At 52.0% G+C, this 284516-nt stretch overlaps 4 protein-coding genes across 10 annotated transcripts; 1 reads left to right on the forward strand and 3 right to left on the reverse strand.

Annotated features, from left to right (window-relative positions):
* Positions 1–4687: 4687 nt before the first annotated feature.
* On the reverse strand, positions 4688–89780 carry LOC132397509 (mucin-2-like). Its single transcript, XM_059976339.1, has 16 exons — positions 89655–89780; positions 89086–89158; positions 80641–80716; positions 71275–71470; positions 61497–61650; positions 30721–31017; positions 20677–23082; positions 20018–20646; positions 19153–19240; positions 17948–18066; positions 15733–17854; positions 15154–15333; positions 11697–11801; positions 8918–9036; positions 7038–7096; positions 4688–4874 (listed from the first exon to the last, which is right to left on the reverse strand). The coding sequence occupies exons 1-16, from the start codon at positions 89778–89780 to the stop codon at positions 4688–4690; spliced, it is 6936 nt and encodes a 2311-aa protein (XP_059832322.1).
* Positions 89781–108069: 18289 nt separating this feature from the next.
* Positions 108070–187699, forward strand: LOC132397019 (acetylcholinesterase-like). 4 transcript variants are annotated; one of them, XM_059975238.1, is made up of 5 exons: positions 108225–108305; positions 113810–113960; positions 155700–157304; positions 163610–163776; positions 176964–187699. In XM_059975238.1, the coding sequence occupies exons 3-5, from the start codon at positions 155806–155808 to the stop codon at positions 177083–177085; spliced, it is 1788 nt and encodes a 595-aa protein (XP_059831221.1). In that variant the 5' UTR covers positions 108225–108305; positions 113810–113960; positions 155700–155805; the 3' UTR covers positions 177086–187699. The 4 variants fall into 4 exon arrangements, with proteins under 4 accessions (XP_059831224.1, XP_059831222.1, XP_059831221.1 ...); XM_059975241.1 differs by lacking the exons at positions 108225–108305; positions 113810–113960 and adding an exon at positions 108070–108090; XM_059975239.1 differs by lacking the exon at positions 113810–113960 and having other exon boundaries at positions 108185–108305.
* znhit1 (zinc finger, HIT-type containing 1) lies at positions 170589–197974 on the reverse strand. Of its 4 annotated transcripts, none has more exons than XM_059975243.1 (5): positions 197919–197974; positions 197296–197466; positions 197055–197134; positions 195725–195894; positions 170589–171505 (listed from the first exon to the last, which is right to left on the reverse strand). In XM_059975243.1, the coding sequence occupies exons 1-5, from the start codon at positions 197944–197946 to the stop codon at positions 171226–171228; spliced, it is 729 nt and encodes a 242-aa protein (XP_059831226.1). In that variant the 5' UTR covers positions 197947–197974; the 3' UTR covers positions 170589–171225. The 4 variants fall into 4 exon arrangements, with proteins under 4 accessions (XP_059831226.1, XP_059831225.1, XP_059831228.1 ...); XM_059975245.1 differs by lacking the exon at positions 170589–171505 and adding an exon at positions 191707–194206; XM_059975242.1 differs by lacking the exon at positions 197919–197974 and having other exon boundaries at positions 170596–171505; positions 197296–197748.
* Positions 197975–201331: 3357 nt separating this feature from the next.
* Positions 201332–207897, reverse strand: LOC132397510 (zona pellucida sperm-binding protein 3-like). Its single transcript, XM_059976340.1, has 9 exons — positions 207535–207897; positions 207302–207417; positions 207121–207221; positions 206445–206619; positions 206250–206367; positions 205749–205840; positions 205572–205678; positions 201567–201716; positions 201332–201483 (listed from the first exon to the last, which is right to left on the reverse strand). Exons 1-9 carry the CDS (start codon positions 207895–207897, stop codon positions 201332–201334), a joined length of 1374 nt encoding a protein of 457 aa, XP_059832323.1.
* Positions 207898–284516: the final 76619 nt, after the last annotated feature.

Here is a 284516-nt window from a genome sequence, read left to right on the forward strand (position 1 = left end):
CCACTTTTATGTTTTATCAGCACTGCACTTACTTGACACTATTTGCCTCCTTTTCCCCAAATTACACCTAAGTGTGACTTACCGTAAAAATTCGCAGGTGAAGGATTTTCCAAAGTTAAATTTCGGGATGCACGCCAAGTCCAGTCATCCTCAAACCACTGATTGGATGCATATCTCTCTGGTGTCTCCCTGTTGGATTAGCAAGTTATGAGCCTCTTTACCATTACAATCTCAAAGTGAAGTGAAACAGAATTCCCTCTTGCAAGGTTTAGCCCGCAGAGGAAAATTGGACATGAGGTCGATCAAATATGCCTAGTGGACACACTGAATATCATTATTTTTTCATTAATAACTTGCATTTACTACCACATTCTGCCTTAAATATAAGGATTAATTGGTATTTATGACCCACAAGGAGAAATTGAAACTCAGTTACTAGGATTCAGTTCTGTAATCACAGGACAATTTACAATGACCAATTAACCTATTAACCAGTACATCTGGAGGAAACCCTCACAGTCATGGGGAGAACGTCCAAACTCGTTACAGACAGTGGCAGCAATTGAACTCTGAACTCCCATGACCCAAGCTGTAAAAGTGTCGCATTAACTGTTGCGCTACCATGGCGCACCAATTTAGTAACTGGTTCAATTCCCATTCCAGCATAAACAGGAGCCTTCGGTAGTGATATGAGGGAAGGTTATTTTCATGGGATGTATTCCACTGTTCAAAGACAGTGACCATTAATACTATAAAATGATCCCAATCGTTAAGCGTAAATGCCATTGAATGCAAGAAGTAGAAACTGGAAAAATGAAAGATTACCTTAATTTGAAGTCATTACTGGGTGCATATCGGGATCTTGTACAGCATACTGTCAGAGTGACCAGCACAGTTATGATTATCAGAGCAATGGCGACTGTAACCAGGATTAGAGCCAATATGTTGACTGGGAACTGACAGTTTTCTCCAATGTACCAATACTTTCTCGAAGTATTGCAACTGAAATCAAAAGCAAATAGTTGGATTTATTTGAAACTACTAAAGAGATGTGCAAAGACAAAACCTCCCTCTAGTTTTCTAGAGAAAACATCTACCCCCCTCCCCTCTTTTGCTGTTCCCCGCTTTGCTCCTCCCTGCAAACTTTGCCACATTCAACCCATGGTCAGCAATTGATGAAAATTTAGCACTGATTTCAAACCACGCAGATCATTAAAAGTTAGATCAAATCAAGGACAGTAGGTAAAACAGTTTTGCATAGAAAACTGAACGATTAATTTTCCGATCCTCCACTTCAGGGTTAGAATATAGGCTATGACCATTCTATAATCCATTCTGATGGGACTGCAAACATCTCTAACAGGGAATACTGTATACCTGTACATATTAGTGAAGTTCTCTTATTTAATTGCCCAAACATCCACCCTATAGATTTTATTGTATACCTAGATTTTATACCTACAAACTATTTAATGAAAGTGAAAGAAAAACATGTTTCTAGAATTGTTTTGGAGAGTAAATCTTAAACCCAAGGGAATTCTGTATCACATGCCCTGTTTCATCAGGAAGGAGGTACTGGAACCTGAAGACACACACTCAATGATTCGAGAGCAGCTTCTTCCCCTCTGCCATCTGATTCTAAACACAGGCACATGAATGCCATCTATCTATATTGTAATTCTATTACGTATTGTTTTGTACTGGAGTTGCAAATCAACAAATTTCAGAACACATGATTCTAAATCTGATTGATATTTGCAATCAGAAAGCTCATCAGTTTGAAAACGGACAATTATTTTTCTTTCTTTTTCACGGATGCTGCCTAACTTGCTGAGTATTTCCAGGACCTTTTCCAGAAATGTTCAGCAGCTCCAAGTCTTGATTTTCCAGGCCTCACTAAGACTTATCATTTTTATAATGAATCAATTATAATTATATTAGTTAAAACTTACAAGCATCTAGGGCCATTCCTTGTCAATCCACATTTCCCATATATGCACTGTAAAGGGTCTTTGCTCTCCTTGTTACATCTGGATACACAGAGCCATCCCAGAGAAGTATTCTCAGCCTTGAAATACGACTTGAACTCCTCCACAATGTTCGTAGTGCAATTAACTGTTGAATGAAGTCTGTTACTGAGTCATAATATCATTATCTTCCCAGTATCCCCCATCCAACCAGCAAGCCCTTCACCCATCCATTTGTGCAGTTACCACGTCAGAATGTCCTGAGCTTGCTGCAGTTTATCTTTTATACAGCTGGCTAATTATGTCTGGTCAAATTCTCACTTCTCTTTCATCCAGAAGATCCAGTTTTTATTTAGCACTTCTTTCATTAACTTGACTTGAAATGCTTTATCATTTACATACATAAAGGAAGGCCAAGGTCTTAATTTTGCTCCCTTGGCCTTCTTTTATGCCTGTAAATTTGTATGATTATTTAATTGTTTTAGTCAGATTCTTTCCCATCTCTCACCAGAACCTGGAGTTCTGCCAGGACTGGGATCTGAGGAACATGGAACCTTGCTTTTACAGGGCAACACAGTAGCATAGTGGTTAGCACAACACTCAACAGTCCCAGCAACCCGGGTTCTATTCCCTCTGCTGTCTGTGAGGAGTTCTTGCACCTTCTCTCCATGACCTCATGGGTTTCCTCGGAGTGCTCCAGTCTCCTCCCAGTCCAAAGACGTACTGGTTGGTTGGTCACTTGGTCATTGTAAATTGTCCTGTGGTTAAGCTTGGATTAAGTTCGGGGTTGCAGGGTGACAAAGTTCAAAGGGCTGGATGGGCTTATTCACTCTGTATCTCAATAAATCAATTATAGGCAATTCTCCTAACTGAGATATATCCCATGATATATGGTTCAGTGACTCTTTCTGTGAAAGACTGGAGAGGTAAATACACCAGATTTAGCCAGACAACTCTTATAACCAGTACATGGTTGAGATCAATTCAGAGAGCATGTTTGGAAAACAGAAGTAATGACTAATCACACACAAAATGCCAATATCTGACAATTAGTGTAAGAAGGAGGCAGTTGATTTTTTTCTTCAGAATATTGTCTCCGTTCCCTCTCTTTTTTATTTTAAAACAATTACTTATAGAAAATCCATATTCAGTCAAAGGAGGAAGATTCAAATTCAAGAATTCATATTCTAAAGCATTGAAGCAGTAAACAAAAATTATTAATAATTTAAGGCTGCATATACTATGACGATCCGATTGAGGTTCACTTGTGTTATTTTTGCAGAGTTCAGATTGAGAATGTAAAACTTACCAGTCACGTCTTTATTAGTGAATGATACATTTTTGAAATTGGGAGAGAGTTGAAGTCCCATACAGTGTTCTGAAATATTGATTATTATATAATTAAAACAGGAAACAAAAACTGTTCACTCTGAATTAAGCACATGATGAACACAGACTTGGTTGGGGTTGTGAGAAATATTCATTTGCACAGCATGTTATCTTTTACCCTCTCAGGGATTGTTAGCAAAGCCGTCAGTACAAGTGATTCACCATCACTGTGCTTTATTTGTTTAAAGGAGGTGAACATCACTGTTTATTGATTACGGATTGGCGTTCAACACCATCATATCTTACCCTCGGTACTGACCAACAAGCTCCAAAACATGGGCATCGTTACCTCCCGCAGCAACTCGTTCATTAACTTGCTCAACAGAAGACCACAGTCAGTATGGATTGGAAATAACATCTCCTCCTCACTGACAATCAACAATGTCCCACCTCGATGCATGTTTATCCCACTGCTCTACTCCCTCTACACCCACGACTGAGTGGATAGGTACAGCTCAAACACCACTTATAAATTGGCCAGTGACAAAACCATTCTTTGCAGAATATTAGATGTTTCAAGGAGGCATACAGGAGTGAGATAGAGCAGCTGGTTAAGTGACGTCACAACAGCAACCTTGAATCAACATATTGATTGCTAACTTCAGGAAGGATAAGTTGAGGGAACACACACTAGTCCTCGTCTAGGGACCAGCAGTGGAAAGAGTGAGCAGGTTCAAGTTCCTGGATGTCAACATTTCTGAAGATCTTTCCTGGGCCCAACAGCTACAAAGAAGGCATGACAGTGACTATATTTCATGAGGGGTTTGAGGAGGCTTGGTATGTCAGCAAGGACTCTCGCAAGTTTCTACGGGTGTACCGTGCAGAGCATTCTAAAGGGTTGCATCACAGCCTGGGAAGGTGCACCCCTTGCACACGATTGGAAAAAGCTGCTGAAACTTGCAGCTTATTTCAATCCAGTGCAGCACCACCACCCACACCCCCTGTGATGAACTAGATATACCTGTCTGGACACGCCCCCCCCCCCCCCCCCGCTGACTGCTCCTGTGGCTCCTCCCACTGACCATGGCTCCTCCCACAGACCCCTGTATGAAGGCGATTGGCGGCACTGCTCCTCCCTCAGTCTCCAAGATGTTGTGTGGTGGTCTCTTGCTACTGACGGTGCTTTCTTCCAGCTAATAAAAGCCTGTCTCGACTCACATCTCCAAGAGTTATTGATGGTGCATCACCCCCGATACCAGGTAGTGATGCAACCTGTCTCAATGCCCTCCACAGCGCATCTGTAGAAATTTGTGAGTGTCTTTGGTGACATGCCAAACCTCCTCTAACTCCTCCTGAAATGCAGCTGCTGCTGTGCCTTTCTGATGAGCAAGTTAAAGTGAATGCTTAAGTACAACAGAGAACAGAATTGATCCATCACCTGATACGTTGCTATTAGTGCAGTTTGTTTCATTTAAGTTTGATTTAATCCATTGCTCTGTTCTTCCTATCGTGTTTTCATTGAACGTTTGTGTTTCTGTGTGAAAGATCGCCTTGTGGTCCACAATAATACTGCCCGGTCTTGAAAAATAAGAAACCAGAAATAAGGCAGGTTAAGTTACATTTTGCACTATATCCCTGAAAGAAAACAGTTTTATCTTGATTAAGATCTGTAAATAGATGAGGTAAGGTCAAATGAAGGCTCTCAGTTCAATCATTTTTGCAATTGTACATTAAAGTGAAATCCAGCCCAGGAGCCCCCTAAGCCTTTATCATGGATCAAAATAAGGTGTTGTGCTGCCAGAATACTTTCCCAAAAGGCCAAAGGAAGTGCATTTAATGGAGTGTGTCATCTGAGTGTCGGGTTGGGTCAAACAAAGCCTCTCTGCCATTGGAATAGCCAGTGGACAATTGAGGAAATTGTATTCAAGGGAAAGGGGTGAAATTTGCAAAAAAGGAGCTTTCAAAAAGGTACTGGGTAAATATTTAAAGATTAAATAATCACATAGTTCACACAAAAGAATATTGGAGGAGATCAACAGGTCAGGCAGCATCTATTTAAATGAATAAACAGTCGACATTTCAGGCCGAGATCCCTCATCGGGACTGGAAAGGAAAGGGGGAAGATTCCGGATGAAAAAGGTGGGGGGCCGGGTGTGGTGGAGAGGGAGGAGAAGGAGACTAGTTGGAAGGCGATAGCTGAAGCCAGGTGTGCGGGAAAGGTAAATGGCTGGAGAAGAAGGGTTCCGATAGGAGAGGAGAGTGGACCATAGGAGAAAGGGAAGGAGGAGGAGACACGGTGGGAGGTGATAGGCAGGTGAGATGAGGTAAGAGGCCAGACTGGAAACTACAGGAAGATGGGAGTGCTGAACTGTGGCTGTGGCCAGCTCCGGCTGCAGTGATGACTGGTTTCATGTCTGTGTAAGCTTCAGTTCTGAATGCTGATCACTTTCATTGTTTGCAGGATTTTTTACACGTTGGGCCTTTGACGGTCTTTTTTAACTTGGTCTATTGGGTTTCTTTGTTTTGCGTCTGCCTGTAAGGAGATGAATCTCAACTTTGTATAAAGTAGATACACTTTGATAATAAATGTACTTTGAACATTTGAATAAATACCATTGCTCCTTGGAGAACTAAATCGAGATTACAGAACAGAAACAAATCATTTATTAATATGGGAGAATAAGAAATTTAAGTTTAATATAGAATTGAGTGCTTGAAGGTCAACAGGCTTGGTAGGCTGAACTGCCTTTTGTCTGTGCTGTATTCCTCATTGACTTTTGATGTTTTTGTCCAACTGATCCACACATACAGAAATGCCACTGTCATCCTTCCTTTTAAAAATCTCCCCCTTGAGTCCGAATTATCAATCAGCCCATCCATGTCGTTTACCTCAATTGCTCCCTGTGGTGATCGAGTTTATATTCTCATCTCAGCTGCTAAGTTCCGTATCGATTCCCCATTGAGTTTTTTGTCATTTTCTTATGCTAATGACCTCCAGTTTGGCTCAATGCAGTTTTCCTTTACACAGAGGCATTACCAAGCTGTGTCTCGATAGAGTCATAGTGGTGACCCACATGGAAACAGGCCATTTGGCCCCTCACATCCATGCCAGCCTGTGTGTACTAATGCTCTGCACTTGGTCCGTACTCATTGATACCCAACCATTTCAACTGCTCATCTGGAGCTGTCTTAAATGTTGTCAGCAACACCACTTCATCTGCTCCGTAGGGCAGTGCAGACCAGGATGGAATTTATTGCAAACTATTGTCAGTGCTTGATTTTAACAAAGAAAAAAAATAGAAACATTGTAGATTAAATGCTAGAAAGAGAAAACCGTAGCTCAGGTTGATTGCTTGTTTGCAGGGCAGGGTTGTTTGCCAAGCTTGGCGGTTGGGTCCCAAATGTTTTGCCAGCAATTCTTAGAAGCCTGGTTCACGGCAGAAGATTCTATTAACAAACAGATTGAACAGGATGCCATTTCCAGGGTGGTGAGAGTGCACAATGAGTCTCCAGCAGAACGGGTAGAAGCAAACTCAATTCCAACACTTCAGAGAAGTTTGGATGAGGGAGGTACGTAGGGCTATGATCCAGGTACAGGGAGATGACACCAGGCACAAGACCATGATAGCACACACCAAATAGGCCAAAAGGCCTGTTTCTGTGCAGTCGTGTTCTGTGACTCAGTCTTTGTCACAGTGATAAAATTTATCAGTTCAGGCCTAATTTTGCTAAGATAGTTACCTTGTTTTTATAATCTTGACATCAGAGTATCCAGGGATTCTACCATATACATGTTGCATCTGAAAGGGAAAATTGAACAGGTTGATTAGTATGGATAGGTGTGTGTGCACAGAAATATTAGATGTTTATATTATAGGTCATATTTAGCTTTAATGAGACATGTTTGACTTCACAAATTGGGCAAGAACAGTGCAGTTCCACTGTTCCATTGAATATATATATTCAATTAAGTAAGTAGTGTAGAAGGTAGAGAGGTAGTGTTCATGGGCTCCTGAGGAAAAGAAGCTGTTCCTGAATCGCTGAGTGTGTGTTTTCAGCTTTCTGTACTTCCTGATGGCAGTAATGAGAACAGGTCATGTCCTGGTTGCTGAGGAGGTTAGTGCCCTTGATGGAGCTGACTCGGTTTATGAATTTTTAAGAGGCTAAGTTTAGCTTGCAGACTTGGGGATCCCAGGAGTCAAGTGCTGATCGGTAAAGGCAGGATGGATGGCAGAAAGGATGGCAGAGAAATGGAAGGAGAATTTCGGATGAGCTGATGTTTGCGGAAAGTGGAGGGTGAAGTTAGGTTGTTACTGTCGGAAAGGGTAAAGCTTGTGCTAGGTGCCTTCAGTATATCTGCTAACTAACCTGGTGTTGAGTGTCATTTGCTAAAGATGTGTATTGAGGAAGGGAGAGGACAGAAGGAGTTGAGGCCTCTGTCAGTCAGGATTGAGCATGGATGTTGTATCCTAGCTGTCCAGGTACAAGTGAGATACACCAATTAGTTGAGTTGTGTCGCAACGACACAACGTCAGTAAGACCAAAGAGCTGATGGTGGACTTCAGGAAGGGTAAAATGAGGAACACAAACCAATCCTCGTGGAGGGATCAGAAGTGACGAGAGTGAGCAATTTCAACTCCTGGGTGTCAATCTCTCTGAGGACCTAACCTGGACGCAACATGTTGATGCAACCATAAAGAAGGCCAGATAGCTGCTAAATTTCATTAGGAGTTTGAGATTTGATTTGTCCACTAAAACACTCAAAAACTTCCACAAGTGGAGAGCATTCTGAGTAGCTGCATCACCGTCTGGTATGGGGGGTGACGCACAAGATCAAAATCAGTTGCAGAAACTTGTAAGTTAGTCAGCTCCATCATGGGTAGCTTCTGTGGTAACCAGGACATCTTTAAGGAGTTGTGCCTTGGGCAGGTGGTGTCCATCGTTAAAGATTCCCACCAGCCAGCATGTACCCTATTCACGCTGTTACTGTCGGGAAGGAGGTACAGTAGCCTAAAGGCACGCACTCGGTGATTCAGCAACAGCTGCCATCCAATTCTAAGTGGACATTGAACCCATGAACACTACCTCGCTACTAGTTAATAGACATATATATGCTTTCTATAAATTCTGTGTTTTTCTCTGTATCTGTTTATCATGCACTGCAGCGACTGTTGTCACAAAGTTAACAAATTTCACCACATATGCCGGTGATATTAAACCTGTGCTAGAACTCTTGTGCAGACTGTTAATGAGAAGATTAGTATGGGTTTGGGGCAGAACAGTTTCACTAAGCAGATAACGATAATTGTCTCAGCAATTTTGTAATGCTGAGCTCAATGCCAGAACTTGCAGGGAATCGTTGCAAATGTGGACCCTCATTCAGTCACATTGTTTTGGCCATTTTTGTAGAGGTTAGAGATGAAGATCCCACCATATAGAAATAGCAGCAGAACCAGCTTCCAGTGGAATGTTGTCAGTAATATTATAGGGTGGTGGGGATAAAGTTGATTAACAGTTTAATAAACTTCAATTTCAAACACTCGCATTCAGAATGTGATGAGTTTCAAAACCATTTCCAGTGGGGTCTCAATGTACATTACAGTATATTGAAGTCATACAACCTGCTGCCGGAATTCCGTTAAAAAGTTCTGGAATGGTTTGGAAGTTGTGAAATTCAGCTCTGGAGTGTAATTTCTGTTCACAATCTCCACTGTTACACCGATCTCATATTCAACCTTTACTGTAAAACAATGGCATGTGTCAATAACTAACTCTAGTGCACAATATAATAGAACCCTTTTAAATGCCCTTTAAAAGAATAGTGACGTGTCAGGTGCCAGTGCTATAAAAGCAAGCTTATATGTTGAGGCATTCTAAGGCACTGGTGAGGCCTCACATGGAGTATCCTGAACAGTTTTGGGGCCCTTTTCTAAGAAAGCATGTACTGACATTGGACAGGGTTCAAAGGAGATTCATGAAAATAATTCAGGGGTTGAAAGGTTTATCATACGAGGTGCATTTGACGGCTCTGGGCCTTTACTCACTGGAATTCGGAAGAATGAGGGGGGAGTATTGAAACCAATTGAATTTTCAAAGAGCTCGATAGAGTCAATGTGGGGAGGATGTTTCCTGTGATGGGGAGTCTAAGACCAGATGACACAGCTTCAGAATAGAGGGTCATCCATTTAGAACAAAGATGAGGAGGAATTTCTTTAGCCAGAGGGTGATGACCCTGTGAAAGTCATTGCCTCAAGTGGCTGTTGAGGCCAAGCCATTGGGTCTCTTTAAGACAGAGGTTGACAGATTCTTGATTAGTCAAGAGCATGAAGGGATCGGGGAGGGGGAGGCAGGAGATTAAGGCTGGGAGGACAAATGGATCAGCTCTGATGAAACAGCAGAGCAGACTTGATCGGCCAAAACGGCCTAACTCTGTTCCTGTAGCTTGTGATCTTACTATTAGGATGGAACGTGGCGGGATTATTGTCAGGGCAGTGTTTCCATGGATATTGTTAGGATGCACTAAGCCATTCTGTATTAAATCACAATTGTTTCAGAGACATGGAAAGGTATTACAGAAAGGACCCCTTAGCCCTCTGACCATTATGCAGCCATTTTTACTCTAATCTTACCACGCCCATTTTACTTCCCCACATTCCCATTGCTCTACCCTTCCCCCCACCAACTCTGTGCTATTAAGTAGTTTTAATGCATCCTAGCCTCGAAAGGAAACACCAATACCCTTAAATCCTGCAAAAAATAGTGGATACAGCCCGGCCCATTACAGGGAAACCCCTCCAACCATTGAGCACATCGACATGAAACGCTGTCATTGGAGAGAAGCATCCATCCTTAGGGAACCTTTGCACTCAAGACATTCTTCCGTCTTGCTGCTGCCATCAGGAAGAAGGTACAGGAGTACCAGGGCTCACACCAGGTTTAGGAACAGTTACTATTCCTCAACCATCAGGCTCTTGAACCAAAGGGAATAACTTCACTCGCCCCATCATTGAAACGTTCCCGCAACCAACGACACACATAAAATGCTGGTGGAACACAGCAGGCCAGGCAACATCTATAAGGAGAAGCACTGTCGACGTTTTGGGCCGAGCCCCTTCGTCAGGACTGGAGAAGTCGAGACGGTTGATGTCCCTTCGGCAGTTAGCAATAAAGAGATCCAGAGCAGGCAGAAGACCAGAGCAGGAGGGTTGAAGATGGGAGAAGGGGTCATCGGTGGGGTTAGGGGAGTCCTTGTCAAAGAAGTAAGCTCGGAGACGGAGCCGGCAGAAGAAGAGTTAGGTTGGAATTGGAACAGGGTGTGGTGAAGTCGAGACGGTTGATGTCCCGTCGGCAATTAGCAATAAAGAGATCCAGAGCAGGCAGAAGACCAGAGCGGGGTGTCCATGAAGAGCAGGAGGGTTGAAGACGGGAGAAGGGGTCATCGGTGTCCTTGTCAAAGAAGTAAGCTCGGAGACAGAGCCGGCGGAAGAAAAGTTCAGCGTCATGGTGTACGTGGAACTCGCTGAGGTGTGGGCGAAGGGGGACAAAGCTGAGGCCCTTACTGAGGACAGAGCGCTCTGCCTCACAGAGTTGAAGGTCGGAGGAAATGGTAAAGACCCGGCACGGATGAGAGATGGGATCAGAGGTGGGGGGGAGGCTGTTAGCGTCAGTGGAGAGGAGGGTTGGGGTGAGAGGAAGATGGAGCCTCTGAGGGACCAGGAGCTGACGATGGGATCTGAGGGAGAGGGGATTGCAGAGTGGTGGTGGGGGAAGGGGAGACGGGAGTCACAATCGCAGCCTGTGAAGACCCGGCCTGGAGTTCAAGGCTGGAGTCGCAGTCGGTGGTTGTGCAATCGCTTTCCAACATCGCTGGAGCACGCGTTGATGGTGCTGGAGTCCGGGTTTTCAATATGCCCTGTCCTGACGAAGGGTCTCGGCCTGAAACGTCGACAGTGCTTCTCCCTATAAATGCTGCCTGGCCTGCTATGTTCCACCAGCATTTTGTGTGTGTTGTTTGAATTTCCAGCATCTGCAGATTTCCTCCTGTTTGCCCGCAACCAATGAACTCACTTTCAATGACTCTTCATCTCATGTTCCTGAAAGTTATTGCTTATTTACTTATTATTTCTTCTTTTTGTAGTTTGTTACCTTCTGCACTTGGTTGAACACTCTAGTTGGGTGGTCTCTCATTGATTCTGTTATGGTTCTTATTCTAATTAGGATTTATTGTGTAATGTCCACAAAGAATGGATCTCAGAGTTGTATATGGTGACGTGTGTATTTCAATAATGAATATACTTTGAGCTCCTATACTACATATTTGTAATCCCTCAGACAGATCTCCATATCTCTATCTCAGCAATATCAGAACGATGCATATATTTGAAAACAAATCCAACTCACCAGGGACAGAATTAGGTATTGTCTCACAGTAAGATCCCACATATGGACTGGGACAGGAACAATTCTGACCATTCCAGGAGCCTCCATTTGCACATGGGTTAACAGCTTCAAAATAAGATAAAGGCAATTTGTAGCAATTGACAAATAATGTAAAGTATTTAAAGAATGACTTTCAAATTTTGAATGAATGCATTGTCCATCAAGGGTATTCAATTAATTCATGCCCTTTCCATTCGGTATATTTCATTTCATCTATGCAGGTGTTTTGCGTCACAACTAGGGATCGTCTGTAAATAATAAAAGTGTTTTTGTCAGTTAGTATGTCGACTATGTTTTCCTTTGTTTCATGTCGTGGGTACACTCTGTTCATTGGAGCGTTTACCTTTTAGTCTAGTTGTTCGTCTTTGGACCAACTCTTGTTTTCACAATGAGTTACAGGTGTCTCATCCGGGATCATACTCTTTTATTTATTTTGGGATAATCTAATTAGCACAGAGTTTTCAATGTCCAGAATCAGTATGTGCTGCAGGGTGTACTTCAGTGAGGGTACACCAACCGCTCTTTATTGGATCTTGTCTGGTAATGATAAGTCTTGCTCAACTTGTCATTGGAGGGTCAAACCTGTGACATTGCTCATTTCAGTTACCATATCATGGTTGATGACGTTTATAGTCAGCCATATGTGGTGTCATTGAGTGGCGTGGCATCACTAGTTTGTAGCATTTCGAATGACTCCCAGGATGATTTCAGCAAGGAATGCAGGGGCTGGAATCAGAGGCGCTGCAGACTGAAACATTGAGTCAGCGAGCTGATGGGTTCCTCTTTCGCGGTGCCGGGAACGATATCTCTCTCTCTCTCCCTTATTAGTCTGAGAAAGAGCCGGATGAAATGTCAACGCGGTAGTTTTTGCTTGTATGGTGGGAGGTGGGGGGGCTGATGCTTCTACTGAAGCAAGGTGGGGAGTTGCCGAGTGGGGAGGGGCGAGGCTTCTGCTGCAGCAAGGTGGGGAGGGGTTTGAAACTTTCGATACTTATCGTGCAGCAGAAGGAGAGGAGGAGTGATCTTGTTTTTTTTTCTCTATTTTGTGGATGTCTGGATAGAGTACAAATTTCAGGTTGTGAACCGTATGTGTCTCTGATATTTAATTGAACTGTTGATTATTTTGAAGTCCCTTTTCACTGACACTGCTTCATTGACAGTCAGGCAGTTGTTTTCTTTAAGCAGGGTATTTTCTGTGTTCATCACCGATCCAATTCAGGGTGGCAGAAATTGAAACAACACAAGCCACAAACATGTTTGAGTGGGATCAGTTTTCCAAGTCCCATTGTTGACACAACACCATGTCTACTGTAGACGTTCTTACTTTCATTATTCATTAGTTACTTGATATTCAATGTCCTCAATGTTTTAACTCTTGGGGCGACGTGGAGATACGTCTCTACCAAACGTGGTATAAGGCACTCCTTCCCTCTGCCAGCCTGTAGGTCTTCCTTGGGCAAGGAGTAGAACCTGCTTATCTACACCCCCCACACCACCAACCACCCCCCAGCTGATCGGGGGCACATGAAGCCATGGGAGCAGCTGGTGGATATCACAAGTCCTGGTACTGACACCAGGCAGACAATCTCTGAAGATTATTGATAATGACTGGGGTCCCCCGTATTGTAAAGACCCTGCCTGGAAGAAGACAATGGCAAACACATGTTTCAGAAAATTTGCCAGGAACTATCATGGTGATGGATGGAGATTGGATTAAAGATAGATGGAGGTTATATGAAGGACAGTGAACGCCGGTGTCATATGACATGGCACATGATGATGATAGGCCGATAAAAGACTTTAATTATCAACTGCATTATGTCCCTCATAATTCCTTGTATCACTGATAGGTTCCGTCTCCATCTCCAACAATCTAGGTTTTTCCATCTCATCCTTTTAGCTAATATTCTCTAGTCCAGACACCATTCTCAGTGAAATTTTCTGCAAACCTCCAAAGCCTAAAGATGCTTGCTACAATGTGGCAACCAAAAATGCACTCAATCTTCCAAACGGGGCTGAATAAAGATTTCCACGGCTACATAGTGACTTGCTGGGTTTTATTCCCAATGCACCATCTGATAAAGGCAAGCATGCAAATTTGCTCTTAACTGCCCGATCAGTTAGCAATGGCACTTTCAGGGAGTTCAGGACTTGCACCTCAAGATTCCTTTATTGCAATACTCCCACAGGCCCTGAGATTTACTTTCCTCTTGCTTTTGACTTTCCAAACTGCAAAGCCTCATGTTTCTCCAGATTAACCACAGATTTCCAGTTGGTTGTTATCTTGCTACCTCCTTTAACAAGCTTTCTCACCATCCACAATTCCAGCAGTTGTTGTGTTGTCTACAAATTAGTGATCAGATAATTGACACTTTCATTCAGGTTATTTCAACACCATTGCTAATTCCTGATTCTCGATGACACCACAGCTTCAAAGAGAGAGATCAGCATCATGACTCTTCCAGTGTGGTTCTGATCACTTTTACGCAGAAGTAGTATTGATTCCAAAGACGTTCATTTCAAGCCCATGGACCTGCATAGTGTTCTTACCATTCTTAGATTGCACTGTATATGTTGATCCTTAAAGCGTTCTTTAATCTTTCACTTCTGCACTGTAAATAGCAGAGAGTAAATGCCTCTCTTTGCCTCATTACTGTTCCAACATTTCAACTGCAATTTGAAGGAACAGTGTGTCCCCTTCCATTCAAGTGTAAGGCCACGGTTGGAGCCCTGATACCGAATTCAAGACAGTCAGGTTGTCGGTGTTTTGTCTTTGTGCCAAGCCTACACTGTGCGTGTGTCAGGTGATGGACTTTACACTCCCACTGGGTGTTGCACTCCATGCATATTGCCTGAGCTACTCTCTGTTCCCTCACAATATTCTCCTTCTTCATTAGATTGTCTCCAATTGCCTGCTAGAAACTGCAACTTTGCCTGAGAGTCAGAACGTCACAAGCAAATGTACAGTGTTCGTAACATTCATACTCAGCACTTTGTCTATTTTATTTAAATACGCGCTTTGACACTTCATTCCTGATCCAATCTCTGTAATAACTCATACCCTCAAATTTAGGCAACTTTCTGCTCAACCCCTCCTTTACCCTTTCCAAAGCCTCCAGATCATTCTTAGTCCAGAGTATAAATAGTCGAGATCCTGCTGGAACCTTTTATTATTGGACACCCTTGTAATCTCACTGCTGCATATTTTGCCACCAATATTTGATTGTCCATATTCAGGTTTTATTAATGACGTGAGACAGCCGGAAGTTTTGTAACTAATAAATAACACCAGAAATATTGAAAACATCCAGTGGTCAGTTAGCATATGGAGAAAGTTCTATAATTCAGGACAGGATGATGCACAAATCAGACCGTTTGCAGTGAGATAAACAAACAACATAACAGAATCAACAATTACCTGGTCTTTTAGTTGTGGTGGGATGCACAGTAGCCCGAGGAGTTGTAACGGCCGTTGTCAACACTGGCTTTTTGGTTGTCGAGTAGGAGGTCATTGTGGATTTTGTGCGGCCTGTTGAAGTATCAGTGGTTGGCACGTTTGATGTACTGCTGGGATAACCTGGTGGCTTTGCTGAAGTTCCTGTTGGTGTACTGGTTGGTGTAGTCAATGTGCTCAGTGGTGTGCTGAACTCTCCGGTCGACGTGCTGGACTCTGCAGTTGTGCTGGGCACTGGGGTCGGTGTGCTGGACTCTGGGGTCGGTGTGCTGGACTCTGAGGTGGTTCTGCTGGACTCTGGGGTCGATGTGCTGGACTCTGGGGTGGTTGTGCTGGACTCTGGGGTGGTTGTGCTGGACTCTGGGGTCGATGTGCTGGACTCTGGGGTGGTTGTGCTGGACTCTGAGGTGGTTGTGCTGGACCCTCCGGTCGACATGCTGGACTCCGGGATGGTTCTGCTGGACTCTCCGGTCGACGTGCTGGACTCTGTGGAGGTTGTGCTGGACTCTGGGGTCGATGTGCTGGACTCTGGGGTCGATGTGCTGGACTCTGGGGTCGATGTGCTGGACTCTGCAGTCGTTGTGCTGGACTCTGTGGTAGATGTGCTGGACACTGGGGTGGTTGTGCTGGACCCTGAGGTAGTTGTGCTGGACTCTGGGGTTGATGTGCTGGACTCTGGGGTCGGTGTGCTGGACTGTGGGGTCGATGTGCTGGACTCTGAGGTGGTTGTGCTGGACTCTGAGGTGGTTGTGCTGGACTCTGAGGTGGTTGTGCTGGACTCCGGGATGGTTCTGCTGGACTCTCCGGTCGATGTGCTAGACTCTGGGGTGGTTGTGCTGGACTCTGTGGTGGTTGTGCTGGACTCTGTGGTAGATGTGCTGAACACTGGGGTGGTTGTGCTGGACTCTGAGGTGGTTGTGCTGGACTCTGAGGTGGTTGTGCTGGACTCTGGGGTGGTTGTGCTGGACTCTGAGGTGGTTGTGCTGGACTCTGGGGTCGAGGTGCTGGACTCTGCAGTCGTTGTGCTGGAAGCTGGGGTGGTTGTGCTGGACTCTGAAGTGGTTGTGCTGGACTCTGGGGTTGACGTGCTGGACTCTGAGGTAGTTGTGCTGGACGCTGGGGTGGTTGTGCTGGACTCTGGAGTGGTTGTGCTGGACTCTGGGGTGGTTGTGCTGGATTCTGGGGTGGTTGTGCTGGACTCTGGGGTGGTTGTGCTGGATTCAGGGGTGGTTGTGCTGGACTCTGGGGTTGTGGTGCTGGACTCTGGGGTTGTGGTGCTGGACTCTGGGGTAGATATGCTGTACTCTGGAGTGGTTGTGCTGGACTCTGGGGTTGATGTGCTGGACTCTGGGGTGGTTGTGCTGGACTCTGATGTGGTTGTGCTGGACTCTGGGGTGGTTGTGCTCGGCTCTGTGGTGGTGGTGCTGGACTCTGGTGTGGTTGTGCTGGACTCTGGTGTGGTTGTGCTGGACTCTGGGGTGGTTGTGCTGGACTCGGGGGTGGTTGTGCTGGACTCTGCAGTGGTTGTGCTGGACTCTGGGGTGGCTGTGCTGGACCCTCCGGTCGACATACTGGACTCTGGGGTGGTTGTGCTGGACTCTGGGGTGGTTGTGCTGGACTCGGGAGTGGTTGTGCTGGACTCTGGGGTGGTTGTGCTGGACCCTCCGGTCGACATGCTGGACTCTGGGGTGGTTGTGCTGGACTCTGGGGTGGTTGTGCTGGACTCTGGGGTGGTTCTGCTGGACTCTACGGTCGACGTGCTGGACTCTGTGGTGGTTGTGCTGGACTCTGTGGTGGTTGTGCTGGAATCTGGGATCGATGTGCTGGAATCTGGGGTCGATGTGCTGGACTCTGCAGTCGTTGTGCTGGACTCTGTGGTAGATGTGCTGGACACTGGGGTGGTTGTGCTGGACTCTGAGGTGGTTGAGCTGGTCTCTGGAGTGGTTGAGCTGGACTCTGAGGTAGATGTGCTGGATGCAGTGGTTGTGCTGGACTCTGGAGTGGTTGTGCTGGACTCTGGGGTGGTTGTGCTGGACTCCGGGGTGGTTGTGCTGGACTCTGGGGTGGTTGTGCTGGACTCTGAGGTGGTTGTGCTGGACTCTGGGGAGGTTGTGCTGGACTCCGGGATGGTTGTGCTGGACTCTGGGGTGGTGGTGCTGGACTCTGGGGATGTTGTGCTGGACTCTGAGGTGGTTGTGCTGGACTCTGGGGGGCTTGTGCTGGACTCGGGGGTGGTTGTGCTAGACCCTCCGATCGACATACTGGACTCTGGGGTGGTTGTGCTGGACTCTGGGGAGGTTGTGCTGGACTCTGGGGTAGTTGTGCTGGATTCTGGGGTGGTTGTGCTGGACTCTGGGGTGGTTGTGCTGGACTCTGGGGTGGTTGTGCTGGACTCTGGGGTGGTTGTGCTGGTCTCTGCATTGGTTGTGCTGGTCTCTGCATTGGTTGTGCTAGACTCTGAGGTGGTTGTGCTGGTCTCTGCAGTGGTTGTGCTGGACTCTGAGGAGGTTGTGCTGGTCTCTGCAGTGGTTGTGCTGGACTCTGAGGTGGTTGTGCTGGTCTCTGGGGTGGTTGTGCTGGACACTGGGGTGGTTGTGCTGGACTCTGAGGTGGTTGTGCTGGACTCTGGGGTGGTTGTGCTGGACTCTGGGGTGGTTGTGCTGGACTCTGGTGTGGTTGTTCTGGACTCTGGGGTGGTTGTGCTGGACTCTGGGGTTGATGTGCTGGACTCTGAGGTGGTTGTGCTGGACTCTGCGGTGGTTGTGCTGGACTCTGGGGTGCTTGTGCTGGACTCTGAGGTTGATGTGCTTGACTCTGCAGTGGTTGTGCTAGACTCTGAGGTGGTTGTGCTGGACTCTGGGGTTGATGTGCTGGACTCTGGTGTGGTTGTGCTTGACTCTGGGGTGGTTGTGCTGGACTCTGGTGTGGTTGTGCTGGACTCTGGGGTTGATGTGCTGGACTCTGGTGTGGTTGTGCTTGACTCTGGGGTGGTTGTGCTGGACTCTGGTGTGGTTGTGCTGGACTCTGGGGTTGATGTGCTGGACTCTGCTGTGGTTGTACTGGACTCTGAGGTGGTTGTGCTGGACTCTGGGGTAGTTGTGCTGGACTCTGGGGTGGTTGTGCTGGACTCTGGTGTGGTTGTGCTGGACTCTGGGGTTGATGTGCTGGACTCTGCTGTGGTTGTGCTGGACTCTGCGGTGGTTGTGCTGGACGCTGAGGTGGTTGTGCTGGACTCTGGGGTAGTTGTGCTGGACTCTGGGGTGGTTGTGCTGGACTCTGAGGTTGATGTGCTTGACTCTGCAGTGGTTGTGCTAGACTCTGAGGTGGTTGTGCTGGACTCTGGGGTTGATGTGCTGGACTCTGGTGTGGTTGTGCTTGACTCTGGGGTGGTTGTGCTGGACTCTGGTGTGGTTGTGCTGGACTCTGGGGTTGATGTGCTGGACTCTGGTGTGGTTGTGCTTGACTCTGGGGTGGTTGTGCTGGACTCTGGTGTGGTTGTGCTGGACTCTGGGGTTGATGTGCTGGACTCTGCTGTGGTTGTGCTGGACTCTGGGGTAGTTGTGCTGGACTCTGGGGTGGTTGTGCTGGACTCTGGTGTGGTTGTGCTGGACTCTGGGGTTGATGTGCTGGACTCTGCTGTGGTTGTGCTGGACTCTGCGGTGGTTGTGCTGGACGCTGAGGTGGTTGTGCTGGACTCTGGGGTAGTTGTGCTGGACTCTGGGGTGGTTGTCCTGGAATCTGGGGTCGATGTGCTGGACTCTGGGGTGGTTGTGCTGGACTCTGGTGTGGTTGTGCTGGACTCTGGGGTTGATGTGCTGGACTCTGAGGTGGTTGTGCTGGACGCTGGGGTGGTTGTGCTGGACTCTGGAGTGATTGTACTGGACTCTGAAGTGGTTGTGCTGGACTCTGGGGTTGACGTGCTGGACTCTGAGGTGGTTGTGCTGGACGCTGGGGTGGTTGTGCTGGACTCTGGAGTGGTTGTACTGGACTCTGAAGTGGTTGTGCTGGACTCTGTGGTTGACGTGCTGGACTCTGAGGAGGTTGTGCTGGACTCTGAGGTGGTTGTGCTGGACTCTGGGGTGGTTGTGCTGGACTCTGTGGTGGTTGTGCTGGACTCTGGGGTGGTTGTGCTGGATTCTGTGGTGGTTGTGCTGGACTCTGAGGTTGATGTGCTTGACTCTGCAGTGGTTGTGCTAGACTCTGAGGTGGTTGTGCTGGACTCTGGGGTTGATGTGCTGGACTCTTGTGTGGTTGTGCTTGACTCTGGGGTGGTTGTGCTGGACTCTGGTGTGGTTGTGCTGGACTCTGGGGTTGATGTGCTGGACTCTGGTGTGGTTGTGCTTGACTCTGGGGTGGTTGTGCTGGACTCTGGTGTGGTTGTGTTGGACTCTGGGGTTGATGTGCTGGACTCTGCTGTGGTTGTGCTGGACTCTGAGGTGGTTGTGCTGGACTCTGAGGTGGTTGTGCTGGACTCTGGGGTAGTTGTGCTGGACTCTGGGGTGGTTGTGCTGGACTCTGGTGTGGTTGTGCTGGACTCTGGGGTTGATGTGCTGGACTCTGCTGTGGTTGTGCTGGACTCTGCGGTAGTTGTGCTGGACTCTGGGGTTGATGTGCTGGACTCTGGTGTGGTTGTGCTTGACTCTGGGGTGGTTGTGCTGGACTCTGGTGTGGTTGTGCTGGACTCTGGGGTTGATGTGCTGGACTCTGGTGTGGTTGTGCTTGACTCTGGGGTGGTTGTGCTGGACTCTGCAGTGGTTGTGCTGGACTCTGGGGTGGCTGTGCTGGACCCTCCGGTCGACATACTGGACTCTGGGGTGGTTGTGCTGGACTCTGGGGTGGTTGTGCTGGACTCGGGAGTGGTTGTGCTGGACTCTGGGGTGGTTGTGCTGGACCCTCCGGTCGACATGCTGGACTCTGGGGTGGTTGTGCTGGACTCTGGGGTGGTTGTGCTGGACTCTGGGGTGGTTCTGCTGGACTCTACGGTCGACGTGCTGGACTCTGTGGTGGTTGTGCTGGACTCTGTGGTGGTTGTGCTGGAATCTGGGATCGATGTGCTGGAATCTGGGGTCGATGTGCTGGACTCTGCAGTCGTTGTGCTGGACTCTGTGGTAGATGTGCTGGACACTGGGGTGGTTGTGCTGGACTCTGAGGTGGTTGAGCTGGTCTCGGGAGTGGTTGTGCTGGACTCTGAGGTAGATGTGCTGGATGCAGTGGTTGTGCTGGACTCTGGAGTGGTTGTGCTGGACTCTGGGGTGGTTGTGCTGGACTCCGGGGTGGTTGTGCTGGACTCTGGGGTGGTTGTGCTGGACTCTGAGGTGGTTGTGCTGGACTCTGGGGAGGTTGTGCTGGACTCCGGGATGGTTGTGCTGGACTCTGGGGTGGTTGTGCTGGACTCCGGGATGGTTGTGCTGGACTCTGGGGTGGTGGTGCTGGACTCTGGGGATGTTGTGCTGGACTCTGAGGTGGTTGTGCTGGACTCTGGGGGGCTTGTGCTGGACTCGGGGGTGGTTGTGCTAGACCCTCCGATCGACATACTGGACTCTGGGGTGGTTGTGCTGGACTCTGGGGAGGTTGTGCTGGACTCTGGGGTAGTTGTGCTGGATTCTGGGGTGGTTGTGCTGGACTCTGGGGTGGTTGTGCTGGACTCTGGGGTGGTTGTGCTGGTCTCTGCATTGGTTGTGCTAGACTCTGAGGTGGTTGTGCTGGTCTCTGCAGTGGTTGTGCTGGACTCTGAGGAGGTTGTGCTGGTCTCTGCAGTGGTTGTGCTGGACTCTGAGGTGGTTGTGCTGGTCTCTGGGGTGGTTGTGCTGGACACTGGGGTGGTTGTGCTGGACTCTGAGGTGGTTGTGCTGGACTCTGGGGTGGTTGTGCTGGACTCTGGGGTGGTTGTGCTGGACTCTGGGGTTGATGTGCTGGACTCTGAGGTGGTTGTGCTGGACTCTGCGGTGGTTGTGCTGGACTCTGGGGTGCTTGTGCTGGACTCTGAGGTTGATGTGCTTGACTCTGCAGTGGTTGTGCTAGATTCTGAGGTGGTTGTGCTGGACTCTGGGGTAGTTGTGCTGGACTCTGGGGTGGTTGTGCTGGACTCTGGTGTGGTTGTGCTGGACTCTGGGGTTGATGTGCTGGACTCTGCTGTGGTTGTGCTGGACTCTGCGGTGGTTGTGCTGGACGATGAGGTGGTTGTGCTGGACTCTGGGGTAGTTGTGCTGGACTCTGGGGTGGTTGTGCTGGACTCTGAGGTTGATGTGCTTGACTCTGCAGTGGTTGTGCTAGACTCTGAGGTGGTTGTGCTGGACTCTGGGGTTGATGTGCTGGACTCTGGTGTGGTTGTGCTTGACTCTGGGGTGGTTGTGCTGGACTCTGGTGTGGTTGTGCTGGACTCTGGGGTTGATGTGCTGGACTCTGGTGTGGTTGTGCTTGACTCTGGGGTGGTTGTGCTGGACTCTGGTGTGGTTGTGCTGGACTCTGGGGTTGATGTGCTGGACTCTGCTGTGGTTGTACTGGACTCTGAGGTGGTTGTGCTGGACTCTGGGGTAGTTGTGCTGGACTCTGGGGTGGTTGTGCTGGACTCTGGTGTGGTTGTGCTGGACTCTGGGGTTGATGTGCTGGACTCTGCTGTGGTTGTGCTGGACTCTGCGGTGGTTGTGCTGGACGCTGAGGTGGTTGTGCTGGACTCTGGGGTAGTTGTGCTGGACTCTGGGGTGGTTGTGCTGGACTCTGAGGTTGATGTGCTTGACTCTGCAGTGGTTGTGCTAGACTCTGAGGTGGTTGTGCTGGACTCTGGGGTTGATGTGCTGGACTCTGGTGTGGTTGTGCTTGACTCTGGGGTGGTTGTGCTGGACTCTGGTGTGGTTGTGCTGGACTCTGGGGTTGATGTGCTGGACTCTGGTGTGGTTGTGCTTGACTCTGGGGTGGTTGTGCTGGACTCTGGTGTGGTTGTGCTGGACTCTGGGGTTGATGTGCTGGACTCTGCTGTGGTTGTGCTGGACTCTGAGGTGGTTGTGCTGGACTCTGGGGTAGTTGTGCTGGACTCTGGGGTGGTTGTGCTGGACTCTGGTGTGGTTGTGCTGGACTCTGGGGTTGATGTGCTGGACTCTGCTGTGGTTGTGCTGGACTCTGCGGTGGTTGTGCTGGACGCTGAGGTGGTTGTGCTGGACTCTGGGGTAGTTGTGCTGGACTCTGGGGTGGTTGTCCTGGAATCTGGGGTCGATGTGCTGGACTCTGGGGTGGTTGTGCTGGACTCTGGTGTGGTTGTGCTGGACTCTGGGGTTGATGTGCTGGACTCTGAGGTGGTTGTGCTGGACGCTGGGGTGGTTGTGCTGGACTCTGGAGTGATTGTACTGGACTCTGAAGTGGTTGTGCTGGACTCTGGGGTTGACGTGCTGGACTCTGAGGTGGTTGTGCTGGACGCTGGGGTGGTTGTGCTGGACTCTGGAGTGGTTGTACTGGACTCTGAAGTGGTTGTGCTGGACTCTGGGGTTGACGTGCTGGACTCTGAGGAGGTTGTGCTGGACTCTGAGGTGGTTGTGCTGGACTCTGGGGTGGTTGTGCTGGACTCTGTGGTGGTTGTGCTGGACTCTGGGGTGGTTGTGCTGGATTCTGGGGTGGTTGTGCTGGACTCTGTGGTGGTTGTGCTGGACTCTGAGGTTGATGTGCTTGACTCTGCAGTGGTTGTGCTAGACTCTGAGGTGGTTGTGCTGGACTCTGGGGTTGATGTGCTGGACTCTTGTGTGGTTGTGCTTGACTCTGGGGTGGTTGTGCTGGACTCTGGGGTAGTTGTGCTGGACTCTGGGGTGGTTGTGCTGGACTCTGAGGTTGATGTGCTTGACTCTGCAGTGGTTGTGCTAGACTCTGAGGTGGTTGTGCTGGACTCTGGGGTTGATGTGCTGGACTCTGGTGTGGTTGTGCTTGACTCTGGGGTGGTTGTGCTGGACTCTGGTGTGGTTGTGCTGGACTCTGGGGTTGATGTGCTGGACTCTGGTGTGGTTGTGCTTGACTCTGGGGTGGTTGTGCTGGACTCTGGTGTGGTTGTGCTGGACTCTGGGGTTGATGTGCTGGACTCTGCTGTGGTTGTGCTGGACTCTGAGGTGGTTGTGCTGGACTCTGGGGTAGTTGTGCTGGACTCTGGGGTGGTTGTGCTGGACTCTGGTGTGGTTGTGCTGGACTCTGGGGTTGATGTGCTGGACTCTGCTGTGGTTGTGCTGGACTCTGCGGTGGTTGTGCTGGACGCTGAGGTGGTTGTGCTGGACTCTGGGGTAGTTGTGCTGGACTCTGGGGTGGTTGTCCTGGAATCTGGGGTCGATGTGCTGGACTCTGGGGTGGTTGTGCTGGACTCTGGTGTGGTTGTGCTGGACTCTGGGGTTGATGTGCTGGACTCTGAGGTGGTTGTGCTGGACGCTGGGGTGGTTGTGCTGGACTCTGGAGTGATTGTACTGGACTCTGAAGTGGTTGTGCTGGACTCTGGGGTTGACGTGCTGGACTCTGAGGTGGTTGTGCTGGACGCTGGGGTGGTTGTGCTGGACTCTGGAGTGGTTGTACTGGACTCTGAAGTGGTTGTGCTGGACTCTGGGGTTGACGTGCTGGACTCTGAGGAGGTTGTGCTGGACTCTGAGGTGGTTGTGCTGGACTCTGGGGTGGTTGTGCTGGACTCTGTGGTGGTTGTGCTGGACTCTGGGGTGGTTGTGCTGGATTCTGGGGTGGTTGTGCTGGACTCTGTGGTGGTTGTGCTGGACTCTGAGGTTGATGTGCTTGACTCTGCAGTGGTTGTGCTAGACTCTGAGGTGGTTGTGCTGGACTCTGGGGTTGATGTGCTGGACTCTTGTGTGGTTGTGCTTGACTCTGGGGTGGTTGTGCTGGACTCTGGTGTGGTTGTGCTGGACTCTGGGGTTGATGTGCTGGACTCTGGTGTGGTTGTGCTTGACTCTGGGGTGGTTGTGCTGGACTCTGGTGTGGTTGTGTTGGACTCTGGGGTTGATGTGCTGGACTCTGCTGTGGTTGTGCTGGACTCTGAGGTGGTTGTGCTGGACTCTGGGGTAGTTGTGCTGGACTCTGGGGTGGTTGTGCTGGACTCTGGTGTGGTTGTGCTGGACTCTGGGGTTGATGTGCTGGACTCTGCTGTGGTTGTGCTGGACTCTGCGGTAGTTGTGCTGGACTCTGGGGTTGATGTGCTGGACTCTGGTGTGGTTGTGCTTGACTCTGGGGTGGTTGTGCTGGACTCTGGTGTGGTTGTGCTGGACTCTGGGGTTGATGTGCTGGACTCTGGTGTGGTTGTGCTTGACTCTGGGGTGGTTGTGCTGGACTCTGGTGTGGTTGTGCTGGACTCTGAGGTGGTTGTGCTGGACTCCGGGGTAGTTGTGCTGGACTCTGGGGTGGTTGTGCTGGACTCTGGTGTGGTTGTGCTGGACTCTGGGGTTGATGTGCTGGACTCTGCTGTGGTTGTGCTGGACTCTGCGGTGGTTGTGCTGGACGCTGAGGTGGTTGTGCTGGACTCTGGGATAGTTGTGCTGGACTCTGGGGTGGTTGTGCTGGACTCGGGGGTGGTTGTGCTGGACTCTGGTGTGGTTGTGCTGGACTCGGGGATGGTTGTGCTGGACTCTGGTGTGGTTGTGCTGGACTCTGGGGTGGTTGTGCTGGACTCTGAGGTGGTTGTGCTGGTCTCTGGGGTGGTTGTGCTGGACTCTGGGGTGGTTGTGCTGGACTCTGGGGTGGTTGTGCTGGACTCTGCAGTGGTTGTGCTGGACTCTGGGGTGGTTGTGCTGGACCCTCCGGTCGACATACTGGACTCTGAAGTGGTTGTGCTGGACTCTGGGGTGGTTGAGCTGGACTCTGGGGAGGTTCTGCTGGACTCTGGGGTGGTGGTGCTGGACTCTGGGGATGTTGTGCCGGACTCTGAGGTGGTTGTGCTGGATTCTGGGGTGGTTGTGCTGGACTCTGGGGTAGTTGCGCTGGACTCTGGGGAGGTTGTGCTGGACTCTGGGGTGGTTGTGCTGGACTCAGGGGTAGATGTGCTATACTCTGGAGTGGTTGTAGTGGGCTCTGAGGTGGTTGTGCTGGTCTCTGCATTGGTTGTGCTGGACTCTGAGGTGGTTGTGCTGGTCTCTGAGGTGGTTGTGCTGGTCTCTGCATTGGTTGTGCTGGACTCTGAGGAGGTTGTGCTGGTCTCTGCAGTGGTTGTGCTGGACTCTGAGGTGGTTGTGCTGGTCTCTGCAGTAGTTGTGCTGGACTCTGAGGTGGTTGTGCTGGTCTCTGGGGTGGTTGTGCTGGACACTGGGGTGGTTGTGCTGGACTCTGTGGTGGTTGTGCTGGACTCTGGTGTGGTTGTTCTGGACTCTGGGGTAGTTGTGCTGGACTCTGGGGTGGTTGTGCTGGACTCTGGTGTGGTTGTGCTGGACTCTGGGGTTGATGTGCTGGACTCTGCAGTCGTTGTGCTGGACTCTGTGGTAGATGTGCTGGACTCTGGGGTTGACGTGCTGGACTCTGAGGTGGTTGTGCTGGACTCTGGGGTGGTTGTGCTGGACTCGGGGGTGGTTGTGCTGGACTCTGGTGTGGTTGTGCTGGACTCGGGGGTGGTTGTGCTGGACTCTGGTGTGGTTGTGCTGGACTCTGGGGTGGTTGTGCTGGACTCTGAGGTGGTTGTGCTGGTCTCTGGGGTGGTTGTGCTGGACTCTGGGGTGGTTGTGCTGGACTCTGGGGTGGTTGTGCTGGACTCGGGGGTGGTTGTGCTGGACTCTGCAGTGGTTGTGCTGGACTCTGGGGTGGTTGTGCTGGACCCTCCGGTTGACATACTGGACTCTGAAGTGGTTGTGCTGGACTCTGGGGTGGTTGAGCTGGACTCTGGGGAGGTTGTGCTGGACTCTGGGGTACTTGTGCTGGATTCTGGGGTGGTTGTGCTGGACTCTGGGATGGTTGTGCTGGACTCTGGGGAGGTTGTGCTGGACTCTGGGGTAGTTGTGCTGGATTCTGGGGTGGTTGTGCTGGACTCTGAGGTGGTTGTGCTGGACTCTGGGGTGGTGGTGCTGGACTCTGGGGTGGTTGTGCTGGACTCTGAGGTGGTTGTGCTGGTCTCTGAGGTGGTTGTGCTGGTCTCTGCATTGGTTGTGCTGGACTCTGAGGTGGTTGTGCTGGTCTCTGCAGTGGTTGTGCTGGACTCTGAGGTGGTTGTGCTGGTCTCTGGGGTGGTTGTGCTGGACTCTGGTGTGGTTGTGCTGGACTCTGGGGTTGATGTGCTGGACACTGAGGTGGTTGTGCTGGACGCTGGGGTAGTTGTGCTGGATTCTGGGGTGGTTGTGCTGGACTCTGGGGTAGTTGCGCTGGACTCTGGGGAGGTTGTGCTGTACTCTGGGGTGGTTGTGCTGGACTCTGGGGTAGTTGTGCTGGATTCTGAGGTGGTTGTGCTGGACTCTGGGGTAGTTGCGCTGGACTCTGGGGAGGTTGTGCTGGACTCTGGGGTGGTTGTGCTGGACTCTGGGGTGGTTGTGCTGGACACTGGGGTGGTTGTGCTGGACTCTGTGGTGGTTGTGCTGGACTCTGGTGTGGTTGTTCTGGACTCTGGGGTGGTTGTGCTGGACTCTGGGGTTGATGTGCTGGACTCTGAAGTGGTTGTGCTGGACTCTGCGGTGATGGTGCTGGACTCTGGGGTGGTTGTTCTGGACTCTGTGGTAGATGTGCCGGACTCTGAGTTTGTTGTGCTGGACTCTGGGGTGGTTGTGCTGGACTCTGGGGTGGTTGTGCTGGACTCTGGGGTGGTTGTGCTGGACTCTGCGGTGGTTGTGCTGGACTCAGGGGTGGATGTGCTGTACTCTGGAGTGGTTGTGCTGGACTCTGGTGTGGTTGTTCTGGACTCTGGGGTTGATGTGCTGGACTCTGGGGTGGTTGTGCTGGACTCTGGGGTGGTTGTGCTGGACTCTGGGGTGGTTGTGCTGGACTCGGGGGTGGTTGTGCTGGACTCTGCAGTGGTTGTGCTGGACTCTGGGGTGGTTGTGCTGGACCCTCCGGTCGACATAGTGGACTTTGGGGTGGTTGTGCTGGACTCTGGGGAGGTTTTGCTGGACTCTGGGGTGGTTCTGCTGGTCTCTGAAGTGGTTGTGCTGGACTCTGGGGTGGTTGTGCTGGACTCTGGGGAGGTTGTGCTGGACTCTCGGGTAGTTGTGCTGGATTCTGGGGTGGTTGTGCTGGACTCTGGGGTGGTGCTGCTGGACTCTGGGGTGGTTGTGCTGGACTCTGGGGTGGTGGTGCTGGACTCTGGGGATGTTGTGCTGGACTCTGAGGTGGTTGTGCTGGACTCTGGGGAGGTTGTGCTGGACTCTGGGGTGGTTGTGCTGGACTCTGGGGTAGTTGTGCTGGATTCTGGGGTGGTTGTGCTGGACTCTGTGGTTGTTGTGCTGGACTCAGGGGTAGATGTGCTATACTCTGGAGTGGTTGCAGTGGGCTCTGAGGTGGTTGTGCTGGTCTCTGCAGTGGTTGTGCTGGACTCTGAGGTGGTTGTGCTGGTCTCTGTGGTGGTTGTGCTGGTCTCTGCATTGGTTGTGCTGGACTCTGAGGTGGTTGTGCTGGTCTGTGCAGTGGTTGTGCTGGACTCTGAGGTGGTTGTGCTGGTCTCTGCAGTGGTTGTGCTGGACTCTGAGGTGGTTGTGCTGGTCTCTGCAGTGGTTGTGCTGGTCTCTGAGGTGGTTGTGCTGGTCTCTGGGGTGGTTGTGCTGGACACTGGGGTGGTTGTGCTGGACTCTGTGGTGGTTGTGCTGGACTCTGGTGTGGTTGTTCTGGACTCTGGGGTGGTTGTGCTGGACTCTGGGGTTGATGTGCTGGACTCTGAGGTGGTTGTGCTGGACTCTGCGGTGGTTGTGCTGGACTCTGGGGTGGATGTGCTGGACTCTGTGGTAGATGTGCTGGACTCTGAGGTTGTTGTGCTGGACTCTGGGGTGGTTGTGCTGGACTCTGGGGTGGTTGTGCTGGACTCTGCTGTGGTTGTGCTGGACTCTGGGGTGGTTGTGCTGGACTCTGGGGTAGTTGTGCTGGACTCTGTGGTGGTTGTGCTGGACTCTGGTGTGGTTGTGCTGGACTCTGGGGTTGATGTGCTGGACTCTGCTGTGGTTGTGCTGGACTCTGAGGTGGTTGTGCTGGACTCTGGGGTAGTTGTGCTGGACTCTGGGCTGGTTGTGCTGGACTCTGGTGTGGTTGTGCTGGACTCTGGGGTTGATGTGCTGGACTCTGCTGTTGTTTTGCTGGACGCTGGGGTGGTTGTGCTGGACTCTGGAGTAGTTGTACTGGACTCTGAAGTGGTTGTGCTGGACTCTGGGGTTGACGTGCTGGACTCTGTGGTGGTTGTGCTGGACGCTGGGGTGGTTGTGCTGGACTCTGAAGTGGTTGTGCTGGACTTTGGGGTTGACGTGCTGGACTCTGAGGTGGTTGTGCTGGACGCTGGGGTGGTTGTGCTGGACTCTGAGGAGGTTGTGCTGGACTCTGGGGTGGTTGTGCTGGACTCTGGGGTGGTTGTGCTGGACTCTGAGGTGGTTGTGCTGGACTCTGGGGTGGTTGTGCTGGATTCTCGGGTGGTTCTGCTGGACTCTGGGGTGGTTGTGCTGGATTCTGGGGTGGTTGTGCTGGACTCAGGGTTGGTTGTGCTGGACTCTGGGGTTGTGGTGCTGGACTCTGGGGTGGTTGTGCTGGACTCTGCGGTGGTTGTGCTGGACTCAGGGGTAGATGTGCTGTACTCTGGAGTGTTTGTAGTGGGCTCTGAGGTGGTTGTGCTGGTCTCTGAAGTGGTTGTGCTGGACTCTGGGTTGGTTGTCCTGGACTCTGGTGTGGTTGTTCTGGACTCTGGGGTGGTTGTGCTGGACTCTGGTGTGGTTGTGCTGGACTCTGGGGTGGTTGTGCTGGACTCTGTGGTTGATGTGCTGGACTCTGGTGTGGTTGTGCTGGACGCTGGGGTGGTTGTGCTCGGCTCTGCGGTGGTTGTGCTGGACTCTGGGGTGGTTGTGCTGGACTTTGGGGTTGTTGTGCTGGACTCTGGGGTGGTTGTGCTGGACTCTGGGGTGGTTGTGCTGGATTCTGCAGTGGTTGTGCTGGACGCTGGGGTGGTTGTGCTAGACTCTGGTGTGGTTGTTCTGGACTCTGAGGTGGTTGTGCTGGACTCTGGGGTTGATGTGCTGGACTCTGGGGTGGTTGTGCTGGACTCTGTGGTGGATGTGCTGGACTCTGGTGTGGTTGTTCTGGACTCTGGTGTGGTTGTTCTGGACTCGCTGTTAGATGTGCTGGACTCTGAGGTGGTTGTGCTGGACTCTGGTGTGGTTGTGCTGGACTCTGGTGTAGTTGTTCTGGACTCTGGGGTGGTTGTGCTGGACTCTGGTGTGGTTGTGCTGGACTCTGGGGTGGTTGTGCTGGACTCTGGGGTGATTGTGCTGGACTCTGGCGTTGATGTGCTGGACTCTGGTGTGGTTGTGCTGGACCCTGGTGTGGTTGTTCTGGACTCTGGGGTTGATGTGCTGGACTCTGGGGTGGTTGTGCTGGACTCTGAGGTGGTTGTGCTGGACTCTGGGGTGGTTGTGCTCGGCTCTGTGGTGGTGGTGCTGGACTCTGGTGTGGTTGTGCTGGACTCTGGGGTGGTTGTGCTGGACTTTGGGGTTGTTGTGCTGGACACTGGAGTGGTTGTGCTGGTCTCTGAGGTGGTTGTGCTGGACGCTGGGGTGGTTGTGCTGGAGTCTGCGGTGGTTGTGCTGGACTCTGTGGGGGTTGTGCTGGACTCTGGGGTGGTTGTGCTGGACTCTGCGGTGGTTGTGCTGGACTCCGGGGTGGTTGTGCTGGACTCTGTGGTGGTTCTGCTGGTCTCTGGCGTGGTTGTGCTGGACTCTGGGGTAGTTGTGCTGGACTCTGTGGGGGTTGTGCTGGACTCTGGGGATGTTGTGCTGGACTCTGGGGTGGTTGTGCTGGACTCTGCGGTGGTTGTGCTGGACTCCGGGGTGGTTGTGCTGGACTCTGGGGTGGTTGTGCTGGTCTCTGGGGTGGTTGTGCTGGACTCTGGGGTAGTTGTGCTGGACTCTGGGGTGGTTGTGCTGGACTCTGGGGTTGATATGCTGTACTCTGGGGTGGTTGTGCTGGACTCTGGGGTGGTTGTGCTGGACTCTGGGGTTGATGTGCTGGACTCTGGGGTTGATGTGCTGGACTCTGGTGTGGGTGTGCTGGACTCTGGGGTGGTTGTGCTGTACTCTGAGGTGGTTGTGCTGGACTCTGCGGTGGTTGTGCTGGACTCCTGGGTCGATGTGCTGGACTCTGGGTTGGTTTTGCTGGACTCTGGGGTGGTTGTGCTGGACTCTGGGGTCGTCGTGCTGGACTCTGTGGTGGTTGTGCTGGACTCTTGGGTTGTTGTGGTTGTCTCTGTGGTCGGTGTGCTGGACTCTTTTGTCATTTTGCTGGTCTCTGTGGTCGTTGTGCTGGTCTCTGTTGTCCTTTTGCTGGTCTCTGTGGTCGGTGTACTGGACTTTGTTGTCTTTGTGCTGGTCTCTGTTGTCCTTTTGCTGGTTTCTGTGGTCGGTGTACTGGACTCTGTTGTCATTGTGCTGGTCTCTGTGGTTGGTGTGGCTTTTGGTGTTCTAGACCCTGTCGACTGTGTGCTGGTTGGTGTGCTGGACACTGTGATAGTTGTGCTGGACTCTGCAGTCGTTCTGCTGGACTGTGAGGTTGTTGTGCTCGTCCCTGTGGCCGGTGTGCTGGTTGGTGTGCTGGTTGGTGTACTGGACCCTTTTTCTGGTGTGCTGGTCAATGTGCTGGACTCTGCGATTGACGTGCTGGTCTCTGCAGTCGATGTGCTGGTCTCTGTGTTCGGTGTACTGGACTCTGTTTGAAAATAAAGTGATTATTTTCAGCTGATCCTTTTCTTCCTTATGACCCCTTCAACTCAAACTCATCCTCATGATCCCCTTGCAGAATACTGTAGGTTCCAGCTGCACAACGGCTGCTGGAGGCTAGGAACAAAGTAGGAACATTTTTGACATCTGCTCAGTCTGCCCTTTGATCAGCCGTCAGACTGAACACACAACAGCCCTCCCGTTTACTCTCACATTGGCACAAAGGGCTGAAAATCACTGAGCCGATTAGGAGCCAAGAATCCCTTTCTCATTCATGTTTCCAAATCATGATGGTTTGAAAGTTAAATGCTGAAGGGATTTACCAGCGGAAAAGATCATTGAAGGGGAGCTGGGATTACATTACCATTTTGTGTGACAATTGTAGCTACACCAGGAAATTCTGGAAACCTTATCTTCTCTTCCATGAATTTCTCTTTCTACTCCATTCTCAAAATCAGAACCAGAATCAGGTTTATTATCATTGGCATGTGTTGTGAAATTTATTAACTTAGCAGCAGCAGTTCAATGCAATATAGAAGAAGAAAAAATACAATAATAATAATAAAAAATAAATCCAGTACTTTAATATTATATTATATGTATATTGAATAGATTAAAAATCGTGCAAAATATAGAAATAATAAACTAAAAAAGTGAGGTAGTGTCCAAGGGTTCAATGTCCATTTAGGAATTGGATGGCAGAGGGGAGAAGCTGTTCCTCAATCGCTGAGTGTGTGCCTTCAGGTTTCTGTACCTCCTCTCAGATGGTAACAGTGAGAAAAGGGCATGCCCTAGGTCAGGGGTCAGCAACCTTTACCACTGAAAGAGCCACTTGGACCCGTTTCCCACAGAAAAGAAAACACTGGGAGCCGCAAAACCCGTTTGACATTTAAAATGAAATAACACTGCATACAACGTTTTGTTTTGCCTTTATGATATGTATAAACAAACTATAATGTGTTGCATTTATGAAATTGATGAACTCCTGCAGAGAAAACAAAATTACATTTCTGCATGCAACAAAAACATTTTGAACTCCGAAAAAAAGAGTTTGGGTTGAAGGTTACTTTTAAGTAAGATACTCAACGTCTATTTGAGTCCTTCTTGTATTTATGAAAAACGCCAAACTTAAATTTGCCGCCAGCAGCAAACCAAAAATAACGTCAGCCAGCTGTCAACCTGAAAAATAAAAGGACTATTTCACTGAACAATGAAAACATATGAATATACGTAAAATAATAGGCAATTAAAATATTTATCATACTTGGTCAGGTTGACTCACACCTGACAATGCAGTCGTATTCAGTAGGGATGGATCGATGCTTAGGGGAGTGACCGGGAAGGATAATGTGTTTTTTTTCCTCTCTGAACTCACAGAAGCGTTTCCCAAACGATGTTTGCATTGCGATGATTGCAGAATGTAAATACTCCGAATTTATCATGTCGTGACCTTGTTTGAACTCTCTCAAATTGGAGAAGTGAGACAATGTGCCTTTCTGTAAATCTCTGGCAAGCACTGTCAACTTGCGCTCGAATGCCAAAACATCCTCCAACATGTGCAGGGCTGTACGTCCTTACCCCTGAAGAGCTGTGTTCAGCATGTTCAGGTGCGCTGCCATGTCTACCATGAAGTGTAGCTTTTCCAGCCACTCTGGCTGTTCCAGCTCAGGAAAGGTGGGCCCTTTGCTGCCCAGGAAAGTTTTCACTTCTTCCAGACACGCGACAAAGCGTTTCAGCACCTCCCCTCTGGACAGCCAGCGATAAAAACACGTTGTAGCGGTATGCTACACGCAGTCAGTAAACTGCAGTCAAAGATAGCTTTATTCGAACTAAACAGCCTTGCTTTTAAGCCTCCCTCAACCCGCCCCCCTTGGGCGCGGATGCTGCAAAAGACACGTACTCACAAACCCCCGTAGGCTATCTCCCTTAGCCTGAACGCTGGCTAATTGTGAGCCGGTTCGGATGTGTCAGGAAATGGGTCGCCACAACGTCTTAATTAGATTGTACAAGATCACCATAATCTTCAAATTTAGAATTACATTTCAAAAACTAACAAACTAACATAAAATACATTTTAATTAAATACTGACCAATTATTTCCCAAAGCAACAGGGAGCCGCAGCACAGACGTAAAAGAGCCACATGTGGCTCCGGAGCCGCGGGTTGCTGACCCCCGCCCTAGGTGCTGAAGGTCCTTCATAATGGACACTGCCTTTCTGAGACACTGCTCCTTGAAGATGTCCTGGGTACTTTGTAGGCTAGTGCCCAAGATGGAGCTGACTAGATTTACAATCCTCTGCAGCTTCTTTCAGTCCTGTGCAGTTGCACCCCTCCCCTCCATACCAGACAGTGACGCAGCCTGTCAGAATGCTCTCCTCTCCCCCCCATACCAGACAGTGACGCAGCCTGTCAGAATGCTCTCCCCCCCATACCAGACAGTGACGCAGCCTGTCAGAATGCTCTCCCCCCCATACCAGACAGTGACGCAGCCTGTCAGAATGCTCTCCTCTCCCCCCCGTACCAGACAGTGACGCAGCCTGTCAGAATGCTCTCCTCTCCCCCCCGTACCAGACAGTGACGCAGCCTGTCAGAATGCTCTCCATAGTACATCTATAGAAGTTTTTAAGTGTATTTATTGACATACTAAAACTCTTCAAACTCCTAATGAAGTATAATCGCTGTCTTGCGTTCTTTATATGTTGGGACCAGGTTAGATCCTCAGAGATCTTGACACCGAGGAACTTGAAACTGTACACTCTCTCAACTTCTGATCCCTCTATGAGGATTGTTATGTGTTCTTTCATCTTACCCTTCCTGAAGTCCACAATCAGCTCTTTGGTCTTACTGACGTTGAGTGCAAGGTTGTTGCTGCAATGCCACTCCACTAGTTGACATATCTCACTCCTGTGCACTCTCTCATCTCCATCTGAGACTACTAACAATGGTATCATCCGCAAATTTATAGATGGGATTTGAACTATGCCTAGCCACACAGTCATGGGTATAGAGAGAGTGGGCCAAGCACACACCCAAGGTGCACTAGTGTTGATTGTCAGCAAGGAGGAGATATTATCACCAATCTGCACAGATCATGGTCTTCCGTTTAGGAAGTCTAGGATCCAGTTGCAGAGGGCAGTACAGATGGTTTTGTAACTTCTCAATCAGGACTGTGGGAATGATGGTGTTAAAAGCTGAGCTGTAATCAATGAACAGCATCCTGACAAAGGTGTTTGTGTTGTCCAGGTGGTGTTGTGTAAAGAGCCATTGAGATTGTGTCTGACTTTGACCTATTGTGGTGATAGGCAAATTGCAATGGGTCCAGGTCCTTGCTGAGACAGGAGTTCAGTCTCGTCATGATCAACCTCCCAAAGCATTTCATCATGGTAGATGTGAGTGCTACCGGGCGATAGTCATTACAGCAGTTCACATTATTCTTCTTAGGCACTTGATTTGCCTCAATACATTTCCAACAATTTGAATTGTATTTGCGGGGAGCTTCCATCCAGGAGCTATGCTGTTCTTGGAGTTGTGTACAAAGCTCAGCATATTCAGACTGCCTGACCTACCCTGTACCTGTGTCAGGTGAGGCACTATTACATTTCTGCATTCTTTTGCTTGGTATAGATGGCTGACTGAACTGTATATCAGTTTTGCTCCTACTCTTGCTATTGAACTTGGAAGGGCGGGGGGTTTCTGACTGCTGAATTGAGCTATTTTCTCCTTAGTACACATGGTTGCTGAACGCCACAAACGCGTCTGCGTCTGGTGCCACCTCTGCTGGATGTTGAGGTGGAGATACGGCTCTACCAAAGGTGCTCATTCCTTCTGCTACCCTGCTGGTCACCCTTGGGTAAGGTGTAGCCCCTGCTTAGCCCCCGCTCAGGGTCACACAAAGTCATGGGAGCAGGTGGTGGATGGTCGTACGAGCAGCCGGTGCAGATCACAAGTCCTGGTTGTGTATGGGAGCAGGTGGTGGACGGTCGTACGAGCAGCCGGTGCAGATCACAAGTCCTGGTTGTGTATGGGATCAGGTGGTGGACGGTCGTACGAGCAGCCGGTGCAGATCACCTGGTTGTGTATGGGAGCAGGTGGTGGACGGTCGTACGAGCAGCCGGTGCAGATCACAAGTCCTGGTTGTGTATGGGATCAGGTGGTGGACGGTCGTACGAGCAGCCGGTGCAGATCACAAGTCCTGGTTGTGTATGGGAGCAGGTGGTGGACGGTCGTACGAGCAGCCGGTGCAGATCACAAGTCCTGGTTGTGTGACCACTGATCCCAGGCAGACAATCACTGAAGAGTATTGATGATGGTTGGGGTCACCCATCTTGTAAAGACGCTGCCCAGAGGAAGGCAATGGCAAAAAATAGCCAAGAACAATCATGGTGATGGACAATAATCATGTGACATGGCTCATAATGATGTTGCTGCCCACCTCAGTAGTGTGTTCATGGCATCTACTACTCTATCTGTAAAGAAGTTTGCCCCGAATATCTCCTTTAATCTATCCTCCCCTCACTCGCTTCTATGCCCTTTTATGTTGGTTACTCTTACCCTCTAAAAGTAACTCTGACTGTCCACCCTATGCATTTCTCTCCTCATTTTATAAAGTTCTGCCACATTTCCCCTCAGGCTCTGAAACTATTCATTTTGTCCATCTTCCTATCGCTAATACCCTCTGTTTGGGGCAACATCCTGAGGAAACTTTTCAGCACCTTTTCCAATGCCAATATATACTTCCTGCAACTGGGCAACCAGAAGTGAATGCAACCCTCCAAGTGCAGCCTAACCAAAAAAGAGTTTTCAATTTCATTCTGACTTTGTGACTCTCATTGCGCCGCTGCCTGTAAGGAGTTTGTACATCCTCCCCGTGACCACGTGGGCTTCTTCCCACAGTCCAAAGGTAGGTTAATTGGTCATTGTAAATTGTCCCGTGATTAAGCTAGGATTAACTCAGGGGATTGCTGGGCAGAAAGGGCTGTAAGAGCCTATTCCATGCTGTATGTCAATAAATAAATTTTAAAATTGAATCATCTGTTTCCCTTGCGATGAAGGCCAGCATACCATATATGCTTTCTTTATCACGTCATGTCGTTTTCAGGGAGTTATGGACTTCGGCCCAAAGAACCCTCTGTAAACCATCATTACTGTCTGCATTTGGATCTCTTTTTGTGTTGTTGACAAACTTACTAATCAACGCATCTGCATTTTCATCCAAGTCAATATGTCTAGCATAAACTCTGTGGTCCCAGCATTGATCCCTACAGAACACTACTGGTCATGGCCCTCCAGCCAGAATAACAGCCTTCCTTCACCACACTCTGTCTTCTATGGGCAAGCTATTCCAAACTACCAGGTCACCATAGATCCCATGCACATCAATTTTTCTGATTAATCTCCCATGAGGGATCTTGTCAAATGCATTATCAAAGTCCAAGTGGACATCTTCCACTGTTCTATCTTTATCAGGCACATTGGTTGTCACCTTCTCAAAAAGCTTGAAATCAAGTCTGATTGCCGGCTCTGTACAAAGCCATACCATTCCAAGTTAACCTGTTAGGTACTGTAAAGTGTTGTGCTACTGAGCCTCCCCTCCCCAGCGTCCTCTCTCCCTTTTCAGCCATTACATAAATACTATAAAGAATTTTGTTTTACAATGAAAAGAAAATAGGAACTGCAAATTCAAAGCAATAACATATAATTGCAAAAAATATTCAGGTCTATTTTAATCTACAAATAAAATTACTTCTTTATTTAATTACAGTATAAACAATATTCATCAACAATAGTCCAACTATTCAGCACCTCATTGATTTTCACCTTTCAGTGAGATGGATGGGCTTGTTGCAGTGACATCAGCTTCCCAATGTCAGGCTGACTGTCTCTCAGAAGGAGTCTCAGATCCCCACCTTCAGTAATTTGCAGTCTGCTTCAGTGCTTTCAAAGAAGTTGGGCGACTGCACCGAAAACGTGCTCCACTAAATATGTTGTTGGAAAGGCAATAAAGAACATTTTGTCCTTTATCCACAGTGCAGGATGGCATTCAGAGATTTCTTACTGCAAACAAAAGTCTTGATATGATTATTCAGCTTCCGCTGAAAGTCACTTTGCAGTGAGATCAGTTCTTCCTCCATCCTTCCTGTTAATTCCTCATTACAAGTGTTCAGGAATGGACTTATTACCCAATCTGGAATTTGGATCGAGAGGGAATCCTGAAATCTCTCTGATGTGTCTTCATCCAGGTGGGCACAGTGCACTTGAAGATCATTATCTGGTGTAATTTCTTTCTCTTTCAACTCAGAAAGGCTCAGAAGTTGGAACAGCCAAAGTTACACTTAAATAGGGTTAACCTGGACAGAAATGTGGATCAACTGATTTGACTTTGATAAGATTCACATCATTCCCTTGTAAATAAAGAATGATTTCATTAAACTTTGAGAATAATTCTGACAAATAAGCAATGCAGGCCTAATATTCTTGAGTTGATTACTGAGTGAAATATTCAAGCGTTCAAATAATTTTACTGCAGTTTCAAGTACTTTGGGATATGGAGGCCTCTTCTTCACATGTTCTACCAATCTGTTGTTGCCAGCACTGTCTTCTATGTGGTGGTGTGCTGGGGCAATGGCATCAGCACAAGTGATACCAACGGGCTCAATAAACTGATTAGAAAGGCTGGCTCTGTTAGAAGAGTCAAGCTGGACACACTGGAGGCTTTGGCAGAACAAAGGACCCTACGGAAAATCCTGGCAATTTAGACAATGTTTCTCACACTCTGTATGCCACCATGGCTGAACAGGGGAGCACTTTCAGTGACAGACTAAGACAACTACTCTGTTCCAAAGAGCACTATATGAGTTTATTCTTACCCCTGGCCTTTTGGCTCAGTAATGAGTGCGCAAAGAAAAACTGCAGAGGGTCATAAATTTAGTCAGCTGCATCTTGGGTACTAGCCTACAAAGCACCCAGGACATCTTCAAGGAGCGGTGTCTCAAAAAGGCAGCGTCCATTATTAAGGACCTCCGGCACCCAGGGCATGCCTTTTTCTCACAGTTACCATCAGGTAGGAGGTACAGAAGCCTGAAGGCACACACTCAGCGATTCAGGAACAACTTCTTCCTCTCTGTCATCCGATTCCTAAATGGACATTGAACCCTTGGACACTACCTCACTTTTTTTAATATCTAGTGTTTGGGCTTATTGCACAATTTTTAATCTGTTCAATATACATCTATTGTAATTGGCTTAATTATTATTATTTTATTTTGTGTTTTTTTTCTATACTATGTATTTCGTTGAACTGCTGCTGCTAAGTTAACAAATTTCACGTCTCATGCTGGTGATAATAAACCTGATTCTGATTCTGAATCAACCGATAGCTGGGAAAATGCTGACTCCCCTCCTGTAGATTACTTAAGCTCTGTTTACCACACCTTGTGCGATACTGTGCAATACTACCATCATTTCTTATCTAGACGGTGTGAATGTGCAGCCATTGCTGTATAATTTTACAGTAATTTTTGCCATCTCATCAGTGTGAACTTGGAAGTCTTGTAATCTTTGATTTGCAAATCTTGTACATCTTATTTCAGGAAAATTATTCCAGGAATGAAAGGGTTACCATATGAGGAATGTCTGACAGCTCTTGGGCTGTATTCCCTGGAATTCAGGAGAATGAAGGAGGATCTCATAGAAATATTCCAAATATTAAAAGGCCTGAACAGATTAGATATGGCAAAGTTATTTTCCATGGGGGGGCATCTAGGACAAGAGGGCACAACTTCAGGATTGAAGGATGTCCATTTAGAACAGAGATGCGGAGAAATTACTTCAATCAGAGGATGGTAAATCTCTGGAATTTGTTGCCACGAGTGGCCCTGGAGGTCGAGTCATTGGATGCATTTAAGGAAGAGATGGATATTAGCCAGGGCATCCCTTTGTAATTACTATGCTAACTTTCCTGAGGTGCAATGTACAGTATTACCTTATCAACTCACCTAATTTGTTGTAGAAAATTGAAGGATCACCTGTTTTCAGAGGGGATATTTACAGACAGACAGACAGACAGACATACTTTATTGATCCCGAGGGAAACTGGGTTTCGTTACAGTCGCACCAACCAAGAATAGAGTAGAAATACAGCAAAATAAAACCAGAAATAATTAAATGATAATAAGTAAATTATGCCAAGTGGAAATAAGTCCAGGACCAGACTATTAGCTCAGAGTGTCTGACACTCGGAGGGAGGAGTTGTAAAGTTTGATGGCCGCAGGCATACATAAGAATAAATACCCCCTCTCTCTGTAAGGTAGATTTTCAACAGACCAAACCAAATTGAAAACAGAGCATTCCGGACAAGTCAGGGAAATGATAATAGAGAAGCAGAAATCTGGGGAAGGGTACAAGACCATCTCAGAGGCATTGGACTTGCCTCAGAGCTCAGTGCAGTCCACCATGAAAAAGAGGAAAATACGAAACCAAAGCCACACTGTCTATGTCAGGCCGCCCCTCTATACTTAGAACATAAGAGACAGGAGGAGTTGGCCATCTGGCCCATCGAGCCTGCTCCATCATACATTAAGATCATAGCTGGTCTGACCATGGACTCATCTCCACCTACCTGCCTTTTTCCCATAACCCTTAATTCCCCTACTATGCAAAAATCTATCAACCTTGTCTTAAATATATTTACTGAGGTAGCCTCCACTGCTTCATTGGGCAGAGAATTCCACAGATCCACCACTCTCTGGGAAAAGCAGTTTCCCCTCATCTCCGTCCCAAATCTACTCCCCTGAATCTTGAAGCTTAGTCACTGGAGAATTACTGTGATGCCAAAAAAAGGATATTTATGGAAAGGCATATCCTTGCCCCTAAAGACTTTGCAAAGCATCACTTAGAAGATACTGCAAAGATGTGGAAGAAGGTCTTGTGGCTAGATGAGACTAGAGTGGAACTTTTTGCCCTCAACACTAAGTGGTATACGTGGCGTAAATCTAACAGCTTGGTAACACCATCCCTACTGTAAAGTATGGTGAAGGTCAAGCTTGCTCCAACACGTTGTGCGCAGCTAAAAGAGACTTATCCAGAAAGACTGTAACATCTGCGAGAGGCACATCAACTAAGTACTGAGCAAAGTGGGGTGGGGGGTGAGTTTTCAGTTCTTGAATTTTTAGTTTTTTGTGCTTACTTTTCCCTTATTATTTGGCTCTACTGTGGAAAAATGGAGCATGCAAATCAAATAAAAATTCTCAGTTAAATTGATCAAAATCCCTGGTTGTAATACTCATTTATGTTAACAAAGGGTTTGGGGCTGAATAATTTTTCAAGGCACTGTAAAAGTGTTCTGTAAGATTTGTACAAATACGAGACTTCCTTTTCCTGATATATATTTCAGCTGGGCAGTTTGATAAAGAACACCTATTAGCACAAACTGATATATGAGTATGGAAGCAAGGATGAGAATTTTGAAATCAATTCAGGAGATTGACCAGAAGACCTAAGAGCAGAATTAGGCCATTTGGTCCATTGAGTCTGCTCCACATTCCAACACGACTGACTTATTATCCCTCTCAACTCCATTCTCCTGCCTTCTCCCAAAATGGTGCTTGTGGAAACTAGTTCAACTACATTCATTGACCAATAAATTATTTTAAATTATAGTCCAGAGTGTCTTACTTGCCTCGTGGGCAAATTATTGGAGAAGATTGTTAGAGACAGGATTTACAAGCATTGAGAGAAGCGTAGTCTGATTGGGAATAGTCAGCATGGCTTTGAGAGGGGCTGGTCATGCCTTACAAGCCTGATTAAATTCTTTCAGGATGATTTCAAAAGCACGTTGATGAAGGTAAAACAGTGGATGTAGTGTATTTGGATGTTAGGTAGGCATTTGATAAGGTAGACTCATTTAAAGAGTCAGGAGGCCTGGGATCCGGGGAAACTTGGCTGTGTGGGTACAAACTTTGCTTCCCCACAGAAGGCAGAGGGTCTCTGTAGGTGCAACATATTTTTCCTGGAGGTCAGTGACCAGTGGTATTCTACAGGGATCTCTTCTGGGACCCCTGCTCTTTCTGATTTTTATCAATGGCTTGGATGAGCAGGCGGAAGGGTGGGTTAGTAAGTTAATAGGGGCAGTAGGTGGTGTTGTAGATTGTGTACTGGGTTGTTGTAGTTTACAATGGGACATTGACAAGGATGGAGAGCTGGCTGATGAATTAGATGTTGATAGGGTGGCATGCGGTGTGTTGGTCTTCATCAGTCGCAAACTGGGTGCGAGGCAATGTTGCAGCCCTATAAAACCCTGGTTAGACCTCACTTGCAATAGCGTGTTCATTTCTGGAAGGACAAGGCGGTGTTAGAAAGGGTGCAGAGGAGATTCACCATTGCTGTATGGAGATCGGCGGAACAAGCTGGGGCTTTTCTCTTTGGAGTGAAGAAGTATGAGAGGTGGCTTGATGGAGGTGTACAAGTCAATAAGAAGCAAAGGGAGTAGACAGCCAGGACTAATACAAGAGGGCACAATCTTAAAAATGATTTTAAAAATAGGGGAGGATCTCAGAGGTAAATTTTTTATGCAGGGTGCATGGAATGCTCTGCCAGGGATGGTGATAGAGGCAGATACATTAGGGGCATTTAAGAGACTCGGGTAGGCACATGAATGATAGACTGCAAGGTTTAGATTGATCTTCAAGCAGGTTAAAAGATTGACACATCATGGGCTGTAATCGTCTATGTTCTAAAGCAGGGGTTTCCAGTCTGGGGGCCCCTCAATTAGTAGAAAGGTTTCATTGCATAAAAAAAGTTGTGAATCCCTGATCTATAGGAAACATTCCCAGCACTGTAGAGACAGAACTAATGAAGAGCACAGAGTACAAAGATACATTTCCCACCAGCCTTCAAAATTGAAAAAGTGCTGTATCACAAGTAACTTATCACATTTCAAGAATACAAATATTTTGTGAGTTCTGCACAAACATGAGATATCTTTTCCTGCAAAAAAAGGAACTATTAGTACAAGCTGTCTCACTCACTTGATGCAACTATGATCACAGGGGAAAGCAGGCAGCACAACATCACTGCCTGCTGCAGACTCTTCATGGCTTTGTCCATTGTGAGAATCTGTCGTTCACGGTGCACAAGTTCCAACTTAAAAATACGTGAAGCAATGAAAAGTTATCCAAAAGTGCTGTCTTGAGAGATCCAAGTGGTGCCTGAAATCAGTGTAATCCAGACTTGCAAAGCTTCTGGAGGTACAGTCTTTAGATTTCTTTCAAACTAAGAGCAGATTAGTTTGAAATCTGCTGGAGATATCTGCTGGTTTGAAATCGTTGGAGGGCCAAATTAAAAACGTATGTCATCTGGAAAGTTATTTTTCAGCCGTGTGAACAGGTTTGTATTTGGCCTCTACTTATATTTTGCTCTGATTATGTCACTGGGTGTGATGTTTGTATTGTGACCATAAGAATTATGCACTGGTATTACCCGAGAAAAGGCTGGAATTAATGTTGCATCATTAAATGTAATCAATGGCTTTTGGAAATATGGGTGATAGGTGCCAGCTTGTACTCCTCCACTCTCCTCCCCTTCTTAATCTGACTTCTGCCCAGTCTTAGACAATAGACAATAGACAGTAGGTGCAGAAGTAGACCATTCGGCCCCTCGAGTCTGCACCGCCATTCTGAGATCATGGCTGATCATTCACCATCAATACCCAGTCCCTGCCTTGTCCCCATATCCCTTGATTCCCCTATCCATTAGGTATCTATCCAGCTCCTTCTTGAAAGCATCCAGAGAATTGGCCTCCTTCTCAGCCCACTAAACACCTAACATTCTTCCCTTTATGCTGGCCATAGTAAAATCTACGGGGGTGGGGGGGGCAGCAGAGCTTTGCCCCCGATGAGCTCAATACTCACTTTGACCACCCAGAACCATCACGCACCACCCCCTTGAGGGAGGTTAAAAATTTGGTTGAGTGGAGTCATAACAACAACCTGTCCAGCAAAACCAAAGAACTGATTGTAGACTTCAGGAGAGGGAAACCTAGTATCCTGTTGGTGAATATGTGGTCGGTGGAAAACAAGATTGATGATCTCAGGGCAAGGCTGCTGTATTACAGGCAGATGAAACAAGTCGCCAGTTGTTTGCTGCTCTGAAACTTGGTGAAATGCAGATACGCTGAATGCAGTGATACAACCGGAAGGTATAATGATTATCAGAATGTATCGACCCATGATCTCTGGTAAGGAAAGAGGTGACAGCGTATGCTTTTTCGTCAATTCTCATTGGTGCCCAGATGCTGGGGTTCTGTCAACTTCTTGTTCCCCTGACTTGGAACAACTAACAATTAAATGTAGACCATTCTACTTGCCTCCGGAGTTCTCATCCACGTTCCTGACTGCGGTTTACATACCACCGGCTGCCAGTTATAAGCAAGCTCTCGTGAACTTGCATGATGCTGTCTGTAAACAAGAAACAGCCCATCCCAAAGCATTTCAAATTATAGTCGGTGACTTTAACCAGGCTTGTTTGAAGAAAACCCTGCCCAATTATCACGATCATGTAACCTGTGGCACTAGAGGCCCCAACACACTAGACTACTGCTACATTGTGATAAGGAATGCCTATCGTTTCTTCCCAAGACCGTATTTTGGGACACCTGTACCCCTGCTACCTACACAGACAGAGCCTCAAGCACAAGGCTCAGGGATCAAGACAACTAAGAGGTAGTTCTGGGAGGCTGAGCAATGGTTAAAGGATTGTCTTGAGTCAATGGACTGGGCCATGTTCAAGAACTCATCTGGGGATCTGAATAACTACACCAGGGTCATTACAGACTTTATTAAAACAGTTGTGGATGAGCGTGTCCCCACAAAATGATTCAGAGATTTTCCCAATCAGGAGCCCTGGATGAACAAAGAAATCCAGAACCTGCTGAGAGGCATTCAAGCCTGGAGATGAGGAATGCTACAAGGGGTAGAGGTATGGTCTCCAAATAGCCATCTCTGAGACGAAGTGGAGATTCTGGACAAGTCGCGAATCAATGAGGGATACTCGACAGTTGTGGCAACGTTTGAATGCCATAACCTCCTACAGAGTTACAATGCCTATAAAAAAGTATTCAACCCCTTTGAAGTTTTCATGTTTTATTGTTTTACAACATTGAATCACTATGGATTTAATTTGGCTTTTTCTGATACTGATCAATAGGAAAAGACAAAGTGAACACAGATCGATACAACATGATCTAAATCTAAATTGTAAATCTAAAACACAGATAATTGATTGCAGGAGTATTTGCCCCATTTAATATGACACTCCAAATCATCACTGGTGCAGCCAGTTGGTTTTAGAGGTCACATAATCATTTAAATGGAGATCACCAGTCAAGGTGTTTCAATTGATTGTAGTAAAAATACACCTGTGTCTGGAAGGTTTAACTACTGGAGAGTCAGTATCCTGACAAAAAAAGAACACTTCAAGCAACTCCACAAAAAGGTTATTGAAAAACACAAGTCAGGAGATGGATACAGGAAAATTTCCAAGTCACTGAATATCCCATAGAGGTCAATTGGCAGGGGGATGGGAACAGAGTGAGGGGTTAAGGATGGGGCAGTTGGTTTACAAACAGAGGCACTGTGTAGTAACACTGATGATTGGGGTAAATTGCAGTCAATGGATAAGTTGCAATGTAAAAAGTGGACAAAATCAAGAAGGGTGAATAATACAGGACTGAAGGCGCACAGTATACAGAATAAGGTAGATAAACTTGTACCTCATTTACAAACTAGGCATCACAGAATCATGGCTGAAAGAAGATTATACAGTACCTATAAAAAGTGGTCTGAATTGCTCACAAATATACAACACAAAATAATTGATTTTATAAGTATTCACCCCCTTTAATATGACACACCAAATAATCACCGGTGCAGCCAATTGGTTTCAGAAGTCACATAATTAGTTAAATGGAGATCACCGTGTGCAGTCAAGGTGTTTCAATTGATTGTAGTAAAAATACACCTGTGTCTGGAAGGCCCAACTGCTGGAGAGTCAGTTTCCTGGCAAAAACTACACTGTGAAGCCAAAAGAACACTCCAAGCAATGCCATAAACGGTTATCGAAAAGCAGGGGATGGATACAAGAACATTTCCAAGTCACTGAATATCCCTTGGAGTACAGTGAAGTCAATCACCAAGAAATGGAAAGAATATGGAACAGCTGTAAATCTGCCTAGAGCAGGCCGTCCTCAAAGACTGAGTGACCGTGCAAGAAGGGGACCTGTGAGGGAGGCCACCAACAGACCTATGACAACTCTGGAGGAGTTACAAGCTTCAGTGTCTGAGATGGGAGAGACTGCACATTCAACAACTGTTGCCCGGGTGCTTCACCGGTCACAGCTTTATGGGAGAGTGGCAAAGAGAAAGCCACTGTTGAAAAAAACTCACATGAAATCTTGACTAGAGTTTGCCAGAAGGCGCGTGGGAGACTCTGAAGTCAGCTGGAAGAAGGTTCTATGGTCTGATGGAAGCAAAATTGAGCTTTCTGGTCATCAGACTAAACGCTATGTCTGACATAAGCCAAACACACCATCCCTACCATGAAGCATGGTGTGACTGCATCACGCTGTGGGGATGCTTCACTGCAGTAGGCCCTGGAAAGCTTGTGAAAGTAGAGGGTAAAATTAATGCAGCAAAATACAGGGAAATCCTGGAGAACTGCACTGCAACTGCATCTTGGTAGATTTGTTTTCCAGCAAGACAATGACCCCAAGCATAAAGCCAAGACAATGACCCCAAGCATACACAGGAAAGGCTTAAAACAACAAAGTTAATGTGCTGGAGCTGCCAAGTCAGAGTCCAGACCTCAATCCGATTGAGAATTTGTGGCTGGACTTGAAAAGGGCTGTTCACTCACAATTCCCACGCAATCTGACGAGCTTAAGCAGTTTTGTAAGGATGAACGGGGAAGATTGCAGTGTCCAGATGTGCAAAGCTGATAGAGCCCTGTCCACACAGACTCAAGCTGTAGTACCGACTTGAAGGGGGTCAATTCTTATGAAATCAATTATTTTGTGTTTTATACTTGTAATTAATTTAGATCACTTTGTAGAGACCTGTTTCACTTTGACAGAAAAGAATCTTTTCTGTTGATCAGCATTAAAAAAAAGCTAAATTGTGATTCAATGTAAAACAATAAAACATGAAAACTTCCAAGGGGTGGGGGGTGTGAATACTTTTTACAGGCACTGTAAATATGGTGACATAGGGTACAGCAGAGCTTCGCTTCTAGTGAGCTCAGTGCCTTCAATGCTCACTTTGACCACCAGAACAGAGAGAAGCCATCGCACACCTCCATGTCTCTGATGATCCTTTGGTCTCAGTATCTGAAGATAACATGCGGGCTGCCCTCAAGAGAGTGAATCCAAGGAAAGTATCTGGTCTGGATGGGGCACCAGGCCGGGTACTGAAGAACTGTGCCAACCAACTGGCTGGTGAATTCATGGAGATCTTCAACCTCTTGCTCCAGCAGTGTGTGGTACCCACCTGCTTCAAGCAGGCTTCAATCGTACCAGTGCCTGAGAAGAGCGTGGTGACCTGCCTCAGTGACTATCGTACAGTAGCACTCACATCCACAGTGATGACATGTTCTGAGAGGTTGGTGTTGAAGCGTATCAGCTATCGAAGCAACAACTCTACAGCAGATGCTATCTTGTTGGCTCTTCACACAACCCTGGACCATCTCGACAGTGAAGATGCACACATCAGAATGCTCTTCATTGACTGCAGCTCAGCGTTTAACACCATCGTCCCCTCAAAACTCATCAGTAAACTCTAAGAGCTGGGCCTCAATACCCCCTTGTGCAATTGGATCCTGGATTTCCTCACTGGTAGACCCCAGTCAGTTTGGATTGGCAAAAACATCTGCGGCACAATCTCCATCAGCACAGGAGCACCGCAGGGATGTGTGCTCAGCCCCCTGCTCTACTCACTTTACACCTATGACTGTGTGTCTAAGTACAGCTCCAGCACCACATACAAGTTTGCTGACAACACCACTGTTATCAGCTGTATCTACGGGAGGGAGATTGAAAATTTGGCTGAGTGGTGTAATAGCAACAACCTCTCACTCAATGTCAGCAGGACCGAGGCACTGATTGAAGACTTCAAGAGAGGGAAGCCAGAGGTTCATGAGCCAGTAATCATCGGAGGATCAGAGGTGGAGAGTCAATAACTTCAAATTTCCCGGTGTCACTATCTCAGAGGACTCCTCATGTAAATACTATAGCGAAGAAAGCACCACAGTGCTTCTACTTCCTCAATATCTTCAGATACTGAGTCCAAAGGATCATCGAAAACTTTCCATAGGTGTGTGGTGGAAAGTGTGCTGACAGCCTGCATTATGGCCTGGTATGGGAACACCAACACCTTTGAGTGTAAAATCCTACAAAAGGCAGTGGATTCGGCCCAGTACATCACGGGCAATGCCTTCCCAACTATTGAACACACGTACATGAAAGGTTGCCGTAGGAAAGAAGCATCCATCATCAAAGATCCTCACTGCCCAGGCCAAGCTCTCCTCTCACTGCTGCCATCAGGCAGAAAGTACTCTTTATAGTGTTATCTCATACTCATTATTTATTGTTAATTTTTTATATTTGCATTTGCACAGTTTGTTGTTCTGTTTACAGTTACTGTTCTGTAGACTTCCTGAGTATGGCTACAGGAAAAAGAACGTGGTGACTAATATGTACCCGGATAATAAATCTTAATTCACTCCACGCTCAGTCCTGAGGTAGGGTTTGGACCTGAAATGTCAACCTCCCAAGGGTGCTCCCCAACCAACTGAGTTCCTCTCTGTTTTCTACTCTAGCTGTAGCTCCAGATTCCAGCAGCCGCAATCTCTTGTGATTCCACAAGCTTACAAAGTACTTGTGAGGCAAGGTGGAGATACATCTCTACCGAAGGAGGTGTAAGACACTCTTTCCCTCTGCCAGCCTGGGGTCACCTGTAGGCAAGGTTAGAATCTGCTTAGCCCCCTGATCAGGGTCACGTAAATTAGAATCAGAACCAGGATTAATATCATCAGCATAGGTCATGTAATTTGTTGTTGTGTGGCAGCAGTACATAACAAGACAAACAGTGAAAACTGTGGGACTGTGGGGTCAGGGGGTGGGTGGTCGTACGAGCAGCCGGTGCAGAGATCACAACTCCTGGCAGTGTGCTCACTGACGCCAGGCAGAGAGGGGCGAGAGTGTGGGGGGGAGGGTGTGTGAGTGGGGAGATTGGGAGGGGTAAGAGTGAGAGAGTGGGGAGAGTGTGGGGTGAGAGTGTGAGAAGGGGGATTCGGAGGGCTGAGTGTGTGAGAGAGGGGTGAGTGTGAGGAGGTAGAGTGTTTGAGGAGGAGACAGAGAGTGTGAGAGGAGAGAGAGGTCCTGAGAGAGCCAGGGTATGAGAGGGCAAGGGGGAGAGTGGGTGTGTGAAGGGTGTTGAGAGGGTGTGAACGGGAAGAGTGTGAAAGGGGGAGAGTGGAAGATTGAGAGGGGAGTGTGAGAAGTGGTAAGGTGTGTGAGAAGGGAGAGTGTGAGAGGAGTGGAGGGTGTGAGGGGTAGAGGGTGTGAAAGGGGGTGAGTGTGAGAGTGAGATGGGTGAGAGTGTGAGAGACGTGTTTGAGTGTGAGAGGGGTGGAGGGTGTGTTGGTGTGTGAGAGAGGGGAGATTGTGTGAGGGCTAGAGTGTGTGAGTTGGGAGGGAATGTGAGAGAGGGAGAGTGGAAGAGGGTGAGGGTGTGAGGGGGGAGAGGGTATGGGGGAATGTGAGTGGGGATAGAGCTGAGAGTATGAGAGTAAGGGGGAGAGGGGTAGTGAGAGTGAGAGAGGTGGAGTATGAGTATGAGAGAGGGAAGAGTGAGAGTGGGGTGAGTGTGAGGGGGAAAGAGTGGGAGGATGTGAGGGGTGAATGTTTGACAGGAGGGAGAGTGTGATGGGGCAGGAGTATGAGAGTGGCATGGGAGAGTGGAAATGTGTGTGAGATGGAGAGTATGAGCTTGAGAGACGGGAGAGTGAGGGGGCATGTTTGAGGGGGAGAGGGGTGAGCGTGTGAGGGGTCTGTGTGAGGGGGAGAGTGAGAGTGGGAGTGTGTGAGGGGTCAGTGAGATGGGGAGAGTGAGAGGGTGGGAGTGTGTGAGGGGGAGTGAGAGGGGGAGAGTCAGAGGGTGGGAGTGTGTGAGGGGGAGAGTGAGAGGGTGGGAGTGTGTAAGGGGTCAGTGAGATGGGGAGAGTCAGAGGGTGGGTGTGGGGTCAGTGAGATGGGGAGAGTGAGAGGGTGGGAGTGTGTGAGGGGTCAGTGAGATGGGGAGAGTGAGAGGGTGGGAGTGTGTGAGGGGGAGTGAGAGGGGAAGAGTCAGAGGGTGGGAGTGTGTGAGGGGGAGAGTGAGAAGGTGGGAGTGTGTGAGGGGGAGTGAGAGGGGGAGAGTAAGAGGGTGGGAATGTGTGAGGGGGAGAGTGAGAGGGTGGGAGTGTGTGAGGGGGAGTGAGAGGGGGAGAGTCAGAGGGTGGGAGTGTGTGAGGGGGAGAGTGAGAAGGTGGGAGTGTGTGAGGGGGAGTGAGAGGGGGAGAGTAAGAGGGTGGGAATGTGTGAGGGGGAGAGTGAGAGGGTGGGAGTGTGTGAGGGTGGGAATGTGTGAGGGGGAGAGAGTAAGAGGGTGGGAATGTGTGAGGGGGAGAGTGAGAGGGTGGGAGTGTGTGAGGGGGAGAGTCAGAGGGTGGGAATGTGTGAGAGGGAGAGTGAGAGGGTGGGAGTGTGTGAGGGGGAGTGAGAGGGGGAGAGTCAGAGGGTGGGAGTGTGTGAGGGGGAGAGTGAGAAGGTGGGAGTGTGTGAGGGGGAGTGAGAGGGGGAGAGTAAGAGGGTGGGAATGTGTGAGGGGGAGAGTGAGAGGGTGGGAGTGTGTGAGGGTGGGAATGTGTGAGGGGGAGAGAGTAAGAGGGTGGGAATGTGTGAGGGGGAGAGTGAGAGGGTGGGAGTGTGTGAGGGGGAGAGTCAGAGGGTGGGAATGTGTGAGAGGGAGAGTGAGAGGGTGGGAGTGTGTGAGGGTGGGAATGTGTGAGGGGGAGTGAGAGGGGGAGAGTCAGAGGGTGGGAGTGTGTGAGGGGAAGTGAGATGGGGAGAGTGAGAAGGTGGAAGTGTGTGAGGGGGAGTGAGGGGGAGAGTAAGAGGGTGGGAATGTGTGAGGGGGAGAGTGAGAGGGTGGGAGAGTGTGAGGGGGAGAGTGAGAGGGTGGGAGTGTGTGAGGGGTCAGTGAGATGGGGAGAGTGAGAGGGTGGGAGTGTGTGGGAGTGTGTGAGGGGGAGAGTGAGAGGGTGGGAGTGTGTGGGAGTGTGTGAGGGGGAGAGTGAGAGGGTGGGAGTGTGTGGGAGTGTGTGAGGGGGAGAGTGAGAGGGTGGGAATGTGTGAGGGGGAGAGTGAGCGGGTGGGAGAGTGTGAGGGGGAGAGTGAGAGGGTGGGAGTGTGTGAGGGGTCAGTGAGATGGGGAGAGTGAGAGGGTGGGAGTGTGTGGGAGTGTGTGAGGGGGAGAGTGAGAGGGTGGGAGTGTGTGGGAGTGTGTGAGGGGGAGAGTGAGAGGGTGGGAGTGTGTGGGAGTGTGTGAGGGGGAGAGTGAGAGGGTGGGAATGTGTGAGGGGGAGAGTGAGCGGGTGGGAGAGTGTGAGGGGGAGAGTGAGAGGGTGGGAGTGTGTGAGGGGTCAGTGAGATGGGGAGAGTGAGAGGGTGGGAGTGTGTGGGAGTGTGTGAGGGGGAGAGTGAGAGGGTGGGAGTGTGTGAGGGGTCAGTGAGACAGGGAGAGTGAGAAGGTGGGAGTGTGTGAGGGGAAGTGAGATGGGGAGAGTAAGAGGGTGGGAGTGTGTGAGGGGTCAGTGTGAGGGGGAGAGTGAGAGGGTGGGAGTGTGTGAGGGGAAGTGAGAGGGGGAGAGTGAGAGGGTGGGAGTGTGTGAGGGGGAGAGTGAGAGGGGGAGAGTGAGAGGGTGGGAGTGTGTGAGGGGAAGTGAGATGGGGAGAGTAAGAGGGTGGGAATGTGTGAGGGGGAGAGTGAGAGGGTGGGAGTGTGTGAGGGGGAGAGTGAGAAGGTGGGAGTGTGTGAGGGGAAGTGAGAGGGGGAGAGTGAGAGGGTGGGAATGTGTGAGGGGGAGAGTGAGAAGGTGGGAGTGTGTGAGGGGGAGAGTGAGAGGGTGGGAGTGTGTGAGGGGAAGTGAGATGGGGAGAGTAAGAGGGTGGGAATGTGTGAGGGGGAGAGTGAGAAGGTGGGAGTGTGTGAGGGGGAGTGAGAGGGGGAGAGTGAGAGGGTGGGAATGTGTGAGGGGGAGAGTGAGAAGGTGGGAGTGTGTGAGGGGGAGAGTGAGAGGGTGGGAGTGTGTGAGGGGAAGTGAGATGGGGAGAGTAAGAGGGTGGGAATGTGTGAGGGGTCAGTGTGAGGGGGAGAGTAAGAGGGTGGGAATGTGTGAGGGGGAGAGTGAGAAGGTGGGAGTGTGTGAGGGGGAGAGTGAGAGGGTGGGAGTGTGTGAGGGATCAGTGTGAGGGGAAGAGTGAGAGGGTGGGAGTGTGTGAGGGATCAGTGTGAGGGGGAGAGTGAGAGGGTGGGAATGTGTGAGGGGTCAGTGAGAGGGGGAGAGTCAGAGGGTGGGAATGTGTGAGGGGTCAGTGTGAGGGGGAGAGTAAGAGGGTGGGAATGTGTGAGGGGGAGAGTGAGAAGGTGGGAGTGTGTGAGGGGGAGAGTGAGAGGGTGGGAGTGTGTGAGGGATCAGTGTGAGGGGGAGAGTGAGAGGGTGGGAATGTGTGAGGGGTCAGTGAGAGGGGGAGAGTCAGAGGGTGGGAATGTGTGAGGGGTCAGTGTGAGGGGGAGAGTAAGAGGGTGGGAATGTGTGAGGGGGAGAGTGAGAAGGTGGGAGTGTGTGAGGGGGAGAGTGAGAGGGTGGGAGTGTGTGAGGGATCAGTGTGAGGGGGAGAGTGAGAGGGTGGGAGTGTGTGAGGGGTCAGTGTGAGGGGGAGAGTCAGAGGGTGGGAATGCGTGAGGGGGAGTGAGAGGGGAAGAGTGAGCGGGTGGGAGTGTGTGAGGGGTCAGTGTGAGGGGGAGAGTGAGCGGATGGGAGTGTGTGAGGGGGAGAGTGAGAGGGTGGGAGTGTGTGAGGGGGAGTGAGAGGGGGAGAGTCAGAGGGTGGGAATGTGTGAGGGGGAGAGTGAGAAGGTGGGAGTGTGTGAGGGGGAGAGTGAGAGGGTGGGAGTGTGTGAGGGGAAGTGAGATGGGGAGAGTAAGAGGGTGGGAATGTGTGAGGGGGAGAGTGAGAAGGTGGGAGTGTGTGAGGGGGAGAGTGAGAGGGTGGGAGTGTGTGAGGGATCAGTGTGAGGGGGAGAGTGAGAGGGTGGGAGTGTGTGAGGGGGAGAGTGAGAGGGTGGGAGTGTGTGAGGGGAAGTGAGATGGGGAGAGTAAGAGGGTGGGAATGTGTGAGGGGTCAGTGTGAGGGGGAGAGTCAGAGGGTGGGAATGTGTGAGGGGTCAGTGTGAGGGGGAGAGTCAGAGGGTGGGAGTGTGTGAGGGGGAGAGTGAGAAGGTGGGAGTGTGTGAGGGGGAGAGTGAGAGGGTGGGAGTGTGTGAGGGATCAGTGTGAGGGGGAGAGTGAGAGGGTGGGAGTGTGTGAGGGGTCAGTGTGAGGGGGAGAGTCAGAGGGTGGGAATGTGTGAGGGGTCAGTGTGAGGGGGAGAGTGAGAGGGTGGGAATGCGTGAGGGGGAGTGAGAGGGGGAGAGTGAGCGGGTGGGAGTGTGTGAGGGGTCAGTGTGAGGGGGAGAGTGAGCGGATGGGAGTGTGTGAGGGGGAGTGAGAGGGGGAGAGTCAGAGGGTGGGAATGTGTGAGGGGGAGAGTGAGCGGGTGGGAGAGTGTGAGGGGGAGAGTGAGAAGGTGGGAGTGTGTGAGGGGGAGAGTGAGAGGGTGGGAGTGTGTGAGGGGAAGTGAGATGGGGAGAGTAAGAGGGTGGGAATGTGTGAGGGGGAGAGTGAGAAGGTGGGAGTGTGTGAGGGGAAGTGAGAGGGGGAGAGTAAGAGGGTGGGAATGTGTGAGGGGGAGAGTGAGAAGGTGGGAGTGTGTGAGGGGGAGAGTGAGAGGGTGGGAGTGTGTGAGGGGGAGAGTGAGAGGGGGAGAGTCAGAGGGTGGGAATGTGTGAGGGGTCAGTGTGAGGGGGAGAGTCAGAGGGTGGGAGTGTGTGAGGGGGAGAGTGAGAAGGTGGGAGTGTGTGAGGGGGAGAGTGAGAGGGTGGGAGTGTGTGAGGGATCAGTGTGAGGGGGAGAGTGAGAGGGTGGGAGTGTGTGAGGGGTCAGTGTGAGGGGGAGAGTGAGAGGGTGGGAATGCGTGAGGGGGAGTGAGAGGGGGAGAGTGAGCGGGTGGGAGTGTGTGAGGGGTCAGTGTGAGGGGGAGAGTGAGCGGATGGGAGTGTGTGAGGGGGAGAGTGAGAGGGTGGGAGTGTGTGAGGGGGAGTGAGAGGGGGAGAGTCAGAGGGTGGGAATGTGTGAGGGGGAGAGTGAGAAGGTGGGAGTGTGTGAGGGGGAGAGTGAGAGGGTGGGAGTGTGTGAGGGGGAGAGTGAGAGGGTGGGAGTGTGTGAGGGGGAGAGTGAGAGGGTGGGAGTGTGTGAGGGGAAGTGAGATGGGGAGAGTAAGAGGGTGGGAATGTGTGAGGGGGAGAGTGAGAAGGTGGGAGTGTGTGAGGGGGAGAGTGAGAGGGTGGGAGTGTGTGAGGGGGAGAGTGAGAGGGTGGGAGTGTGTGAGGGGGAGAGTGAGAGGGTGGGAGTGTGTGAGGGGAAGTGAGATGGGGAGAGTAAGAGGGTGGGAATGTGTGAGGGGGAGAGTGAGAGGGGGAGAGTCAGAGGGTGGGAATGTGTGAGGGGTCAGTGTGAGGGGGAGAGTCAGAGGGTGGGAGTGTGTGAGGGGTCAGTGAGAGGGGGAGAGTGAGAGGGTGGGAGTGTGTGAGGGGTCAGTGAGAGGGGGAGAGTGAGCGGGTGGGAGTGTGTGAGGGGTCAGTGTGAGGGGGAGAGTGAGAGGGTGGGAGTGTGTGAGGGGGAGTGAGAGGGGGAGAGTGAGAGGGTGGGAGTGTGTGAGGGGGAGTGAGAGGGGGAGAGTGAGCGGGTGGGAGTGTGTGAGGGGTCAGTGTGAGGGGGAGAGTGAGAGGGTGGGAATGTGTGAGGGGTCAGTGTGAGGGGGAGAGTGAGAGGGTGAGAGTGTGTGAGGGGGAGGAACTCAGCAGGCCATGCTACATCTGTGGAGGGGAATAAGCTGTTGCTGTATCGTGCCGAGACCCTTTATCAGGTTACATCTGTGATAACTGCTCTGCTCTGAACTGACAGAACCTTCAGGGAGTGCTCGACACTGCCGTCCATCGCAGGATCATCCCAGCCCATTGTCACAGGACACTGCTTCAGGAAGGCTAATCGTTTGGTCAGAGATGTCTGTTCCTGTGGCCATTCCCTTTTCTCTTTTCTACCTTCTGTACAGGAGCTTGAAAACCCTGGCTACCAGACTCGGGAGCAGCTTCCACACTGCCATCAGACTCCGGAAGGGCGTACCTCTTTCACGGCCCTTCTCGGCGGTGCCCATACAATACAATCAATGCATCGTTCTGCTGTTTTTCCGTCATTGTTGTAGATTCTTTTTAATTTCATGCTAGCAAGGATTTAATTACACCCTGGTGTATAGGACAATAAGCTAGTCTCGCATCATGCAACAAAATTTAAATTGGACTGAGTCAGCTCTTCAATGTGACAATGTCCACATCATCTGCTGTTGCACCTTGATAACAGAGAATGTTCTTTTTTTTCACATATCTATAAAAACTATTCAAGATTGATTATATTATAGTTGATCCCAGCATTTTGCCTAATGTTAAAAGTTGTGAATATGACGCTATTGCTGTATCTGATCATGCTCCTTTGAGTTTGTCCTTTGAAGTTGATTATGTCATTTTTGGCCGTCCACCATGGTGCATGTCTCAGACTTCATTGCAAAACTATGACCTTATCAGTTTTATTGAAAGCCAGATAAAAAAAAATTTTCGTTTTAATGATATAGGAGGTATGTCCAAATCAATTATATGGGATACATTTAAAGCACTTTTATGTGGTCAGATTATTTCTTATTCAGCTAAATTTAAAAAACAGACTAAAGCAGAGTTAGATAAAATTTCAAAACAAATTAAAGATTTACATAATATCTATGTGACTTCCCCTAATACTGACTTATTTAAAAAAAAGGGTGGAACTTCAATCACAATATAACCTATTACTAACGCAGCCAATTCTAGGTTATCTGCTTAAGTCAAAGAGCCCATTTTATATGTTTGGAGATAAAAATAATAATCTACTTGCATCTCAATTAAAATCGACTGGCAAAAGGCAAATTTTGAAAATTCATAGAAGGATGGTACCCTGGCTCAGGAATATGAAGGAATTAATAAGATTTTTCAAGATTTTTATACTGAACTTTATAAATCTCAATGTCCAGTAGATTCTTCTGAAATGAATGCTTTTTTACAAAATTTTCCTAAAATTTCTGCTGAGGATCAAAAAACTCTTGATTATTGAATCCATAATTCATATAGCTATTTCTTCAATGCAACCTGGTAAGGCCCCGGGACTTGATGGTTATCCGGTAGAATTTTATTAAAAATTTGGAAAATTGCTTTCTCCATATATGTTGGAGATGTTTAAAGATTCTTTTGTGAAAAGCGATTTACCCTCTACTTTTTATGAGGCTTCTATTTCTTTAATTCTCAAAAAGGATAAAGATCCTACTGATTGTGCCTCATACAGACCTATTTCATTATTGAATGTTGATGTTAAGATTCTGTCAAAGATAATGGCCAATTGGTTGGAGAGTTTTTTGGGTAAAATCATTTTTAAAGATCAAACAGGCTTTATAAAGGGTTGTTACTCTTTTTCAAATGTTTGAAGACTATTTAACATTATATATTCGCCCTCGTCTAAAACTCCACAATGCGTTGTATCTTTGGATGCTGAAAAAGCATTTGATCGCGTCGAATGGAAATATTTATTTAATGTTTTAGAAAAATTTGGTTTTGGTATTAATTTTAATAATTGGATTAAAATGATATATAAAGCTCCTATTGCTGCTGTTGTCACTAATAACTGTAGGTCTCCTTTTTTTCAGCTATCACAGGGGACAAGACAAGGTCGTCCATTAAGTCCTTTATTATCTAACTTAATATTAGAACCTCTTGCTATTGCTCTTCATGAAGCTGAAAATATTCATGGGATTTCTGTGAATGAAACCATGCACAAGATCTCTCTTTACGCTGATGATTTATTGGTATATATATCTAAGCCTGAAGAATCTATTCCTGCTTTGCTAAAATTATTTGACAAATTTGGAGATTTTTCAGGATATAAAATATATTTTAGTAAATGTGAATCACTTCCTTTAAATGAATCTGTCTCTATATATGATAATATTCCTTTTAAAGTTATGGATTCTTTTAGATATTTAGGTGTCATAATTACTAAAAAATATAAGGATCTTTTTAAAGCCAATTTTCCTCCTTTAGTGGACTCTATGAAGTACTCATTTAGTAGATGGAGCCCACTTACATTTTCACTTGTTGGTCGTATTCATGTAATTAAAATGACGATTTTACCAAAATTTTATACTTATTTCAGAATATGCCTGTTTTTTGACTAAGAAGTTTTTTGATCAGATTGATTCTATTATTCTATCTTTTAATTGGGATAATAAAAGACCAAGAATTAGTAAATGTCATTTACAAAAGTTGAAAAAGGATGGAGTTCTCACCGCCTAATCTAAGAATGTATTATCAGGCTGTTAATTTGCGGTATATGTCCTTTTGGTTATATTGGGTTAATAAAAATGATCGGCCAATTTGGGTAGACCTGGAACTGAGAGCTGTGAAACAGTTTTATTTAACTTCGTTATTAGGAGTTGCTTTACCTATACATTCAGCTAAAGTTGCTAATTTAAACCTATATCCTGTGGTTAATCACACTTTACAAATTTGCCTCCAGTTCCGCAATTTTTTAAATCTTAAAACATTTAAACTTTGTAGTATAGTTTATCGTAATTACTTTTTTAAACTTTCCTGGAGTGATTCAATTTTTTTACTTTGGAAAAATAAAGGTATTAATTCTTTTTTGGATTTATTTAAAGAAGGCAGATTGATGTCTTTTGAACAATTAGCTGATAAATATTCTCTCTCATATTCACACTTTTTACAATACCTTCAAGTTAGACATTTTTTACAAAAATATTTAAGTAAGTTTCCTTACATATTGGAGGCTGACTTGTTAGATACTATTATGAATATGAACCCTTCGATGAAAGGTTCTACTGGAAGAATTTATAATTTATTATTACAATGGGATAAGCATCCTTTACAAGATTAAACAGGATTGGGAGAAGGAACTCAATTTGACTTTTATATGGGAGGATTGGATTTGGATTCTGAAGCTGGGTAACTCTTCTTCGATCTATGCTAGTCATTCACTGATTCAATTTAAAATTGTACATCATTACCACTTGACAAAGGGGAGACTTTCTAAAATATTTCCCAATGTTAACAAGTATTGTGATAGATGTAAAACTGAGGTAGCTACACTGACACTTACGTTCTGGCCATGTTCTATATTAAAACAGTTTTGGAAGTCAGCCTTTTCGACAACTTCTAAAACAGTCAGAATCAACTTACAACCTAATAAATTGACTGTGCTTTTTGAAATAATTCCTCAAAATATCCAAGGTATTTCTGTGTCTGACCAATATGTTATTGCGTTTGTTACATTGATAGCTAGGAGGGCCATCTTGTTGAAATGGAAGGATATATCAGCTCCTACTTTGTCACAATGGTTCTCTCAAGTGATGCTGTGTTTTAATTTGGAGAAAATTAGAAGTCAAACCTTTGAACCTTTATTTGATTTTGAGAAGAGATGGGGTCATTTGCTCGTTATTATCATTTCAGTTAACTGATAGATTTCCTCCATGATCTAAGTGTAATTTTTTTTTGGATATATCTGTTTTTTTCTTGTTGGTGGTTTGATGTTTATTTTTAGAAGCTTTCTGTATGATGCATGGCTCCGGGGTTGTACCTCCAATGGGTTTCTTTCTCCCCCCCTCACTTTTCTTGCTTAGTAGGGTTTTCTTTAATTCACAAAAATTTTCAATCTTTAAGATAATTTCTTTCTTTTGAGGCATTGTAAGTGTTGTTACTTCGATGTACTTGTGCTATTTTTGAATAATAACAATAATAAAAAGATTTGAAAAGAAAGAATCTGTTGATGGCATCTCAGTTGAAGAAAAGTTATTGACCAGGAACAGCAGAATCAGAATCAGCTTTAATATCACTGGCATATGTCATCAAATTTGTTGTCTTCACAGCAGCAGAACATTGTAATACATAATCATAGAAAAAAACTGTGAATTACAGTATATATATATATATTAAAAACTTTAATTAAGTAGCGCAAAAATAGAAATAAATAAAGTATTGAGTTAGTGTTCATGGGTTGAATGTCCATTCAGAAATCAGATGGCAGAGGGGAAGAAGCTGTTCCTGAATCACTGAATGTGTGCCTTCAGGCTCCTGTACCTCCTTCCTCATGGAGACAATGAGAAGAAGGCATGTCCTGAGTGATAGGTGTTCTTAATGCTGGTTGCTGCCTATTTGATGCATTGCTCCTTGAAGATGAACAAAATTGAACACCTGGTTTGATGTTTGATACTCTGTAGTGTTCACTCGCTTTTTGCCATTTGCTCATTCTGTTCCCTGTTATTGAACTTTGGGTGCTTGATATTTGCTTGAACAGGTTCCGTGGTGTTTCTTTGTTTGGTGGCTGCCTGCGGGAGGACAAATCTCAGAGTTGTATTCTCTATGTGTACTTTGATCATGAATATGCTTAGCATTGTGAATGATAGAACCCAGAATTGATGGGAATGTGGGGAAATGTTTTAAAAAATGGTATTGGTGATGATCAGTGTAAACCTGGGAGAGCTAAAGGTCTGTTGTCTTTCTGTTTAGTATGGGTGTACTCCCATAAGCTTGTGTTGGCTGAGTCAGCCGAGATCATCATTGGTAATGTTACAGCTATATAAGACCCTGGTCAGACCCCACGGAGCATTATCTTCAGTTCTGGTCACTTCACTACAGGAAGGATGTGGAAACTATGGAAAGGGTGCAGAGGAGATTTACAAGGATGTTGCCTGGATTGGAGGGCGTACCTTATGAGAATAGGTTGAGTGAACTCGGCCTTTTCTCCTTGGAGTGACAGAGGATGAGAGTGTCCTGATAGAGGTGTATAAGATGATGAGAGGCATTGATCGTGTGGATAGTCAGAGGCTTTTCCCCAGGGCTGCAATGGCTAGCATGAGAGGGCATAGTTTTAAAGTGCTTAGAAGTAGGTACAGAGGGGATGTCAGAGGTAAGTTTTTCACACAGAGAGTGGAGGGTGTGTGGAATGCACTGTCGGCGATGGTGGTGGAGGCGGATACGATAGGGTCTTTTAACAGACTTTTAGATAGGTACATGGAGCTTAGAAGACTAGAGGGTTATGCATTAGGGAAATTCTAGGCAGTAGGTTACATGGTCAGCACAACATTGTGGGCCGAAGGGCCTGTAATGTGCTGTAGATTTTCAACGTTTCTGTGTTTCTATCATCAGCCATTATCTTAAATTTCAGGAGCAGAGATTGAACACATGGTATTTCGCTCTGTGTGTCAGAATCAAACATCTGACGCTGCATGAGGCCTGTGCTCTTGGTTTATTGCTGCTTTCCACAGAGAATTCCAACATTGTTACTTTATCTTTAATTTAGAAACTACCTAGCAACAAGAAACAACTCAGGAGAAATACCTGTAAACAAAGGAGGGGCCAAAAACCATTGACAGCTTTTTACAACAGTGTTGCAAGATATGGGTGGTGGGGTGAGCTATACGTCACTCCCAAAGGAGGTGTAAGGTGCTCCTTCCCTCCGCTAGCTTGCAGGTCACCCTCATGCAAGGTGTAGTACTTGTTTAGACTCTACCCCACCCCGCCGATCAGCGTCATAATTCTTAAACAGCCAGTGTTTAAAGTTTAGAATCTAGCTAACTCTAAAAGCTCCTCCAGTCTGAAAAGCCCAATTATACACATCCATCTCGCGGCCTTCCTTTGCCCCACAATTGTCAACATTGCATTCTGATGCATAATGTTTACCCTCCAGGTCTGTTTTTAACAAAATCTTCCTGATAACACACTTAATTGCGCTTCGCTCCTAAATACCAATTTCCTAAGCAACTAGATTTGTTTGACTAACTTCATCAATCAACATAAATCTATCAGGCTCTTCAAAGCACCTTTAGACATTATGTACCTGTAGGTTGCAGGTTATGTTTTGCATGGTAACACACAGTGGTTGCTCAATGTAATCTCTTTATTATCTTCTCTTATCAGTTTTTCATTTGATGCCATTTTATCAGTGTGAGCCAAACATAATCATACAATGACTGTCAAGATAACTAACTAAATTACAGTATATTAACAGTTATACTGTACAAAAGTACCTGAAGATAAATTACTTTTCAAGGGAAATGTAACACAACAATGAGTGCATACTTTTGGCCTTGGAACCAAATACATTCACACATTGTTGTCATCATCAGCGATCACTCACAAATGAGTATGATTCTATTCACGGTGATTGATCCGGTTACTTGTGAGTTGTGAAATGACTGAAGAGGCCGATCCATGATCCACAAGTCCGACTGCAGTGTTGGCAGGTGAAGGTAATTGAGGTGGTAGTGGATGTAACTGTTGGGCCTTTCCCCACTCTCTCCTTACGTTGAAGCTGCTTACACTCAGCGGCACAGTGGAGGTATTCTCCGAGCTGTGCAGCCCCCTCATAGACAGCCCTTCTCCAGCTTTCCCTATCCTGTGCAAGTTCTGTTATAGACCAGAAGCTTAGTGCTGGTCGTGATATTCCAATCTTCAAAAACCCTTTTACTCAGCCTGGCAAAAGCTCCACTCACGCAGCCTATTCTGTGATTCATTTCGAGGTCAGCATTGGCTCTTGAAGGAAGATGGCTGCCAAGATATAGGAAATGACCAGTGTTCCCCAGAGGGATGTTGTCAACTTGGATGGTTGAAGGTTCAGAAGCTTGATCTGGAGCAGGTGGTTGCAGGATTTACTTGGATTTTCTTGATGTTTAAAACAAATCCCAGGTATGCTCTGCCTAAAGCATCCATTATCAGAGTGAGCTACAGTGGTGTTGTTGTCTGCATATTGGAGATCCATGATGGAAGCAGTAGACACCTGGCTCTTTGCCTTGAACCTGTTAATGTTAAAGAGCAGCCCCGCTCCCCATCTGTCTGACAGAGAATCTGGACTGCCTATGGGAGGTCTTGGCCTGTGAGCTGAAGAATGGTTGCAATGAAAATGGCAAACAGACTTGGGGCAATGATGCACTCCTGTCTGACCCAGATCTCTGCCCTGAAAATTGCTGTTTCAGAGCTGTTGTTGCTGATGACTGTTGCACTCAAATCGCAGTGTAAGAACTGCAGGATCTTGAGGTATTTCTCCGGGCACCCAATTTTGGACAGTACCTGCCAAAGGACAGGACAATTTACAGAGTCAAATGCTTTTATAAGGTTTATGATGTCCATATAAAGTGGGAGATTTTGTTCCCAGACTTTCTCCTGCAATGACGTGCTGTAAAAATCATGTCAGATGTTCCCCTGGCTGGATGGAAGCCTCACAGACTCAGGCAGGAGATCTTCTCCCAGAGGTGAAAAACAGAAACATAGAAAACCAACAGCACAGTGCAGGCCCTTCGGCCCACAAAGCTGTGACGAACATGTACTTACTTTAGAAATTACCTAAGGTTACCCATATCCCTCTATTTTTCTGAGCTCCATGTACCTGTCCAGTAGCCTCTTAATCCTTTATCTTATCTTTATCCTATCGTATCCGCCTCCACCACCTTTGCTGACAGCCCCACTCTCTGCGTAAAAATACTTACCCCTGACATCTCCTCTGTACCTACTTCCAAGCACCTTAAAACTGTGTCCTCTCGTGATAGACATTTCAGCCCTGAGAAAAAGCCTCTGACTATCTACATGATCAGTGCCTCTCTATCAGGTCACCTCTCATCCTCCATTGCTCCAAGGAGAAAAGGCCGAGTTCACTCAACCTTTTCTCACAAGGCATGCTCCCCAATCCAGGCAACATCCTTGTAAATCTCCTCTGCACCCTTTCTATGGTTTCCACATCCTTCCGGTAGACCCCAAGATCCCCTTGATCCTCCACACTGCCAAGAGTCTTACCATTAATACTATATTCTGCTGTCATATTTGACCTACCAAAATGAACCACTTCACACTTATCTGGGTTGAACTCCATCTGCCACTTCTCAGCCCAGTTTTGTATCTTATCAATGTCCTGCTGTAACCTCTGACAGCCCTCCACACTATCCACAACACCCCCAACCTTTGTGTCATCAGCAAATCTATTAACCTATCCCTTCACTTCCTCATCCAAGTTATTTATGAAAATTATGAAAAGAAGGGGTCCCAGAACAGATCCCTGAGGCACACCACTGGTCACCGTCCTCCATGCAGAATATAACCCATCTACAACCAAACTTTGCCTTCTGTGATCAAGCCAGTTCTGGATCCACAAAGCAAAGTCCCCTTGGATCCCAAGTCTCCTTACTTTCTCAAAAAGCCTTGCATGGGGTACCTAATCAAATGCCTTGCTGAAATGCATATACAGTACATCTACTGCTGTACCTTCATCAATGGCCACACACTTAATTCCACGTTCCCCAGACAGTCCTTCCAGGTGAGGCGACACTTCACCTGTGAGTCGGCTGGTGTGGTATACTGCGTCCAGTGCTCCCAGTGTGACCTTTTATATATTGGTGAGACCCGACGCAGACTGGGAGACCATTTCGTTGAACCTACGCTCAGTCTGCCAGAGAAAGCAGGATCTCTCAGTGGCCACACATTTTAATTCCACGTCCCATTCCCATTCGGATATGTCTATCCATGGCCTCCTCTACTGTCAAGATGAAGCCACACTCAGGTTGGAGGAACAACACCTTATATACCAGCTGGGTAGCCTCCAACCTGATGGCATGAACATTGATTTCTCTAACTTCCGTTAATGCCTCTCCTCCCCTTGTTACCCCATCCATTTATTTATTTATTCCCCCTTCCTATTTTTTTCTCTCTCTGCCCCTCTCACAATCACTCTTTGCCTGTTCTCTATCTCCCTCTGGTGCTCCTCTCCCCCTTTCTTTCTCCCTAGGCCTCCTGTTCCATGATCTTTTCCCTTCTCCAGCTCTGTATCCCTTTTGCCAATCACCTTTCCGGCTCTCAGCTTCACCCCACCTCTCTCCGGTCTTCTCTTATCATTTTGGATTTCCCCCTCCCCCTCCCACTTTCAAATCTCTTACTATCTTTTCTTTCGGTTAGTCCTGACGAAGGGTCTCGGCCCGAAACGTCGACAGTGCTTCTCCCTATAGATGCTGCCTGGCCTGCTGCATTCCACCAGCATTTTGTGTGTGTTGCTTTGTTTTTTCCTGCCACTGCCTGTAAGGAGTTTGTACATTCTCGTTGTGACTGTGTGGGTTTCCTCTGGGTGCTCCGGTTTCCTCCTACAGTCCAAAGACGTACCGGTCAGTTGGTTAATCGTCCCATGGTTAGGCTAGGGTTAAATTGAGGGATTGCTGAGTGGTGCATCTTGAGGGGCCGGACGCACCCATTCCTCACTGTACATAATAATTTTTTGAGCGCCAATGGCACAAGAAAAGCAAAATGCGCTGTTTTGGAGCATTTGCACCCACTCTTTCTGCAGTCTGAGTCATTGGGAGATTGGACTGAGTGTATCTGGGCTTCATTTACCCCATTACCAGTTTCATCGGCCCACTGGCTTTCTCAGACATGATGATACAATGACCTGTACAACTTGTTTTAATTGTTTAATAACAGTTACTCCAGTCAAGACAGCACTGAGCTACAGTCTCCGTCGAAATCACAACCCAGACTCAGCTGTATTTTTAAGTTTGTAGGAATGTTTTCTGGACAGAAAGGGCAGTCAGGAGCATTTAGGGACAGTGATGTGGGGAAGTTACAGGTCAGATTAGGGTTCCGAGACAGGGATGTGGGGAGCTACAGGTCACGCCAGAGTCCAGACCTCCGCCATTCACCCAAAAGCCAGCAACTTGAACAGGTGAGGAAGGACATCTGTGGATGTTAGGCTGTCCCAGGATCAGATGGAGGCACAAGAGCTGGAGTTTGGGGCCTTGTCAGCGGCTAGGCCAGGGATTGATATGAAAGATCAAAGTCTGAAAGGTCAATCAGAAGTCTGGAGAGTGGAGAGAGACCTGACCTGCACTGGACTTGGAGATAGTTCATGTGTATGGGTGGGTTTTGCTGTTGTTTTGTTGCTTGGTGTGATCTGACGAGCATTGCCAGCACGCTATGTTGACATTGGAATGTGTGCTGACATTTAAGTGACGTCCCAACTTAGTTTTGTTGGTTGATGATGCAAACGATGCATTTCTCTGTACACGTGATAAATAAATCAGACTCTGAAAATCAGATCGAAAGGTTACAACCTTTCTAATATTGTAATGAACTCGGAAAACAGAACACTGACAGTAAACTCTGTTCGATTTAAATATTCTACAACCCCACCCACACCACCATGGGGCACTGGTTCTTCATCCAAGATAGCCTCCCAAGAAATGTTAGTGGAGAAAAATATGAGAGCAGACAGCCCTCCATAAAGATGGAGCCTTCATTGGACAGACAAGCAAAATTCAAGGAATTTGGAGGTTTTAGGCTGTCAGGATACTGGAAGCTTAACCGTGAAGAACCTCCAACAAGGAAATACTGTGTTAGCTTATATAAATTAACAAGCGTTTGGAGCAGACCGACAGAGTTGAGTAATATTTAAGAATAGGAGTGTACTGTTATACAATGAACAGTAAGGTATTCTAACTGATAAGAAATGTGTGGAATTCTCATTTATCTTCTGAATCATAGCTTTTGCACAATCTATGATTGGGGAAGGCATTCTTGGTTGAAGCAATAATCTCATCCTGTCACGAGGTGTGCACTGGAATAAGAGCCCAAGTGCGGGGGAAGTACAAACTCTGATGTAGTGAGGACAATGAGAGTTTATTTACAATAATTCCAAAAGAGCACCGGTGGTTCGGCCGAGCAACACCATGAGAAGTAACTTTCTCAGAACTAGAACCCCATGATGAGCACTAATCCACTTAAATAATATAAATTACACAGAATCCCTGAGCCGATCAAAATAAACTTAACAAGTTTCAACAGAAAGGTCCTGAAGACCACATTACAAAGAGCAAGTTGCTCGAGAAAGAACTCTAAATGCTTAAATATCATTTAACAACAATTAACCAGTTCAGGAGCTCTAAAACCCTCAGAGCCCGATGCTCTCTAGCACCCCGCAGAGGCCTGAAGAACTCATTTAGGACCCCACCCGCCACCCCCAGCCAACCACTGCCTATGGATGGCACCTGATGGCCTAGGGAGACCTGAAAACTCAAAATCCAGGGATGATTCAAGAGACCTGGAAAACCCAAGAGTAAGGCCTGGGGATCTCGAGAGGGATACATGGGTTCCCCGTGAGACAAAAGGACCTGGAGACCTTAGACTGATAGACCAGTGAACTTCGAGAGAGTGAGAGACTGGGGAACCGTGAGTGTTCCCAAGAGGAGTCCTCGAGATGGGGAGAACATTGAAAACAACCTTCGAAACATTGAGGGAAGTCCTTGGGTAACCTGGAGTGCCATGGGAAACCTTGAGAAGCTTGGATGCTTAGGCTGGGAAAAGGCTTTGAGACTCAGGGCCTTGAAACCCAGAAGTCAGCCCTTTAAGACAAGAAACTCAAGACCCAGGGAAGGATCCTGGAAGGAGCTTGCTCACAGTGTTTATTCCTTCACTCTTTTTCCAGAGGCAATTAGGAGACTGAAGGCTATGCTCACAATTTTACAGATTAAGACCATAAAACATAGGAGAAGAATTAGGGCATTCAGCCCATTGAGTCTGCTCTGCCATTACACTATGTCTGATCCCAGAACCCACTCAACCCCATACACCTGCCTTCTCGCCATATCATCTGATGCCCTGACCGGTCTGGAAACTATTATCAACTTTAAATATACCCATGGACTTGACCTCCAACACAGTCTGTGGCAGAGCATTCCACAGATGCACTCTTCTCTAACTTTAAAAAAATCCTCCTTACTTCTGTTCTAAAAGATCGCCCCTCAATTTTGAGGCTGTGCCCTCTAGTTCTGGATACCCTCACCGTAGGAAACATCCTCTACACATCCACCTGATCTAGTCCTTTCTATATTCAGTAGGTTTCAATGAGATCCCTTCACATTCTTCTAAATTCCAGTGAGTACAGACCCAAAGCTGCCAAGCACTCCTCGCATGTTAACCCCTTCATTCCTGGAATCATCCTCATGAACCTCCTCTGGACTCTCTAATGACAACACATCCTTTCTGAGATATGGGGCCCAAAACTGTTGACAATACTCTAAGTGTGGCCTGACAAGTGTTTTATAACGGCTCAGCACTATCTCCTTGGTTTAATATTTTAGTCTCCTTGAAATAAATGCCAACATTGCACTTTCCTTCTTTACCACAGACTCAATCTGTAAATTAGCCTTCTAGGAGTCTTGCACAAGGACTCCTAAGTCCCTCTGCATCTCTAAAGTTTGAACCTTCTCCCCATTTAAATAAGTCCTGCTGTAATCGCATTGCTTCCTCAGCACTACCTACCCCTCCACCTATCTTCATATCATCCGCAAACTTTGTCACAAAGCCATCAATTCCATTACCTAAATCATTGACAAACAATGTGAAAAGTAGTGGTCCCAATACTGACCCCTGAGGAGCACCACTGGTCACTGGCAGCCAACCAGGAAAAGCACCTTTTTTTCCCACTGGCTGCCTCCTGCCTGTCAGCCATTCCTCTATCCATGCCAGCATCCCTGTAACACCATAGGATCTTATCTTGTTATGCAGCCTCATGTGTGGCGCCTTATCAAATGCCTTCTGAAAATCCAAGTGAATGACATCCACTGCCTCTCCTTTGTCCATCCTGCTTGTTACTTCCTCGAAGAACTCCAATAGATTCATCAGGCAAGATTTCCCTTCACAGAAACCATGCTGACTTTGACTTATTTTATCATTAGTCTCCAAGTACCCCGAAACCTCATTCTTAATAATAGACTCCAACACTTTCCCAGCCTCTGAGGTTCGGCTGACTGGCCCGTAATTTCCCTTCTTTTGCCTTCGTCATTTCTTAAAGAGTGGAGTGACATTTACAATTTTCAGTCCTCCGGGACCATACCAGAATCAGGTGATTCTTTAAAAATCATGACCAATGCATCTATTATCTCTTCAGCAACCTCTCTCATGACTGCACTTAACCTGCACTTAAGGGAAAATGCCAAGAATAGATCAGTTTACGATCTCAGGGCACAATAGGTCTGTGCTATGGATTCAATGTTATGCTTTTCCTTAGTGTAAAGGCGAAAGAAATAATTGTCACTCCAGGTCCAATGCAGCACAAAAATTATCTCAGTAAGATAAAGAGCACAATAATTTTAAAAACACAATAAATATGAGTACATTAAATAGCTTGATTAGATACACAGATTGATTGTAAATCCATAAAGTGATGTTAAGCACAGGACCGTCTGTAGGTAAAGTGACGCTAACAGGAAATGATAAAGCTGTGGTGGTGGATGTTGTGAAGGGGTGGGTTTGTGGGTGGGGGTGCTTTCTGCTTGGGGTAAGTATCTGGTTTTGAACCTCGTGTGGATGCTATGTAGCCTTCTCCCTGATGGGGGTGTGACAAACAGTCCATGAGCAGGATGGATGAGATCTTTGATGACATTACTGGCCCTCTTTCTGAACCTTTCTGTACATATCTCATTATCGGTGGCTCGGCTGGTGCCGGTGATCTGCTGGGCAGCTTTGGCTACCCATTGCAGAGCCTTCCTGTCCGCTGCAATGCAGTTTCTGTACCGTGCAGTGATGCAACATGTTAGGATGCTCTCTCCTGTGCATCTGTAGAGATGGACATAATCCAGCTCTCTTCAGCCTCCTCAGTAAATGGAGGCATTGGTGAGCTGACCTGGCCGTATAGGATGTTCTAGGAGCATGAGCGGTTGAGCGAAATGTGCACTCTCGGGAGTTTGAAATTGCTCTCAGTTTCCACTACTGTGCCACTGATGTAAAGAGGGGGTGTGGGTGGTGCAAGTTCACCTGAAGTGGATAACCATCTCCCTCTTTGCCTGGCACCAGGCCTCGAGTTCTTCCATCTTCTCTCTGTAGGCCACCTCATCATTGTTGGTGATGAGCCCCACCACTGTCGTGTCATGGGTGAACTGAACAACGTGGAGATTGTTAGCTCTAAATTCCTTGGTGTTAACATGTCACAAAACCTATCCAGCATGTAAGTGTCATCACAAAGAAGACACAACTTTCCTAGAAGTTTGAGTAAATTTGACATGTCACCAAACTCGAGAGTATCCTGGCTGGTATGGAAACACTAATGCCCAAGATGAAGAGGCTACAGAACATGCAGGACATAGCTCACTCCACTACAGTCACAACCCTCTCCACCGTCGAATACATTAACAAGGAGCATTGCCACATGACAGCGGCATCTGTCACTTGAGAACCCCACCATCCAGCCATGTTCTCTTCTCGATACGATCATCGGGCAGGAGGTACTGATTGCAAAGAGCAGGTTTAGAGAGTTATTACCCTACAGTCCACCAGCTTCTGAACTGGCATGGGTAACTTCAACCACTAAACTGATTCCACAACCTACAGACCCACGTTCAAGGATTCCTTACAACACATACTCTCATTACTACCTTTTTATTTGCAAATATTGTCTTCTTTTGCACACTAGTGTTTGTCAGTCTGCCTGTTTATGTATAGTTTAGAGTAAATTGTAGTATATTTATTTTTTCCTTCTATGAATACCCACAAGAAAATGTATCTCAGGGTAGAATATGGTAACACATAAATACTTGGATAATTAAATTACTTTGAATTTTGAACTTGGCAACCTGCATAAGGTTTTGAATAACACACATTGTGTGTGGGGGAATCCCACTCATACTCGAGTGCTGGTCCAGTTAAATCCTGTGCCACTAATAGCTCACGGCAGTACTACTTACTTACAGAGTTTATAAACTTTCTCAGTGACCGCATGCATTTCCTCCAGGTACCCAGTTTCCTCCCACATTCCAAAGATGTATGGGTCAGGGTTAATGAGTTGTGGGTATTCTATGTTGGCGCCGGAGGGTGGTGACGTTTACTGGCTGCCCCCAGCACTTCCTTGGACTGTGACGGTCATTGATACGTTTCACTGGATGTTTCACGTTTTGATCTGTATGTGACAAATAAGGGATCAGCCATGATGAAATGGCAGAGCAGACTCGAGGGGCCAAATAGCCTAATTCTTCTCCTATGTCTTATGGTCTATATAAAGCTAATCTTTCATCTTTAACATTGTAAAACAGGAAGCTATTAAATATGGGCCTGTGCAGCTGCTAAAGAACTAGTTGTCACCTTGGGTATGTTAGCCTATGACAATAAACTTGGGCTTGGTGTCATTGTCAGTCAATGGCTGACCACTTGTCTTTTTGAACGTTTTTCAAGGGTGATGGGATGTACCCAAAAGCCTGTGATAGTGGAAACAAGCAACGAATGTCTGGTAGTATCACTAATGCGAGACTGACGGTACTGAAACTTTGGCAGTGAAGGTGGTACACGATCTTCATCAGAAGAGGCACTGAGTACTCACAAAGTGCTGGAGGAACCCAGCAGGCCAGGCAGCACCAATGGAAAAGAGTGGATAGTCAATGTTTCGGGCCATGTCCCTTCATCAGGACTGGAAGAAAAGATGAGAAGTTGGAGCAAGAAGGTGGGAGAGGGGAGGATGAAGTACAAGGTGGTAGGTGAAAGTGGGAGATGGGGACGGGTGAAGTAAAGTGCTGGGAAGTGACAGGTGAAAGAGATAAAGGGCTGGAGAAGGCTTGAATATAGAAACTGAGACACAGTTTTACAAATTGTTGCTTGTCCATGCTTGAAGTGTTGAGAGCAGTTCAGGTGCCACGCTGTTGGAATTATGGGATCAAGTTAGAGGGTGCAGGAAATGTTGCCAGAACTGGGGGGCTTACATTAGAAGGAAACACTGGGAAAGATGTGACTGTTTCCCATGGAGCAAAGGAGGCCAAGTGTGACATTTTAGAGGTTTACAAAATTATGAGGGGTATAAGTGGTGGGGTGGAGATACGTCTCTACCAAAGGAGGTGTAAGGCGCTCCCTCCCTCTGCCAGCCCTCAGGTCACCCTTGAGCAAGGTGACCCTGCTTAGCTTTCCCCCCGATCAAGGTCACATGAAGCTATGGGAGCAGGTGGTGGACGGTCGTACGAGCAGCCGGTGCAGATCACAAGTCCTGGTTGTGTATGGGAGCAGGTGGTGGACGGTCGTACGAGCAGCCGGTGCAGATCACAAGTCCTGGTTGTGTATGGGAGCAGGTGGTGGACGGTCGTACGAGCAGCCGGTGCAGATCACAAGTCCTGGTTGTGTATGGGGGCAGGTGGTGGACGGTCGTACGAGCAGCCGGTGCAGATCACAAGTCCTGGTTATGTGACCACTGATCCCAGGCTGGCAATCTCTGAAAAGTATTGATAATGGCTGGGGTCACCCATCTTGTAAGGACACTGTCCAGAAGAAGGCAATGACAAATGACTTCTGTAGAAACATTTGCCAAGAACAATCATGGTGATGGAAAGACCGTGATCGCCCACATCATATAACGTTGCACATAATGCTGAAGTCATACAACATGGCACATAACGGACAAATGGATAGGAAGTGTAGATTGATGGTCTTTTTCCCAGGTTAGGCAAATCTAAAACTAGAAGGTACAGGTTTAAGGTGCGAGGGGAAGCATTTAAAGGGGACCTAAGGGACAATTTTGTACTCCAAGATTACAGTGGATATATATATGGAGTGAGCTGCCAGAGGAGCTAATAGACAATGGATGTGGGCTTCACAGGCTGAGCCAGCATTTAATAGCCCATCCCTAGTTGCCCTTGAGGGGGTGAACTGCCTTCTCAAACAGCTGCAGTCCATGAGGTGTGGGCATACCCGCTCTGCTTGTAGGGAGGGATTTCCAGGAAGCAGTGATGGAAGTGTGGTAGATTTCCAAGTCGGGATGACGAGTGACTCGCAGGCCAATGTGCAGTGGTGGCGTTCCCCGTCTTTAGCTGATGGAGGTCGTGCCTTTGACAGGCGCTGCTTGCTGCTGCCACTCTGCGATGGTGGCGGAGTGAGGGAGCGGCTGCTGAAGGTTATAGGCAAAGGGGATTAGCACAGACAAACATCTTGGTCAGTAGGAACCAGCTGGAGAGAAATGTTTGCTTTTGTGCTGGATAACACAGTAAATTTCTGAATCACGATGGACAGAGTGTAACAAAAGTCCCCGTGATTAATTGCTAAAATGCAAGTCCGCAGCAGGTCAACACATTGAGTAACGCAGGCCTTTACTTTCCAGAGTGGGAAATGAGAGGTCATGTGTACATAGGGCACCAACAAAGAAAATCAAAAGGGATCTGATTGGCGTGTGAGTGAGATTAAGTTGTCAATTCATTGTATAAGAAAGGCAACAAGATTGATGAAGTTCCTCTATTCAGAGTCAATCACATTAATGGCCTCCATTGTAACACCAAAAAAAACATGAGTAATCTCATTAAAATTTACAAGATTTTCATCAGAGCAGTGGGTGGGGGGGGGGGGGGTTTAAGGTTTTTTTTAACCAGAAAAGATTTTGCAGTTGCTGGAAATCTTGAGAGACACACACACCCCCACCCCGAGGAACTCAGCAAGCCAGGTAGAATCAATGGTGGGGGGCGAATAAACAAAACTCTTTTTCAGGACTGGAAAAGGAAGGGGGGACGTTGCTGGAATGAAAGGGTTGGGGGAGGGCAAGGAGCACAAGCTGGCGGGCGATAGGAGGGGGAAGTTGGGATAGGGTGCACGCGGTAAGACGCTGGGTGGTGACAAGTGGAAGAGATGAAGGGATGAAGAAGCAGAAATCTGAGAGGAGAGGTCAGTGGGCCAGGGAAGAAAGGAGAGGAGGGGAGGCACCAGACAGAAGTGATTGGTAGGCAAGAAGAGAAGGGGTGGGGCATAGAAAAAGAGAAAAGTGGGAGGTGGGGGAAATTACTGGAAGTTCAAAAGATTAATGGTGGCAGTGGAGGAGGCCACAGACTGACATGTCAGGATAGGAATGGGAAGTAGAATTGATGTGGGTGACCACCAGGAAATGCCACATTTTGTGGTGGGCAAAGCAAAGTGCCCAGTCTGCCCAGCCTGCCCAGCCTATGTCAAAGGTCACCAGTACAGAGGCAGCTGTACCGGATACAGTGGACAATCCTGACAGGCTGGCAGGTCACACCGAAGGACTGTTTGGGGGGGACTCTGAATGGAGGAGGGGGAGGATGAGTAGGGGTAGGTGTAAGTATTGGAGGGATATTGGTGGGAAGGGAGTGACAGAGAGAGCAACCCCTACAGAAAGTGGAGTGGGAGGGAGGGAAAGATCCCATTGGAAAAGGCAGAAGTTATGGGGAGTGATGTGCTGGATATGGCAGCTCGTGAGTTGGTAGAATACAACAAGGGGATCCCTATCACTTATGATGGCAGGAGGATGGGGTGAAGGTAATACACGCGTGAGGGCAGTATTGACAGAGATGGAAGGCAAAACCCATTCTTTGAAAAAGGAGGTTATGTTTGAGATTGGAAAGCCTCATCCTGAGAACGGATGCGACAGAGGCTGAGAAAAGGGATAGCATTTTTACATGTGACAGGGTAGGAAGAATGATATGGTAGTCAGTAGGTTGATTTAAAAAAATCTCAGTGTATAGACTGTCTCCAGAGTTGGCGGGAGAGAGGAGTGCTGCCTAACGTCTTCAGTCCCTCGGGGATTTTGTGTGTGTTGTTTAATATTTTCTGGTTATTCAGGGAACAAATGGTTATGGGGGTAGTGCTGGAAAATGGCTCTGGGGATTGGAAATAAGCTGTGATAATGAAGTTTACTCCAGTCTGTTTTTGTGATATTGACTCCAGAGTACTCTTGTTTCCCTTAAACAAGCATCATGCAGTTTGGTTTAATGTTCTTTCTGAGGACAATACAGGTACATCCAATAGTCTCAGTGCTTCACCTGCACCATAAAATGGAATTGTTGTGTTACCCATAACACCTGACTCAGGAGACTACCTACTAACGTGAGTAAGAGGGTGAGGCACAAAGAAGATTCCAGCTTGGGCGGGGGCTGATAATCAAATTCTTCTGTTGCAAGTTGCCTGAATCACATACTTAACTGGTAGAGTTTTCACAAAGGCTGACTGATAAAGAGTTAAAACCTAATTAGTGTCTTGCAAGATGCCCTGTAAATCACGTAGGAATAAGACGGCCATTTCTAGTTTTTATCAACAGAGCAATTCCATTATTTAACTACTCAAGGTCAACAGAGTGAGTAAAATGGAATGAGAAATTCGCACAGAATTCTGGTTAGACTGGTCTACTGAGGGAAGTCAACAGTCAACGTTTTGGACTAGAAGCCTTCATTAGGACACTTGAGGGATTCCTGAATCTTGATGAAGGGTTTTGGGCCAAAACATCAACTGTTCATTCCCCTCCATTGATATTGCAAGACCTGTCGAGTTCATCCAATATTTTAGACGATAAAACCATAAGACATAGAAGCAGAATTGGGCTATTTGACCCATCGAGTCTGCTCTGCCATTCAATCATGATCCATTTTTTCCCTCTTCATCCCCAATCCCCGTAACCTTTGTTGTCATGGCCAATCAAGACCTGCCAATTTCTGTCTTAATATATACCCAATGACCTGGCCTCCACAGCTGCCTGTGGTAACAATTTCCACACATTCACCACGCCCAGGCTAAAGATATTTCTCCGCACCTGTGTTTTAAATGGCTGCCCCTCTATCCTGAGTCTGTGCCCTAGATTCCCCATCCATGGACTATATCCTTTCCACATATACTCTGTCTAGGCCTTTCAACCATCAGATGGTTTCAATGAGCTCTCCCCTCATCCTTCTGAATTCCAACGAGTACAGGCCCAGAGATAACGGATGTTCCTCATATGGTAACTCTTTCATTCCCAGAATCATCCTTGTGAACCTCCTCTAAACCCTCTCCAATGCAACCACATCTTTTCTAAGAGGAGGAGCCCAAAACTGTTCATGATACTCAAGGTGAGGCCTCACCAGTGCCTTATAAAGCCTCAGCATCACATCCCTGTTCTTATATTCTGAAATGAATGTTAACATTGCATTTGCCTTCCTCACCAATAACTCCACCTGCAAGTTAACCTTTAGTGCATTCCGCACAAGGACTCCCAATCCCCTCTGCATCTCAGATTTTTGGATTTTCTCTCCATTTAGAAAATAGTCTGCACATTTACTTTGACTACCAAAGTGCATGACCATGCATTTTCCAACATTGTATTTCATTTGCCACTTTTTTGCCCATTCTCCTAATCTGTCTAAGTCCTTCTGCAGCCGTCCTGTTTCCTCAACACTACTTGACCACCCCCCTCCCCCACCAATCTTGTTTCAGATCTCCAGCATCTGCAGAACTTGGTGTTGACGGTGCTGGACCAGGTGACACTGTTGTGTTCTGGCGCTGCTGGAAATGAGTCTCTCACAGGAATCCTCCCCATCCACGACTAGTCCAGTCAAATATGACAAACAAGAGAAAATCTGCAGATGCCGGAAATTCTTGCGACACACACAAAATGCTGCAGGAACTCAGTAGGCCAGGCAGCGTCTAGGGAGAAGAGAACAGTTGATTTTTCGGGCCGAGGGAAAAACAAGGAGCCCTGCTAGAAGAGGGGAAGAGGGGAGGGAGCAAGACAAGGTGAGAGGTGAAACCGAGAGTGGGGGAAGGAGTGAAGTGAAGAGCTGGGAAGTCGATTGGTGAAAGGGATAAAGGACTGGAGAAGACCATGGAAGAAAGAAAAAGGGGTAGGAGCACCAGCAGGAGATGATGGGCAGGCAAGGAGATAAGGTGAGAGAGGGAGAAGGGGATGGGTAATAGAGAAGGGGGGGGTTCCATCGACTACACTGTCTATGTTCCAAGCCTACACTGGTGACTGTCCCCCACTTTTCCTTCGCTACATCAACGACTGCATTGGCGCTGCTTCCTTCACCCATGCTGAGCTAGCTGGCTTCATTAACTTCACCTCCAAATTCCACCCTGCCCTCAAATTTACCAGGTCCATTTCCTACACCTCCCTCCCCTTTTTCTATCTCTGTCTCCATCTCTCGAGACAGCTTATCTACCGGCATCTATTACAAACTCACAGACTCTTACAGCTACCTGGACTAAACTTCTTCCCACCCTGCTGCTTGCCCTCCTTCAAAGAAAGGTGCTTCCCTTCCTCCACCATTAATGTTGCCCTCATACGCATCTCTTCCATTTCACACACGTCTACCCTCACACCATCCTCCTGCCACCCTACCAGGGATAGGGTTCCTCTTGTCCTCACCTACCATCCCACCAGCCTCCGTATCCAGCACATAATTCTCCATAACTTCCACTATCTCCTACGATCCCACCACCAAGCACATCTTTCCCTTCCCCCTACTTTCTGCTTGCCACAGGGATTGCTCCCTACGTGACTCCCTTGTCCATTTGTCCCTCCCCACTGATCTCCCTCCTGGCACTTATCCTTGCAAGTGAAACAAGGGCCACACCTGCCCCTACACCTCCTCCCTCACTACCATTCAGGTCTCTAAAGAGTCCTTCCAGGTGAGGGGACTCTGTTGGGATCATGTACTATATCCAGAGTGGCCTCCTGTACATCGGTGAGACCTGTCATCGATTTGGAGACCACTTCACTGAGCACCTATGTTCCATCTGCCAGAAAAAGCAGGATCTCCTAGTAGCCATCCATTTTAATTCCAATTCCCATTCCAACATGTCAGTCCATGGCCTCCTCTACTGTCACAATGAGGCCACACTCAGGCTGGAGGAGCAACACCTTGTATTCCATCTGGGTAGCCTCCAGCCTGATGGTATGAACATCCAGTAATGCCTCTCCCCCCCCCCCTTTTTTCTATTCCCCATTCCCCTTTCCCTCTCTCACCTTATCTCTTTACCTGCCCACTGCCCCCCTCTGGTGTTCCTCCCCTTTGCTTTCTTCCATGGCCTTCTATCCCCACCTATCAGTTTCCCCTTCTCCAACCGTGTATCTCTTGTACCAATCAAATTCCCAACTCTTTACTTCACCCCTCCCCCACCCTCCTGGTTTCACCTATCACCTTGTGCTTCTCCCTCCCCTCCCCACCCTCTAACTCTGACTCCTCATCTCTTTTTTTCTCCAGTCCAGATGAAGGGTCTCGGCCCGAAACGTTGACTGTACTTTTCCCTAGATGCTGCCTGGCCTGCTGAGTTCCTCCAGCATTTTGTGAGTAAGCACAATATGAAATGCCACCTAGTGGCCATAATGTGCAAGTGCAGGTTCCAGGCAACCACCGTAACATCTTCCAACTACGCAGGTGAATCATGTTGAGTTAGAATTGAAACTGAAATTGGCTTGGTGACATACCAAACTTCTCAAACCTGGTGGTGACATACCAAGTCTCCTCAAGCCAAGAAAACATGTCTTGGAAACTTAGGGTGATTTTGTTGTGTCTCAGAATCAGAATCACTTTATTGCCAGTATTAAAACGTAACAGCATTGATAGTGGTTCAGTGCCAAGTACAAAACATAGGACAATATCATAACAGACAACATGGTAGCAACCAACAGTTTACAAGACAATAGTGCAAACATCCCTGAGCAATCAACAATTATCAGAATGGTCACACGTGCTAACATCAATAATCAGACTGAAAACAATGTGGACAAAGGGACAGGCTCAGTAATTATGATCAGAAGGCGGACAGCGGGATGTTGTGCAGGGACAGTCAGGGTCTTACCCCTGAGTGAGTTCTGTTGAGAAGCTGGATAGCTACAGGAAAGAAGCTTTGGAGATGACCTGGTGGTGATGGACTTGTAGCGTCTCCCTGATAGCAGTCTGGTAACTAGGGGACTGCTAGAGTCAGTAGAAATTGTTTTCGGCTCTTTTCTTCAGTCTGGCGATGAACAGGTCTTTTAACGTCAGTAGCTGACGGCCAGTGACCTTCTCTGCTGAGTGCAACCAGGACTTGGAGAGGGAGGAGGTGACGGGAAACCTAACGGTGACGGAGATGATCACAACAATGGCTGAGTAAAAACTCAACAGGACACACCTTGAGATTTATCCTAAGCTGGTGCAGGAATAACAAACTCTGCTGGAATTTCTTCGAATGTAATGAGCTTGCCCCACTTGAGTGTATTGGTAATGGTGTTACCCAGAAGTCTGAATGATTCAACCACAGACATATCCTGACTATTAATTTCTGGAGGGGGGGTGCAGGTTGTCAGTGACTGTCAATTCTCATTTCCACCATCTTGATAGCACAGAACTCCAGATATTTACCGAACTTCTGCAGGTGTACCGGTTGCATCAATTGCAATGTGCAGAGATGCAAGAGGCTGCAGAGAGTAGCAGGCACAGCACAGGCCCAAGTTATCAACAAGCGATAATCTGAAAACATGAGGTCCTTGAAACTGAGTCCATACATTGTGGGAACAGTTCAGTGATGGGGCAAGATTACTTGAGTGAAGGTATCCCCTTTGATTCAAGAGCCTGGTTGTTGAGGGGGTAATAACTGTTCCTGAACCTCATGGTATGAGTCCTGAGGCTCCTGCACCTTCTTCCTGGTGGGTAGCAGCAAGAAGAGAGCATGACCTGGGTGGTGGGAGACCCTGACGATGGATGCTGCTCTTCAGCTACATTTTGTGTAGATGTGCTCAATGTTAGGGAGGACTTTACCCGTGATGGACTGGGCCGTATCTACTACTTTAGTAGCATTTTCCTATCAGGGGCATTGTTGTTTCCATACCAGGCTGTGATGCAGCCAGTCAATATACTCCACTAGATATCTCTTTAAATATTTTTATTAGTTTCTGCATAAAGGGATACAGAGTACAAGAAGATATATAAGTCAAAAGAAAAAAATGAAATAGTACCAAATACATTGTATTAAAATACAGTTACCATCACAAAACCCTGCATTAATAAAAATTAAATTAAATCAAAATATTAAAATATAATAATTTTGTTGTACAGAAAAAGAATCTAAACCCACTATAAAGTCAGAGCTGTTAGGAAAAGCAAGAAAAAAAGAAAATTAGGTAATAAATTAATGGTATTTGCCAATCTGTACGCTCCGAATACAGATGATCCAGGATTTTTTGAGTGTTTTTTTTTGTTTTTGCCAGATTTGAGCCTTTACTCATTGGTGATGGGAGGAGATTTTAATTGTTGGCTAGATCCACTTCTAGATAAGTCATCCTTTACAACAGCAACACTTAATAATCAGCTTTGTTTATTCAATCTTTTTTAATGAAATGCGGTATTATTGATATATGGTGTTTCTTACATCCACTAGATAGGGAGTATTTGTTTTTTTCTCATGTCCATTATACATATTCCAGGATTGATTACGTTTTTTATTGATCATCAAATGATTCCTTTAGTTCGTTCCTGTGAATACAAAGAAATTGCTGTTTCAGATGATGCTCCGGTAATTTTATCTTTAAATCTCCCTCGTCTTCCTCAAATAAACAGATCTTGGCATTTTAATTTAACTTTGTTATCTGATAAAGATTTCCTAAAATTTCTGGAGAGACAAATTATTCTTTTTTTGAAGAGAATACTTCTAGTCTTATTAGTTGGGATGCCTTTAAGGCTTTTATTAGAGGTCAAATTATTTCCTATACTGCAAGAGTCAAGAAAAAAGCTAGAAAAGATAGAATAGAGTTAGCTAATCAGTTAAAACAATTAGAACAAAAATATGCCTTGGTTCCAGATCCTGCTTTATATATAAAAGGTGTGTTGAAATCCACTACAGACCTCCCTCGTTGAAATCTATAGAAGTTTGTCAAAGTTTTAAACGTCATGTGGAATCTTTGCAAACTCCTAAGGAAGTAGAGGTGCTACCATGCTTTCTTCATAATTACATTTTTGTTCTGGGCCCAGGACAGGTCCTCTAAAATAATAGCAGCAAGGAAGTTGCTGACCCTTTCCACTGTTGATCCTCTGAAGAGGGCTGGCTCATGGAACTCTGCATCTGCCATGGACCTGTTGCTCCTGTAGGAAAATTATGTGCCCTTTTGTTTGGACTACCGAAGCTGAGGCTGCTTTTGCAGAGCTCAAACAGAGGTTTACGACAGCTCCCATTTTCATTGCACCTAACCTGATCTTCTCTTCATTGTCTTCATTTCCTCAGACGTCAGAATGGGTGCAGTTATATCTCAACTGACACCTTCAGACAATAAACTGCACCCGTGTGCCTTTCTTTCCAGACGAGTATCCCTGGCAGAGGTGAACAACAACACAGGAAACAGAGAGCTGCTCCCAGTCAACTTAACTCTGGAGGAATGGCGGCATGGGCTTGTGGGGCCAAGAACCCTTTCATCATTTGGACAGATCACAAGAACCTGGCTTATATTCAGGAGGCCAAGATACTGAGTTCCTGGCAGGCTAGGTGGTCTCGTTTCTTTAACAGATTTAATTTTGTCCTTTCGACCAGGATTGAAGAATCAGAAGAAGATACTTAGTCCTGTCAGTTTGATGAACCAGAACGAGAGGAGCAGCCCACCATTTTGTCCCAAACCAAGGTGATAGCACCAATTCATGGTTAGATTAACAAACCCGTTCACAATACCCAGCCACAAGCGGAGATTCCTCAGAATGGCCCTCCAGGTCCGCTGTTCATTCCTAGTCTCAGCATCTTCAGTGGGGACATGCATTGAGATTGACGTCTCACCCAGTGATTGCCAAGACCCTCAAGTTCATTAGGATAAGATATCGGTGGTCTGGAATGTCGAGGGAGGTCTGTCAATATGTGCAAGCATGCAAGGTGTGTGCCCGGAAGAAGGAGCCCACACCCAACCTCAAGGGCTCCTTCACCCTTTGCCAGTTCCGGGCAGACCATGGGCGCTTATCACCGTGGACTTTGTCACAGGACTCCCTCCTTCCGTGATAACTATTCATTGGTCTTTTTGAAGGCCAGCGAATTCATCACCTTGCATTGACCACCATCTGCGGTGGAGTCGGCCAAAACTTCCAGCGGACATTGTGTCAGATCAAGGTCCACAGTTCATGTTGCGTTTTCGGAGGGCATTCTGTAAGCTGACTGGGGCAGCAACGAGTCTTTCCTCTGGGTTTCACCCCCTGTCCAACGGTCAGATGGAGCAAGTGATCCTGCAAGGAATTAACCCTAAGATGCCTGGCCTCAAAGACTCGACGAGTGGTGTGCCTATGATGTAGGCAGAGGTTGCCCACAATGCTTTATGACATTTGGCACATGGGCTGTCCCCTTTCTAATGCCAACTTGGGTATTCTCCGCCACTCTTCCCTAAGCAGGAGGTCGAAGTTGGGGTTCCTACGGCCAAAGATCTCATCCGACGCTGCAAGGAGAGATGGAATAGGGCATGGCAGATTCTGTTAGCTTCTACCCAGAAGGCTGAAATAAAGGATAACCACTGGAGAAGATAGAGACCAGCTTTGCTGCCTAGGCAACAGGTCTGGCTGTCGACTCAGGATTTGCCTCTCTGGGTGGAGTCCAGGAAATTGGCGCCAAAGTTCATTAGGCATTTCATAATTCTCAGGAAGGTAAACCCAGTGGCTTACACCTTGCAGTTCCCCAAAACCCTCAAGATCAATCCCACCTTCCATGTTCCCAAATTCAAACCCGTGAACACTAGCCCTTTAGCCCCTCCACCACCAGTCCCACCCAGGTTTGTCGATGGGGAGCAGGTCTTCACCATGAGAAGAATTTTAGAGTCACAAACTGTAAGGGGTGATTGGCAGTTCCTTGTGGAAGGATTTGGACCCGAGGAACGGTGCTGGGTGCCTGAAAGGGACATCTTGGATCTGGCTCTCACCCATGACTTCCACCATCATCTCTCTGAGCAGCCAGGGCCGTCAGGAGTCGGCCATAGGGCCAGGAGTTCTGTTACGATACATACCCAAGTGCACATGCTTCCGGGGTTTAGACGCTCTTACTCTCTGGAAAACGGATAGCTGGACCAGCCCTTTTAAAAATTCAGGATCGTCCCGCTAATTGGCGATCATGCTTTGAGCACCAAGAACTGAGTATTCAAAAAGCACCTGAACAGTGTTCAATCGTAAGCCCAGCCAGAGATTTCATCCAGGGTTTTGTTTCGTGCTCAGTTCTCCAACCGGTTTTATTCCGTGTCCCAATCCTAGCCTCAGATGCTCCAGCAGTAAATGACAGGATACTCTGAAGTGTGAAGGAGCAGAGGGATCTGGGGGTACATTTCCACCGATCCCTGAAGGTTGCTTCACAGATAGAAAGGGTAGTTAAGAAAGCCAATGGGGTGTTAGCTTTCATAAGCCGAGGGATAGAGTTTAAGAGTCGCGGGGTAATGATGCAGCTCTATAAAACTTTGGTTAGGCCACACTTGGAGTACTGTGTCCAGTTCTGGTTGCCTCACTATAGGAAGGATGTGGAAGCATTGGAAAGGGTACAGAGGAGATTTACCAGGATGCTGCCTAGTTTAGAGAGTATGGATTATGATCAGAGATTAAGGGATCTAGGGCTTTACTCTCTGGAGAGAAGGAGGATGAGAGGAGACATGACAGAGGTATACAAGATATTAAGAGGAATGGACAGTGGACAGCCAGCGCCTCTTCCCCAGGGCACCACTGCTCAGTACAAGAGGACATGGCTTTAAAGTAAGGGGAGGGAAGTTCAAGGGGGATATTAGAGGAAGGTTTTTCACTCAGAGAGTGGTTGGTGCGTGGAATGCACTGCCTGAGTCAGTGGTGGAGGCAGATACACGAGTGAAGTTTAAGAGACTACTAGACAGGTATATGGAGGAATTTAAGGCGGGGGTTTATATGGGAGGCAGGGTTTGAGTGTCAGCACAACATTGTAGGCTGAAGGGCCTGTACTGTGCTGTACTATTCTATGTTCTATGTTCATTTGGGTCCAAACCATCCTCGTTAAGGATTCTCAGCACAGGTTCCTTCTCCAGACGTCATTTACAGCTTGCTGCCAGTGGATGAGATGTTGTTGTGGCACCACTCAGCTAGGCTTTCAAGCTCCCTCCTGTATTCTGATTTATCACCTTTGATTTGGCCAACTATAGTGGTGTCATCAGCAAATTTGACTATGGCATTGGACCTGTGCTTAACCACACAGCCATAGGTGTAAAACAAGCAGAGCTGGGGGCTAAGCACACAAACTTGTGGTGCTCCTGTGCTAGTGGAGATCGTGGAGGAGATGTTGTTGCTAAGTCAAACTAACTGGGGCCTACAAGTCAGAAAATCGAGGATCCAATTGCACAAGGTTGGTTTGAGGAGGGCTTGGAGCTTATTCATTAGCTTTGAGGGGATGATAGTATTGAACGCTGAGCTGTAATCAATAAAGAGCACACTGATGTGTGCATCTTTGCTGTCCAGATGTTCCAGGGTTGAGTGAAGAGTCAATGAGATGGCATCTGCTGGGGATCTATTGGTCCAGTAGGAAAATTACAGCAGATCCAGGTCACTTCTCTGGCAGGTGTCATTGGTGAACACACCAGCCGGTTGATCAGCACAGGTCTTTCGTACTCGGCCAGGTGCCCTGTCTAGGCTGAACACTCTTCATGGGTTTTCCTTTCTGAAGGCTGCTTGCACGTCGGCCTCAGAGATTGAACTCACAGGATCTTGGGAGTTTGTGATAGTTCCTCCATGTTCCGATGGTCAAAGTGAGCAGAGAAGGCATTGAGCTAATCTGGGAACGCAGTCCTGTTGTCACCTATGTCATCTGATTTAACCTTACATGACATTCACGCCCTGCCACTACAGTCAAGCATCTTTCATTGATTCAAGTTCACTCTGGAATTACCGCTCTGCCCTTCTGGGATAGTTCTTGAAGTACCTGCCCAACCCTGATTACCACATCAGAGTGGGATTCCATGGATCCACCATGTACTTGTCTCTGATAGCGTCTTTGCCTTACTTTGTGTAGACTTCTTTTCCTCTCTCTAGTCACTGTCCAGAAGACACGGGAGCAGAATTCATCCATTTGCCCCATCAAGTCTGTTTCACCATTCCATCATGGCTAAATTTATTATCACTCTCAACCCCATTCTCCTGCTTTCTCCCCATAACCTTTGACACCCTGACTGATCAAGATCCTACCAACCTCTGATTTAAATGTACCCGATGATTTGGCCTCCACATCTCTCTGGGGTCATGAATTCACAGATTCACCACCCTGAGGCTGAAGACATTCCTCCTCGTCATTGTTCTAAAAGGGGATCCTTGTACTCAAATTCAATGTATGTGTACAACTTAAAGTATGTATACAGGATACAACTCTGAGACTCGACCTCCCGCAGGCGGCCAGGAAGCAAAGAAATGCCGCGGCAAAAAGCGAGCAAACAACACATGGAATATCAAAGACCAGGAGTCCCGTAGTATTCCGTTCAGTGTTGCTCCGGCAGCCCAATGTACACAAAGCCGATCTTCGCTGGAAAGCCCCGGCCCGTATCGATCCAACTGCTCAACAACAGGAGGGAAATGATGAACCAGACTCCAGAAATAAATGCACCATAAACTTCAAAGTCCACAATCTCGCCGATCAATCTTTGCAGCGTGGACTGTGCCACAAATTTCCTCTGGAATTTTTTCTTGGAACAGACCGGGACTTCAGCCCCACCTACTGGCAGAAGTCTGCAGCTGCAGGTGTGATTGAACGTGTGCAATAGGGTAGGTTGGCTGCCTCCAACACAGAAAGCATGCTTTACGTCCCAATTGTGAGCTGCAATCTTGCTAATTTTAACTGCCCCTGAATGTCTTTCGTGCCCGAACTGATGTTTACCAGCTTCTACACCTTCCCGGTCCAGCAACACCTCAAGTTCAAAATTCTCCTTTTTTTTTTGTTTTTAAAGTCTTCCACTGCCTTGGAACCTCAGAAGTCCGGCAGACCCAGAACCCCGTGAAATGTCTGCAGTTCCCTGGTCCCTCATTTAATTGCACCATTATTAGCTCTAGTCCTGAAGAAGGGTCTCGGCCTGAAGCATTGACCATTTATTCATTTTCATAGATGCTGCCCGACCTGCTGAGTTCCTCCAGCATTTTGTGTAACATTTTGTTGCTTACTGTGAGCTCGGTTCCTTTGGCTTCCCAGGACCAGAGCTGTGGAAGTGCCTTCTGATACTGTTCCACCTGTTCTATGGTCTTTAAGACACACCTTAAATACTTCCTCTCTGACCTAATCTTTGCTCACCTGCCCTGGTATCTCCTTCAGTTCAGCAGCTAGTTTTGTTCACATTTGCTCCTTAATAGAGAGACGATGAAATTAGGAATGACCAGCCCCTGACGTGCTCTGTTTTCCATAATTCTTTCACCAACAAAGTGTGTAACCTCACATGTACCAACATTACAATGCGTCTGCCAAACATTTGCCTGCTTACTCATCTGGCCAAATGGTTCCTTGCATTCTCCTTGCTCAATTCGCCACGCTCTCCAAGGAGTCTGTATATTCTCCCTGTGACCGTGTGGGTTTCCTCTGGGTGCTCCAGTGTCACCTGCGGGCCAGTTCATCCTTGGGTATGTTGGTTGTTAATGCAAGTGATGCATTTCACTCTGCAAAAGTCTTCAGCACCTAAAAGAAAGCCAGGCTGCCTAAGACATTCACACAGTATTGTAGTAATTTTGTGCTTTGCACCATTCTGCTGCCACAGGAAAACAGATTTCATACGTGAGTAATGATAAACCTGATTCTGATACTCTATTGTGGACTGAGACTGGAAATGGGAGGGGGAGAAGGGAATCATGGTTGGGAAAAGGGGAAGGGGAGAGAGCAAAGAGTGAGAAGCATCAGAGAGACATTGTGTAATAATCAACAATGACTTGTTTAGAATCAAATGACCTTGCCTGGTGTCTCAGGGCTGGGTGTGTCTGTACCCCCCCACCCCTGGCAATCCTTCTCTGCCACCTGTCCCAAACCCCGCCCACAACACTCTACCCTCACCATTCCTAACAAACTTTGTTCCCACCAGATTTACAAACTCGCTCTCGGTTCCATGTTTACAAATACAATACTGTGTAAAAGATATAGGCACCCTAGCTTATATGAGTGTGTGTGTGTGTGTGTGTGTGTGTGTGTGTGTGTGTGAGTGTGTCTGTGTGTGTGTGAGTGTGAGTGTGTGTGTGTGAGTGTGTCTGTGTGTGTGTGTGAGTGTGTGTGTGTGTGTGTGTGTGTGTGTGTGTGAGTGTGTCTCTGTGTGTGTGTGTGTGTGTGTGAGTGTGTGTGTGAGTGTGTCTGTGTGTGTGTGTGTGTGTGTGTGTGTGTGTGAGTGTGTGTGTGAGTGTGTCTGTGTGTGTGAGTGTGTCTGTGTGTGTGAGTGTGTGTGTGAGTGTGTCTGTGTGTGTGAGTGTGTCTGTGTGTGTGAGTGTGTGTGAGTGTGTGTGTGAGTGTGTCTGTGTGTGTGAATGTGTCTGTGTGTGTGAGTGTGTCTGTGTGTGTGAGTGTGTGTGAGTGTGTCTGTGTGTGTGAGTGTGTGTGTGAGTGTGTCTGTGTGTGTGAGTGTGTCTGTGTGTGTGAGTGTGTGTGTGAGTGTGTCTGTGTGTGTGAGTGTGTCTGTGTGTGTGAGTGTGTGTGAGTGTGTCTGTGTGTGTGAGTGTGTGTGTGAGTGTGTCTGTGTGTGTGAGTGTGTCTGTGTGTGTGAGTGTGTGTGAGTGTGTGTGTGTTCTGTCCAAAACTTTTTAAAGTGGGAAAGCTGTTGCACTGGGGTAGTTATACCCTCTTGACCTCAGAAGTCCTGGTGTATCGGTATGAACAATTGCCATGAACTGGTGTATTACAGTGGATGACTGTGACATCTCCTGTGCCTTGTTGTGCCCTTCACTCTCCACGAAGCGTTGCAGTACCACCTTCCTGGCCGTTGGATCTCACTGTAGATCTCATCCGCCCAAACCACTGGAGCTGAGTTCACATGGCAGGACAGGCATGTCCCTGTCTCACCGGGGCACCAGGCCACCAGGTACCCTTACCTGGATTAGCCGGCCTGTCGAAGCGGTGTACCGGGGTGTGGCAGAAGTCAAAGGGGATTCCTTCACCATGTTGTTTGTGATATGAGTCATTTTAATTTTTAATTGCTTGACAACCCTCTCGTAAATAAGTAAACGTACACATATACACTCATGCATATATGCACATGCACACACACACACGCACACACATGCACACACGCACGCACACAAACACACACACACACAAGTGTGCATGCACAAATATATGGAAGCACTTCTGTGCACACAGGAGTGAATAAGATTGTGATATATTTTGTGTGTGTGTGTGTGTGTGTGTGTTTGCACATGAACACAGGTATCTGTATGTGTATTTATGAGAGGGTTGTCAAGAAATAAAAACACAATTAAAATGATTCATATCACAAACAATGTGGTCTTGGAATCACCTCTAAACTCTGTTACTTCCACTCATATAGTTCTGTTCTTACAGAGTAATTCAGTGCAAAGGTGAATAATTTTGTAATAATTAAACATTATGAGGGGCCTTAACCAAGATCTTTATGCCCTCTCTAACCACAGGTAGGTCCCAAGCAGCTAATGTCCTTTTCTTCAAGAAGGGAAAAGGGGATATTGCTCAAAATTGTCGACCAGTGACTCTATAAGAAATTGATGGAGAGGATTATTTTAGTAATAGGGTATATGGCAAGGTGCCTTTATTAGTTGAGGCATTGAGTTCAAGAGTCAGAAAGTTCTTTTGCAGCTTTATAAAATTTTGGTTACACCAAACCTAGACTATTGCATTCAGTACTGGTCACTCCAGTATAGAAGGGTGTGGAGGCTACAGGAGAGGTTTACCAGAATGCTGCCTGGACAAGAGGGCAGGTGCGAGCAAAGACTGAGGAGAGATCAGATAGAAATTTACAAGATTATTAGAGGCTTAGATAGAGTAGACATGTTGCATCTTTTTTTTCAGAATGGCTAATGCTGGAAAGCTTGCATTTATCAAAGTTCATTTAGATAGGTAAGATAGGTACTTTACCGATCCCAAGGGAAATTACAGCGTCACAGTACAATGCACAGGTATAAATGTCAGAAGAGAAGTAAGAAAGAAGTTTTAAAAAGTTTCCTCAAACAGTCTAACGGGAGGGGTCATCACTTCCCCGACTACAGGTTGACCCATTGTAGAGCCTGATGGCCGAGGGTGAGAATGACCTCATACAGCACTCTCTGGAGCAGCACACTTGTCTCAGTCTGTCACTAAAAGTGCTCCTCTGTTCAGCCAACATGACTTGCAGACGGTGAGAAACATCGTCTGGAATTGCCAAGGTTTTCAGTGGGGTCCTTCGTTCTACCACCAGCCTCCAGCGTGTCCAGTTTGACTCCTAGAACAGAGCCAGCCTTTCTAATCAGTTTATTGAGCCTGTTGGCATCACCCGTGTTCATGCCATTGCCCCAACACACCACCACATAGGAGATTGTCCTGGTGACAACAGACTGGCAGAACATGTGAAGGAGAGGCCTGTACACTCCAAAGGACCTCAGTCTCCTCGGGAAGTAGAGGCGACTCTAGTACACAATCTCTGTGTTGGTCTGTCATCCAACCTCACCCCCAGGTACTTGTGGGCCCTCACCACATCCACGTCCTCACCATCAACAGTAACAGGGAGCAGTACAGGCTCAGTCTTCCTAAAGCCCATCACTGTCTCCTTTGTCACACTGATATTGAGCGGCAGATGATTCAGCTTGCACCATTCTACAACGTCCTCCACCAGGGCCCTGTATTCATCCTCCCTGTATGCACCCAACTATTGCTGAGTCATCGGAGAATTTCTGCAAATGACATGACTCAGTGTTGTATCTAAAGTCCAATGTATACAGGCTGTATGGGTCCTAATGCCCTTCCCTTAGACAACATCGGTGACGTGGAGAGGGGAGACTTGCAGCTTGGGCAACTGCCGGTCTTCCATAACAAACCCTGCCCAGGCTTGCGCCCTGGGAACTTTCCAAGGTGCAAATCCATGGTCTATCGAGACCAACGGAGGCCTACAAACACACACACACTTTGTTAATAAATAGCAATACCAGGGATGGTGGTGGAGGCTAAAACATTAGGGGTATTTAAGAGCCTCTTGGACAGGCACATGGATGAAAGAAAAATGGAGTATTATGGGGTAGTGTGGGTTTAGTATTATTTAAGGATCATATGGGAGGGCTGAAGGGCCTGTACTGTGCTTTAGTGTTCTGTGGTTCTATGGTTCTCTGTGTTGGTGCTCCATTCAAGTCTGTCATCCAGATGCACCCCCAGGTACTTGTGGGTCCTCACCACCAATAGTAACAGGGAGCAGTACAGGCTCAGTCTTCCTAAAGCCCATCACCGTCTCCTTTGTCACACTGATGTTGAGCGGCAGATGATTCAGCTTGCACCATTCTACAACGTCCTCCACCAGGGCCCCCATTCATCCTCCCAACCTCCCTGTATGCACCCAACTATTGCTGAGTATCAGAGAACTTCTGCAGATGACATGACTCAGTGTTGTATCTGAAGTCTGAGGTATACGGGGTAAACAGGAAGGGAGCCAACACAGTCCCTCGAGGGGCCCCCAGTGCTGCTTATAGCCACGTCTGACACACAGCTCTGAATCCGCACAAACTGGTCAGGTAGTCCATTATCCAGGATACAATGTAAGTGCCAGCTTGCATTGAACAGAGCTTCTCCCCCAGGGCAGTATGGTTTTGAAGGCACTTGAGAAATCAAAAAACACGATCGTCACAGTGCTGCCTGGCTTACCAAGATGGGAGCAGGCTCTGTTCAGCTGGTAGATGGCAGCATCATCAATTCCAATGTGCCCCTGGTAGGCAAACTGCAAGAGATCGAGGGATGATCTGACCAGGGGTCAGAGGTGAGCCAGGCCCAGCCTCTCTTGGGCCTTCATGATGTGTGAGGTCAGGGCCACTGGACAGTAGTCATTTGAGACCTTCAGTTGGCCCTTCATGGGTACTGGGACCACACAAGATACTTTCCAGCCTGAGACTCAGATTGAAAATGCTCTGGAGAACTCCCCACAACGGCTCAGCACACTCCTTCAGGACCTCGGGGTTCACAACACCCGGTCCCAGAGCTTTGCCGGTTTGAGTTTCCCAAAGCTCTCACCTGCTCAGTAGTGAAGGTGAGTCCATGATGACTGGGGAGTTGGTGGGAGGTGAAGAGTGGGACAATAACCGTTGGTACGTGGAGGTGTGGATGGTAGGTGCAGGGGAGGGAGCGGGCGTGGACAGTAGTGGCCTGTATTGTTTATCCACATGTTGAACTGGAGGAGGCAGCAGGGGAGGTATTGGTGCTGAGGGAGCATGAGGTACCTCGGCATCTGGATGGGTGTGAACAGGAAGGCAATTGTCAAAGAATTGGTTTAACTCATTAGCCCATTCATGGCTGCGTTCCGAGGCTCTACAGCCAGGCTGATTGAAGCCAGTGATGTTCTCCATGCCTGTCCATGCCTCCCATATGCTACTCTGCCCTAGTTTGTTCTTCAGCTCTCTCCTGTATTCCTCTTTAGCCTCCTTGATCAAGTCAAGTCAAGTCATCACTTTTATTGTCATTTCGACCAAAACTGTTGGTACAGTATATAGTAAAAATGAGACAACGTTTTTCAGGACCATGGTATTACATGACAGTGCAAAAACTAGACTGAACTACGTAAAAAACAACACAGAGAAATCTAGACTAGAGACCTACCAAGGATTGCATAAAGAGCACAGAACAGTGCAGGAATTACAATAAATAATAAACAGAACAATAGGGCAGTAAGGTGTCAGTCCAGGCTATGGGTATTGAGGAGTCTGATAGCTTGAGGGAAGAAACTGTTACATAGTCTGGTCGTGAGAGCCCGAATGCTTCGGTGCCTTTTCCCAGATGGCAGGAGGGAGAAGAGTTTGTGTGAGGGGTGCGTGGGGTCCTTCATAATGCCGTTTCCTTTGCGGATGCAGCGTGTAGTGTAAATGTCCGTAATGGTGGGAAGAGAGACTCCGATGATCTTCTCAGCTGACCTCACTATCCACTGCAGGGTCTTGCAATCCGAGATGGTGCAATTTCTGAACCAGGCAGTGATGCAGCTGCTCAGGATGCTCTCAATACAACCTCTGTAGAATGGGATGAGGATGGGGGGTGGGAGATGGACTTTCCTCAGCCTTCGCAGAAAGTAGAGACGCTGCTGGGCTTTCTTTGCTATGGAGCTGGTGTTGAGGGACCAGGTGAGATTCTCCGTCAGGTGAACACCAAGAAATTTGGTGCTCTTAACGATCTCTACCGAGACGCCATCGAGATTCAGCGGGGAGTGGTCGCTCCGTGCCACTTCTCCTTTAGCTCCCTCTGCACATATTTCAATTCCTCCGTCTCCTGATCTAAAGGTTGAATACATATTATCTAAAGACATATTCCCAAAGTATGTATACCCTGAGATTCATCTTCCCCACAGACAGCTACGAAACAAAGAAACACCATGAGACCCGTTCAAAGAATAACATCACCCCCACCCCATGCACAAAAAAACAAATCACACAAACAGCAACAAAAAAACGAGTGAAAAACATAGAATGTAAAGACACAATTGAAAGAGTCCAGGCCTATTCAGTTCAGCTCAGCGTTCATTATCTGCAACCCGCCCCGATCAAAATCGCCCAAAATTGCAACAGAAAAAGGAACAAGCAGAAACACATTGTAACGTGAACCACAGAGTCCAGTCCACACACCGCACACCCAGAACTTCCTCACCATCCTTTGACAGCATTGAGGGAGAGAGAGAGACCACTCAAACACCAGAACCATCACTCAGGAGCAGCAAGCGAGAGGGATGGACGGAGAGATAGACTGTTACCTTCTACCGACAGCAGCGAGTGAGAGGGATGGACAGAGAGATAGACTGTTAACTTCTTTTCTTTTCTTTCATTTCATTTTTCAATCTTTTTATTGATTTTCAAATAAAGGATATACAGGAAGAATTTAGCAAACAGATAATATAAAAGACATAAAAACAGCAATAATAAAAACATAAAGTATATAATGTCAAATTCAAATAGGTAAAATATTATACTGTTATACTATTGACCATTATACAATGGTCAAAAAAAAACTCCTCATAGCAATTATAAAAAAAAGATCGGAAATTTTATTGATAAAGAAAAAAACCCCACTAACTAAACTGAAACAAAAAAAAAGAGAAAAGAAAAAAGAAAGCAAAAGAAAGATTGGGCAGTCCAATTGAGGATAAAATTAGAAAAATATAGAGAGGGAAAAAAACACATCCTTCCAGTCATCTCCGAACCTTCATGGATAAGGATTTTCCCCAAAGAGAATAAATAAAAATAAATTAAATCGTGTGAAAATATTGAATAAAAGGTCGCCAAACTTGTTCAAAATTAAAGGATATATCAAATGTCCGGCTTCTAATTTTCTCCAAGCTTAGACATGACATAATGGAGGAGAGCCAATAGAAACCAGTAGGTGGATTAGATTCTTTCCAGTGTAGCAAAATAGCTCTCCTAGCCAGTAAAGTTGAAAAAGCTGTCACATGTTGGGCGGAAGCAGACACTATGCTTGCTTCCTCTGGAATAATCCCAAAAATTGCTGTAAGTGGATTAGGTTGAACACCCACATCCACAACTTTAGATAACATTCCAAACTCATCCCTCCAAAAATTGTTTAAACTTACACATAACCAAAACATATGAGTTAGAGTAGTCACTTCTCCATTACATCTGTCACAAATAGGGCTTATATTAGGAAAAATATGCGCCAATTTATCTTTGGATGTATGGGCCCTGTGTAATATCTTAAACTGAATTAAGATATGGCGTGCGCAGATAGATGAATTATTGACTAAATAATAAATTTTACTCCATTGATTATCTGAGAGTGAATGTTGAAGTTCTACTTCCCAGGTGTGTTGAACCCTGTCATTAGGCGACATGTGAGCATTCATTAACTGTTTATAAATGATTGCTATTAATCGTTTTTGAAAAGGTTTAAACTGAAAAATAGCATAAGCCAAATTTAAAGAGCAGGCCGAGGGGTAATTTGGTAAAAAAAATCACGTAAAAAAATTCCTAACCTGAAAATATCTGAAAAAATGTGTATTAGAGATATCATATTTATCCATTAACTGTGAAAAAGACATTAAACAGTCTTTTCTGTTTGTAAAAACAAATCTAAAAAAGTTTTTATTCCCTTGATTTTCCATGTTAAAAAAGTCTTATCCAAAGTTGATGGTTTATAAAAGAAATTAGAATAAATATTACTAGAAAGTAGAAAATCATTTAATTCAAAAAATCTACGAAATTGAAACCAAATTTTTAAAGTATGTTTAACAATAGGATTAAGAGCTTGTCTACCTATTCTGGAGAGCGAAAACGGAAGAGGAGCTCCTAATAAAGAAGCTAACAAAAACCCCATTACTGAATTTTCCTCCAACTATAACCATGAAGGGCCATCTTGGTCGTCTATATCATTGTCCAAAAAGTAATATAATGAATGTTAATTGCCCAATAATAAAGTCTAAAGTTTGGTAAAGCCAGTCTTCCATCTTTTTTTGATTTTTGCAATAAAAGTTTATTCACTCTAGAGTTTTTATTACTCCAAACATAATACAAAATCAGAGAATCTATTTTATCAAAAAACGTTTTTGGAACAAAAGAGATGATCTCAGCTGACCTCACTATCTGCTGCAGGGTCTTGTGATCTGAGATGGTACAATTTCAGGCAGTGGTGCAGCTGCTCAGGATGCTCTCAATACAACTCCTCTAGAATGTGGTGAGGATGGGGGGTGGGAGATGGACTTTCCTCAGCCTTCGCAGAAAGTAGAGACGCTGCTGGGCTTTCTTTGCTATGGAGCTGGTGTTGAGGGACCAGGTGAGATTCTCCATCAGGTGAATACCAAGAAATTTGGTGCTCTTAACGATCTCTACCGAGACGCCGTCGAGATTCAGCGGGGAGTGGTCGCTCCGTGCCACTTCTCCTTTAGCTCCCTCTGCACATATTTCAATTCCTCCATCTCCTGATCTAAAGGTTGAATACATATTATCTAAAGACATATTCCCAAAGTATGTATACCCTGAGATTCATCTTCCCCACAGACAGCTACGAAACAAAGAAACACCATGAGACCCGTTCAAAGAATAACATCACCCCCACCCCATGCACAAAAAAACAAATCACACAAACAGCAACAAAAAAACGAGTGAAAAACATAGAATATAAAGACACAATTGAAAGAGTCCAGGCCTATTCAGTTCAGCTCAGCGTTCATTATCTGCAACCCGCCCCGATCAAAATCGCCCAAAATTGCAACAGAAAAAGGAACAAGCAGAAACACATTGTAACGTGAACCACAGAGTCCAGTCCACACACCGCACACCCAGAACTTCCTCACCATCCTTTGACAGCATTGAGGGAGAGAGAGAGACCACTCAAACACTAGAACCATCACTCAGGAGCAGCAAGCGAGAGGGATGGACGGAGAGATAGACTGTTACCTTCTACCGACAGCAGCGAGTGAGAGGGATGGACAGAGAGATAGGCTGTTACCTTCTACCGACAGCAGCGAGCGAGAGGGACAGACGGAGAGATAGACTGTTACCTTCTACCGACAGCAGCGAGCGAGAGGGATGGACAGAGAGATAGACTGTTACCTTCTACCGACAGCAGCGAGCGAGAGGCGTTAAATACCCACTCGCCTTTCGCTCACTCCTCAATGAGCTCAATCTTCCTCAGCTCTGTCATCACAAAATCGGCAGGAAGTAAAGTCAATCATGGGCTCCAACCCTGTCTCTGGGCTCCCTGGCCTCGAGGCCATTTGGAGCTTCACAGAACCCTCTTGGAGACAGCAAAGTGCCTGATCGCTCAGTCGGTCTGAAATCATGCACCACAAAAATGTGGGTCACAGACTCCAACAATAGCAGAACCACATTTGAAAGAAAGAAAAGACATAAAAGAAGTGGAAGAGATAGTTTTGCGAAATGGTCCAGAGGATGTTGTCCTTGGTCACATTGTTCACTGGCATCAAAGGAGATGTATCAGACAAGCTCCTTACACAGAAAGTGATAGACAGCTGGGATGCACTGCCAGGGCTAGTGGTGGAGGCAGGTATAACCGAGGGGTTTAACAGGCTCAAGAAAGGTAATAGGAATAACCCTAGGAGTTATAGACCATGAGTCTTACTTCAGCGGTAGGCAAACTATTGGAGAGGATTCTTGGTGACAGGATTTATGGGCATTTGGAGAAACATAGTCAACATGGTTTGTGAGAGGCAGGTCATGCCTCTCAAGTCCGATTGGAAGTGACAAAGCATATCAATGAAAGTACAGCAATGGACGTGGAGTACAGTACACGTAAATCTGTACACGTTTATCTCTACTTTTGGTTCAAGATGGTGTTACCGAATGTGTGCGAGAGCTTACTGGCAAGAAATTCAACTCAAATCATGACTAATGACACATTTTCTGAAGTAAATTGTGGCAAATTACCACCTCAAACATGGGAGGCGAGTGAAGATGAAGCAGCTTTGAGTGATGAACTGTGCTGGTACACGCAGATGGAGTGAGCCATTTGGGGAGGAGAAGTTGGGGAAGAGGATTTCCGACGCTCATGCAGCTGGCCAGGGTGTGAGGTTAGATTGCTCTGGACGCCAAGCCAATTTGGAGAAATCCAGAGCGGCTTCAGGCTGGCCAGTGAAATCTGGGCCCAGAGCAAGTCAACAGTGTCGAGCCGATTCGCTCTGTGTCCTCTGGGTACCAAGCCAATTCAGAGAAATCGAGAGCGGCTTCAGGCTGACCAATGAAATTTGGGCCCACAGCGAGTCGCTGGGCAGCGTGGTCTATGTCTGAAGCCTCTTGTTACAGTGGTGCCTGGGTCCTAGTCTGAGGTAGAACAATTGCTGTTTGCACAATTTAAATGCTGGCCCTGATAGACAGGATCGGAAGCTAGAGCCAATTCTGCTCGTTCTCTCCATGGGGCTGAGGCTATGAAGACTGCCCCGGCTGCTGTGCTCCGCACCCGATAATATGATGAACTGATACTGAGGCTTTGGGCCTACTCCAGGCTGCTCTGGGGTTCAGATCTAAGGACTCATTTTGGTTTGGAATGCCACTCACTAATATCGTTTGCATGATTTGTATTTTTTTCTTTTTCTCTGACCGTTGGGTGTCAGTCTTCATTTTAATTCTTTTATAATAAATATACTTTGAAAGTTAAAATATCTGTAAAGTGAGGAATCTTCCAAAAGTAATGAAATGAAGTTTCTAAATATCAAAAAATTACTATAAAGAGTATTAGACTGTAAAGAAACAAAATCAGATTGGTATCTGGTGTGACCACCCTTTGCCTTTAAAACTGCATCAACCCTTTTACAGTAGGTACACTATCGTGCAGCTTTATAAGAAAGTTGGCTAGTAGGTTGTTCCTTGGAGAACTTGCCACAGTTCTTCTGCAGGCTTAGGCTGTCTCGCTCACTTCTGTGTCTCCAGGTAATCCCAGACAGCCTCGATGATGTTGGGATCAGGGCTCTGGTGGAGGCCCACTGTCTGAAACCAGATAAAAAATCTTGAATGCCTAAGACATTTGCACAGTTCTGCATGTTCTCTTTAAATTGAATTCAAATCTAGGTTACCTAAGACATTTGCATAGTACTGTATATGGTTTTTAGTAAGACATTTGATAAGGCTCCTTACTCAGAAAGTCAGGAGGGATGGAATCCGGGGAAACTGCGCTTGGCTGTGTGGACTCAGAATTGGTTTGCCCACAGAAAGCAGACGGTATTGTAAATGAAACATATACCGCCCAGACATTGGTGCCCAGTGGTGTTTCTGCAGGGGTCTTCTCTGGGACCCCAGCTCTTTGTGACTTGGATGAGGAGGTGGAGGGTTGAGTTAGTGAGTTTGCAGGTGACACAAAGGATGGTGGTGTAGTGGATAGTGTAGAAGGTTGTCATGGGTTACAATGGGAGTCCAAACCTGGAGGACAGATTATATGATAAGAGGAGAGAGACCCAAGAGACCCTCTGTACATAATACCTGGAATGAGTACCAAAGGCATTTGTTTACGTATGTGAGGGGAAGGACTTGAAGGGTTTTGGGCTGAATGTGGGCAGCTGGGACTAGCAGGGAGGATGCTGTGTCAGTGTGGGCCAGTTGGGCCAAAGGGCTGTTTCCAGACTGTCTGTCTCTATGACTCTAAGATGCTTATAGGTGCTGTGTTTGCCTCCTGGGTGGTCTGTTCTGCTGAGTTTGTTGGGCTATTGTAAGATCACCAATGGCTTAATGGCTTAAAAGTACATTATTTATTGCAGTTGTTTCCTCTTCAGCAAGATCTCGGGTCTATAATCTGCCGTGTCCGGTGCCTTCAATGCACTGACATTGGTGAGATCGTAAATTGGGAGACCGCTATGTCGAGCACCTCCATTCCATCTGCCTAAAGTTTAACTTCACGGTGGCAGAACATTTTAATTCATATTCCCATTCCTTTTCTGACATGTTGGACCATATCCTCCTCTTGTGCCAAGATGAGGGCACCCTCAGGGTGGAGGAGCAGCACATATTCCATCCAGGTAGCCTCTAACCTAATGGCATGAATATCAATTTCTCCTTCCGGTTTCAAAAAAAATTCCCTTCTCCTCTCCTCTTCTTTTATTCCCCACTATGGTCTCTTATCTCCTCTCACCTGCTTATCTCCTTCCCCTGTGCCAACTCCGCCTTCCCTTTCTCCTATGGTCCACTCTCCTCTCCCATCAGAGTCCTTCTTCTCCAATGCACTTTCCCAGTGCACCTGGCTTCATCCATCACCTTCCAGCTATCCTCCTTCCCCTCCCCTCACCATTTCTTTTCTGGCATCTTTCCCTCTTCCTTTTCAGTCCTGGAGCAGGGTCTCAGCCTGAAACATTGACTGTTTATTCATTTCCACAGATGCTGCCTGACCCACTGCATTCCTCCAGCATTTTGGGTGCGTTGCTAACTATACCCCTGTCAGCTGCCACCAAAGTGCCGCCTCTCTCTGGCACCAGTTTTATGGCCTCTGTTTTCTTTGGCCCCTGTCACATGGGTGCCCTGAGGCAGCAGGCATCCACAGATGGAGCAAGAGGGGCCTGAGGAGGCATGAGGTGGTGCATTCCTGCCACCACTGATCCAGTGTGCTCTCTCTGTAACTCTGGGGTTCTCAAAACCACCCTGAAGGCTCCTTGTCCACTTTCAGCTATTATGGGGCAGGGGTTCCTCAGAGTCAGTGAGATGTCCCATTTCTACAAGGCAACCTAACCACATCTTTCAATCTTTTCCTCTACTGACTGGGAATCTCCTCCCAGGACAAAGCTCGGAATAGAGCATGTCTCGTGTCAGGCCTGAAATCGATGAGGCCGGTCTATTGCAGGCAGCTTAATGCCTGTACGTTGGTAGTGTACTTGTGTTCGGGATCTGTCACCAGTCCTGAAAACACAATTGTGACGATGAAAATAATTGCAACATGATAGTGTTACCAGAAAGGAATAACCATCGTTCTGATAGTGTAATGCTGACATTGATAGCATAAATGAATCTGTCAATCGAATTGCAGGATAATGGTATAACAAGAATTGGAAGTGTAGTTTCATGGCCTTTGCAGTGTGATCCAGCGGAGAGCATTTTGACAGGTTGCCTCACCCCTGCTATGCAGGATTAGAAATGGCTGTTGAGTATTATAGACTGAACCAGTTCCATTCTGGGCACAGACCACCTCAGCGTTCAGAGCCAGTAGGCTTCTCCTTCCCCTTTATTTTTATTCCCCGTCCATTACTGCACAATTTTTAAAAATAATTCATTTATGGCATGCGGACGTCGCCAGCTCAGCCAGCATTTATTGCCCATCCCTAGCTGCCCCGGAGAAGGTGGTGGTGAGCTGTCTTGAACCGCTGTAGTCCCTGAGGTGTAGGTACACCCACAGTACCATTAGGGAGGGAATTCATGATTTTGACCCAGTGACAATGAAGGAACAGCGATATGTTTCCGAGTCAGGATGGTGAGTGACTTGGAGGGGATTTCCAAGTGGTGGTGTTCCCAGGTATCTGCTGTTCTCGTCCTTCTAGATGGTCGTGGTCGTGGGTCTGGAAGGTGCTGTCTTAGGAACTTCAGTGTGGTGCTGCAGTGCATCTTGTAGATAGTACACACTGTTTAAAATGTTCGTCAGTGGTGGAGGGATTGTGGAAGGGGTAACAATCAAGTGGGCTGCCTTGTACTGGATGGTGTCAAGCTTCTTGAGTGTTGATGGAGCTGCACTCATCCAGGTGAGTGGTGAGTATTCCATACACTCCTGATCTGAGCCTTGTAGACGGTGGACAGGCTTTGGGGAGTCAGGAGGTGAGTTACACGCCACAGGATTCCTAGCTTTTGACTTGCTCTGGTAGCTACGGTGTTTATATGGCTAGACGAGTTCAGTTTCCTGTCAATGGTAACCCCCAGGATGTTGATAAGGGGATTCAATGATGGTGATGCCACTGAAAGTGAAGGGACGATGGTTAGAGCCTCTTTTGTTGGAGATGGTCATTGCCTGTTTGTGTGGTGAGAATGGCTCCAGGGACTGTGTTATGTTCTTTGTGTGAGTTGTGGGAATTCCAGCTTCCTGGATAACCACATCTGCACTGAGGTGCAGCTCCTCAGAGAACATATCAAGAAACAGGAGCTGCAGCTCAGTGACCTTATGGGAGACTGAGGAAGTGATAGGTAGGAGCCACAGGGAGGCAGTCAGGAGTCAGGTAACTGTCAGGGGAGGGGAAGGAAAGGAAATGGGTGGTCAGTGCAGAGTACCCCTGTGGCTGTTCCCCTCAATAATAAGTGTACAACTTTAGATATAACTGAGGGGTACGAACAACCAGGGCAGAGCCACAGTGACCAGGTGCCTGGCACTGAGACTGGTGCTGTGGCTCAGAACAGGAGAAGTGAAGAGGACTGCAGTAGAGACAGGAGATTCCATACTTAGAGGAATAGAGACAAGATTCTGTTATCATGATAGAGACACCCAGATGGTATGTTGCCTCCCAAATGGAAGGGTCAGGAATGTCTCGGATTGGGTCGGAGAGAGATTTTACAGAGCTTGGTAGAAAGCTGAAAAGCAGGACCTCCAGGATAGTAATCTCTGGATTGGTGTCTGTGCCACACACCAGTGAGGGTAAGAATGGGATGATTTGGCAGATGAGGAAGTGGTACAGTGGGTAGGGCTTCAGATTGCAGGATCATTGGGATCTTTTCTGGAGAATGTACAACCTGTACAAAAGGGTTGGGTTCCACCTGAACCAAAGGGGGACCAATGGACAGGGTGTGGCCAGCTTTGCTAGAGCTGTTCAGCAGGGTTTAAACTAATTTGGCAGGGGGATGGGAACGGAGTGAGGGGTTAAGGATGGGGCAGTTGGTTTACAAACAGAGGCACTGTGTAGTAACACTGATGATTGGGGAAAATTGCAGTCAATGGATAAGTTGCAATGTAAAAAGTGGACAAAATCAAGAAGGGTGAATAATACAGGACTGAAGGCGCACAGTATACAGAATAAGGTAGATAAACTTGTACCTCATTTACAAACTAGGCATCACAGAATCATGGCTGAAAGAAGATTATACAGTACCTATAAAAAGTGGTCTGAATTGCTCACAAATATACAACACAAAATAATTGATTTTATAAGTATTCACCCCCTTTAATATGACACACCAAATAATCACCGGTGCAGCCAATTGGTTTCAGAAGTCACATAATTAGTTAAATGGAGATCACCGTGTGCAGTTAAGGTGTTTCAATTGATTGTATTAAAAATACACCTGTGTCTGGAAGGCCCAACTGCTGGAGAGTCAGTATCCTGGCAAAAACTACACCCTGACAAAAAAAGAACACTTCAAGCAACTCCACAAAAAGGTTATTGAAAAACACAAGTCAGGAGATGGATACAGGAAAATTTTGAAGTCACTGAATATCCCTTGAAGTACAGTTAAGTCAATCACCAAGAAATGGAAAGAATATGACACAGCCGTAAATCTACCTACAGCAGGCTGTCCTCAAAAACTGCATGACAGTGCAAGAAGGGGGCTAGTGAGGGAGGCCACCAAGAGACCTATGACCACTCTGGAGGAGTTACAATCTTCAATGGCTGAGATGGGAGAGACTGCACATTCAACAATTGTTGCCCAGGTGCTTCACCAGTCACAGCTTTATGGGAGAGTGGCAAAGAGAAAGCCACTGTTGAAAAAAACTCACATGAAATCTTGGCTAAAGTTCTCCAAAAGGAATGTGGGAGACTGCAGACAGCTGGAAGAAGGTTCTATCATCAAAAACACACCATCCCTCCCATGAGGCATGGTGGTGGCTGCATCATGCTGTGGGGATGCTTCACTGCAGCAGACCTTGGGAGACTTGTGAAGGTAGAGGGTAAAATGAATGCAGTAAAATACAGGGAAATCCTGGAGCAAAACCTGATGTCGTCTGCAAGAGAACTGCATCTTGGGAGAAGATATTTTCCCAGCAAGACAACAACCCGAGGCATAAAGCCAAAGCTCTGCAGGAATGATTTAAAATCAACCAAGTTAATGGCTTTTTGGATATTGGTGAGACGCAACATAGATTGGGAGACTGCTTCACCGAGCATCTGTGTTCCATTCACCAGAACAAGCAGGATCTCCCAGTGGCCACCCATTTTAATTCCACTTCCCATTCCCATTCCCATTTCAATATGTCCACCCATGGCCTCCTCCACTGTTGGGATGAGGCCACACTTAGGTTGGAGGAACAACACCTTGTATTCTGTTTAGACAGCCTCCAACCCGATGGCATGAACATCAATTTCTCAAACTTCCAGTAATGTCTCCACCTGCCCCTCCCCCACCTTTACCCCATTGTTCCTCTCTCATGTTATCTCCTTGCCTGCATATCACCTTCCCCTGGTGCTCTTTATCCATCCCTTCCCCACATTCTTCCATGTCCTTCTGTATCTTTCACCAATCAACTTCCTAGCTCTTTGGTTCAACACTCGAAGTTTCACCCGTCACCTCGTGTTTCTCTCTCCCCTCCTCCCACCTTTCAAATCTACTCCTCAGCTTTTTTCTCCAGTCCTGCCGAAGGTTTTCAGCCTGAAACATTGACTGTACTTTTTTCCATAGATGCTGCCTGGCCTGCTGAGTTCCTCCAGCATTTTGTGTGTGTTGCTCAGATTTCCAGCATCTGCAGATTTTCTCTTGTTTGAAAATTAATGTCCTGGAGTGGCCAAGTCAGAGTCCAGACCTCAATCCATAGAAACATAGAAACCCTACATGCTCTGACCATGTTTTATAAAGTTATGACATTACGTCCCAACTCCTGTATTCTATGTCCTGATTAATGAAGGCAAGCATACCGTACATCTTCACCACTCTTTTGACCTATGCTGACACTTTCAGGGAACTATGTTCCTGTTCATCAATGTTCCTTAGTGCCGTCCAATTTACTGTTCATGTCAATCCCTACTTGACTTCCCAAAACGTATAGCCTCACACTTGTCAAGATTAAATTCCCATAAGATCATAAGAAATAAGAGCAGAAATAGTCCATTTGGTCCATCGAGTCCACTCCACTATTTCATAATGGCTGATCCATTTCCCTCTTGACCCCAATCTCCTTCCTTGCCCTGCCCCGTATCCCTTCATGCCCTGACTAATCAAAAATCTCTCTATGCCTTAAATATACCCATTGACTTGGTCTCCACTGCTGCCTGTAGCAACGAATTCTACATAATCACCACTCTCTGACTGCAGTTCGTCCTCTTCTCCATTCTAAATGGATGTCCCTCTGTTCTGAAGTTGTGCCCTCTGGTGCTGGGCTCCCCCCAAGACAGGAAACATCCTCTCCACATTTACTCTGTTTAGGCCTTTCCCTCTGACAAATAGTCACCCTACATTCCAATTCTGCTGAAGCCCCAGACAAACCTCCTCTCTATCCACAAGCTCTCCACCATGTCATCTGCAACTTACTGATCTTAAAAGAGACCGTAGCAGTTCGTAACGGGAAAACAGCTGATCTGTTCTTTTCAGCTGGATAATGTACTCCGGGCACAGAGGTGGCTGTTGTGCACAGTGTTTTGTTTTGATGTAATTTGCAATTTTGTAATAAGGCTGGATCGCTTGTCAATTTTCTATGTCCTCAGCAGTTGGATTTGAACAAAATCGAAACACAATTTTGTTAATTAACTGAGATATTTTGAAAGTGGGTGAAGATAATACATGGAAAGTCAGCTAAGGGAGTGTATTGGCATTGATTTACACCTCTTGTGGATTAAACGGGGGAGGGTTATCAGGCAGCTTCCTCCGGGAAGATGGGTTTTGCAGAATACAATCTGCTGAGCTAAGAGATTTTGAAGCACTGATAACTCATGTTGCATCTCTCTCTGGTTAGACACTGTTGGGCTCTGCAGAGATGATGTCATCGCAATTTGTAAATGGGCTGATCGCATAACGCACTGCATTTTCAAAGTAGCATTGAACCCAGGAAAATGCTAGCACACTACCCTTGCAACTGGCAACTGGTGGGATCCAAACACAGTTAATTAAATAAAATTGGAACAAAGAAGCTAATATGATTAGTGGCTAGAATGAAGCCTTTGGATTAAAACCTCAATCCCTTCCGCAATCTCCTTTCGATGAGGAGATTGCTGTCTTTACCAAATCTGCTGTAGCAAATTACTTCTGGCCCCACACAGAGTGGTTGACTCTCAGTTGCCCCAGAAAACCGAAGGGCAATTAGGGATGGGAAGTAAATGCTGGTCTGGTCAATGAAACACACATCCTGTTGATAAATGGATATAAAAACTTTCCAATCAAATTTATAGTCTGCCCAAGGATCTCCTTTTCACAGTTTTTCAGCTCAGTGTTAATATCTTTTTTGAATGTTAGTTGAGTGTTATCATATACTTTGCAGTGTTCCTTCATACCAAAACTACAGTACTGTTTACTGCCTTTACATTTTGTAATGGTTTATGATTACTGGTTCTTGTACATATTATATTGATTCGTGTACACATTAATTACTGTTATATATTGAACTCCTTAATTTGACAATGGCTGCTTTCCTTAGACTGAGCCTTGCTCCTGGACCACCCCCCCCCCCCCACCCCCAGCTCTGTGGAATATCATGCAGGTCAGGGAGCAAGAGATTCTTTAAAAAAGAAAGGAACTCATATGGGGTTTCAGCTTTTTTCAGTAGTACAGTCGCGATTTATTAGCAAGGGCGAATAAAAATAAGGCAGCGGAAAACGGAGTGGCCATTATGTGAATGTGCCAGTGTTAGAGTGAGGAGGCTTCAGCGAGACAGGCTTGGGTGAGGTACATATCTGGTAAGTTTCTTCTTCATTCTTCATCTGTTAGTCACAAATGGAGCAGTGAGGATGGCTGCAGGGGCTGTGTTATGTTGTTTGTGTCAGAAATGAGAATGCTGGGAAACTTCCAGGGGCACCAAACTGCAGCTCCGCAGAGAACGTGTGGAGGGACTGGAGATGCAGCTCGATGACCTGCTCGTACGGGAAACTGACGAGATGATAGATAGGAGCTACAGGGAGGTAGTCAACACTAAGATGAAGGAGACAGGTAAATGGATGACTGTTAGGAAAGGGAAGGGAAAGGGCAGCCAGTACAGCACCCTTGTGGATGTTCCCTTCAATAATCAGTATAGCATTCTGAATACTGTTGGAGGGACAACATGCCGGGGGTGGGGGTGGGGAGGTGCAGTGACTAAGTCTCTGGACCTGAATCTGGTGCTGTGGCTCAGAAGGGAAGGAAGAAGAGGAATGCAGTCGTGATAGGAGATTCCATAGTTAGACAAGTAGACATGAGGTCCTCTAGGCACAATAGATACACCCAAGTGTTAAGTTGCCTCCCAGGTACCTGGGTCAATGTGTCAGGTCCACAACATTCTAAAGGGGGAGTGTGAGCATCCAGAAGTCTTGGTACATATTGCCACCAATAGTATAGGTAGGAAAAGTGAAGGGGCCCTGAAGAGAGAATTTGGGGGTCTATGAAGAAAACTGAAAAGCAGGACCTCCTGGTTAACAATCTCCTGTGTCGTGCGTCAGTGAGGATATACGTGGCTGAGGAACTGGTGCAGGACTCAGGGTTTCAGGTTTCTGGATCATTAGGATCTCTTCTGGGGAAGGTATGACCTACACAAAGAGGATGTGTTACTGATGAACTGAGGGGGACCAATGTCCTTGCAGGCTGTTGTGGAGGCTTTAAACTAATTTGACCGGAGTGACAGGGTTGTTGCTTTACAAGCAGAAGCAGGGTGTAGTGAAGGACAGGCAGATGATAGGGCAAAATTGCAGTCAGCGGGATGAATTGCAGTGTGAAAGGGGACAAAATCAAAAAGTACTGATGGTGTTATATTTGAATGCACACAGTATACAAAATACTGTAGATCTTGTAGCACGGTTAGAGATTGGTCGGTATGACGTTGTGGGCATCACTGAGTCGTGGCTGAAAGAAGACCACAGTTGGGAGCTTAAGATCCAAGGGTAGACATTATATGGAAAGAGCAGGTAAATAAGCAGAGGGGCTGGGGTGGCTCTGCGGGTAAAAAATGAAATGAAATCCTTAGAAGGAGGTGACATAGGATCAGAAGATCCTTGTGGGTAGAGCTGATAAACTGCAAGGGTGAAAGGACCCTGATGGGAGTTATATACAGGCCTCTGAACAATAGCTAGGATGTGGGCTACAAATTACAATGGGAGATAGAACAATCATGCAAAACGGGCAATGTTATGATAGTCATGTGGGATTCTGCTTTGCAGGAATATTGGGAAAATTAGGTTGGTGCTGGATCCCAAGAGATGAAATTTGTAGTATGACTATAAGGTGGCTTCTTCGAGCAGACTGTGGTTGAGCCCACTGGAGAATCAGCTGTTCTCTTAGGAAGCCAGGATCATAACTTGACAGAATTCAGCCTGCAATTTGAGAAGGAGAAACTAAAGTCAGATGTATCGGTATTACAGTGGAGTAAAGGGAATTACAGAGGCAGGAGAGAGGAGCTGGCCAAAGTTAATTAGAAGGGAATACTAGCAGAGATGATAGCAGAGCAGCAATGGCTGGAGTTTCTGGGAGCAATTCAGAAGGTGCAGGATAGATACATCCTAAAGAAGACATATTCTAAAGGCAGGATGATGCAACTGTGGTTGACAAGGGAAGTCAAAGCCAACATAAAAGCAAAAGAGAGGCCATATAATACAGCAAAAAAGTGGGAAATTAGAGAATTGGGGAAATTTTTAAAACCAACAGAAGGAAACTAAAAAATCCATGCGGGAGAGAAAATGAAATATGAAGGTAAGCTAGCCAATAATATAAAAGAGGATACCAGAAGATTTTCCATATATATAAAGAGTAAAAGAAAAGGCAAGAGTAGATATTGACCTGCTGGAAAATAAACCTGGAGAATTAGTAATGGGGGACAAGGAAATGGTGGACAAGCTAATTAAACATTTTGCATCAGTCTTCACTGTGAAGACACTAGCAGTATGATGGGCATTCAAGAGTGCTGGGGGCAGAAGTGAGTGCAGTTGCTATTACTAGGGAGGAGATGGTTGGGAAACTGAATGATCGGAAGGTAGATAAGCCACTTGGAACTGATGGACTACACCCCAGGGTTCTGAAAGAGGTAGGTGAAGAGGTTGCAGAGGCATTAGTAATGATCTTTAATGAATCACCAGATTCTAGAATGATTCTGGAGGACTGGAAAAAAGTGTAAAGATCACTCCACTCTTCAAGAAGGGAGAGAGGCAGAAGAAAGGTAATTATAAGCCAGTTACCCTGACATCAGTGATTGGGAAGATGTCAGAGTCAATTGTTAAGGATGTCGTTTCAGGGTACTTGGTAGCACATGATAAAATAGGCCAAAGTCAGCGTAGTTTCCTTAAGGGAAACTCTTACCGGACAAATCTTTTGAATTTCTCTGAGGAAATCAGAAGCAGGATAGACAAGGGATATTGTGTACATGGATTCTCTGGAGGCCTTTGTCAAGGCAATGCCCATGTTATTACAGGAAAGATATTGGTATGCATTGATCAGCAGAAACAGAGTGGCAATAAAGGGAGGCTAGCGTATAGTCGTGTTCTGCAAATGTTGTTGTTGGGACTGCTTCATTTTACGTTCTATGTCAATGGTTAGGATGATGGAATTGGTGGCTTGTTGGCCAAGTTTGCAGTTGATACAAAAATAAGTGGAGGTGTAGGTAGAACTGAGGAAGCAGAGAGGTTGCAGAAGGGTTTGAGCAGATTAGAAGAATGAGCAAAAAAGTGAGAAATGGAATACAATGTCATGCACTTTGGTAGAAGGAATAAAAGCATAGACTATTTCTAAATGGGGTGAAAATTCAGAAGTCTTGGGTATTTGTTTCTATGGTGATGAAGTCAAGGACCAGAGGGCACAGCCTCAAAATAGAGGGCTGTCCATTTATAATGGAGATGAGGAGGAATCTTTTTAGCCAGATTGGGTGAATCTGTGGAATTCGTTGCCATGGGTGACAGTGGAGTCCAGGTCGTTGGGTGTGTTTATGGCGGAGACTGATAGGTTTCTGATTATTTAGGGTGTGAAAGGTTATGGGGAGAAGGCAATTAGGGTCGAGAGGGAAATGGATCAACCATGACAAAATGGTGACGCAGACATGATGGGCTGAATGGCCTAATTCTGCTCCTATGTCTTGGGGTCTATGGTGTTACATTCTATCTAGGTCTAATTATCCTTTCCTTTTTGAATTTTGTGTGGGGGGGGTGGGGTTTGTGAGAATCCCTGTTGGTCTACTAAATTCTAACAGATAAAAGCTTAATTGACCCAATGTCTCCTCTTATGCCACAAATCCATCTGGTGAACCTTTATCTGAACAACAACAAATACCAGCAGGTCGACTCAGGTGCGTCCGGTAACGTGGGCGTCTGAACTCCAAGCACACGCTTCTGCACATAACACCAAAACTGCACGTGTTACTCATGGTAAACACACGCATGGTGTGCTCTTACCAAGACCCTGCGTAACGGCAGCAAGACATTCCTGCTTCTAGATTGGATCGCTCAGAATGAGTTTTTAATATTACCCTTTATTCTGAGGCCGCCTTTGTTCAGCGTCGATCACGGATGTTGCGTCCTAGCCGTATGCAAGCAAGAAGAATACAATATGGGGAGCTAGCTGTTCCCCCTCTCCACGCATCTGATGACCCCAAGGAACAGCAAAGATCGATGCTAGTTTGGCACCAGCAGCGTCGCGGGAGTCAGCATTGAACTCAACGTGGGGACTCCAGCTCCTGATTTTCCCCCTCGGGGCTTACTCCCGAAGCCGTCCCCGTGGATGGGTACGGCCGCAAGGCGGCGGGGGTTTGAGATCAGAGTTTTCCTTCTAGGTGAGCTGCCTGGAGCACCTGGTTTTAAAGCCAGTTTCTCGCTTTTGCCCCTTCCCACGTCAGTAGAAACGGTTGCGGCGGGCTAAACCACACGTGAAGGCCAGGTTGTAGGAGGCTATTTGGGGATATTTAATGTGTAGTGAGACCCTGTCGCCGCTTCCTCCCCCGGCTGACACCCTCAAGGAACCCACCATCACCACTCTATATACAAAGTGAAAATAATTACAGATTTCAGTTTAATTGGTAACTATTTTAAAGTCTCCCGAACAGGGTGATATCTTGTGCTTGCGTTAGGAATTGAACTAGAATGCGATGCCAGTGCAGTTTCTGCTCTCAGGCGGAAGGTACCGATTCACACAGGCTCCCGACTTTCGGCGTCCAGCCTTCGCGCAAGTACGGACATTCGGCCCTGCACTGCCTGAGCAAACATCGCGAGATTCCTCTGCTCATCATCGTCCCCCAACCCCCCCCCCCCCACCCCCCACTCCTTAAATACACACAACCTTGGCTCAGCCGGAGACGGCAAATAAGGTTTGTGGTCTGGGCGGTTCCGTTCATGGCTGGTAGCGCGGTCACCTGAATCCTCTGTATTGTCCAGCTACGGACAGGTAAAGCCTCTCTCTGCCGCGAGTCCGTGCAATCAGCGGGCGCTGGTGTTTTATCCAGCCCGTGTGATATCTGCCTGCCGTTATTTTCAATGCATCGATTTCAGGGAGGGTACCGCGAAACTGACAGCAGCAGTCGGCGTGTAGGACATTCGCACAACTGTTTCATTGTGCATGTGTTTTTTTAAAAACATATTTTGAAAGGGAATCGCGGATTCATGCAAGCTATTCCACCGGTACATCCATTTGAGTTTTTTTTTAAAAAAATGCATTGCATCACCTTGTAAGAGAGAGACAGGAAGCAATCGATCCCCCTCTGTGCCCATGACAACGCCATAATAAGTCGCCTGGGCTATTTATGGTTTGTTTTTTTTTTCCTCTGGCAGTGATATATAAAAAGATTCCAGATATATTTATTATTTTAACCCCTGTGAGGTCTAGATATAGCAGGTAATGAATGCAAGATATAATTAAAGGGCCCACGCTCTGCGGGTCGCGCTCCCGAGACTCCTGTCGGGATGTGGAGGACGGGGAGGCGGTGAAGAGTTGTGGTACAGGGATCAGGTGATGCGATGGCTGAATATTTTCTCTGGATTTATTTCTGTCAGGGATTCGTGAGATGTGGTGTTCAGTGACTGTTATAAAGGTGGAGCACCAGGGAGCCATTCGGTCCCTTACCCATGTTGTACTGATGTTGCTTGGGAGATAGTCCGGCCTCTGGGCGATGCTGATCAGTATCTGGTCAGAAACGGTGCCCTCAGTTCAAAAGCTGCTCAAACGCTGCTGGGGATAGATTGGGGAATTCAGTAGACTCATGGGAACAGGCCCCTCCACCCTCTGAGTCCACACCAACCAAACCTCGCAAAGTTGGGGGATGTTTTCTTTTGAAGTACCCATGAGGGTTGATGAGGGCAAGGAGGTAGATGTGGTCTATATGGTTTTTGGTAAGGTTCTGTATGGTATGGAAAATTGGGTTGTGTGGAATCCAGGCAAGCTGGGTCATTTTGTACATGATTGGCCAACAACCAGAGGGTGAGGATGGGAGTATCCTTTGTTTGGACTTGGCCAGGTCTCATGAATAGTGGTACTCGGTAGTGCAAGGTTTCTATTTGTCATCTAGATCAGTGATTTGTACGAGAATGCACAAGGCAGGGTTAGTATGTTTGCAGATATCACTAAAATACGTGTTGTTTTAGGCTGTAAAGATAATTGATCAGCTGCATAGGTGGGCTGATAAAGGGCAAATACTATTGAATTTGAGGTGTACATTTTGGGAAGACCAGTGAATGATAGGACTTTCACAGTGAATGATAGGACCTTCACAGTGAATGATAGGACCCTGGAGAGTGTTGTAGAACAGAGCCACCTAGGAATATGAATACATGATTCCTTGGGGGGAAAAAAAATGAGGTTGCATGTAGTCAAAATGGTGAAGAAGGCTTGTGGTGCACTGGCATTCATCATTCAGGACAGTGAATATGTACGTCGGAATGTTATGTTGCACTTGTACAAGATGTCAGTGTAGCCGCATTCAGAATGAAAATATATATACATTAACCAACAGAAAAAAACTCTTGTGTCAATGAAAAAACAGATCTCTACAAAGTGATCTAAATTAATTACAAATATAAAACACAAATTAATTGATTTCATAAGAATTGACCCCTTTCAAGTCGGTACTACAGCTTGAGTCTGTGTGGACAGGGCTCTATCAGCTTTGCACATCTGGACACTGCAATCTTCCCCGTTCATCCTTACAAAACTGCTTAAGCTCGTCAGATTGGATGGGGATTGACCCTTTTCAAGTCCACCACAAATTCTCAATTGGATTGAGGTCTGGAATCTGACTCGGCCACTCCAGGACATTAACGTTTTTGTGTTTAAGCCATTCTTGTGTAGCTTTGGCTTTATGCCTGGGGTTATTGTCTTGCTGGGAAACAAATTTTCTCCAAGTCACAGTTCTTTTGCAGACTGCATCAGGTTTTCCTCCAGGCTTTCCCTGTTTTGCTGCATTCATCTTACTCTCTACCTTCACAAGCCTTCTGGGGCCTGCTGCAGTGAAGCATCCCCACAGCGTGATGCAGCCACCACCATGCTTCATGGTAGGGATGGTGTGTTTTTGATGATGTGTGATGTTTGGCTTGTGCCTAATGTAGCATTTAGTCTGATGGCCAGAAGCTCAATTTTGGTTTCATCAGACCATGGAATCATCTTCCAGCTGGCTTCAGAGTCTACCACGTGCCTTCTGGCAAACTCTAGCCAAGATTTCATGTGACTTTCAACAGTGGCTTTCTCTTTGCCACTCTCCTACAAAACTACGACCGGTGAAGCACCCGGGCAACAGTTGTTGTATGTGCAGTCTCTCCCATCTCAGCCACTGAAGCTTGTAACTCCTCCAGAGTGGTCATAGGTCTCTAGGTGGCCTCCCTCACAGGTCCCCTTCTTGCACAATCACTCAGTCTTTGAGGACAGCCTGCTGTAGGCAGATTTACGGCTGTGTCATATTCTTTCCATTTCTTGGCGATTGACCTAACTGTACTCCAAGGGATATTCAGTGACTTGGAAATTTTCCTGTATCCATCTCCTGACTTGTGCTTTTCAATAACCTTTTTGTGGAGTTACTTGAAGTGTTCTTTTTTTGTCAGGATACTGACTCTCCAGCAGTTAAACCTTCCAGACACAGGTGTATTTTTACTACAATCAATTGAAACACCTTGACTGCACACGGTGATCTCCATTGAACTAATTATGTGACTTCTGAAACCAATTGGCTGCACCAGTGATGATTGGATGTGACATATTAAAGGCAGATGAGTACTTATGTCATCAATTATTTTGTGTTTTATGTTTGTAATTAATTTATCTTGCTTTGTAGAGATAGAACCATAGAACATTACAGCACAGAAACAGGCCTTTCGGCCCTTCTTGGCTGTGCCGAACCATTTTTCTGCTTAGTCCCACTGACCTGCACCTGGGCCATATCCCTCCAAACCCCTCTCATCCATATACCTGTCCAGGTTTTTCATAAATGTCAAAAGTGAGCCCACATTCACCACTTCATCTGGAAGCTCATTCCACACTCCCACCACTCTCTGTGTGAAGAAGCCCCCCCCCCCAATGTTCCCTTTAAACTTTTCCCCCTTCACTCTTAACTCATGTCCTCTGTTTTTTTTTTCTCCCCTGGCCTCAGTGGAAAAAGCCTGCTTGCATTCACTCTATCTATACCCATCATAATTTTATACACCTCTATCAAATCACCCCTCATTCTCCTATGCTCCAGGGAATAAAGTCCTAACCTATTCAACCTTTCTCTGTAACTCAGTTTCTCAAGTCCCGGCAACATCCTTGCAAACCTTCTCTGCACTCTTTCAACCCTATTAATATCCTTCCTGTAATTAGGTGACCAAAACTGCACACAATACTCCAAATTCTTATACAACTTCACCATTACATTCCAACTCTTATACTCAATAGTTTGATTTATAAAGGCCAATGTACCAGAAGTTTTCTTTACAACCCTATCTACTTGTGAAGCCACTTTTAGGGAATTATGAACCTGTACTCCCAGATCCCTCTGTTCTACTGCACTCTTCAGTGTCCTACCATTTACCTTGTATGTTCTACCTTGGTTTGACCTTCCAAAGTGCAATACCTCACACTTATCTGCATTAAACTCCATCTGCCATTTTTCAGCCCATTCCTCCAACTGGTCCAAATCCCTCTGCAAGCTTTGAAAACCTTCCTCACTGTCCACTACACCTCCAATCTTTGTATCATCAGCAAATTTGCTGATCCAGTTTGCCAAATTATCATCTAGATCATTGATATAGATGACAAATAACAATGGACCCAGCACTGATCCCTGTGACACACCACTAGTCACAGGCCTCCACTCAGAGTAGCAATCCTCCACTACCACTCTCTGGCTTCTTCCATTGAGCCAATGTTTAATCCAATTTACTACCTCTCCATGTATACCTAGCGACTGAATCTTACTAACTAACCTCCCATGCGGGACCTTGTCAAAGGCCTTACTGAAGTCCACGTATACAACATCCACTGCCTTCCCTTCATCCACTTTCCTGGTAACCACCTCGAAAAACTCAATAGAGTGGTCAAACATGACCTGCCATGCACAAAGCCATGCTGACTTTTTCTAATAAGTCCCTGTCTGTCCAAATACTTGTAGATCCTATCTCTTAGTATTCCTTCCAATAATTTACCTACTATCGATGTCAAACTTACCGGCCTAAAATTTCCCGGCTTACATTTTTGAGCCTTTTTTAAACAACGGAACTACATGAGCTATCCTCCAATCCTCCGGCACCTGACCAATGGATATCGACATTTTAAATATTTCTGCCAGGGCCCCTGCAACTTCAACACTAGTCTCCTTCAAGGTCCGAGGGAATACCCTGTCAGGTCCTGGGGATTTATCTACTCTGATTTGCCTCAAGACAGCAATCACCACCTCCTCTTTAATCTGTATATGTTTCATAACCTTGTTTCCATAGACTCCATTCCAGTTTCCTCAGTAAATACAGATGCAAAAAACCCATTTAATATCTCTCCCATTTCTTTTGGTTCCATACATAGCCGACCACTCTGATCTTCAAGAGGACCGATTTTATCCCTTACTATCCTTTTGCTCTTAACATACCTGTAGAAGCTCTTAGGATTATCCTTCACCCTGACTGCCAAAGCAACCTCATGTCTTCTTTTAGCCCTCCTGATCTGTTTCACTTTGACACGAAAGAGGATAGTTTTTTTTTCTGTTGATCCGTGTCAAAAAAGTCAAATTAAATCCACTGTGATTCAATGTTGTAAAACATGAGAACTTCCAAGTTGGGAGTGAATACTTTTTATAAGCACTGTATAATACATAGGATCTTCTGCCCTTTCAAGCTGCACCACCAGCAATCCTCTGATGTAAGCCTAGCCTAATCACAGGAGAATTTACAGTGACCAATGAACCTACCAACTGGTACATCTTTGGACTGTGGGGGGAAACCGGAGCAACTGGAGGAAAACCACGCGGTCACGTGGAGAATGTACAAACTCCTTACAGAAGGTGGTGAGAATTGAACCCTGGTGGCTGGTACTGTGCTACTGTACTGCCCATGGCATGAATGAGATGCTGGAACTCAGGGGACTGAGTTATACGGAGAAGCTGAACAAGCTGGAACTTTATTCATTGAAGCAGAGGTGACCTTACAGTGGTTATAAAATCATGAGGGGTCTAGATAAGATGTGCACACAGTCTTTCCCAGGGTTGGAGAACCAAGAACTAGAGGGTTTGAAGTGAGAGAGGGGAGATTTAATAGGAACCTGAGTGGCTGCTCTTCCATCTGATGGTTTATTTCTCAGGAGGTGGTTAAGGCAGGTCCATCAATAACATTTAAGCATTTAAATTTAGATGGGAATCTCAGTCACTATGGACCAGTTGAGCAGAAGGTTCTGTTTCTGAATTGTGTGACTCTGATGCCATTGTATTCTCTTCTCATCAGCATGAGCATCTCCCCCACCAGGCCTTGCCCACACTGCACCAGCAGCCAGTGAATCTACCAAGCTGAGCTCCTCGGGTGTGGGAAGAAATGGGACGGAATCTGTATAACTCTGTGAGGCAGCAGCTCTCAGTATCATCTGCTATGTCACCGGGTAAGGGTGGGGTGGTGGGGGGGGGGGGAATCTCTGAATAATTCACCACTTTGTGACAAGCCTTGTCATTACTGCAGGAGCAAGTTGGTTCACGATTGCTTATGCAACTTACAAGAATGATTTATAGTGATTTTGGTGCTAATGGTCAGTGAACCGCAAAGAGAGTTGGCAAATAATGTTGCCAGTCCAGAGGCTGCCAAGAATGTTCCTCTCCGAAGCAATCAGAACCGTGGGAGACCATTCTACCACTTAAGTGTCAATTCCAATCTGGCTGCTTTATACCTTGCGTTCATCCACTGAGGCATGCCCTGGATGCTAACAAAACTGGGAGAGGGGTCTTCAGTTTAGATGTTTGTGTGAGCATTTCTATTGGTTCCAGACCAGTTATTGGAGATGAGCTGGCCATCGTCAGGAACATCAAGGCTTGGGAGACAGAGCCTCTAGGTTGGAGGACAGAAGCAAATGCAGTGGTCAGCCAGTCAAACTGTGAACATTGTTGAATAGGAAGGGATGACTCATTGTGATCTTGCACACTTTTTAAAGATTAGCTTTACTTGTCACATGTACAACAAAGCATGCAGTGAAATCGTTGTTCGCATCAAATCCGTGAGGAGTGGGCTGGGGGCAGCCCACGAGTGTCGCCACACTTCCGGTGTCAACAGAGCAGGCCCACAACTCACTACCGCTAACCCGTACGTCTTTGGAATGTGGGAGGAAATCAAAGCACTTGGAGGAAACTACATGGTCAGAGTACAAACTACTTGCAGACAGTGGCAGGAATAGAACGAGTATTGATGATCCCTGGCATTCTAGTACTATTGGGCTAACTGTTGTCATGTCACTTATGACAAAATTTGTTCTCGGATTGCTCCAAGTAAAAATTGAATGGAAAGTCAGACAAAACAACCTGTGAGGATACGTGAATTTAACAGAGCCATTAAGACTTGAAGGAAAGGAAAATTTGGGATGGAGTTTACAAGGATGGATGACTTGATGTTCTGTTGTTGTGGCAAGATGGAAATGCCCACACTCGTGCCTTTGCCAGAAAACAAGGAGTGTGTCCTTCCAAGGAGAAGTGATGTGGATGGTAGCATCCATAGCTCAGAAAGGGCTGACGAGAGGTGTCATGTAATGTTCTGGAGATGTTAACAGTTGGTGTTGCAACTCCAAGGAGTACAGCTTGGTTTCTGCCAGATGATCTGATTGTCTTCCTCATCTCAATTGGCAGCTGTAAGTTACAACTTATTGTAGATAACTGACTGAAGAATTAGTTAATAGGCATGCTAGTGAAAATAAGTTAGAGGGCTTCAGGAAAATAAGGAGATGGAACAGGAAATAATGGGATTGTCTTCCTGGAAGCCAGCATTGACTTGGTCATTACCTGATGGCATGGTAGTCAGATGTGTTTTATTGTGGGGTATGTGATTTGTATTAATCACATCAAAATTGGATAAGTGAAACAGTGCACAATTTGTGAGTGTTTTTAATTTGTGGGATATGGACTTTGCTGGTAAAGCCTGTTGCTTACCATCTGCTGTCTCTGGACGGGAACGCTGAGCCACCTGTTTGAGCCTTCTGATGAAGGGTGCTTGGTGTGGTGCTCCTGGGCGGGGAGCTCCAGGACTTGGGTCCAGTGATGAAGGAGCCACAACACCCTCCCAAGTCAGGGTGGAGTGTGCCTTGAGGAATCTGCATATGGTGGATTTTACTTGACCTTCTGGGTAGCACTAGGAATTGTTGGAGGTCTTGATGGGTTGCTGCAGTGTGTGATGCACTGGTGGTGGGAGTGAATGTTTAGGGAAGCAGGTGGCTGCTAGTCATTGGTCTCAATGATGAATTCCTCAAACATTATTGCAACTGCACTTATCAATGTTAGTGATCTTTTCTGTAGAGAGGCTACAGATATTAGATCTACCTCTTGTATCCGGGATCCCTTCAGCATCCTCTTAAGAAATAATTAGTTTACCTTCCCTGTTGCCTCCTTCGACTTGGTTCCCCTTTTGCCTGGTTATTCATGTAAAGGCCCTGTGAGTTTGATTATATTCAAGGCACTGTATAAATGTTGTAAACTGCAGACAGTCCCGATTTTATTTCATGAATTGGAGTCATAGCTAGTTCCAGGTAATGAATAGAACACAGAACAGTACAGCACAGGAACAGGCCCTTCAGCCCACAATGTTGTGCTGAACCAGCTATAAAGTAAATCAAACAAATTCCTCCTACCTACACAATGTCCCTATCCCTCCATCTTCCTCACATTCCTGTGCCTGTCTAAATGTCTCTTAAAGCCCTAAATGTATTTGCCTCTACCACGACACCAGGAAACACATCGACCACTCTGAGTTTTAAAAAAAACTTAGCCCTCACATCCCCTTTGAACCTACCCCTCTCACCTTCAATGCATGCCCTCTGGTTTTAGATATTTCTAATGGGTAACAGATACTCCCTGTCTACTCTATCTATGCCTGTCATAATCTTTCAAACCTCTGTCAGATGTCCCTTAGCTTCCGGCGTTCCAGAGAAATCAAACCAAGTTTATTCAGCCTCTCATGATAACACTGCCTTGTCTCCAGACTGAAATTGGAGAACTTCAGATGAATCTTAAACTCCACCACTTAATGAGAATGGAACAACCTGAAATGGATGATATAGAGGCTTGCATCCTGTGGTGAGATTTGCTACACGGGATCTGGTGTTGGGAGAATCGTGCAGATTCTCCACGTATGAGTAACTGTCTTTTCCTCTGTCCGTGATGGGCAGAGTAACTGGAAATATAATTACCTCACTGGGTAACCTTATTATGGGTGTCCACCTGTTCTCTTTCTGAGAGAATTAGGGAAGTGAGTTCATAGAATTGTAAGGGGTACAGCATAAGCTTTGAATAATTTTTTTCATTGATGATGTGGTTACTTAGAAAGCTGTAAAAGACGAGGTGTCCATATCCAGATGCCAGCCTTTTATATGCCATGGACCCCTACCATTAAACAAAGTGTCTGTAGACCCAAGGTGGGGAACCCCTGATTTGGTCTACAGGTGAAAGCAAGGTGTGCATCAAGGAGTTGACCAGATTGTTTGATTGAAGGTTTAGACCAGGTCAAGATAGTGCTGATACAGAAAGGAAATTCAGAGACAGCAGACAGAAATAAGTGGCCGTCCTTTCTCCCTCCATCAGAATAAGCCTGGAAACCATGGGTCTGTAAGCCTTGTACTAGTGGTAGATAATTTGTCAGAGAAGACTGTGCGGGGCAGGATTTCCATTCACTTGGAAAGATAGGGATTGATTAGAAGGAGTTAGCCTGGCTTTGTGCAGCGGTAACTTGCCACACAAACTGACCTCTTTGAGGAAGTGGCTAAGAAAATTGAAGGTAGAGTACTGGACACAGTTTGCATGGAGTCCATGTCTTCTGGCAAGGTCCAGCATAGTCCAGAAGTTAAAGGCAGAAGGAATCTGAAGTACGCTGGCAAACCATATTTAAAACTGTCTTGGAGGTGGGGGGGGATGGTGTTGGTGGGCACTTTTCTGACTGAAAATTTGGCGGCCACAGGGATCCATACTGAAACCTTTGCAGTATATAAAAATTACATGAATAAGAATGAGAAGGTGGTCTGCATCGTAAATTTGCAGGCAACACAAGTTTGTAGAGCTGTTGATTGTTCATGGATTAGCCAGTAAATTGGGTGGAGTGGTGGCAAATTTAATCCAGACAAGCGTGAGATAAGGTACTTTGGGAGGTTGAATTCTGGTGGGACAGGGAGGAATTGGCAGAGAACCTGGAAGCATTGAAGTAATGAGAGACCTAACTCCCTGAAAGTGGCCACACGTGTAGAGAAAGTAATGAGAAAGGCATTTGGCATGCTTGTCTCGGTGGGCTGAACAGTTGATTATAAGAGTTGGACAAAACAATGGAGTTTTATTTTGGTAGAGGAGAAGAAATAAATTAATGGTTATTTATTTTTTCCCAACTTTTTTTTTCTTGCACTGATGACTGCTTTGAATTACAGAAGATTGTATTGCTGCCTGTATTTCAGAGTTGCCCAGTAACACGACAGTTGCCTGTATTGTGTAGCATTTGGGTTGCTACTGTATCGGAAGGATGTGGGAGCAATAGAGAGTGTGCAGAAGAGACTCCCCAGATATTGTCTGGAATAGAGGGATTGGATAGGCTGAGTTTATCCTCATTGGAATATACAGTGTCTTGTAGAAGTATGTAGCCACCAACTCTTTGCTCACGTAAGTGAGTATTACAACCAGGGTTTTTGATCAAGCTAACTGAGAATTTTTATTTGATTTGCATGATTTTTTTCCACAGTAGAGCCCAATAAAACAGGAAGCTTAAGCATGAAAAAATAAAAATTCAAAAGCTGAAATGTCAGCAGTTGAAAAGTACAGTACTCATCCCCCTTTGCCTAGTACTTAGTTGATGCACCTCTAGCAGCCAGTAGTCTTTTTGGATAAGCCTCTATTAGGTTTGTACAACATGCTGGAACAAGATATCCCCATTCCTCCTCACAAAATTGCTCAAGCTGTGCCAGGTTAGTTGGGGAGTGATGGTGGAGAGTGATCTTGAGGTCTTGCCTGGGATGTTTGATTGGGTTTAGGCCAGGACTGACTGGGCCACTCGAGGACATCAATTCTCTTCATTTAAAGCCACTCCATGGTTGCTGTGGCAGTGTGCTTTGGGTCACTGTCCTGCTGCAAGTCAAACTTCCTCCCCAATTTAACTGTTCTGGCAGAGACTAGAATGTTTTTATCCGGGATCCCGCTGCATCTTCCCGTCAATCCTGATCAGTTTTCCAGTCCCTGCTGCTGAAAAGCATCCCCCCATAGCATGATGCTACCTCCACCATACTGTACAGTAAGGATGGTGTTATTAGGCTGATGCACAGCATTAGATTTATGTCACATGTACCACTTGGTCTTATCCAACCACAATACCTTCTTCCACATCTTTACAGTATCTTCTAAGTGATGCTTTGTAGAAATTTTAATAGGCAAGGGTATGTTTGTTTTAAGCCAGGGCTTCTTCCTTAACACACTTCCATAAATGCCCTTTTTGTGCCAGGCCTTCGAGATTGTGGAGTCATCTCCAGTTGCAGCCACCGACTTCTGCAGCACACTCAGAATGAGTGATGGCATCACAGTAGTCTCTCTTACAAGTGCCATTCTTCTCTGGCCACTAGTTTAGAGGGCTGGTCAGTGTGGCCGTGGTTTCATGATGAACTACACTGAGCTCTGAGGCAAGTCCAGTGCCTTTGAGATGGTCTTGTACCCTTCCCCAGATTTGTTTCTCTACTTTCACTTCCTGACTTGTCCGGAATGCTCCTTGTTTTCATTTTCATTTGGTCTGCTGAAAATCTACCTTACAGAGAGAGGGGGTATTTACTCTTCTGCATTAATTGAAAACAGATGATCCTCCAATTTTCTACATCAGTAAGTTGATGGTAATACTGTATGTTGCACCTGGGGGAAGTTGGTGTAGTAATTAAAAGTGAGATAAATACTTTGTCAGCCTCTCAGTTTGGTTTTTGATTTTTAGAAAATTGCTGACAGGTTTTGGAATTTTATTTTTGCCTTAACATGATGCATTACGTTTTGTAGATTAGTTCAAAAAATCCTACTTCAGAAAATGAGGCAGGGAAAAAGTGAAAATGTGAGGGTTGTGGGGAACTGAATACAGTTTCTAGGTACTGTAGGAGGCCAAGGGCTGACATTGAAGTTCTTTCAAATAATGAGGGGTATATCTAGAATAAATGGTCAAAACTCTTACTAGAACTGTGGTCAAGTACTAAAGGCACAATTCGAGTGCTGGTGACCTGAGTTCAACCCCCATCACTGTGGTAAGGAGGCTGAGTGCATCTCAAAGTGTACACTTTTAGTTGCGGGCATACCGTGTTGGCACCAGATGCAAGGTAACACTTGCAGGCTGCCCCCAGCACATTCTTGAACCGTGGTCGTTGACACAAATGATGCATTTCACTATATGTTTCGAAGTACATGTGATAAATAGTGCTAATCTATCTTTAATATTTAGAGGGCACAGATTAAATGTGTAGGGGAGGAATTTTAAAGGGGATCTGAGGGGCAGGTTTTCCACACTTGGTGTGGGGTTGTGGCTGACTGAAACAAGCTAATAGAGGAAGTGGAGGAACCAGATGTGATTCTAACATTTAAAAGGCATTTGGACAGTACTTGGATAGTGGGATATGGGCCTAACGTAGGCAGATTGGCATTGTGGATGAAATGGACTAAAGTAGCCCATTTGTGTTGTACTGTTGTGTGATTGTTTTTCTTCAGAGAGTCTCAGAGTTACTGGATGTGTTTGTGGAGTGGGGGGGGAGAGAAGAGGAGAGAGATATCTACACTCTTCCTGGTCAAAGTTCAAAGTAAATTTATTATCAAAGTGTATATACATCACCACATACCACCCTGAGATTCTTTTTGAGACCATAATAAATCTATTGAATAATAACCATAACGGAATCAATAAAGGATCACCCAACTTGGGCATCAGCCCAAGTGCAGAAGACAACAAACTGTGCAAAAGCAAAATGTAGTAGTAATAATAAATGAGCAATAAATACCGAGAACATGAGATGAAGAGTCCTTGAAAGTGAGTCCACTGGCTGTGGGATCATTTCAATGATGAGGCAAGTGAAATTGAGTGAAGTTATACCCCTGGTTCAAGAGCCTGATGATTGAGGGGTGATAATTGTTCCTGAATGTGGTGGTGTGGGTCCTGAAGATCCTGTACCACTTCTCCTATTGGCAGCAGTGAGAAGAGAGCCTGGCCTGGATGGTGGGGGTCCCTGATGATGGATGCTGCTTTCCTACTACAGCGTTTCATGTCTGTGTGCTCAAAGGTGGGGAGGGCTTTACCCCTGATGGTCTGTAGTGGACTGTATCCACTACTTTTTGTCAAATTTTCTGTTTAAGGATATTGATGTTTCCATACCAGGCTGTGACACAGCCAGTCAATATACTCTCCACTGCACATCTGTAGAAGTTTGTCAAAATTTCGGATGTCATGCCAAATCTCCACAAACTCCTCAGGAAGCAGAGGTGCTTCTTTTGTCCTCGAGCTTATGAGCTGGGCCCAGGACAGGTTCTGCAAGATGATGTCCACTCAGGGCAACACACAGAGTGCTGGAGGAACAGCATCTGTGGAAAAGAATAAACTGTTGGACTTCAGGACTGAGAGGGAAGGGGGGAGACGCCTGAATACAAAGATGGAGGAAGGGGAAGAGGGATAGCTGGAAGGTGACAGGTGAAGTCCGGTGGCTGGGAAAGATCGAGGGCAGGAGAAGAGTGGACTATATGAGAAAGGGAAGGAGGAGGGGACCCAGGGGGAAATGACAGGCCAGTTAAAAGGTCAGAATGGGGAGTAGTCTGTGGGGGCTGGAGGAAATGTCTACTCACTCTAACATACATGTTGAAACCTTCTGTTTGGCTGCTTTGAATTTTACAAAAACACTTGCAAAAAGAGCAATGTAAGCACCGATCTGGAGTCGCCAAGTCGTAGAGAGAGAGAGCGTGGAAACGTGACCTTTTGCCCCACTGAGTCCGTGCCAATTGTCAAGCACTTACACTAATTCTACATTAATTACAGTTTTCTATTCTTCCCAGACTGTATACACTGGGGTGGGAGTGATTCTTTGCAGTGACCAGTTAGCCATCAACCCACTCAGTTTTGACAAGTGCAAGGAAACTGGACAGCATGGTCACTGAGACAAGAGTGAGAGTCCACACGGACATCACCAAGCAGGGGCAGGGGATCAGGCTGGAACCTGTGTCTCTGGAACTGTGGATTTATTCCTTTAATTCATGGTGCAGAGCTAGAAAGCAGCAGGTTTTCCTCCGTAAGGTGAGGGGACTGTGGAGCTGGATTTGGACGGGATTCCTGCCACCCAGGACATGCCCTCTTCTCATTGCTATCATCAGGTAGGAGGTACAGGAGCCTGAAGACGCACAGGAACAGCTTTTTCCCCTCGGCCGTCCCATTTCCGAATGGACATTTAATCCATGAACACTACCCCTCTGCTTTTTTTTGTACCACTTTTTAATTTAACTATTTAATGTATATACTGTAAGGTCACTTTTTTCTATAATTGTGTACTGCTGCTGCAAAACAAGCAATTTCCCGACACATGCCGGTGACATTCGACCTGATTCTGAAAACTTAGCGTGAGATGGTGATTCTGTACGAGCAGCCCAAGGAGAGTCAGCTGCTTCTGACCCAGTGCACTCGGTGTCGATGACATCCCGTGCCGCTAAGTCACCGGAAAGAATTTGCTCAGAAAGCTGCAACGTTCTACTTTTACCTCCCTCTGCTTCCTTGCTGATTATAATTAGCCCTGGCCGTTTACTTCTTGGTAAATAATGCTAATATAACTCATTAAAGAGAGTTGTGAGAAGGTTGGCCTTGTATTAGTTCCTGTCTCGTGGTCCATTGCGCAATCAGTGATCGCTGCCTTCCTGAAGATGTGGGTTACCTGCAGTAGGCACCAAACCTGACACTGCAAAATCGTCCTGATCCAGTGACAGGGTAAGTGAATCTCTCCCGGGCCCCATTCCCAGCTCTGGGGTTCTGCTTGTTTAATTATGGACATCTGTAATTGTGTATCAGAGAGCAGGCCGCCTCCTTTAACACTGTCGTATTCCTCTGACCCTGCAACTGTGCTTTGGTATAGGCGTCATGGTAGCAGAGTCAGGCTTTACAGTACCAGCAACCATGATCAGGGTTAAATTCCTGCCACCGTCTTCAAAATGTTTATGTGCTTCCCCCCCCCCCCACCCCCCGTGACTGCATGGGTTTCCTCCCACATGCCAGAGGACATGCGGGTTAGGGTTAGTAAGCCGCGGGCACGCTATGTTGGCGCCAGAAGCCTAGCGCCACTTACCTGAGCACATCCTCAGACTGTGTTGTCGTAGATGCAAGCGATGCTTTTCATTGAATGTTTCGAAAGACGTGACAGAGTTAATTTTCTAACCTGCTGGGGTTCGTCGGCCTATAGTACAAGGTTGGAAGGCCAGGACTCTGAGACTTTGACACAAATTCTACCCTCTCAAGGTGAGTGTCACCAGATTTGCCACATCTGCCAGTGAGTCAGTAATCACTAGAAGAATAGCAAGTGCTGGTGATGAATTGTTTAAAGACAAAATAACAGTTTATTGAAGGTCAGAGAAGATGTACAACCTGAAATTCTTGCTCTTCACAGACATCATCAAAACAGAAAACCCCCCCAAAAAATGAATAACAGGAGAAAGTTAGAGCCCCAGAGCTCCCCTCCCCCCACACACACAAGCAACAGCAAAGCACTAGCCCTCCCCCTACATTCTAGCAGAAGTATCAAACCCCCCCCCACCCACCATGCAAGCCATCACAGTCCCCAAAGAGACCATGATCGAGAGTCCATTAGAAACCACTGTTCGTCCCAGCAGTTGGACATTCACATGTTCTCTGTTGAACAAGGGAGAGAGGGGTATTGCTCCTGCCTCAGCGAGAGCAAGGCCAGCAGCTAATTAAGTTGTACCTTCCTTCTAAGATCCTGGAGAACAGATTGTGACTGTCAGCCAGACTCGCAGATTACCCTCATCAAGTTAGAAAGCAAAAATGCAGTGCTGCAAACCAAGGTGAAACCTGCAGTGGAGAGAGACAAGCAGATCGGTAGTAAATATAGTGGAAATCTGCTCGTGTGTACTCCGTATGGCCAAGAGCTAATCTGCCTCGTGTTCACTGAATTGAAGGAGAATGGCTAGAAAGGGATAGTTGAAGCCATGTGGGTGGAAAAGCTAAAAAGCTAGAGAGGAAGGAATCTGATTGGAGAAAGGGAAGGGGAGCAGATCCCCAGAGGAAAGTGATAGGCAGGTGAGAGGCCAGAGTGGGGAATAGAAGAAGAGGGGAGGAAGAGAGATTTATTTTAACGGAACGAAAGATGCATATTCATTGTGCTACTGGCTGCCTGAATTCCTAAATTCCTTTTGTCTCCTTGTCTCTTCTCCCCCCCCCCCCCCCGACCCCCCCGTTTTCATATTCTCCTAAAACCTCAAACCTGGCTTTCAAGATGTGAATTTGGTGGTGTTTTTATTCTGTTAAACTGTATAATTGTTGTTGGAGAGAAGAAGAGAATGAGAAGGAGGGCAAAGGAAAGAACTACAGAGAAGTAAGCATTGTAGATGGATACAGTCAGATCGATTAGTTGAGTCCTGAGACACAGTCACAAATGCTGTGGTACAGATTTGCAGCCAACATCTAACTCGGGTTCCCACCTATTTCAAGCCATGGACCAATGCCACTAAGCAAGGGGTCCGTGGAACCCAGGTTGGGAATCCCTGTTCTAAAGTTTCCAATTAACCCCTTGACTCACCAGTTTTAAAATTATTGACCACTGTATACTGAATTTAAATTGTCTAATTGTATAGCACAGGAATGCTCTACATTAAAATGCCAACTATCAATTGTTACTAATCCTAGTTCTGGCCTAGTCTGCACATCCCATATTGGAAGTGGAGCACATGGGCATCTCTAATTAGAGAAATTTGGTCATCAACTTGTGCTGGCCTTTACAATCAAATAACATGCTGGTGTAAACTACCAAGATTCCCAGAAAAGTACTTTGTGGCTTGCTGCAGTTTTCCCCTGTGCCTGCTTGGTATTTGGTATTCGCTTGCATTTGGTCTTGATCCCTATACGTTAGGGGTTCCCACCCTTACTGACCATTACTGTCCAGCATGGACCCCAGGCTGAGGATCCCTGCTCTATAATCTTTCTGCCCATGTACCTGTCCAAATAGCCTTCAGTTATATCCAATCTATCACATCCTGTGGCAGCTCATTCCATAAAGGCACCACGCCTGTGTGGGGAAAATGCTGTGGAGAGGGAGCAGAAGAGGGTTACCAGGATGCTGCCTGGTTTAGTGGGTGTGTACTATCATGAGAGGCTGGATAAACTCGGGTTGTTTACTCCGGAGTGACAAAGGCTGAGGAGAGCTCTGATAGAGGTTTGTAAGATTACGGCAGGCATACAGAGAGTAGATGGGGTATCTGTTACCTGGGGTAGAATGTAATACCAGAGGGCATGCATTGAAGGTGATGGCAGGGGCAGATTCAAGGGGAATGTGAGGGATAAGTTTTTCACTGAGTGGTGGATGCCTGGTAGAGGTGGAGGCAAATACATGCGAGGCCTTTAGGAGATGTTTGGATAGGTGTGTGGATGTGAGGAAGATGGAGGGATATGGACATGGTGTAGGTAGGAGGAATTAGTGTTTGGGTGTCTTGATCGGCTGTTTAGCTGGCCCGGCACAACGTTGTTCCTCCGCTGTACTGATCTATCAGTACTCTTTAAATCTTTGTATCTCCGCCATCTGCCTTTAAAATCTCTTGTCATGGGAGAAGGAACATTCACATGATCTAAACCCCTCAAATTATAAACATCCACGAGGTTAAACCTCAGCCTCTTACTCTGGAGGAGGGGTGGGGGAAGCCTCATTCTCAGTAACATCCATTTAGCTATTTCCTTGACTTAAGGTTGTTACTTTAATTATTAAAATAAATTACTTTAATAATTAATGTAAAGTCAAGACTTTGGAAAAACAAGGCTATCGAATGTATGAGTGATACTGTTCCTTGGGACACCAGTGATGATTTGCCATTTTAATAAATCCAGCAAACAGCTAATTAACAGGCAACACTGAAATGTCACTGACTATTTGATGTAAGCAGTCAGGAAAGAGCTAAAGTCACCAGGATTTTAATCAATGTTCCATGATCATAAGACAGTGTCTCTTTAAAAGATCTCTGGTCATGGGGCCTTCACACCCCCTTAGAGTGAAGCATTAAATCACCCCAGCCTCTAACAGCAATGCACGAGCCTTTGGTGTCTTCCTGCTGGACAGCTGCTGCCTTTAAATAGCATCAGCTAGTTGGGGAGGGGCAGTTTGTCTCGGGCAGTTGGCATCGATTCATAAAGTGTGCCAATTATGTATTTTTGTGTTGTCTTTGTTTTTTTGGGAGGGTGAAATCCGGCAGATATCTGGGTTCTACAGAGGTTTGAAGGGGGGGGGGGGTCAATATTATAAAGTATCTGATGGAATAGACAAGGAAAATGTCCTGTCACTGATGAAAAGCTTGGGCAGTACGAGACATCAGTTTTAGATAATCTTGTAAAAGGAAACAGGGATGGGTATTTCTCCCTGTGCACAGGAAGCTGGAGTGTAGTACTGAAAGGGCAGTGAAAGTGGGTTTAAAAACAGAACTGAATAAATAGCTTGGGTAGAGCTGGGGTTCCATGGATCCTTGCTTAATGGTATTGGTCCATAGCATAAAGAGGGATGACTACATCGTTACCGCCCTAAGGGTCCTTGTTTAACACTGGGTCTAAATCCTAACTCTCCCTCCTTCAGGACAGGGTTAGAGCAGCATGTCTGTGGAATTCATTACCACAGGCAGCTGCGGAGGCCAAGTCACTGGGTATATTTAAGGTGGAGGCTGACAGTTTCTAGATTACTGAGGGTGTGAAAGGTTACAGGGAGAAGATTGGGGTTGAGAGGGAAATGGCAGAGCAGAGTTGATGGGCTGAATGGCCTAATTCTGCTCCCTTGTCTTGTGGTCTTATTCCAAAGATGTACGGGTTGGGGTTAGTAAGCTGTGGGCAAGTCGTGTTGGCCACAGGAGTGTGGCAACACTTGTGGTCTGTTCTCAGCACAATACTTGCTGATTTGATTTGACATGAATGATGAATTTTACATATAAATTTCAAAGACACGTATAAAACTGATCTTAAAGGAGATCCCAAAGTGCTCTCCCATTGTCATTGTCACATAACCAGGACTTGTGATCTGCACCGGCTGCTCCCATGGCTTCATATGACCCTGATCGGGGGCTAAACAGGTGATACACCTTGCTCAAGGGTGACCTGCAGGGTAGTGGAGGGAAGGAGTGCCTTACACCTCCTCTGGTAGAGACATCTGCACTCTGCCACCCATGTAATTATGTACATTAAAATATTTATTGATTTAGTTGTGGCTTCGTAGTCTCCTTCACCAAGGCCCAAAGCTGCTTCTTTTTTTGAGGATAGTGTAGATGATTAAAACTAGTACGGCCTAGTACGCTATACCAACCAGGAGGTGGCCAAGTGTGCTGCTAAAAATTTTATTTCACAAGTGTTTCACATCTGCGATGTGTTTCACATCGGCTCTGTGACGAACTGCTGTTGCCTGCTCCAGCTTTGTCTTCTGTAAAACTCCAGTTCTGAGTGCTATTTTGTTACTTCTATTGTTGGCGCGATTTGTTTGTTTTGATCTCTGCACATGGGGCGTTTGATAGTCCGAGGTTTCTTTGTGTTGCGTCTGCCTGTAAGGAGATGAATCTCAAGTTTGTATAATGTATATATACTTTGTACTTTGAAAACTGCTGCTGTGTCATACGTGGGTCAGATCTTGCTAAAGAAGCTGCGTAGGAGGTAGGTTTGCATCTCAGCACCACCCAAGACAGACTTTTAAAAATGCCACAATTCTTGCAATTGATTATATTGCAAAGAATCTTCTTCAATGACTTAAGTGTAGTAATGGTACTTCAACAGAAACTTGGGCCTGCGGAGGACCAATCTACAGAGTAAAGGAGATTGTGGAGGAGAAAGAAACAAATGCTTTCAATCTCAAATCAAAAATGGCAAACTGTTCTGCCGGTCTCTCTTTAGCTTTGCACCAATGCTGCCTGCCATGCAGAGATTTACCAGCAGTATCTGCCTTTGCTGCAGAGTAGCGGAGCAGGATGCTAGTCATCTCAATGAACTCTGGTGCCTTTAGTCAAGCTGCCAACTCCTATATATTCCACTGACATTCAGGAGCTCCGACAATAATGTTTGGGATGTAATTGTGCAAGTGTTGCTTTGGAAATGAGTCTCTGGAGGTCCCATCAATCACTCTGCTTCAGAATGCCTGGCGTTTCAGATCCTGTGGCTTGAGGAAGTAAAATTAAACTGCGGGCGGCAGTGAATCGGATACCCACCTTTCCGCTCCCAGGGCCACCACAAAATAGTGGAAGATCCCCACTGAAATAAATGGCACTGCCTCAGACGGGATTCTCTTTGCCCTGTTTTCCCTGTTTCATTGAGGGTGTAACAAATGTTTATTCACATTTGTCCCACAGTGCTGCCTTTTCACATCCATGGGGAACCCCAAGGACCATCGGGGCAAATGAACTATTTCTGTACTTGGGCAGGTTTGCTAGCCAGCTTGTGCATTTTGACCACAGAGTAAATGAGGTGATCAGTTATGATCACTTCCTCTCTGGTGTAAGGGTCACCAGAGAAATCTTTGCAAAACAAGCAGTTTTAAAATTTGCTAAAATGTATATTGTCACTTCCAGATGAACTTCCCTTGAACACTCCTTAGACAAAGAAACAGGCCCTTCTGCCCATTTATTCTGTGCCAACCATTTAAACTGCTCATTCCCATCAATTTTTATTTATTTCAAGCTCAGCACAGTGACAGACCCTTCAGGCCTGACAAGCCCACACTGGGTAAACCCTTGTGACCAGTTAACCTTACTAACTTGTGTGTCTTTGAAAGCGGAGCACATGGAGGAGATGCACGCAGCTGTGACCATGTACAAACTCCTTTCAATGTCCATTTAGTACGGAGATGGTGAATCTGTGACGTTTGTTGCCACAGCGGCTGGAGCCAAGTCATTGGGTATATTTAAGGCAGAGGATGATAGATTCTTGGTTAGTCAGGGCATGAAGGGATACAGGGAGAAGGCGAGAGACTGAGATTGGGAGGGGAAAATGGATCAGCCATGATGGAATGGCAGAGCAAACTTGGTGGGCCAAATGGCATAATTCAGCTCCTACCTTAGGCTTATGGTCTAATTGAACCTGGATCACTGGAGCTGTAATTGGGTTTATGCCAACTGTTAAGCTAACATGCCACCTCTCCTTTTTCACTGTGGTCTTCAACAGTTATTGTTGCCTTGTTGACAAGGCCTGGTAAAGCCCAGCAGTGAGGCCACTGTGCTCTGGAGCAGCTGCAGTGCGGGTATACCACACTGTACATGGGACAGCGGAGGAGAGTGCATACCACACTGTACATGGGACAGAGGAGGAGAGTTGTTGAGGGGCAGTGCGGGTATACCACACTGTACATGGGACAGAGGAGGAGAGTTGTTGAGGGGCAGTGCGGGTATACCACACTGTACATGGGACAGAGGAGGAGAGTTGTTGAGGGGCAGTGCGGGTATACCACACTGTACATGGGACAGCGGAGGAGAGTGCATACCACACTGTACATGGGACAGAGGAGGAGAGTTGTTGAGGGGCAGTGCGGGTATACCACACTGTACATGGGACAGAGGAGGAGAGTTGTTGAGGGGCAGTGCGGGTATACCACACTGTACATGGGACAGAGGAGGAGAGTTGTTGAGGGGCAGTGCGGGTATACCACACTGTACATGGGACAGCGGAGGAGAGTTGTTGAGGGGCAGTGCGGGTATACCACACTGTACATGGGACAGAGGAGGAGAGTTGTTGAGGGTCAGTGCAGGTATACCACACTGTACATGGGACAGCGGAGGAGAGTGTATACCACACTGTACATGGGACAGCGGAGGAGAGTGTATACCACACCGTACATGGGACAGCGGAGGAGAGTTGTTGAGGAAGCATCTTGCCCTCGGAGAATCAGTGAAGAGTTCACTTTTTCTTTAATTTTATGTTACATATGTTATGTAGCTTGTTGATTGGAGTACTTTGCAATGTTCTGATGGGACATTGAGGCTCCTGTGGAAAGGAAAGATGAGCAGATTTTGACAAACACCTAATTGCTGTCTTTTTTTTCCTTTTCCCCCAGCAACTGGCTGGTTTACTAAGTAGCTGGCTTGTTTCCAGATAACTGTTTTATTTGTTAATTTATTTTTTACATTAGACCAGAAGATATAGCAGCTGAATTAGGCCATTTGGTGCATTGAGTCTGCTCTGCCATTTCATTACATCTGATGCATTTCTCTCTCAGCCCCAATCTCCTGCCTTCTCCCTGTATCCCCTCATACCTTGACTAACCAGGAATCTACAAACCTCTGCCTTAAATATACCCAATGTCTTGGCCTCCACAGCTGCCTGTGGCAAAGAATTTCACAGATTCACTACCCTTTGGCTAAAGAAATGCTTCCTCATCTCTGTTCTAAAGGGACACCTCTCTATTCTGAGGCTGTGCCCTCTGGTCCTAGACTCCCCCACCATAGGAAACATCCTCTCCACATCCACTCTATCTATATCCTCTGGTCCTAGACTCCTCCACTATAGGAAACATCCACCCCACTTCCACTCTGTGTCCTCTGGTCCTAGACTCCCCCACTATAGGAAACATCCTCTCCACATCCACTCTATCTGTATCCTCTGGTCCTAGACTCCTCCACTATAGGAAACATCCTCCCCACTTCCACTCTGTGTCCTCTGGTCCTAGACTCCCCCACTATAGGAAACATCCTCTCCACATCCACTCTATCTGTATCCTCTGGTCCTAGACTCCTCCACTATAGGAAACATCCTCCCCACTTCCACTCTGTGTCCTCTGGTCCTAGACTCCCCCACTATAGGAAACATCCTCTCCACATCTACTCTATCTAGTCCTTGCAACATCTGATGGATGGATAAATATTTATTTTCTTAGAGATACAGCATGGCCCAACGAGCCTACACCATCCAATTAACCTAACCAGTCTTTGGAATGTGGGAGGAAACCAGAGCACGCGGAGGAAAATTGTGTGGAGAACATACAAACTTCTTACAGAGAAGTGGGAAATGACTTGGGCTGCTGGGTTCCCCATTATTAAGTAAAATATAGGTGTGTGTTTTGGGTTTTTTTTTCTCTAAAACCAGGCATGGAGACTTGCTCAGTCCAGTGTCCAGCAAACCCTGCCAGCTCCAAAGACTGTTCTCTGATTCAATCTCCTCTGTATCTGTTTACATTACTTGTGTGAAATTTCCATGATGTAGTCATCATTCCCTTCCAAAGGGCCACAGACTTGTCATTGGGTTTGGAGGCGTGTGACCTGGAGAGCTAGGCTCTTGGTAGGGTCATCTATGCCAGACAGGTCAAAGGTTAAAGGCCAGCCTAAGAGTGGTCCAGGTTTGGGGGCTCAGGTCAGGACTAACAACAAAGCAAATACAGAAACGGCATGAAGAATCCTTCCACATCTGTATGTGATGGTGTGAACAGACAGAGATGGAGGACCTTTCATTGCTGCCCTAAACACCAGTGGCATATCGGCAGTAAGTAAGTCATCCCTCCACACATCTCAAAGGGCTTTTGAGCTGATGAAATGCAGTCACTGTCGACCCAAGAAGTGAGACCTTTGACAGTACAGCACCACACCAGTAACTTTAATTGGTGGCATGCTCCAGAGTCTCAAATGTGCGACCTTAACCCTTAGCCTCCTGATTCAGAGTGGTGTCAATCAGTGTGGGGGACGGGGGTATAAAATTTAAAACCCAGCCTGACTCATCACCACCTTAGAAACACGGCTGAGATCGAGGGTCTGCCCCGGAGCTATGCAGAATCCTGGCACCGGCTCCCTTGTCCCAACGTTGCAGGACCCTGTTCAGGCCTCCAGCTACATTTAATAGTGTGTTTATTTATAAAGTGGCGCAATTATTTATAGTCTTGAGCCTTAGCGCATTTATTTATAAAGAGTTGGCCCAGTGACATTGGACACAAGCCCAAGGACTTGCGGTTTTATCAAAGGGTGCCCTGACTCGAAGCCCGCCTACTTTTGGGTGCTGCCCTGCGTGGGTGGGCTAGCTGACCTACAAAACACAGCTGTGGGCAGGGCTTTTTGTTTGTTGATCATAAACTTCTGAATGCTGAAGGAAAATTGAACGAGTTCCATCCAGTTGATTCTGGTTTGCAGGTGACTTGCTGTCTGAGTCGGTGAGTGTTTTTGACTGTGAGCCGCTGTTTTCCACTCCCAATGCATCAGAGATGGGCTGGTGGACAGCCGAGTCGCAACAACTGTGACTCTCACCCCTCTGCAAATGCACCCTCGCACCCGCCTGTACCTGTAAACAATGTGCTGATTGGCCTCCTATAGAGAGGGAACAACCCTGGCACGGTAGTGTAGTGGTTAGCACAACACTTTACAGTACCAGCGAACCCTGCCACTGCCTGTAAGGAGTCTGTGTATTCTCCCAGTGACACTTGGGATTCCTCATCGTGCCCCAGTTTTCTCCCACAGTCCAAAGACGTACCAGTTACTTGGTCATTGTGAATTGTCCCGTGATTAGGCTCGGGTTAAATCGGGGGTTGCTGGGTGGCACAGCTTGAAGGGCCAGGGGCGCCTGCTCCACACTGTATCTCAATCAGTATGTGGAGCAGACTCGATGGGCCAAATGGCCTAATTCTGCTCCTATATCTTGCGGTCTATTTTGTTGGGGCTCAGGCAAAACCTAGAATCAACATTGTCTTATTGTTAAAACTGTGGTTGGAATTTTGATTTTATTTTCTTTTTTAAAGATTTTCCCTGAGAATATCTGAAGATAGGAATAGTTCTCTTTGCCACTTGCATCTGCCCACCAATTAATGATCATGGCAAATCTGCTCCTGGCCCTGTGTCCTTTCCTATGCAAGTTCATTAGCCCTCGATTCCCTGATCTCCCAAAATATATCATCATTACCATATGCTACCACAAGATTAATTTTCTTGCAGGCATTTACAGGAAAGCAATAAATACAATTATACATTAAATACATTGTAAATTGTAAATACATTACAATTGATACATGACCAGAAACTCCTAATGTGCAAAAGCAGACAAACTGCACGACAAAAAACAAGTTGTGGAGTCCTTGAAAGTTGGGCTCTAGGTCGTAGAGTTGATGTGAGTGAAGTTATCCACGTCGGTTCAGGAGCCTGATGGTTGTCAGGTGATAATTGTTCCTGAACTGGTGGTGTGGGACCTAAAGGCTCCTGTACCCCCTCCTCAAGGGCAGTAGCAAAAAGACAGCAAGGCCTGGGTGGTGGAGGTCCTTGATGATGGATCCTGATTCCAGCAGCAGGACTCCTTGTAAATGTGTTCAGTGGTGGGGAGGGCTTTGCCCGTGATGGACTGGGCTGCATCCACCACGTTCCGTAATCGTTTCCATTCCTGGGCATTGGAGTCTCCATACCAGGCCATGACGCAAACAGTCGGGATTCTCTCCACTCTGCATCTATAGAATTTTGTCAAAGTTGTTGGTGACTTGCTGAATCTACACAAGGAAGCAGAGGTGTTGCTATGCCTTCTCTGTGACGGTGCTTGCATGCTGGTCATTGATATATGAAAGCCAAGCAGTTTAAAACTGCTGCCCCCTCCACCTCAGTCCTCTCTCAAGGACCTCCAGCTGTCTCCTCCTGGAGATGATAATCAGCTCTTTATTCTACCTACTTTGAGTGAGAAGATTTCCGCTCTGCCTTCCATATGCTCCAGTAATCCGGTAGGTTGTTTGTCATGTTCACATTCACTGCATGAACATCAAAACTTGCATGTTTGTTCAACCATGACCAATACAGTTTGAGATTGTGCTGGGGCAGCCTGTGTGTTGCCATGCTTTCAATGCCAATGCAGCATGCCCACAACTGTATGTATGCTCTCCAAATGGGAAGGAAACTGGAGCACCTGGAGGAAACCCACAGGGTTACAGGGAGAATGTACAAACTCCTTACAGGCAGCGGCAGGCATTGAACCCTGATTGCTTGCACTATAAAACATTGCACTAGTCCAGGGATTCCCAACCTTTTTTATGCCGTGACCCCTACCATTAACTGAGAGGTGTGTGGAGCCCAGGTTGGGAACCCCTGGGCTAGCCGCTTTGCTACCATGCCATTCACGTGTTTGTTCTTGCAACACAGTGCATCAAGTGAAGAACAATTTGTGGAGCAATCCCATCAGTCACATGGAAAGCGGCCAGTGAGTGAGTGGGCCAGTGAAGGAGTGGAGATTTGAGGCTTTGACGAGAAGAGGCAGAGGACGAGCTTCACTCCAAGTGAGCTAAGGCCAGGCAAGTTCCTTTCAAAGGAGAAAGTTTCAAAAGTTGAGGCAAATATTGGGTAGGTCATGGCAGCTGAGATCGGCCCCGTGGTTAGTTCATCCTGCAGCATGTGGGAAATCAGGGATACTTCCAGTGTCCCTGACAACTGTGTACAGAAAGTGTGTCCAACTGCAGCTTCTGGCAGACCACATTAAGCGTCTGGAGCTGCGATTGGATTCATACTGGAGCATCCACGATGCTGAGAAAGTCGTGAATAGTACGTTCAGTGAGTTGGCCACACCGCAGATAAAGGCTACATAGGGAGAAAGGGAAGGGGTGGCCACTGGACAGTGTAGCAGTAGGTAGGTAGTACAGGAGTCCCCTGAGGTCATCGCCCTCCTAAACAGATATACTGTTTTGGATACTGTTGGGGGAGATGTCTCATCAGGGGAAGGCAGCAGCAGCCGAGTTCATTGCACCATGGGTGGCTCTGCGGAACAGGAGGAAAGGAAAAGGCGTGGGAGAACTATAGTGATAGGGGATTCGATTGTAAGGGGAATAGATAGGCGTTTCTGCGGCTGCAAACAAGACTCCAGGATGGTATGTTGCCTCCCTGGTGCAAGGGTCAAGGATGTCTCTGAGCGGCTGCAGGACATTCTGGAATGGGAGGGTGAACAGCCAGTGGTCGTGGTGCACATAGGTACCAACGATATAGGTAAAAAACGGGATGAGGTCCTACAAGGTGAATTTAGGGAGTTAGGAGATAAACTAAAAAGTAGGACCACAAAGGTAATAATCTCTGGATTACTACCAGTGCCACGTGCTAGTCAGAGTAGAAATAGGAGGATATTTCAGATGAATACGTGGCTTGAAAAATGGTGCAAGGGGGAGGGATTCAAATTTCTGGGGCATTGGAACCAGGTCTGGGGGAGGTGGGACCAATATAAACAAGACGGTCTGCACCTGGGCTGGACTGGAACAAATGTCCTAGGGGGAGCATTTGCTACTGCTGTTCAGGAGGCTTTAAACTAATGTGGCAGGGGGATGGGAACAAGTGCAGAGAGACAGAGGGGTGTAAAATGAGGGTAGAAGCAAAAAGTAGTGTGAAAAGTAAAAGTGGCAGGCAGGCAAATCCAGGGCAAAAAGCAAAAAGAGCCACTTTTCAACATAATTGTATAAGGGCTAAGAGTGTTTTAAAAACAAGCCTGAAGGCTTTGTGTGTCAATGCGAGGAGCATTCGTAACAAGGTGGATGAATTGAATGTGCAGATAGTTATTAATGAATATGATATAGTTGGGATCACAGAGACATGGCTCCAGGGTGACCAAGGATGGGAGCTCAACATCCAGGGATATTCAATATTCAGGAGGGATAGACAGGAAAGAAAAGGAGGTGGGGTAGCATTGCTGGTTAGAGAGGAGATTAATGCAATAGAAAGGAAGGACATTAGCCTGGAGGATGTGGAGTCGATATGGGTAGAGCTGCATAACACTAAGGGGCAGAAAATGCTGGTGGGAGTTGTGTACAGGCCACTTAACAGTAGTAGTGAGGTTGGGGATGGCATTAAACAGGAAATTAGAAATGCGTGCAATAAAGGAACAGTAGTTATAATGGGTGACTTCAATCTACATATAGATTGGGTGAACCAAATTGGTAAGGGTGCTGAGGAAGAGGACTTCTTGGAATGTATGCGGGATGGTTTTCTGAACCAACATGTCGAGGAACCAACTAGAGAGCAGGCCATTCTAGATTGGGTATTGAGCAATGAGGAAGGGTTAGTTAGCAATCTTGTTGTGCAAGGCTCCTTGGGTAAGAATTACCATAATATGGTGGAATTCTTCATTAAGATGGAGAGTGACATAGTTAATTCAGAAACAAAGGTTCTGAACTTAAAGAAGGGTAACTTTGAAGGTATGAGATGTGAATTAGCTAAGATAGACTGGCAAATGATACTTAAAGGGTTGACGGTGGATATGCAATGGCAAGCATTTAAAGATCGCATGGATGAACTACAACAATTGTTCATCCCAGTTTGGCAAAAGAATAAACCAGGGAAGGTAGTGCACCCGTGGCTAACAAGGGAAATTAGGGATAGTATCAAGTCCAAAGAAGAAACATATAAATTAGCAAAAAAAAAAGCAGCACACCTGAGGACTGGGAGAAATTCAGAGACCAGCAGAGGAGGACAAAGGGCTTAATTAGGAAAGGGAGAAAAGATTATGAGAGCAAGCTGGCAGGGAACATAAAAACTGACTGTAAAAGCTTTTATAGATACTTGAAAAGAAAAAGGTTGGTCAAGACAAATGTAGGTCCTTTACAGTCAGAAACAGGTGAATTGATCATAGGGAACAAAGACATGGCAGACCAATTGAATAACTACTTTGGTTCTGTCCTCACTAAGGAGGAAATAAATAATCTTCCGGAAATAGTAAGGGACTGAGGGTCTAGTGAGATGGAGGAACTGAGGGAAATACATGTTAGGTAAATTGAAGGGATTAAAGGCAGATAAATCCCCAGGGCCAGATGGTCTGCATCCCAGAGTGCTTAAGGAAGTAGCCCAAGAAATAGTGGATGCATTGGTGATAATTTTTCAAAACTCCTTAGATTCTGGATTAGTTCCTGAGGATTGGAGGGTGGCTAATGTAACCCCACTTTTTTAAAAAAGGAGGGAGAGAGAAACCGGGGAATTATAGACCGGTTAATCTGATATCAGTGGTGGGAAAATGCTAGAGTCAGTTATCAAAGATGTGATAACAGCACATTTGGAAAGAGGTGAAATCGTCGGACAAAGTCAGCATGGATTTGTGAAAGGAAAATCATGTCTGACGAACCTTATAGAATTTTTTGAAGATGTAACTAGTAGAGTGGATAGGGGACAGCCAGTGGATGTGGTATATTTAGATTTTCAAAAGGCTTTTGACAAGGTCCCACACAGGAGATTAGTGTGCAAACTTAAAGCACACAGTATTGGGGGTATGGTATTGATGTGGATAGAGAATTGGTTGGCAGACAGGAAGCAAAGAGTGGGAGTAAACGGGACCTTTTCAGAATGGCAGGCAGTGACTAGTGGGGTACCGCAAGGCTCAGTGCTGGGACCCCAGTTGTTTACAATATATATTAATGATTTAGACGAGGGAATGAAATGCAGCATCTCCAAGTTTGCGGATGACATGAAGCTGGGTGGCGGTGTTAGCTGTGAGGAGGATGCTAAGAGGATGCAGGGTGACTTGGATAGGTTAGGTGAGTGGGCAAATTCATGGCAGATGCAATTTAATGTGGATAAATGTGAGGTTATCCATTTTGGTTGCAAGAACAGGAAAACAGATTATTATCTGAACGATGGCCGATTAGGAAAAGGGGAGATGCAACAAGACCTGGGTGTCATTGTACACCAGTCATTGAAGGTGGGCATGCAGGTACAGCAGGCGGTGAAGAAGGCAAATGGTATGTTGGCATTCATAGCAAAAGGATTTGAGTACAGGAGCAGGGAGGTTCTACTGCAGTTGTACAAGGCCTTGGTGAGACCGCACCTAGAGTATTGTGTGCAGTTTTGGTCCCCTAATCTGATGAAAGACATTCTTGCTATAGACGGAGTACAGAGAAGGTTCACCAGATTGATTCCTGGGATGGCAGGACTTTCATATGAAGAAAGACTGGATCGACTAGGCTTATGCTCACTGGAATTTAGAAGATTGAGGGGGGATCTTATTGAAACGTATAAAATTCTAAAGGGATTGGGCAGGCTAGATGCAGGAAGATTGTTTCCGATGTTGGGGAAGTCCAGAATGAGGGGTCACAGTTTAAGGATAAAGTGGAAGCCTTTTGGGACCGAGATGAGGAAAAACTTCTTCACAGAGAGAGTGGTGAATCTGTGGAATTCTCTGCCACAGGAAACAGTTAAGGCTGGTTCATTGGCTATATTTAAGAGGAAGTTAGATATGGCCCTTGTGGCTAAAGGGATCGGGGGTATGGAGAGAAAGCAGGTACAGGGTTCTGAGTTGGAGGATCAGCCATGATCATACTGAATGGTGGTGCAGGCTCGAAGGGCCGAATGACCTACTTCTGCACCTATTTTCTATGTTTCTATTTCCCCCATGTTTCCCAGTAACCCGTTCTCTACCCAACCCCAGTGTTGGCGCGTGGCCAAGTGGTTAAGGCATCCGTCTAGTTATCTGAAGGTCACTAGTTCGAGCCTTGGCTGTGGCTGCGTGTGTGTCTTTGAGCAAGGCACTTCACCACACATTGCTCTGCGACGACACCAGTGCCAAGCTGTATGGGTCCTAATGCCATCGGTGGCATGGAGAGGGGAGACTTGCAGCTTGGGCAACTGCCAGTCTTCCATTTTTTTTGCGCCCTGGAAACTTTCCAAGGCACCAATCCATGGTCTATCAAGACTAACTGAGGCCTACACCTACACACACACACCCCGCCCACCCCAAACTGCAGTCAGTTTTCTGACTCCCTGGCAGAACTTGCAACGGGCAAATAACCCACCAATAACCCCGCCACTGTCTGTAAGGAACTTGTACATTCTTCCCATAACCGTGTGGGTTTCCTCCCACAGTCCGAAGATGTATCAATTGGTAGGTTAATTGGTCCTTGTAAACTGTCCTGTGATTAGGCCAAGGTTAAATCGGGATGCTAGGCAGTGTGGTTCGAAGGCCCTCAATAACAGTAACTAGAGGATTAGTTGGGGAATAAAGAATGTCTGGCCAAAGTTTACAGATCATTCAGTTAGCAAACAGTGGTTGCTCACTGTACAATCAGCAGGTCTTGTGAGGAGGGACCCAGCAGCCAACCACAGGCAGGGAGGGGAGGATCATGTGATGCAACCAATCAGAGGACACAAGATGGTGGGGGCTCCCAGTTTACCTGTTTGTTTTAGTGAGTTATCTGTAAGTTTCTGAGGGAAACCTTGAGATAACACTCACCTCAATGATTAGCAGCCCCTCTGCTGTCTGGCTCCTGCCCTCTCCCCAGCACCCACTCTATAGGGACTTGATGGCAAAAACACAGAACATAGATTAGTACAGGCCCTTTGGCCCACCATGTTGTACTGACCTTTTAACCTACTCTAAAATCAATCTAGCCCGCCCTCCTCACATGGCCCTCAATTTTTTTTTCCCCAGCATCCATGTGCCTTAGATGTCTTTAATATACCTGCCTTTATCACCATCCTGGCAGTAGCATGTATCTACCACTTTTAAATAGAAACTTACTTCCAATTGCCTTAAAACAATGCCCCCTCATATTAGCCATTTTCATCCTGACAAAAAGGTCTGTTATCCACTCAATCTATGCCTCTCAAACAGGAGAAAATCTGCAGATCCTGGAAATCCAAAGGAACACACACAAAATGCTGGAGAAACTCAGCAAGTCAGGCAGCATCATTGGAAAAGAGTAAACAGTTGACATTTCAGGCCAAGACCCTTCATCAAGACTTTATCATCTAAGCCTCCTATTAACTTGTATATCTCTTATCAAGTCACCATTCATCCTCCTCTCCAGAGAAAAGCCCCAGCTTTCTCAACTTACTCTGATAAGACATTCTCTCTGTAATTTAGGCAGCATCCTGGTAAATCTTTGCACTCTCTCTAAAGCTTCTACATTCTTCCTGTAATGTAATGACCAGGCTGAACACTGTACTCCCAAGTGTGGTTTTACAGAGCTGCAACATTGCCACCCAACTCTTGAATTCAACCCCTGCCTAATGAAGGGCAGCACACCATACACCTTATTAACCACCCTATCAACTTGTCCATAGGACTGGCCAAAACTAACTCCTTCTTTCCTCTGGGATAAGAATCCAGAGAAACTGCGACATGGTTTGACATGGAGATTGTTTACAGTTTGTCCAATTATCACCCTTGCAGTACCACAACATGGAGCAGAAGCTGTTCTGACCTATACACCAAACAACATAAAGACTCTTACCTGTCCTCTGTCTCGATGGTATCAGTAGTAGCTGAATAAGATACCCTTCTTGTCCAGTTCAGGAGACTCCAGCAACTACCCAAACTGGCTCTCCAGTACTGGGGAATGCTACACTACTGGAGGAAATATCGTAGAGAAGTACAGCACAGAAACAAGCCATTTGGCCCATCTAGTCCATGCCAAACCATTTAATCTGCCTACTTCCATTGACCTGCACCTGTACCATAGCCCTCCATTCCCTACCATCCATGACCCTATCCAAACTTCTCTTAAACATTGATAGCAGGCTTACATGCACCACCTCTGCTGGCGGCTCATTACACACTCTCACCACCCTCTGAGTGAAGATATTTCCTCATGTTCCCCTTAAACTTTTCACCCTTCACCCTTAACAAATGACCTCTTGATAAATGTTCTTTGGATACATTAAATCTTGGCCCTTTTTTTTCACAATGTCAAGTGGATTTTCATTTTTAAAAATTCCCTGGCATCATAAGGGTCAACAGCAGAAATCGATGGACTAGAACATAGAACAGTACAGCGCACTAAAGACCCTTCAGCCCATTTTATTGTGCCAATCTTTTAACTTGCTGTAAAATCAATCTAATGCTCCCATGCCATTATAACCCTTCATTTTTGTACAGTCCATGTGCCTATTGTGTATAGTGTGTTGACATTCGTCAACCGTGGGATTGAGCACAAGAACCGAGCAGTATTGTTATAGCTATACAAGACCTTGGTCAGGCCCCCCTTGCAGTACTCTGCTCAGTTCTGGACACCTCACTACAGGAAGGATGTGGATACTATAGACAGAGTGCAGAGGAGACTTACAAGGTGTTACCTGGATTGGGGAGCATGACTTATGAAAATAGGTTGAGTGAACTCAGCCTTTTCTCCTTGGAGTGACAGAGGATGAGAGGTGACCTGATAGAGGTGTACAAGATGATGAGAGGCATTGATTGTGTGGATAGCCAGAGGCTTTTTCTAGGGCTGAAATGGCTAACATGAGGGGGCATAGTTCTAAGCTGCTTGGAAATGGGTACCAAGGGGATGTCAGGGTAAGTTTTCCACACACACAGTAGTGGGTTTCGGAGTTAATGATGCTTTATCATGGTGGAGATGCTGTTCCTGTTGGCCTCTTCCAATACTAGGTGGTACTAGTGAAGCCTATGCAAGATTAAGGAAAAGAATCTTTGAAGACCGCAATGTATGGGTCCAAAGAAAATTCTTGGTCTATAGAGCCTACATTACTGTACAGAGTTGAGTCACGGACCACCTGAAATCCCTGGAATAACACCATCAAAGATCCTTATGAAATATTTTGAGGATCAGCTGGAAGGGCAGACACAGTAACAGCAGCACATTGGAGAAGGCCAACATGAACAAAATCTTCACCACAATATCATCTTGTACACCCCTCCTCCTCCTTCGCTCCAAAGAGAAAAGCCCCAGCTTGCTCAGTCTTTTCCCTTAAGACACACTGTCTAAATATTCAGGAATTTATGTTACTTGTTGAGAGCTTTTGCTGTGCACAGACTGGCTGCTATATTTCCAACATTACAACATCACTTTTTAAAAGTACTTCAGCTGTCTAACTGGGGCTTTCTGTTGATGATAAATTGCTATAGAAATTTCTCCCCCTCCCATCACCATGGTACATCTCTACCAAAGGAGGTGTAAGGCGCTCCTTCCCTCCGCTAGCCTGCAGGTCCCCCCTTGGACAAGGTGTAGCACCTGTTTAGATTCCCCCACCCACTGATCAGGATTAGGGTCATGTGAAACCATGGGATCAGATGGTGGATGGTCGTACAAGCAGCCGGTGTAGATCACAAGTCCTGGTTATGTGACCACTGACACCAGGCAGACAATCTCTGAAGAGTACTGTTGATGGCTGGGGTCACCCATCTTGTAAAGACGCTGCCCAGAGAAAGGCAATGGCAAACCACTTCTGTAGGACAATTTGCTAAGAACAATCATGGTCATGGAAAGACCGTGATTGCTTACCTCGTAAGACATGGCACATAACGAACAAATCTTTGTTAACTCTGTGAATGCTCAGTGAGAAGGAGTCCCCTCTCTGGCTCTGTACAATTCATTAAGAAATAATATGCCTGAATTGGAGGCTGTTCAGGGAAGGTCACTGGAATTACTATGGTGGAGCGATGTGCGACACACAGCGCTGAAATAACGACACGCAGTCAGTAAGTTGTTTGGAGACTAGTTTATTCAAATTTCACGGCGCTGGCATTTAATCCCTAGTGCCCGCCCTCTCCGGGCAGAAATGACGTCAGAGGTGCATTACCAAAGTCTCCCCCCGCGTGCTGGCTTGAGCCACGTGAGCTGGTTCACCTGCGCAGAAAGTGGGTCGCCATATAACCCCCCCCCCAGAACCGGTGATACACCCCCCCAATGTCCACAGTCTGGATCATTCTCTGTTTGGGAGGTCTGCCTCTGCGCCGCGGTGCCTGAATCTCAACCGGCTGCGCCAACGCCACATGGGCTGGTTTGAGTCGGTCCACCATGAAAACCTCCTCTTTCCCCCCAATGTCCAGAACGTACATGGACCCATTGTTGTTGTAGATCACCTTGAATGGCCCCTCATACAGCCACTGTAGCACTGCCCGGTGTCTGCCCCTTCGTACAAACACAAACTTACAGTCCTGCAGGTCCTTGGGTACATGGGTCGGGGTCCGTCCATGCTGAGAAGTCGGTACGGGGGCCAGGTTGCCGAGCCTCTCGCATAGTCTGTCCAGGACTGCTGCGGGTTCTTCCTCTTGCCCCCTTGTGGCTGGTATGAACTCTCCCGGGACAGCCAGGGGCGCGCCATACACCAACTTGGCCAACGAGGTGTGTAGATCCTCTTCGGGTGCTGTGCGGATTCCAAGCAGGACCCAGGGAAGCTCATCCACCCAGTTAGGTCCTCTCAGGCGGGCCATGAGAGCCGACTTCAAGTGATGGTGGAAGCGTTCCACTAGTCCGTTCGACTGTGGGTGGTAGGCAGTTGTGTGGTGCAGCTGCGTTCCCAACAGGCTGGCCACAGCCGACCACAGGCTGGAGGTGAACTGGGCGCCTCTGTCGGAGGTAATGTGGGCCGGTACCCCGAAGCATGCTACCCAGGTTGCGATCAGTGCTCGGGCGCAGGAATTGGCAGATGTGTCGGTGAGCGGGACCGACTCTGGCCACCTCGTGAACCAGTCTACCATAGTTAGGAGGTACCACGCCCCTCAGGACACTGGTAAGGGGGCCCTCGATATCCACATGAATGTGGTCGAACCTCCGGTGGGTGGGTTTGAACTGCTGTGGTGGGGCTTTAGTGTGCCGCTGCAGCTTGGCTGTTTGGCGCTGTGTGCACATTCTGGCCCATTCACTGACCTGCTCGCGAAGTCTGTGCCACGCGAACTTGCTGAAGACCAGCCGGACGGTTGTCCTGATAGATGGGTGCGCTAAACCGTGTATGGAATTGAAAACTCGCCACCTCCAGGCTTCCGGGACAATGGGGCGAGGTTGGCTGGTAGCCACATCGCACAGGAGGGTCCTCTCACCTGGGCCTACGAGGAAGTCTTGCAGCTGCAAACCTGAGACTGCAGTCCTGTAGCTGGGCATCTCATCGTCTGCCTGCTGCACCTCCACCAGTGCTGCATAGTCCACCCCCAGGGACAGAGCCTGGACAGCTGGTCTGGAGAGTGCGTCCTCCATGACATTGTCCTTTCCTGAGACATGCTGGATGTCCTTCGTGTACTCGGAGATGTAGGACAGATGTCGCTGCTGGCGAGCTGACCAAGGATCGGACACCTTCGTGAACACAAATGTCAACAGTTTGTGGTCCGTGAACGCGGTGAACGGCCTGCCTTCCAAGAAGTACCTGAAATGCCGGATTGCCAGATATAGTGCCAACAGCTCCCGGTCAAAAACACTGTACTTGAGTTCGGGTGGTCGTAGCTACTTGCTGAAGAACGCCAGGGATTGCCAGCGCCCCTCGATGAGCTGCTCCAGCACCCCACCAACTGTTGGGTCGGATGCATCCACCGTGAGTGCGGTCAGAACATCCATTCTGGGGTGCACCAGCATCGCGGCATCTGCCAAGGCTTCCTTGGCTTTAACAAAAGCGGCCGTGGCCTCCTCCTCCCAAGTAATGTCTTTGCCTTTACCCGACATCAGGGGGTACAAAGGGCGCATAATACGGGTTGCTGAGGGGAGGAAATGGTGGTAGGAGTTCACCATACCAACGAACTCCTGTAGGCCTTTGACCGTGTTGGGCCGGGCAAAGTGGCGGATCGCGTCTACCTTGGTGGGCAGAGGTGTTGCCCCGTCTTTGGTAATCCTGTGGCCCCGGAAGTCGATGGTATCGAGACCGAGCTGGCTTTTGGCCGGGTTGATCGTGAGGCCAAAATCACTCAAGTGGGAGTACAGCTGGCGGAGGTGGGACAGATGCTCCTGACGACGACTGCTGGCTATAAGGATGTCGTCCAAATAGATGAACGCAAAGTCCAGGTCGCGTCCCACCACGTCCATTAGCCACTGGAACATCTGTGCGGAATTCTTTAGGCCAAACGGCATTCGGAGGAACGCGAACAGGCCGAACGTGGTGCTGTGAGCAGTTTTGGGGATGTCTTCAGGGTGCACTGGGATTTGATGGTATCCCCGGACGAGGTCTACTTTGGAAAATATTCTTGTCCCGTGCAGGTTTGCTGCAAAGTCCTGTATGTGCGGCACGGGGTAGCAGTCTGGAGTTGTAGCCTCCTTCAGTCTGCGGTAGTCGCCGCATGGTCTCCAACCCCCAGCTGCTTTGGGCACCATGTGCAGGGGGGAGGCCCATGGGCTGTTGGACCTCCGTACGATTCCCAATTCCTCCATCCTCTTTAACTCCTCCTTCGCCAGGCGGAGCTTTTCCGGGGGGAGCCATCATGCACGGGCGTGGAGGGGTGGTCCCTGGGTCAGGATGTGGTGCTGAACCCCGTGTCTGGGCATGGCTGCCGTGAACTGCGGTGCCAGAATCGATGGAAAGTCCGCCAGGATTCTGGTGAATTTGTTTTCCGACACCATGATGGAGTCCAGGTATGGGGCCGGCAACTTGGCTTCACCCAGGGAGAACGTCTGGAAAGTCTCGGTATGTACCAGTCTTTTCCCTTGCAAGTCGACCAGCAGGCTGTGAGCTCGCAAGAAGTCCGCCCCCAGGAGTGGTTGGGCGACTGCGGCCAGTGTGAAGTCCCACGTGAACCGGCTGGCGCCGGACTGCAGCTGCACTGTGCGGGTGCCGTAGGTCCGTATAGTACTGCCGTTTGCGGCCCTCGGTGGGTCCTGGCTTCCTGTTGCAGGTGTTGTACCCCGTCAGGGACAAGATGCTGATCTCCGCTCTGGTGTCAACCAAGAAGCGGCATCCCGACTGTTTGTCCCAGATATACAAGAGGCTGTCCTGGTGGCCAGCCGCCATAGTCATTAGCGGCAGCTGGCCCTGGCCCTTGCAGGGCAGGCGACAATGGCAGGCTTCTGTGCCCCACTGCTGGTGGTAGAAACACCACTGTTCACTGGCCTCCTCACTCCTGCCTCTGTGTTGTGTGCGCCCCCCTGCCAGGCCTGGTCTGGTCCACTGTTGGGCACGTGGCCTGGTAACGTCTGCCCGGACCACCACCTTCCGAGGGTCGCTGAAATCTGCATCGGGAAGTTGCTCTAGGAACGCTTGCTTGAACATGAGGCAGGGCTTGTGTCCATCAGCCAGGGACAGCATCTAGTTCATCAATGCTGACGGCAGTCTGTCTCCCAAACCGTCCAGGTGAAGCAGGCAGGCATCCCGCTCAGGCCGTGAGAGACCAAAGGTCCCAATGAGCAGCGCTTTGAATGCTTCATATTTGCCTTCTTCCGGGGGCGACTGTATGAAATCCGCAACCTGGGCAGCCGTCTGCTGGTCAAGGGCGCTCACCACGTGGTAGTAACGCGTGGAATCAGAGGATATCTGCCGAATCTGGAACTGGGCTTCTGCTTGGCTAAACCACACGCGTGGTCGCAGCATCCAGAAAGTCAGCAGTTTGAGCGAAACTGCGTGAACAGATGAAGAGTCAGTCATCTTTAGTCCAAATCCCGTTTGGACCGTCGGGGTCACGAATGTAGCGATGTGCTACACACAGCGCTGAAATAACGACACGCAGTCGGTAAGTCGTTTTAAGACTTATTCAAACTTTGTGGTGCTGGCATTTAATCCCTAGCGCCTCTCCGGACGGAAATGATGTTGGAGGTGCATTACTGAAGTCTCTCCCTGTGTACTGGCCATTTGTGAGCCGGTTCACCTGTGCAGAAAGAGGGTCGCCAAATAGGAATGAAAAGGTTGAACAGATTAGCCTGTGCTCTTTGGAGCTCAGAATGGAAGGGGATTTTATTTTAATTGTTGGCTTTCTGTTCCTGCTGGATGGACCTACAACTGCGGAGTTGTACTTAGAAGCTGAAATGAAAGGGAATTTCCTTTCTCGGATGGATGAGGATGCTTGGAATTTGCAACCCCCCTCCCCACCACTGCAGAATCATAGAGGAGGACTTTTGTTCTCTAGAAGAGACGGGGTTAATGGGGATCAGTCAGTGAAGTTATTTGGAGAAGTACTACTGGTCCCAGCTCTGACATCACTCCCACCCGGAGAGGGACCAAAGATGACCGACTCTTCATCTGTTCACGCAGTTTCGCTAAAACTGCCGACTTTCTGGACGCTGCGACCATGTGTGTGGTTTAGCCAAGCAGAAGCCCAGTTCCAGATTTGGCAGATACCCTCTGATTCCACGCGTTACTACCACGTGGTTAGCGCCTTTGACCAGGAAAATGCCAACCAGGTTTCATACAGTTGCCCCCGGAAGAAGGCAAATATGAAGCATTCAAAGCGCTGCTCATTGGGACCTTTGGCCTCTCACGGCGTGAGCGGGGTGCCCGCCTGCTTCACCTGGACGGTTTGGGAGACAGACTGCCGTCAGCATTGATGAACGAGATGCTGGCCCTGGCTGACGGACACAAGCCCTGCCTCATGTTCAAGCAAGCGTTCCCGGAGCAACTGCCCGAGGACATACATCTGCTGCTGGCCGACGCAGATTTCAGCGACCCCCGGAAGGTGGCGGCCCAGGCAGACGTGCTGTGGAAAGCCAAGAGGGAGAGCATGGCGTCCGTCGGTCAGATTACCAGGCCACGTGCCCAACAGCAGACCAGACCAGGCCCGGTGGTGGGGGGGGGGGGGGGGGCACACAACACAGACAGGAGTGAGGAGGCCAGTGAACAGTGGTGTTTCTACCACCAGTGGTGGGGCACAGAAGCCCGCCATTGTCGCCCACCCTGCAAGGGCCAGGGCCAGCTGCCGCTAATGGCTATGGCAGCTGGCCACCAGGACAGCCTCTTATACGTCTGGGACAAACAGTCGGAACGCCGCTTCTTGGTCGACACCAGAGCAGAAATCAGCGACTTGCCCCCGACGGGGTACGACACCCGCAACAGGAAGCCAGGACTCACCCTGAGGGCTGCAAACGGCAGCACGATACGGACCTACGGCACCCGCACAGTGCAGCTGCAGTTTGGCGCCAGCCGGTTCACGTGGGACTTCTCACTGGCCGCGGTGGCCCAACCACTCCTGGTGGTGGACTTCTTGCGAGCTCACAGCCTGCTGGTTGACTTGCAGGGGAAAAGACTGGTACATGCCGAGACTTTCCAGACGTTCTCCCTGGGTGAAGCCAAGTTGCCGGCCCCACACCTGGACTCCATCACCCTGTCGGAAAACAAATTCACCAGAATCCTGGCGGACTTTCCATCGATACTGGCACCGCAGTTCACGGCAGCCATGCCCAGACATGGGGTTCAGCACCACATCCCGACCAAGGGACCACCCCTCCACGCTCGTGCTCGGCGGCTTCCCCTGGACAAGCTCCGACTGGCGAAGGAGGAGTTCAAGAGGATGGAGGAATTGGTGATCATTTGGAGGTCTGACAGCCCATGGGCCTCCTCCCTGCACATGGTACCCACAGCAGCTGGGGGTTGGAGACAATGCGGCGACTACCGCAGACTGAAGGAGGCTACAACTCCAGACCACTACCCCGTGCCGCACATACAGGACTTTGCAGCAAACCTGCATGGGGCAAGAATATTTTCCAAAGTAGACCTTGTCCGGGGGTACCATCAAATCCCAGTGCACCCTGAAGACATCCCCAAAACTGCTCTCATCACCCCATTTGCCCTGAAGGATGCCACATAGACATTCTAGCGGCTAATGGACGTGGTGGGACGCAACCTGGACTTTGCGTTCATCTATTTGGATGACATCCTTATAGCCGGCAGTCGTCCTCAGGAGCATCTGTCCCACCTCCGCCAGCTCTACTCCTGCCTGAGTGATTTTGGCCTCACGATCAACCCGGCCAAATGCCAGTTCGGTCTCGATACCATCGACTTCCGGGGCCACAGGATTACCAAAGACGGGGCAACACCTCTGCCCACCAAGGTAGACATGATCCACCTCTTTGCCCGGCCCAACACGGTCAAAGGCCTGCAGGAGTTTGTTGGTATGGTGAACTTCTACCACCGTTTCCTCCCCTCAGCAGCCCATATCATGCGCCCTTTGTACACCCTGATGTCGGGTAAAGGCAAGGACATTACTTGGGACGAGGAGGCCGCGGCCGCTTTCGTTAAAGCCAAGGAAGCCTTGGCAGATGCCGCGACGCTGGTGCACCGCAGAATGGACGTTCCAACTGCCCTCACAGTGGAAGTGTCCAACACAGCAGTCGGTGGGATGCTCATCGACGGGTGCTGGCAACCCCTGGCGTTCTTCAGCAAGCACCTACAACCACCCGAACTCGAGTACTGTGCTTTTGACTGGGAGCTGTTGGCACTGTATCTGGCAATCTGGCATTTCAGGTACTTCTTAGAAGGAAGGCCATTCACCATGTTCACAGACCACAAACCGTTGACCTTCGCGTTCACAAAGGTGTCCGATCCCTGGTCGGCTCCCCAGCAGCGACATCTGTCCTACATCTCCAAATACACAACGGACATCTGGCATGTCTCGGGAAAGGACAACGTCAGGTGGACGCACTCTCCAGACCAGCTGTCCAGGCTCTGTCCCTGGGGGTGGACTATGCAGCACTGGCGGAGGCGCAGCAGGCAGACGCCGAGATGCCCAGCTACAGGACCGCAGTCTCAGGTTTGCAGCTGCAAGATTTTCTTGTAGGCCCAGGTGAGAGGACCCTCCTGTGCGACGTGGCTACTGGCCAACCTCGCCCCATCGTCCCAGCAGCCTGGAGGCGGCGAGTTTTCAATACCATACACGGTTTGGCGCACCCATCTATCAGGACAACCATCCAGCTGGTTTCCAGCAAGTTCGCGTGGCACGGACTTCGCAAGCAGATCAGTGAATGGGCCAGAATGTGCACACAGTGCCAAACAGCCAAGGTACAGCGCCACACTAAAGCCCCGCCGCAGCAGTTCGAACACACCCACCGGAGGTTCGACCACATTCATGTGGATATCGTGGACCCCCTACCAGTGTCCTGAGGGGCGTGGTACCTCCTAACTATGGTAGACCGGTTCACGAGGTGGCCAGAGGCCGTCCTGCTCACCGACACATCTGCCGATTCCTGCGCCCGAGCACTGATTGCAACCTGGGTAGCATGCTTCAGGGTACCGGCCCACATTACATCCGACAAAGGCGCCCAGTTCACCTCCAGCCTGTGGTCGGCTGTGGCCAGCCTGTTGGGGTGCAGCTACACCACACTACTGCCTACTACCCACAGTTGAACGGACTAGTGGAACGCTTCCACCGTCACTTGAAGTCGGCTCTCATGGCCCGCCTGAGAGGATCTAACTGAGTGGATGAGCTTCCCTGGGTCCTGCTTGGAATTCGCACAGCGCCCAAAGAAGATCTGCACGCCTCGTCGGCCGAGTTGGTGTATGGCGCGCCCCTGGCTGTCCCAGGAGAGTTCATACCAGCCCCAAGGGGGCAAGAGAAAGAACCCGCAGCAGTCCTGGACAGACTACGTGAAAGGCTCGGCAACCTGGCCCCCATACCGACTTCACAGCACGGACGGACCCCAACCCACGTACCCAAAGACCTGCAGAACTGTAGGTTTGTGTTTGTACGAAGGGGCAGACACCTGGCACCGCTACAGCAGCCGTACGAGGGGCCGTTCAAGGTGATCTACAACAACGGGTCCACGTATGTTCTGGACATTGAAGGGACAGAGGAGGTTTTCATGGTGGACCAACTCAAACCAGCCCATGTGGACAGCACAGCTGGTTGAGGGTCAGGCACCGCAGCGAAGGCTGATCCAGACTGTGGACATTGGGGGGTGTATCGCCAGTTCTGGGGGGGGGTGGTATGTGGCGACCCACTTTCTGCACAGGCGAACCGGCTCACAAATAGCCAGCGTGCGGGGAGAGACTTTGGTAATGCACCTCCAACGTCATTTCTGCCCGGAGAGGGGGGGCGCTAGGGATTAAATGCCAGTGCCGCCAAGTTTGAATAAACTAGTCTCGAAACAACTTACCGACTGCGTGTCGTTATTTCAGCGCTGTGTGTAGCACATCACTACAAATGTTTGTTTAGCATTTCATGCCAAACCATAAGTTCTGCTTAATCCCATTGCCCCATGGCTGGACCATCCATCTACTTACCTATACTTCTCTTAAATATTGCATTCAAAACCACATCCACCACTTCCTCTGGCAGCTTGTTCCATGTTCTCACCACCGTCTGAGCAAAGAAGTTCCCCCTTTAGGTTCCCCTTAAATATTTCACCTTTCACCCTAAACCTAAAACTTTCACTAGAAGGGACTGCGGCAATTCAAAAAGCAGACTCCCCACTTCTTGCCGGAAAAATGGGGATGGGGTATGAACAGCCACCTTGCCTGCTCTTGCAACTTCTCAAAAAGGGTGACGAGCATGCTTCATAGTGTGCTGAATGAAAAGATTTGGATGCATTAGGTACAGGTAAATGAGAATGATCAATTATATTGGGATTCTCTGCAGTGGGAGTGGATTTGAATCTCTGGCACTATCATTTCCTCTCAACTAACTGTCAAACTCCCAAGTATTTTTGGCATGGGCGGAGTGTTTTCTCAATTCAGCCAAGAGAGTTGGCTAATGCTAATACTGTCCCCCCTTCTGGGACAGATTAGAATGGGCTTTAATTAGCAGTTTGAATGAGGAGCACTGTCATTCCCTCAGCAACAGCTTCCTCCTCCTTAGAATGACTCTATAACCATGTCAATGAAATGGTTGCCCTGTGGAAAAACCAAGAGCTGGTTCTTCAAGACTTGTATTAATCTGTATTTTCAGATGATTCACAAGTTTTCTGAAGATTGGGTGAAGTAGAGCAATTATATTTGCCTTGTCCTGGCTGCTCTTGGCAGTAATTGTAATGCAATCACTCAAGATGAGTGTGATACTCTCCTGAGGAGTTATTCCCTTCTTGGAGAACGTCTGTGTGTGAATTCGTTTAACGTAGTGAGGTTGACACATGGGTAGCCACTACAAGGATCTTGACGGAGCGGGGTCAGGGTCCAGTGATATGGAATGCAAGATGACCGGGGACCCTTCACTGTCACAGCCTTCCTCTGCCTTCACTGCTGTTGTGATCTTCCTCCATCCCCAACAATGAGATCTTGGTTGGACCCCATTTTGTCTGGAGCCTCGCATTTGACCTTACTGTTATGAGTGACCCTACCAGGAGTTAGGCTCAAGCCAGCATTGATCTCTGGCTCTCAGGAACTCACTAGCCTCTCTGCCACGACGAGTTGATGATCCTTGGAGAAGGGTCTGTTGCTACAGAGCAACACTGGCTTGGGAAATCTAGCCGGCATTTTCCGTGTGGCCAGTCTGTTAGCTTTTGTGCGAGGGAGCGGATGGGAGTTTGGAATTTGCAAGTTTTTGTCTTGTTTTGTTTTGTGCTGGGGGGGGGGGTGTTGATGTCTTTCAATTATGTCCATGGTTTTCTTTTTGTTTTGTGACTATCTGGAGAAGACTAATCTCAGCAGTTATTATGCTTACATAGTTTGAAAATAGAATGAACTTTTGAATGTTTGACCTTTTGGAATTGGTGATGGTAGTGACTCACTTACAGAGTCTGGCCCTGTGGCTCAGAAGGGTTGGGAAAGGAAGAGGAAGGCAGTAGTGATAGAGGACTCTATAGTTAGAGGGTCAGACAGGCAATTCTGTGGATGCAGGAAAGAAACTCGGATAGTAGTTTGCCTCCCAGGTGCCAGGGTCCAGGATGTTTCAGATCACATCCACGATATTCTGCAGCAGGAGGGAGAGCAGCTGGAGGTCGTGGTACATATTGGTACCAATGACAAAGGTAGGAAAAGGGAAGAGATCCTGAAAAAAGACTACAGGGAGTCAGGAAGGAAGTTGAGAAGCTGGACCACAAAGGTAGTAATCTTGGGATTATTGCCTGTGCCACGTGACACTGAGTATAGGAATAGGATGAGGTGGAGGATAAATGCGTGGCTGAGGGATTGGAGTGGGGACAGGGATTCAGATTTCTGGATAATTGGGACCTCTTCTGGGGCAGGTGTGACCTGTACAAAAAGTTTGGGTTGCACTTGAATCCGAGGGGGACAAATATCCTGGCAGGGAGGTTTGCAAAGGCTGTTGGGGAGAGTTTAAACTAGAATTGCTGGGGGGGGTGGGAACTGAATTGAAGTGACAGAGGAAAGGGAGGTTGGCTCACAAATTGAGAAGGCTTGGAGACAGTGCGCAAGGGATGATAGGCAGGTGATAGAGAAGGGCCCTACTCAGACCAATGGTTTGAGATGCATCTATTTTAATACAAGGAGTATTATGAATAAAGGGGATGAGCTTAGAGTGTGGATCAGTATTTGGAGCTATGATGTTGTGGCCATTACAGAGACTTGGATGGCTCAAGGACAGGAATGGCTACTTCAAGTGCCAGGTTTTAGATGTTTCAGAAAGGACAGGGAGGGAGGCAAAAGAGGTGGGGGTGTGGCACTGTTGATCAGAGATGGTGTCACGGCTGCAGAAAAGGTGGATGCCATGGAGGGATTGTCTACGGAGTCTCTGTTGGTGGAAGTTAGGAACAGGACGGGGTCAGTAACTTTACTGGGTGTTTTTTAAAAGCCGCCCAATAATAACAGGGATATCGAGGAGCAGATAGGGAAACAGATCCTGGAAAGGTGTAATAATAACAGAGTTGGCGTAATGGGAGATTTTAATTTCCCAAATATCGACAAATATTGGCATCTCCTGAGAGCAAGGGGTTTAGATGGGGTGGAATTTGTTAAGTGTGTTCAGGAAGGTTTCTTGACACAATATGTAGATAAGCCTACAAGAGGTGAGGCTGTACTTGATTTGGTATTGGGAAATGAACCTGGTCAGGTGTCCGATCTCTCAGTGGGAGAGCATTTTTGAGATAGTGATCATAATTCTATCTCCTTTACAATAGAATTGGAGAGAGATAGTGACAGACAAGTTGGAGTAAGGGGAATTATGAGGCTATCAGGCAGGAAATTGGAAGCTTAAATTGGGAACAGATGTTCTCAGGGAAAAGTACAGAAAAAATGTGGCAGATGTTTAAGGGGAACATGAGGGGAAAGTTCTTCACTCAGAGGGTTGAGAGAGTGTGAAAAGAGCTGCCAGCATGAGTGGTGCATGTGAGCTCGATATCAATGTTTAAGAGAAGTTTGGATAGGTACATGGAAGTAGGGGTATGAAGGGCTATGGTCTCGGTGCAGGTCGATGGGAGTAGGCAGAGTAAATGGTTTTCACATGGACTAGATGGGCCAAAAGGCCTATTTCTGTACTGTACTTCTCTATGACTCTATGTTCAGGGGATATTTGTGTGGAGTTCTACATAGGTACGTTCCAATGAGACAGGGAAGTTTTGGTAGGGCACAGGAACTGTGGTGTACAAAGGCTGTAATAAATCTAGTCAAGAAGAAAAAAAAAGCTTACCAACGGTTCAGAGAGCTAGGTAATGTTAGAGATCTATAAGATTATAAGGCTAACAGGAAGGAGCTTAAAAAGGAAATTAGGAGAGCCAGAAGGGGCCTATAAATAACCTGGATGAGGAAGTGGAGCTCAGTTTTGCATCCTATCAGTGTCTCGCTGTACCCTCTGACAGCCCTCCACACTATCCACTACACCCCCAACCTTTGTGATCAGCAAATTTACTAACCCATCCCTCCAATTCCTCATCCAGTTCATTTATAAAAATCACAGAGTAGGGGTCCCAAAACAGGCACACAACTGGTCACTGACCTCCATGCAGATTATGACCTGTCTACAACCACTCTTTGCCTTCTGTGGACAAGCCAGTTCTGGATCCACAAAGCAATGTCCCCTTGGATCCCATGCCTCCTTACTTTCTCAATAAACCTTGCATGGAGTACCTTAACAAATGCCTTGCTGAAATCCATATACACTACATCGACTGCTCTACCTTCATCAATGTGTTTAGTCACATCCTCAAAATTCAATCAGGCTCTTCAGGCAGAACCTGCCTTTCACATGCTGACTATTCCTAATCATATCATGCCTCTCCAAATGTTCATAAATCCTGTCTCTCAGGATCTTCTCCATCAACTTACCAACCACTGAGGTAAGACTCACTTGTCTATAATTTCCTGAGCTATCTTTGTGCTCCCTTTCTTGAATAAATGAACAACATCCACAACCCTCCAATCCTCCAGAACCTCTCTCATCCCCATTGATGATGCAAAGGTCATCACCAGAGGCTCAGCAATCTCCTCCCTCGCCTCCCACAGTAGCCTGGGGTACATTCGTCCAGTCCCAGTGACTTATCCAACTTGATGTTTTCCAAAAGCTCCAGCATATCCACTTTCTTAAATAAATAAATAAAACTAAACATTAGACCGTTATGTAATCTTAAGAATAAGAAGATTGAAAGGTTGCAGCAGAACATCAGTTTAATGTCTAACATGAAGTAGTGTACTGTCTCACAAACAGAATGGTAGTCCTTTGGCACTGCACCATCCACAGCAGTGCAGCGCTCTCTTGTAGCTAGTGGCAAAATAAAACATTACAGGGAGGTTGAATAGAGGTTGATGGGTGGTCCATGTATGGGGGTTGGTGGGAGGGAGGAATCGGCTTGTTTTGTTGTTTTTGCTCGTTGTGTTCTGTTTTGCCAAAAATTGTAGCTGTGATATGTTGATGCCGAAACTTGTGGCGCCATGCACGTCCCTGGTGGGCCTTGGCCGTTAACACAATCAATGTATTTCTCTGTGTTTCAGCGTACACTGGATAAATAAATCTGAATTTGAAAGGGTGTGATTACACACGTGTCCTGTTGATAGATTAACAAGGGCAGTCAGAGCAAGGGGAAACAGAAGGGATATCAAAGCTCTGACACACAAGGGAGCTGTTGTTGAGAGTCGGATCCAAAAGCAGAACACTGGAAAGCCACGGCAGCCCGAGAGTGAAAAGAAAGCGGAGTTACCGGTACAGGTGGATAGACTTGCAGCAGAACTGACCCATTCCAATGCAAAGGCAAAACATGAGTTCAGTTTTGAGTCCTGTTAGTCTGAAACCTGTACCGAGTGTCGTGGGGCCATTGTGGCATCTAGGACCCTGGATGGTGGGCACAGACAATGTAAAAGAGCTATTGTTTCATCTCCTGCAGTCACTTGAAAGTCCTGTCTTCACCCCTTTGGAGAGATTTCCTTCATCCTGTCCTCTTTATCCCCACCCGCCTGCAGCTCTCACTTTGCAAGCTCTGATAAATGATCTTGTGCGTAAAACGTTGGCTTTTTTCTTTCTCTCTCTCTCTCTACAGATGCTGCCTAACCTCCAGCATTTTCTGCTTTCTTGTTTATTTCAGACTTCCAACCCTGGCAACTCCTTGGTTTCTTTCCGAACTACGGGAATTGTTTCTATTCTGCTCTGCCCTCGCTTCTCCCTTCAGGGCCGAAACAGCAGTGAGAACAATGAATTTGCTCATCACCTCAGTGCTGGGCATGCTTCTGCACTCCTCCATGTGTCAGTCACAACCAAACTCCGAGCTCCTTGTCAACACTCTATCAGGGAAAGTGAAGGGAACAAGGATACCAGTCCTGACCAGCCACGTCAGCACCTTTCTGGGAATACCCTTCGCAGAAGCTCCAGTGGGAAACTTGCGGTTCCAGAAACCCATGGCCAAGAAGCCCTGGACTGAAACCTGGGATGCCACTTCCTATCCCAAGAACTGTTACCAGTATGTTGATAACCAGTACCCTGGATTTCCCGGTTCCGAGATGTGGAATCCCAATAGGGAGATGAGCGAGGACTGCTTGTACCTCAATATTTGGGTGCCTTCTCCAAGACCCAAAAATGCAGCTGTCATGGTCTGGGTCTTTGGAGGTGGTTTCTACAGCGGCTCCTCAACATTGGACGTCTACAACGGGAAATATCTCGCTTACACGGAGAAGGTGGTGGTGGTCTCCATGAACTACAGGGTGGGTGCATTTGGGTTCCTCGCCCTGCACGGAAGCGAGGAGGCGCCCGGGAACGTGGGCCTTCTGGACCAGAGACTGGCTCTGCAGTGGGTGCAGAAGAACATCCGGTTCTTTGGTGGCGACCCGGGAATGGTGACCATCTTCGGAGAGAGTGCGGGCGGTGCTTCTGCTGGCATGCATTTACTGTCCCCAGACAGCAGGGACCTGTTTCAAAGAGCCATCCTTCAGAGTGGCTCACCGAATTGCCCGTGGGCCACCATCTCGCGAACTGAAGGGCGCAGGAGAGCAGTCGAGTTGGGAAGGCTCCTTAGCTGCAACATCAAAAATGACAGAGCATTAATCCGCTGCCTTCGGGCAAAGAAGCCCAAGGAATTGATTGACCAAGAATGGAATGTCCTTCCCTACAGTGGTATCTTCCGATTTCCCTTCGTTCCCATCATTGACGGAGACTTCTTCCCGGAATCCCCAGACGCCATGATAAACACGGGCAACTTCAAGAGAACGCAAGTCTTATTAGGAGTTAATAAGGACGAGGGTACTTTTTTCCTTTTGTATGGAGCGCCAGGTTTCAGCAAGGACTCCGAGAGCACCATCTCCCGCAAAGACTTCATGTCGGGAGTCAAGCTAAGTGTACCTCACGCCAGTGACTTGGGGTTGGAAGCTGTGGCCCTCCAGTACACGGACTGGATGGACGAGCACAACGGCGTAAAGAACAGAGATGCCATGGATGACATTGTGGGGGACCACAATGTCATCTGCCCCTTGATGCACTTTGCCCTCAAGTACTCCGAGTTCGGCAGCGGTACCTATGTGTATTTCTTCGACCATCGGGCCTCCAACATGGTGTGGCCAGAGTGGATGGGGGTGATCCATGGCTACGAGATTGAGTTTGTGTTTGGGCTGCCGCTGGAGAAGAAGTTGAACTACACACAGGAGGAGGAGATGCTCAGTAGGAAGATGATGCACTATTGGTCGACGTTTGCTAAAACTGGGTAAGATTAAAAGAAAGCTACCAAATGCATTAAAGACAAAAATTAAGCCTTTCCAAAGTCCCCAGATTCACAAGCATTTCACAGCCAATGAAAGTCTCTAAACCTGTTCATGTAGGGACTGTGTTTTATGCAAATGATTTCCACTGACAACCATGTGATGATGACCAGGAACAAGAAAGCCAAGCTAGATAATTCTTTTATTCACTTACAGCCTTTTGAGCCATGAACCTCGCAGAAACCCCCATGTTAATCCGAGCCTAACCACAGTAACATTTACAATGACCAATTAACCTACCAACCGGTATGTTAATTAAAGAGCCTAGGCATGTTAATCCGAGTCTAACCACAGTAACATTTACATTGACCAATTAACCTACCAACTGGTATGTCTTTGGACTGTGGGAGGAAACCGGAGCACCCGGAAGAAACTCATGGGATCAGAGGGAGAGCGTACAAACTCCTTACAGACAGCAGCAGGAATTAAACCCCTGTAACTGGTGTTGTAAAGTGTGGTGCTAACCACTATGCCACCAGATATGTAGCGCAGTGGTCGGCACAACGCTTTACAGTGCAGGCAATTATCGCCACTGTCTGTAAGGAGTTTGTACGTTCTCCCTGTGACCACGTGTGTTTCCTCCCACAGTCCAAAGACGTAGGGGTTAGTAGGTCAATCGGTCACATGGGTGTAATTGGACTCATTGGGCCGAATGGGCCGGTTACTGCGCTGTACCTCTAAATAACTTCTCTTAGTTTAGATGGAACGCATTCCAGGTAATTGGGAAAGAAATTGCAAACACCCTGATTGTAATTTTATAGATAATAGGTGCAGGAGTAGGCCATTCGGCCTTTTGAGCCAGCACCGCCAATGTGATCGTGGCTGATCATCCACAATCAGTACCCCGTTCCTGCCTTCTCCCCATATCCCCTGACTCCGCTATCTTTAAGAGCTCTATCTAACTCTTTCTTGGAAGTATCCAGAGAATTGGCCTCCACTGCCCTCTGAGGCAGAGCATTCCACATGGGTGAGAAAGTTTTTGCTGAACTCCGTTCTAAATGGCCCACCACTTATTCTTAAACTGTGGCCTCTGGTTCTGGACTCCCCCAACATCTTTCAACCTATTGTTTCTGGGCTGCTGCTTGAAGACTGGGAAGAGTGATACTGTAGCGATGTATTACATACAGAGCTAGAGACGACACGCAGTCGGTAAGTCGTTTCGAGACTAGTTTATTCAAACTTTGCGCCCTAGCCCTCCCCGGGCAGAATCAGAGGTGCATTACCAAAGTCTCTCCCCGCGTGCTGGCTATTTGTGAGCCGGTTCGCCTGCGCAGAAAGTGGGTCGCCACAATACTGTTATTACGGTTTTTTTTCCCTTCTATCCTTTCTCCTGGACAGTCCCTTTAACTTCAGGGTGTGGAAGTTTTAGACACAGTAATCATGGACGGAATTAGCATTCACTTGGACAAGTGTGGATTAGTTAGAGAAAGCCAACTGTTATTTGTCAACGGCAAATTGTGCCTGGCTAACCTGGGTGGTACTGATTAAAATATCTAAGAGTGTTAACAAAGGAGTTAGTGTGGTTGTATACATATCGGCTTCCAAAAACTATTTGATAAGGTGACATGTAGAAGGTTGTGTCACAGAGCAATGAGCAATTCAGCATGGATACAGGACCTTCAGCTCAACAATCAAATCAAATCAAATCGTACACAGACATAGCTAAATGAGACAGCATTCCTCCTGGGGCCAAGGTTCAAAACATTCAAAATAGCGAGTAACGTAATTCAAAATATTGAGCAAAGAAGCATATTCACTCCTAAACAAACATATATCTAGTCCAAGCTGAGGAACAATGTCGGGCAATCAACGGTACAGTCTCCTGGCAGTGTACAGGCACACACCATCCAGCCTGTCATTCCACTGCTCGGACATGGGAGGGCAGCACTGACAGGACAGGCCAGGCTCCAGCTGAGCTCAACCACACTGAAGCACTTCTGCATCTCTAACCCGGTCTGCAGCAGCAGGCAAGTCCGAGGCTTGAGGCCTAGTTCTCGCTACAACCAAGGCCACACAGCTCCCGTGTCGACTGTCTAGCCACCAGACAAGGGTAACAGGCCTGTGGCAACTTGTGTTATCCCTGCCAACAGAGTCTTGCGATCACAAGTGAAATGCCTGAGAATCTCCCATGGTTATACTGCACCAACTCCGATGCTTCTGATTAGGCAGCAACAAGTCCTTACCATTGACGTATCTAGTCCAAGTTTCCTGCATTCGTCCCTTCTCCTTCCTACCCCTCCTTGTGCCTGTCCAAATACTTCATAAATGATACAACTGTACCTGCCTCAACCAGTTCCTCTGGCTGCTGGTTCCATATTCTTACCACCTTCTGTGTGGAAAAGTTGCCCCTCAGATCTCTTTCGAATCTTATCCCCATCATCCCAACCCTCTGCTCTCTAGACTCTCCTATCTTGGCCAAACTTTATCTAAGCCTCTCATGATTTTGAACACTTCTGTAAGGTCACCTGTGTGTTAAGGTTTAGCCTGGCCGACCTCTCCGTAACTGAAGCCCTCTGGTTCTGGAAACGTCCTTCTCTGCACTCTTTCCAATTTACCCATGTATTTTCTGACCAAAACTGCCCACAGTACTCTGAGATAACACATAAAAGAGGCTGGTAGAGCTCTGTATACATTGGATTTTAAGCATCTGCAGAGTATCTTGTGTCCCAGCTCCTATATTTGGTAATGCAGTAGGTTCTGCAGATGCTGGAAATCCAGGTCAGTGCACACAAAATTCTCTTCCATAGAAGAAGAGAATAAACAGTTCTTGTTTCAGGCCAAGACCCTTCGTTGGGACTATATTCGGTTGAAGGGTCAGAATTCCAAATCTTTTTTCAGCACCCTGTCTACCTGTAATGCCTTTTTCAATTAACTCTGCACTTGTGCTCCTGTTCCATTACACACCTAATGTCCTATCATTCAGAGTATAAGTCCTGGCTCTAGGTTGCTTTTCCAAAATGCATCATCCTGCACTTCTGTGTGTTGAAATCCATTTGGCACTCAGCCCATTTCCCTAACTGGTCAAGAACCCCTTGTAATCTTGGATAACCTTCTTAACTATTGGTAACTAATTTCATCTCATCCACAAACTCACTCATCTGGCTTTGTGTATTGGCATCAAATCATTTATATAAATAAAAAGTAATGAGTCCCGATATGGATCCCTACGGGGATAACTTGTCACCGACATCCATTCGCAGAATCTACTTTCATCCACCTCCTGCTTCCCACTTCTGAGCCAAATTTTGAACCCACCTAACTAGCTCTCCCTGGATTCAATGAGACCTAACCTGGTACTCCAATAGTGTCTACTGGGACTTCCTATCTCCCCAGCCACCTTGTTAAACATTCTATAGCTAAATCTTGGGATTTTCCTTGACCTTACCTCACAGATCCATGCATTCCTCTCTTAGCCCTCCTGATTTCCATCTTAAGAGTCTTCTCATTGTCGTCAGACCTAACCTCCTAAAACCAAAAGATCTTTCCTTTTCCCTGTCCTTGATGCAAGCCTCAATATCCCTTGTCAGCCAAGGTTCCCTAAAATTACAAGGTTTACCACTCAGCCTGACCGAACGCTGACCTTGCACCCTCGATATCCCACTGTTGAAAGCCTCCTACTTGACATTCATTCTTACCCTGTCAAACAGCTCATGCAATTGCCATCAAGATTTTTAGAACAGTACAGACCCTTAAGCCCACCATGTTTTGCTGACCTATTGGCCTATGCTAAGATCAATCTAACCCTTCCCCAGATATAACCCTCCATTTTCTGTCATCCATGTGCCTGTCTAAGAGTTTCTTAAATGTCTGTAACGTATCTGCCTCTACCACCACCTTCACAGGGTGTTCCATGTGCACATCAGTCTGTGCATTTTTTAAAAAAGTAAATAAATGACCTCAGACATCCACCCCATACTTTCCTCTAATCACCTTAAAATGATGCCCTGTTGTATGAGGCATTGCCACTCTGGGAATAGGGGGGTGCTGGATGTTTACTCTATCTGTGCCTCTTACCATGTACAACTCTGTCAATTCACTTCTCATTCTCCTTCACTCCAAAGAGAAAATCCCAACCCACTCAACTGCCATCTAATACAGGCAAATCCTGGTAAATCTCCTCTGCACCCTCTGAAGCTTCCACGTCCTTCCTGTAATGAGGAGACCGCTGTACCCCAAGTGTCGTCTAACTAGAGTATCCTAGAGCTCAGGATATAAAGTTGACCAAGTATCAGGAAACAAAGAATATTTCTGGAGGCAGTTTCAGAGGAGAGATGCCCCAGGGCTCTGTAGGATTACTGCTTTTCTTATTAAGAAATTTTCTTATTATTATTCATATGGAAATATTCCGGGCACAGGTTTCCAACCTGGAGGCCAGTCGGTTGTGCAGGGAGCAACTACAGACTGGTGGAATGCAAACAAAATCTGATACTGGGAAATGTGGGGCATTGCAGTTTGGTGACAAGAATGAGGAGAGGTGGTCAGCTCCACAACTCCTCATTCTAAGAACAGAGGTTGACAGATCCATGTGCTCAAAGTGATAGGACAGGTTGAGAGAAGTAGAGATATGCAGGTATTCAAAATAAAGGGCACGTATACAGTCGTTTGAAACTGTTCTCATTGGTAGAAGGGTTACGAAGCGGGGAATTGAAACCCAAGGCATTTGGGGAAAGACCTGGCAGTGACACGATGAGGAATTCATTTGGACAGTGAGTGACTGGGCTCTGGAGGGAAATGCCACAGGGAATAGTGAGGGCAGATTTCAACTACAGCTTTCAGAAGGGGTCTGGATATGCGTCTGAAGGATTTGTAATAGGTTTGGGAAATGGCTGGGGCTCTGCAATGATCATTCTGTGTTTCTGCTACATTGCTTGAAGGGGAAATGCAGAGGACAGGAGTCTGTCTCTTACCTCTGCGATAATGGGTCATTTATATCTGAGGCCACTCCATTCACAATGCTTCACACGCTGCCAGTGTGGATGCTTGCTAAACTATGTGAAGTTTGATACAGTTATCACCTCCTGGGTGGGATTAGAGAGAACATCACCCATCGTATTGGCCCTGCTTTTCAATTTCTAGATTTTCTTTAAGAAATATAATTGAATTCTCACTGCGGTGATGGAGGTGGGAGACCTCACGTTATTACTCCGTGTCTGTAGATGACACCGTGTGATAGAACCACCATGCGACCATAGTTTAGCAGCTTTAAAACCGAGCCTCCAATTTCTGTGAACAAGATAAATTGAATTAGACGTGGGTTGGGCCCAAATGGGATCTAAACTCCAACAACTTCCATTTATTAGTCTCATGGTAAAAGCTAGAAACTCCTAGGAAGAACTAGAAAGCCCAGGACATGCCCTCTTCTCATTGCTATCATCAATGTGAAGGTGCAGGAGCCTGAAGACCCACATTCAATACTTTAGGAAAGTTTCTTCTCGTCCTCCATCAAATTTCTGAATGGTCCATGAATACTATCTCACAATTCCTCTTTCGCTTTTTTTTATTGTAACAGTAACTTATTGGCATTGTACTGTTGCCACAAAACAATAAATTTCATGACCTGATTCAGGAAGTTTATTATTTTGTGGCAGCAGATTCCGATTCCTCCTGTAAAATTGGGGATTGGCTCACAGTTAAGGATGAAGTCTCTCAACTTGTGATTGGAGGAGAAGCTTGCATTCAGACTGTTGGGACCAATACCAATCCTTTGCCAGATCACTTGCTGTCACAGGCTTGTTCAGTACAATCTGTTCATGGAGTTTGTGCTGATTTGGTTCATAAAGAAATGCAAACGGACCCTTCAACGCACTAAGTCCACATCAACCATTTGCACTAATCCTACACTATATTCTATTCATTTCATTCTCCCCAAGATTCCCTACTCTTTCTACCCATCTCTCCAAATTCTCCCCTATTCCACACCAAGGGGTAACTTGCAGCACCCAATGCACCCAGCAGCCCACATCTCTAGGATGTTTAGCTGTTTACTTGGACCCTCTAAATGCAGTGGGTGTCTCCGATTCTTCTATTCATTACTGTCTTTAGGATCGGGATACTGGGGAAGAAATTGTTTCTGAGCTTCCCTCGAATTCTTCAACCAAGCCAATTAAATTGGACTGATTATTTGCCTTGTGACCAAGGAAAAGACAGAAAACCTCCCAACTCCATATATCCCTGCCCCTTAAGCCCCTACAAACGATGTCCTTCTAACAGTCATGTCACCCTAAATGCTCTTTTCCTCTCTCCTCTGTAGAAACCCAAACGAGTTCCATTCAAAGGAGAATGTTTGGCCTCCCTTCACCACCAGCGAGCAGAAGTTTATTGACCTCAACACCAAGCCCGTCAAAGTCAACCAACGGCTCAGAGTTCAGACGTGTGTCTTCTGGAACCAGTTCCTCCCCAAGCTTCTCAATGTCACAGGTAAGGTGTGTGCCTGCACCGTGCAGGACCTTCTAATCCACCCTCCACCTGTCCTTTCCTTTACATCGCTAAAGTGTCCGGCTTCATCTCAACAGGCCCACTGCAACTCCCTGTGTTAGTGAGCTGGGGTAGGGGTACAGCTCGAGACACAAAGTACAATCAAGCACACAAATCCCTCTCCTGCAGGGCCCAAACTGGGATCACAGGAGGTGCAGAGGTGCAGAGGTGCAGTTAACTCCAATAGCCCAGAGTCATTCCTGCCCTCCTGTGCTGCCTATAGGAAATTTGCAGGTTCTCCCTGTGACAATGTGATCTAGAACATAGAACGGTACAGCACAGGAACAGGCCATTCAGCCCACAATGTTGTGCTGAACCATTTGCTTTAATCAGAAACACCCAAACATTAATCCCTGGAACTTGCACAATGTCCATATCCCTCCACCTTCCTTACATCTCTGTCCTGTTCAAACATCTCTGAAAAACCTCTAATGTGTTTGCCTCTACCACCACACCAGGGAGCACATTCCAGGCATCACCACTCTGTGGAAAAACAAACTTACCCCTCTCACCTTCAATGCATGTTCTCTGGTATTAGACATTTATAGACAATAGGTGCAGGAGTAGGCCATTTGGACCTTTGATCATCCACAATCAGTACCCCGTTCCTGCCCTCTCCCCATATCCCTTGACTCCGCTATCTTAAAGAGCACTATCTAAATCTTTCTTGAAAGCATCCAGAGAATTGGCCTCCACTGCCTTCTGAGGTAGAGCATTCCATAGATCCACAACTCTCTGGGTGAAAAAGTTTTTCCTCAGTTCTGTTCTAAATGGCCTGCCCCTTATTCTTAAACTGTGGCCTCTGGTTCTGGACTCCCCCAACATCGGGAACATGTTTCCTGCCTCTAGTGTGTCCAATCCCTTAATAATCTTATATGTTTCAATCAGATCCCCTCTCATCCTTCTAAATTCCAGTGCATACAAGCCCAGTCGCTCCAATCTTTCAACAATTGACAGTCCCACCATCCCGGGAATCAACCTCGTGAACCTACGCTGCACTCCTTTAATCCTCAAATTTGGAGACCAAAGCTGAACACAATACTCCAGGTGTGGTCTCACCAGGGCCCTGTACAACTGTAGAAGGACCTCTTTGCTCCTATACTCAACTCCCCTTGTTATAAAGGCCAACGTGCCATTAGCTTTCTTCACCTCCTGCTGTACTTGCATGCTTACTTTCAGTGACTGATGAACAAGGACACCTAGATCTCGTTGTACTTCCCCTTTTCCTAACTTGACACTATTCAGATAGTAATCTGCCTTCCATTTCTTGCCACCAAAGCGGATAACCTCATATTAAACTGCATCTGCCGTGTATCTGCCCACTCACCCAACCTGGCCAAGTCACCCTGCATTGTCCTAACATCCTCCTCATATTTCACACTACCACTCAGCTTTGTGTCATCTGTAAATTTGCTAATATTACTTTTAATCCCTTCATCTAAATCATTAATGTATATTGTAAATAGCTGCGGTCCCAGCACCGAGCCTTGCGGTACCCCACTAAGTCACTGCCTGCCATTCTGAAAAGGACCCATTAATCCCTACTCTGTTTCCTGTCTGCCAACCAATTTTCTATCCATGTTGGTACCCTACCCCCAATACCATGTGCTCTAATTTTGCCCACTAATCTCCTATGTGGGACCTTACCAAAGGCTTTTTGAAAGTGCAGGTACACTACATCCACTGGCTCTCCCTTGTCCATTTTCATAGTTACATCCTCAAAAAATTCCCCTTCGTAAATCCATGCTGACTCGGACCGATCCTGTTACTGCTATCCAAATGTGCCATTATTTCATCTTTTATAATTGACTCCAGCATCTTCCCCACCACTGATGTCAACCCTGAGAAACAGATACTCCTTGTCTATTCTATCTAGCCTCATAATCTTATAAACTTCTATCAGGTCTCACCTCAGCATCCACCAGAGGAAACGACCCAGGTTTATCCAGCTCAGTGACAGCACATGCCCTCTAAACCAGGCAGCATCCTGGTAAACCTCTTCTGTATGCTTTCCTGGGTGCCCTGTTTTTCCCACACCCCAATGACCTGAAATTAGTTGCTGAAAACTGCCCCTGCTGCACAAATGGTTACAGGTTCAATTTCCCTTGGCACCTTCATGTTAACATGGGAAGTTTGGCAAATCGGTGTGGGGTGAGTGCAGCTGAAGTTCAAGATGAGTCACGGTGTGGTAGCCTGTTATCCAAAATCCTATTGTCATTCATTGTCCAAATGAAGAGGGAAAAGGAGAGATGTTGGCAGACTAACTGTTCTTTCGTAGGAGAATTGTGCTTTAATAAGCAGCTATTCCTAAGCCGGCCGGTGGTGTACTGGTGTCGGCACCAGACTTTGAGGTGAGTAGTCCCAGGTTTGAATCCGGCCAGCTCCTTGCACGCTTTTCATCTGTGCTGGGTTGAGCATTGAGCTAGCAACTCGGCCTCGTATAAGAACAGACGAAAAGCGACAGAAACAGCAAGACATGGAGAGGAACAACAAGAAGCAGCTATTCCTGCAAAATTGTTCATTAGAATCGGGTTTATTATCACTGACATACCTTGTGAAGTTGGTATTGTGACAGCTGCATAGTGCGGTACATAAAAAATAATTACTATAGGTTACAATAAGAATTTTTTTTTAAAAAAGTGGAAAAAGAGCAAAATAGTGAACACAAGACTCTGCAGATGCCGGAAATCTCGAACAACACACTCAAAATGCTGGGGAAACTCAACAAGTCAATGGAGGGCTGAACAGTCAACGTTTTGGGCTGAAACTCTCAATACGGAGCCCCTGATGAAGGGTCTCAGTCCAAAACATCAGCTGTTTATTCCCTGCCTGACCTGCTGCGTTCCTCCAGCATTTTGTGTAAGCTGAGCAAAACACTGAGCTAGCATTCATGGGTTCATGGACCACTCGGAAACCTGATAACAGAGGGGATGAAGCTGCTCCTAAAATGTTGAGCGTACCTCCTACCTCCTCCCTAACGGCAGTGGTGGTTGTCCATCATATCCAATGATGACAGGAGACCTGTGTGGGAGAACTTTTAAAGTGGAAAAGTGGGGCAATTTCACTCTCTTGACTCAGAACTTGGGTCCAGAGGTACGAACAAGCATCACAAACTGGGGTCTTACAGTGGATGACTGTGACATCTCCTGTGCCTTGTCATGCCCTTCGCTCTCCATAGAACCACCTTCCTGGCCGTTGGATCTCACTGTAGATCTCATCCGCCCAGTCCATTGGAGCTGACTTTGCGTGCTGGGACAGACATGTCCCTATCTCACCGGGATAAGAGCCCGCTGGCTACCCTCACCAAGTTTAGCCCCCTGTCAAAGCGGTGTACCAGGGTGCGCTGTCTTGTGCCACAAGTGAGAGCCGAATGTCCAGTGGGGACCAAAGGTGAGTGAGCTGCCTCAGGACTGGACATGACACCAGAGGCGCTGCCCTTCCCTGGTCACTGTCAGCTGTAATAGTTTACTTTTTTTTAATGATGTGTTTTTATTTAAACTTTGTTAGCTTAACCTTTCTTCCCTATTTTATTTTAGCTTGTGCTGGAGCACTGTAGCTCTGGGGCACCTAGTTGTAGGGGGAAGTTTCTATATTATTTTCAATTCCCTTTTTTATTATTAAGCAAAAAAAAGTCTCCAGGATTCCTGACATTCATCCTGCCCCGAGAAAGGTGGAGAAGAAAAGGAGAATTGTTGAACTTGAAGTGGATTTGGAACTGGCAGTTACTCAATTGTAGGCCCAAGCCTCCTCCCAACATCCAGTCATGTATCCCCAAACCATATCGGCCCACCCCAAACTGCCACACACCAAATCAGCCCAATCCCACAGATCCTCCCCTACCTTCCAAATGCCAGGCCCCTCACCCCTCCATCCCAAGTCCCTTTCTGTGAACAGCACTCCTCACTGTCTGATGACACATGGCCTCACCCACCGTCCATTAATCAGCTTCTGCTCTTGTTGAAATTTGCTTTTCTATCTCTGGCCTCAAAAATAAATTACACTGTTTCCTTCCTTTTCCAACTCTCCCTCCACCACAATTCCAGCCATAACATCCTGGCCTTACTCCTAGAGATTTGCTTCAATCTTATTAAAAAAATTAAATTGTTTAACAAAATCGAAGTAGCAGAAATCTCCTTTTAAGCAGTAAATTTTATAAAATTGTATAATATTTTATAAACTGGTCTGCATAAGTTCACTAACTTCTAAAATGTCTTTATTGCATTTGAACACTGGGTGGTAGAGTAGAGCTACGTCTCTACCAAAGGAGGGATGAGGTGCCCCTTCCCTCCGCTAGCCTGCAGGTCACCCTTGGGCGAGGTGTAGCACCTGCTTAGCCCCCCCCCCACCTCAATCAGGGTCACATGAAGCCATGGGAGCAGGTGGTGGATGGTCGTATGAGTAGATGGTGCAGATCACGTCCTAGTTATGTGAGCACTGACGCCAGGCAGACAATCACTGAAGAGTATTGATAATAGCTGGGATCACCTGTCTTGTAAAGACACTGCCCAGGAGAAGGCAATGGCAAACCACTTCTGTAGAAAAATTTTCCAAGATCATAGTCATGAGACCATGATCACCCACGTCATACAACATAATGAACGAATCTCCACTCAGCACTATTAGCAATGGTGATACCATATGTTCCTAAAATATATTCTGCGTCCTTCATGACTGGACTCAGAGGACCCGAACTCTGTTCAGTTAGCACCTTTAATTGCTTCCCTTGTGTCTGAATGCATCTAATATCCGTTGCTGCTTTGAGAATCTGGAGGAGGAGGGGGTGGCGTGGTTGTGGAGCACTGTAACAATGCCAGCGATCAGGGTTTGATTGCTACTGCTGTCTGTAAGGAGTTTATACACTCTCCCCTTGACTACGTGGCTATCCTCCCAGTTGCTCTGCTTTTCTCCCACATTCCAAAGGGGTAGGGGGTTGCTAGATTAATTGGTCACATGGGTGTAAATTGGGCAGTGTATCCTCATTGGGCCAGAGGGCTCCTGACTGCATTACATCGCTAAGTAAATAAATAATGCCTTGTGAGTAAGTTCCATCTGTAGCTGCCCTCCGCACCAGCACTGACCTGTTCGAAGGGCTTTCCTGGTAATTGTGGGCACATTGATTCTTTCTATACTGCTCCACTGTCACCCTCTCTACATATCTGATTCTCACCTTTGTCTCTTCTCTGTTTCTGTCAATCTCCGCTCTACCCCTTGCTCCTTTCTCTCCACCCACCAATCAAAATTAAGTGTAGAATGAATCTACTAGTGTCCCCCCACCCTGCTGCTGAGTTCCTGTCCAACACTCCCCTCTAATGGTCGTAAGCAGTCATTGCATGACTCAGTTCAAAGCTGCTCCAAGCTCCGACAGCCTCAGAACGCCAACAGGCACACCTCCATCATAGTTAGGTAGACTAATCCCAGCCTCAGAACGCCAACAGGCACACCTCCATCATAGTTAGGTAGACTAATCCCCAGCAAGCTCTGACAGCTTAGTCCTCTAGCTTCATTTTGCTCTTGGATGAGGAAGACACCCCCACTTGCCAACAAGAAACCATTGGGTAGATGTCACAGAGTGCTGAAGGAACACTACAGGCCAGGTAGCACCTGTGGAAAAGGCCGAGACCCTTCATTAGGATTGGGAAGAACAATGAGGAGCGTGGTAAGAAAGTGGGGGAGGGGAGGGAGGTGATAGGCGAAACCGAGAAGGGGTGAAGCAAAGGGCTGAGCAGTTGATTGGTGAAAGAGATAGAGGGCTGGAGAAGGGGGAATATGAAAGAAGGGGCAGAAGGCCTTGGAAGAGAGTGATGGTCAGGAGGGATGCGGTGAGAGAGGGAAAAGGGGATGGGGAATGGTGAAGGGGATAAGGGGGCCCCTGGCCTCCTCTACTGTCGTGATGAGGCCACACTCAGGTTAGAGGAGCAACACCTGATATTTTGTCTGGGTAGCCTCCAGCCTGATGGTATGAACATCGATTTCTCAAACTTCCAGTAATGCCCCCATTTCCCTCTCTCACTTTATCTCCTTACCCGCCTATCACCTCCCTCTGGTGCTCCTCCCCCTTTCCTTTCTTCCATGGCCTCTGTCCTCGCCTATCAGACTCCCCCTTCTCCAGCCCTGTATCTCTTTCACCAATCAACTTCCCAGCTCTTTACTTCACCTCTCCCCCCTGCCGGTTTCATCTATCACTTTGTGGTTCTTCCTCCCCTCCAGTCCCTTCTTACTCTGGCTCCTCATCTTCTCTCCTCAGTACTGATGAAGGGTCTCAGCCCAAAATGTCACCTGTACTTTTTTTTTCCCCCTCACAGATTCTGCCTGTTCCTTCTGCATGGTGTGTGTGTTGCTTGGATTTCCAGCATTTGCAGAGTTTCTCTTGTTGCTAAATGTATTAGGCTGAACGTTATCTAATCTCTGATCCCATTAGCCCAGCAATGCCAACATTTTATAAACGGGAGCCAAAAAGTGGACTGCAGCAGAAATGAACAATTCACAACCCATCAAACTAACAAAGAGGATATGGACCTATAATTCCTCTGAGGTTAACTTGCCCCACTCTCTTCCCCCCCCCCCCCCCCGGGGGCAGCTGAGACAAAGAATCAGCAGCCAACCCAAACCCAATCCTGAAGCAGCGTGATGGAATAGCAGAGCAGATTTAGTCGGCTGAATGGCCTAATTCTGTCCCTATGTCAGATGGTCTTAGCAGCACTACAGCACTGAAACAGACTGAGACTATTGGAATAAATGAAGCTGATCTGGAAATTTGGGGTAGAAAGGGCAGGGAAGGGGAAGGATTAGGGATAGGCTAGGATGGAAAACCAAGGGTAAATGGGGACATTTACAAAGGGAAAATAGTTTGGTGCACTGTAATTTAGAATTAACTAATTATTTAATTCTCAAAGCAAAAAATCCTCTGCTATATTGGGACAGGGGAATCCCATAACACTGAGATCAAAGTTAAAGTAAATTTTAATCGAAGTGCATATATGTCAGCTCATTCAACCGAGATTCATTTTCCTGTGGGCATACTCAGCAAATCTATAGAATAGTAACTATAATAGGATCAACGATAGATCATCCCGAGTGCAGAAAACAACAAACTGTCCAAATGCATATATAAAAAACAAGAACATGAGATAAAGAGTCATTAAAGTGAGATCATTGGTTGTGGGAACATTTCAATGATGAGGCAAGTGAAGTTGAATGTAGTTACCCCATTTTATTCAAGAGCATGGTAGTCGAAGGGTATTAACCGTTCTTGAACCTGATGATGTAAGTCCTGAGGCTCTTGTACCTTCCTGAGGCAGCAGCAAGAAGAGAGCGTGGTGGGGATCTCTGATGGTGGATACTGCTTTCCTATGACAGCGCTCCATGCGGATGTGCTCAATGGTTGGGAGGGCTTTACCCATGAGATACTGGGCTGAATCCACTTTTTTTTGTAGGACTGGTGTTTCCATATCTGGCCGTGATGTAGCAAATGTAGGTGATGATTGGAGTCATTTCCTGTCCAAAGGGCAGAAGAGTTCTGAAACATTTCTTTAGCTCACATACAGCTGAACGGGTCCAAATGATCATCACACGGTTGCTTCCTGTGTAGGAGAGTAAGGCTGTGCTGTACCTTTGAAGTTTTGTACGGAGGAATCTGTTGCTGTAGCAGTGGTCTTGGAGACAGATGCAGCAACTGAGAACAGAGGGAAAGCTAGAAGTAAAGTGGAAGCTTTGGAGAGGGCACAGAAGAGATTTACCAGGATACTGACAGGACTAGAGAGCATTTCTATGTCAATAGGTTGAGGGAGCTAGGGCTTTTCTCCCTGGAGAGGAGGATGAAAGACGACTTGATAGGAGATGATAAGAGGCATAGAGTGAGCGGACAACCTGAGATTTTTCCCGAGGGTGGAAATGGTTAATATGAGGGGAATAATTTTAAGGCAATTGGAGGAAAGTATAGGGGGTATGTCAGAGGTATTTTTTCCCATCAGAGAGCGGCGGGTGGTTGGTGCGTGGAACAACCTGCCAGGGGGCTGGTTAGAGGCAAATACATTAGGGACATTTAAGAAACTCCGAAGCAGAGGGAAAATGGAGGCACTGTGGGAGGGAAGGGTCTTGGATTAGGTTTAAAGGACATAAGTAGCTCACACTAAGATAATTGGATAAAGGAATAAGGGAGGATGTCAGAAGTGGGTGTTCTATACAGTGTGGAATACACTGACAGAGGTGGATACATTAAGAACATTGAAGAGTCTCGGGCACATGGATGAAGGAAAGTGGTGTGCACGAAGGCTTAGACTGACTACACAGCATTGGAGACTGAAAGACCTGCACGTCGTCCGCTGGTGGAATCAGCCCCACTCTACTGCAAGACACGGACTCGTCACACTAACTACGATGAAAGCAGGTGAAATACAGAGAAAGACAGCTTATAAATGGTAGCACCATTCCCAGTGGAACAGCTGGACATGCTGCCTCATAGCCCAGCGACACTGCTTCTGCCCTGAGTTTTTGTGCTGCCTGTGGAGTTTACACATTCTCCCTGTGACAGCATGGGTTCACTCACCAGCACAGTGAGACCGCACACAGCAAATCATTAGGGCTAATGTCTCACTACCAGTCAGGGTGGCTAGTGAGGAGTTACAGAATCATAAAACACTACAGCGCAGAAACCAACCCTACTCCCATCAATCTGCACCCTGACCATAGCCCTCCATACCAGCCCCATCCATAACTATCCAAATTTCTCTTGAATGTTGAAATTGAACCTGCACAGTTAATGTATTGGTTTCAACTTCCCCAAAATTTCAGGATTCAGGTAAAGTTCTATCAGACTGGAAAACAGCAAATGCAACTCCTTTACACATAGTGAAACCAAAAGCAGGAAAGTATAAACCAGCTAGATTAATATCTGTCAAAACACAAAGTTAGAAGCCATTAAATCATTCAAATCAAATCAAACAACAACACACACAAAATGCTGGTGGAACACAGCAGGCCAGGCAGCATCTATAGGGAGAAGCGCTGTCGACGTTTCAGGCCGAGACCCTTCGTCAGGACTAACCGAAAGGAAAGATAGTAAGAGATTTGAAAGTGGGGGGAGGGGGAAATGCGAAATGATAGGAGAAGACCGGAGGGGGAGGGATGAAGCTAAGAGCTGGAAAGGTGATTGGCAAAAGTGATACAGAGCTGGAGAAGGGAAAGGATCATGGGACGGGAGGCCTCAGGAGAAAGAAAGGAGTGGGGGAGCACCAGAGGGAGATGGAGAACAGGCAAACAACTAAATATGTCGGGGATGGGGTAAGAAGGGGAGGAGGAGCATTAACAGAAATTAGAGAAGTCAATGTTCATGCCATCTGGTTGGAGGCTACCCAGCCAGTATATAAGGTGTTGTTCCTCCAACCTGAGTTTGGATTCATTTTGACAGAAGAGGAGGCCATGGACAGACATATCAGAATGGGAATGGGACGTGGAATTAAAATGTGTGGCCACTGGGAGATCCTGCTTTTTCTGGCGGACTAAGCGTCCGCCAAGTTTAATCAAGTTTAATTATCATTCAACCATACATGGATTCAGCTGAACAGGACAGTGTTCCTCTGGGGGCAAGGTGCAAAACATACACGTGCATTCAAAATAGGGAGAAAGAAAGAAAAAAAGAGTCACACAAGAAAACACCTTTTTAGTCCAAGATCCCAAGGGTCAAGTCCCTCAAATTGATGGTCCCAAGCAATGCAGCCTGTTGTTCCACTGATTGAACAACAGAGGGCAGCACTGACGAGAGGCCAGTCCCCAACGGAGCATGGACACCACACAACACCTCCTCCAATGTCTTCTCACCTGGACTGCAGAGGTTATAGCAGTACACATTAAAAAAAATTCTATGTAATCAGGCAAACTCAACATGGCTTTTTGAGAAGGGAAATCACATTTGATTGATTTGTCAGGGGTGGTTTTCGAAGGAACATGCACCACAGACAATGAGAGCCCCGTAGATGTGAATAGGTATCCATTTCCAGAAGGCTTTTGACAGGGTGTTGCAGATTATTGTGGGAAATGGAGGGCAATGTATTGACATGGAAATCATTCACTTAACAAGAATCTGTACTCAAATGATTTTCTAGTCGACAAGATGCAGTGGGTTATTGGATTCAGCATCGAGGATTCACTAATTTCCATTTATATAAATGAAGGAACTAAAGCTAGTTACTGATTCTAGTTTTGTCAGAAGACACGAGGCCCTTCAGCCCATGGTGGCTCTCAGAGATATTCATTCATTTATTTCTCTGTAACCTAGGAAAATTAATGCCCCAACCCCCACACCATGCATTCCTTTGTGCTCTATCATATGACAGGGGTGCTTTCCTTATGCTGCCTTTTGGCCAGAGTCCACCTACGCCAGGAGGTGATGTAGAGTAGCCAACTAATCTACCAATGTGTCGTTGTGATGTGGGAGTCAACCCACAGGGGCACAAGAAAGGTATGGAACACCACAGAGAGCAGCCAAGATTGAGACCCAACCCGCGTCTTCAGAAGTGTGGGCAACAGCCCTACAAGGGAGCTGAAGAGAGATACAAACACTGGTGCACCCCAGGGGTGTGTGCTTAGCCCACTGCTCTACTCGCTCTGTACCTGTGACGGTGGCTAGGAATAGCTCAAACACCATCTGTAAATATGCTGATGATACAACCATTGTTGGTAGAATCTCAGGTGGTGACGAGAGGGCGTACAGGAGTGAAATATGCCAACTAGTGATGTCACAGCAACAACCTTGCACTCAACATAAGACGAAAGAGCTGATTGTGGACTTCAGGAAGGGTAAGACGAAGGAACACACACCAATCCTCATACAGGGATCAGAAGTGGAGAGAATGAGCAGTTTCAAGTTCCTGGGTGTCAAGATCTCTGAGGATCTAACCTGGTCCCAACATATCGATGTAATTATAAAGAAAGCAAGACAGCAGCTATACTTCATCAGGAGTTTGAAGATTTTTGAAATGTTAACAAGTACACTCAAAAATTTCTATAGATGTACCATGGAGAGCATTCTGACAGGCTGCATCTGACAGGGTGGGAGGCGGAGTGGTCACAGGACTGAAAGAAGCTGCAGAGGGTTGTAAATTTAGTCAGCTCCATCTTGGGTACCCTACAAAGTACCCAGGACATCTTCAAGCAGTGGTGTCTCAGAAAAGCAGCATCCATTATTAAGGACCTCTAGTACCCAGGGCATGCCCTTTTCTCACTGTTACCATCAGGTAGGAGATACAGAAGCCTGAAGGCACACACTCAGCGATTCAGGAACAACTTCTTCCCCTCTGCCATCTGATTCCTGGATGGATATTGAACCTGTGAACACGACCTCACTCTTTCCAATATCTATATCTGTTTCTGCATGATTTTTAACCTGCAATATACATATACTGTAACTGAATTATTTATTTTTTTCTCCTATATAATTTATTGCATTAAACTGCTACTAAGTTAACAAATTTCACAACACATGCCAGTGATAATAAACCTGATTCTGCTAAGAGGGCAAGAGTAATGTAATGTGCAGAAATGTGAAATTGCTTTGAAAGGGAATATAATGTCTTTATATAAACAGATGGAGCTCGTCAGCCTGGGAAGGCAGTCCATCTAAGAGAGGGAAAACTCTGATTTCAAACCTCACTGCCTTGCGGCCATACCCACTCATGGGAAAGGCTTCGGGAGTAAACCCTGAGGACAAATCCGGAGCTGGAGTCCCTAAGGCAGTCCGACGTTGCCTTCAACCTCATTCTGGCAACATCTGTGATGACACTGGTGCCAAGCTGCATCAGCCCTTGCCCTTCCCTTGGACAACATCAGTGTGGTGAAGAGGGGAAACTTGCTGCATGGGCAACTGCTGTCCTCCCATACAACCCTGTCCAGTCCTGCGACCTGAAAACCATTCCAGGCACAGATCCACGGTCTCGCGAGACTAACGGATGCCACCATATAAACAGAGGTTACAGAGATACAGAAGGTGTTGAGCTGGTGTGCAGGCATAACAAATCATCAGGAAAAAGCAATATATATTTTTTTTTATTTTGGGAAGTGAGAAAGTAGTGCTTCAGGTATATCCAGAATTGGGTCATTGTATCTGGGGGACTGTGTAAGGATGCTAGAATCAGTAACTATCTGGAATGGTGAAGTTGGGTCTTGTACCTGCTGGAGCTTAGAACAATTGGAGACCTGATTGAGACCTACAAGATTCTAGGGGGTTTTGAAAGGGTGGCAGTGAAGAGGATCCACTTTGTGAAAGGATCTGAAGGATCTCAGATTAAGAATAATAAATGGACCACTGTAAGAGAGGAATGGTGACATTTTCCCCCTCAAGGGTTGAGTCTTTGGAATTCTCTCCCTAAATGGGTGGTGGAAACAATCTTGTAACATAGGATTAGTGAGCTGCTGGTCTACTGCTCTCATTGTTGCAGATGTGAGCGAGAGAGACAGAGCCTGTCTGAGATAGTGAAGTAGTGATCAAGGTGTCTTTGGGGTTTTTGCTATTGCTTGCATGGCTGGGGGGTGGGTCAGTGCTTCTGATAGTGCCAGTGGGGGGAGTAGTGTTAGCACACATGGTCATGGTTAGGATCAACTCCTGGCTCAGCAAGGACCTGGACCCACTGCAATCTGCCTATCGCAACAACAGGTCTACGGTAATAGCTCTGCACAAGGCCCTAGATCACCTGGACAGTACAAACACCTATGTTGCTGCATAGGATCGAAAGCAGCTACAGAATTAGTCAGCTCTCTCTTGGGTACTAGCTTCTGTAGTATCCAAGACATCTTCAAGGAGCGACACTTCAAAATGGCAACATCCATCATAAAGCACTCCCAACTATTCTCATGGTCTCCGTGAAGGCGCACACACACACAACGATTCAGGAAAAGTTTCTTCCCCTTTGCTGTCCAATTTCTGATTGGACATTGAATCCCAGAACACTACCTCACTGCTATTTTCATTTATTTTTGCACAATTATGTATTATTGTAATTCAGTTTTTTTAACCTATATTATGTATTGCAATGTACTGTTGCCACAAAGTCAAATTTCACAAGTGCCGGTGATTCTGATTACCCGCCTGGTAATGAAGTTAACAAGAGCTCAGTCTGTCTCTCCTTCTGCCCCTGCAGAGACCATCGACGAGGCCGAACGCCAGTGGAAGATGGAGTTCCACAGATGGAGCTCCTATATGGTACACTGGAAGAACCAGTTTGACCACTACAGCAGGCAGGAGCGCTGTGCTGAGCTGTGATCATTACCCTGCGGCTAGCCTAGCAAGGCAGACAGCAGCATCTCTGCAACCGACCAGACACCCTGTCTAGCTCCTGGTGACACCACCGTGGCCCTCCGCGCCTACCACCAAACCTTGCCTTGAGACCACCTCTAATGCAAACCCTATCCGTCAAGCCCCTTCTCAGCCAGGCTGCCACACGCATTTCACTGTCTCCTTTCTGTCCTCTAGGCCTGTCTCCACTGCCCCACACACTCCCTAATGCCCTCTGTTCAATTTTCTCTCTCACCTTCTCAGCCATCGTCCCCTCCCTGCTCTCCACTACCATCATCTCTAAGCAAGCCCTCTCCATTCTCCCCATATCCTGCTCCACTTTAACCCCTTATGGCATTTTCCTCACCCTCACCCTCCTGTTATTTATCCCAGACCCCCTCCTCCCTTGCTCTGCTATCACACATTCTCTCCCCAACTCTCCCCCAAACCCTTCACTATAAATCCCCTATACTCTGTCACAAAGATCCAGCTGCCCCTTAAGGCTCTGGGTCTTTTCTCCAGTTAGTCCCTCACTGGTTGAGATATTAGAAACCTACTTGGCCCCTTTAACCTCCATCACCTTTCCCTATGAAAATGGCTAAATCTCTGCTACCAGAATACTTCCCGATCATTAGATCCTCTGACCCACCCAGCCTCATTCACATAACCTCCATGTTCTCTGGGGGAAGGGAAATCCTCTCACAAAGAAATTTCTCCCCCATCACAGTCTCAAACTACCACCCCAGGTCGAGGCCACTCCTCCCCCCATCAGTCCAGCTCTTCTACTAGTTCCAGGAACATCTCAGGGTCCTTCCTCCTCATCTCTGCCAGGACCCCGTATATCTCAAAGAGATCAGCTGTCATCCCAAATGAGGCCAAGCTTTCTCGCCCTCTCGTGACCGCTCAAAGCCTTCCTACCCCAGCCGGGACTGACTCCGCCAGTATCTCCATCCTCGGGTGTGAAAACCCAAACTGCATGCAGTCCCTTCAGGGTGATCTTAGCAACTCTTCCCCACTCTCCAACGCTACTTCCCTCCGAGAGAGGATTACTTGTCGTACGTCTTTCCAAAGGATGACTTGGATCTCCCAGCACTGGACGCTCAGCACCAGGGGGCTGCTCCCGAGACCCGGGTTCAGCCTGACCTCTGGTGTGGGCAGTGTGGAGTTTGCACATCTTTCCTGTGACCACGGGATGCTTTGCTTTTCAGCTGCTACATACCGAAGACACAAGAGTAGGTGGATATTTACCCTCTGTAAATGAGACGCAGAGTAGCACATGGTGAAATTTGGGGGATTGGGAGGAGAGTTGGATGGGGTGATAGTGGAGGAATGGGTTGGATCCATGAGCCAGGCTGGGCATAATGGGCCAAATGGCCTCCAATGGCAAAAGAGAACACATCTGTTTACCTTGCTAATCAACACCTCTTTCCTTTCAGTAAAAAAAAATCCCAAACCAAGAATACTGGAGTTCGCTGGTGGGAAAACTTCACATACAGGGACATAACTAAAAGGGGCCATTCATGTTAAACTCATAGTGTGATATCGATTTCTCCTTCCAATTTCAAAAAAAAATTCCCTCCCCCTCTCCTCTTCTATTCCCTACTCTGGCTGGTAACCTGTACATCACCTCACCCTGGTGTCACCCCTTCTCCTTTTCTCTTATGGTCCACTATCAGACTCCTTCCCCTCCTGCCCTTAATCCTTCAACCCACCTGGCTTCACTGATCACCTTCCACTCCCCTACCTTTTTATTCTGATGTCTTCCCCCTTTCTTTCCAGTCCTGAAGAAAAGTCTCAGCCTCAGCTGTTTATTCATTTCCATAGATGCTGCCCAACCAGCTGAGTTCCTCCAGCATTTTGGTCCTAGTGTCACTCTGGGCTTCCAGCAACTGTGGACTTCCTCACATTTATAACACTAGTCTCTGTAGCTTTCCCTACATTTTCCACATACAAACTATTAATTACACACGTTTTGCTGCACTTCTCCCTGTGTCCACCCCTACTTAGTTCACATAGCACCAGCCTAGATTACATCGAGCCCATCCCAAAAAGCTCTCTCCTGCACTCTGTTCCAATTTGTACATCTTAGCCAACAATGTCAAGAGAGGGTGCAGAAAAGATTCACGAGGATGTTGCTGGAAACAGAGGGTTGAAGTTACAGGAGAGACTGACCAAGCTGGGACCGCTTTCCCTGGAGTCGAGGAGGTTAAGTGGTGACCTTGTGGAATAAAAGGATAATAAAATCATGAGGAGCATTGATATGATCTGTTTCCCAGGCTGGAGGAGTCTAAAACTAGAGATCATAACTTAAAGGTGAGAGTGAAAGGGATTTAAAGGATACCTGAAGACAAGTTTCTCTTCAGGGAATGGAGGATAGGTGGAACAAGCTACTAGCTGTAGAGCTGAGTACAATTATAATGTGTAAAAGACTTATGAACAGACATGTAGATAGAAAAGGTTGAAAGGGAAACAGGCCAGGTTTCTTTTGCGGGACGCACTGTCAGAGGTTGGTGGTAGAGGCAGATGCATTAGAGGCGTTTAAGAGGATGGATGATAGAAAAGTGGAAGGGAAGAGTTAGATTGATCTTAGAGTAGGCTGAAAATGGGCACATTGTGGGCCAAAGGGCCTGTAATGTTTGATGTTCGAAATGAGATTATCTCATGAAGAGTTGGTCAGCATGGAAGAGTTGGGCTGAAGGGCCTGTTCTGTACCGTCTAGAGAAGGGTTGCATTTCACAACACTGGAAATGCAGTTCAGTGAACAACAGCTAGGAGACTGGTTTGGCTTATCCAGTGACATTACGTCAGTCCAGAAATCTGACTGGTGCTCGTCCACTGTGTACTCACCCTGCTGCAATTTCCATGTCCGCTATGTAGGGGGTGGTGTCCTTTAGCAAGCAGGGCAAGTTGGCTACAGTTACCCTATGACCCCTTCTTACCAGCAAAGTGCCAGCTAGTACATCCCTAGTCCTTGGGCTCCATTCACCACCACTACCCCCACTCCAAACTCCAAGGGACATCCCATTATTGCCGTTCCCAACTGTCCCCTACATTCAATTCCCTTCCTGAATGATGATTCCCTCCCCTAGCCATCTCTGAATTCCAGTTCTCTTCCCCATCCCACAGACGTAGCTCCAATCTGGTCGTGTCCCCCCCCCCCCCCGCCCCCCATTAGGTACCTCTGGCCTTAGGGAAAGCAGACCAGACCAAGGCAATTTCCCACTTACATCATTCAATTCAATAAAGTTGAGACTTTATAAGGCATCAGATAGACTCTATATGCTGTTTTGGGCCCCCTATTGAAGAAAGGATGTGCTGGCACTGGAGAGGGTCCAGAGGAGGTTCTCAAAGAATGATTCTGGGAATGAAAGGGTTCATGTATGAGGAACATTTGATAGCTATGGGTCTGAACCTGCTGGAGTTTAGAAGAATGAGGGGAGGGATCTCGTTGAAAAGTACCAAATACTGAGTAGATGTGGAAAGTTTGTTTCCTATAGTGGGAGAACCTAGGACCAGATGACACAGCTTCTAAATACAAGGACATCTCTTTAGAACAGAGATGAGGAAGAATTCCTTTAAGCCAGAGGGTGGTGAATCTGTGGAGGACAAGTCACTGGGTATAGTTAAAGCAGAGTTGATAGTTTCTTGATTAGTAAGGGCATCAAAAGATACAAGAAGGAAGAATGGGGTTGAGGGACGATAAATCAGCCATAACAGAATGGTGGAGCAGTTCAGATGGGCTGAATGGTTTAATTCTGCTCCCATGTCTTATAGTCAATGCAGTCAAACTCTAGGCTTGAGGTCTAAAGGCGATGTTATGTGGTGAATGATTAACATAGCAATCAGAGCTCTATAGGTATGCTGAACATCCAGGATTTTCTCCTACAACTGCCCTGGGCACAGACGGGGTTGACCCTCCCCTGGACAGCCCCACTCCATCTGGTGTCTGCCCTCTTGGAATCCAGCAGGAATAAACATGCACTTCTTAAAGGTATCCCAAATACAAGACTGTTATTTGGAGAAGAGGTTGGTTGATAAACTACCTTCCTGCCACAGAATATTGGGGACAGCGTCAATTAGGAAGTTGATCCCAGCCCCATATCTACCATTCTTTCGTTACATTGTCTATCAGAATCTTTGCAAACACTTCTCATCGTCACTCACTCATACCAGGCAACTCATGTGCAAGCACTCTGCATCTACACTACTGCGCTTGGGAATGAAACTGATCTCACTTTGAAATTCCCTGTGAAATACACTTTTCTCTGAGATATATTGTAAAATTATTTATTTAAGTGTTTTTTGTGTGCTTTTTCAGAGGCAGTGTCTGGTAGGTTTTGAGGGATTTAAAATCCAATTTGACAACGCTGGTCCATTCCCAATGTTAATGGCAACATAGCTTGAGATTGTAACAGCTCGCAGAAAGAGACAGCACGTGACTGATCCTGATTGCGAGTCGGTGTATCCCTAATTCTGCAGTGCCTCCATGAAGTTCAGCAGGAGGCTGTGGTCTCATTTCCATCCCTTTGTGGGTGAGTCACTGGTTCAAGCCCCAGTTCAGGATCTTGATTCTAATAGTCACACGATACACAAGAACAGGCCCTTCCAGCCACACCACACAGCAATCTTCCAATCTGAGCCTAGTTGAATCACAGGATGACGTACATGACCAATTAACCTACCAACCACCCACCTTTGGACTATGGAAGGAAACCCACATGATCATGGGGAGAATGTAGAAACTCCTTACAGGCAGTGCCGGGAATTAAATCCAGTTTGCTGGTACTGTAAAGTGTTGTGCTAACCACTATGCTACCGTGCCTGATCCCATTGACCCACACCCGGACTATAGCCATCCACATCTCTCCCATAAGTCTTTGAAGTAAGGTCTCATATGTCTCACAGAAGGATTCAAAATAAACTCCCACACTACAGTAACAGACAAGTTCCACCCAGATTGAACCTTCCAATCATCAATATGAAACACGGCTGTTTGTGGGGATGGGGGAACATGGACTGGCTGCCTGGCTGATCCACATTGGACAAAATACTTAACGGCAAATTATGACAAAGTTACAGCCCTTCACTCCTGATGCAACTCAGAATATCTGGTTGAAAAAACCATTAGACAACAAATTAATTTATAAAGGACCAAATGATGAAAAAACATTAAAAGTAAATAACACTAATCTTGCAGAAGAAATCTCATCTGCTAGATCTTTAAAAACCAGGTTGTTCCCTAAACAGACATGCTTGAGATTTCCTAAAGGAGCCATTCCCCTTAGCGTGATCACTCAAGTCAAATCTCATGCTCTCCTCAGAGGCTGTAGAGATCCACGTAACCAGGATGTTAGGGTAGATTCCCTTAACGGAGAAATCCTGTGTGTGATTTGGTTTAACGTGGGGAGACCGATGCATGGGCAGGCACCATACAGTCCCTGGCAGATCGGGGTCAGGGTCCAGTGGCGTGATGACTGGGGACTCTTTGCTGGCGTCGTGATGATCTTCCGCCAGCTCCGCATCTCTTTGAACACTGATGATGATGATGGCTAGTTCTTTGCTTGCGAAGATCAGAAGGAAAGGAGAGTCCTTAGGATCGACGGCGCGACCGTTGGTGACTGCAGAGGCCGATTCTGGATCTGCGGACTGTGGAACAGCACGGACATGGGAAGAGCAGGCATAATAGGCAATAGACAGTAGGTGCAGGAGTAGGCCATTCGGACCTTCTAGCCAGCACCGCCATTCACTGTGATCATGGCTGATCATACACAATCAGTACCCCGTTCCTGCTCTCTCCCCATATCCCTTGACCCCGCTATCTATAAGAGTATCTAATTCTCTCTTGAATGCATCCAGAGACTTGGCCTCCTCTGCCTTCTGCAGCAGAGCATTCCACATATCCACCACTCTCTGGGTGAAAAAGTTTTCCCGCATCTCTGTTCTAAATGGCCTACCCCTTATTCTTAAACTGTGGCCTCTAGTTCTGGACTCACTCATCAGCGGGAACATGCTTCCTGCCTCCAGTGTGTCCAATCCCTTAATAATCTTATATGTTTCAATCATGCGGATGCTTGGCTAGTAGGATCCTTCCTGCATGTCCTCTACTCTTCAGCAGTCGCTCTTCTGGATTGCTCAAAATCCTTGGCTGCTCCGTAGATCGGCTGCTGTCGCTCATTGACCCCGATACTTGACTGAGAGAGCTGCTGCTTAAGTTGGTCTTTGTACCTCTTAGACAATCTCTCTGCCCTGAGGTAGTTCTCCACAGAGTACTGCTTTCGGTAACCTGGAGTTGTCCGTGTGAGATGTGCGGCCTGGCCAGCAGAGCTGCCTGAGCAGTAATGTGGCTTCAATGCTGAGAAGTTGAGCCTTCTGAGGACCTCGTTGTTGGAGACACAAGCTGACACTCCTGATGGAGCAGAGGCAGTGCTGATGGCAGCGCTTGAGCAACCGGGTTTGCTTGCGGCAAAGACCCAGGCTTCGGAGCCGGATAGCAGTGTTCCGACGATGGCAGCCCTGTACACCAGGATTCTTGTGAACAGACGTAGCTGGTGGTTCTTCCACACACATTTCTGGAGGCACTGCTGGCTCTGGCAAATCGATTGTCAACGTCCCTTACTACCGTTAAAGATGACGCTGCCCAGGGAGGTGAACTGCTCAACCATGGTGAGTGGTTGGTCACCATGGTGATCAGAGGTGAGTTGTTGATGCACCATCAATAACTCACACTGAGACGTAAGGCGAGATATCGGCTTTTATTGACTGGAAGAAGGAACCAGGAGTGAGTGTCCATCATACTATGTCCTGGAGACTGAGGCCGAGCGTCAGGCCTCAGATCGCCTTTATACAGGGGCCTGTGGGAGGAGCCACAGGAGCAGTCAGCAGGGGGTGTGTCCAGACAGGCACATAGTTCACCACAGTTGTAAACTCCACAAGGGTGTTTCTGATGGAGGACCATTGTTTTCTTCAGACTGATCATTAACCCGAAAGCCCTTGCAGCCTCGGTGAACTGAGTGACTGCAGCCTGTAACTCGTCCTCTGTGTGCATGAGAAGAACATGCTTATCGTATATGGAGAATAGGCTGTTGCATGGTTTTTGTGCAGGCAAGATGGTTGAAGATACTTCCCTCAGTTCGGAACCGAATGTAGGCGCTCTCCGGAGGTGATCTTTTTCATTTGCCATACCATTATGCTGAATAAGGGTCCAGTGGCGTGGAATGCAAGACAACAGGGGACATTTCACTGCTCTTCCCTCACCGTGTCATGATCTGCCAGTTCTGCCACTGAGGTCTCCTTAAACACTACAATTACCATTAGGTCTGTCAGGCTTTGAGGCCTAAGGACAGTCTACATCAAAAATCACAACTTAGGGAGCGTTACACTGTGTTAGCACGTTCTAAATGTAACCACCGGGGATTGTACAGCTAATGAAATAATCCCCAAACTCCAGCTATTGAAAATAGGCACTGCGAAATTTTGACAAACCAATGTACATTTCCTGTACAACTGCTGTTTAATATTTATTTTTTGTATTGTTAAAAAAAAAGCCATGGCTGAAGGCATTTATTGCCTTGTGCTCATTACTGATGATAGTGAGCCACCATAGACAACGCAGGAGGGATCATACCTCCGAGATTAACGGGATGCCAACAGCATTGCCATGGAGGGAACACCAAGGGACAGCGAATGGCCACCTATCCAGTTCCAAGTGGGGATGGGCTGGGGTGTAAGGGGCTTTGACGCGAGTGTTCTCATACGTCTGTGCAGTAGAGGATGCACTTTGGGAATGGTCGACGAGGATTTGAGACCCTCCACTGCTATATTCAATTCTTTTACTTGTAGAGTCTTGCACTGACACCAAACACTGCCTCTTCTTCAAAGTATTCAGAGACTAAGGGCATTGTATATTATGCATGTAAAGTGAATATATTGTCATGATACAATAATCCGCGCACTTTTCAATAAATATATCTCTATTGATAACCTGAAGTGATTGTCTTCAAGACTTGTTATTTCCATTTTCCACAAAGAAAAATACAGGAACTGATTCTTCTAACTCAAACACCCTCTGGTAACAGCTCAAAGGTTGACAATCTCTGAGTTCAAGCCCTGCTCCAGAGAAATGAGCATGAAACCCAGACCGATGTTGCACAGTGATAAGGGAAAGACTGCAGAGGCTGGGGGTATAGACCAGGGATTCCCAGCCTTTTGGAACCAGGTTGGGAACCCCTGGTGTACAAGGTAAAGGAAGGAGCGACAAGAAAGTGGATATAGGCAATACTGGAAATGGAGCAGCAATTTTAAGAGGCAACCCATCACATCCTTATGAGATTTAACTTTAACCAGTGATCCCTTAACAGCCAGTGCTTCCCCACCTGGGGTTCTCAGTTAATGGCAGGGGTCCATGGCATAAAAAAAGCTAGGGAACCCCTGCTGTAGTCATAGAAAAGTACAGCACAGAAATAGGTCCTTCGGCCCATCAAGTCTGGGCTGAGCCATTTAATCTGCCTACTCCAATCGATCTGCACCAGGACCATAGCCCTGCATTCCCCCACCATCTCTCTCCCGACCCTCTAAGTGAAGGAGTTTCCCCTTGTGTTTCCCTTAAACTTTTCACCTTTCCCCTTAACCCATGACCTCCAGTTGTTATCCCACTCAACCTCAGTGGAAAAAGCTTTCTTGCATTTAGTCAATCTCTACCCCTAATAATTTTATATACTTCTATCAAATCTCCTCTCACTCTACATTCTAAGGGAGCTTGAGGTAAAAGAACCCTTAGGAACCAGTGATCACAATATGATTGTGTTCAACTTGAAACTTGATAGGGAGAAAGTAAAGTCTGACGTAGCAATATTTCAGTGGAGTAAGGAAAATTACAGAGGTATGAGAGAGGAGTTGGCCAAAGTAAACTGGAAGGAGCTGCTGGCAGGGATGTCAGCAGAGCAGCACTAGTGTGCTTTTCTGGGGAAAATGAGGAAGGTGCAGGACATGTGTATTCCAAAAATGAAGAAACACTCTAACGGTAAAATAGTACAACTGTGGCTGACAAGGGAAGTTGAAGCTATTGTAAAAGCAAAAGAAAGGGCATACAACAAAGCAAACATTAGTGGGAAGACAGAGGATTGGGAAATTTTCAAAAACCTACAGCGAGCAACTAAAAAAAAAATCACTAAAAGGGGAAAGATATAATATGAAAGCAAGCTAGCAAATAATATCAAAGTGGATAGAAAAAGTTTTTTCAAGTACGTTAAAAAGAAGAGAGAAATACAGAACTGCTAGAAAATGAGGCAGGAGAAATAATAATGGGACAAGGAGATGGCTGCTGAACTAAATGAGTATTTTGCATCAGTCTTCACTGTGGAAGATACTAGTAGTGTGTCTGACGTTGAGTTGTGCGAAGGAAGAGAAGTGGGTGCAGTTACTATTACAAGGGAGAAGATGCTCAAAAAGCTGAAAGACATAAAGGTACATAAGTCACTCGGACCAGAGGAACTGCACCCCAGGATTCTGAAAGAAGTAGTGTTAGAGATTGTGGTGGCATTAGAAATGATCTTTCAAAAATCATTGAACTCTGGCATGGCCAGGGACAGGAAAATTGCAAATGTTACTCCACTCTAAAAAAGGAAGCCAGCAGAAAGGAAATTATAGACCAGTTCGCCTGACCTCAGTGGTTGGGAAGATGTTAGACCCATTTGTTAAGGATGAGGTGATGGAGTACTTGGTGACACAGGACAAGATAGTACAAAGTCAGCATGGTTTCCTTCAGGGAAAATCCTGCCTGACAAACCTGTTGGAATTAAAAATAGTGGATGTTGTATATTTGGACTTTCAGAAGGCCTTTGACAAGATGCCACACACGAGGCTGCTTTCCAAGTTAAGACCCCATGGTATTACAGGAAAGTTACTAACATGGTTAGAGCATTGGCTGATTGGTAGGAGGCAGCGAATGGGAATAAAAGGATTCTTTTCTGCTTGGCTGCCAGTGACTAGTGATATTCCGCAGGGTCGGTGTTGGGACCATTTCTTTTTATGCAGTATATAAATGATTTATATGATGGAATAGTTGGCTTTGTTGCCAAGTTTGTAGATGATATGAAGATTGCTGGAGGGGCAAGTAGTGTTGAGGAAACAGGACGGCTGCAGAAGGACTTAAACAGATTAGGAGAATGGGCAAGAAACTGGCAAATGAAATACAATATTGGAAAATGCACGGCTCTGTACTTTGGTTGTAGAAATAAATGTGTAGACTATTTTCTAAACGGGAAGAAAATCCAGGAACCTGAGATGCAGAAGGACTTGGGAGTCCTTGTGCAGAACACCCTGAAGGCTAACTTGTAGGTGGTGAGGAAGGCAAATGCCATGTTAGCATTCATTTCAAGAGGTCTAGAATAAAGAGCATAAGGTAACTTATAAGGTGAAGTTTTATAAGGCACTGGTGAGGTCTCACCTCGAGTACTGTGAACAGTTTTGGGCCCCTCATCTTAGAGAAGATGAGCTGGCATTGGAGAGGGTCCAGAGGAGATTCACAAGAATGATTCTGGGAATGAAAGGGTTATCATAGTAAGAACTCTGGCTCTGGGTCTGTACTCGCTGGAATTCAGAAGGATCGGGGGGGGGGGGGGGGGGGATCTCATTGAAACATTTCAAATGTTTAAAGGCCTAGACAGAGTAGATGTGGAAAGGATGTTTCCCATGGTGGGAGAGTCTAGGACAAGAGGGCACAGCCTGTGGATAGAGGGTGCCCTTTCAAAACAGAGATGTGGAGAAATTTCTTTAGCCAAAGTGTGGTGAATTTGTGGAATTTGTTGCCATATGCAGCTGTGGAGGTCAGGTCGTTAAGTGTATTTAAGGCAGAGATTGATAGGTTCTGAATTGGATATGGCATCAAAGGTTACGGTGAGAAGGCTGAGAATTGGAGTTGAGGAGATAGAAAAGAAAAGGATCAGCCATGATTGAATGGCGGAGGAGACTCAATGGGCCAGATGGCCTAATTCTGCTCGTGTGTGGAATAAAATACTATCCTATTCAATCTTTCCATATAACTCAGGTCCTCCAGACCCAGCAACATCCTTGTAAGTTTTCTCTGTACTCTTCAACCTTATTTACATCTTTCCTGCACACAATACTACAAATTGGGCCTCACCAACATCTTACAACTTTAGCATGACATCCCATCTCTTAAACTCAATAGATTGATTTATGAAGTCCAAATTGCCAAAAGCTTTCTTTAAGACCCTACTTACCTGTGATGCCACTTTCAATGAATTATGGACCTGTATTCCAGATCCCCTTGTCCTCCCACACTCCTCAGTGCCCTGATCACTGTGTAGACAATCCCACCCAATACTACAGTCAAGTCCTACAAAAACAATCAGATCAGATTTCTATTGATGGATTCCTTGAACAAATGACATTTGAGCAATATTCTGTGGCTTATTTCTTATTTACACAGCCAAGACATTTCCCATCAGTAGATTTTAGGCTAGCTGGTCTATAACCTTCTGATTCCCTCACTAATTTCTCTAAACCAACATAATATCATGCACAGTTTTCCAACTAAATAAAAACAGATTGCCCAGACCAAGCACACCAGAGCTCACCAGGGCATAGGGGCATAACTATGATGGGGCCACTCATTTCAAACTGATGGCACAAATATCGACTTCTCCTTCCGGTCCCCCTCCCCTCTTCTATTCCCCATTCTGTCCTCTTACCTCTTCTCACCTGCCTATCACCTCCCCCTGGGTCCCCTCCTCCTATGGTCCTCACCTATCCTTTCCCACACACCTGGCTTCACCAGCTATCCTCCTTCCCCGCCTCTTTATTCTGGCATTTCCCCCCCACCATCCTTTCCATTCCTGAAGAAGGGCCTTGGCCCAAAACATCGACTGTATATTCATTTCTATAGATGCTGCCTGGCCTGCTGAGCTCCTCCAGTATTCTCTGTGTGTTGCATTTAAAATCTGAGCTGTGTAGAAACACCTTCTTGCAGATGGAGGCAAATCTCTGGAATTCACAGGTGGAAACTAGGCCACTGATAAGTGGAGTGCATAAATATTTGATAGATCAGGGAATAGAGGGGTACTGCGAAAGGGAACAGAAGAGGTGTTGGGGGCAGCATACATCAGTGGTGATAATATTAAAGTGAAGGGAGAGGCATGAAGTGCTTGGCAGTCTATTCCTGCTCCTATTTTCTTGGGTTAGAAGATTATAAAGTTTAAGACACCAAAGTTCTACTTCCTTTAAGACCAAAATGGAAGCTAACTGAAAATGAGAACCTGTCACTCCTCAGTGCATATATTCTCCTTGTTTTGCTTTTTTTTTTAAAACCTGTGGACTCTCCATCCACAGTTCAACATCATTTCCATTGTGAAGTCTGTCTCCCTGTTCCTCATCTCGGAATGAAAGTATTAACCCCAATCAATCACTGAGCACAGTTCCGACTGCCTATTTCCTCACTAATAATTTCACCAGTTCCAATGCTTCACATCCTTTTTTCATTAAGTACAAACACATTTGTATTGATATAACCTGGAAGCTCAATTTCATATTCATAATTTAATCCCGGGCTCCGTGGATGGGAAGTGGGAGAGGCTGTGAAAGGGTGGGGGGTAGTAATCCCGTGAAAGGGAGAGACTGTGGAAGGGTGGGGGGGGTAGTAATCCCGTGAATGGGAGAGGCTGTGGAAGGGTGGGGGGTAGTAATCCCGTGAGTGGGCAGCGGGAGAGGCTGTGGAAGGGTGGGGGTAGTAATCCCGTGAGTGGGATCCGCTGTATCAAAGCCTATCACCATTCCATAGGCTTCAATGAGTCGCCCCTTATTCTTCTGATTTCCAGTGAGTACAGGCCTAAACCATGAACATTATTCATGTGATAAGCGTACTCCAAGCCTTATAAAACCTGCACATTACATAGCTGGTTACCCTACTTGCCCATACATCTCGGGAATACGGAAGGAATCCGAAGCACCCAGAGGAAACCCGCGCAGTCGAAGGAGAACATACAGTTAGAGGCAGGAACTGAACCTGGTGGTACTGCCACACCTGATGTCCAACCACATTAGTCTTCGCAATTTCCACGTCCATGCTCTCGTCACTGATCATCTATTCACATTTATGCAATTTAACAAATTCAACTTTCCCTGGTCAGGTTTGAATTCTTGACAGTAAATTGTCAAAATGGCCTTATATTGTCTCAAGTTCAAGTTTAATTGTCTTTCAACCATACATGAATGCAGTGTTCCTCCAGGGCCAAGAGTCAAAACATAGTACCAACAGTCAAACACAGCACTTGTAAAATATCAGTAAAATACAGTCACACAGAAAAATATATAGTCAAGACCCTGAATCCATGAATGTTATGACAGTCTGCAGTTGAACACAATACAGCTTGTCTTCTGCCGAGCAAACACTAGGAGGCAGCACCAGCTCCAGCCTGGGCGGCTGTACAAAGGCCACACTGTGGCTTGATGCCTGGTCCTTGCTATGACCGAGGCCACCCAGCTGCCCCACCTGCCGTCAATAGACCAGTGAATCGGACTTGCAGCATCCCACATTAACAATGTCCAGCAGGGTGCTGCGATCACAAGAAAAGCAACTAAGGCAATCACTTGCTGTTAGACTGCACACCAACTCCTCTCTGACACAGATTGCAGCACAATCCACACCAAGTCCAACTCCTTCAGTTTGAGCGATTAAATAATGATAGGGAGACCTGCGGTACTTTAAGTTGTTGATGTGCAGCAGGGTTTTGTGGTTGTAAAAACCTATGTTTGGACCCGTAGAAACTGCTGCGACCGAAAGTGCTACCATGTTATCAGAAGAAGAAATCAGCATGCCACCACGCCCTGTAGGGTCAACGGAGTTCAAACAGGCAAGCACAAGCGGAGTGGTAGGACTCTGACGCCTGCCAGTGGGAAGCCTGATCTTGAAACCCAACTCAAGCACGCAATCGAGGCTGACACGCCAGAACTTCACATGAAAAAAGGTTGAAATACAACCCACTCTACGCTTCCTGATAAATGGAAAGCACCCCACAGCCTCTATGGAGATTATTCAGTCACTGATAAACATGAGAGGGTCCAAAGCGGGAAACACAAAGTAACGCAGACAAAATGCTGAAGGAACTCAGCAGGTCAGGCAGCAGCTGCAGAAATGAATAAACAGTCGACATTTTGGGCCAAGACCTTTCAGGACTGCAAAAGAAGGGGGAGGATGCCAGAATAAAAAGAAGGAGAGCTGGAAGGTGATGGGTGAAGCTAGGTAGGTAAGAGGATGAAGAGAGAAGAGAATTGAACATAGTGGGGAATAGTGAAAGAGGGGAGGAAGAGGGAAATGTTTTACCAGAAGGAGAAATCAATATTCATGCCATCAGGTTGGAGTATACCCAGACAGAATACAAGGTATTGCTCCTTCACCTTGAGGGCAACCTCTTCCTGGCACAAGAAGAGACCAAGGACCAACATTTTGGAACAGGAATGGAAATTAGACTTAACATGTTTGGCCACTGGGAAGCTCTGCTTTTGGCTGATGGAGAGGAGGTGCATGACAAAGCAGTCCTCTAATTCACTACAGGTCTCACCAACGCAGAGAAGGCTGCAACGGGAGCCAACTATAATGTAAGTAATTATTTATTGTATACAGGTTAAATCTGGAAAAAAATCACTGAAATACAGAAACACCGAGAGAAAGAGGAGGAGAGATGGAAACTAGCTGGATGAAGGTTTCTGTTGGGTTGAGTGTGAGTGTGGGTGTGACTGCAGGTCAGCTTTTCTTACTCTGGCAATGGGCCACTGAGCTGCAACATTAATTCTGATTCTCCCTTCACAGATGCTGCCTGACCCGACGAGTATCTGCTTTTATTTCAGATTTCTAGCATCTTCCATGTTAGCTTTTCCGATCCAACTTTCCTGTCGGCACTGTTTAAAATTCAAAGTACACAAAGTATAAATGCAGTATAAAACCCAGATTCATCTTCGCACAGACAGCCACAAAACAAAGAAAACAAAGCATCAAAGCCTCAACACGCAAAGAAACAAATTACACAAACTGGGAAAAAAAGACGAGAAACAGCATGTAAAACATCAAACCACAAAGTCATCGTTAACAGTCCAGGAATGAGAAGCAAAGAATACATTGCCCAAGTAATGGTGCCTTAAAATATATTTGATTATAGGAAGTCTGGTCAGGGCACAGAAAGAGTCAAAATGAAAAGGGAAAAATGATGGACACAACTTGATTGTTTTAAACTAACACAAATCTTTTTAAGTTATTAATGAAATTAAGATCTTTACATAACATAGAAACGAGGTCTGTTCCTCAGGATAAATTTTCTTCCAGCACCATGTGGTAACAAAACAATAAAATTATTCACAAGTAACCAAATACAAGAGATATTTAAAAGCACAAGGAGTTTAGGAGACCTGGCACACAGCAGGCACAGGAATGATTCAGTCATAATCATGAATAGCAAACCAAGCTCGAGGTCTGATCCTCCTCCTAATTCTTATGCTCTGATTTTTTTAAAGAACTGATAAATTGACTAAATATGGAAATATTACCTGAACAAAAAGGTGAAAAGAATCAAAGAGCAGGTCGTGATAAACAGGGATAATTAAGCCATCCTGACTGTTTAAAACTCTAACAACAACACACACAAAATGCTGGTAGAACACAGCAGGCTAGGCAGCATCTAGGAGAAGTGATGTCGACGTTTCGGGCCGAGACCCTTCGTCAGGACTGTTTAAAACTCTACTTGAATTGCAAAGTCAACACCTTTAAAAGCAAACTTGTAGAAGAAAATTGGTTATCATGATGCGTGTGGGTAGTGCAGGACGCTCTCATTTTCAGCTTCCACTTTCGGCTAAATGTCTTGCAAAAAGGAGCGCTGAATGTGTAAGTCTCTCCCTTCAGCAAGCCTCACGTAGTGACACCTAACTGGCAACACACAGAAACTGAACTCGAGCTGAACTAGCGGATGAGGAAGAGGTCTGGCCCCTGCACACGTAGTAGGCAGGCCCACCGGCGTGTGGACTCGTCCTGGTGCTCGTCATGGGTAAATAGCCCAACTACCTCATAGGCAGCCTTGGAAGAAAACCCAGACAGCAAATCCAGAGTGCAGCCCATATGGTGACTGGATGTCATTGAACATCCTTCCAGCAGCCAAGCTGGTGCCAAACGTACTGCTTCATAAGCTTTCCTTTGGACTACACTGCTGAGGCTGAGAGGGGAAGTCAGGTCAAGGCACAAAAAAGATCAAGGCATCTCAGGATCTCCATACCTTCCACCCAGGCTTGTGATGACGATCACCACCCCTTGTCCTTTGATATCAACCACCACAGGAAACCAGATCTATCCAAGGGAGATCTAGTCTCTGTTGTTGTTACCACAATACCTACTGTAACCAATCAAATATCAAAAGACTGACAGAGTGGATGTGGAGAGGATGCTGTGGGATTTACTGCCACAGGTGGCTCTGAAGGCCCACTCATTGGGTATTTTTAAAGCGGAGGTCAATAGGTTCTTCATTCATCAAGTGTCAAACATTGCTGGGGAGCAGCAGGAGGCAAGAGAATGTGGGTTGAGATGGACAATAAATCAGCCATGATGGAATGTGGAGCGGACTCGATGGGCCGAATGGCCTAATTCTTCTCCTATGTCCAATGATAACTTTTACAGATGTAGGCAAAAGGGAACTAGCTAAGTCATAACACACTAGTTGTAAGAATCGTTTGTGGGAAGGCCTAGGGCTGACCACTGTCAGTCACTGGGTGCAGTTTGAGACCCGATCTGTTAAAGGTGCATTTCCCTGGCTTGTGTGTTGAATTAATGTCTCACCAGTACTTGGCATTTTATAGTCACTCTTGGCAATGCTCACATTCCTCAAAGCAGGAATCATCTTACTTACATTGGAATAACAATCTTGGAGACTAAATTTAACAAGCCAGTTCTGAAGCCTTCCCTCGCCAAGGTCTGCACAATGAATCATTTAAACAGTCCAACAACGTGCAGCAGTGAAACACTCTCCGCCTCGCAGTTCAGGTCCCTGGGGCAGAAGACACATTTAAACCTGCACCGAGCACCATCTTGCAGCTCACACCGTCCACTTCAGGCACCTGCACGAGAGGGAAGGGGCATCAAACCCAATTATTATTAAGCTGCCAAAAAACCTGGGCTTCCTCCCCCCCCCAACACTCAAAGACAAGACTGAGCTACCCCACCCACCCACCCACTCGACCAGCTCCTGTGAAAGGGAACACCAAGGAAAGGAGCACCATCAAACGGGCTACACAAATGGGAGTGCCACCGTCTCCCGGATCCAACCTCGATGTGCGCTGTCTGTGCAGTCTGCATGCTCTCCTCGTGACCATGCCAGTTTCCTCTGGGTGCTCTGGTTTCCTCCCACATTCCAAAGACGTACAAGTTTCTAGGTTAATTGGTCACGTGGGTGTAACAGCTGTATCTCGAAATAATAAATATATGAAGCTGTTGTAATTTGAGGAGAATAATCAAAATAATAATGGAATTAAGTGACGGTGAGTTGATGGCTGGCACAGAAAGGCCTGTCTCTAACTCAGCTGACTGCGAGTCTGCGATCAGGGAGGCCCTGCAGTGTAGCAGCCACGTTAATGGACCAGCAGCCACTCATCCCAAGACTGTGGTTTAAAACTAAAAATGCTAATTGTGGAATTTCAATTGATGATAACAGTAACCATGTAACAAAAACAACTCTTTGAGTCTCTCCCAGCAACACATAAAAAATGCTGGAGGAACTCAGCAGGCCAGGCAGCATCCATGGAAAAAGAGTTGACCCTTTGACAGGACTGGAATAGATTTAAAAGCTGGGTGGAGGGGAGAGAGAAGCACAAGGTGACAGGTGAAACTGGAAGGTGTAGGGATGAAGTGAAGAGCTGGGAAGTTGACTGGTGAAAGAGACCAGCTATGGAAGAAAGAAAAGGACGCAGGAACACCAGAGGGAGGTGAGGGGCAGGCAAGGGGATAAAGTGAGAGGGGGAGCAGGGGATGAGTAACAGAGAATGGGGAAGGGACATTCCAGAAATCGATGTTCATGCCATCAGGCCAGGGGCTACCCAGACAGAAGATAAGGTGTTGCTCCTCCAACCTGAGTGTGGCCTCATCACAACAGTAAAGGGACCATGGATTGGCAGGGGAGGGCGAGGGAGAGGTCAAACCGTTGGGGTGAACAGTGGTTTTTGAAGACTCTAGATCATGGTCCCTTTGGAGGCTCGTTATTCCTTGCATGGTGGGTGGGGGGGGGGGGGGGGGGGGGGGAGAGAGGTTGATGCATTTTGCTGAGGCAGGTGGGGGAAGGGGGTCTCTAATGTTTTCCTGTCATTCGTTTTTTTTCTTTTTTCTTCTGTTTCGTGGATGTCTGTGAAGAGCAAGAATTTCAGGCTGTATACTGTATACGTTCTCTGATATTAAGCGGAACCATTGAATGTTCTGGGCCAAGACCTTCATCAGGATATTAAAAGTACTGGTGAAAGGTCTCAGCCCAAAATGGTCTTTGTTGATTCCCCTCCACAGATGCTGCCTGACCTGCTGAGTTCCTCCAGTATTTTGTGGATGTTGCTTAAGATTTCCAGCATCTGCAGAATCTCTTGTCTTTATACCTGGTTTCTTGATGTGTCCCCTGGCACTTGACACAGCAGTACCGAGCTCCACATGACACGCAGGTGTAGTTGGACGGAAAACCACACACTGCACAGAAATGGCGCTGGGGCAGCTTGGAGGGACCGACGCAGGCTGTCAGGTAGTTTGGCCCTTCAGTTGAGCTCAGGTTCTGCTTGGCCAGAAATGAAATACATTAGTAATTCCACAACAGCCACAGATGCTAACCTCTGTATGACACCAGCCACTTGCTACTGGCAGATAAGGAATTGCAGGGATTGGCCTGGGATCGAGGTAAGGGACGAGCATCTGGAAGGAGGCGCAGTTGGCTGAAAGGGTGAAATCACAAGGCTGGTCTCTTCCTCTCCTACGTGTTTCGTGACCTAATTGAGTGCTCTGGATAACCAAAAGAGTCGAGGACAAGACAGAAGATCCTCTGTAGGACACTTCCACATCAAGGGGGGCAAAGCTAAAATTAAGGACATTATTACTCCAGGAGGTCACAAAGACCTCGACACGGTGACAAGGTCACTGTTGTAATCTGTACACAGTAATCTCTAACACACCCAGAAACCAGGTTAATAAATTAACTTCTTGTGAATGCTGTTACCTAATGCCGTGGCTGTGATCTTGCTGCAGGTACAACTCCTATTGCCTTACACTTTGAATTATTATATAGATACTGATGTTCACTCAGCTCTGCGCCGAACTGAGGCTGCGGCCTGCTCCTGCAGCTTTGTGTCTGCACACTCACATTCATTCTGTGTTTTATTTGCTTTTACTGTTTGTATGGCTTGTTTATTTCTCTCTCCGCACACCAGCTGTTTGACTGTCGTTTGGGTTTCTTTGTTTCGTGGCTGCCTGTGAGGAGACAAATCTCGAGGTTGTACGCAGTATTCACACTTCGATAATAAATGAAATGTGAACAGGCTGGTGTAAGGTTAATGAGATCCTGATGTCATGTATATGTTCACTGATATTACAGAATCACGTCGGGCTGGGCTAAGGGGCACTGTAAATTATGCAGGGCCTTGAAACTCTTGCAGAGGATCACAAGAGCCACTTTATATGTTCCTAACACACACTGAAGGCCACTAAACGAAACCATAACATCACATCAGGGGCTCAACAGCAGGTTCTCATTTCCAGACTCGTACTAAATATCAACCTTATCAAAAAGATCCTACCCACACGGACAGAGTCTCTGAAGGCAAAGGCAATGAGTCTCTTACTGCATCACCCCCTCGGCGCTGGGGCAGACAGGCACTCAACTTTCCAGCCACACTCCACCCACCCACAAGTACAGGGAGAATAGAAGCAAATAAACCCGACCTGCTCCTCCAGCAGCGACTGGAAATTCTTGCGGAAACGCTGCTTAAAGTGATCCCCGCGTGTTTTTTTCTTCTTCTTTGCTGAAACAAAGAGTCAATCATCAGTGTGCTGCCAGCCAAATCAATAATCAACCCATCTCCTGAAGCAGCCTCCCAAACCCCATCCCATTGCTCATTTCCACCAGCTCCCCCTCCCCTATACAACACAGTCAACACTCCCTCGTTCACGTTCCTCCTCTTACCAGACTCAGCATGAGGGTCGTCGAACTGTGGCAGGCGCTTCAGCTGCGGGAGGTTGGCATGGGGATCGTCCTGGAAGTTGTCCTTCTCCAAAGCGTCGAGCTGCCGGTTGAGGCGTCGCTGACGGGTGGCCTGGTCTAGGACCCGCCGTTGCCCACCATCCTGGGACCGGCCTGAACGGAAGGGCCCGATAGAAAACAACATCTGAGAGCCTGCCTCAATTTTTCCACCGAACCTCCTCTCCCTCACCTCACCCCACCCTTCCCCTTCCACCTAACCCTCACCCTTTGCTCTTTTACCTCACAACCCCAACACCACAACTATCTTCACCCCAAACTTGTTCCCACATCGACCCTCTCACCTTTCATCCCCACTAACTCCATCTCATTCCCTCACTCCCTGCTCCTTCCCCACCCCGTCATCCTACCCACCTCACCTCCAAAATCCCTCCTTTTCTCCCAACCCTACCTTCCACCAACCCCAGACCTCCACCTTCTCCCCTCCCCTCTCCCCAACCCCTTCATCCCCCTGCTCCGTTCCCCTCCCTCTCCCCTTCCACCTCCTCTCCCTCCCCCTAACCTTCGCACTTCCACCTTCTGCCGCCCCGCCTCACCCTCTACCTTACCTGTGCTCTCGCGTTTTTTCTCAACCATGGTGCCGCTTTCCCGCTGGGGTGGGGGGGGGGGGGGGGGAAGTATTTCAGCGCTGCACCACTCGCCGCTGGCGTGGGGAAACTACAACGAGGTACACTTCCGCCTCCGTAGACAGCGGCGCCCGCGGCCGCAGGCGGGAATGCACGCAGGAAGTTTGGCGGTGCCGGGCTTGGAGACTTAGTTTCCGAGGGAATTAGAACTTATTTATGAGGGGAGATTAAATGGAATATTGTAAAAGCATGGATTTTAAGTCACTTGTGGAAGGGATGATAGGCGGGCTTTGAGAGCTCTCAGCCCGAGACAGAAATCCTCGCCAAGATCATAAAATACCTATATTAGCATTTTTGAGCTTTAACTCATGGTATTACAGGAAAGATTCTTGCATGGGTTTGGCAGTGGCTGACTGGTGGGGGGACAAAGTGTGGAAATAAAGGGAGCCTTTTCTGGTTGGCTGCTGGTGACTTGTGGTCTGTGTTGGGACCGATTCTTTTTACATTATATGCCGATGATTTGGATGATGGAATTGATGGCTCTGATAGGTGGGGGGGTGGAGGGGCAGGTAGCGTTGAGGAAGTAGAGAGGCTGCGGAAGAACCGATTAGGAGAATGGGCAAAGAAATGGCAGATGGAATATAGTGTATAGGGAAGTGTATGGTCATGCACTTTGGTAGAAGAAATGAAAGGGTTGATTATTTTCTAAATGAGTGGATGGTGGGGGTGGTCCAAGAGGGCACAGACTCAGAATAGAGAGGTGTCCTTTTAGAATGGAGATGAGTAGGAATTTCTTTAGCCAGAGAGTGGTGAATCTGGAATTCGTTGCCACAGGTAGCTGTGGAGGCCAAATCTGCATGTATGTTTAAGGCAGAGGATGATGGATTCTTGATTGGTCAGAGCATGAAGGGATACGGGGCGAAGGCAGGCGATTGGGGACTGAAAGGAAAATTGAATCAGCCGTGATGAAATGGCGGAGCAGACTCAATGGGCCAAAAGGCCAAATTCTGCTTATGGTCTTATGCTTAAGGTCAAATATCTTATGGTCTTATAACTTGAAGGCAGGGGCTCCAGGTTTGTAATCTCTCTGCGCTAGCAAGGTAGGAAATAGTCCTGTTGAATGCATGGCCAAGGAACTGGTGCAGGAGGGAAGGTTTCGGATACATGGATCACTTGGTTGTCATTACTGCACAGTTTGGGGAACAGCTGTGGAGATTTGTAAACTCAACCCTCCCCACCAGCGAGGACATTTCCAAAAGGCAACAGATTAAACAGATGGAGGGTCTCAAACATCGACGGCTTGTTCCTCTCCGTAGAGGCCGCCTGACCTGCTGAGTTCCTCCAGCATTTTGTGTGTGCTGCTCTGGATTTGCAGCATCTGCAGAATCTCTTGTGTTTATCTTCATAAGGTGGCGTCCGTCAGTAAGGGCCCTCACCATCCCAGATGCCCCAGAGAATCAGATCACCTGGTGTTGAGATTGGTCAACGGAGACTTCTGCTTTTTGGGCCTTAACCACTTGTGGATTCTCCAATGAGCATTTCATTCAGCTGAAGGAACGTTTGACAGAACAGGGTTCCCGGAGACCCTCAGAGGGGAACATCTCCCCTGGCAATGGATGTTCACAACTGGTGCCGCCCAACAAACGATACAAGACCAAGCCCTGGTGGGACGGGAGGTTAGAATACTGATGCCTTTGAGGTCAGAGGCTCAAAAATAGCTCAGCCTGGGGTTCGAGACCTGTCTCTGAGAAGGTGCGGAAGAAGATCTTATTCTAGCTACCCTCCTTCCCCTCCCAACGCCTTCTTATTCCCCTTCTTTTCCAGTCCTGAAGAAGGGCCTCGGCCCGAAGCATCTACTGTTCATTCATTTCCATAGGCACTGCCTGACCTGCTGAGTTCCTGCAGCGTTTTGTGTGCGTTGCTTTGTTTTGTTATTGAAGTTCTTGCCCTGTGAACGCTCCACTGGCACTGGACTTGAGGGCTGCCCCCAGCACATCCTTAGCTTGCGTTGGTTGTTAACGCAAACAATGCATTTCACTGTACAGAACTGTGCAAAAGTCTCGGGCACAGTTAGGGCGCCTAAGACATTGGCACATCACTGTAGTAATTTAATGTATTGCACTGTACTGCTGCCTCATTTTTAAAAAATCATGACATATGAGTGATGATAAACCTGGTTCTGAAATGAGTCTCCAAGGTGGACTGAGTGGGAAGCGAGCGTGGAGAGGGAAGGGAGCAGGAAGCACCAGAGAGACATTCTGTAATGGTCAATAAACCAATTGTTTGGAATCAAATGATCTTGCCTGGCATCTCAGGACTGGGTGTATCTGCACCTACAGCATCCCCTGCCCCGGCACTCCTCTGCCACCTGTCCCACAACCCTCCCATGGTACTCCATCCTCACCATCCTCAACACCTTTGCTCCCGTCAGATATACAACAGCACTCTCTGCTCCTCGTTGCCACTTACAGAACTATTCAAAAGCCTTAGGCACCCTAGCTGAATACTTGTATACGTCCTGAAGACTTTTGCACAGTGTTGTGTGTCAGTGCTGATGAGAGAAGGAAATGAATCGGATTTACTGGAAGAGATAAGAAGCAAATCAGCAGAGACTTTTCAGTGAAACATCAGCTCCAGCTTTGCCTGCAATTGTTCAGCCACGGATTTGTTCAACAGTCAGTCAGCTCCCAACAACCATGAGCCCTTGTTCACAAGTTAGAAAATACACAAAAAAAAACAAACGCCGGTATCCGTCCCTCCACAGGATTGTGATGAATAACATGAAAAGGTGAAAACTGATACAAGCCGTCATTTGAATGAGGGACAGATTTGTTTGTAAGAGGGAAACAAATGTCAAACTTCTGATTTTAATAAGACGGGGCTTGCTTATATGTAGGAGTCCATAAGTTAGGTATTTGTGACTCAGGGGTGACCTGTCTAGTTTAGCTAGGACAGTCTGGCCTCATGCAATTAAGAGACAACAGAAAGATACCAGTAAATTAATGATCTTTTCCGAGTGTTCGTGGTTAATATTACCAAGATGTTTATTCAACAATAATGTGGACTTCGGTTTCTAATTCAGTAACTTTACCACATAGAAGTGTAAGGTGAGGTTGTCCTGACATATTTGGACAAAGCAGGCCCAGGGGAGAAAAGGTTAAAATGTAGAATACACAAACCTGTAATAAATAGCTCTGGTTGCTGGAAACAACCAGTGATACGGCTCAGTTGTCTAAACCCACAAAGTAGCGCTAGCCAGAGTTCAATTCTTCTTACAGAGCTTCAGGACTGAAGTCAACAAATGTTCAGCCAGGGGGTTGCCCCTCCCCCACTGATTGTAGACATTTCTTCACAAAAGAATTCAACGTTCAGTATTCCAGACTTGGCCATTGTTGCTAAACAGAGAATCTGGTCAGTTTGTGATTTAGATTGAGGAAGGTTAGAGCCCCACAGATGACAATTCCTCCAACTAGCAGCACAGACAACAGGAGAGCTATAACCGCCACCAGTACCACTGAAATCAGCAGCGTCTTGGTGGCCACTTCACCTGCAGGAAAACAGGACAAAAACAGGTCAGTCTTCCAGGGAAGAGAAGACAAGGGTAGTACAAGAGGAGAGTTTAGTTCTTACCATGCCAAGGAGCCTCTTCCATATGGGACATGTTCTGGCTCCCCAGCCACACCCTGGGAACAGGGTCTTGGAGACTGGCAGACAAGATTTCCAGCGGTCCGATCTGAACCTCTCCTTCCATCTGCAATTGCTCATCCTCAAACTGAGAGGCTATAAAAGAAAAAGCAAAAAAGGCTTTGTTTACTGGACTGAGGAAACTTTCTTAAACAAGAGCCTGAAGGGTTGAATTTCGGATTTGATGGGATTTTTCCTACTGTGGGGAAATCTGGAATGTGAATCACTTTAATTGTAAGAAGTCAACTATTTAAGATAGCAAACCGAAATCCACAAGACATAGGAGCAGATTTAGGCCAATAACCTGCCCCACCATTCAATCACGGCTGAGTATATTCCCTCTCAGTCCCTTTCTCCCTGTAATCTAACCAAATAACTGTCAAGGCCCACTTTAAATGTACCCAATGACAGTCTGCACAGGTATCTGTGGCAATGAATTCCATAGATTCACCACCCTCTGGCTAAGGTAACTCCTTCTCATCTGTTCTAGAGGGACCTCCAATGCCCTTTGGTCCTAAACTCCGCCACTATTGGCAACATCCTCTGCATGTCCACTCTGTCTAGGCTTTTCAATATTTGGTAGGTTTCAGTAAGGTGCCCCCTCATTCTTCTAAGTACATTCTTCCAGTGCGTACAGGCTCAGAGCCATCAAACAGTCATTGTATGTTAACCCTTTCATTCCTGTGATCATTCTCATGAACCTCTTCTGGATCCTCTCCAATGCCCGCACATATTTTCTTAGATGAGATATTGCTCACAATACTCCACATGTGGTCTGACCTATGGCCTAGAAAGCCTCAGTACGTAGTGGGAACAGGGAAGAAATTGCTGCGGCCCCAGCAAAGATAATAGCCAATGAGGGTGGCTATTGGGCCTCAAGGGACAAGGACAAGCCGGGGATCTATGGTCCATCACTGGTGGAAGAGTTACTTGAGGGCTTCTCAGAGATAGGATCTACCTGATTTGGAAAGGCAGGGACCTTAGGGATAGTCAGTGTGACTTAGTGCATGAGAAGTTGTCTCAATAATTTGGGCGAGTTACATTTGAAGCGATGACCTAGTGGATAGGTGAGGGCAGGGTGGTAAAGATTGTCCATGTGGACCTCAGCAAGGTCTTTGATGAGGTCCTACAATGAGAAGCTGGTCTGGAAGATTAGATTACCTGAGATCTAGGATGAGCAGCCTTCTGGATATGAAGTTGACTTGGTGGTAGAAGGCAGAGGGTGCTAGTGGAGGGATGTTGTTCTGATTGGTGGTCTGTGACCTGTGGTGTGCTGCAGGGATCAATTCTGGGTCCACTGATGTCCATCATCTATATTAACTGGCAGTATGATGAGGGTAACTCTTTACAGTGTCAGCAGCCCAGGTTCAATTCCACCCCGTGACCGCGTGGGTTTCCTCCGGTGCTCCAGGTTCCTCCCACAGGCCAAAGTTATACAGGTCAGGATCAATAAGTTGTAGACATGCCACATGAGGCATGGGAACACTTGTAGGATGCCCCTCAGACCAGACTGTGCTGGTGGTTGATGCAAACAATGTGTTTCACAGAATGATTCAACGTGCGTGACAAATACAACTCTTTGGATGATCTTTGAACTAATGTCTTTTTGGATGAGAATGTACTTTAGGTAGCATAGTTAGCTTGTTTGCAGATAACACCAAAAGTGGCGATAGTGAAGTGGACAGTGAAGGTTGTCCAAGATTACAATTGGGTCTTGATTGACTGGGAATGCGGGTCAAGGAATGGCAGATGCAATTTAACTTGGACAAGTGAGAAGTGTTGCATTTTAGGAACACTTTTAGTAATAGACTAAGACAACTGCACTGCTCCGAATAGCATTACATGAAGATATTCTTACCCTTGGCCATTAGGCTCTATAATGAGTCAACCTATAACTGAGGAAGTGATGACCCCCTCCTGTTAGACTGCTTGAGGTAACTTATTTTTATTCTTTCTTACTTCTCTTCTGATATTTAGATCTCTACATTTGCAGTGCTACTGTGACACCAATTTCCTTTGGGATCAATAAAGTACCTATCTATGTCATGTTGCAATTGTACGAGTTATCAGCAAGACCACACTTGCAGTATCGTGCACAGTTTTAGTCACTTACCCATGTTGGAAAGAGTACAGAAATATTTCACAAGGACGTTACCGGTGCTGGAGGGCTCGAGTTACAATCAGAGATTGGAACTGTTTTCCCCTGGAGTGTCAGAGGCTAAGGGGTGACCTTAGAGGTCAGTAAAATCACAAGGAGACAACTATTGTTGGCAGAATCTCGGATGGTGACGAGCAGGCATACAGCAGTGAGGTAAATCAGTGGCTGAGTGGTGTCGCAACAACCTCATACTCAACATCAGCAAGACCAAAGAGTTGATGGTGGACTTCAGAAAGGGCAAGACGAGGGAACACACACCAGTCCTGTGGAAAGGGTGAACAAATTCCTGGGTGTCACCATCCTGAGCTCAATATATCGATGCAATTACGTTTGTACAAAGAAGGTACAACAGCGGCTATATTCCATTAGGAGTTTGAGGAGATCTGGTACATCTCTAAAGACACTGAAATTTTTACAGATTAACCATGGAGAGCATTTGAACTGGCTTCATCACTACCTGGTATGGAAGAGTCACTGCACAGGATCAAAATAAGCTGCAGAAAGTTACGAACACACAGTTCTATCATGGGCACCAGTCTTCCTGTCATCCAGGACATCTTCAAGGGGCGATGCCTCAAAAAGGTGGCATCCGTCATTAAGGATCTCCCCCTCCCCCCCCCCCCAATCACCCAGGACATGCCCTGTTCTCATTGCTACCATCAGGAAGGAGGTACAGGAGCTCGAAGGGACACACTCAATGATTCAGGAGCAGCTTCTTCACCTGTGCCATCTGATTTGTGAATGCACATGATCACTACCTCACTTTTCCACAACTTATTTAATTTGACTATTTTAATATACATCTACTTTCTGACATTTGGTTATCATTTTTGTAGTGCAGCCACATGGCACACGTTGGTGATATGAAACAACTTCTGAGACAAGACTAATAGTCTTCTCCAAGGGTCAGCAAGTCTACACTGGAGGGTAGGGGTAACATTTAAGTGGGACCCAAGGAGCCAGTTTTCCCACTACACACAGGGTAGTGGGATTGTGGAATGGGCTGCCAGCAGAAATAGTAGAGGTAGATGCGATGACAACATGGGCATGTACGTGGATAGGAAAGGCTGAGAAGGATACAGACAAGGGGGATTAGCTCAGTTAGGCAGCCTGGTCAGGGTAGACAGGCTGAGCCACAGGGTTGGTTTCTGAGCTGCAAGACCCCGACTGTGCTCAGAACTCTCAGTGGAATCTGAGCCGAGAATATTGTCACGGTAGGGTGCCCCAACAGGGATGCAGAGTCCAGACAAGAGCTGGAGCAGGGCCAGCTTCTGCTCCTACACGGCCCCGGAGTACCACACCAAGCCACATCAGGTGACTGCGTTCCAGCTGGGACACCTGGTCAAAGGCATGTGGAAGGGAGCAGGTGGGTTTGACCAGAGATTCCAACAGTGAGCACACATATTTGGGGTGGCATGGTTTGTAGCGGCAGGTATGATGCTATTACAGTGCCAGTGGCACCGTTTCATTTCTCTCTGCTCTCTGTAAGGAATTTATATGTTCTCCCCATGACCGTGTGGGTTTCCTCCGGGTGCTCTGGCTTCCTCCCACATTCCAAAGATGTAGGGGTTAGTAGGTTAATTGGCCATGTGCATGTAATTGGGGACACGTGGGCCAGTTACAGTGGTGCATCTCCAGGCAAATAAAACAACCTTAAGTGAAGGTCAGTAGTCCAGAGGTCCAGAACTAGTTTGTAGGGCTGGAAAGAATTAGAGGGTTTGTGTGGTGATGAGCAAATTTAAGATATTGATCACAGGGCAGGGTGCAGCTTGGGACCATTCCCCGAGCATTACCTAGTGTGTTCCATCCCGAGCCAGTACTCCACCTCCTCCTGCCTTCCCCGCAGTTTCCCCAGTCACAGCACGCACAGATGCCAGCAGGGCCTTCCACCGGAAACCACCTGAAAGCAGATCAGAACCTGAGAAACTCCCCTCCGGTGAGCCACTGATGGAGAAAATGGGAACTCTTACCGATTGGCTGCCTTCTGGAAGGTGCAGGCCTTGTTGGCAGAGTCAGCTCGTGCATCTATTGCAGACACTTTCAGGCGGCAGGTGATGAAAATCTGCAAGGCACGAACACACACGTCAGGCTCTCAGATCAGTCCCATCTTCACCGATACCCCAGAACTCAGCAGAGCGGTCTGGTGACAGGGGCAGCAGATGCTGGAAAGCTGGAGCAGCACAAAATGGTGGAGGAACTCAGCAGGTCAGGACACATCTACGAAGGGGAATGTTGGGCTGGGACCTTTTGCCAGGAGGCTCAGCCAGGAATATTGATTGTGTATTCCTCTCCGAAAAAAGCAACTATATATAGTAACATGTAAATATGTACTTTGATAATAAACTTAATCTGACAGCTTCAAACCACTCCCTTCCTGTCACCAACTCTGCTGTCAATGAAGTCCATTACTCACTAATACCATCAATATCCCTCAGACCCTCCCTTGAACCCCTGCAGGCTCCCAAACTTACAGAGCTACCAGCTTCAAGGAGCCGAAACGTATCGAGCCTCATCTGGAGCTTGTTGGGATGTGCTCTCGGCGACACGAAAATGGACAAGGAGCCGGCAGATCTGCTATCCAGCAGGCAACTGAAAGTAGAGGGGAGTCAGTGTGACAACGAGATCGGTTCACGGGCCATCGCGCAGTGCCAGCAGCGGGTCCTCACCCGTTGAAGCCCAGGAGGCGGCGCCTGAGAGTAGAGTCCTGATCCGGAGTTGGTGTCGCCACACAGCTGTCGATGTACAACCTCACAGGGAGGCATTTGGCACTCACGGAAGCTTCAATATGGATGAGGTCACCCAGCTGGTATCTGCTGGAGGAACGCTCCTCACGCCAGTTGTCTAGGGAAAACACCGGACAGCAAAACAGTGAAATGCAGCGTTTGCGTTGACTGCACACATGAACTTAGTGTGTGCTGAGGGCAGCCTGCAAGCACTGACTTAGCATGTGCAACGTGCTTACCAAACAACACAAGCAGCAGCAACAAAATAAGCCACATTCCTCCCTCCCTCCCTCACAAGCTGCCCTCCTACCCCAGGACAGTCCACTTTCGGCCTAAAGCAGACCTGGGCACCCGGTGGCACGGCCATCAGGCCTCGACATCCGACCGACCTTCAGGCTTCATTATTGCTTTTGACTCCAGGATTCACTGATGGCAGTGATGAGGGCCCCCAACTCCAGGCCTCAGGCTTCAGACTGTCCGATGGCCAGAACTCTGGTGTCACTGACCCACCTGCCCAGGGAGTCTCCTCCACTTGGCATCATCTTGACCGTCCATGGTTAAAGGTCCCGCCCCCACACCACAAACCCTCCAAACCAGCTGCCACCGACTCGGGCCTTACCACTCATGAGATGCAAAGAGTACCGTGGCGATGCCCATTTAGACCGTGGAGAGCTCAATGGTGTCCAGCTAAGGCCTGTTTGCTTGTCACCAATCACCTTCCTGTCAGAAAAAGAAACAAAAGTCAACTCCCCACTCTCCATCTTGCAAGCAGGATGAAGAGCGTGTGCACATGGCGTTACCTGGGGTAATAGCACTCAATGCCAGCTATAGCCAGACTCGATCTCACAGCAGCAGATGCAGCTGCCCTCGGCCTGTAGTACAGGTGGGTGGAATAGACTAGCTGATGCTCAGAGACCTGAAACATATGAAAATTGGTCTCAGGCCCTAAAACCGAGTGTAGAGGCAGAAACTAAAGTGGGGGTAGGGGTGGGGCTGGGCACGTTGGAGGGAAAGCACTTACTGAGATCCTCACCTTTCTCAGAATACCACATTCAGAGAGGTTGGTGTAAAAGAGCACCGTGTCCGTTTGGGGGTCTGCCCACACAGAAGAACAACCTGTTGCCCCCAGCCTCAGCTCCACGGCCTGAACAAGGCTCTCTGTCCCGAGCATCACCATCACCAGCAGCGTCTGTTCCCCACACCAGGCGGTGATAAGCTGCGAGGGGGAGGGGGAGGTCATCGACAGGGGAGATTCAGGAGCCCAGCCCCCTGCAATCCGGGCAGGGACACAGACAGCTCTAAATCTACTCAGCAGTGTCTGCGGGGGCCCGGAGTACTCCTGGTGGTCCGTGAAAACTGCCCCTGCTGCAAACAGCAGCAAAACCAAAAACAGCATTACTGAACCTCCTCCTCACCCAACAACGACTAAACAAAAACTTCAGCAGCCCTCGTCTGCTGGTTATGATTATTTCAACCCTAAACAAGCCACTTTGATTCTGTCCAATGAGAAGGCTCAAAGAATCCTAGATCAGTACAGCCAATTACACCGGTCACATGAATGTCTGATACAGGTCCTTGTGCCACTAACAACAGGCCACTATCAACCTACACAAGGACTGCCCTGGGAGTGCCAAAGACTGGGTGTGAAGGGGATCTTAAACATGTTTATAGAGTCATAGAGCACTACAGCCCAGAAAAAGTCCTTCAGCCCATCTAGTCTGTGCTTCTATACCCAATTGGACCTCCACATCTCCATACCCCTCCCATCCATGGTCCAATATAAACCTCTCCCAAACCCTCTACCACCACTTCTACCGAGAGCTCGTTCCACACTCACACCAACTTTTGAGTGAAAAGGTTCCCCTTAAATATTTCACCTTTCACTTTTAACCTATGACCTCTAGATCTTGACTCACCCAGCTTTAGTGGAAAAAGCCTGCTTGCATTTACCCTGCCTATACCCCTCATAATTTTATATACCTCTATCAAATTTCCCCTCATTCTCCTAAGCTGCAGGGAATAAAGTCCTAACCTATTTAACCTTTCCCTATAACTTGGGACTTCAAGTCCCAGCAACGTCTCGTAAATTTTCATTCTATTTCCATAATAGCTTTCTGCAGAGAGTGCTTTATTCTGTATTCTAATACATTTTTTTTGTTTTTCTTTCCTATTTTTATAGTTTTTGATTTTTCTGTTGCCTTAGGAAGGTAAGGAGCTGCACTTCTGTAGGACCAACCAGGGTCAGTCTTCCAGTGAATGGTAGGAGTGTGGTAGAACAAAGTGATCTGGAAATACAGGTCCATAACTCATCGAAAGTGACATCACAAGTAGAAAGGATAATAATGAAAGCTTTGGTACATTGGCCTTCATAAATCAACGTACTGAGTACAGGAGATGGGATGTTATGTTGAAGTTGGTTAAGACATTGTGAAGCCTAATTTGGAGTATCGTGTGCAGTTTTGGTCACCGATTTACAGGAAGGATGTAAATAAGGTTGAAGGAGTACAAAGAAAATTTGCAAGGATGTTGCGGAAACTGGAGGACCTGAGTTATAAGGAAAGATTGAATAGGTTAGGACTTTATTCCTTGGAATGCAGAAGATTAGGAGAGTTGACATACAAAATTACAAGGGGTATAGGGGCCTCAGTTTTAACATTTAAGAAAAGTACATGGATGGTAAGGGTATGGAAAGCTATGATCCGGAAGCAGATCAATGGGAGTAGGTTTAGTACAGATGAAGGACCTGTTTCTGTGCTATACTTTTCTACAACTCTATGACTCTACCCTGGGAATACGTGATGGGACAGGGTGGAGGATTCGTTATTGGTACTGGAGTTGGATTATTATCGTCACGTACACAGAGAGAGGGTGAAAAACGTGTAATGTTCATACAGATCAGATCATTAAACAGTGCACTGAGGTAGAACAATTTAAAACAGTAATGTTCGTCCAGTATATACCGTGTCATATGACGTGGGTGATCACAGTCTTCTCATGACAATGATCGTTCGTGGCAAATTTTTCTACAGAAGTGGTTTGCCATTGCCTTCTTCTGGACAGTGTCTTTACAAGATGGGTGACCCCAGCCATTACCAATACTCTTCAGAGATTGTCTGCCTGGTGTCAGTGGTCACATAACCAGGACTTGTGATCTGTACTGGCTGCTCGTACGACCTTCCACCACCTGCTCCTGTGTCTTGTCCAAAGGTGACCTGTGGGCTAGCAGAGGGAAGGGTAACCATACACCTCCTCTGGTAGAGATGTATCTGCACCCCACCACCATTAAAACTGTGACAGAATGTAAAATAAAGTGTAAAAGCTAATAGAAAAGTGCTGTGCAGGGAGACGATAAAGTGCAAGACCATCATGAGGTAGGCCGTTAGGGCAGAGAAATGGGCAGCCGGGTGTGTCAGGAACAAAACCTGTGGCCCAGCACTTCTCAGTTCAACCCTCTTTACTCGGGGTCCCCTTTGTAAAAATACACAGAGACCCTCCGTTGGTGACATGCTCTGTATTGGAACATAGAACATTATGGCTCAGTACAGGCCCTTCGGCCCACAATGTTGTGCTGGCCTTTTAACCACAGGGTCGTTGGATAAGCCAGTTCTCCCTTCTCCCCCAGCTGAGAGGGGCTGGGATTGGAGGCGACCACATCCCAGACTGTGAAAACATCCTGGTTGAGGACAGGCAAATCCCTTAGAATGGCATGGCTCGTGAAGGCAGTTCCCCTGGCATAGAAATCATTGCCAGCACATCACACCTGGGAGGACACACCACACAGACAGGTAAGGGATGCAGGGCCTGAAGGCAGAGAAAGATGTTGACCTGTGTCTGTCCTCCTCAATCAGGAAACCCAGACCCATTGCAGGGATCCTGTGTCCTAGAAGAAATTAATGAGATCCCTCAGCCCATCTAGTCCATGCTAGCCCTCAATCACTCATTTACATGAGTCTTATAGTAAATCCCATTTTATTCCCCCTACCTCTCTATCAACTCCCTACATTCTAAGTGGGATGGCGGGTGGAGATTCATCTCTACCAAAGGAGGTGTGAGGTGCCCCTTCCCTCTGCTAACCTGCAGGTCACCCTTGGGCCAGGTGTAGCACAGACCCTCCCCCCAGGTCAGGGTCACCTGAATCCAAGGGAGCAGGTGGTGGACAGTTGTACGAGCAGCTGGTGCATCTCACAAGTCCTGGTAATGTGACCACTGACACCAGGCAGACAATCTCCAAAGAGCATTAAAAATGGCTGGGATGACCCGTCTTGTAAGGGTGACCCTGAAGAAGGCTGTTGAATTTGTCAAGAACAGTCATGGCCATAACAAGAACATGATTACCTATGCCATATGACATGGCACGAAATGAACACACTAAGGCAAGTTAACAATTCATCTGAACGCAAGACATTCTGAAAATGCTGGAAGTCCTGAGCACTACCCACGAAATTACCAGGGAACACAATTTTAAGCTGATTGGAGGGATGTTAGAGATAGGTTTCTTAAACAGGGAGTGGTGGTACAAGCAGATACGTTAGGCACATTGAAGAAACCCTTAGGTAGGAGGAAAGGTGGAGGCAATGTAACAGCAAATGTTTAGATTAATCTCACAGCAGCTTGAAAGGTTGGCACAATGCCAGGGGCCAGAGAGACCTTTCTGTGCTGTATTGTTCTATATCCTGCTGTATGTTCTAAAATGCTGGAGGAACTCAGCAGGTCAGGCAGCATCTATGGAGGGGAATAGGGCCTAAAACATTGACTGTTAATTCCCTGGACTGACTGAGTTCCTTCGAGTGTTGCTACCAATTAAATCCATCAAACATCAGAGGGAGGAAGGTGATGGGACCCTGTCCCGGGAGAGGCTGACCGGGCAGGTCGGAGGGAGGAAGGAGATGGGACCCTGTCCTGGGAGAGGCTGAACGGGCCGGTCGGAGGGAGGAAGGTGATGGGACGCTGTCCTGGGAGATGCTGACCGGGCCGGTCGGAGGGAGGAAGGTGATGGGACCCTGTCCTGGGAGAGGCTGACCGGGCCGGTCTGAGGGAGGAATGTGATGGGACCCTGTCCCGGGAGAGGCTGACCGGGGTGGTCGGAGGGAGGAAGGTGATGGAACCCTGTCCTGGGAGAGGCTGACCGGGATGGTCGGAGGGAGGAAGGTGATGGGACCTTGTCCTGGGAGAGGCTGACACAGGTGGTCGGAGGGAGGAAGGTGATGGGACCCTACCTGGGAGAGGCTCACCGGGCCGGTCAGAGGGAGGAAGGTGATGGGACCCTGTCCTAGGAGAGACTGACCGGGCCAGTCAGAGGGAGGAAGGTGATGGGACCCTGTCCTGGAAGAGGCTGACCGGGGTGGTCTGAGGGAGGAAGGTGATGGGACCCTGTCCTGGGAGAGGCTGACCGGGCCGGTTGCAGGGAGGAAGATGCTGGGACCCTGTCCTGGGAGAGGCTGACGGGGCCAGTCGGAGGGAGGAGGGTGATGGGACCCTGTCCTGGGAGAGGCTGACTGGGGTGGTCTGAGGGAGGAAGGTGATGGGACACTGTCCTGGGAGAGGCTGACCGGGCCGGTCAGAGGGAGGAAGGTGATGGGACCCTGTCCTGGGAGAGGCTGACCGGGGTGGTCTGAGGGAGGAAGGTGATGGGACCCTGTCCCGGGAGAGGCTGACGGGGCCAGTCAGAGGGAGGAGGGTGATGGGACCCTGTCCTGGGAGAGGCTGACCGGGGTGGTCTGAGGGAGGAAGGTGATGGGACCCTGTCCCGAGAGAGGCTGACGGGGCCGGTCGGAGGGAGGAAGGTGATGGGACCCTCTCCTGGGAGAGGCTGACGGGGCCAGTCGGAGGGAGGAGGGTGATGGGACCCTGTCCTGGGAGAGGATGACCGGGGTGGTCTGAGGGAGGAAGGTGATGGGACCCTGTCCTGGGAGAGGCTGACCGGGCCGGACTGAGGGAGGAAGTAATGGGACCCTGTCCTGGCAGAGGCTGATCGGGGTGGTCTGAGGGAGGAAGGTGATGGGACCCTGTCCTGGGAGAGGCTGACCGGAACGGTCGGAGGGAGGAAGGAGATGGGACCCTGTCCTGGGAGAGGCTGACCGGGCCAGTCGGAGGGAGGAAGTTGATGGGACCCTGTCCTGGGAGAGGCTGAACGGGGTGGTCTGAGGGAGGAAGGTGATGGGACCCTGTCCTGGGAGAGGCTGACCGGGACGGTCAGAGGGAGGAAGGTGATGGGACCCTGTCCTGGGAGAGGCTGACCGGGCCAGTCGGAGGGTGGAAGGTGATGGGACCATGTCCTGGGAGAGGCTGACCGGGCCGGTCGGACGGAGGAAGGTGATGGGACCCTGTCCTGAGAGAGGCTGACGGGGACAGTCGGAGGGAGGAAGGTGATGGGACCCTGTCCTGAGAGAGGCTGACCGGGCCAGTCGGACGGAGGAAGGTGATGGGACCCTGTCCTGGGAGAGGCTGACGGGGACAGTCGGAGGGAGGAAGGTGATGGGACCCTGTCCTGGGAGAGGCTGACCGGGCCAGTCGGACGGAGGAAGGTGATGGGACCCTGTCCTGGGAGAGGCTAACGGGCCGGTCGGAGGGAGGAAGGTGATGGGACCCTGTCCTGCGAGAGGCTGACCGGGCCGGTCGGAGGGAGGAAGGTGATGGGACCCTGTCCTGCGAGGGGCTGACCGGGCCGGTCGGAGGGAGGAAGGTGATGGGACCCTGTCCTGGAAGAGGCTGACCGGGCCGGTTGGAGGGAGGAAGGTGATGGGACCCTGTCCTGGGAGAGGCTGACCGGGCCGGTTGCAGGGAGGAAGATGCTGGGACCCTGTGCTGGGAGAGGCTGACGGGGCCAGTCGGAGGGAGGAGGGTGATGGGACCCTGTCCTGGGAGAGGCTGAACGGGCCGGTCGGAGGGAGGAAGGTGATGGGACCCTGTCCTGGGAGAGGCTGACCGGGCCGGTTGCAGGGAGGAAGATGCTGGGACCCTGTCCTGGGAGAGGCTGACGGGGCCAGTCGGAGGGAGGAGGGTGATGGGACCCTGTCCTGGGAGAGGCTGAACGGGCCGGTCGGAGGGAGGAAGGTGATGGGACCCTGTCCTGGGAGATGCTGACCGGGCCGGTCGGAGGGAGGAAGGTGATGGGACCCTCTCCTGGGAGAGGCTGACCGGGCCGGTCTGAGGGAGGAAGGTGATGGGACCCTGTCCTGGGAGAGGCTGACCGGGCCGGTCTGAGGGAGGAATGTGATGGGACCCTGTCCTGGGAGAGGCTGACCGGGGTGGTCGGAGGGAGGAAGGTGATGGAACCCTGTCCTGGGAGAGGCTGACCGGGGTGGTCGGAGGTAGGAGGGTGATGGGACCCTGTCCAGGGAGAGGCTGAAAGGGCCGGTCAGAGGGAGGAAGGTGATGGGACCCTGTCCTGGGAGAGGCTGACACAGGTGGTCGGAGGGAGGAAGGTGATGGGACCCTACCTGAGAGAGGCTGACCGGGCCGGTCAGAGGGAGGAAGGTGATGGGACCCTGTCCTAGGAGAGACTGACCGGGCCAGTCGGAGGGAGGAAGGTGATGGGACCCTGTCCTGGAAGAGGCTGACCGGGGTGGTCTGAGGGAGGAAGGTGATGGGACCCTGTCCTGGGAGAGGCTGACCGGGCCGGTTGCAGGGAGGAAGATGCTGGGACCCTGTCCTGGGAGAGGCTGACGGGGCCAGTCGGAGGGAGGAGGGTGATGGGACCCTGTCCTGGGAGAGGCTGACCGGCTTGTCTGAGGGAGGAAGGTGATCGGACCCTGTCCCGGGAGAGGCTGACGGGGCCAGTCGGAGGGAGGAGGGTGATGGGACCCTGTCCTGGGAGAGGCTGACCGGGGTGGTCTGAGGGAGGAAGGTGATGGGACCCTGTCCTGGGAGAGGCTGACCGGGCCGGACTGAGGGAGGAAGTAATGGGACCCTGTCCTGGCAGAGGCTGACCGGGGTGGTCTGAGGGAGGAAGGTGATGGGACCCTGTCCTGGGAGAGGCTGAACGGGGTGGTCTGAGGGAGGAAGGTGATGGGACCCTGTCCTGGGAGAGGCTGACCGGGACGGTCAGAGGGAGGAAGGTGATGGGACCCTGTCCTGGGAGAGGCTGACCGGGCCGGTCGGAGGGAGGAAGGTGATGGGACCATGTCCTGGGAGAGGCTGACCGGGCCGGTCGGACGGAGGAAGGTGATGGGACCCTGTCCTGGGAGAGGCTGACGGGGACAGTCGGAGGGAGGAAGGTGATGGGACCCTGTCCTGAGAGGGGCTGACCGGGCCAGTCTGAGGGAGGAAGGTGATGGGACCCTGTCCTGGGAGAGGCTGACGGGGACAGTCGGAGGGAGGAAGGTGATGGGACCCTGTCCTGGGAGAGGCTGACCCGGCCAGTCGGACGGAGGAAGGTGATGGGACCCTGTCCTGGGAGAGGGTGACACAGGAGGTCGGAGGGAGGAGGGTGATGGGACCCTGTCCTGAGAGAGGCTGACCGGAGTGGTCTGAGGGAGGAAGGTGATAGGACGCTGTCCTGGGAGAGGGTGACACAGGAGGTCGGAGGGAGGAGGGTGATGGGACCCTGTCCTGGGAGAAGCTGACACAGGAGGTCGGAGGGAGGAAGGTGATGGGACCCTGTCCCGGGAGAGGCTGACCGGGCCGTTCGGAGGGAGGAAGGTGATGGGACCCTGTCCTGGGAGAGGCTGACCGGGCCGGTCGAAGGGATGAAGGTGATGGGACCCTGTCCTGGGAGAGGCTGACCGGGACGGTCAGAGGGAGGAAGGTGATGGGACCCTGTCCCGGGAGAGGCTGACCGGGCCGGTCGGAGGGAGGAAGGTGATGGGACCCTGTCCTGGGAGAGGCTGATCGGGCCGGTCTGAGGGAGGAAGGTGATGGGACCCTGTCCTGGGAGAGGCTGACCGGGCCGGTCGGAGGGAGGAAGGTGATGGGACCCAGTCCTGGGAGAGGCTGACCGGGGTGGTCGGAGGGAGGAAGGTGATGGGACCCTGTCCCGGGAGAGGCTGACGGGGCCAGTCGGACGGAGGAAGGTGATGGGACCCTGTCCTGGGAGAGGCTGACATGCCTGGTCTGAGGGAGGAAGGTGATGGGACCCTGTCCTGGGAGAGGCTGACCGGGCCAGTCGGACGGAGGAAGGTGATGGGACCCTGTCCTGGGAGAGGCTGACCGTGACGGTCGGAGGGAGGAAGGTGATGGGACCCTGTCCTGCGAGAGGCTGACCGGGCCGGTCGGAGGGAGGAAGGTGATGGGACCCTGTCCTGCGAGGGGCTGACCGGGCCGGTCGGAGGGAGGAAGGTGATGGGACTCTGTCCTGGAAGAGGCTGACCGGGCCGGTCGGAGGGAGAAAGGTGATGGGACCCTGTCCTGAGAGAGGCTGACCGGAGTGGTCTGAGGGAGGAAGGTGATAGGACGCTGTCCTGGGAGAGGCTGACACAGGAAGTCGGAGGGAGGAAGGTGATGGGACCCTGTCCTGGGAGAGGCTGACCGGGCCGGTCGGAGGGAGGAAGGTGATGGGACCCTGTCCTGGGAGAGGCTGACCGGGCCGGTCTGAGGGAGGAAGGTGATGGGACCCTGTCCTGGGAGAGGCTGACCGTGCCGGTCGGAGGGAGGAAGGTGATGGGACCCTGTCCCGGGAGAGGCTGACCGGGGTGGTCGGAGGGAAGAGGTGATGGAACCCTGTCCTGGGAGAGCCTGACCGGGTTGGTCGGAGGGAGGAGGGTGATGGGACCCTGTCCTGGGAGAAGCTGACACAGGAGGTCAGAGGGAGGAAGGTGATGGGACCCTGTCCTGGGAGAGGCTGACCGGGGTGGTCGGAGGGAGGAAGGTGATGGGACCCTGTCCCGGGAGAGGCTGACCGGGCCAGTCGGAGGGACGAGGGTGATGGGACCCTGTCCTGGGAGAGGGTGACATGCGTGGTCTGAGGGAGGAAGGTGATGGGACCCTGTCCTGGGAGAGGCTGACCGGGCCAGTCGGAGGGACGAGGGTGATGGGACCCTGTCCTGGGAGAGGCTGACATGCGTGGTCTGAGGGAGGAAGGTGATGGGACCCTGTCCTGGGAGAGGCTGACCGGGCCAGTCGGACGGAGGAAGGTGATGGGACCCTGTCCTGGGAGAGGCTGACCGGGCCGGTCGGAGGGAGGAAGGTGATGGGACCCTGTCCTGCGAGAGGCTGACCGGGCCGGTCGGAGGGAGGAAGGTGATGGGACCCTGTCCTGCGAGGGGCTGACCGGGCCGGTCGGAGGGAGGAAGGTGATGGGACTCTGTCCTGGAAGAGGCTGACCGGGCCGGTCGGAGGGAGAAAGGTGATGGGACCCTGTCCTGAGAGAGGCTGACCGGAGTGGTCTGAGGGAGGAAGGTGATGGGACCCTGTCCTGGGAGAGGCTGACCGTGCCGGTCGGAGGGAGGAAGGTGATGGGACCCTGTCCCGGGAGAGGCTGACCGGGGTGGTCGGAGGGAAGAGGTGATGGAACCCTGTCCTGGGAGAAGCTGACACAGGAGGTCAGAGGGAGGAAGGTGATGGGACCCTGTCCTGGGAGAGGCTGACCGGGGTGGTCGGAGGGAGGAAGGTGATGGGACCCTGTCCCGGGAGAGGCTGACCGGGCCAGTCGGAGGGACGAGGGTGATGGGACCCTGTCCTGGGAGAGGCTGACATGCGTGGTCTGAGGGAGGAAGGTGATGGGACCCTGTCCTGGGAGAGGCTGACCGGGCCAGTCGGAGGGACGAGGGTGATGGGACCCTGTCCTGGGAGAGGCTGACATGCGTGGTCTGAGGGAGGAAGGTGATGGGACCCTGTCCTGGGAGAGGCTGACCGGGCCGGTAGGAGGGAGGAAGGTGATGGGCCCCTGTCCTGGGAGAGGCTGACCGGGCCGGTCGGAGGGATGAAGGTGATGGGACCCTGTCCTGGGAGAGGCTGACCGGGCCGGTCGGAGGGAGGAAGGTGATAGGACGCTGTCCTGGGAGAGGCTGACACAGGAGGTCGGAGGGAGGAAGGTGATGGGACCCTGTCCTGGGAGAGGCTGACCGGGCCGGTCGGAGGGAGGAAGGTGATAGGACGCTGTCATGGGAGAGGCTGACACAGGAGGTCGGAGGGAGGAGGGTGATGGGACCCTGTCCTGGGAGAAGCTGACACAGGAGGTCAGAGGGAGGAAGGTGAGGGAACCCTGTCCTGGGAGAGGCTGACCGGGGTGGTCGGAGGGAGGAAGGTGATGGGACCCTGTCCCGGGAGAGGCTGACCGGGCCGGTCGGAGGGAGGAATTTGATGGGACCCTGTCCTGGGAGAGGCTGACCGGGGTGGTCTGAGGAAGGAAGGTGATGTGACCCTGTCCCGGGAGAGGCTGACCGGGCCGGTCGGAGGGAGGAGGGTGATGGGACCCTGTCCTGGGAGAGGCTGACATGCGTGGTCTGAGGGAGGAAGGTGATGGGACCCTGTCCTGGGAGAGGCTGACCGGGCCGGTCAGAGGGAGGAAGGTGATGTGACCCAGTCCTGGGAGAGGATGACCGGGCCGGTCGGAGGGAGGAAGGTGATGGGACCCAGTCCTGGGAGAGGCTGACCGGGCAGGTCGGGGGGAGGAAGGTGATGGGACCCTGTCCCGGGAGAGGCTGACCGGAGTGGTCTGAGGGAGGAAGGTGATAGGACGCTGTCCTGGGAGAGGCTGACACAGGTGGTCGGAGGGAGGAAGGTGATGGGACCCTGTCCTGGGAGAGGCTGACCGGGTTGGTCTGAGGGAGGAAGGTGATGGGACCCTGTCCTGGGAGAGGCTGACCGGGGTGGTCTGAGGGAGGAAGGTGATGGGACCCTGTCCTGGGAGAGGCTGACACAGGAGGTCTGAGGGAGGAAGGTGATAGGACGCTGTCCTGGGAGAGGCTGACACAGGAGGTCGGAGGGAGGAAGGTGATGGGACCCTGTCCTGGGAGAGGCTGACCGGGCCGGTCGGAGGGAGGAAGGTGATGGGACCCTGTCCTGGGAGAGGCTGACATGCGTGGTCTGAGGGAGGAAGGTGATGGGACCCTGTCCTGGGAGAGGCTGACCGGGCCGGTTGGAGGGAGGAAGGTGTTGGGCCCCTGTCCTGGGAGAGGCTGACCGGGCCGGTCGGAGGGAGGAAGGTGATGGGACCCTGTCCTGGGAGAGGCCGACCGGAGTGGTCTGAGGGAGGAAGGTGATGGGCCCCTGTCCTGGGAGAGGCTGACCGGGCCGGTCGGAGGGAGGAAGGTGATAGGATGCTGTCCTGGGAGAGGCTGACACAGGAGGTCGGAGGGAGGAGGGTGATGGGACCCTGTCCTGGGAGAAGCTGACACAGAAGGTCGGAGGGAGGAAGGTGATGGGACCCTGTCCTGGGAGAGGCTGACCGGGCCGGTCGGAGGGAGGAAGGTGATGGGACCCTGTCCTGGGAGAGGCTGACCGGGCCGGTGGGAGGGAGGAAGGTGATGGGACCCTGTCCTGGGAGAGGCTGACCGGGCCGGTCGGAGGGAGGAAGGTGATGGGACCCTGTCCTGGGAGAGGCTGACCGGGACGGTCAGAGGGAGGAAGGTGATGGGACCCTGTCCCGGGAGAGGCTGACCGGGCCGGTCGGAGGGAGGAAGGTGATGGGACCCTGTCCTGGGAGAGGCTGATCGGGCCGGTCTGAGGGAAGAAGGTGATGGGACCCTGTCCTGGGAGAGGCTGAACGGGCCGGTCGGAGGGAGGAAGGTGATGGGACCCAGTCCTGGGAGAGGCTGACCGGGGTGGTCGGAGGGAGGAAGGTGATGGGACCCTGTCCCGGGAGAGGCTGACGGGGCCAGTCGGACGGAGGAAGGTGATGGGACCCTGTCCTGGGAGAGGCTGACATGCCTGGTCTGAGGGAGGAAGGTGATGGGACCCTGTCCTGGGAGAGGCTGACCGGGCCAGTCGGACGGAGGAAGGTGATGGGACCCTGTCCTGGGAGAGGCTGACCGGGCCGGTCGGAGGGAGGAAGGTGATGGGACCCTGTCCTGCGAGAGGCTGACCGGGCCGGTCGGAGGGAGGAAGGTGATGGGACCCTGTCCTGCGAGGGGCTGACCGGGCCGGTCGGAGGGAGGAAGGTGATGGGACTCTGTCCTGGAAGAGGCTGACCGGGCCGGTCGGAGGGAGGAAGGTGATGGGACCCTGTCCTGAGAGAGGCTGACCGGAGGGGTCTGAGGGAGGAAGGTGATAGGACGCTGTCCTGGGAGAGGCTGACACAGGAGGTCGGAGGGAGGAAGGTGATGGGACCCTGTCCTGGGAGAGGCTGACCGGGCCGGTCGGAGGGAGGAAGGTGATGGGACCCTGTCCTGGGAGAGGCTGACCGGGCCGGTCTGAGGGAGGAAGGTGATGGGACCCTGTCCTGGGAGAGGCTGACTGGGCCGGTCTGAGGGAGGAATGTGATGGGACCCTGTCCCGGGAGAGGCTGACCGGGGTGGTCGGAGGGAAGAGGTGATGGAACCCTGTCCTGGCAGAGGCTGACCGGTGTGGTCGGAGGGAGGAAGGTGATGGAACCCTGTCCTGGGAGAGGCTGACCGGGGTGGTCGGAGGGAGGAGGGTGATGGGACCCTGTCCTGGGAGAAGCTGACACAGGAGGTCAGAGGGAGGAAGGTGATGGGACCCTGTCCTGGGAGAGGCTGACCGGGCCAGTCGGAGGGACGAGGGTGATGGGACCCTGTCCTGGGAGAGGCTGACATGCGTGGTCTGAGGGAGGAAGGTGATGGGACCCTGTCCTGGGAGAGGCTGACCGGGGTGGTCAGAGGGAGGAAGGTGATGGGACCCTGTCCCGGGAGAGACTGACCGGGCCAGTCGGAGGGACGAGGGTGATGGGACCCTGTCCTGGGAGAGGCTGACCGGGGTGGTCAGAGGGAGGAAGGTGATGGGACCCTGTCCCGGGAGAGACTGACCGGGCCAGTCGGAGGGACGAGGGTGATGGGACCCTGTCCTGGGAGAGGCTGACATGCGTGGTCTGAGGGAGGAAGGTGATGGGACCCTGTCCTGGGAGAGGCTGACCGGGCCAGTCGGAGGGACGAGGGTGATGCGACCCTGTCCTGGGAGAGGCTGACATGCGTGGTCTGAGGGAGGAAGGTGATGGGACCCTGTCCTGGGAGAGGCTGACCGGGCCGGTAGGAGGGAGGAAGGTGCTGGGCCCCTGTCCTGGGAGAGGCTGACCGGGCCGGTCGGAGGGAGGAAGGTGATGGGACCCTGTCCTGGGAGAGGCCGACCGGAGTGGTCTGAGGGAGGAAGGTGATAGGACGCTGTCCTGGGAGAGGCTGACACAGGAGGTCGGAGGGAGGAAGGTGATGGGATCCTGTCCTGGGAGAGGCTGACCGGGCCGGTCGGAGGGAGGAGGGTGATGGGACCCTGTCCTGGGAGAGGCAGACCGGGCCGGTCGGATGGAGGAAGGTGATAGGACGCTGTCCTGGGAGAGGCTGACACAGGAGGTCGGAGGGAGGAGGGTGATGGGTCCCTGTCCTGGGAGAAGCTGACACAGGAGGTCAGAGGGAGGAAGGTGAGGGAACCCTGTCCTGGGAGAGGCTGACCGGGGTGGTCGGAGGGAGGAAGGTGATGGGACCCTGTCCCGGGAGAGGCTGACCGGGCCAGTCGGAGGGACGAGGGTGATGGGACCCTGTCCTGGGAGAGGGTGACATGCGTGGTCTGAGGGAGGAAGGTGATGGGACCCTGTCCTGGGAGAGGCTGACCGGGCCGGTCAGAGGGAGGAAGGTGATGTGACCCAGTCCTGGGAGAGGCTGACCGGGCCGGTCGGAGGGAGGAAGGTGATGGGACCCAGTCCTGGGAGAGGCTGACCGGGCAGGTCGGGGGGAGGAAGGTGATGGGACCCTGTCCTGGGAGAGGCTGACCGGGCCGGTCTGAGGGAGGAATGTGATGGGACCCTGTCCCGGGAGAGGCTGACCGGAGTGGTCTGAGGGAGGAAGGTGATAGGACGCTGTCCTGGGAGAGGCTGACACAGGAGGTCGGAGGGAGGAAGGTGATGGGACCCTGTCCTGGGAGAGGCTGACCGGGCCGGTCGGAGGGAGGAAGGTGATGGGACCCTGTCCTGGGAGAGGCTGACCGGGCCGGTCTGAGGGAGGAATGTGATGGGACCCTGTCCTGGGAGAGGCTGACTGGGGTGGTCGGAGGGAAGAGGTGATGGAACCCTGTCCTGGGAGAGCCTGACCGGGTTGGTCGGAGGGAGGAGGGTGATGGGACCCTGTCCTGGGAGAAGCTGACACAGGAGGTCAGAGGGAGGAAGGAGCTGGGACCCTGTCCTGGGAGAGGCTGACCGGGGTGGTCGGAGGGAGGAAGGTGATGGGACCCTGTCCCGGGAGAGGCTGACCGGGCCAGTCGGAGGGACGAGGGTGATGGGACCCTGTCCTGGGAGAGGCTGACATGCGTGGTCTGAGGGAGGAAGGTGATGGGACCCTGTCCTGGGAGAGGCTGACCGGGCCAGTCGGAGGGACGAGGGTGATGGGACCCTGTCCTGGGAGAGGCTGACATGCGTGGTCTGAGGGAGGAAGGTGATGGGACCCTGTCCTGGGAGAGGCTGACCGGGCCGGTAGGAGGGAGGAAGGTGATGGGCCCCTGTCCTGGGAGAGGCTGACCGGGCCGGTCGGAGGGAGGAAGGTGATGGGACCCTGTCCTGGGAGAGGCCGACCGGAGTGGTCTGAGGGAGGAAGGTGATAGGACGCTGTCCTGGGAGAGGCTGACACAGGAGGTCGGAGGGAGGAGGGTGATGGGACCCTGTCCTGGGAGAAGCTGACACAGGAGGTCGGAGGGAGGAAGGTGATGGGACCCTGTCCTGGGAGAGGCTGACCGGGCCGGTCGGAGGGAGGAAGGTGATGGGACCCTGTCCTGGGAGAGGCTGACCGGGCCGGTCGGAGGGAGGAAGGTGATGGGACCCTGTCCCGGGAGAGGCTGACCGGGCCAGTCGGAGGGAAGAAGGTGATGGGACCCTGTCCTGGGAGAGGCTGATCGGGCCGGTCTGAGGGAGGAAGGTGATGGGACCCTGTCCTGGGAGAGGCTGACCGGGCCGCTCTGAGGGAGGAATGTGATGGGACCCTGTCCTGGGAGAGGCTGACCGGGGTGGTCGGAGGGAGGAGGGTGATGGGACCCTGTCCTGGGAGAAGCTGACACAGGAGGTCAGAGGGAGGAAGGTGATGGGACCCTGTCCTGGGAGAGGCTGACCGGGGTGGTCGGAGGGAGGAAGGTGATGGGACCCTGTCCCGGGAGAGGCTGACGGGGCCAGTCGGACGGAGGAAGGTGATGGGACCCTGTCCTGGGAGAGGCTGACATGCGTGGTCTGAGGGAGGAAGGTGATGGGACCCTGTCCTGGGAGAGTCTGACCGGTCCAGTCGGACGGAGGAAGGTGATGGGACCCTGTCCTGGGAGAGGCTGACCGGGCCGGTCGGAGGGAGGAAGGTGATGGGACCCTGTCCTGCGAGAGGCTGACCGGGCCGGTCGGAGGGAGGAAGGTGATGGGACCCTGTCCTGCGAGGGGCTGACCGGGCCGGTCGGAGGGAGGAAGGTGATGGGACCCTGTCCTGGAAGAGGCTGACCGGGCCGGTCGGAGGGAGGAAGGTGATGGGACCCTGTCCTGGGAGAGGCTGACCGGAGTGGTCTGAGGGAGGAAGGTGATAGGACGCTGTCCTGGGAGAGGCTGACACAGGAGGTCGGAGGGAGGAAGGTGATGGGACCCTGTCCTGGGAGAGGCTGACCGGGCCGTTCGGAGGGAGGAAGGTGATGGGACCCTGTCCTGGGAGCGGCTGACCGGACCAGTCAGAGGGAGGAAGGTGATGGGACCCTGTCCCGGGAGAGGCTGACCGGGGTGGTCAGAGGGAAGAGGTGATGGAACCCTGTCCTGGCAGAGGCTGACCGGTGTGGTCGGAGGGAGGAGGGTGATGGGACCCTGTCCTGGGAGAAGCTGACACAGGAGGTCAGAGGGAGGAAGGTGATGGGACCCTGTCCTGGGAGAGGCTGACCGGGGTGGTCGGAGGGAGGAAGGTGATGGGACCCTGTCCCGGGAGAGGCTGACCGGGCCAGTCGGAGGGACGAGGGTGATGGGACCCTGTCCTGGGAGAGGCTGACCGGGGTGGTCTGAGGGAGGAAGGTGATGGGACCCTGTCCTGGGAGAGGCTGACCGGGGTGGTCTGAGGGAGGAAGGTGATTGGACCCTGTCCTGGGAGAGGCTGACCGGGCCGGTCGGAGGGAGGAAGGTGATGGGACCCTGCCCTGGGAGAGGCCGACCGGAGTGGTCTGAGGGAGGAAGGTGATAGGACGCTATCCTGGGAGAGGCTGACACAGGAGGTCGGAGGGAGGAAGGTGATGGGACCCTGTCCTGGGAGAGGCTGACCGGGCCGGTCGGAGGGAGGAAGGTGATAGGACGCTGTCCTGGGAGAGGCTGACACAGGAGGTCGGAGGGAGGAGGGTGATGGGACCCTGTCCTGGGAGAAGCTGACACAGGAGGTCAGAGGGAGGAAGGTGATGGGACCCTGTCCTGGGAGAGGCTGACCGGGGTGGTCGGAGGGAGGAAGGTGATGGGACCCTGTCCCGGGAGAGGCTGACCGGGCCAGTCGGAGGGACGAGGGTGATGTGACCCAGTCCTGGGAGAGGCTGACCGGGCCGGTCGGAGGGAGGAAGGTGATGGGACCCAGTCCTGGGAGAGGCTGACCGTGCCGGTCGGAGGGAGGAAGGTGATGGGACCCTGTCCTGGGAGAGGCCGACCGGAGTGGTCTGAGGGAGGAAGGTGATAGGACGCTGTCCTGGGAGAGGCTGACACAGGAGGTCGGAGGGAGGAAGGTGATGGGACCCTGTCCTGGGAGAGGCTGACCGGGCCGGTCGGAGGGAGGAAGGTGATAGGACGCTGTCCTGGGAGAGGCTGACACAGGAGGTCGGAGGGAGGAGGGTGATGGGACCCTGTCCTGGTAGAAGCTGACACAGGAGGTCAGAGGGAGGAAGGTGATGGGACCCTGTCCTGGGAGAGGCTGACCGGGGTGGTCTGAGGGAGGAAGGTGATGGGACCCTGTCCTGGGAGAGGCTGACCGGGCCGGTAGGAGGGAGGAAGGTGATGGGCCCCTGTCCTTGGAGAGGCTGACCGGGCCGGTCGGAGGGAGGAAGGTGATGGGACCCTGTCCTGGGAGAGGCCGACCGGAGTGGTCTGAGGGAGGAAGGTGATAGGACGCTGTCCTGGGAGAGGCTGACACAGGAGGTCGGAGGGAGGAAGGTGATGGGACCCTGTCCTGGGAGAGGCTGACCAGGCCGGTCGGAGGGAGGAAGGTGATAGGACGCTGTCCTGGGAGAGGCTGACACAGGAGGTCGGAGGGAGGAGGGTGATGGGACCCTGTCCTGGGAGAAGCTGACACAGGAGGTCAGAGGGAGGAAGGTGATGGGACCCTGTCCTGGGAGAGGCTGACACAGGAGGTCGGAGGGAGGAGGGTGATGGGACCCTGTCCTGGGAGAAGCTGACACAGGAGGTCAGAGGGAGGAGGGTGATGGGACCCTGTCCTGGGAGAGGCTGACCGGGCCGGTAGGAGGGAGGAAGGTGATGGGCCCCTGTCCTGGGAGAGGCTGACCGGGCCGGTCGGAGGGAGGAAGGTGATGGGACCCTGTCCTGGGAGAGGCCGACCGGAGTGATCTGAGGGAGGAAGGTGATAGGACGCTGTCCTGGGAGAGGCTGACACAGGAGGTCGGAGGGAGGAAGGTGATGGGACCCTGTCCTGGGAGTGGCTGACCGGGCCGGTCGGAGGGAGGAAGGTGATGGGACCCTGTCCTGGGAGAGGCTGACCGGGCCGGTCGGAGGGAGGAAGGTGATAGGACGCTGTCCTGGGAGAGGCTGACACAGGAGGTCGGAGGGAGGAGGGTGATGGGACCCTGTCCTGGTAGAAGCTGACACAGGAGGTCAGAGGGAGGAAGGTGATGGGACCCTGTCCTGGGAGAGGCTGACCGGGGTGGTCTGAGGGAGGAAGGTGATGGGACCCTGTCCTGGGAGAAGCTGACACAGGAGGTCAGAGGGAGGAAGGTGATGGGACCACGTCCTGGGAGAGGCTGACCGGGCCAGTCGGAGGGACGAGGGTGATGGGACCCTGTCCTGGGAGAGGCTGACATGCGTGGTCTGAGGGAGGAAGGTGATGGGACCCTGTCCTGGGAGAGGCTGACCGGGGTGGTCGGAGGGAGGAAGGTGATGGGACCCTGTCCCGGGAGAGGCTGACCGGGCCAGTCGGAGGGACGAGGGTGATGGGACCCTGTCCTGGGAGAGGCTGACATGCGTGGTCTGAGGGAGGAAGGTGATGGGACCCTGTCCTGGGAGATGCTGACCGGGGTGGTCGGAGGGAGGAAGGTGATGGGACCCTGTCCCGGGAGAGGCTGACCGGGCCAGTCGGAGGGAGGAAGGTGATGGGACCCTGTCCTGGGAGAGGCTGACCGGGACGGTCAGAGGGAGGAAGGTGATGGGACCCTGTCCCGGGAGAGGCTGACCAGGCCAGTCGGAGGGAGGAAGGTGATGGGACCCTGTCCTGGGAGAGGCTGACCGGGGTGGTCGGAGGGAGGAGGGTGATGGGACCCTGTCCTGGGAGAAGCTGACACAGGAGGTCAGACGGAGGAAGGTGATGGGACCCTGTCCTGGGAGAGGCTGACCGGGGTGGTCGGAGGGAGGAAGGTGATGGGACCCTGTCCCGGGAGTGGCTGACGGGGCCAGTCGGACGGAGGAAGGTGATGGGACCCTGTCCTGGGAGAGGCTGACATGCGTGGTCTGAGGGAGGAAGGTGATGGGACCCTGTCCTGGGAGAGGCTGACCGGGCCAGTCGGACGGAGGAAGGTGATGGGACCCTGTCCTGGGAGAGGCTGACCGGGCCGGTCGGAGGGAGGAAGGTGATGGGACCCTGTCCTGCGAGAGGCAGACCGGGCCGGTCGGAGGGAGGAAGGTGATGGGACCCTGTCCTGCGAGGGGCTGACCGGGCCGGTCGGAGGGAGGAAGGTGATGGGACCCTGTCCTGGAAGAGGCTGACCGGGCCGGTCGGAGGGAGGAAGGTGATGGGACCCTGTCCTGGGAGAGGCTGACCGGAGTGGTCTGAGGGAGGAAGGTGATAGGACGCTGTCCTGGGAGAGGCTGACACAGGAGGTCGGAGGGAGGAAGGTGATGGGACCCTGTCCTGGGAGAGGCTGACCGGGCCGTTCGGAGGGAGGAAGGTGATGGGACCCTGTCCTGGGAGAGGCTGACCGGGCCGGTCAGAGGGAGGAAGGTGATGGGACCCTGTCCCGGGAGAGGCTGACCGGGGTGGTCAGAGTGAAGAGGTGATGGAACCCTGTCCTGGCAGAGGCTGACCGGTGTGGTCGGAGGGAGGAAGGTGATGGAACCCTGTCCTGGGAGAGGCTGACCGGGGTGGTCGGAGGGAGGAGGGTGATGGGACCCTGTCCTGGGAGAAGCTGACACAGGAGGTCAGAGGGAGGAAGGTGATGGGACCCAGTCCTGGGAGAGGCTGACCGGGGTGGTCGGAGGGAGGAAGGTGATGGGACCCTGTCCCGGGAGAGGCTGACCGGGCCAGTCGGAGGGACGAGGGTGATGGGACCCTGTCCTGGGAGAGGCTGACCGGGGTGGTCTGAGGGAGGAAGGTGATGGGACCCTGTCCTGGGAGAGGCTGACCGGGGTGGTCTGAGTGAGGAAGGTGATTGGACCCTGTCCTGGGAGAGGCTGACCGGGCCGGTCGGAGGGAGGAAGGTGATGGGACCCTGTCCTGGGAGAGGCCGACCGGAGTGGTCTGAGGGAGGAAGGTGATAGGACGCTGTCCTGGGAGAGGCTGACACAGGAGGTCGGAGGGAGGAAGGTGATGGGACCCTGTCCTGGGAGAGGCTGACCGGGCCGGTCGGAGGGAGGAAGGTGATAGGACGCGGTCCTGGGAGAGGCTGACACAGGAGGTCGGAGGGAGGAGGGTGATGGACCCTGTCCTGGGAGAAGCTGACACAGGAGGTCAGAGGGAGGAAGGTGATGGGACCCTGTCCTGGGAGAGGCTGACCGGGGTGGTCGGAGGGAGGAAGGTGATGGGACCCTGTCCCGGGAGAGGCTGACCGGGCCAGTCGGAGGGACGAGGGTGATGTGACCCAGTCCTGGGAGAGGCTGACCGGGCCGGTTGGAGGGAGGAAGGTGATGGGACCCAGTCCTGGGAGAGGCTGACCGTGCCGGTCGGAGGGAGGAAGGTGATGGGACCCTGTCCTGGGAGAGGCCGACCGGAGTGGTCTGAGGGAGGAAGGTGATAGGACGCTGTCCTGGGAGAGGCTGACACAGGAGGTCGGAGGGAGGAAGGTGATGGGACCCTGTCCTGGGAGAGGCTGACCGGGCCGGTCGGAGGGAGGAAGGTGATAGGACGCTGTCCTGGGAGAGGCTGACACAGGAGGTCGGAGGGAGGAGGGTGATGGGACCCTGTCCTGGTAGAAGCTGACACAGGAGGTCAGAGGGAGGAAGGTGATGGGACCCTGTCCTGGGAGAGGCTGACCGGGGTGGTCTGAGGGAGGAAGGTGATGGGACCCTGTCCTGGGAGAGGCTGACCGGGCCGGTAGGACGGAGGAAGGTGATGGGCCCCTGTCCTTGGAGAGGCTGACCGGGCCGGTCGGAGGGAGGAAGGTGATGGGACCCTGTCCTGGGAGAGGCCGACCGGAGTGGTCTGAGGGAGGAAGGTGATAGGACGCTGTCCTGGGAGAGGCTGACACAGGAGGTCGGAGGGAGGAAGGTGATGGGACCCTGTCCTGGGAGAGGCTGACCAGGCCGGTCGGAGGGAGGAAGGTGATAGGACGCTGTCCTGGGAGAGGCTGACACAGGAGGTCGAAGGGAGGAGGGTGATGGGACCCTGTCCTGGGAGAAGCTGACACAGGAGGTCAGAGGGAGGAAGGTGATGGGACCCTGTCCTGGGAGAGGCTGACACAGGAGGTCGGAGGGAGGAGGGTGATGGGACCCTGTCCTGGGAGAAGCTGACACAGGAGGTCAGAGGGAGGAGGGTGATGGGACGCTGTCCTGGGAGAGGCTGACCGGGCCGGTAGGAGGGAGGAAGGTGATTGGCCCCTGTCCTGGGAGAGGCTGACCGGGCCGGTCGGAGGGAGGAAGGTGATGGGACCCTGTCCTGGGAGAGGCCGACCGGAGTGGTCTGAGGGAGGAAGGTGATAGGACGCTGTCCTGGGAGAGGCTGACACAGGAGGTCGGAGGGAGGAAGGTGATGGGACCCTGTCCTGGGAGTGGCTGACCGGGCCGGTCGGAGGGAGGAAGGTGATGGGACCCGGTCCTGGGAGAGGCTGACCGGGCCGGTCGGAGGGAGGAAGGTGATAGGACGCTGTCCTGGGAGAGGCTGACACAGGAGGTCGGAGGGAGGAGGGTGATGGGACCCTGTCCTGGGAGAAGCTGACACAGGATGTCAGAGGGAGGAAGGTGATGGGACCCTGTCCTGGGAGAGGCTGACCGGGGTGGTCGGAGGGAGGAAGGTGATGGGACCCTGTCCCGGGAGAGGCTGACCGGACCAGTCGGAGGGACGAGGGTGATGGGACCCTGTCCTGGGAGAGGCTGACATGCGTGGTCTGAGGGAGGAAGGTGATGGGACCCTGTCCTGGGAGAGGCTGACCGGGCCGGTAGGAGGGAGGAAGGTGATGGGCCCCTGTCCTGGGAGAGGCTGACCGGGCCGGTCGGAGGGAGGAAGGTGATGGGACCCTGTCCTGGGAGAGGCTGTCCGGGGTGGTCTGAGGGAGGAAGGTGATGGGACCCTGTCCTGGGAGAGGCTGACCGGGCCGGTAGGAGAGAGGAAGGTGATGGGCCCCTGTCCTGGGAGAGGCTGACCGGGCCGGTCGGAGGGAGGAAGGTGATGGGACCCTGTCCTGGGAGAGGCCGACCGGAGTGGTCTGAGGGAGGAAGGTGATAGGATGCTGTCCTGGGAGAGGCTGACACAGGAGGTCGGAGGGAGGAAGGTGATGGGACCCTGTCCTGGGAGAGGCTGACCAGGCCGGTCGGAGGGAGGAAGGTGATAGGACGCTGTCCTGGGAGAGGCTGACACAGGAGGTCGGAGGGAGGAGGGTGATGGGACCCTGTCCTGGGAGAAGCTGACACAGGAGGTCAGAGGGAGGAAGGTGATGGGACCCTGTCCTGGGAGAGGCTGACCGGGCCAGTCGGAGGGACGAGGGTGATGGGACCCTGTCCTGGGAGAGGCTGACATGCGTGGTCTGAGGGAGGAAGGTGATGGGACCCTGTCCTGGGAGAGGCTGACCGGGCCGGTAGGAGGGAGGAAGGTGATGGGCCCCTGTCCTGGGAGAGGCTGACCGGGCCGGTCGGAGGGAGGAAGATGATGGGACCCTGTCCTGGGAGAGGCCGACCGGAGTGGTCTGAGGGAGGAAGGTGATAGGACGCTGTCCTGGGAGAGGCTGACACAGGAGGTCGGAGGGAGGAAGGTGATGGGACCCTGTCCTGGGAGAGGCTGACCGGGCCGTTCGGAGGGAGGAAGGTGATAGGACGCTGTCCTGGGAGAGGCTGACACAGGAGGTCGGAGGGAGGAGGGTGATGGGACCCTGTCCTGGGAGAAGCTGACACAGGAGGTCAGAGGGAGGAACGTGATGGGACCCTGTCCTGGGAGAGGCTGACCGGGGTGGTCGGAGGGAGGAAGGTGATGGGACCCTGTCCCGGGAGAGGCTGACCGGGCCAGTCGGAGGGACGAGGGTGATGGGACCCTGTCCTGGGAGAGGCTGACATGCGTGATCTGAGGGAGGAAGTTGATGGGACCCTGTCCTGGGAGAGGCTGACCGGGCCGGTCGGAGGGAGGAAGGTGATGGGACCCTGTCCTGCGAGAGGCTGACCGGGGTGGTCAGAGGGAAGAGGTGATGGAACCCTGTCCTGGCAGAGGCTGACCGGTGTGGTCGGAGGGAGGAAGGTGATGGAACCCTGTCCTGGGAGAGGCTGACCGGGGTGGTCGGAGGGAGGAGGGTGATGGGACCCTGTCCTGGGAGAAGCTGACACAGGAGGTCAGAGGGAGGAAGGTGATGGGACCCAGTCCTGGGAGAGGCTGACCGGGGTGGTCGGAGGGAGGAAGGTGATGGGACCCTGTCCCGGGAGAGGCTGACCGGGCTAGTCGGAGGGACGAGGGTGATGGGACCCTGTCCTGGGAGTGGCTGACCGGGCCGGTCGGAGGGAGGAAGGTGATGGGACCCTGTCCTGGTAGAAGCTGACACAGGAGGTCAGAGGGAGGAAGGTGATGGGACCCTGTCCTGGGAGAGGCTGACCGGGGTGGTCTGAGGGAGGAAGGTGATGGGACCCTGTCCTGGGAGAGGCTGACCGGGCCGGTAGGACGGAGGAAGGTGATGGGCCCCTGTCCTTGGAGAGGCTGACCGGGCCGGTCGGAGGGAGGAAGGTGATGGGACCCTGTCCTGGGAGAGGCCGACCGGAGTGGTCTGAGGGAGGAAGGTGATAGGACGCTGTCCTGGGAGAGGCTGACACAGGAGGTCGGAGGGAGGAAGGTGATGGGACCCTGTCCTGGGAGAGGCTGACCAGGCCGGTCGGAGGGAGGAAGGTGATAGGACGCTGTCCTGGGAGAGGCTGACACAGGAGGTCGAAGGGAGGAGGGTGATGGGACCCTGTCCTGGGAGAAGCTGACACAGGAGGTCAGAGGGAGGAAGGTGATGGGACCCTGTCCTGGGAGAGGCTGACACAGGAGGTCGGAGGGAGGAGGGTGATGGGACCCTGTCCTGGGAGAAGCTGACACAGGAGGTCAGAGGGAGGAGGGTGATGGGACGCTGTCCTGGGAGAGGCTGACCGGGCCGGTAGGAGGGAGGAAGGTGATTGGCCCCTGTCTGGGAGAGGCTGACCGGGCCGTTCGGAGGGAGGAAGGTGATGGGACCCTGTCCTGGGAGAGGCCGACCGGAGTGGTCTGAGGGAGGAAGGTGATAGGACGCTGTCCTGGGAGAGGCTGACACAGGAGGTCGGAGGGAGGAAGGTGATGGGACCCTGTCCTGGGAGTGGCTGACCGGGCCGGTCGGAGGGAGGAAGGTGATGGGACCCGGTCCTGGGAGAGGCTGACCGGGCCGGTCGGAGGGAGGAAGGTGATAGGACGCTGTCCTGGGAGAGGCTGACACAGGAGGTCGGAGGGAGGAAGGTGATGGGACCCTGTCCCGGGAGAGGCTGACCGGACCAGTCGGAGGGACGAGGGTGATGGAACCCTGTCCTGGGAGAGGCTGACATGCGTGGTCTGAGGGAGGAAGGTGATGGGACCCTGTCCTGGGAGAGGCTGACCGGGCCGGTAGGAGGGAGGAAGGTGATGGGCCCCTGTCCTGGGAGAGGCTGACCGGGCCGGTCGGAGGGAGGAAGGTGATGGGACCCTGTCCTGGGAGAGGCTGTCCGGGGTGGTCTGAGGGAGGAAGGTGATGGGACCCTGTCCTGGGAGAGGCTGACCGGGCCGGTAGGAGAGAGGAAGGTGATGGGCCCCTGTCCTGGGAGAGGCTGACCGGGCCGGTCGGAGGGAGGAAGGTGATGGGACCCTGTCCTGGGAGAGGCCGACCGGAGTGGTCTGAGGGAGGAAGGTGATAGGATGCTGTCCTGGGAGAGGCTGACACAGGAGGTCGGAGGGAGGAAGGTGATGGGACCCTGTCCTGGGAGAGGCTGACCAGGCCGGTCGGAGGGAGGAAGGTGATAGGACGCTGTCCTGGGAGAGGCTGACACAGGAGGTCGGAGGGAGGAGGGTGATGGGACCCTGTCCTGGGAGAAGCTGACACAGGAGGTCAGAGGGAGGAAGGTGATGGGACCCTGTCCTGGGAGAGGCTGACCGGGCCAGTCGGAGGGACGAGGGTGATGGGACCCTGTCCTGGGAGAGGCTGACATGCGTGGTCTGAGGGAGGAAGGTGATGGGACCCTGTCCTGGGAGAGGCTGACCGGGCCGGTAGGAGGGAGGAAGGTGATGGGCCCCTGTCCTGGGAGAGGCTGACCGGGCCGGTCGGAGGGAGGAAGATGATGGGACCCTGTCCTGGGAGAGGCCGACCGGAGTGGTCTGAGGGAGGAAGGTGATAGGACGCTGTCCTGGGAGAGGCTGACACAGGAGGTCGGAGGGAGGAAGGTGATGGGACCCTGTCCTGGGAGAGGCTGACCGGGCCGTTCGGAGGGAGGAAGGTGATAGGACGCTGTCCTGGGAGAGGCTGACACAGGAGGTCGGAGGGAGGAGGGTGATGGGACCCTGTCCTGGGAGAAGCTGACACAGGAGGTCAGAGGGAGGAACGTGATGGGACCCTGTCCTGGGAGAGGCTGACCGGGGTGGTCGGAGGGAGGAAGGTGATGGGACCCTGTCCCGGGAGAGGCTGACCGGGCCAGTCGGAGGGACGAGGGTGATGGGACCCTGTCCTGGGAGAGGCTGACATGCGTGATCTGAGGGAGGAAGTTGATGGGACCCTGTCCTGGGAGAGGCTGACCGGGCCGGTCGGAGGGAGGAAGGTGATGGGACCCTGTCCTGCGAGAGGCTGACCGGGGTGGTCAGAGGGAAGAGGTGATGGAACCCTGTCCTGGCAGAGGCTGACCGGTGTGGTCGGAGGGAGGAAGGTGATGGAACCCTGTCCTGGGAGAGGCTGACCAGGCCGGTCGGAGGGAGGAAGGTGATAGGACGCTGTCCTGGGAGAGGCTGACACAGGAGGTCGGAGGGAGGAGGGTGATGGGACCCTGTCCTGGGAGAAGCTGACACAGGAGGTCAGAGGGAGGAAGGTGATGGGACCCTGTCCTGGGAGAGGCTGACCGGGCCAGTCGGAGGGACGAGGGTGATGGGACCCTGTCCTGGGAGAGGCTGACATGCGTGGTCTGAGGGAGGAAGGTGATGGGACCCTGTCCTGGGAGAGGCTGACCGGGCCGGTAGGAGGGAGGAAGGTGATGGGCCCCTGTCCTGGGAGAGGCTGACCGGGCCGGTCGGAGGGAGGAAGATGATGGGACCCTGTCCTGGGAGAGGCCGACCGGAGTGGTCTGAGGGAGGAAGGTGATAGGACGCTGTCCTGGGAGAGGCTGACACAGGAGGTCGGAGGGAGGAAGGTGATGGGACCCTGTCCTGGGAGAGGCTGACCGGGCCGTTCGGAGGGAGGAAGGTGATAGGACGCTGTCCTGGGAGAGGCTGACACAGGAGGTCGGAGGGAGGAGGGTGATGGGACCCTGTCCTGGGAGAAGCTGACACAGGAGGTCAGAGGGCGGAACGTGATGGGACCCTGTCCTGGGAGAGGCTGACCGGGGTGGTCGGAGGGAGGAAGGTGATGGGACCCTGTCCCGGGAGAGGCTGACCGGGCCAGTCGGAGGGACGAGGGTGATGGGACCCTGTCCTGGGAGAGGCTGACATGCGTGATCTGAGGGAGGAAGTTGATGGGACCCTGTCCTGGGAGAGGCTGACCGGGCCGGTCGGAGGGAGGAAGGTGATGGGACCCTGTCCTGCGAGAGGCTGACCGGGGTGGTCAGAGGGAAGAGGTGATGGAACCCTGTCCTGGCAGAGGCTGACCGGTGTGGTCGGAGGGAGGAAGGTGATGGAACCCTGTCCTGGGAGAGGCTGACCGGGGTGGTCGGAGGGAGGAGGGTGATGGGACCCTGTCCTGGGAGAAGCTGACACAGGAGGTCAGAGGGAGGAAGGTGATGGGACCCAGTCCTGGGAGAGGCTGACCGGGGTGGTCGGAGGGAGGAAGGTGATGGGACCCTGTCCCGGGAGAGGCTGACCGGGCCAGTCGGAGGGACGAGGGTGATGGGACCCTGTCCTGGGAGTGGCTGACCGGGCCGGTCGGAGGGAGGAAGGTGATGGGACCCTGTCCTGGTAGAAGCTGACACAGGAGGTCAGAGGGAGGAAGGTGATGGGACCCTGTCCTGGGAGAGGCTGACCGGGGTGGTCTGAGGGAGGAAGGTGATGGGACCCTGTCCTGGGAGAGGCTGACCGGGCCGGTAGGACGGAGGAAGGTGATGGGCCCCTGTCCTTGGAGAGGCTGACCGGGCCGGTCGGAGGGAGGAAGGTGATGGGACCCTGTCCTGGGAGAGGCCGACCGGAGTGGTCTGAGGGAGGAAGGTGATAGGACGCTGTCCTGGGAGAGGCTGACACAGGAGGTCGGAGGGAGGAAGGTGATGGGACCCTGTCCTGGGAGAGGCTGACCAGGCCGGTCGGAGGGAGGAAGGTGATAGGACGCTGTCCTGGGAGAGGCTGACACAGGAGGTCGAAGGGAGGAGGGTGATGGGACCCTGTCCTGGGAGAAGCTGACACAGGAGGTCAGAGGGAGGAAGGTGATGGGACCCTGTCCTGGGAGAGGCTGACACAGGAGGTCGGAGGGAGGAGGGTGATGGGACCCTGTCCTGGGAGAAGCTGACACAGGAGGTCAGAGGGAGGAGGGTGATGGGACGCTGTCCTGGGAGAGGCTGACCGGGCCGGTAGGAGGGAGGAAGGTGATTGGCCCCTGTCTGGGAGAGGCTGACCGGGCCGTTCGGAGGGAGGAAGGTGATGGGACCCTGTCCTGGGAGAGGCCGACCGGAGTGGTCTGAGGGAGGAAGGTGATAGGACGCTGTCCTGGGAGAGGCTGACACAGGAGGTCGGAGGGAGGAAGGTGATGGGACCCTGTCCTGGGAGTGGCTGACCGGGCCGGTCGGAGGGAGGAAGGTGATAGGACGCTGTCCTGGGAGAGGCTGACACAGGAGGTCGGAGGGAGGAAGGTGATGGGACCCTGTCCCGGGAGAGGCTGACCGGACCAGTCGGAGGGACGAGGGTGATGGAACCCTGTCCTGGGAGAGGCTGACATGCGTGGTCTGAGGGAGGAAGGTGATGGGACCCTGTCCTGGGAGAGGCTGACCGGGCCGGTAGGAGGGAGGAAGGTGATGGGCCCCTGTCCTGGGAGAGGCTGACCGGGCCGGTCGGAGGGAGGAAGGTGATGGGACCCTGTCCTGGGAGAGGCTGTCCGGGGTGGTCTGAGGGAGGAAGGTGATGGGACCCTGTCCTGGGAGAGGCTGACCGGGCCGGTAGGAGAGAGGAAGGTGATGGGCCCCTGTCCTGGGAGAGGCTGACCGGGCCGGTCGGAGGGAGGAAGGTGATGGGACCCTGTCCTGGGAGAGGCCGACCGGAGTGGTCTGAGGGAGGAAGGTGATAGGATGCTGTCCTGGGAGAGGCTGACACAGGAGGTCGGAGGGAGGAAGGTGATGGGACCCTGTCCTGGGAGAGGCTGACCAGGCCGGTCGGAGGGAGGAAGGTGATAGGACGCTGTCCTGGGAGAGGCTGACACAGGAGGTCGGAGGGAGGAGGGTGATGGGACCCTGTCCTGGGAGAAGCTGACACAGGAGGTCAGAGGGAGGAAGGTGATGGGACCCTGTCCTGGGAGAGGCTGACCGGGCCAGTCGGAGGGACGAGGGTGATGGGACCCTGTCCTGGGAGAGGCTGACATGCGTGGTCTGAGGGAGGAAGGTGATGGGACCCTGTCCTGGGAGAGGCTGACCGGGCCGGTAGGAGGGAGGAAGGTGATGGGCCCCTGTCCTGGGAGAGGCTGACCGGGCCGGTCGGAGGGAGGAAGATGATGGGACCCTGTCCTGGGAGAGGCCGACCGGAGTGGTCTGAGGGAGGAAGGTGATAGGACGCTGTCCTGGGAGAGGCTGACACAGGAGGTCGGAGGGAGGAAGGTGATGGGACCCTGTCCTGGGAGAGGCTGACCGGGCCGTTCGGAGGGAGGAAGGTGATAGGACGCTGTCCTGGGAGAGGCTGACACAGGAGGTCGGAGGGAGGAGGGTGATGGGACCCTGTCCTGGGAGAAGCTGACACAGGAGGTCAGAGGGAGGAACGTGATGGGACCCTGTCCTGGGAGAGGCTGACCGGGGTGGTCGGAGGGAGGAAGGTGATGGGACCCTGTCCCGGGAGAGGCTGACCGGGCCAGTCGGAGGGACGAGGGTGATGGGACCCTGTCCTGGGAGAGGCTGACATGCGTGATCTGAGGGAGGAAGTTGATGGGACCCTGTCCTGGGAGAGGCTGACCGGGCCGGTCGGAGGGAGGAAGGTGATGGGACCCTGTCCTGCGAGAGGCTGACCGGGGTGGTCAGAGGGAAGAGGTGATGGAACCCTGTCCTGGCAGAGGCTGACCGGTGTGGTCGGAGGGAGGAAGGTGATGGAACCCTGTCCTGGGAGAGGCTGACCGGGGTGGTCGGAGGGAGGAGGGTGATGGGACCCTGTCCTGGGAGAAGCTGACACAGGAGGTCAGAGGGAGGAAGGTGATGGGACCCAGTCCTGGGAGAGGCTGACCGGGGTGGTCGGAGGGAGGAAGGTGATGGGACCCTGTCCCGGGAGAGGCTGACCGGGCCAGTCGGAGGGACGAGGGTGATGGGACCCTGTCCTGGGAGAGGCTGACCGGGGTGGTCTGAGGGAGGAAGGTGATGGGACCCTGTCCTGGGAGAGGCTGACAGGGGTGGTCTGAGGGAGGAAGGTGATTGGACCCTGTCCTGGGAGAGGCTGACCGGGCCGGTCGGAGGGAGGAAATTGATGGGACCCTGTCCTGGGAGAGGCCGACCGGAGTGGTCTGAGGGAGGAAGGTGATAGGACGCTGTCCTGGGAGAGGCTGACACAGGAGGTCGGAGGGAGGAAGGTGATGGGACCCTGTCCTGGGAGAGGCTGACCGGGCCGGTCGGAGGGAGGAAGGTGATAGGACGCGGTCCTGGGAGAGGCTGACACAGGAGGTCGGAGGGAGGAGGGTGATGGGACCCTGTCCTGGGAGAAGCTGACACAGGAGGTCAGAGGGAGGAAGGTGATGGGACCCTGTCCTGGGAGAGGCTGACCGGGGTGGTCGGAGGGAGGAAGGTGATGGGACCCTGTCCCGGGAGAGGCTGACCGGGCCAGTCGGAGGGACGAGGGTGATGTGACCCAGTCCTGGGAGAGGCTGACCGGGCCGGTCGGAGGGAGGAAGGTGATGGGACCCAGTCCTGGGAGAGGCTGACCGTGCCGGTCGGAGGGAGGAAGGTGATGGGACCCTGTCCTGGGAGAGGCCGACCGGAGTGGTCTGAGGGAGGAAGGTGATAGGACGCTGTCCTGGGAGAGGCTGACACAGGAGGTCGGAGGGAGGAAGGTGATGGGACCCTGTCCTGGGAGAGGCTGACCGGGCCGGTCGGAGGGAGGAAGGTGATAGGACGCTGTCCTGGGAGAGGCTGACACAGGAGGTCGGAGGGAGGAGGGTGATGGGACCCTGTCCTGGTAGAAGCTGACACAGGAGGTCAGAGGGACGAAGGTGATGGGACCCTGTCCTGGGAGAGGCTGACCGGGGTGGTCTGAGGGAGGAAGGTGATGGGACCCTGTCCTGGGAGAGGCTGACCGGGCCGGTAGGACGGAGGAAGGTGATGGGCCCCTGTCCTTGGAGAGGCTGACCGGGCCGGTCGGAGGGAGGAAGGTGATGGGACCCTGTCCTGGGAGAGGCCGACCGGAGTGGTCTGAGGGAGGAAGGTGATAGGACGCTGTCCTGGGAGAGGCTGACACAGGAGGTCGGAGGGAGGAAGGTGATGGGACCCTGTCCTGGGAGAGGCTGACCAGGCCGGTCGGAGGGAGGAAGGTGATAGGACGCTGTCCTGGGAGAGGCTGACACAGGAGGTCGAAGGGAGGAGGGTGATGGGACCCTGTCCTGGGAGAAGCTGACACAGGAGGTCAGAGGGAGGAAGGTGATGGGACCCTGTCCTGGGAGAGGCTGACACAGGAGGTCGGAGGGAGGAGGGTGATGGGACCCTGTCCTGGGAGAAGCTGACACAGGATGTCAGAGGGAGGAGGGTGATGGGACCCTGTCCTGGGAGAGGCTGACCGGGCCGGTAGGAGGGAGGAAGGTGATTGGCCCCTGTCCTGGGAGAGGCTGACCGGGCCGGTCGGAGGGAGGAAGGTGATGGGACCCTGTCCTGGGAGAGGCCGACCGGAGTGGTCTGAGGGAGGAAGGTGATAGGACGCTGTCCTGGGAGAGGCTGACACAGGAGGTCGGAGGGAGGAAGGTGATGGGACCCTGTCCTGGGAGTGGCTGACCGGGCCGGTCGGAGGGAGGAAGGTGATGGGACCCGGTCCTGGGAGTGGCTGACCGGGCCGGTCGGAGGGAGGAAGGTGATAGGACGCTGTCCTGGGAGAGGCTGACACAGGAGGTCGGAGGGAGGAGGGTGATGGGACCCTGTCCTGGGAGAAGCTGACACAGGATGTCAGAGGGAGGAAGGTGATGGGACCCTGTCCTGGGAGAGGCTGACCGGGGTGGTCGGAGGGAGGAAGGTGATGGGACCCTGTCCCGGGAGAGGCTGACCGGACCAGTCGGAGGGACGAGGGTGATGGGACCCTGTCCTGGGAGAGGCTGACATGCGTGGTCTGAGGGAGGAAGGTGATGGGACCCTGTCCTGGGAGAGGCTGTCCGGGCCGGTAGGAGGGAGGAAGGTGATGGGCCCCTGTCCTGGGAGAGGCTGACCGGGCCGGTCGGAGGGAGGAAGGTGATGGGACCCTGTCCTGGGAGAGGCTGTCCGGGGTGGTCTGAGGGAGGAAGGTGATGGGACCCTGTCCTGGGAGAGGCTGACCGGGCCGGTAGGAGAGAGGAAGGTGATGGGCCCCTGTCCTGGGAGAGGCTGACCGGGCCGGTCGGAGGGAGGAAGGTGATGGGACCCTGTCCTGGGAGAGTCCGACCGGAGTGGTCTGAGGGAGGAAGGTGATAGGATGCTGTCCTGGGAGAGGCTGACACAGGAGGTCGGAGGGAGGAAGGTGATGGGACCCTGTCCTGGGAGAGGCTGACCAGGCCGGTCGGAGGGAGGAAGGTGATAGGACGCTGTCCTGGGAGAGGCTGACACAGGAGGTCGGAGGGAGGAGGGTGATGGGACCCTGTCCTGGGAGAAGCTGACACAGGAGGTCAGAGGGAGGAAGGTGATGGGACCCTGTCCTGGGAGAGGCTGACCGGGCCAGTCGGAGGGACGAGGGTGATGGGACCCTGTCCTGGGAGAGGCTGACATGCGTGGTCTGAGGGAGGAAGGTGATGGGACCCTGTCCTGGGAGAGGCTGACCGGGCCGGTAGGAGGGAGGAAGGTGATGGGCCCCTGTCGTGGGAGAGGCTGACCGGGCCGGTCGGAGGGAGGAAGGTGATGGGACCCTGTCCTGGGAGAGGCCGACCGGAGTGGTCTGAGGGAGGAAGGTGATAGGACGCTGTCCTGGGAGAGGCTGACACAGGAGGTCGGAGGGAGGAAGGTGATGGGACCCTGTCCTGGGAGAGGCTGACCGGGCCGTTCGGAGGGAGGAAGGTGATAGGACGCTGTCCTGGGAGAGGCTGACACAGGAGGTCGGAGGGAGGAGGGTGATGGGACCCTGTCCTGGGAGAAGCTGACACAGGAGGTCAGAGGGAGGAACGTGATGGGACCCTGTCCTGGGAGAGGCTGACCGGGGTGGTCGGAGGGAGGAAGGTGATGGGACCCTGTCCCGGGAGAGGCTGACCGGGCCAGTCGGAGGGACGAGGGTGATGGGACCCTGTCCTGGGAGAGGCTGACATGCGTGGTCTGAGGGAGGAAGTTGATGGGACCCTGTCCTGGGAGAGGCTGAACGGGCCGGTCGGAGGGAGGAAGGTGATGGGACCCTGTCCTGCGAGAGGCTGACCGGGCCGGTCGGAGGGAGGAAGGTGATGGGACCCTGTCCTGGAAGAGGCTGACCGGGCCGGTCGGAGGGAGGAAGGTGATGGGACCCTGTCCTGGGAGAGGCTGACCGGAGTGGTCTGAGGGAGGAAGGTGATAGGACGCTGTCCTGGGAGAGGCTGACACAGGAGGTCGGAGGGAGGAAGGTGATGGGACCCTGTCCTGGTAGAGGCTGACCGGGCCGGTCGGAGGGAGGAAGGTGATGGGACCCTGTCCTGGGAGAGGCTGACCGGGGCGGTCTGAGGGAGGAAGGTGATGGGACGCTGTCCTGGGAGAGGCTGACCGGGCCGGTCTGAGAGAGGAATGTGATGGGACCCTGTCCCGGGAGAGGCTGACCGGGGTGGTCGGAGGGAAGAAGGTGATGGAACCCAGTCCTGGGAGAGGCTGACCGGGGTGTTCGGAGGGAGGAGGGTGATGGGACCCTGTCCTGGGAGAAGCTGACACAGGAGGTCAGAGGGAGGAAGGTGATGGGACCCTGTCCTGGGAGAGGCTGACCGGGGTGGTCGGAGGGAGGAAGGTGATGGGACCCTGTCCCGGGAGAGGCTGACCGGGCCAGTCGGAGGGACGAGGGTGATGGGACCCTGTCCTGGGAGAGGCTGACATGCGTGGTCTGAGGGAGGAAGGTGATGGGACCCTGTCCTGGGAGAGGCTGACCGGGCCGGTAGGAGGGAGGAAGGTGATGGGCCCCTGTCCTGGGAGAGGCTGACCGGGCCGGTCGGAGGGAGGAAGGTGATGGGACCCTGTCCTGGGAGAGGCCGACCGGAGTGGTCTGAGGGAGGAAGGTGATAGGACGCTGTCCTGGGAGAGGCTGACACAGGAGGTCGGAGGGAGGAAGGTGATGGGACCCTCTCCTGGGAGAGGCTGACCGGGCCGGTCGGAGGGAGGAAGGTGATGGGACCCTGTCCTGGGAGAGGCTGACCGGGCCGGTCTGAGGGAGGAATGTGATGGGACCCTGTCCCGGGAGAGGCTGACCGGGGTGGTCGGAGGGAGGAAGGTGATGGAACCCTGTCCTGGGAGAGGCTGACCGGGGTGGTCGGAGGGAGGAAGGTGATGGAACCCTGTCCTGGGAGAGGCTGACCGGGGTGGTCGGAGGAGGGTGATGGGACCCTGTCCTGGGAGAAGCTGACACAGGAGGTCAGAGGGAGGAAGGTGATGGGACCCTGTCCTGGGAGAGGCTGACCGGGGTGGACGGAGGGAGGAAGGAGATGGGACCCTGTCCCGGGAGAGGCTGACCGGGCCAGTCGGAGGGACGAGGGTGATGGGACCCTGTCCTGGGAGAGGCTGACATGCGTGGTCTGAGGGAGGAAGGTGATGGGACCCTGTCCTGGGAGAGGCTGACCGGGCCGGTCAGAGGGAGGAAGGTGATGGGACCCAGTCCTGGGAGAGGCTGACCGGGCCGGTCGGAGGGAGGAAGGTGATGGGACCCAGTCCTGGGAGAGGCTGACCGTGCCGGTCGGAGGGAGGAAGGTGATGGGACCCAGTCCTGGGAGAGGCTGACCGGGCCGGTCGGGGGGACGAGGGTGATGGGACCCTGTCCTGGGAGAGGCTGACCGGGCCGGTCGGAGGGAGGAAGGTGATGGGACCCTGTCCTGGGAGAGGCTGGCCGGGGTGGTCTGAGGGAGGAAGGTGATGGGACCCTGTCCCGAGAGAGGCTGACCGGGCCGGTCGGAGGGAGGAAGGTGATGGGACCCTGTCCCGGGAGAGGATGACGGGGCCGGTCGGACGGAGGAAGGTGATGGGACCCTGTCCTGGGAGAGGCTGACCGGGCCAGTCGGACGGAGGAAGGTGATGGGACCCTGTCCTGGGAGAGGCTGACCGAGCCGGTCGGAGGGAGGAAGGTGATGGGACCCTGTCGTGCGAGAGGCTGACCGGGCCGGTCGGAGGGAGGAAGGTGATGGGACGCTGTCCTGCGAGGGGCTGTCCGGGCCGGTCGGAGGGAGGAAGGTGAAGGGACCCTGTCCTGGAAGAGGCTGACCGGGCCGGTCGGAGGGAGGAAGGTGATGGGACCCTGTCCTGGGAGAGGCTGACCGGAGTGGTCTGAGGGAGGAAGGTGATAGGACGCTGTCCTGGGAGAGGATGACACAGGAGGTCGGAGGGAGGAAGGTGATGGGACCCTGTCCTGGGAGAGGCTGACCGAACCGGTCGGAGGGAGGAAGGTGATGGGACCCTGTCCTGGGAGAGGCTGACCGGGGTGGTCTGAGGGAGGAAGGTGATGGGACCCTGTCCTGGGAGAGGCTGACCGGGGTGGTCGGAGGGAGGAAGGTGATGGGACCCTGTCCCGGGAGAGGCTGACGGGGCCAGTCGGACGGAGGAAGGTGATGGGACCCTGTCCTGGGAGAGGCTGACATGCGTGGTCTGAGGGAGGAAGGTGATGGGACCCTGTCCTGGGAGAGGCTGACCGGGCCAGTCGGACGGAGGAAGGTGATGGGACCCTGTCCTGGGAGAGGCTGACCGGGCCGGTCGGAGGGAGGAAGGTGATGGGACCCTGTCCTGCGAGAGGCTGACCGGGCCGGTCGGAGGGAGGAAGGTGATGGGACCCTGTCCTGCGAGGGGCTGACCGGGCCGGTCGGAGGGAGGAAGGTGATGGGACCCTGTCCTGGAAGAGGCTGACCGGGCCGGTCGGAGGGAGGAAGGTGATGGGACCCTGTCCTGGGAGAGGCTGACCGGAGTGGTCTGAGGGAGGAAGGTGATAGGACGCTGTCCTGGGAGAGGCTGACACAGGAGGTCGGAGGGAGGAAGGTGATGGGACCCTGTCCTGGGAGAGGCTGACCGGGCCGGTCGGAGGGAGGAAGGTGATGGGACCCTGTCCTGGGAGAGGCTGACCGGGCCTGTCTGAGGGACGAAGGTGATGGGACCCTGTCCTGGGAGAGGCTGACCGGGCCGGTCGGAGGGAGGAATGTGATGGGACCCTGTCCCGGGAGAGGCTGACCGGGGTGGTCGGAGGGAAGAGGTGATGGAACCCTGTTCTGGGAGAGGCTGACCGGTGTGGTCGGAGGGAGGAAGGTGATGGGACCCTATCCTGGGAGAGGCTGACACAGGAGGTCGGAGGGAGGAAGGTGATGGCGCGCTGCCCTGGGAGAGGCTGACCGGGCCGGTCGGAGGGAGGAAGGTGATGGGACCCTGTCCTGGGAGAGGCTGACACAGGAGGTCAGAGGAAGGAAGGTGATGGGACCCTGTCCTGGGAGAGGCTGACACAGGAGGTCAGAGGGAGGAAGGTGATGGGACCCTGTCCTGGGAGATGCTGACCGGGGTGGTCGGAGGGAGGAAGGTGATGGGACCCTGTCCCGGGAGAGGCTGACCGGGCCAGTCGGAGGGACGAGGGTGATGGGACCCTGTCCTGGGACAGGCTGACATGCGTGGTCTGAGGGAGGAAGGTGATGGGACCCTGTCCTGGGAGAGGCTGACAGGGCCAGTCGGAGGGACGAGGGTGATGGGACCCTGTCCTGGGAGAGGCTGACATGCGTGGTCTGAGGGAGGAAGGTGATGGGACCCTGTCCTGGGAGAGGCTGACCGGGCCGGTCGGAGGGAGGATGGTGATGGGCCCCTGTCCTGGGAGAGGCTGACCGGGCCGGTCGGAGGGAGGAAGTTGATGGGACCCTGCACTGGGAGAGGCTGACCGGAGTGGTCTTAGGGAGGAAGGTAATAGGACGCTGTCCTGGGAGAGGCTGACCGGGCCGGTCGGAGGGAGGAAGGTGATGGGACCCTGTCCTGGGAGAGGCTGACACAGGAGGTCGGAGGGAGGAAGGTGATGGGACCCTGTCCTGGGAGAGGCTGACCGGGCCGGTCGGAGGGAGGAAGGTGATGGGACCCTGTCCTGGGAGAGGCTGACCGGGCCGGTCTGAGGGAGGAAGGTGATGGGACCCTGTCCTGGTAGAGGATGACCGGGGTGGTCGGAGGGAGGAAGGTGATGGGACCCTGTCCCGGGAGAGGCTGACCGGGCCGGTCGGAGGGAAGAGGTGATGGAACCCTGTCCTGGGAGAGGCTGACCGGGCCAGTCGGAGGGAGGAAGGTGATGGGACCCTGTCCTGGGAGAAGCTGACACAGGAGGTCAGAGGGAGGAAGGTGATGGGACCCTGTCCTGGGAGAGGCTGACCGGGGTGGTCGGAGGGAGGAAGGTGATGGGACCCTGTCCTGGGAGAGGCTGACCGGGGTGGTTGGAGGGAGGAAGGTGATGGGACCCTGTCCCGGGAGAGGCTGACGGGGCCAGTCGGAGGGACGAGGGTGATGGGACCCTGTCCTGGGAGAGGCTGACATGCGTGGTCTGAGGGAGGAAGGTAATGGGACTCTGTCCTGGGAGAGGCTGACCGGGCCGGTCGGAGGGAGGAAGGTGATGGGACCCTGTCCCGGGTGAGGCTGACCGGGCCGGTCAGAGGGAGGAAGGTGATGTGACCCAGTCCTGGGAGAGGCTGACCGGGCCGGTCGGAGGGAGGAAGGTGATGGGACCCAGTCCTGGGAGAGGCTGACCGTGCCGTTAGGAGGGAGGAAGGTGATGGGACCCAGTCCTGGGAGAGGCTGACCGGGCCGGTCGGGGGGAGGAAGGTGATGGGACCCTCTCCTGGGAGAGGCTGACCGGGCCGGTCGGAGGGAGGAAGGTGATGGGACCCTGTCCTGAGAGAGGCTGAACGGAGTGGTCTGTGGGAGGAAGGTGATGGGACCCTGTCCTGGGAGAAGCTGACACAGGAGGTCAGAGGGAGGAAGGTGATGGGACCCTGTCCTGGGAGAGGCTGACCGGGCCGGTCTGAGGGAGGAAGGTGATGGGACCCTGTCCTGGGAGAGGCTGACCGGGCCAGTCGGAGGGAGGAGGGTGATGGGACCCTGTCCCGGGAGAGGCTGACCGGGCCGGTCGGAGGGAGGAAGGTGATGGAACCCTGTCCTGGGACAGGCTGACCGGGGTGGTCGGAGGGAGGAAGGTGATGGAACCCTGTCCTGGGAGAGGCTGACCGGGGTGGTCGGAGGGAGTAGGGTGATGGGACCCTGTCCTGGGAGAGGCTGACCAGGCCGGTCGGAGGGAGGAAGGTGATGGGACCCTGTCCTGGGAGAGGCTGACCGGGCCGGTCTGAGGGAGGAAGGTGATGGGCCCCTGTCCTGGGAGAGGCTGACCGGGCCAGTCGGACGGAGGAAGGTGATGGGACCCTGTCCTGGGAGAGGCTGACCGGGCCGGTCGGAGGGAGGAAGGTGATGGGACCCTGTCCTGCGAGAGGCTGACCGGGCCGGTCGGAGGGAGGAAGGTGATGGGACCCTGTCCTGGAAGAGGCTGACCGGGCCGGTCGGAGGGAGGAAGGTGATGGGACCCTGCCCTGGGAGAGGCTGACCAGGCCAGTCGGACGGAGGAAGGTGATGGGACCCTGTCCTGGGAGAGGCTGACCGGCCCGGTCGGAGGGAGGAAGGTGATGGGACCCTGTCCTGCGAGAGGCTGACCGGGCCGGTCGGAGGGAGGAAGGTGATGGGACCCTGTCCTGGAAGAGGCTGACCGGGCCGGTCGGAGGGAGGAAGGTGATGGGACCCTGCCCTGGGAGAGGCTGACCGGGCCAGTCGGACGGAGGAAGGTGATGGGACCCTGTCCTGGGAGAGGCTGACCGGCCCGGTCGGAGGGAGGAAGGTGATGGGACCCTGTCCTGCGAGAGGCTGACCGGGCCGGTCGGAGGGAGGAAGGTGATGGGACCCTGTCCTGCGAGGGGCTGACCGGGCCGGTCGGAGGGAGGAAGGTGATGGGACCCTGTCCTGGAAGAGGCTGACCGGGCCGGTCGGAGGGAGGAAGGTGATGGGACCCTGTCCCGGGTGAGGCTGACCGGGCCGGTCAGAGGGAGGAAGGTGATGTGACCCAGTCCTGGGAGAGGCTGACCGGGCCGGTCGGAGGGAGGAAGGTGATGGGACCCAGTCCTGGGAGAGGCTGACCGTGCCGGTCGGAGGGAGGAAGGTGATGGGACCCAGTCCTGGGAGAGGCTGACCGGGCCGGTCGGGGGGAGGAAGGTGATGGGACCCTGTCCTGGGAGAGGCTGACCGGGCCGGTCGGAGGGAGGAAGGTGATGGGACCCTGTCCTGGGAGAAGCTGACCGGGCCGGTCGGAGGGAGGAAGGTGATGCGACCCTGTCCTGAGAGAGGCTGAACGGGGTGGTCTGTGGGAGGAAGGTGATGGGACCCTGTCCTGGGAGAAGCTGACCGGGCCGGTCGGAGGGAGGAAGGTGATGGGACCCTGTCCTGCGAGGGGCTGACCGGGCCGGTCTGAGGGAGGAAGGTGATGGGCCCCTGTCCTGGGAGAGGCTGACCGGGCCAGTCGGACGGAGGAAGGTGATGGGACCCTGTCCTGGTAGAGGCTGACCGGGCCGGTCGGAGGGAGGAAGGTGATGGGACCCTGTCCTGCGAGAGGCTGACCGGGCCGGTCGGAGGGAGGAAGGTGATGGGACCCTGTCCTGCGAGGGGCTGACCGGGCCGGTCGGACGGAGGAAGGTGATGGGACCCTGTCCTGGAAGAGGCTGACCGGGCCGGTCGGAGGGAGGAAGGTGATGGGACCCTGCCCTGGGAGAGGCTGACCGGGCCAGTCGGACGGAGGAATGTGATGGGACCCTGTCCTGGGAGAGGCTGACCGGCCCGGTCGGAGGGAGGAAGGTGATGGGACCCTGTCCTGCGAGAGGCTGACCGGGCCGGTCGGAGGGAGGAAGGTGATGGGACCCTGTCCTGCGAGGGGCTGACCGGGCCGGTCGGAGGGAGGAAGGTGATGGGACCCTGTCCTGGAAGAGGCTGACCGGGCCGGTCGGAGGGAGGAAGGTGATGGGACCCTGTCCCGGGTGAGGCTCACCGGGCCGGTCAGAGGGAGGAAGGTGATGTGACCCAGTCCTGGGAGAGGCTGACCGGGCCGGTCGGAGGGAGGAAGGTGATGGGACCCAGTCCTGGGAGAGGCTGACCGTGCCGGTCGGAGAGAGGAAGGTGATGGGACCCAGTCCTGGGAGAGGCTGACCGGGCCGGTCGGGGGGAAGAAGGTGATGGGACCCTGTCCTGGGAGAGGCTGACCGGGCCGGTCGGAGGGAGGAAGGTGATGGGACCCTGTCCTGGGAGAAGCTGACCGGGCCGGTCGGAGGGAGGAAGGTGATGGGACCCTGTCCTGAGAGAGGCTGAACGGGGTGGTCTGTGGGAGGAAGGTGATGGGACCCTGTCCTGGGAGAAGCTGACACAGGAGGTCATAGGGAGGAAGGTGATGGGACCCTGTCCTGGGAGAGGCTGACCGGGCCGGTCTGAGGGAGGAAGGTGATGGGACCCTGTCCTGGGAGAGGCTGACCGGGGTGGTCGGAGGGAGGAAGGTGATGGGACCCTGTCCTGGGAGAAGCTGACACAGGAGGTCAGAGGGAGGAAGGTGATGGGACCCTGTCCTGGGAGAGGCTGACCGGGCCAGTCGGAGGGACGACGGTGATGGGACCCTGCCCTGGGAGAGGCTGACCGGGCCAGTCGGACGGAGGAAGGTGATGGGACCCTGTCCTGGGAGAGGCTGACCGGGCCGGTCGGAGGGAGGAAGGTGATGGGACCCTGTCCTGGGAGAGGCCGACCGGAGTGGTCTGAGGGAGGAAGGTGATAGGACGCTGTCCTGGGAGAGGCTGACACAGGAGGTCGGAGGGAGGAAGGTGATGGGACCCTGTCCTGGGAGAGGCTGACCAGGCCGGTCGGAGGGAGGAAGGTGATAGGACGCTGTCCTGGGAGAAGCTGACACAGGAGGTCAGAGGGAGGAAGGTGATGGGACCCTGTCCTGGGAGAGGCTGACCGGGCCAGTCGGAGGGACGAGAGTGATGGGACCCTGTCCTGGGAGAGGCTGACATGCGTGGTCTGAGGGAGGAAGGTGATGGGACCCTGTCCTGGGAGAGGCTGACCGGGCCGGTAGGAGGGAGGAAGGTGATGGGTCCCTGTCCTGGGAGAGGCTGACCGGGCCGGTCGGAGGGAGGAAGGTGATGGGACCCTGTCCTGGGAGAGGCCGACCGGAGTGGTCTGAGGGAGGAAGGTGATAGGACGCTGTCCTGGGAGAGGCTGACACAGGAGGTCGGAGGGAGGAAGGTGATGGGACCCTGTCCTGGGAGAGGCTGACCGGGCCGTTCGGAGGGAGGAAGGTGATAGGACGCTGTCCTGGGAGAGGCTGACACAGGAGGTCGGAGGGAGGAGGGTGATGGGACCCTGTCCTGGGAGAAGCTGACACAGGAGGTCAGAGGGAGGAAGGTGATGGGACCCTGTCCTGGGAGAGGCTGACCGGGGTGGTCGGAGGGAGGAAGGTGATGGGACCCTGTCCCGGGAGAGGCTGACCGGGCCAGTCGGAGGGACGAGGGTGATGGGACCCTGTCCTGGGAGAGGCTGACATGCGTGGTCTGAGGGAGGAAGTAGATGGGACCCTGTCCTGGGAGAGGCTGACCGGGCCGGTCGGAGGGAGGAAGGTGATGGGACCCTGTCCTGCGAGAGGCTGACCGGGCCGGTCGGAGGGAGGAAGGTGATGGGACCCTGTCCTGGAAGAGGCTGACCGGGCCGGTCGGAGGGAGGAAGGTGATGGGACCCTGTCCTGGGAGAGGCTGACCGGAGTGGTCTGAGGGAGGAAGGTGATAGGACGCTGTCCTGGGAGAGGCTGACACAGGAGGTCGGAGGGAGGAAGGTGATGTGACCCTGTCCTGGTAGAGGCTGACCGGGCCGGTCGGAGGGAAGAAGGTGATGGGACCCTGTCCTGGGAGAGGCTGACCGGGCCGGTCTGAGAGAGGAATGTGATGGGACCCTGTCCCGGGAGAGGCTGACCGGGGTGGTCGGAGGGAAGAAGGTGATGGAACCCTGTCCTGGGAGAGGCTGACCGGGGTGTTCGGAGGGAGGAAGGTGATGGGACCCTGTCCTGGGAGAGGCTGACCGGGCCGGTCGGACGGAGGAAGGTGATGGGACCCTGTCCTGGAAGAGGCTGACCGGGCCGGTCGGAGGGAGGAAGGTGATGGGACCCTGCCCTGGGAGACGCTGACCGGGCCAGTCGGACGGAGGAATGTGATGGGACCCTGTCCTGGGAGAGGCTGACCGGCCCGGTCGGAGGGAGGAAGGTGATGGGACCCTGTCCTGCGAGAGGCTGACCGGGCCGGTCGGAGGGAGGAAGGTGATGGGACCCTGTCCTGGGAGAAGCTGACACAGGAGGTCAGAGGGAGGAAGGTGATGGGACCCTGTCCTGGGAGAGGCTGACCGGGGTGGTCGGAGGGAGGAAGGTGATGGGACCCTGTCCTGGGAGAGGCTGACCGGGCCGGTCGGAGGGAAGAGGTGATGGAACCCTGTCCTGGGAGAGGCTGACTGGGCCAGTCGGAGGGAGGAAGGTGATGGGACCCTGTCCTGGGAGAAGCTGACACAGGAGGTCAGAGGGAGGAAGGTGATGGGACCCTGTCCTGGGAGAGGCTGACCGGGGTGGTCGGAGGGAGGAAGGTGATGGGACCCTGTCCTGGGAGAGGCTGACCGGGGTGGTCGGAGGGAGGAAGGTGATGGGACCCTGTCCCGGGAGAGGCTGACGGGGCCAGTCGGAGGGACGAGGGTGATGGGACCCTGTCCTGGAAGAGGCTGACATGCGTGGTCTGAGGGAGGAAGGTAATGGGACCCTGTCCTGGGAGAGGGTGACCGGGCCGGTCGGAGGGAGGAAGGTGATGGGACCCTGTCCTGGGAGAGGCTGACCGGGCCGGTCGGAGGGAGGAAGGTGATGGGACCCTGTCCTGGGAGAGGCTGCCACAGGAGGTCGGAGGGAGGAAGGTGATGGGACCCTGTCCCGGGAGAGGCTGACCGGGCCGGTCGGAGGGAAGAGGTGATGGAACCCTGTCCTGGGAGAGGCTGACCGGGCCAGTCGGAGGGAGGAAGGTGATGGGACCCTGTCCTGGGAGAAGCTGACACAGGAGGTCAGAGGGAGGAAGGTGATGGGACCCTGTCCTGGGAGAGGCTGACCGGGGTGGTCGGAGGGAGGAAGGTGATGGGACCCTATCCTGGGAGAGGCTGACCGGGGTGGTCGGAGGGAGGAAGGTGATGGGACCCTGTCCCGGGAGAGGCTGACGGGGCCAGTCGGAGGGAAGAGGTGATGGAACCCTGTCCTGGGAGAGGCTGACACAGGAGGTCAGAGGGAGGAAGGTGATGGGACCCTGTCCTGGGAGAGGCTGACCGGGGTGGTCGGAGGGAGGAAGGTGATGGGACCCTGTCCTGGGAGAGGCTGACCGGGGTGGTCGGAGGGAGGAAGGTGATGGGACCCTGTCCCGGGTGAGGCTGACCGGGCCGGTCAGAGGGAGGAAGGTGATGTGACCCAGTCCTGGGAGATGCTGACCGGGCCGGTCGGAGGGAGGAAGGTGATGGGACCCTGTCCCGGGTGAGGCTGACCGGGCCGGTCAGAGGGAGGAAGGTGATGTGACCCAGTCCTGGGAGAGGCTGACCGGGCCGGTCGGAGGGAGGAAGGTGATGGGACCCAGTCCTGGGAGAGGCTGACCGTGCCGTTAGGAGGGAGGAAGGTGATGGGACCCAGTCCTGGGAGAGGCTGACCGGGCCGGTCGGGGGGAGGAAGGTGATGGGACCCTGTCCTGGGAGAGGCTGACCGGGCCGGTCGGAGGGAGGAAGGTGATGGGACCCTGTCCTGGGAGAAGCTGACCGGGCCGGTCGGAGGGAGGAAGGTGATGGGACCCTGTCCTGAGAGAGGCTGAACGGGGTGGTCTGTGGGAGGAAGGTGATGGGACCCTGTCCTGGGAGAAGCTGACACAGGAGGTCAGAGGGAGGAAGGTGATGGGACCCTGTCCTGGGAGAGGCTGACCGGGCCGGTCTGAGGGAGGAAGGTGATGGGACCCTGTCCTGGGAGAGGCTGACCGGGCCAGTCGGAGGGAGGAGGGTGATGGGACCCTGTCCCGGGAGAGGCTGACCGGGCCGGTCGGAGGGAGGAAGGTGATGGAACCCTGTCCTGGGACAGGCTGACCGGGGTGGTCGGAGGGAGGAAGGTGATGGAACCCTGTCCTGGGAGAGGCTGACCGGGGTGGTCGGAGGGAGTAGGGTGATGGGACCCTGTCCTGGGAGAGGCTGACCGGGCCGGTCGGAGGGAGGAAGGTGATGGGACCCTGTCCTGGGAGAGGCTGACCGGGCCGGTCTAAGGGAGGAAGGTGATGGGCCCCTGTCCTGGGAGAGGCTGACCGGGCCAGTCGGAGGGAGGAAGGTGATGGGACCCTGTCCTGGGAGAGGCTGACCGGGCCGGTCGGAGGGAGGAAGGTGATGGGACCCTGTCCTGCGAGAGGCTGACCGGGCCGGTCGGAGGGAGGAAGGTGATGGGACCCTGTCCTGGAAGAGGCTGACCGGGCCGGTCGGAGGGAGGAAGGTGATGGGACCCTGCCCTGGGAGAGGCTGACCGGGCCAGTCGGACGGAGGAAGGTGATGGGACCCTGTCCTGGGAGAGGCTGACCGGCCCGGTCGGAGGGAGGAAGGTGATGGGACCCTGTCCTGCGAGAGGCTGACCGGGCCGGTCGGAGGGAGGAAGGTGATGGGACCCTGTCCTGGAAGAGGCTGACCGGGCCGGTCGGAGGGAGGAAGGTGATGGGACCCTGCCCTGGGAGAGGCTGACCGGGCCAGTCAGACGGAGGAAGGTGATGGGACCCTGTCCTGGGAGAGGCTGACCGGCCCGGTCGGAGGGAGGAAGGTGATGGGACCCTGTCCTGCGAGAGGCTGACCGGGCCGGTCGGAGGGAGGAAGGTGATGGGACCCTGTCCTGCGAGGGGCTGACCGGGCCGGTCGGAGGGAGGAAGGTGATGGGACCCTGTCCTGGAAGAGGCTGACCGGGCCGGTCGGAGGGAGGAAGGTGATGGGACCCTGTCCCGGGTGAGGCTGACCGGGCCGGTCAGAGGGAGGAAGGTGATGTGACCCAGTCCTGGGAGAGGCTGACCGGGCCGGTCGGAGGGAGGAAGGTGATGGGACCCAGTCCTGGGAGAGGCTGACCGTGCCGGTCGGAGGGAGGAAGGTGATGGGACCCAGTCCTGGGAGAGGCTGACCGGGCCGGTCGGGGGGAGGAAGGTGATGGGACCCTGTCCTGGGAGAGGCTGACCGGGCCGGTCGGAGGGAGGAAGGTGATGGGACCCTGTCCTGGGAGAAGCTGACCGGGCCGGTCGGAGGGAGGAAGGTGATGGGACCCTGTCCTGAGAGAGGCTGAACGGGGTGGTCTGTGGGAGGAAGGTGATGGGACCCTGTCCTGGGAGAAGCTGACACAGGAGGTCATAGGGAGGAAGGTGATGGGACCCTGTCCTGGGAGAGGCTGACCGGGCCGGTCGGATGGAGGAAGGTGATGGGACCCTGTCCTGGGAGAGGCTGACCGGGCCGGTCGGAGGGAGGAAGGTGATGGGACCCTGTCCTGCGAGAGGCTGACCGGGCCGGTCGGAGGGAGGAAGGTGATGGGACCCTGTCCTGCGAGGGGCTGACCGGGCCGGTCTGAGGGAGGAAGGTGATGGGCCCCTGTCCTGGGAGAGGCCGACCGGGTCAGTCGGACGGAGGAAGGTGATGGGACCCTGTCCTGGTAGAGGCTGACCGGGCCGGTCGGAGGGAGGAAGGTGATGAGACCCTGTCCTGCGAGAGGCTGACCGGGCCGGTCGGAGGGAGGAAGGTGATGGGACCCTGTCCTGCGAGGGGCTGACCGGGCCGGTCGGACGGAGGAAGGTGATGGGACCCTGTCCTGGAAGAGGCTGACCGGGCCGGTCGGAGGGAGGAAGGTGATGGGACCCTGCCCTGGGAGAGGCTGACCGGGCCAGTCGGACGGAGGAATGTGATGGGACCCTGTCCTGGGAGAGGCTGACCGGCCCGGTCGGAGGGAGGAATGTGATGGGACCCTGTCCTGCGAGAGGCTGACCGGGCCGGTCGGAGGGAGGAAGGTGATGGGACCCTGTCCTGCGAGGGGCTGACCGGGCCGGTCGGAGGGAGGAAGGTGATGGGACCCTGTCCTGGAAGAGGCTGACCGGGCCGGTCGGAGGGAGGAAGGTGATGGGACCCTGTCCCGGGTGAGGCTGACCGGGCCGGTCAGAGGTAGGGTGATGTGACCCAGTCCTGGGAGAGGCTGACCGGGCCGGTCGGAGGGAGGAAGGTGATGGGACCCTGTCCTGGGAGAGGCTGACATGCGTGGTCTGAGGGAGGAAGGTAATGGGACCCTGTCCTGGGAGAGGCTGACCGGGCCGGTCGGAGGGAGGAAGGTGATGGGACCCTGTCCTGGGAGAGGCTGACACAGGAGGTCGGAGGGAGGAAGGTGATGGGACACTGTCCTGGGAGAGGCTGACCGGGCCGGTCGGAGGGAGGAAGGTGATGGGACCCTGTCCTGGGAGAGGCTGACCGGGCCGGTCTGAGGGAGGAACGTGATGGGACCCTGTCCTGGTAGAGGATGACCGGGGTGGTCGGAGGGAAGAGGTGATGGAACCCTGTCCTGGGAGAGGCTGACCGGGCCAGTCGGAGGGAGGAAGGTGATGGGACCCTGTCCTGGGAGAAGCTGACACAGGAGGTCAGAGGGAGGAAGGTGATGGGACCCTGTCCTGGGTGAGGCTGACCGGGGTGGTCGGAGGGAGGAAGGTGATGGTACCCTGTCCTGGGAGAGGCTGACCGGGCCGGTCGGGGGGAGGAAGGTGATGGGACCCTGTCCTGGGAGAGGCTGACCGGGCCGGTCGGAGGGAGGAAGGTGATGGGACCCTGTCCTGGGAGAAGCTGACCGGGCCGGTCGGAGGGAGGAAGGTGATGGGACCCTGTCCTGAGAGAGGCTGAACGGGGTGGTCTGTGGGAGGAAGGTGATGGGACCCTGTCCTGGGAGAAGCTGACACAGGAGGTCAGAGGGAGGAAGGTGATGGGACCCTGTCCTGGGAGAGGCTGACCGGGCCGGTCTGAGGGAGGAAGGTGATGGGACCCTGTCCTGGGAGAGGCTGACCGGGCCAGTCGGAGGGAGGAGGGTGATGGGACCCTGTCCCGGGAGAGGCTGACCGGGCCGGTCGGAGGGAGGAAGGTGATGGAACCCTGTCCTGGGACAGGCTGACCGGGGTGGTCGGAGGGAGGAAGGTGATGGAACCCTGTCCTGGGAGAGGCTGACCGGGGTGGTCGGAGGGAGTAGGGTGATGGGACCCTGTCCTGGGAGAGGCTGACCGGGCCGGTCGGAGGGAGGAAGGTGATGGGACCCTGTCCTGGGAGAGGCTGACCGGGCCGGTCTGAGGGAGGAAGGTGATGGGCCCCTGTCCTGGGAGAGGCTGACCGGGCCGGTCGGAGGGAGGAAGGTGATGGGACCCTGTCCTGGGAGAGGCTGACCGGGCCGGTCGGAGGGAGGAAGGTGATGGGACCCTGTCCTGCGAGAGGCTGACCGGGCCGGTCGGAGGGAGGAAGGTGATGGGACCCTGTCCTGGAAGAGGCTGACCGGGCCGGTCGGAGGGAGGAAGGTGATGGGACCCTGCCCTGGGAGAGGCTGACCGGGCCAGTCGGACGGAGGAAGGTGATGGGACCCTGTCCTGGGAGAGGCTGACCGGCCCGGTCGGAGGGAGGAAGGTGATGGGACCCTGTCCTGCGAGAGGCTGACCGGGCCGGTCGGAGGGAGGAAGGTGATGGGACCCTGTCCTGGAAGAGGCTGACCGGGCCGGTCGGAGGGAGGAAGGTGATGGGACCCTGCCCTGGGAGAGGCTGACCGGGCCAGTCGGACGGAGGAAGGTGATGGGACCCTGTCCTGGGAGAGGCTGACCGGCCCGGTCGGAGGGAGGAAGGTGATGGGACCCTGTCCTGCGAGAGGCTGACCGGGCCGGTCGGAGGGAGGAAGGTGATGGGACCCTGTCCTGCGAGGGGCTGACCGGGCCGGTCGGAGGGAGGAAGGTGATGGGACCCTGTCCTGGAAGAGGCTGACCGGGCCGGTCGGAGGGAGGAAGGTGATGGGACCCTGTCCCGGGTGAGGCTGACCGGGCCGGTCAGAGGGAGGAAGGTGATGTGACCCAGTCCTGGGAGAGGCTGACCGGGCCGGTCGGAGGGAGGAAGGTCATGGGACCCAGTCCTGGGAGAGGCTGACCGTGCCGGTCGGAGGGAGGAAGGTGATGGGACCCAGTCCTGGGAGAGGCTGACCGGGCCGGTCGGGGGGAGGAAGGTGATGGGACCCTGTCCTGCGAGAGGCTGACCGGGCCGGTCGGAGGGAGGAAGGTGATGGGACCCTGTCCTGGGAGAAGCTGACCGGGCCGGTCGGAGGGAGGAAGGTGATGGGACCCTGTCCTGAGAGAGGCTGAACGGGGTGGTCTGTGGGAGGAAGGTGATGGGACCCTGTCCTGGGAGAAGCTGACACAGGAGGTCATAGGGAGGAAGGTGATGGGACCCTGTCCTGGGAGAGGCTGACCGGGCCGGTCGGACGGAGGAAGGTGATGGGACCCTGTCCTGGGAGAGGCTGACCGGGCCGGTCGGAGGGAGGAAGGTGATGGGACCCTGTCCTGCGAGAGGCTGACCGGGCCGGTCGGAGGGAGGAAGGTGATGGGACCCTGTCCTGCGAGGGGCTGACCGGGCCGGTCTGAGGGAGGAAGGTGATAGGCCCCTGTCCTGGGAGAGGCCGACCGGGTCAGTCGGACGGAGGAAGGTGATGGGACCCTGTCCTGGTAGAGGCTGACCGGGCCGGTCGGAGGGAGGAAGGTGATGAGACCCTGTCCTGCGAGAGGCTGACCGGGCTGGTCGGAGGGAGGAAGGTGATGGGACCCTGTCCTGCGAGAGGCTGACCGGGCCGGTCGGAGGGAGGAAGGTGATGGGACCCTGCCCTGGGAGAGGCTGACCGGGCCAGTCGGACGGAGGAATGTGATGGGACCCTGTCCTGGAAGAGGCTGACCGGGCCGGTCGGAGGGAGGAAGGTGATGGGACCCTGCCCTGGGAGAGGCTGACCGGGCCAGTCGGACGGAGGAATGTGATGGGACCCTGTCCTGGGAGAGGCTGACCGGCCCGGTCGGAGGGAGGAATGTGATGGGACCCTGTCCTGCGAGAGGCTGACCGGGCCGGTCGGAGGGAGGAAGGTGATGGGACCCTGTCCTGCGAGGGGCTGACCGGGCCGGTCGGAGGGAGGAAGGTGATGGGACCCTGTCCTGGAAGAGGCTGACCGGGCCGGTCGGAGGGAGGAAGGTGATGGGACCCTGTCCCGGGTGAGGCTGACCGGGCCGGTCAGAGGTAGGGTGATGTGACCCAGTCCTGGGAGAGGCTGACCGGGCCGGTCGGAGGGAGGAAGGTGATGGGACCCTGTCCTGGGAGAGGCTGACATGCGTGGTCTGAGGGAGGAAGGTAATGGGACCCTGTCCTGGGAGAGGCTGACCGGGCCGGTCGGAGGGAGGAAGGTGATGGGACCCTGTCCTGGGAGAGGCTGACACAGGAGGTCGGAGGGAGGAAGGTGATGGGACACTGTCCTGGGAGAGGCTGACCGGGCCGGTCGGAGGGAGGAAGGTGATGGGACCCTGTCCTGGGAGAGGCTGACCGGGCCGGTCTGAGGGAGGAACGTGATGGGACCCTGTCCTGGTAGAGGATGACCGGGGTGGTCGGAGGGAAGAGGTGATGGAACCCTGTCCTGGGAGAGGCTGACCGGGCCAGTCGGAGGGAGGAAGGTGATGGGACCCTGTCCTGGGAGAAGCTGACACAGGAGGTCAGAGGGAGGAAGGTGATGGGACCCTGTCCTGGGAGGGCTGACCGGGGTGGTCGGAGGGAGGAAGGTGATGGGACCCTGTCCTGGGAGAGGCTGACCGGTCCGGTCGGAGGGAAGAGGTGATGGAACCCTGTCCTGGGAGAGGCTGACCGGGCCAGTCGGAGGGAGGAAGGTGATGGGACCCTGTCCTGGGAGAAGCTGACACAGGAGGTCAGAGGGAGGAAGGTGATGGGACCCTGTCCTGGGAGAGGCTGACCGGGGTGGTCGGAGGGAGGAAGGTGATGGGACCCTGTCCTGGGAGAGGCTGACCGGGGTGGTCGGAGGGAGGAAGGTGATGGGACCCTGTCCCGGGAGAGGCTGACGGGGCCAGTCGGAGGGACGAGGGTGATGGGACCCTGTCCTGGGAGAGGCTGACATGCGTGGTCTGAGGGAGGAAGGTAATGGGACCCTGTCCTGGGAGAGGCTGACCGGGCCGGTCGGAGGGAGGAAGGTGATGGGACCCTGTCCTGGGAGAGGCTGACACAGGAGGTCGGAGGGAGGAAGTTGATGGGACCCTGTCCCGGGAGAGGCTGACCGGGCCGGTCGGAGGGAAGAGGTGATGGAACCCTGTCCTGGGAGAGGCTGACCGGGCCAGTCGGAGATAGGAAGGTGATGGGACCCTGTCCTGGGAGAAGCTGACACAGGAGGTCAGAGGGAGGAAGGTGATGGGACCCTGTCCTGGGAGAGGCTGACCGGGGTGGTCGGAGGGAGGAAGGTGATGGGACCCTGTCCTGGGAGAGGCTGACCGGGGTGGTCGGAGGGAGGAAGGTGATGGGACCCTGTCCCGGGAGAGGCTGACGGTGCCAGTCGGAGGGAAGAGGTGATGGAACCCTGTCCTGGGAGAGGCTGACACAGGAGGTCAGAGGGAGGAAGGTGATGGGACCCTGTCCTGGGAGAGGCTGACCGGGGTGGTCGGAGGGAGGAAGGTGATGGGACCCTGTCCTGGGAGAGGCTGACCGGGGTGGTCGGAGGGAGGAAGGTGATGGGACCCTGTCCCGGGAGAGGCTGACGGGGCCAGTCGGAGGGACGAGGGTGATGGGACCCCTGTCCTGGGAGAGGCTGACATGCGTGGTCTGAGGGAGGAAGGTAATGGGACCCTGTCCTGGGAGAGGCTGACCGGGCCGGTCGGAGGGAGGAAGGTGATGGGACCCTGTCCCGGGTGAGGCTGACCGGGCCGGTCAGAGGGAGGAAGGTGATGTGACCCAGTCCTGGGAGAGGCTGACCGGGCCGGTCGGAGGGAGGAAGGTGATGGGACCCAGTCCTGGGAGAGGCTGACCGTGCCGTTAGGAGGGAGGAAGGTGATGGGACCCAGTCCTGGGAGAGGCTGACCGGGCCGGTCGGGGGGAGGAAGGTGATGGGACCCTGTCCTGGGAGAGGCTGACCGGGCCGGTCGGAGGGAGGAAGGTGATGGGACCCTGTCCTGGGAGAAGCTGACCGGGCCGGTCGGAGGGAGGAAGGTGATGGGACCCTGTCCTGGGAGAAGCTGACACAGGAGGTCAGAGGGAGGAAGGTGATGGGCCCCTGTCCTGGGAGAGGCTGACGGGCCGGTCTGAGGGAGGATGGTGATGGGACCCTGTCCTGGGAGAGGCTGACCGGAACGGTGGGAGGGAGGAAGGAGATGGAACCCTGTCCTGGGAGAGGCTGACCGGGGTGGTCAGAGGGAGGAAGGTGATGGGACACTGTACCGGGAGAGGCTGACCGGGGCAGTCGGAGGGAGGAAGGTGATGGGACCCTGTCCTGGAGAAGCTGACCGGGCCGGTCGGAGGGAGGAAGGTGATGGGACCCTGTCCTGAGAGAGGCTGAACGGGGTGGTCTGTGGGAGGAAGGTGATGGGACCCTGTCCTGGGAGAAGCTGACACAGGAGGTCATAGGGAGGAAGGTGATGGGGACCCTGTCCTGGGAGAGGCTGACCGGGCCGGTCGGACGGAGGAAGGTGATGGGACCCTGTCCTGGGAGAGGCTGACCGGGCCGGTCGGAGGGAGGAAGGTGATGGGACCCTGTCCTGCGAGAGGCTGACCGGGGCCGGTCGGAGGGAGGAAGGTGATGGGACCCTGTCCTGCGAGGGGCTGACCGGGCCGGTCTGAGGGAGGAAGGTGATGGGCCCCTGTCCTGGGAGAGGCCGACCGGGTCAGTCGGACGGAGGAAGGTGATGGGACCCTGTCCTGGTAGAGGCTGACCGGGCCGGTCGGAGGGAGGAAGGTGATGGGACCCTGTCCTGCGAGGGGCTGACCGGGCCGGTCGGACGGAGGAAGGTGATGGGACCCTGTCCTGGAAGAGGCTGACCGGGCCGGTCGGAGGGAGGAAGGTGATGGGACCCTGCCCTGGGAGAGGCTGACCGGGCCAGTCGGACGGAGGAATGTGATGGGACCCTGTCCTGGGAGAGGCTGACCGGCCCGGTCGGAGGGAGGAATGTGATGGGACCCTGTCCTGCGTGAGGCTGACCGGGCCGGTCGGAGGGAGGAAGGTGATGGGACCCTGTCCTGCGAGGGGCTGACCGGGCCGGTCGGAGGGAGGAAGGTGATGGGACCCTGTCCTGGAAGAGGCTGACCGGGCCGGTCGGAGGGAGGAAGGTGATGGGACCCTGTCCTGGGTGAGGCTGACCGGGCCGGTCAGAGGTAGGGTGATGTGACCCAGTCCTGGGAGAGGCTGACCGGGCCGGTCGGAGGGAGGAAGGTGATGGGACCCTGTCCTGGGAGAGGCTGACATGCGTGGTCTGAGGGAGGAAGGTAATGGGACCCTGTCCTGGGAGAGGCTGACCGGGCCGGTCGGAGGGAGGAAGGTGATGGGACCCTGTCCTGGGAGAGGCTGACACAGGAGGTCGGAGGGAGGAAGGTGATGGGACACTGTCCTGGGAGAGGCTGACCGGGCCGGTCGGAGGGAGGAAGGTGATGGGACCCTGTCCTGGGAGAGGCTGACCGGGCCGGTCTGAGGGAGGAACGTGATGGGACCCTGTCCTGGTAGAGGATGACCGGGGTGGTCGGAGGGAAGAGGTGATGGAACCCTGTCCTGGGAGAGGCTGACCGGGCCAGTCGGAGGGAGGAAGGTGATGGGACCCTGTCCTGGGAGAAGCTGACACAGGAGGTCAGAGGGAGGAAGGTGATGGGACCCTGTCCTGGGAGAGGCTGACCGGGGTGGTCGGAGGGAGGAAGGTGATGGGACCCTGTCCTGGGAGAGGCTGACCGGTCCGGTCGGAGGGAAGAGGTGATGGAACCCTGTCCTGGGAGAGGCTGACCGGGCCAGTCGGAGGGAGGAAGGTGATGGGACCCTGTCCTGGGAGAAGCTGACACAGGAGGTCAGAGGGAGGAAGGTGATGGGACCCTGTCCTGGGAGAGGCTGACCGGGGTGGTCGGAGGGAGGAAGGTGATGGGACCCTGTCCTGGGAGAGGCTGACCGGGGTGGTCGGAGGGAGGAAGGTGATGGGACCCTGTCCCGGGAGAGGCTGACGGGGCCAGTCGGAGGGACGAGGGTGATGGGACCCTGTCCTGGGAGAGGCTGACATGCGTGGTCTGAGGGAGGAAGGTAATGGGACCCTGTCCTGGGAGAGGCTGACCGGGCCGGTCGGAGGGAGGAAGGTGATGGGACCCTGTCCTGGGAGAGGCTGACACAGGAGGTCGGAGGGAGGAAGGTGATGGGACCCTGTCCCGGGAGAGGCTGACCGGGCCGGTCGGAGGGAAGAGGTGATGGAACCCTGTCCTGGGAGAGGCTGACCGGGCCAGTCGGAGGGAGGAAGGTGATGGGACCCTGTCCTGGGAGAAGCTGACCGGGGTGGTCTGAGGGAGGATGGTGATGGGACCCTGTCCTGGGAGAGGCTGACCGGAACGGTGGGAGGGAGGAAGGAGATGGAACCCTGTCCTGGGAGAGGCTGACCGGGGTGGTCAGAGGGAGGAAGGTGATGGGACACTGTACCGGGAGAGGCTGACCGGGGCAGTCGGAGGGAGGAAGTTGATGGGACCCTGTCCTGGGAGAGACTGACCGGGCCGATCTGATGGAGGAAGGTGATGGGACCCTGTCCTGGGAGTGGCTGACACAGGAGGTCGGAGGGAGGAAGGTGATGGGACCCTGTCCTGGGAGAGGCTAACCGGGCCGGTCGGAGGGAGGAAGGTGATGGGTCCCTGTCCTGGGAGAGGCTGACCGGGCCGGTAGAACGGAGGAAGGTGATGGGACCCTGTCCTGGGAGAGGCTGACCGGGCCGGTCAGAGGGAGGAAGGTGAAGGGACCCTATCCTGGGAGAGGCTGACCGGGCCGGTCGGAGGGAGGAAGGTGATGGGATCCAGTCCTGGGAGAGTCTGACCGGGCCGGTAGCAGGGAGGAAGGTGATGGGACCATGTCCTGGGAGAGGCTGACCGGGCCGGTCGGAGGGAGGAAGGTGATGGGACCCTGTCCTGGGAGAGGCTGACCGGGCTGGTCTGAGGGAGGAAGGTGATGGGACCCTGTCCTGGGAGAGGCTGACACAGGAGGTCGGAGGGAGGAAGGTGATGGGACCCTTTCCTGGGAGAGGCGGACCGGAACTGTCGGGTGGAGGAAGGTGATGGGACCCTGTCCTGGGAGAGGCTAACCGGGGTGGTCTGAGGGAGGAAGTTGATGGGACGCTGTACCGGGAGAGGCTGACCGGGCCAGTCGGAGGGAGGATAGAGATGGGACACTGTCCTGGGAGAGGCTGACACAGGAGGTCGGAGGGAGGAAGGTGATTGGACCCTGTCCTGGGAGAGGCTGACCGGGACGGTCGGAGGGAGGAAGGTGATGGGACCCTGTCCTGGGAGACGCTGACCGGGCCGGTCAGAGGGAGGAGGGTGATGGGACCCTGTCCTGGGAGAGGCTGACCGGGCCTGTCGGAGAAGGAAGGTGATGGGACCATGTCCTGGGAGAGGCTGAATGGGGTGGTCTGAGGGAGGAAGGTGAGGGGACCCTGTCCTGGGAGAGGCTGACCGGGGTGGTCGGAGGGAGGAGGGTGATGGGTCCCTGTCCTGGGAGAGGCTGATCGGGCCGGTCTGAGGGAGGATGGTGATGGGACCCTGTCCTGGGAGAGGCTCACCGGAACGGTGGGAGGGAGGAAGGAGATGGAACCCTGTCCTGGGAGAGGCTGACCGGGGTGGTCAGAGGGAGGAAGGTGATGGGACGCTGTAGCGGGAGAGGCTGAAAGGGCCGATCTGATGGAGGAAGGTGATGGGACCCTGTACTGGGAGTGGCTGACACAGGAGGTCGGAGGGAGGAAGGTGATGGGCCCCTGTCCTGGGAGAGGCTGACGGGCCGGTCTGAGGGAGGATGGTGATGGGACCCTGTCCTGGGAGAGGCTGACCGGAACGGTGGGAGGGAGGAAGGAGATGGAACCCTGTCCTGGGAGAGGCTGACCGGGGTGGTCAGAGGGAGGAAGGTGATGGGACGCTGTAGCGGGAGAGGCTGAAAGGGCCGATCTGATGGAGGAAGGTGATGGGACCCTGTACTGGGAGTGGCTGACACAGGAGGTCGGAGGGAGGAAGGTGATGGGACCCTGTCCTGGGAGAGGCTGACCGGGCCGGTCGAAGGGAGGAAGGTGATGGGACCCTGTACTGGGAGTGGCTGACACAGGAGGTCGGAGGGAGGAAGGTGATGGGACCCAGTCCTGGGAGAGGCTGACCGGGGTGGTCTGAGGGAGGAAGGTGATGGGACCCTGTCCTGGGCGAGGCTGAACGGGGTGGTCGGAGGGAGGAAGGTGATGGGACCCTGTCCTGGGAGAGGCTGACCATTCCGGTCTGAGGGAGGAAATTGATGGGACTCTGTCCTGGGAGAGGATGACCGGGCCGGTCTGAGGGATGAAGGTGATGGGACCCTGACCTGGGAGAGGCAGACCGGGCCGGTCGGAGGGAGGAAGGTGATGGGACCCTCTCCTGGGAGAGGCTGCCTGGGCCGGTTGGAGGGCTGAAGGTGATGGGACCCTGTCCTGGGAGAGTCAGACCGGTCCGGTCTGAGGGATGAAGGTGATGGGACTCTGTCCTGGGAGAGGCTGATCGGGCCGGTCTGAGGGAGGATGGTGATGGGACCCTGTCCTGGGAGAGGCTGACCGGAACGGTGGGAGGGAGGAAGGAGATGGAACCCTGTCCTGGGAGAGGCTGACCGGGGTGGTCAGAGGGAGGAAGGTGATGGGACGCTGTAGCGGGAGAGGCTGAAAGGGCCGATCTGATGGAGGAAGGTGATGGGACCCTGTACTGGGAGTGGCTGACACAGGAGGTCGGATTGAGGAAGGTGATGGGCCCCTGTCCTGGGAGAGGCTGACGGGCCGGTCTGAGGGAGGATGGTGATGGGACCCTGTCCTGGGAGAGGCTGACCGGACCGGTGGGAGGGAGGAAGGAGATGGAACCCTGTCCTGGGAGAGGCTGACCGGGGTGGTCAGAGGGAGGAAGGTGATGGGACGCTGTAGCGGGAGAGGCTGAAAGGGCCGATCTGATGGAGGAAGGTGATGGGACCCTGTACTGGGAGTGGCTGACACAGGAGGTCGGAGGGAGGAAGGTGATGGGACCCTGTCCTGGGAGAGGCTGACCGGGCCGGTCGAAGGGAGGAAGGTCATGTGACCCTGCCCTGGGACAGGCTGAACGGGCCGGTCGGAGGGAGGAGGGTGATGGGACCCAGTCCTGGGAGAGGCTGACCGGGGTGGTCTGAGGGAGGAAGGTGATGGGACCCTGTCCTGGGCGAGGCTGAACGGGGTGGTCGGAGGGAGGAAGGTGATGGGACCCTGTCCTGGGAGAGGCTGACCATTCCGGTCTGAGGGAGGAAATTGATGGGACCCTGTCCTGGGAGAGGCTGACCGGGCCGGTCTGAGGGATGAAGGTGATGGGACCCTGTCCTGGGAGAGGCTGACCGGGCCGGTCGGAGGGAGGAAGGTGATGGGACCATGTCCTGGGAGAGGCTGAACTGGGTGGTCTGAGGGAGGAAGGTGATGGGACCCTGTCCTGGGAGAGGCTGACCGGGCCGGTCGGAGGGAGGAAGGTGATGGGACCCTGTCCTGGGAGAGGCTGACCGGGCCGGTCAGAGGGAGGACGGTGATGGGTCCGGGTCCTGGGAGAGTCTGACCTGGGTGGTCGGAGGGAGGAAGGTGATGGGCCCCTGTCCTGGGAGAGGCTGACGGGCCGGTCTGAGGGAGGATGGTGATGGGACCCTGTCCTGGGAGAGGCTGACCGGAACGGTGGGAGGGAGGAAGGAGATGGAACCCTGTCCTGGGAGAGGCTGACCGGGGTGGTCAGAGGGAGGAAGGTGATGGGACGCTGTAGCGGGAGAGGCTGAAAGGGCCGATCTGATGGAGGAAGGTGATGGGACCCTGTACTGGGAGTGGCTGACACAGGAGGTCGGAGGGAGGAAGGTGATGGGACCCTGACCTGGGAGAGGCTGACCGGGCCGGTCGGAGGGGGGAAGGTGATGGGACCCTGTCCTGGGAGAGGCTGGCCGGGCCGGTCGGAGGGAGGAAGGTGAAGGGACCCTGTCCTGGGAGAGGCTGACCGGGCCGGTCGGAGGGAGGAAGGTGATGGGATCCAGTCCTGGGAGAGGCTGACCGGGCCGATAGCAGGGAGGAAGGTGATGGGACCATGTCCTGGGAGCGGCTGACCGGGCCGGTCGGAGTAAGCAGGGTGATGGGACCCTGTCCTGGGAGAGGCTGACCGGGCCAGTCGGAGGGAGGAAGGAGATGGGACACTGTCCTGGGAGAGGCTGAACGGGGTGGTCTGAGGGAGGAAGGTGATGGGACCCTGTCCTGGGAGAGGCTGACCGTTCCTGTCGGAGACGGAAGGTGATGGGACCATGTCCTGGGAGAGGCTGACCTGGCCGGTAGGAGGGAGGAAGGTGATGTGACCCTGTCCTGGGAGAGGCTGACCAGGCCGGTCTGAGGGAGGAGGGTGATGGGACCCTGTCCTGGGAGAGGCTGACACAGGAAGTCGGAGGAAGGAAGGTGATGGGACCCTGTCCTGGGAGAGGCTGAACGGGCCGGTCGGAGGGAGGAGGGTGATTGGACCCTGTCCTGGGAGAGGCTGACCGGGGTGGTCTGAGGGAGGAAGGTGATGGGAACCTGTCCTGGGAGAGGCTGACCGGGCCGGTCTGAGGGAGGAAGGTGATGCGACCCTGTCCTGGCAGAGGCTGACCGGGCCGGTCGAAGGGAGGAAGGTGATGGGACCCTGCCCTGGGAGAGGCTGAACGGACCGGTCGGAGGGAGGAGGGTGATGGGACCCTGTCCTGGGTGAGGCTCAACGGGCCGGTCGGAGGGAGGAGGGTGATTGGACCCTGTCCTCGGAGAGGCTGACCGGGCCGGTCTGAGGGAGGAACGTGATGGGACCCTGTCCTGGGAGAGGCTGACACAGAAGGTCGGAGGGAGGAGGGTGATGGGACCCTGTCCTGGGAGAGGCTGACCGGGCCGGTCAGAGGGAGGAAGGTGATGGGACCCTGTCCTGGGAGAGGCTGACCGGGCCGGTCAGAGGGATGAAGGTGATGGGACCCTGTCCTGGGAGAGGCTGACCGGGGTGGTCTGAGGGAGGAAATTGATGGGTCCCTGTCCTGGGAGAGGCTGACCGGGCCGGTCTGAGGGAGGAACGTGATGGGACCCTGTCCTGGGAGAGGCTGACACAGGAGGTCGGAGGGAGGAGGGTGATGGGACCCTGTCCTGGGAGAGGCTGACCGGAACGGTCGGAGGGAGGAAGGTGATGGGACCCTGTCCTGGGAGAGGCTGACCGGGCCGGTCAGAGGGAGGAAGGTGATGGGACCCTGTCCTGGGAGAGGCTGACCGAGGTGGTCTGAGGGAGGAAGGTGATGGGACCCTGTCCTGGGAGAGGCTGACTGGGCCGGTCGGAGGGAGGAAGGTGATGGGACCCTCTCCTGGGAGAGGCTGACCGGGCCAGTCGGAGGGAGGATGGTGATGGGACCCCGTCCTGGGAGAGGCTCAACGGGCCGGTCGGAGGGAGGAGGGTGATGGGACCCTGTCCTGGGAGAGGCTGACCGGAACGGTCGGAGGGAGGAAGGTGATGGGACCCTGTCCTGGGAGAGGCTGACACAGGAGGTCGGAGGGAGGAGGGTGATGGGACCCTGTCCTGGGAGAGGCTGACCGGAACGGTCGGAGGGAGGAAGGTGATGGGACCCTGTCCTGGGAGAGGCTGACCGGGCCGGTCAGAGGGAGGAAGGTGATGGGACCCTGTCCTGGGAGAGGCTGACCGAGGTGGTCTGAGGGAGGAAGGTGATGGGACCCTGTCCTGGGAGAGGCTCAACGGGCCGGTCGGAGGGAGGAGGGTGATTGGACCCTGTCCTGAGAGGCTGACCGGGCCTGTCAGAGGGAGGAAGGTGATGGGACACTGTCCTGGGAGAGGCTGACCGGGCCGGTCAGAGGGAGGAAGGTGATGGGACCCTGTCCTGGGAGAGGCTGACCGGGCCGGTCTGAGGGATGAAGGTGATGGGACCCTGTCCTGGGAGAGGCTGACCGGGCCAGTCTGAGGGAAGAACGTGATGGGACCCTGTCCTGGGAGAGGCTGACCGGGCCGGTCGGAGGGTGGAAGGTGATGGGACGCTGTCCTGGGAGAGGCTGACCGGGGTGGTCGGAGGGAGGAAGGTAATGGGACCCTGTCCTGGGAGAGGCTGACCGGGCCGGTCGGAGGGAGGAAGGTGATGGGACCCTGTCCTGGGAGAGGCTGACCGGGCCGGTCGGAGGGAGGAAGGTGATGGGGCCCTGTCCTGGGAGAGGCTGACCGGTCCGGTTGGAGGGAGGAAGGTGATGGGACCCTGTCCTGGGAGAGGCTGACGGGGACAGTCGGAGGGAGGAGGGTGATGGGACCCTGTCCTGGGGGAGGCTGACACAGGTGGTCTGAGAGAGGAAGGTGATGGGACCCTGTCCTGGGAGAGGCTAACACAGGAGGTCGGAGGGAGGAAGGTGATGGGACCCTGTCCTGGGAGAGGCTGAACGGGCCGGTCGGAGGGAGGAGGGTGATGGGACCCTGTCCTGGGAGAGGCTGACCGGGGTGGTCTGAGGAAGGAAGGTGATGGGACCCTGTCCCGGGAGAGTCTGACCGGGGTGGGGTCTGAGGGAGGAAGGTGATGGGACCCTGTCCTGGGAGAGGCTGACCGGGCCGGTCTGAGGGAGGAAGGTGATGGGACCCTGTCCTGGCAGAGGCTGACCGGGGTGGTCTGAGGGAGGAAGGTGATGGGACCCTGTCCTGGGAGAGGCTGACACAGGAGGTCGGAGGGAGGAAGGTGATGGGACCCTGTCCTGGGAGAGGCTCAACGGGCCGGTGGGAGGGAAGAGGGTGATGGGACCCTGTCCTGGGAGAGGCAGACCGGTCCGGTCTGAGGGATGAAGGTGATGGGACCCTGTCCTGGGAGAGGCTGACCGGGCCGGTCGGAGGGAGGAAGGTGATGGGACCCTCTCCTGGGAGAGGCTGCCTGGGCCGGTTGGAGGGCTGAAGGTGATGGGACCCTGTCCTGGGAGAGGCAGACCGGTCCGGTCTGAGGGATGAAGGTGATGGGACCCTGTCCTGGGAGAGGCTGAACAGTCCGGTCGGAGGGAGGAGGGTGATGGGACCCTGTCCTGGGAGAGGCTGAATGGGGTGGTCTGAGGGAGGAAGGTGAGGGGACCCTGTCCTGGGAGAGGCTGACAGGGGTGGTCGGAGGGAGGAGGGTGATGGGTCCCTGTCCTGGGAGAGGCTGATCGGGCCGGTCGGAGGGAGGAAGGTGATGGGACGCTGTCCTGGGAGAGGCTGACCGGGGTGGTCGGAGGGAGGAGGGTGATGGGTCCCTGTCCTGGGAGAGGCTGATCGGGCCGGTCGGAGAGAGGAAGGTGATAGGACGCTGTCCTGGGAGAGGCTGACACAGGAGGTCGGAGGGAGGAAGGTGATGGGACCCTGTCCTGGGAGAGGCTGACCGGGCCGGTCTGAGGGAGGAAGGTGATGGGACCCTGTCCTGGGAGAGGCTGACCGGGCCGGTCTGAGGGATGAAGGTGATGGGACCCTGTCCTGGGAGAGGCTGACCGGGCCGGTCGGAGGGAGGAAGGTGATGGGACCATGTCCTGGGAGAGGCTGAACGGGGTGGTCTGAGGGAGGAAGGTGATGGGACCCTGTCCTGGGAGAGGCTGACCGGGCCGGTCGGAGGGAGGAAGGTGATGGGACCCTGTCCTGGGAGAGGCTGACCGGGGTGGTTCTGAGGGAGGAAGGTGATGGGACCCTGTCCTGGGAGAGGCTGACCGGGCCAGTCAGAGGGAGGAAGGTGATGGGCCCCTGTCCTGGGAGAGGCTGACGGGCCGGTCTGAGGGAGGATGGTGATGGGACCCTGTCCTGGTAGAGGCTGACCGGAACGGTGGGAGGGAGGAAGGAGATGGAACCCTGTCCTGGGAGAGGCTGACCGGGGTGGTCAGAGGGAGGAAGGTGATGGGACACTGTACCGGGTGAGGCTGACCGGGGCAGTCGGAGGGAGGAAGTTGATGGGACCCTGTCCTGGGAGAGACTGACCGGGCCGATCTGATGGAGGAAGGTGATGGGACCCTGTCCTGGGAGTGGCTGACACAGGGGGTCGGAGGGAGGAAGGTGATGGGACCCTGTCCTGGGAGAGGCTAACCGGGCCGGTCGGAGGGAGGAAGGTGATGGGTCCCTGTCCTGGGAGAGGCTGTCCGGGCCGGTAGAACGGAGGAAGGTGATGGGACCCTGTCCTGGGAGAGGCTGACCGGGCCGGTCGGAGGGAGGAAGGTGAAGGGACCCTGTCCTGGGAGAGGCTGACCGGGCCGGTCGGAGGGAGGACGGTGATGGGATCCAGTCCTGGGAGAGGCTGACCGGGCCGGTAGCAGGGAGGAAGGTGATGGGACCATGTCCTGGGAGAGGCTGACCGGGCCGGTCGGAGGGAGGAAGGTGATGGGACCCTGTCCTGGGAGAGGCTGACCGGGCTGGTCTGAGGGAGGAAGGTGATGGGACCCTGTCCTGGGAGAGGCTGACACAGGAGGTCGGAGGGAGGATGGTGATGGGACCCTGTCCTGGGAGAGGCGGACCGGAACTGTCGGGTGGAGGAAGGTGATGGGACCCTGTCCTGGGAGAGGCTAACCGGGGTGGTCTGAGGGAGGAAGTTGATGGGATGCTGTACCGGGAGAGGCTGACCGGGCCAGTTGGAGGGAGGATAGAGATGGGACACTGTCCTGGGAGAGGCTGAACGGGGTGGTCTATGGGAGGAAGGTGATGGGACACTGTCCTGGGAGAGGCTGACACAGGAGGTCGGAGGGAGGAAGGTGATTGGACCCTGTCCTGGGAGAGGCTGACCGGGACGGTCGGAGGGAGGAAGGTGATGGGACCCTGTCCTGGGAGAGGCTGACCGGGCCGGTCAGAGGGAGGAGGGTGATGGGACCCTGTCCTGGGAGAGGCTGACCGGGCCTGTCGGAGAAGGAAGGTGATGGGACCATGTCCTGGGAGAGGCTGACCTGGCCGGTAGGAGGGAGGAAGGTGATGGGACCCTGTCCTGGCAGAGGCTGACTGGGGTGGTCTGAGGGATGAAGGTGATGGGACGCTGTACCGGAGAGGCTGACCGGGCCAGTTGGAGGGAGGAAGGTGATGGGACGCTGTACCGGAGAGGCTGACCGGGCCAGTTGGAGGGAGGAAGGTGATGGGACCCTGTCCTGGGAGAGGCTGACCGGGGTGGTCTGAGGGAGGAAGGTGATGGGACCCTGTCTTGGGAGAGGCTGACCGGGCCGGTCGGAGGGAGTAAGGTGATGGGACCCTGTCCTGGGAGAGGCTGACCGGGCCGGTCAGAGGGAGGAAAGTGATGGGACCCTGTCCTGGGAGAGGCTGACCGGGCCGGTCGGAGGGAGGAAGGTGATGGGACCCTGTCCTGGCAGAGGCTGACCGGGGTGGTCGGAGGGAGGAGGGTGATGGGACCCTGTCCTGGGAGAGGCTGATCGGGCCGGCAGGAGGGAGGAAGGTGATGGGACCCTGTCCTGGGAGAGGCTGACCGCGCCGGTCGGAGGGAGGAAGGTGATGGGACCCTGTCCTGGGAGAGGCTGACCGGGCCGGTCGGAGGGAGGAAGGTGATGGGACCCTGTCCTGGGAGAAGCTGACCGGGCCGGTCGGAGGGAGGAAGGTGATGGGACCCTGTCCTGAGAGAGGCTGAAAGGGGTGGTCTGTGGGAGGAAGGTGATGGGACCCTGTCCTGGGAGAAGCTGACACAGGAGGTCATAGGGAGGAAGGTGATGGGACCCTGTCCTGGGAGAGGCTGACCGGGCCGGTCGGACGGAGGAAGGTGATGGGACCCTGTCCTGGGAGAGGCTGACCGGGCCGGTCGGAGGGAGGAAGGTGATGGGACCCTGTCCTGCGAGAGGCTGACCGGGCCGGTCGGAGGGAGGAAGGTGATGGGACCCTGTCCTGCGAGGGGCTGACCGGGCCGGTCTGAGGGAGGAAGGTGATGGGCCCCTGTCCTGGGAGAGGCCGACCGGGTCAGTCGGACGGAGGAAGGTGATGGGACCCTGTCCTGGTAGAGGCTGACCGGGCCGGTCAGAGGGAGGAAGGTGATGGGACCCTGTCCTGGGAGAGGCTGACCGAGGTGGTCTGAGGGAGGAAGGTGATGGGACCCTGTCCTGGGAGAGGCTCAACGGGCCGGTCGGAGGGAGGAGGGTGATTGGACCCTGTCCTGAGAGGCTGACCGGGCCTGTCAGAGGGAGGAAGGTGATGGGACACTGTCCTGGGAGAGGCTGACCGGGCCGGTCAGAGGGAGGAAGGTGATGGGACCCTGTCCTGGGAGAGGCTGACCGGGCCGGTCTGAGGGATGAAGGTGATGGGACCCTGTCCTGGGAGAGGCTGACCGGGCCAGTCTGAGGGAAGAACGTGATGGGACCCTGTCCTGGGAGAGGCTGACCGGGCCGGTCGGAGGGTGGAAGGTGATGGGACGCTGTCCTGGGAGAGGCTGACCGGGGTGGTCGGAGGGAGGAAGGTAATGGGACCCTGTCCTGGGAGAGGCTGACCGGGCCGGTCGGAGGGAGGAAGGTGATGGGACCCTGTCCTGGGAGAGGCTGACCGGGCCGGTCGGAGGGAGGAAGGTGATGGGGCCCTGTCCTGGGAGAGGCTGACCGGTCCGGTTGGAGGGAGGAAGGTGATGGGACCCTGTCCTGGGAGAGGCTGACGGGGACAGTCGGAGGGAGGAGGGTGATGGGACCCTGTCCTGGGGGAGGCTGACACAGGTGGTCTGAGAGAGGAAGGTGATGGGACCCTGTCCTGGGAGAGGCTAACACAGGAGGTCGGAGGGAGGAAGGTGATGGGACCCTGTCCTGGGAGAGGCTGAACGGGCCGGTCGGAGGGAGGAGGGTGATGGGACCCTGTCCTGGGAGAGGCTGACCGGGGTGGTCTGAGGAAGGAAGGTGATGGGACCCTGTCCCGGGAGAGTCTAACCGGGGTGGGGTCTGAGGGAGGAAGGTGATGGGACCCTGTCCTGGGAGAGGCTGACCGGGCCGGTCTGAGGGAGGAAGGTGATGGGACCCTGTCCTGGCAGAGGCTGACCGGGGTGGTCTGAGGGAGGAAGGTGATGGGACCCTGTCCTGGGAGAGGCTGACACAGGAGGTCGGAGGGAGGAAGGTGATGGGACCCTGTCCTGGGAGAGGCTCAACGGGCCGGTGGGAGGGAGGAGGGTGATTGGACCCTGTCCTGAGAGAGGCTGACCGGGCCGGTCGGAGGGAGGAAGGTGATGGGACACTGTCCTGGGAGAGGCTGACCGGGCCGGTCTGAGGGATGAAGGTGATGGGACCCTGTCCTGGGAGAGGCTGACCGGGCCGGTCGGAGGGAGGAAGGTGATGGGACCATGTCCTGAGAGAGGCTGAACGGGGTGGTCTGAGGGAGGAAGGTGAGGGGACCCTGTCCTGGGAGAGGCTGACCGGGCCGGTCGGAGGGAGGAAGGTGATGGGACCCTGTCCTGGGAGAGGCTGACCGGGCCGGTCGGAGGGAGGATGGTGATGGGACCCTGTCCTGGGAGAGGCTGACCGGGCCGGTAGGACGGAGGAAGGTGATGGGACCCTGTCCTGGGAGAGTGTGACCGGGCCGGTCGGAGGGAGGAAGTTGATGGGACCCTGTCCTGGGAGAGGCTGACCGGGCCGGTCGAAGGGAGGAAGGTGATGGGTCCCTGCCCTGGGAGAGGATGAACGGGCCGGTCGGAGGGAGGAGGGTGATGGGACCCTGTCTTGGGAGAGGCTGACACGGGTGGTAGGAGGGAGGATGTTGATGGGACCCTGACCTGGGAGAGTCTGACCGGGGTGGTAGGAGGGAGGAACGTGATGGGACCCTGTCCTGGGAGAGGCTGACCGGGGTGGTCTGAGGGAGGAAGGAGATGGGACCCTGTCCTGGGAGAGGCTGACCATTCCGGTCTGAGGGAGGAAATTGATGGGACCCTGTCCTGGGAGAGGCTGACCGGGCAGGTCGGAGGGAGGAAGGTGATGGGACCCTGTCCTGGGAGAGGCTGACCGGGCCGGTCGGAGGGAGGAAGGTGATGGGACCCTGTCCTGGGAGAGGCTGCCTGGGCCGGTCGGAGGGATGAAGGTGATGGGACCCTGTCCTGGGAGAGGCTGACCGGGCCGGTCTGAGGGATGAAGGTGATGGGACCCTGTCCTGGGAGAGGCTGACCGGGGTGGTCGGAGGGAGGAAGGTGATGGGACCCTGTCCTGGGAGAGGCTGTCCCGGCCGGTCGGAGGGAGGAAGGTGATGGGACCCTGTCCTGGGAGAGGCTGACCGGGCCGGTCGAAGGGAGGAAGGTGATGGGACCCTGCCCTGGGAGAGGCTGAACGGACCGGTCGGAGGGAGGAGGGTGATGGGTCCCTGCCCTGGGAGAGGCTGACCATTCCGTTCTGAGGGAGGAAGGTGAGGGGACCCTGTCCTGGGAGAGGCTGACCGGGGTGGTCGGAGGGAGGAGGGTGATGGGTCCCTGTCCTGGGAGAGGCTGATCGGGCCGGTCGGAGGGAGGAAGGTGATGGGACGCTGTCCTGGGAGAGGCTGACCGGGGTGGTCGGAGGGAGGAGGGTGATGGGTCCCTGTCCTGGGAGAGGCTGATCGGGCCGGTCGGAGAGAGGAAGGTGATAGGACGCTGTCCTGGGAGAGGCTGACACAGGAGGTCGGAGGGAGGAAGGTGATGGGACCCTGTCCTGGGAGAGGCTGACCGGGCCGGTCTGAGGGAGGAAGGTGATGGGACCCTGTCCTGGGAGAGGCTGACCGGGCCGGTCTGAGGGATGAAGGTGATGGGACCCTGTCCTGGGAGAGGCTGACCGGGCCGGTCGGAGGGAGGAAGGTGATGGGACCATGTCCTGGGAGAGGCTGAACGGGGTGGTCTGAGGGAGGAAGGTGATGGGACCCTGTCCTGGGAGAGGCTGACCGGGCCGGTCGGAGGGAGGAAGGTGATGGGACCCTGTCCTGGGAGAGGCTGACCGGGGTGGTTCTGAGGGAGGAAGGTGATGGGACCCTGTCCTGGGAGAGGCTGACCGGGCCAGTCAGAGGGAGGAAGGTGATGGGCCCCTGTCCTGGGAGAGGCTGACGGGCCGGTCTGAGGGAGGATGGTGATGGGACCCTGTCCTGGTAGAGGCTGACCGGAACGGTGGGAGGGAGGAAGGAGATGGAACCCTGTCCTGGGAGAGGCTGACCGGGGTGGTCAGAGGGAGGAAGGTGATGGGACACTGTACCGGGAGAGGCTGACCGGGGCAGTCGGAGGGAGGAAGTTGATGGGACCCTGTCCTGGGAGAGACTGACCGGGCCGATCTGATGGAGGAAGGTGATGGGACCCTGTCCTGGGAGTGGCTGACACAGGGGGTCGGAGGGAGGAAGGTGATGGGACCCTGTCCTGGGAGAGGCTAACCGGGCCGGTCGGAGGGAGGAAGGTGATGGGTCCCTGTCCTGGGAGAGGCTGACCGGGCCGGTAGAACGGAGGAAGGTGATGGGACCCTGTCCTGGGAGATGCTGACCGGGCCGGTCGGAGGGAGGAAGGTGAAGGGACCCTGTCCTGGGAGAGGCTGACCGGGCCGGTCGGAGGGAGGAAGGTGATGGGATCCAGTCCTGGGAGAGGCTGACCGGGCCGGTAGCAGGGAGGAAGGTGATGGGACCATGTCCTGGGAGAGGCTGACCGGGCCGGTCGGAGGGAGGAAGGTGATGGGACCCTGTCCTGGGAGAGGCTGACCGGGCTGGTCTGAGGGAGGAAGGTGATGGGACCCTGTCCTGGGAGAGGCTGACACAGGAGGTCGGAGGGAGGATGGTGATGGGACCCTGTCCTGGGAGAGGCGGACCGGAACTGTCGGGTGGAGGAAGGTGATGGGACCCTGTCCTGGGAGAGGCTAACCGGGGTGGTCTGAGGGAGGAAGTTGATGGGACGCTGTACCGGGAGAGGCTGACCGGGCCAGTCGGAGGGAGGATAGAGATGGGACACTGTCCTGGGAGAGTCTGAACGGGGTGGTCTAAGGGAGGAAGGTGATGGGACACTGTCCTGGGAGAGGCTGACACAGGAGGTCGGAGGGTGGAAGGTGATTGGACCCTGTCCTGGGAGAGGCTGACCGGGACGGTCGGAGGGAGCAAGGTGATGGGACCCTGTCCTGGGAGAGGCTGACCGGGCCGGTCAGAGGGAGGAGGGTGATGGGACCCTGTCCTGGGAGAGGCTGACCGGGCCTGTCGGAGAAGGAAGGTGATGGGACCATGTCCTGGGAGAGGCTGACCTGGCCGGTAGGAGGGAGGAAGGTGATGGGACCCTGTCCTGGCAGAGGCTGACTGGGGTGGTCTGAGGGATGAAGGTGATGGGACGCTGTACTGGAGAGGCTGACCGGGCCAGTTGGAGGGAGGAAGGTGATGGGACCCTGTCCTGGCAGAGGCTGACTGGGGTGGTCTGAGGGAGGAAGGTGATGGGACCCTGTCCTGGCAGAGGCTGACTGGGGTGGTCTGAGGGATGAAGGTGATGGGACGCTGTACCGGAGAGGCTGACCGGGCCAGTTGGAGGGAGGAAGGTGATGGGACCCTGCCCTGGGAGAGGCTGAACGGACCGGTCGGAGGGAGGAGGGTGATGTGTCCCTGCCCTGGGAGAGGCTGACCATTCCGTTCTGAGGGAGGAAGGTGATGGGACCCTGTCCCGGGAGAGGCTGACCGGGCCGGTCGGAGGGAGGAGGGTCATGGGACACTGTCCTGGGAGAGGCTGACCGGGCCGGTCGGAGGGAGGAGGGTGATGGGACACTGTCCTGGGAGAGGCTGAACGGGCCAGTCGGAGGGAGGAAGGTGATGGGACCCTGTCCTGGGAGAGGCTGAACGGACCAGTCGGAGGGAGGAAGGTGATGGGACCCTGTCCTGGGAGAGGCTGACCGGGCCGGTCGGAGGGAGGAAGGTGATGGGACCCTGTCCTGGGAGAGGCTGACCGGGCCGGTCAGAGGGAGGAGGGTGATGGGACCCTGTCCTGGGAGAGGCTGACCGGGCCGGTCAGAGGGAGGAAGGTGATGGGACCCTGTCCTGGGAGAGGCTGACCGGGCCGGTCGGAGGGAGGAAGGTGATGGGACACTGTCCTGGGAGAGGCTGAACGGGCCAGTCGGAGGGAGGAAGGTGATGGGACCCTGTCCTGGGAGAGGCTGCCTGGGCCGGTTGGAGGGCTGAAGGTGATGGGACCCTGTCCTGGGAGAGGCAGACCGGTCCGGTCTGAGGGATGAAGGTGATGGGACCCTGTCCTGGGAGAGGCTGACCGGGCCGGTCGGAGGGAGGAAGGTGATGGGACCCTCTCCTGGGAGAGGCTGCCTGGGCCGGTTGGAGGGCTGAAGGTGATGGGACCCTGTCCTGGGAGAGGCAGACCGGTCCGGTCTGAGGGATGAAGGTGATGGGACCCTGTCCTGGGAGAGGCTGAACAGTCCGGTCGGAGGGAGGAGGGTGATGGGACCCTGTCCTGGGAGAGGCTGAATGGGGTGGTCTGAGGGAGGAAGGTGAGGGGACCCTGTCCTGGGAGAGGCTGACAGGGGTGGTCGGAGGGAGGAGGGTGATGGGTCCCTGTCCTGGGAGAGGCTGATCGGGCCGGTCGGAGGGAGGAAGGTGATGGGACGCTGTCCTGGGAGAGGCTGACCGGGGTGGTCGGAGGGAGGAGGGTGATGGGTCCCTGTCCTGGGAGAGGCTGATCGGGCCGGTCGGAGAGAGGAAGGTGATAGGACGCTGTCCTGGGAGAGGCTGACACAGGAGGTCGGAGGGAGGAAGGTGATGGGACCCTGTCCTGGGAGAGGCTGACCGGGCCGGTCTGAGGGAGGAAGGTGATGGGACCCTGTCCTGGGAGAGGCTGACCGGGCCGGTCTGAGGGATGAAGGTGATGGGACCCTGTCCTGGGAGAGGCTGACCGGGCCGGTCGGAGGGAGGAAGGTGATGGGACCATGTCCTGGGAGAGGCTGAACGGGGTGGTCTGAGGGAGGAAGGTGATGGGACCCTGTCCTGGGAGAGGCTGACCGGGCCGGTCGGAGGGAGGAAGGTGATGGGACCCTGTCCTGGGAGAGGCTGACCGGGGTGGTTCTGAGGGAGGAAGGTGATGGGACCCTGTCCTGGGAGAGGCTGACCGGGCCAGTCAGAGGGAGGAAGGTGATGGGCCCCTGTCCTGGGAGAGGCTGACGGGCCGGTCTGAGGGAGGATGGTGATGGGACCCTGTCCTGGTAGAGGCTGACCGGAACGGTGGGAGGGAGGAAGGAGATGGAACCCTGTCCTGGGAGAGGCTGACCGGGGTGGTCAGAGGGAGGAAGGTGATGGGACACTGTACCGGGTGAGGCTGACCGGGGCAGTCGGAGGGAGGAAGTTGATGGGACCCTGTCCTGGGAGAGACTGACCGGGCCGATCTGATGGAGGAAGGTGATGGGACCCTGTCCTGGGAGTGGCTGACACAGGGGGTCGGAGGGAGGAAGGTGATGGGACCCTGTCCTGGGAGAGGCTAACCGGGCCGGTCGGAGGGAGGAAGGTGATGGGTCCCTGTCCTGGGAGAGGCTGTCCGGGCCGGTAGAACGGAGGAAGGTGATGGGACCCTGTCCTGGGAGAGGCTGACCGGGCCGGTCGGAGGGAGGAAGGAGAAGGGACCCTGTCCTGGGAGAGGCTGACCGGGCCGGTCGGAGGGAGGACGGTGATGGGATCCAGTCCTGGGAGAGGCTGACCGGGCCGGTAGCAGGGAGGAAGGTGATGGGACCATGTCCTGGGAGAGGCTGACCGGGCCGGTCGGAGGGAGGAAGGTGATGGGACCCTGTCCTGGGAGAGGCTGACCGGGCTGGTCTGAGGGAGGAAGGTGATGGGACCCTGTCCTGGGAGAGGCTGACACAGGAGGTCGGAGGGAGGATGGTGATGGGACCCTGTCCTGGGAGAGGCGGACCGGAACTGTCGGGTGGAGGAAGGTGATGGGACCCTGTCCTGGGAGAGGCTAACCGGGGTGGTCTGAGGGAGGAAGTTGATGGGATGCTGTACCGGGAGAGGCTGACCGGGCCAGTCGGAGGGAGGATAGAGATGGGACACTGTCCTGGGAGAGGCTGAACGGGGTGGTCTAAGGGAGGAAGGTGATGGGACACTGTCCTGGGAGAGGCTGACACAGGAGGTCGGAGGGAGGAAGGTGATTGGACCCTGTCCTGGGAGAGGCTGACTGGGACGGTCGGAGGGAGGAAGGTGATGGGACCCTGTCCTGGGAGAGGCTGACCGGGCCGGTCAGAGGGAGGAGGGTGATGGGACCCTGTCCTGGGAGAGGCTGACCGGGCCTGTCGGAGAAGGAAGGTGATGGGACCATGTCCTGGGAGAGGCTGACCTGGCCGGTAGGAGGGAGGAAGGTGATGGGACCCTGTCCTGGCAGAGGCTGACTGGGGTGGTCTGAGGGATGAAGGTGATGGGACGCTGTACCGGAGAGGCTGACCGGGCCAGTTGGAGGGAGGAAGGTGATGGGACGCTGTACCGGAGAGGCTGACCGGGCCAGTTGGAGGGAGGAAGGTGATGGGACCCTGTCCTGGGAGAGGCTGACCGGGGTGGTCTGAGGGAGGAAGGTGATGGGACCCTGTCTTGGGAGAGGCTGACCGGGCCGGTCGGAGGGAGTAAGGTGATGGGACCCTGTCCTGGGAGAGGCTGACCGGGCCGGTCAGAGGGAGGAAAGTGATGGGACCCTGTCCTGGGAGAGGCTGACCGGGCCGGTCGGAGGGAGGAAGGTGATGGGACCCTGTCCTGGCAGAGGCTGACCGGGGTGGTCGGAGGGAGGAGGGTGATGGGACCCTGTCCTGGGAGAGGCTGATCGGGCCGGCAGGAGGGAGGAAGGTGATGGGACCCTGTCCTGGGAGAGGCTGACGGCGCCGGTCGGAGGGAGGAAGTTGATTGGACCCTGTCCTGGGGGAGGCTGACCGGGCCGGTCGAAGGGAGGAAGGTGATGGGACCCTGCCCTGGGACAGGCTGAACGGGCCGGTCGGAGGGAGGAGGGTGATGGGACCCAGTCCTGGGAGAGGCTGACCGGGGTGGTCTGAGGGAGGAAGGTGATGGGACCCTGTCCTGGGAGAGGCTGAACGGGGTGGTCGGAGGGAGGAAGGTGATGGGACCCTGTCCTGGGAGAGGCTGACCATTCCGGTCTGAGGGAGGAAATTGATGGGACCCTGTCCTGGGGGAGGCTGACCGGGCCGGTCTGAGGGATGAAGGTGATGGGACCCTGTCCTGGGAGAGGCTGACCGGGCCTGTCGGAGGGAGGAAGGTGATGGGACCATGTCCTGGGAGAGGCTGAACTGGGTGGTCTGAGGGAGGAAGGTGATGGGACCCTGTCCTGGGAGAGGCTGACCGGGCCGGTCGGAGGGAGGAAGGTGATGGGACCCTGTCCTGGGAGAGGCTGACCGGGCCGGTCAGAGGGAGGACGGTGATGGGACCGGGTCCTGGGAGAGTCTGACCGGGGTGGTCGGAGGGAGGAAGGTGATGGGCCCCTGTCCTGGGAGAGGCTGACGGGCCGGTCTGAGGGAGGATGGTGATGGGACCCTGTCCTGGGAGAGGCTGACCGGAACGGTGGGAGGGAGGAAGGAGATGGAACCCTGTCCTGGGAGAGGCTGACCGGGGTGGTCAGAGGGAGGAAGGTGATGGGACGCTGTAGCGGGAGAGGCTGAAAGGGCCGATCTGATGGAGGAAGGTGATGGGACCCTGTACTGGGAGTGGCTGACACAGGAGGTTGGAGGGAGGAAGTTGATGGGACCCTGTCCTGGGAGAGGCTGACCGGGCCGGTCGGAGGGGGGAAGGTGATGGGACCCTGTCCTGGGAGAGGCTGGCCGGGCCGGTCGGAGGGAGGAAGGTGAAGGGACCCTGTCCTGGGAGAGGCTGACCGGGCCGGTCGGAGGGAGGAAGGTGATGGCATCCAGTCCTGGGAGAGGCTGACCGGGCCGGTCGGAGTAAGCAGGGTGATGGGAGCCTGTCCTGGGAGAGGCTGACCGGGCCAGTCGGAGGGAGGAAGGAGATGGGACACTGTCCTGGGAGAGGCTGACCTGGCCGGTAGGAGGGAGGAAGGTGATGTGACCCTGTCCTGGGAGAGGCTGACCGGGCCGGTCTGAGGGAGGAGGGTGATGGGACCCTGTCCTGGGAGAGGCTGACACAGGAAGTCGGAGGGTGGAAGGTGATGGGACCCTGTCCTGGGAGAGGCTGAACGGGCCGGTCGGAGGGAGGAGGGTGATTGGACCCTGTCCTGGGAGAGGCTGACCGGGGTGGTCTGAGGGAGGAAGGTGATGGGACCCTGTCCTGGGAGAGGCTGACCGGGCCGGTCTGAGGGAGGAAGGTGATGGGACCCTGTCCTGGCAGAGGCTGACCGGGGTGGTCTGAGGGAGGAAGGTGATGGGACCCTGTCCTGGGAGAGGCTGACTCAGGAGGTCGTAGGGAGGAAGGTGATGGGACCCTGTCCGAGGAGAGGCTGAACGGGGTGGTCTGAGGGAGGAAGGTGCTGGGACCCTGTCCTGGGAGAGGCTGACCGGGGTGGTCTGAGGGAGGAAGGTGATGGGACCCTGTCCTGGGAGAGGCTGACCGGGCCCGTCAGAGGGAGGAAGGTGATGGGACCCTGTCCTGGGAGAGGCTGATCGGGCCGGTCAGAGGGAGGAAGGTGATGGGACGCTGTCCTGGGAGAGGCTGACCGTGCCGGTCTGACGGAGGAAGGTGATGGGACCCTGTCCTGGGAGAGGCTGACCGGGCCGGTCGGAGGGAGGAGGGTGATTGGACCCTGTCCTGGGAGAGGCTGACCGGGGTTGTCTGAGGGAGGAAGGTGATGGGACCCTGTCCTGGGAGAGGCTGACCGGGCCCGTCAGAGGGAGGAAGGTGATGGGACCCTGTCCTGGGAGAGGCTGACCGTGGTGGTCTCAGGGAGGACGGTGATGGGACCCTGTCCTGGGAGAGGCTGACCGGGGTGGTCTCAGGGAGGACGGTGATGGGACCCTGTCCTGGGAGAGGCTGACCGTTGTGGTCTGAGGGAGGAAGGTGATGGGACCCTGTCCTGGGAGAGGCAGACACAGTTGGTCTGAGGGAGGAAGGTGATGGGACCCTGTCCTGGGAGAGGCTGACTGGGCCGGTCAGAGGGAGGGAGGTGATGGGACCCTGTCCTGGGAGAGGCTGACTGGGCCGGTCAGAGGGAGGGAGGTGATGGGACCCTGTCCTGGGAGAGGCTGACCGGGCCGGTCTGAGGGAGGAAGGTGATGGGATCCTGTCCTGGGAGAGGCTGACCGGTGTGGTCTGAGGGAGGAAGGTGATGGGACCCTGTCCTGGGAGAGGCAGACACAGGTGGTCTGAGGGAGGAAGGTGATGGGACCCTGTCCTGGCAGAGGCTGACTGGGCCTGTCAGAGGGAGGAAGGTGATGTGACCCTGTCCTGGGAGAGGCTGACCATTCCGGTCGGAGGGAGGATATTGATGGGACCCTGTCCTGGGAGAGGCTGACCGGGGTGGTCTGAGGGAGGAAGGTGATGGGACCCTGTCCTGGGAGAGGCTGAACGGGCCGGTCGGAGGGAGGAAGGTGATGGGACCCTGTCCTGGGAGAGGCTCAACGGGCCGGTCGGAGGGAGGAGGGTGATGGGACCCTGTCCTGGGAGAGGCTGACCGGAACGGTCGGAGGGAGGAAGGTGATGGGACCCTGTCCTGGGAGAGGCTGACACAGGAGGTTGGAGGGAGGAGGATGATGGGACCCTGTCCTGGGAGAGGCTGACCGGAACGGTCGGAGGGAGGAAGGTGATGGGACCCTGTCCTGGGAGAGGCTGACCGGGCCGGTCAGAGGGAGGAAAGTGATGGGACCCTGTCCTGGGAGAGGCTGACCGAGGTGGTCTGAGGGAGGAAGGTGATGGGACCCTGTCCTGGGAGAGGCTCAACGGGCCGGTCGGAGGGAGGAGGGTGATTGGACCCTGTCCTGAGAGGCTGACCGGGCCGGTCAGAGGGAGGAAGGTGATGGGACACTGTCCTGGGAGAGGCTTACCGGGCCGGTCAGAGGGAGGAAGGTGATGGGACCCTGTCCTGGGAGAGGCTGACCGGGCCGGTCTGAGGGATGAAGGTGATGGTACCCTGTCCTGGGAGAGCCTGACCGGGCCGGTCTGAGGGAAGAACGTGATGGGACCCTGTCCTGGGAGAGGCTGACACAGGAGGTCGGAGGGAGGAGGGTGATGGGACCCTGTCCTGGGAGAGGCTGACCGGGCCGGTCGGAGGGAGGAAGGTGATGGGACGCTGTCCTGGGAGAGGCTGACCGGGCCGGTCGGAGGGAGGAAGGTGATGGGACGCTGTCCTGGGAGAGGCTGACCGGGGTGGTCGGAGGGAGGAAGGTAATGGGACCCTGTCCTGGGAGAGGCTGACCGGGCCGGTCGGAGGGAGGAAGGTGATGGGACCCTGTCCTGGGAGAGGCTGACCGGGCCGGTCGGAGGGAGGAAGGTGATGGGGCCCTGTCCTGGGAGAGGCTGACCGGTCCGGTTGGAGGGAGGAAGGTGATGGGACCCTGTCCTGGGAGAGGCTGACGGGGACAGTCGGAGGGAGGAGGGTGATGGGACCCTGTCCTGGGGGAGGCTGACACAGGTGGTCTGAGAGAGGAAGGTGATGGGACCCTGTCCTGGGAGAGGCTAACACAGGAGGTCGGAGGGAGGAAGGTGATGGGACCCTGTCCTGGGAGAGGCTGAACGGGCCGGTCGGAGGGAAGAGGGTGATGGGACCCTGTCCTGGGAGAGGCTGACCGGGGTGGTCTGAGGAAGGAAGGTGATGGGACCCTGTCCTGGCAGAGGCTGACCGGGCCGGTCGGAGGCAGGAGGGTGATGGGACCCTGTCCTGGGAGAGGCTGACACAGGAGGTCGGAGGGAGGAAGGTGATGGGACCCTGTCCTGGGAGAGGCTCAACGGGCCGGTGGGAGGGAGGAGGGTGATTGGACCCTGTCCTGAGAGAGGCTGACCGGGCCGGTCGGAGGGAGGAAGGTGATGGGACACTGTCCTGGGAGAGGCTGACCGGGCCGGTCAGAGGGAGGAAGGTGATGGGACCCTGTCCTGGGAGAAGCTGACAGGGCCGGTCAGAGGGAGGAAGGTGATGGGACCCTGTCCTGGGAGAGGCTGACCGAGGTGGTCTGAGGGAGGAAGGTGATGGGACCCTGTCCCGGGAGAGGCTGAGCGGGGTGGTCTGAGGGAGGAAGATGATGGGACCCTGTCCTGGGAGAGGCTGACCGGGCCGGTCGGAGGGAGGAAGGTGATGGGACCCTGTCCTGGGAGAGGCTGACCGGGCCGGTCGGAGGGAGGAAGGTGATGGGACCCTGTCCTGGCAGAGGCTGACCGGGCCAGTCGGAGGGAGGAAGGTGATGGGACCCTGTCCTGGGAGAGGCTGAACGGGGTGGTCGGAGGGAGGAAGGTGATGGGACCCTGTCCTGGCAGAGGCTGACCGGGCCAGTCGGAGGGAGGAAGGTGATGGAACCCGGTCCTGCGAGAGGCTGAACGGGGTGGTCTGAGGGAGGAAGGTGATTGGACCCTGTCCTGGGAGAGGCTGAACGGGGTGGTCTGTGTGAGGAAGGTGATGGGACACTGTCCTGGGAGAGGCTGACCGGGGTGGTCGGAGGGAGGAAGGTGATGGGACCCTGTCCTGGGAGAGGCTGAACGGGGTGGTCTGAGGGAGGAAGGTGATTGGACCCTGTCCTGGCAGAGGCTGACCGGGCCAGTCGGAGGCAGGAGGGTGATGGGACCCTGTCCTGGGAGATGCTGACCGGGCCGGTCGGAGGGAGGAAGGTGATGGGACCCTGTCCTGGCAGAGGCTGACCGGGGTGGTCTGAGGGAGGAAGGTGATGGGACGCTGTACCGGGAGAGGCTGACCGGGCCAGTCGGAGGGAGGAAGGTGATGGGACCCTGTCCTGGGAGAGGCTGAACGGGGTGGTCTGAGGGAGGAAGGTGATGGGACCCTGTCCTGGGAGAGGCTGACCATTCCGGTCTGAGGGAGGAAATTGATGGGACCCTGTCCTGGGAGAGGCTGAACGGGGTGGTCTGAGGGAGGAAGGTGATGGGACCCTGTCCTGGGAGAGGCTGAACGTGCCGGTCGGAGGGAGGAGGGTGATGGGACCCTGTCCTGGGAGAGGCTGACAGGGACGGTCGGAGGGAGGAAGGTGATGGGACCCTGTCCTGGGAGAGGCTGACCGGGCCCGTCAGAGGGAGGAGGGTGATGGGACCCTGTCCTGGGAGAGGCTGACCGGGCCGGTCAGAGGGAGGAAGGTGATGGGACCCTGTCCTGGGAGAGGCTGACCGGGCCGGTCGGAGGGAGGAAGGTGATGGGACCCTGTCCTGGGAGAGGCTGACTGGTGTGGTCTGAGGGAGGAAGGTGATGGGACGCTGTACCGGGAGAGGCTGACCGGGCCAGTCGGAGGGAGGAAGGTGATGGGACCCTGTCCTGGGAGAGGCTGAACGGGGTGGTCTGAGGGAGGAAGGTGATGGGACCCTGTCCTGGGAGAGGCTGAACGTGCCGGTCGGAGGGAGGAGGGTGATGGGACCCTGTCCTGGGAGAGGCTGACAGGGACGGTCGGAGGGAGGAAGGTGATGGGACCCTGTCCTGGGAGAGGCTGACCGGGCCCGTCAGAGGGAGGAGGGTGATGGGACCCTGTCCTGGGAGAGGCTGACCGGGCCGGTCAGAGGGAGGAAGGTGATGGGACCCTGTCCTGGGAGAGGCTGACCGGGCCGGTCGGAGGGAGGAAGGTGATGGGACCCTGTCCTGGGAGAGGCTGACTGGTGTGGTCTGAGGAAGGAAGGTGATGGGACCCTGTCCTGGGAGAGGCTGAACAGGCAGGTCGGAGGGAGGAGGGTGATGGGACCCTGTCCCGGGAGAGGCTGACCGGGCCGGTCGGAGGGAGGAAGGTGATGGGACCCTGTCCTGGGAGAGGCTGACAGGGACGGTCGTAGGGAGGAAGGTGATGGGACCCTGTCCTGGGAGAGGCTGACTGGGCCGGTCAGAGGGAGGAGGGTGATGGGACCCTGTCCTGGGAGAGGCTGACCGGGCCGGTCGGAGGGAGGAAGGTGATGGGACCCTGTCCTGGGAGTGGCTGACCGGGCCGGTCGGAGGGAGGAAGGTGATGGCACCCTGTCCTGGGAGAGGCTGACCGGGCCGGTCGGAGGGAGGAAGGTGATGGGACGCTGTCCTGGGAGAGGCTGACCGGGGTGGTCGGAGGGAGGAAGGTAATGGGACCCTGTCCTGGGAGAGGCTAACCGGGCCGGTCGGAGGGAGGAAGGTGATGGGACCCTGTCCTGGGAGAGGCTGACCGGGCCGGTCGGAGGGAGGAAGGTGATGGGGCCCTGTCCTGGGAGAGGCTGACCGGGCCGGTCGGAGGGAGGAAGGTGATGGGACCCTGTCCTGGTAGAGGCTGACCGGGCCGGTCGGAGGGAGGAAGGTGATGGGATGCTGTCCTGGGAGAGGCTGACCGGGGTGGTCCGAGGGAGGAAGG

This window comes from Hypanus sabinus, chromosome 7 (genome assembly GCF_030144855.1).
Source record: "Hypanus sabinus isolate sHypSab1 chromosome 7, sHypSab1.hap1, whole genome shotgun sequence".
In the NCBI taxonomy this organism is placed as follows: Eukaryota; Metazoa; Chordata; class Chondrichthyes; order Myliobatiformes; family Dasyatidae; genus Hypanus; species Hypanus sabinus.

Coding starts and splice junctions, on each gene's coding strand:
- znhit1 (XM_059975242.1), bottom strand. CDS start 197,497: ATGTTGTTTTCTATCGGGCCCTTCCGTTCAGGCCGGTCCCAGGATGGT. Junction 197,135..197,295: donor CGACCCTCATGCTGAGTCTG/GTAAGAGGAGGA, acceptor TCTTTGTTTCAG/CAAAGAAGAAGAAAAAAACA. Junction 195,895..197,054: donor AGTCGCTGCTGGAGGAGCAG/GTCGGGTTTATT, acceptor CTGGCCAAGCAG/AACCTGAGCTCAACTGAAGG.
- LOC132397019 (XM_059975241.1), top strand. CDS start 155,806: ATGAATTTGCTCATCACCTCAGTGCTGGGCATGCTTCTGCACTCCTCC. Junction 157,305..163,609: donor TCGACGTTTGCTAAAACTGG/GTAAGATTAAAA, acceptor TCTCCTCTGTAG/AAACCCAAACGAGTTCCATT. Junction 163,777..176,963: donor CAAGCTTCTCAATGTCACAG/GTAAGGTGTGTG, acceptor CTGCCCCTGCAG/AGACCATCGACGAGGCCGAA.
- LOC132397509 (XM_059976339.1), bottom strand. CDS start 89,780: ATGGAGAACATCACTGGCTTCAATCAGCCTGGCTGTAGAGCCTCGGAA. Junction 71,471..80,640: donor GAGTGGCGGAGAATACCCAA/GTTGGCATTAGA, acceptor TATAACCTTCAG/CAGCCGCTCCCTCACTCCGC. Junction 4,875..7,037: donor GTCAAGATTATAAAAACAAG/GTAACTATCTTA, acceptor TTATTTTTCAAG/ACCGGGCAGTATTATTGTGG.
- LOC132397510 (XM_059976340.1), bottom strand. CDS start 207,897: ATGCTGTTTTTGGTTTTGCTGCTGTTTGCAGCAGGGGCAGTTTTCACG. Junction 207,222..207,301: donor ATTGAGTGCTATTACCCCAG/GTAACGCCATGT, acceptor TTTTTCTGACAG/GAAGGTGATTGGTGACAAGC. Junction 205,679..205,748: donor TTCCAGAAGGCAGCCAATCG/GTAAGAGTTCCC, acceptor ATCTGCTTTCAG/GTGGTTTCCGGTGGAAGGCC.